At 57.0% G+C, this 243,793-nt stretch overlaps 5 protein-coding genes and 1 long non-coding RNA gene across 9 annotated transcripts; 3 read left to right on the top strand and 3 right to left on the bottom strand.

The window, feature by feature from the left end:
• The first annotated feature begins 22,072 nt into the window (after window positions 1–22,072).
• BIK (BCL2 interacting killer) lies at window positions 22,073–39,229 on the top strand. The gene is made up of 5 exons (XM_059187191.1): window positions 22,073–22,141; window positions 35,304–35,444; window positions 36,894–36,998; window positions 37,915–38,032; window positions 38,689–39,229. Exons 2-5 carry the CDS (start codon window positions 35,311–35,313, stop codon window positions 38,776–38,778), a joined length of 447 nt encoding a protein of 148 aa, XP_059043174.1. The 5' UTR covers window positions 22,073–22,141; window positions 35,304–35,310; the 3' UTR covers window positions 38,779–39,229.
• Window positions 39,230–43,530: 4,301 nt separating this feature from the next.
• Window positions 43,531–51,973, bottom strand: MCAT (malonyl-CoA-acyl carrier protein transacylase). The gene is made up of 4 exons (XM_059187192.1): window positions 51,523–51,973; window positions 49,660–49,747; window positions 46,748–46,965; window positions 43,531–44,152 (listed from the first exon to the last, which is right to left on the bottom strand). Exons 1-4 carry the CDS (start codon window positions 51,940–51,942, stop codon window positions 43,739–43,741), a joined length of 1,140 nt encoding a protein of 379 aa, XP_059043175.1. The 5' UTR covers window positions 51,943–51,973; the 3' UTR covers window positions 43,531–43,738.
• Window positions 51,974–57,774: 5,801 nt separating this feature from the next.
• Window positions 57,775–68,446, top strand: TSPO (translocator protein). Its single transcript, XM_059187194.1, has 4 exons — window positions 57,775–57,869; window positions 65,645–65,858; window positions 67,459–67,597; window positions 68,113–68,446. Exons 2-4 carry the CDS (start codon window positions 65,677–65,679, stop codon window positions 68,299–68,301), a joined length of 510 nt encoding a protein of 169 aa, XP_059043177.1. The 5' UTR covers window positions 57,775–57,869; window positions 65,645–65,676; the 3' UTR covers window positions 68,302–68,446.
• A 3,516-nt stretch (window positions 68,447–71,962) lies between these two features.
• Window positions 71,963–88,583, bottom strand: TTLL12 (tubulin tyrosine ligase like 12). Its single transcript, XM_059187193.1, has 14 exons — window positions 87,983–88,583; window positions 84,440–84,612; window positions 82,313–82,511; window positions 81,539–81,698; window positions 81,319–81,452; window positions 79,213–79,289; window positions 77,778–77,894; window positions 77,493–77,687; window positions 77,074–77,185; window positions 76,224–76,375; window positions 75,775–75,856; window positions 73,825–73,893; window positions 73,210–73,348; window positions 71,963–72,956 (listed from the first exon to the last, which is right to left on the bottom strand). Exons 1-14 carry the CDS (start codon window positions 88,160–88,162, stop codon window positions 72,805–72,807), a joined length of 1,941 nt encoding a protein of 646 aa, XP_059043176.1. The 5' UTR covers window positions 88,163–88,583; the 3' UTR covers window positions 71,963–72,804.
• A 17,455-nt stretch (window positions 88,584–106,038) lies between these two features.
• SCUBE1 (signal peptide, CUB domain and EGF like domain containing 1) lies at window positions 106,039–239,702 on the bottom strand. 3 transcript variants are annotated; one of them, XM_059187196.1, is made up of 23 exons: window positions 239,506–239,702; window positions 235,697–235,828; window positions 218,088–218,216; window positions 188,381–188,515; window positions 162,737–162,862; window positions 158,604–158,720; window positions 155,898–155,987; window positions 140,547–140,663; window positions 134,625–134,747; window positions 132,482–132,598; window positions 130,860–130,982; window positions 122,055–122,174; window positions 121,668–121,772; window positions 120,721–120,834; window positions 119,790–119,927; window positions 118,392–118,595; window positions 115,020–115,181; window positions 113,545–113,712; window positions 111,784–111,945; window positions 110,370–110,567; window positions 109,547–109,699; window positions 109,128–109,207; window positions 106,039–107,032 (listed from the first exon to the last, which is right to left on the bottom strand). In XM_059187196.1, the coding sequence occupies exons 1-23, from the start codon at window positions 239,591–239,593 to the stop codon at window positions 106,880–106,882; spliced, it is 3,054 nt and encodes a 1,017-aa protein (XP_059043179.1). In that variant the 5' UTR covers window positions 239,594–239,702; the 3' UTR covers window positions 106,039–106,879. The 3 variants fall into 3 exon arrangements, with proteins under 3 accessions (XP_059043179.1, XP_059043180.1, XP_059043181.1); XM_059187197.1 differs by lacking the exon at window positions 155,898–155,987; XM_059187198.1 differs by lacking the exons at window positions 235,697–235,828; window positions 239,506–239,702 and adding an exon at window positions 219,058–219,278.
• Window positions 201,984–217,284, top strand: LOC131839588 (uncharacterized). 2 transcript variants are annotated; one of them, XR_009357003.1, is made up of 3 exons: window positions 201,984–202,673; window positions 207,069–210,193; window positions 216,457–217,284. It is a non-coding gene; the product is annotated as an uncharacterized LOC131839588 (long non-coding RNA). The 2 variants fall into 2 exon arrangements; XR_009357004.1 differs by lacking the exon at window positions 216,457–217,284 and having other exon boundaries at window positions 201,999–202,673; window positions 207,069–208,292; window positions 209,020–211,133.
• Window positions 239,703–243,793: the final 4,091 nt, after the last annotated feature.

Consider the following 243,793-nt stretch of genomic DNA (forward strand, 5'->3'; position numbering starts at 1 on the left):
CAGATGCTTAACTGACTGAGGCTCCCAGGCGCCCATCAATGAGGTGGTTTTGCTGACTAAATTAGCAAGCATTTAAAATCTACTTACAACTAATATTAGAAAGGATATGGAGAAAAGGCACTTGCATCCACTATTGGTAGAAATACAGCTTTTGGGAGGCTGGCAATTTGTCAGTATTCATTAAAATTGTAACAAGTAATATATTTAATTATATACTCTTTGACCTAAAAATTCAAATTTTAGGTATTCATTCTATAGAAACTCACAAACAAAGATATATGTACAAGAGCATTTAATGCAATATTTTTCTTTTTTTTTTAAGATTTTATTTATTTAATTGAGAGAGAGAGACAGTGAGAGAGAGCATGAGCGAGGAGAAGGTCAGAGGGAGAAGCAGACTCCCCATGGAGCTGGGAGCCCGATGTGGGATTTGATCCTGCGATTCCGGGATCATGACCTGAGCCGAAGGCAGTCGTCCAACCAACTGAGCCACCCAGGCATCCCTAATGCAATATTTTTCTAATAAGAAAAAGTTGGAAAGAATATAAATGTTTAGGGACGCCTGGGTGGCTCAGTTGGTTAAGCAGCTGCCTTCGGCTCAGGTCATGATCCCAGCGTCCTGGGATCGAGTCCCACATCGGGCTCCTTGTTCAGCAGGGAGCCTGCTTCTCCCTCTGCCTCTGCCTGCCATTCTGTCTGCCTGTGCTCACTCTCTCCCCCTCTCTCTCTCTGATAAATAAAAAAAAAAAAAAAAAAAAAAAAAAAAAAAAAGAATATAAATGTTTAGTAGCTTAACTTTGGTTTGCTAATTTAGGTTCTTCAATTTAATGAGATAGTATTTTACATATCCAAAGGGATAAGGTGGATCTACATATGCTGACCTGGAAATATATGCATGATATATTACATAAAAAAGGCAAATTATGCAACTGTTCATATAGTATGGCTTTTAAGATTGCTATGTATAGGGTGCCTGGCTGGCTTGGTTGGTAGATCCTATGACTCTTGATCTCAGGGTTGTGAGTTTGAGCCCCACGTTGGGGGTAGAGATTTCTTTTAAAAAAAATTTTTTTTTGTTTAGGGGCACCTGGGTGGTTTAGTAATTAAGCATCTGCCTTCGGCTCAGGTCATGAGCCCAGGGTCCAGGTATGGAGCCCCGCATCGGGCTCCCTGCTTGGTGGGAAGCCTGCTTCTCCCTCTCCCACTCCCCCTGCTTGTGTTCCCTCTCTGGCTGTGTCTCTCTCTGTCAAATAAATCTTAAAAATAAATTTTAAAAATTTTAATTAAGGGGCGCCTGGGTGGCTCAGTGGGTTAAGCCGCTGCCTTCGGCTCGGGTCATGATCTCAGGGTCCTGGGATCGAGTCCCGCATCGGGCTCTCTGCTCAGCGGGGAGCCTGCTTCCTCCTCTCTCTGCCTGCCTCTCTGCCTACTTGTGATCTCTCTCTGTAAAATAAATAAATAAAAAATATTTTTAAAAATTTTTTTAATTAAAATTTGTATGTATAAGCATCACATATATAATTTAAGAAGCATAAAAATTAAAATTAAAAAATTAAAATTAAAAAGCATTAAAAATTCTGAAAAAATATGCACAATACTAAATCCTTTCTTTTTTTTTTTTTAAGATTTTATTTATTTATTTGACAGTCAGAGATCATAAGCAAGCAGAGAGGCAGGCAGAGAGACAAAGAGGAGGGAGCAGTCTCCCCGCCAAGCAGAGAGCCCAATTCAGGACTCGATCCCAGGACCCCGAGATCATGACCTGAGCTGAAGGCAAAGGCTCAATCCACTGAGCCACCCAGGCATCCCTATACTAAATCCTTTCTATTGGTTGTAACTATATTTTAAACGCTTGCTGATTTTAAAAAGTCCTTCTTTTTTGGAGCTGGGATAGAAGGTAGTTTCTCTTTTTACAGCTTATATTTTTTGTCTGAATTTTAGTAGTGCAAAAGTACTATTTTGTAATTTTTTAAAGTTTAAATAAAATAAAGAAACAAACTGTTTTCAATTTTGAAAGGGCAGTCTGAACATATGTACTTCTCTTCACACCCCGAAATCTCACTGAAATGACAGAAGAAATAGAAAAATACAGAAGATGAAATCATTCAGGAGTCTAAATAGCAAAGGCATCCAAATAGAGAAATTACCCTAAAAGGTTAACGTTTTTATCATAAGATCATCTGTGTCTTCGGGGCGCCCGGGTGGCTCGGTCTGTTGAGCATCTACCTTTGGCTCAGGTCATGATCTCAGGGTCCTGGAATCTGGCTCCATGTCAGATCTGGTCCTGGAATCTGGCCCCCTGTTCTGCCTTTCCCTCTACCCCCTGCTTGTTCTCTTCTCTCTCTCTCTCAAATAAAATCTCTTTTAAAAAATCATCTTTCGGGGCGCCTGGGTGGCTCAGTGGGTTAAGCCGCTGCCTTCGGCTCAGGTCATGATCTCAGGGTCCTGGGATCGAGTCCCACATCGGGCTCTCTGCTCAGCAGGGAGCCTGCTTCCTCCTCTCTCTCTGCCTGCCTCTCTGCCTACTTGTGTTCTGTCAAATAAATAAAAAAAAAAAAATCTTTAAAAAAAAAAAATCATCTTTCTATATCAGGCCATCTGTAGTTGCTAAGGACAGATTCGCTATATGGCGTTGTTCCTGGTGCTGGTGGGTCCGGCAGGCAGGGCAAGATTCATTGCCCACATCAGGGAGTCCCCGTGGGTAGAGCGACACGGGAGCTGTTACGTTGCGATGTCACAACACAGGTTACTGCAACTCCCAGTTTGTATGTTTTGAAGGGTAATAATTGCATAAACTACTAAGTTGAAATTGTGCCAATGTAAATATATTGGTTGTTAAGTTCTTTTCAAGGACATTATTCTCTTGAAGTGCTAAGATATTTAAATTACAGAAACAGTCTTTACCCAGAAAAGATCAGTTTCCAGACTGGGTTTCCGCATAAATGACCATCTGCTACAGATCTGTGACATCGCAGGGAAATTAGATACTCCCGACAGACAAAACAGTGAGGAATTCTTGCCAGAGGAGATGAGAACAGATGAATAGGGCAACCCCCCCGGAAAATGAGGACAAATATTCCCAAACAAGCAAAAGAGGACCGTTCCAAAAAAGGTGCATTTTCTGAACAAAACCCTGGAATGCTCTGGAGATAAGAAGCAAGAGGGAGTGTGAGGAAAATACACGCGCTGACAGTTGGCCAGAAAGTGTATTAATGGAATTAATGGGCGGTTGGTCTGCCTCCCCAGAGAGCAGTCTAGTCTCACGTTTTGGCTGAAGCCATGGCCTTCGAAGGCTCAGGCCACCATAACAAATCACCAGCAACTGGTTGCCTTCCGCACACCACAAACTGATTTCTCGAAGTTCTGCAGGCTGGGGAGTCCAAGATCAAGGCGCTAGCAGGTGTGGTGTCCGCTGAGAACCCCACTTCCTGGTTCATAGACAGTCTTCTTGCCGGTGCCCCCCTGTGGCAGGAGGGAGCTCTTCCAGGTCTCTTTTTTTGTAAGTGCACTAATCCCATTCATGAAGGCTCTACCCTGGGGACCTAATCACCTCCCAAAGGCCATGCCTTCCATCAGCATCACATTGGGGATTAGAATTGTCACTCATTAATTTGGGGGGGGGGGATGTAAGCATTCAGTCCACTGCCCCATGAGAATAGATAGTTCATAAAAGACAAAGTTCAGGGGTGCCTGGGTGGCTCAGTGGGTTAAGCCTTTGGTTCAGATCATGATTTCAGGGTCCTGGGATCAAGCCCCCCATCGCGCTCTCTGCTCAGCAGGGAGCCTGCTTCCCACCCCCCCACCTCTGCCTGCCTCTCTGCCTACTTGTGCTCTCTGTCAAAAAAATAAAATCTTTTTTTTTTTTTTTAAAGAGTTCAGACAAAAATATTAAAGAACAACAAAGGCACAAAACTCAGCAAAAGGAGATCTGCATACCAAGGAAATAGAGTTAACAGAGTTAGCTATTCTAGGTCAGGAGAGACAGCAAACCACCGCCAAGTCCTGCCTGCCACGTTTTCAACCATTCAAGAAAACTAAGACAGGTTCAATTGATTGGATGAGAGAACACACTAACTTTGAACCCCAATTAAGTGTAATCTACCTCCCTCCTACTCCCCCTCCCTCAAAATTCCATCCCTCTCATTAGTGGACCTGTATTTTCCAAGAAAAAAATTATATTCAATCGTGTTTTTAGTTTCATCAATTAAAAAGTGAAAATTGGGGGGCGCCTGGGTGGCTCCGTGGGTTAAAGCCTCTGGGTTCGGCTCAGGTCATGATCTCGGGGTCCTGGGATCAGATCGAGTCCCGTATCAGGCTCTCTGCTCAGCAGGGAGCCTGCTTCCTCCTGTCTCTCTGCCCGCCTCTCTGCCTACTTGTGATCTGTCTGTCAAATTAAAAAATAAGTGAAAATTTGAATAAGTTGTAAGTGGCACAGCCTGGATTTGAAGCCCAGAAACCCGACCGTTCACACTACTGCACGGAAAATAAGGGCCACCTCCTGGAGATACTGGGCATTTCCTAGCCTTGATGGGACCCTCCCGGACCCTCCCCACAAGCTCCTCCGAGGCCCGTCACCATTTCCGCTCAGCGCCATCTAGTGGAACCATCGCGAAGCGCAGACTCACGGGCTCTGAGTTCCCACCCACCAAGGTGCGGTCACTTAGGGGCCTGGTCTCTCCTGGGGCTCCAGGCCTCAGTGTTCTGTCACTGTATTTACAGCGGTGGAGGGAGAGCACAAGCAGGGGGAGCTGCAGAGGGAGAGGAAGAGAGGAGCCCGACACGAGGCTCGCTCCCAGGACTCTGAGATCATGAACTGAGCCGAAGGCAGAGGCTTCACCTACGGAGGCACCCAGGCGCCCCTGTATCCTCCCACTTTTTACAAAAAATTATGGCAAAATAAATATAACATAGGATTTACCATCTCAAGGTTACGGTTCAGGAGTGTTAAGTGTATTCAAACTGTCGTATAACTAATCCCCAGGACCTCAGCTAACCTTGCAAAACTGAAACTCTACCCATTGAACAACGACTCTCCCGGTCCTCTCCCCGCCCCACCCCTACCCCAGGCAACCACCGTGTACTTTCTGTCTCTTCGAATTTGACTACTCGAGCGACCTTATGTAAGTGAAATCAGACACTGTTTGTCTTTTTGTGACTGAACACGACGCCCTCAAAGTCCCATCTGTGTTGTGGCAGGTGTCCGGATCTGCTTCTTTTTTTAAAGGTGAATAATATTCCATTGTGTGTATAAACCACACTTTGCTTATCCATTCATCGGGCCATGGGCATTTTGGTTGTTTCCACCTTTTGATTACTGCAAATAACGCTGCCCTGAGCATGGGCGTGCAAATATCTGTTCAAGACCCTGCTTCCAGTCCTTTCGGATACCCTGGAGGGAGCTGCGGGCTCACGTGGTGAGTTAATTTTAATTCTTTGAGGAACCGCGGTACTGTTTCCCATCGCAGCTACCCCATTTTATATACTCACCAACAGGGCACAAGGATTTCAGGTTTTTTCCATATCCTTAGCAATACATATTTTCTGGGTTTCTTTTCCTCTTTGTTTTAAATAGCAGCCATCGGAATGGATAGGATAAAAAAGCAGAGTCAAGGACTTTAATGGAGCCCCAGCCCCTTGCTCTGAGGCATCGTGACCCCCCTCCCACCCAGCGCCACTGTAGGAGCCAGGCCCCCGCCCACCCCAGGCCCAGGATCCGCCCACCCACTAGCCCCCAGCACTGCCCCAGGGCCACCCCCAGGCTCTGGCTTATCTGTGTTTCTAACTCCCCCACCTCAGCACCTTGTGGAATGGAGGCCAGGAGGTGGGGCTTGGTGGCCAGACAAAGGGGTTCCAGACTGAGAATCTACCAAGGATGGGGAGGGGCTGTGCCCTGGGAGCCCAGCTCTGACTTTGTTATGACCATTTCTGGCAAGTGGGGTAGGGCAGGGTTGGGAGGGAGGGAGGGGTCTCCGGGCTCGGGGGTTGAAGTCCTGAGAGCAGGCTGCCTGGCCTGGGGCCAAAGGAATAGAGTCCCCAGAGGGTCAGAAACGGGGAGAACAGAGATGGGGAGGGCGTGGAAAGCGGGGTTCCCCCCCTGGAAAGGGCCGCCCCCCCCCGAATAGGCCCTTTCTAGGTGCTGGTCCAGGAGTGAGACACAACCCCCGGTGGGCTGTGAGCTCTGTTTAGTGGGTCGTGACCAACATTAAAAAACAAACATTAATTCATTCAACAAATAATTACTGAACGCCTATCCCAGGCTCGGCTCCGGTGAGAACAGCACACATTCCTGCGGGCAGAGCCAAGGATAAGCCAGTAGGTGAATAAAGGCCAATGAACCAGGTGGTGTATGAAGAGATGCACGCGGCTTGGCCGGGCCAGCGACTTCCGACCTGCCCACACCCACACTTGAGTCTGGGGCCTTCACCTGCCCCGTCGTCTGCAAGTTTCTCCTGCCCCGCCCCCTTTCCTTCCCCTCTTTCCTTCAGAATCAGTGGTGTGCCTTCTCTGACCCAAGTCCCTCGCACACCTGTCCTTTCCGGCCATCCCCTGCCATGCTGTCCCCCAGAGCGTCTCTACCTCCTTTTCCACACACCAAGGCCCCCTCGCCGTCCACATGGTTGAACAGGAAGGAGCACTGGATGGGGAGTCCCACCGGCTTCCCTTTGAATCTCAGTCTCGCCAGCTCTCTGGCTGTGGAACCCTGGGCAGAAAACGCAGCCCCTGAGCCCCTTGGTTTCCTGTCTCATGACCCTTGTCCCAGGCGTGGCACATGACAGGGAACCTGGCTTAGAAGTAGTCAGAAGGGCCTAGGATGCCACGCGGCCCCATCCAGGAGCCTGGGCTTGTGGGAGCTGGGCCCAGCTTTCCTCCTGTCCCCAGGTCAGGGCGGGCACAGGGTAGCTGAATGAGGAAAGGGTTTGGAGACCCCTGGATCACATGGCTTCTCCAGCCTCATCTAGCTAGGTGACCCGGACCACAGAGACAGCAGAAGGTGGAAATCATTCACCGGCGACGTGGGCCTGAGAGGACCTTATGGGGTCGAAAGCTGTCCAGCTTCTGTGCTACCCTCTGGAGAGCATCCTCAGTGCCCAGAGCTGGCGGGAGGCACGGGCCCTCCTCCTGCCGTGTCCCAGTGAACAGCCGGCTGGCCGGCCGTTTCTGTGGGGGCCCAGTTTCACTCCCGGCCCCCCTCCTGCCCTTCCCTCCCAGTCCCGAGCCTGCGGGGACCTCGCCCTGTTGCCCTCCTGTGGGCTCCCCCAACTGTCCCCTTGCCCTGGGGGGTCCCAAGTGTTCAGACCCTCCCGCAGGTGAGGCTGAGTAGGTGTTTAGTCGGTGGTGGAGGAAAAAACAATGACGAAAGAATCGATTTATATCCCTGAAAGCCGCCCACAAGCTCTGGTTTTGAATACTTCGCTTCCTCTTTAAAACAGAATCATGGGGTGGGGAGCAGGGAGGGGGAGCGGTTTGCAGGCCACGGGAACCCGGTCCTCCAGCAGCCAGGCACAGGGGGCGGCTTCTAGTAGCATTCATTCGTGTCACTGTTATTATTCATTATTGATGAAAGAGAAGCACTCAGATGAGGACCCCACGATGTGTGTGTGTGTGTGTGTGTGTGTGTTCCCCTCACGACAAGACCCAGGTTTGTTGGGCAGGGATGGGGGTTGAGGAGTCCGATGGAGTCCAAACCTCTCCAAACAAATCTCAGATTCGTGAGAGATCGCGTGCCCCACCCCACCCCCGGCACTGACCCAAAGCCAGTGAGAGAGATGGGGGGGGGGGCTGCTCCTCCCAAGAGCCGGGGTCCTGCCCAGTCCCTCACTCCCCGCACCCCCCGTCCAGTGACACGAGGCTCGGGAACGGAGCCCTGGTCCGCACCGGTATCCAGTCCGGTCCTCTGCGCAGTGCTGTGCGGGGAGCGCTGCGGGATGGAGGGAGGGGACGCCAGATCCGGAGGGGCTTTGAGCCCAAGTCCGGGGGACTCCGAGTCTGCCTCCCTTGCTCTCGTCGCTGGAGCTGACCAGGCTGTGCACGACCAGCAGGGAAGGCAGAGCGCCCGTGGACATGGAGGAGGCTGAGAAGTGGGGACGCAGCTCCGGGGACTCGGAGCCCAGGTTGGGGGCGGGGCAGTCACCCGTCTGCCTCGCCCCCTGCTCGGGGCTGCTCAGGCTGGGCCCCTCTTGACTAGGAAGGACAAAGAACAGCTCCCTGTGTGAGCCGCGAAAACACCCAGACTTGTCCCAGCCCCAGGGCTGCCCTCTCTCGGCGGGTACCCACCCTCTCTCCAGGGCCTAGCCTCCGCTCTGGGGGCTCCGAGGCCTCAGTTTCTCCAGCGAGAAAGATCTGCGCACTTCACCTGGCAGGACTTTTGACAAGATGGGGTCACGAGAGGATGGAGGCTGATGTCAGGAGCCTCGTTCCTCCCTCCAGCCCCCCACCCCCACCCCTCACCCCTGCAAACTGTACAGGAGGCAGTTGTGCCGGACACAGGAGTGAGGAGGCAGGCAGGGGCTGGGTGTTGGTAAGACCAGAGAAATTCCTGCCAATGAGTGAAGCTACCAGACTCAGGCAGGAAAATGTGAGGCCAGGTCCCCACCATGGGATCCGGGACGTCCAGCAGTGACCCTCTAATGCTGACACCTGTGCAGCACTGAAGGAAACTGAGGCTGGCAGAGGCGAGGAGGCAGGTGGAGACGAGGAGGCTGGCCGGGGCCCCACAGGGCGTCAGGGGCCTGCACGGACCTGGCGCAGGCGCCGGAGAATATTCTCCTGGGCAGACTCCCTGAAACAGGTGCACACTCCTGGACTGGTTGTGCTGGGTTTTATTTTTCTCCCGTGCCCCGAACTTCCAATTCCACCTCCAAAATGACCCACGTACCAGAGCAGGATTCAGGGCCCTATGCCATTTGCTGGATACTTTTTCCCAGTTTCATCCTCCCCTCTGGATGCTGAGTCCCCTGAGGCAGGGGTTGTCTACACCCTGTGTTGCTCCCGGAATCACGCTGCTCCGTGGAGATGCCACAGGGAGGTTCGGGAATGAATGAATGACCTTGAAATTGGGAACTGGACATACCTGAGTTCACAGTTTTTTTGTGGGGGGTGTTTTTTGTTTTGTTTTTGTTTTTGTTTTTGCAGTAAAACTTTGGGGCAGCTGCTGACCCTCTCTGAAGTCAGCTTCCTCATCTGTGAAATGGGTTCACAATGCACATTTCACCAGACTACACAAGAGAAATAGAATAGACCCTCCCAGACCCAATGCAGGCTGAGCAGTGAGCCTCCAGCCCCCAGTGGGCACCCAGCCCAGGCCTCCTTCATGCTCATTGGCTCCCAGAGTGCTCAGCCTGGTCCTTGATGGAGAGGATCCTTCCTGCCACCTGGCTTGGCTAGAAGCTCCCTCCTTTTTTTTTTTTTTTTAAAGATTTTATTTATTTATTTGACAGACAGAGATCACAAGCAGAGAGGCAGGCAGAGAGAGAGGAGGAAGCAGGCTTCCCGCTGAGCAGAGAGCCCGATGAGAGGCTCAATCCAGGACCCTGGGATCATGACCTGAGCCAAAGGCAGAGGCTTTAACCCACTGAGCCACCCAGGCACCCCTAGAAGCTCCCTTCTTCTGAGGCAAAGAGCCAGACTGGTTTGGATGGTCCAGCCCCCACACCTCTGCTCACACCATTCCTTCTACCCAGACTGTCCTGTAGCGGAGGATCTGGGTTCTAGGACATACGCATTTGGCACATTCTGAGATACTTACCAGGCTGCCCTCCAAGCCCTACATAATCTATATGTATTCCCAGCACGGGTGCCCAAGAAGAAGGGGCTCCCCCACCCCCATGCCTTTGCAACACTGCATGTCATCAAAAGCTTGATGACTGGGTCGTACCTCTGTCGCTTTTATTTTAGTGGGATGATCATAACACGTAGATTTCCTCAGAAGAAAGGACAAGCAAGATGACAGAACTTTGAGAAAAAGAAGATTCCAGAAACCTGTGGTTCCCCCACCCCCCTGCCCCGGGTTCCTTTGAATTTTTCTAGGCTGGAGCCGGGATGTTTGAGACAGCTGTGACCAGCAATCCCGAGACAGGGAACCCTGCAGGCCTGGAAGGAGACCCCCGAGGTCCCATCAGCAGCCCCCCGCATCACCTGTCCGCCTTTACTTTCCTCCTGTGTGAAATGGGAACAACTTGACTTGTCCCGTAGGTTGTGGTGTCCCACGGGTTGGGAAGGACTAGGGAAGGCGACAGTCGCTCATCTGTGAACCACACAGCTACAGGGCACAAGGGAGTGAAAGCGTCCCTGGGCCCCACCCTCTCGGGGTGTATGGACCACAGGAAGCCGGACTGCGAGAGGTCCTTCTCGGGGTGCCCCATCCCCCAGAGCAGAGATGTGGGCCCCGGCAGCCCGGATGGTGGGGCCCGCCCATCCTTGTGCGGCATGGGTGTGTGACCTGGTCGAATCTGCTGTTACTGTTTTGAAAAAATCTGCTATCACGCTGATAAACTCAGCTGTCAGAAGGGATGTTATTTCTGGGCAAAAGGAGATTCTGCAGGGCCAGGCCTCCTTCCTGCCCGCAGCCACGTGGGCCTGGGCCCTCCTGCCAGACCTGACTTGAGTGATAACCTGAGGCCTTGAACCTGCCCCTGGCAGGGAAGAGGGGTGGCCCCTGCTGCAGGTCGCCCACGACCCGCTGCCCGAGACCCCCACCATGCCTCTGCAGCGCAGATCACCCCCTCCCTGACCCCGGATTCCTGGAATTGTCTGATGGAGCGGAGGCCTGTTCTCCATCCCCCTGACAGGCTGCGTGAGATTAGGTTATTTTGGTCAGCCGAGCCTTTTGGTTTTTTGGCCCGAGCTCGCGTCTATTAAATTCTCATGGCCCTGAGTTGAGTGGCCTGGCTGGTTGAGCCTCCGTAATCTGCTTGAAGGCATGGGTCCTGTTTTCGGCTGTGATGCTATCCCTGTCCCCAGCGAAGCTGGCCCCTCCAGTTCCAGCACAGGCTCGCCCTGCCAAGTCCTCCTGGCAGCCCATAATCTGGGACTTAATTAGAATCCTCACGCTGGGCTATTTCAAGTCTGATGCAGTGAGCTTGGTTTTGTTTAATCCCATTTTGTAGGCTCAAGTTTTAATTTACAGACCAGAAAAATCTTACAAATTGCTTTCAGGTCGTAAGAATTCAGCAGGATGAGTGTTTTATATATATGAAACCCATGATCACCCTCCGTAGTACCCTAGAACATTCCCTCGTGCCCCTTCCCAGCCCATACCCGCCCCCACCTCCAGACCTCGCATAGTCTCCTTTCTATCACCATAGATTAGTTTCACCGTTTGTTGAACTTTGTATAAATGGAATTGCACAGTACGTTCTCTCTTATGTCTGGCTCCTTCCAGTCATCATAATGTCTATTAAAAAGTTATTGTTTTATGGCCAGAAACGTAATAGATGTTCATTGGAAAACTTGCAAATAATGTGCAAGGGTCGAAAAAAAACCTGCTTGATCATGTCCACGCCTATTAATCAGTCTTGACCTTCTGGTATGTTCCTTATAGATCTTTCAAGGAAAATGAAACATATTCTTCAACTTAAAGAAACTCATACGATGCATATGATTCTCTAACATTTTTTTCTCATTCAGCCCAGCAGAGGTACAGATGTCTGTCGGTATTAGCACGGGTCCGTCTACCTCAGACTTTCCTGGGCTGCGTAGAGACGACAAGGCTTATCCCCCGCTGATGGAGACTTAGGCTGGCCCCCGAACTTGATTTTCTCTCGTTTGCCTAACTCTCTCACTCCATGGACAGCACACTTCATAAGAACAGAAAACTCAGGACGCATGCGTGGCTCAGTGGGTTAAAGCTTTTGCCTTCAGCTCAGTTCATGATCTCAGGGCCTTGGGATCGAGCCCTGCATTGGGTTCCTTGCCCAGCGGGGAGTCTGCTCTCTCTCTCTCTCTCTCTCTCTCCCTCTTCCCCTTCCCTTGTTTGTGCACGCTCTCTCACTCATTCACTCTCTCAAATAAATAAATAAATTCTAAAAAGTACAAATAAATAAAATAAATAACAATAAATTGACGAATTACTGTCCAGAAAGGTCTGTTTAATCATGTGTTCATTCTACACACTTTTAGTGAACACCTACTCTGTGTCAGACACTGTCCCAGGTGCTGAGGGCACAACGGAGAGCCGTCTCTGGGGTCGCGGCACCCGTGTGCGCCCCACACGCCCTGGGGAGGCCTGAGGTCACTTTCCCACTGTCCACCCTCACTCAATTCCCACGTGCTTTTGAAATACATTCCCCTTTGGATGAGAAAGGGACATCTCATCAGTGGGGATTTGTTTGTTTTGAGAGAGAGAGTGCATGTGTTGGGGGAGGGGTAGGGCACAGGGAGAGGGATAAAGAGCATCTCAAGCAAGCTCCGCACCCAGTGCAGGGCCCGATGCGGGGCTCAATCTCAGGAGCCTCAGATCATGACCTGAGCCGAAACCAAAAGTCAGATGCTTAACCAACTGAGCCACCCAGGTGCCCTCTCATCAATGTTTTGTTTTGTTTTGTTTTGTTTTGTTTTCCATCAATGTTACATTACATCAATGTTAAATTACATTCTGTGATTTCCCTTAAAGGTGAAGATCATTTTATTCGTTTTCCAGCCATTTGTATTTTTTTAAAGATTTTATTTATTTATTTATTTGACACAGAGAGAGAGAGAGAGCACAAGCAGGGGGAGAGGGAGGGAGAGGGAGAAGCAGGCTCCCCACAAAGCAGGGGAAGCCCCATATGGGACTTGATCCCAGGACCCCGGGATCATGACCTGAGCCAAAGGCAGTGGCTTAACCCACTGAGCCACCCAGGCACCCCAAGCCACTTGTATTTTATTACTTTCTTCAACACATATTTTTTGAGTGCCTACTATCTGTTACGCCTTGTTCTAGGCTCTGAGGCCACAGCAGCGAAAAAAGGAAAAAGGTTAGACGAATTTCCCTGTCCTTGTGGAGCTTATAGGCCAGTTGGGGGAGAAACACAATAAACAAAACTAAGAACCACAGTGCCGGGTAAGAGGCAGTAAATGCAAGACAGGGAGTCCAGATCGCAGTGTTCAGTGGGAACAGGGGATGGATCCCCAACGAAGGCGACGTTTGAGCCAAGATGAGAGGAGAAGACGAACTTGGCCGATTTCTAAGAAGAGAGCCCTCCGGGCAGAGGAGACAGCCGGTGTGAAGTCACTGAGACAGCCATGGACCCCTGTTTGCGGAACAGCACAGAAGCCAGTGTGGCCGGAACAGAATGAGCAATGATATGAGCAGGTGAAAATGAGGCTGAAAAGGTAAAATTGGGTTGGGTTAGGTGGGGCCTTGAGGCCTTTGGCTTTTACTCTGTGTAAGAGGACACTGGGTGTATGTGAGCCACGGAGAAACGCAGTGCACCAGGAAGGACCCGCTTCCTATGGGGGTGTCGGACGGGGAGCTCATAGGGTGCCCGCCATTGTGATCCAAGAGAGCCAGAGCCAGGAGAGAGCTGTCCTGTAACATCTGGCTTTGGAAATCCCAGAGTGTCCCTTCTGTCACATTATATTCACTAGAACTGAGTCCCCGAAGAGGGGCGCCTGGCTGGGGTGCTCAGTCGGTAGAGCACGTGACTCTCAATCTTGGGATCGTGAGTTTGAGCCCCACGTTGGAGGTAGAGTTCACTTAAGAAAGAAAAAAAGGAAGGAAGGAGTCCCGGAACCTGGTCCGCATTCACGGAGGGAGGCGTGAGGGAAAGAACAGTGCAGGACAACTCGAGGGTCTGCAGCCTAAGGTTCTAGAAGGATGGGGCTGCCATCAGCCAGGACTGAGACGGGTGTGAGCGTGGGAGGGGGTGAGCCAGTTGGGCTCTGAAGGCCTGCGATGCCTCTCGCTGGGCGGGGAGATGAAGCAGCCTCCTCAACGTCTGTGGGTTGTCCAATTCCGTTCTTCCCCGGAGTTCGCTGGGGCCTCGGCCCTCTGTTTTTGGACAGCTCTGTCCCAGCTCTTGGGGGCACTACGGTTCTGCCTCGCACTGTGGCCTCCCTCCATGGCCCTGAGGCTCTGGGGTGGGCCCTGGATGCTCCCGCCAGCTCGTAGCTCTCAGGGGTCCTGGTTGAGCAGAATGGGTGTGAGGCTGCCAAGAGGCCTTGGGCCCTGCCCATTCCAGGGGTTAGCAACAGACAGAGGACCCTAGAAGGCTGGAGGGCAGGTAGCCTTCTGTGAATTCTCCGCTGTGTGGAGGCTCCCGCCAGAGTCTGGGGAGAGATCTGAGGGAAATGACAGCCAGGCTCAGTAAGCTCTCTGGATATCCAAGACATAACTCAAGCAGCTAAGAACCAGCCTTGTCTTTCAAAAATAACCCTACTTGGGCACCTGGGTGGCCCGGTCGGTTAAGCGTCTGCCTTCAGCTCAGGTCATAATGTCCAAGTCCTGGGTTCAGTCCCACGTTGGGGCTCCGTGCTCATGGGGAGTCGGCTTCTCCCTCTCCCTCTGCTGCTCCCTGCTTGTGCTCTCTCCCTCTCCCTCACGTAAAAGAAATAAAACCTTAAAAAAAATAATCTGGGGCACCGGGTGGCTCAGTCGTGGGTGTCTGCCTTTGGCTCAGGTCATGGTCCCAGAGTCCTGGGATCGAGCCCCATATCAGGCTCCCTTGCTTGGTGGGGAGGCTGCTTTTCCCTCTCCCACTGCTTCTCCATCTGCTTGTGCTCTCTGTCAAATAAATAAATAAAATATTTTTTAAAATATTACATAATAATAAATATGAATAATAATAAAATAATCTTACCACCATTGGCTCTTGCCCCCAGAGCCTACTTATGGCTGGGAGAAGGATCTACCCTGCTCCAGGCTCTGGGCACCCAGGGACCCTCCCCCACCTCCAACTTCCCCTCAATCTCCAGCACTGTCCCAGTTGAGGACACACAGATGCTTGATTCTGGCCATTGACCTTGATCTTAGTCATCCCTGAAGCTCTCTGGGAGTTCCCAGAGCAGCCAAGTGCCCTCCGCAGTCACACAGCCTGGACTCCAGGTTCCCGTGTCCCAGGGCTCTCTCGGCTGGCTGTGGGGTTACACGGCCCCGCCCTGATCTGTGTAGACTCCGCCTGACACCTGCCCAGCAGCAATTCCAGGCAGGGCTGGCCGTGTGTGTGGAAGGGGGGTGGGGGGGTAGCGGGGGTGGCTGTCTTTTAACCCAGGGCCCAGCGGAAACTCCCCGACCCCACCATGTCCCTGGACTCCCAGGGGTTTGCTTTACTTTCCTCCAGGGGAACCAAGCCCCTTCCGTTTCTTGAGAATGCCCCCACCTCCTCCCCTGAAAGCTCCGCGGGCACCAGCTCCGAGCTGTCACAGAAACTATTTTAAAATGTGGTTCGAGGGGGAGAGGTGACTCAAGGGCAGAGGGAGGAAGCAGACCTAAAACAGGGAAGCGCGAGGTGCTCGCAGAGTCCTGACGGAGCCCTTCCTCTCTGAGTCCAGAACACACCGTCTGGCTTAGTCTCAGTGGGGAGCGGGGTTCAGACAACAGACCCGTTTGTGAATCCCAAAGGTTCTGTGGAGGAAGGTAAAGCAAACCAGGTGACAAGTCGCCTGCCGGCTACGGAGTGACCTGGGGCAGTTCTGACAGTCTCTTCCCGCATCAACGCTGTGAGCTGAGTGTCCGTGCTACTGGGCAAGTGAGAGAAACTGAGGCTTCCAGGCCTTAGACTGTGTTCCTGCTCACAGAGGTGGGAGCGGAAGCCCCCGCCCCCAACCCCCGCGGCATACCGGTGCAACCGCACCTCTCTATCACCTCTCTATCCTACGGATCAGCGGGAGCGCTGAGCCTCAGTCTCCGGACTTGCAAAATGGGATCATAATGAGGTTTCCAGAGGCTTCCCAGCAGCTCCATCCATAGAGGCACTAGCTGTGGGGTACAGCACAGGAGGGCCAGATGTGCAGACAAAGTGGAGGGAATGCTGCGGGCCAGCTGCAGGGGTGGAGGCCAGGTGCAGGGGGCAGGCCAACTGCAAGGGGGAGGGGCAGCTGGGCCTTTCCACTAGTTGGGTGGAGGCGAGGCCCTCTCAGACTCAGGGCTTCATTTGCCCTCCAATACCAGTTCACATGGCTGGCAGGTCCAGTTCCTGAAGATCTAGTCCCTCTCCTGCTCAAAGTCCTTCCGTGGCTCCCCAGTACCCACAGGACAATAGGACAGAACCCATCTTACTCTTTTGGTCAAAATGCAGCCCCTTCTCCTAGCCTTCAAATCCAGCCCTTCAAAGACCTCCTCTTCCAGGAAGACTTTCCTGATATGTTTGAGTCCTCTCTAAGGAGCTGGACTCAGTTTTCCCTTCTTTTCTGTCTCCTGAGGTCTAGCACTTTCTGCCCGAGACCTGTTATGTACTGCTGTCCTGGTCTTATCTCACTTGGAGCTAGGGATTTGCCATTGTCTCTGGCCTAGCTCCATCCTGAGACAAAACCAGTCTTCAGGGCCATCTGAGTGGCTCAGTGGATTAAAGCCTCTGCCTTCAGCTCAGGTCATGATCCCAGGGTCCTGGGATCGAGCCCCATATCAGGCTCTCGGCTCAGTAGGCAGCTTGCTTCCCTTCCTCTCTCTCTGCCTGCCTCTCTGCCTACTTGTGAAAACAAAAACAAAAACAACAAACAAAAAACCAAAAAGAAAACAGTCTTCATCCTTGTCTTAAATTTTTTTTTTTTTTTTTTTTTGGATTACCAAGTTAATACACGTATCTGTAGAGAAAATCTGGAAAATACAGAAAACTACAGAAAAGCACAAGGCAAGAAATTATACCACTTATCCTTAGGCCTAGAGATGACCACTATTCCCATTCTGCAGTCCTATATTTCTTTCCAGACTTTTTTTTTTTTAAGATTTTATTTATTTATTTGACAGACAGAGATCACAAGTAGGCAGAGAGGCAGGCAGAGAGAGGAAGAAGCAGGCTCCCCACTGACCAGAGAGCCCGATGCAGGGCTCCATCCCAGGACCCTGGGATCATGACCTGAGCTGAAGGCAGAGGCTTTAACCCACTGAGCCACCCAGACGCCCCTCTTTCCAGACTTTTCTACATGAATTTTTTCAAAATGTGGGATTGTACTGGGCACATTGGTTTGTAAAAGTGTGTTATTTCATTTAATAGAACATGTACCTCCAAGATACTGCTCCTTTGCAAACATGTCAAGTGGACTCCTTGAGAAAAAGCCTCTGGGCTCCCTGACCACCTCCTGCGTGCCAGGCACCACCCTGAGAGCTTCCTGTCTTTTACTCCCTCAGCAGCCGGGGAGATAGAAAACTTCCAGAAGCCATCGTCTGTGGCCATACAAGGTATCAAGGGAGGATCCACATTCAGTGCCGAGGGATCCCACGGTCCCAGGTCTCACTCACTAGGCTGCAGGCTCCCTCTCCAGAAAAAGCTTATATTATACCCCACACGAAATTCTCCTCCATTTGAAGGGGTTCAGACTTCCTGAAGCCTATCTACAGACCTCACGTTAGACAGGATGGAGGGACCTGGATTCAAGCCCCAGCCCTCGAATCTCTCGGCTATGTGGCCTTGGACCCATTAGGACACCTGTCTGACCTCAGTTTCTTCATCTGTACCATGGGGACACCTACCCTGCAGGGGTGCAGGAAGGTTACAAGAAATGACCCCGGCAACACGCCCAGCCCAAACAATTCTTGACAGCCTCTCCTCTCACCCCACAAAGGTGCCCCCCCCCAAACATCCACTGGGCTGGCGCGGTTGATGGGCTGCTGGGAGGGGCCGGCTCCTGGAACTCCTCCTGGCAAGGACCTCAGGCGTAACCCAGGAGAGAACAGCAAAGCCCTTTAATGGGTCCCTCCTGATATTACAAAGCCTCTCAAAGCTGGAGAATTTTCCAGATAAGGTGTCCCAAGGCGAGGACAAGAGTCTGGGATGGTGAGTGGAATGATAGGACCATTGAAAAATCTCACCAGAGCCTGGTTCCCCAGCGGGGGCCCTGGCCATGGAGGCTGGCACTTTGCAGACATACTTTCTGGGCCAGCCCTCTGGGATGCTCCTAACTCTTCCTCCTCCCCTCTCCCGCCTTGGGCAGGGGACTGTTCTCTCCTGCGGAAGGCCCTGTCCTCAGTTCTTGGTCTTTGCAGAAAGTCTCCTGTGGCCATCCTGGCTAGAAGGCTCCACTGTCCCTCCTTGAGCACCTGTGTGTGCCAAGCTGCCCATTGCCCTGTCTTCCTGTTGATTGCTTTCTCTTCCACCAGCTCCAAGATTTGGGGGGTGCTCCCTGCTGGCCTGGGTCATCTCTAGACCTCCGTCAGCTACCACCCTGCCTGCCACAGGGTGTCAGTCAATATTTGTTAAATGAGTGATCCCCCCAAAAAGTCATATCAAGGACAAAACTCAACCCTAATTTGGTGCCAGAGGAACTACTGGATGGTGGATCCCTAAACCACTGAGAGAAGGGGTCACAGCCTCAGCAGGAGGGTTTCAGCTGGTGCTGGAGGATCCAAGACCCCTGGAAGCAGCTCCTTGGGATGGAGGACCCCTGGGAAAGAAGGGGCTGTCCCTCCGGGTCATGATGTTCTCTTACAGAGCAGGATCCACGGCCTGATGGCCCTGGACCAGGCCAGCAAATCCCTATGGAGAAAGGAAAATTGAGGTTCAGGAGGTTTGCACCCAGCTGTAAAGGGGCGAAAAGGGTAAGAGGGCACTGTAGGACGTGGCACCAGGACTCTCTCTGCTGCCCAAGGGCCGGCTGGGTGGTCTTCAGCAATTGGCATCCTCTTTTTTTCCTTCAAAGATTTTATTTATTCACTTGACAGAGAGAGACAGAGAGGATGCGGGGAGAGGCAGAGGGATGGGGGAGCAGATGCCCCGCTGAGCAGAGAGCCCGACACAGGGCTCCCTCCCAGGACCCCGAGATCATGGCCTGAGCCAGTCAGACACCTAACCCACTGAGTCACCCAGGTGACCCTATTTTTTAAAGCTTATTTATTTAAGTAAGTAAGACCCACACCTCATGTGGGTCTCCAGCCCAGGACCCAGAGATCAAGAGTCACACTCTCCTCTGATTGAACCAGCCAGGCCCTCCAGCTTCCTTTTCGAGAGCCTCAGCTTCTGGATCTGTAAAATGGGACCATAATTCTCTCTGGATTGTTCTGAGACGGTTGATGGGTGCTCTGGTGTCTGTGACACCAGGATGGCCATTTCTGTTGCAAGACGAGGTCATGAGAATTACAGGAGACAATGCAGAGTTCGGCCTGGGGGACCCGAAAAGGCAGTGGTGCCTGCCACCCTTCTCCTTAGTGGTGGTGGTGTTTACCTTAGACATCTCGCCTGGGGCTTTTTCCTGGCCTAATAGGAAGCCAAGGCCAGATAGAGGCCCCATTCTTTTTTTTTTTTTTTAAAGATTTTATTTATTTATTTGACAGACAGAAATCACAAGTAGACAGAGAGCCAGGCAGAGGGAGAGGGAGAATCAGGCTTCCTGCTGAGCAGAGCCCTATGTGGTGCTTGATCCCAGGACCCTGGGATGATGACCTGAGCTGAAAGCAGAGGCTTCACCAACTGAGCCACCCAGGCACCCTACAGGTCCCATTCTTATTCAAAAGTTTTTGCCTCCTCCTCAACTATTGGATCAGCCTATTATGTTAGGACCCTTGCAAAGCAAAATATTTTCACCCACCCCTCCCTTGCGGACTCCCGTCCCCCATCTGTCCCGGAACTGTCCTTCCTCATCTGTTCCACTAATGTTTGTTGAACACCTACTATGTGCGTGGATGCCTTCAGCCTCAAGACCCCTCGGGAAGCATTCTCCGCAGAGAGGTCACGCCTGTTTGGGCCCACGGGACCCAGTGTCGTTGTTTCCCTTCTTTGAGGCTCAGAGGACGCACTTAGAGAGGCGCCCCTCTTTTTTTTTTTTTTTTTTTTAATCTTATTTATTTATTTGACAGACAGAGATCACAAGTAGAGAGAGGCAGGCAGAGAGAGAGGGGGAAGCAGGCTCCCCGCTGAGCAGAGAGCCCGATGTGGGGCTCGATCCCAGGACCCTGGGATCATGACCCGAGCCGAAGGCAGAGGCTTTAACCCACTGAGCCACCCAGGGAGAGGCGCCCCCTCTTACAGCGCTCCCCACTCCTGCCTGTAAGGCAACCCACAGCTCGCGAGAGGGATGGGATGGTGCCGGCTTTCTGGAGCTTCAAGGAGAAGTGACGGGGGTCCTCAAGGGATCACAAAATCCGAAGGTGTCCGAAGAGCCTTTAGGGAGGGGCCTTGAAGTTTAAAAGTCTGCTGGTGTTTACTAAGGATTATCTGTGGGTGGTCACAGATCAGATCTCCTCTGATCCTCGCTACAGCCCTGTGGGGGGTGGGGTGGGTCAGCCCGCTGGAGGAAAACTGGGCATCACTGCCAGCCACTCCGGAAGTGGGAAGAAGGGATCAGGGGGCCCCAACAGGTAGCAAGCAAATGGCAGAACTAGGAGGAGGGGAACTCCCTTGGACCTGCTGTTCGTGCTCCCTCCCAGCCTGCAGGCCTTAAGGTAAACAAGCCTTGTTGTTGTGTTCTTGGGAGGGTGGTTACTTTGTAATCACAGCCTGGCCTCTGCCTTGCTCCGCCTCCACCAGGCTCCTGCCTCCACCTGCCGATTGGTCTCCCTTTCCCTAACCCGCCCCAGGCAGGGTCCCACCCTACCAGAACCTTTCTGATTCTCCTTACCCCCTAGGGGCTCTGCACACACCCCCCACCCCCCATTTCTCCAGGCCCAGGAGCTTCAAGGCAGCGCTGGCATGGAAGGCCAGGGAATGGGGGTGCGGTGGGCGGTACAGTTGGTAGGGTGGGGTGGGGAGGGTGTGGGATGCTGCTGATGCTGTTTCTACCAAAGCATCACCCAGTATTCACATCTGTGAAATAGGCTCAAAAATACCTGATTCCAGGGCCGCCCCGGAGGCTCTGTGGGTCAGCGTCTGCCTTCCGCTCAGGTCGTGATCCCAGCCAGGGTCCCGGGATCGAGCCCCACAAGAGTACCTCTGCTGAGCCGGGAGTCAGCTTCTCCCTCTGCCTCCGCAACCCCCCCTGACTGTGCTCTCTCTCCGTCAAATAAATAAAATCTTAAACAAACAAATCCTAATTCCAGGTGGGGGTCAGGGCCAGGGTGGGGGGCGGTGGGCTGAAGGAAATGGGGAGGTGTTTTGTTTTGTTTTGTTTAAATAACCTTTACTCCCAGAGTGGAACTCAGAACCGTGATGGGAGTTTTAGGAGTCACCCGCTTTGACGATGGAGCCAGCAGGGAGCCCCAGGAATGAGTTGTTGTTTTGTTTCTTGGATTTTTTTTTTTTTAAGATTTTATTTATGGATTTGACAGAGCAGAAGCAGGACAAGCAGCAGGCAGAGAGAGAGAGAGAGAGGGAGAAGCAGTCCCAGCTTCCCATTCAGCCGGGAGCCCAAAGTGGGGCTGGATCCCAGGACTCTGGAATGAGGACCCCTGCCGAAGGCAGACGCTTAACGAACTGAGCCACCCAGGTGCCCCAATGGAGAGTTTTTAATGGGTATAGAGTCTGTTTTACAAGATGGAATTGTGCGTGGTGGTGAGCACTGCACGCTGTGTATTCAATGCCACTGAACAGTACACTTTAAAACGCTTAATACGGTAAATTGTGTTGTGCGTATTTTACCACAATAAAGAAAATCGAGAGAAACAGAACAAAACCTAACTCCCCAAATGGCTGGCGCAGAAAAAGCATCACTCTTCGAGAGGGGGATTCCCGCTGCCGTTCGGTCTCTCCCACGCTCAGTTTTCTTATCGGTAAAAGGGGCTTGGAAAAAAGCACCGAGCTCTCAGAGCCCCTTGGAGGGCGCAGGGGACAATCCGTGTCAAGACCCTGGATCATACACCCGGATTCGGCCAGCGGGTGCGTCCACTAGGCGCGGGCCTTGTGCACCGCGGAGCGCAGACGGCTGGCACTGCACTTGCCACCGAAGAGCCGGGCCGGGATCCCGAGCCGCGGGGCGGGAGCGGGAACCGCAGTGGCTGCCCCGGGGGCGGGGCGGGCCGGGGGCGGGGCGGGCCCGGGGCCGGCGGTTTATAAGCTCGCGCGCCTGCTGCCGGCGCAGACAGTACGCCTCCCGGCCCGAGCCCTCCGGCCAACGCGCCCGCCGCCACCTCCAACGCGAGGTGAGTCCGAGCCCCTGCCGCGACCCTCACCCCGCTGCCCTGCGCCCCTGCACCCGGCCCGCTTCCGGCAGGTGGGCGCTCAGGGTGCTGCCCTGGGTGCCGAGCGGCTGGAAGCTTGGGGACCGGTGCCCAGGATTTTCCGCCCGGGGCACCTGTTGGGTGTGTCCCTTTCGGGCGACCTTTCGGGACCCCGGCTCCGAAACGCCCGTCTCCCCGGCGAGGTCTGCAGGCCCCCGCCGGGGATGGCAGCAGCCGCGGCCCCCGCGGGCCTCAGTCTCCGCGACCGCGCAATGGGGCGGCCCCCGGATGCCGCGTCGCTCCGCACGGCCCCTCGACGCGGCCTCCCGGGGTCCCACTCCCACGCCTTCGGGAGGGCTGCAGCGGGGAGGCCGTGCGGGCAGAGCCGGGGCAAGGGAGCGCCAGCCACGGGTCGCGGCCGCTCAGCCGGGTGTCCCCCGAGGCCGGGAAGATGGCGTCGGGCGCTGGTCCCCGCGGGGACCCTGGGGGCCCCGAGTCGCCGCGCACCTGCGGAGGGCCGGAGAGCGCCTTTGTCCGGAACAGGAACTGCGCGCGGAGCGGGGCGCGGCCGCCGCCCCGCACCTGCCCTCGCCCGGCACAGGTGCGCCCCGCGGGCACGTCCGGCCTCGCTTTGCAAACCGGAGCGGCCCGCGCGCGCTCGGCGCTGCGGTGGCCGCGGGCGTTCCGTGCCGTGACCGGGCGGGGTCCAGCCGCCAGCCCCGCGCGCGCCCGAAGCGACCCGGGGGAGCGCGGGGCTCCGCACGCTCTCGCTCCGAGGCCTGGGCGCGAAACCGCTTTGTAAACCGTTAATCGTTACTGTAATGTTCGCCGGCCTGAGCCGCTCCGGGGGGCGGGACGCTGTTGTTGCCGCTGCCGCTGCCACATTTTCCCCCGAGCACCCGCGCTGGCCCGGCCCTCGGCCGGCTGGTCTCCCTGAAGCTTCGCTCGGGCTCCCCGGGAAGGGCGCGTTATCGGCGTTGTCCTTCCCGCGGGAGGAGGAGGGCGGGCCGCCCGTTGAGCTCTGTGCTGCTCCGAAGCCGGAGGCCTCATTTCGCAGGTGGAGAAACTGAGACTTCGTTCCAGGCGGCAGCAAAGGCAGGCAGAGCCGTTTTTCTGGGAGCCCCAACAAAACCCTCCACGCAGCCACCTCCCAGCTGTGCTGTCTTCGACGGACTACTCCACCTCTGAGCCTCAGTTTGTCCCTTCTGCAGAATGGGTCCGTGCGGTTTCCCACCCAAGTGTTGGTGCCTGATCGTGTTTGAGAGCGAACACTTTAACCTTTAACCGTATTTCTGATTACCTTGGGCATGCCTTTGGGGTAAATAATCCGAGTGGCACATTTTAGGTGGTTATGGTTATGTATGGCTTTACACTTAGTTCCCTAAGCAGTCTGAGGCTGCAGCCGGCTGGGCCTTCACACCTGGCTCTTGGTGCTGCTCCTGTCCAGAGCTCCGGCTGTCCTCCACCCTTCCCTTCCCGCTCCAGGATTTGGGGATTTCCCACACTTCTAAACTCAAGGTCACGGGGCTGTCAATGATGGCTTTAGCTGTGGTTCCTTCAGCTTTACCAGTGTTAACGTTGTATATGTTTATTTGTGCTTGTTTTTGGTTTAAAGTGTCTAGAGCATCTGGTGAGACTGGCTTTCAGTCTGTGCCTCAGAGCCCTCCCGGGAGGTGGGGGGTACCTATTTACCTATTTAATCAACCTTCTAAGATGGCTGCCAGGGGATTTTTTTTTTTTTTTTTTTTTTTTTTTTTTGTGGGAACACTGTCAGCAAGGATATTTCCCCAAGCACCAGGGGTCCTGTGAGGCCCTTTGTGGGATGGAGTTATACACTTAGCAGCGTCCCCCTGGGTGTCCTTTTTCCCTGTCTCCATTTACGTGCTTGCCTCCTCTGAGAAGTCTTCCCTGACTACCTCATCTAAAGGTGCAGCCCTTCCTCTCTTCCTGCTGGTTCCTCTGTGCAAGGACCTTACTGGACCGTTTCCGGACGCTAGAGACAGATTGAAATTACCTACTTGTGCAAGTCCCTTAGCGTGACTCTAGCTTGCAGCTCCATGAGAACAGGAGGACCAAGTGTCCCACTCAGTGGAGTATCCCCACCATGGCACGGCCTGGGCACACTGATGCTGGACGGAGGGCCGTATGCAGGTTGTGTCTGAAGTTGTATTAGGGGGTTGGTAGGTATGAAAGCTGGAGTCTCTGAGCTGAAGAGAAACCAGAGAGCAACACGAGCCCATTTGTTCTGTTCTGCTGGGCTGACATGCAGAAGCGGGTGCTTGGGGCCCGGCTCCATCCGCTGGTTGAGTTTTGAAGCTGGCCTGGGAGGTTTTTCCCCTCTCCCTGGAAAGCATCCTGTTTTTAGTGAACCTATGAAGTTTGTAGACAATTAATGGCTTCTTGCTTCCCCTGCCTCGAACATAGTGGATCCCACGAGAGTCCGGCTGTTTTTTTCTCTCTGCTCAGAACAATTCCAAGAGGTTTCAAGGAAGTCCCAGGCCCGCTCGGGTTTTGTTGTCGGCAGCCACCGGGAAGCCTGCCGTGGGCCGGGAGTGGACACGTGGAGCCGCTCCCTAGTCTCTTTGTCCTGCCAGGGCCAGGCTCTGGGCGAAAGACAGAGCGTAAGCAAGCAAGGTCATGGCCTCCAGTTCCTCTTTGGCACCTCCCCACGGGGAGGCCAGGGCTGGTGGTCAACAGAGCAGGCTGAGGCGGGCCCAGGGAGGACAGCTGATTTCCCTAGTGTCAATATTAGGGTGTGACAATACGAAACACCCTCAGGGCCTTGGCGGGCCCTGCATGGTAAACCTGTTTTTCTGGAGGAGGGAGAAGATAGCCGATCACCCAGACTGAGAGGGAGTGCCCGGGAGCAGCCCCCGCCTGGGGGCTGGGGCTGGGGGAGCATCACTGGGATACAGACATTTAGAACTGAACACTCTTGCCCCTGCCCCCCCCACCCCCCCACCCCCACGTGTTGGCATTTGTGTGTCTGTGGCTTGGAGCTTAGAAGAAGCTAGATCAAGGTGAGGACAGAAGCTGCCCATTTTCCTGTGTGCAGACGATGACACAATAGGAAAATCCCGGCTCTCACTGAGGTGGTCAGCATAGTATGTGGGTCTCCTGAGCTCCCGGCTCATAGTCCTAGTGGTGCATTAGTGAGCGCCTGCTGTGTACCTAGTGAGCGCCTGCTGTGTACTGTATTCCCCCACCTCAGCCTCTGCCTCCTCCTCACAGCAACACTTCCTGCTGGCAGGTGCTCTGAGCCAGGACTTGACTGTCCCTGTAGCTCCCTTGTTCTGTTTTTCACTCTACTGTCTGCCCCTCCCGCCCCGGACTGTCCCATGCACTAGGTCTCTGCTCTGAGCTGGGGCAGACAGACAGGTAAACATTTAATGAGACTAGAATGGGCCAAGTGCCCAATCCAGGTTTGTTTACTGAAGGTGCTGGGACCATGCAGATGAGGAACAATGGATTCTGGGCGGGGAGGAGGTGGGTTTGGGGCCAGGCCTGTGCCAGCCCCCCTGTAGCAGCCTGGGGAAAGCAGAGGGGCGCCAGTAGAATCAAGTTGAGGGTTCAAAAGGGCCAGGACAAGTCCAGGGGGGGACTAAGGACTTTGTCCTAGGGAGGAAGTGGGAGCCCCCAGAGCTGCTGACTGGAGGGGGTGTCAGGATTCAGTGAGTCATTGAAGCTGCTCTGCACAGGGGTGCCTGGGGGGCTCAGTCGGTCAGGTGTCTGCCTTCAGCTCAGGTCGTGAGGCTGGGGTCATGGGATGGAGCCCTCGGTCAGGCTCCCTGTTCAGTGGGGAGTCTGCTTCTCCTCCTCCAGCACCCCTTGCTTGTGCTCACTCTGTGAAATAAAATCTTTAAGAAAGAGGCGGGGGGAGACTCAAAATTCTGGAATAAAGGACCCCGAGGGCTGCATCTGTCTCTCTTGGCTCCTCAGAGCTTGGGCCTAGCAGGGCACAAAATTTTATTTTAAATGCTTAAGAACTTTATTGTTTTATTTTATTTTATTTTTTAATGATTTTTTAAAAAGATTTTATTTATTTGACAGAGATCACAAGTAGGCAGAGAGAGAGAGAGGAGGAAGCTGGCTCCCTGCTGAGCAGAGAGCCGGAGGTGGGGCTCCATCCCAGAACCCTGGGATCATGACCTGCGTGGAAGGCAGAGGCTTAACCTACTAAGCCACCCAGGCGCCCCTAATGATCTTTTTTTTAAAGTAATCTTTGTGCCCAACTTGGGGCTCAAACTCACAACCCCAGGATCAGGAGTTAGGTGCTCTACCGACTGAGCCAGCCAGATGCCCGCAAAACTTCTTCTAAACACATGCTTCTCAAACTTACAAACTGCAGGCCCAAGTAGTATCTTGGCTGCTGTCCTCTCTGCTGGTGGTGGAAAAGCAGACGGGCCCACTTGGGTCCCCTTTCGGGTGTCAACTGGGAACCCCTGGGTTGTCGTCATGTTCCCTCCATCCCTGTTTTCGGTTGTTCATGTCGTTGGAGCTGTGCATTACACCACCACCGACTGGGAGGCTTGTAAACCACAAAGTCATGTCTCACAGTTCTGTATGCTGGAAATCCACGGTCAGGGTGCCGCCGACTTCTGGATCCTTGAGTGGGGGGGGACTGGGGACCTGAAGGGAGCTCTCCTGGGCCTCTCACTCAGAAGATCACTAATCCCATTAGGAGAGCCCTCAAAGTCTAATCCCTCTCAAAGTCCCCACCTCCTGATACCGTCATTCTGGGCTTTAAGAATTTGGGAGTGGACACAAACCTCCAGGCCATGGGAAACTGGTGTAAAGCCTCCTTCAGAATCCCCTGTCGCCGAGAATTCTTCCTCCGTTCTGCCTTCTCCGGTTGTGGGGATCTTTACAGATATGAGCAGGAAGGGACCGAAAAAATCTCCCTAATGTTTGTTTTGCAGACCAAGAATGAGGGGGTTTAGAGGGGCCAGGGAACTTGTCCAGAGCCGAATGGCCACGCTGGACTAGGACGCGGGGGTCCCCCTCTAAGTAACGATCAGAAGTGGTGAGCCCTGGACATTTGCAGAAGTGGCATCCCGGTGGCGGCTCCTCTCGCTCCTGTTGCTCAGCAGCCAACCAGGACTTCAGCCTGTTGCAGACCCCCTTGTGGCCAACCTGTCCCAAATGTGGATTCGGGGAGGACGAGAGGGTGCTGGTTTGCCTCATTTCCACTAAGGGGGACCTGAGTGCACTGAGCCAGGCCCGGCGTGGGGCCCTGGGGACCTGCTGCCGAATCCGGCCAGAGCATCTCCCACCAAACAGACCCAAACTGGGTGCACAACCCAGATCACGCCTCCCTGGAGCTGAAGGCCCGTTTCATGGGTGTGTGAAAAGGGGCTTCCCTTTTACCTCTGGGCCAGCCTCTCCGCTCCCGTGCCCAGAAGGCGGGATGCTGACGGGAAACGTGACAAACCATCTGGTCCTGGCCAAGCCCCATGTACAGGGCCGCAGTGTGTTCGGTCCTTCACTATCGGATTCAGTGGAAACTATTTGGCATTTCAGGCCTCAGAGCAAGACTTTTTTGGGGATTGTCAAGGCGGCCTCCCTACACCTTTTTTTTTTTTTTCCAATTTACTTTTTTTTTTTTTTTTTTTTTTTTTTTTTTTTAGAAAAAGGGTCCTTTTTTTTTTTTTTTAAAGATTTTATTTATTTATTTGACAGAGAGAAATCACAAGTAGATGGAGAGGCAGGCAGAGAGAGAGAGGGAGGGAAGCAGGCTCCCTGCCGAGCAGAGAGCCCGATGCGGGACTCGATCCCAGGACCCTGAGATCATGACCTGAGCCGAAGGCAGCGGCTTAACCCACTGAGCCACCCAGGCGCCCTCCAATTTACTTTTTAATTTTATTTGAGAGAGCACACACAGAGGGAGAGAGAGACGCAGTCTCCCTGCCAAGTGGGGAGCTCAACATCGGGGTTGATCCTAGGACTCCAGAACCCTGGGATCACAACCTGAGCCAAAGGCAGACGCTTAACCAACTGAGCCACCCAGGCGCCTCTTTTTTGCTGGGGGTGGGGGGGCTTCCTTTTCATTCTGCTGTCAGCCCACACTGCTGGGCGGGGTATTTTTGGAGCCCCGGGGTGGGGAGCGTGATTGCATGGTCAGGAGGCTCTGAATTTCCGTTCTCCCCCATCCTGGGTCCCCATCTGTGAAGTGGGACTACTTCTGGGGGAGGCTAGGCAGAGCGATGCAAATAAGGTCTTGGGGTGACCAGGAGCAGACCCCTGCAGCTGGGAGAGGACAGTCCTTGCCCAAGGCCATAGGGGCGGGCCTAGCCCACCCATCCTGTGGATGGCTCTGCCTGCAGCACCTGGGTTCCGAGTGACTCAGGTCAGCCCCTGCACTGGGGTACGGGGCGGGGGTGGGGTGGGCACAGTGCTGGTGAGGAGGCAGGATTGAGGGGCTGTGGCACTGTGGGCCCATTCCAAGATGACACTTCTGGAATCACTGAGCAGCCCCCACACCCCAGCACAGGTGAGTTTCCAACTTTTTACCTGAAACACCTTCTCTCTCCCTCCTTGTCACTCCCTGTCTGTCTTTTCCCCCAGTTGCTTCTCTATCACCAGGGCAGTCAGCCCTGCCTACCTGGGAGGAGCACTTTCAGGCCTCTGGGGTTCCTGATGGTGGAGGCGGAGGTGGGACTTCCCCACCAGGTGGGGACAGGCTGGGGGTGGGGTGGCTTGATTCCTGAAATAGACCTTTAAGACAGACCTTTTCCAGAGGTGCCTGAGTGGCTCAGTTGGTTAAGCATCTGCCTTATGGTTTCAGCTCAGATGATCTCAGGGTCCTGGGATTGAGCCCCCACCCTCGGACTCCCTGCACAGCCTGGAGTCAGCTTGATATTCTCTGCCTCTCCCTCTGTCCCTCCCCCTGGTCCCACATCTCTAAAGTAAATCTTTTTTTTTTTTTTTTAAAGAAACTTCTTTATTGCAACTTCAGCTAGCTTTAAGATGTATTTATTTATTTGACAGACACAGCAAGAGAGGGAACACAAGCAGGGAGAGTGGGAGAGAGAGAGCAGGTGTCCTGCCGAGTAGGGAGCCTGATGTGGGGCTCAATCTGAGGCCCCTGGGATCACGACCTGAACCGAAGGCAGACGCCCAACCAGCTGGGCCGCCCATGTGCCCCTTGCTGTATTTCTGGAATCCACGAACCAAGCACATGCGCGGTAGTAAAACTTCAAGAACCCAAGAGCACAGAATTTCAAATTCAGGCCCCTTCCCAAGTGTGTCCCAGAGAGACCCCTTCTCTCTTAACCTCCTGCCACTTCAGGAGATGACCTCTGCAGATGGAGGTGTGTGTCTGTTAGTCCTTTATATTCACACATGGCCGCACGATTGCAGACTGTTCCTTGCTGTGTGCACAGAGCCAAGTGACTTCCAGGTCCCCGCATGGGAATGCCTACAGACCCACTGCTCATGATTTCATGGCCACCGGGTACCTCCAGCGGGACATGCAGGATGCACCCTAGAAGTCACGGATAGGTGCACTTGGGACTTCAGGGGCTCCTGTCTCCCACCCTGCGCTTGTTGATGCCTTAGCCAGCCTTGGAGCCCCTGCTGGGTGGCAGGAAGTAGGCAGCATCCATTTCTCTTAATCCTCTTAGTTCTTGGGAGGCTGTGCTATTTTCAGGCTGGAGACCCCTCTCTGAGCTAGGCTCAGAATCTGTTGACTGGTCCAGGTGGCACCTCAGAGCTGGGAATGGAGCCTGGATCTGTCTTGCTGAGGTCTGGGCTTTGCTGCTCGAGTACACCCATGCTGCGACACCGGGTGCTCCCTAAACCAGTGCACCATCCCCGTCCCCCACAGCGGCAGGGCTGGTGGGGGGGCAGGTGTGGGTGGGAAGCTTCCGTGGAAACATCTGGTGGCTAGGTCTCAGCTGGGTCCACCCAGCAGCCGCTGGCCTGGCACCCAGGACTTTGGGGACCAGGTGCTATTGCTGGAGCCCCCCGGTGTCCCCAGCTGCTCCTGCTTGGCCGCCAGCATGCAGGGACACACAGGCTGGGCTGGGGGAGACAGAGCGTGCACCTGTCCCCACGCTGTTCTATGTGGGGGAGGTCATACGTCATGGGAAAGTGCACCCCGGAGGTTGGGAGCCTGCCCTCTCTCTCCACCTCCCAGCCCCACAGGTGTCCCTGTGGCTGTGCGGGCGACTTTCTTCTGCCCAGAGGTGGGGTGGGCATCCTGAGCTCTGTGGGTAAGAGCGTGGTCCTGATGGCTTTTTTTTTTTTTTAAGATTTTACTTATTTGAGAGTCCGGGAGCCTGACTGAGGCTTGATCCCAGGCCCTCGGCAGACACTTAACCACTGAGCCACCCAGGCGCCCCCGTGGGCTCTCTCCACAGTGTGTCAGCAGGTGCCCGCATGGGCTGCAGCCGGGGTGGGGACAGGTGGCTAGGTGCACCTTCTTTCACCCGAAATGGTCTGAAACTGCTTCTTTGCAAATCTGCTGGGGGGGAAAAAATGCTTAAAAGCAGTGCGGGCTCCCGGGCCAGCAGCTTTCTCGGTGCTGGGCGGTGTTGGGTCATTTGACAAACATGCTCTGTGGTGTGGGCTGGGGGCCGGAGCCGAGTAACAGTGGCAGCTCCTGTGGCAGCTCCTGGTTCGTTGCCTTCCGGGGTGTGGGGGCGCTGAGACAGGTTCCATCACGTCGTGCTCCCAGCTCCTGGGGACGTGCGTTCCTAGTGTCCTCACGTGGAAGGGAAGAAGCGGGGGGCACAGAGAGTGTCCGTGCTCTAAGCTACCACAGAGGGAGAAAGAGCGCCCCACGGTGGGGTTGGTTAGAGATGGGAGGGGGAGCCCCAGCCTGGCCCAGGTGAGCTAGGAAGGCAGGGCCAGGGCTGAGTTTCTTGGTAACCAATGAGAGGGCGTGGACTAAGGGGACAGGATGGCAGGCCTTGGGCGCCTGGGGTGCCTGGGGTGCGGTAGGAGCGGGGGAGAGGGCGGGTGGTTGGGGCTGGGGAAGTGGCCAGGGGAAAAGGGCCCTGATAGCAGCATGACACGACCCCCGAGTGGAGCAATGACCAGGTCAGATTGGAGAGGGTCCAGCGGGGACTGGAGACCGGAGACGGGGCAGCCGCAGTAGAGCTGGACAGGAAGAGACCGGGGCTGGCCTGCCCTGGCGTGGTGGGCCGGCTGCAGGGACCTTGCCGCCAGCTCTGTGGCCACACTCTGATTTCTCCCACTCAGACCTTGAGCCCCAAGGCCAGCCCAGGCCGGGCTGGTCAGACCTTTGTGAGAACCTTACTCAGGGCTTGGATTAGGACCCAATGAGGTGGGTGCAAAAACCTCAGCCAGGGTCAGAACAGGTGATTGATGCTGGTTCTTACCAGAAAAATGAACCCCATTAGTGTGGGATTATTTTTCCCATTTAACGGACGAAACTGGAGGCCTCGCCCAAGGTTCCCACTGCAGCTCAAGTGAGTGGTTGGGTTAGAAGGTCAACCCAGGCAGGACGCCCCCGGCTGTGGTTGGGGGAGGCACCACCCCACCGCTCACCCAGCCCCAGGGCTTGTCAGACACGGGTCTCGGGCCCCATTCCCACTTGGTGTCCAGGGATTCTGGGACTGTCTCTGCTGGAGGCGGAGGGATGTTTAGACCGTAGGTCAAGGGGAGGCGCAGAGGCCATGTCCAGGCCCAGAGCCTGGGGCTGGTGTGGAGGGTGGGGGCGGGGGGGCTCAGGGGGCGCATGCAGAGGAGGGCTGGGACTGCTTTTCCTGGGAAATTGCCATTTGCATAGTTATCAAGCCCCCTAGGGCCTGGGAGCAACAGAGGTGGGAGCTCTGTCCCCAATCCTTAAATGCTACCCTTGGAGCTCAAGGGCACCCAGACCCCCAGCGTGCACTCCCTGTGCAGTGTCAGTTTCTGTCTGGCTCCATTACACCCTTTAAATCCTTCAGTAGAGTTTTATGTTTTTCTCCGTAAGTTTTAAAGCATTTTTTTAAAAAGATTTTATTTGATAGAGATCACAAGTATGCAGAGAGGCAGGCAGAGAGAAAGGAAGGGAAGCAGGCTCCCTGCCAAGCAGAGAGCCCAATGGGGGGCCTGATCCCAGGACCCCGGGATCATGACCCGAGCCGAAGGCAGAGGCTTTAACCCACTGAGCCACCCAGGCACCCCAGAGCATTTTTTTTTTTTCAAAGATTTTATTTATTTATTTGACAGAGAGAGATCACAAGGAGGCAGAGAGGCAGGCAGGGAGAGAGGAGGAAGCAGGCTCCCTGCCGAGCAGAGAGCCCGATGCAGGACTCGATCCCAGGACCCTGAGATCATGACCTGAGCCGAAGGCAGTGGCTTAATCCACTGAGCCACCCAGGCGCCCTTTTTTTTTTTTTTTTTTTTTTTAAATCGCATTTCTTTCCTGACTAAGGGCCTCTGTACCTGCATAGTCTGTGTGCTACCGCATTTTCTGGTCGCCTTGTGGTTACTGATTTTTATATGTCCATCTGGTATCTGGTAACCTTGAATCTCCTGGTGGTTCCAAAAAGTGATTCTCAGGACTCCTGGGTGGCTTAGACTGTTAAGCGTCTGCTTTTGGCTCAGGTCCTGGGATCCAGTCCCACAGGGGCTCCCTGCTCAGCGGGGAGCCTGCTTCTCCCTCTTCCCCTCCCCCCGGCTAGTGCACATGCACCTGCTCTCTCTCTCAAATAAATAGATAAAATCTTACTAAGAAAGTACAAAAGGTGATTCTGTGTTTTCTACATAAAGGCTCATTGCAGGTCTGCTAGAAATCCCTCTTCTGCCTCATCAAACTGATCACATGTTCTCTGGCGGCTTGAATGTTCTCCGTCTTTTCTTCTTCGAGCGGCTTCCTCTAACTTGCTGAGACCTCATCTGACTGAAGTCCGCTTGTCGCCGTTTGTGCTGGTGCCGCTGCCCTGACCCCGGACTGTCCTGTGTGGAGGCTCCCTTTTCTATTTTTATTATTTTATTATTATTATTATTATTATTTTAATTTTTATTTTCTTATTTGACAGAGACAGCAAGAGAGGTAACAGGGGAGCAGCAGAGGGAGAGGGAGAAGCAGGCTTCCCGCTCAGCAGGGAGCCCGATGTGGGGCTGGATCCCAGAATTCTGGGATCATGACCCAAGCCTAAGGCAGATGCTTAACAACTGAGCCACCCAGACGCCCCTTATTATGTTTCAATATTTTATTTATTTGACAGTGAGAGACACAGCGAGAGAGGGAACAGAAGCAGGGGGAGTGGGAGAGGGAGAAGCAGGCTTCCCGTGGAGCAGGGACCCCGATGCGGGGCTTGATCCCAGGACCCTGAGATCATGACCTGAGCCGAAGGCAAACACTTAACGACTGAGCCACCCAGGTGCCCTCCTTTTCTGTTTTTAAACAAGCAAAACTGAAGTCTGACAGCTGGGTAGGGTGTCAGCGCCTAGGGGGTGGCTGGAGGTGGGTCCCTAGGGCTGGGGTCCTAGCTTTTAACTGCTGCCTAGCCATGTGGACCGGAGGTAGAAGGGTTACGCGCTCCCAGCAGTACCTGTGCTGCAGTCAAGTTGCTAGCGGCATCGAGGGTTTTTAGAAATGTCACCTGATCCTCCCCGTGGGGTTCTGGTTCATGCTGGTCTGTTGGTTTTGGAGGGGGCTTCGTTGCCGGGTCTCAGGCCTGCACGCTTTTCAACCCTGCCCGCAGGCGCCGCCCTCAGCAGGTGGTGAGACCCCCGCCACCACCAGGAGCCTGCAGGGGAAGGTGCTGTCCTCACAGGTGCGGGTGGCGTATGTCAGGCCTTTCGTGGCTGTCGTGGCTGTGTTTACATGTCTGATTTCTCTTGAGACAAATTCTGGGCACATACTCTCTCCGGAGCAGTGGTGTTCTTCTGTACCGTTTCTCAAAGAGCCCTCAGGTACCTGTCTGTGCCCTCGATGACATCGCCGCGTGTCCATCTCTCTTGATCACGTTTTGGATCCTCTGTTGACTCTCCTGTCTTGTTCCGAGATACCCGGAGGCTCCACACTGACCTCTGCGCCCCCGTGAGCTTGTGCCCTGGCTCTGTGTCTCCAGTCACCACCCTTGAATGGGGAAAGCACGTCGTGTGCACACTCTCGCCTACACCCCGCGTCCCCAGCGGGCACCTGTGCTTGTCCTGCCAAACGTGAACACTGTCCACCCTGGCCTGGGGAGCAGGGGGACTTGGCTCTGGCCCTTCTTGGCTTCATCGTGAACTTTTCCGGGTCTCATCTTAATGAATACCTATCTTGAAGGTTAGGGATCCAACAAGATAATGAGAGGGTCCTGTCCACTCAGGCTAATGTGAAGAATTACAAAATTTTTAAGACAGTGGGTTGATGTGCAGAGGTCCCTCAGCATCACACAGGTGCTAAGTAACAGCTGGGATTTGAGCTCAGGTCTGTGGGTTCCATATTCGCCATTATATTCTAGCTCTAAGTCTGTTTGGCATGGTGTGGGCTAAGTTGCGGTGGCCTCGGTCACAGACGCTCCTACCCTGCTATCTCAGGATGATGGGAACAATTCCTACGTGGGAATCCGTGGTTGTAATAGGAGAGCCTTTGGCTGCAAGGAACTGGAAACTCACTGAGTTGGGTGTTACTTTTCCTACACAGCGAGGGTGGCCGTGACTCGCAAAAATACAAGTGTTCCAGAAGGCCATCAGAGAGCCAGGCTCCGTCCCTCTCTCCTCTGCTTTCTTGGCGTCTTAGTTATTCTTAATGTTCAGCACCTTGGTGTCACAAAGTGGCTGCTGCAGCTCCAGCCTTCCCTCCTGTACTGAAGGCAGCAGGCAGGGAGAGGAGCTGCCCTGGCTAAAACGCCTACGTCGGGGACGCCTGAGTGGCTCAATTGGTTAAGCAGCGGCCTTCGGCTCAGGTCATGATCCCAGCGTCCTGGGATCGAGTCCCACATCGGGCTCCTTGCTCCACGGGGAGCCTGCTTCTCCCTCTGACTCAGCCTTCCACTCTGTCTGCCTGTGCTCGCTTTCGCTCGCGCTCTATCTCTGACAAATAAATAAATAAAATCTTTATAAAAAATAAAAAACAAAACCCCTACATCGGACTCTGAGACCCCATTGCCCAGAACACCGGTTGCATGCCCACCACCAGCTGCAAGGCATGCTAGGCAGGTGTTCAGTCTCTGTCTTTTCTGTCTTTCTTCTCCCCCAGAGAAGAAATGTCCCACACAGGACCCCTCTCCAGGAACCTCTTTCTGAGCACCTTTCTGCAGGAGCATGGCCCGGAAGTGCTGAACGTCCCCGGCATGACTAATCTCGTGGAGCACTATGGTCCAGGGCCCTCCCCTAACAGGTAGGTCCCATCAACACTCCGTGGGCCCCACCCACTCCCATTTCTGGCCAGTGACCTTGGGGGTACAGTTGGAAGAGCAGGGCCCCAGGGCAGAAATTCCCCAGGTGTGCTCATGGAGGTCTGTGCCCTGGGCGCGGCCCCTTGGCGCTGCTGTCAGCCCACAGAGGCCCTCAGGTTCCAGCATATTCCCAGGATGGACCTTGGGTACTGCCGCCAAAATGGCTTAAACCTCTGACTTTAGGACTGGGTATCATATCACCTGGCCCTCACTGACCATGATGTCTCATCAAGGCCTCTTGATAAGATGGTTCTAATTTTAGAAAATCAGAAGCAGCCTGAGGAAGCCCCTTCACACACACCGTCTGGGGCCCAGGCTGCCGGGACAGAGAAGAGAGGATCTTCCCAGGGCCGGCCCCAGGTTCCAGGTGCTTCCCTTCTGCTTTAGGTCTCAGGAGTCTCTTAGGCATTAGGGCCTGGACCTGGGGATTGGGGCTGGCTGGGATTTTAGAGCTGGAGGGACCTGAAAATCTGCCTCTTGCCCTGTCCTGCTCCACTTGGAGATGACAACAGGGGACGTTCAGCGTGGGGCAGTATCTTCCTGAGGTCCCACGGGGTATCGAGATAGAGGTGGGACCTCAGGCCCCCGCCGGGGATTGCCAGCCAGACCTCCCCAGCTTCGCATCCAACCTTCGGCACCTCTGGACTAGAGCGCACAGACCCCAGAGAGACCGGGCAGGTGGCTGGGGCTGAGCTGGGAGCCACTGGGACGCCTGTCCACTTGGAAGTTCCCAGATGAAATGTGGGCAAAGCCCTGAGAGCAGGACTGAAGCCAGCCTGGAGGCTGTGGGCTGTGGAGGTCAGGTGTGAGCGCGCAGACCTCCTTCCCCATCCAGGACTCGGTCAGGGAGAGCAGCAACTGGTGAGCCCCTCCCTTCCGAAAAGGCTGAGGACAACAGGTGGTTTCACGATTGGGGGCGCAGGGAACAAGTCCTAGAATCCCTCCCCACGAGGAGGAGGGAAAATCGAGACCCCGTGGGAAACCAGTCCCAGCTCCGGGGGGTTCAGGAGCCCCAGCACGCCCGGCCCCGCTGCCCACCTTTGCCATCTTTCCTGGCAAGCCTCCGGGTGGGTGGCCTCTCCCAGGGCTCCCCAACCCTCCGTGTTCCCTGGAGGGAGAGGAAGGCTGTGACAGGGAGGCGCATCTGCTGCTCACGGGCCCTGCATGTGTGTCTGCCCTCCCACAAGACAAGAGGAGTGGAGCCCGCCAGGGATGGGACCTCGCCGGTCTTTTCTGAAGCAAAGCAGGAGCCAGAGGAGGGGTGCATGAAGGTTCCCACTTCGCTCTGTGCCACCCCTGGCCTCCCAGAAGCCTGGGGCCCGATCTGCCAGGCGGGCCCAGGTGTGTGGGGCGTCCCTGCGTCACCCCTAATTGTCCATGCCCTCCCGCAGCAGCCCCAACTATGTGGCCATGCGGCTGGCCTTCATCGGGGACGAGATGGAAGTGAGATGGATGCTGCCCCGCGCTGGCGAGCTGCCCGGGATGGCCGTGCACAGGTGGGTGGCCCCCAGGCCCTGGGAGGAGACAGCTCCCCTTCCGGGCAGCCCCGCATCCCTCTGCCGGGAGTCCCCAGCCCCTGCACCGCGGCTGCACAGCAGAACCCAAGTGCCTTTCTCTGCTGTTTCATCAAGCCAAGACCGAACTTTTCCCAAAGGGTCTTGACCTCAAATGCTGACGGGAAGGTGGCGAGCTCAGTGGAGCTGTGTGTCCTGCTTGGTGGCCTCTGTCCCGAGCCCACTGTACTTTCATGGTTGACCAGCATCTCTGTGGGTTTCCAGAGGCTCACAGGACCACTCACGCTGCGGGTGTATGAGCCCATCTCAGGGCCGCAGCCGTGTGGTCTCTTGGTCCCCAGAGAGGCAGCCTTCTGCTGGGGTGCCCAGGCCTCCATCAGAGCAAGGTCCTCCAGGGGGAAGACCTGCCTTCTTTTTTTTTTTTTTTTTAAAGATTTATTTATTTATTTGACAGAGAGAGATTACAAGTAGGCAGAGAGGCAGGCAGAGAGAGAGAGGAGGAAGCAGGCTCCCTGCTGAGCAGAGAGCCCGATGCGGGACTCGATCCCAGGACCCTGAGATCATGACCTGAGCCGAAGGCAGCGGCTTAACCCACTGAGCCACCCAGGCGCCCGAAGACCTGCCTTCTTGGGCCTGTGAACAGTGGAGCCTTTTCCCCATGGCCGGCTTCAGAACCCCAGACCAAACCCCCGTGGACTGGTGGGCGGTGAAAGGAAACAGGAAATCAGATGGCCGTGGAGAGAGACGCTCGTTGGCGGAGCCACCAGAGCAAGGGGACAGAGTGGCAATGTGGGGGGGGGCAGCCCTCTTCTACCCACAGGGGTCCCCTAAAGGAAAGGCTGCAGCCCTGTCCCCGTTCCCGCAGTAATGGCGCTGCTCCCCCTCCCCTTTGTCACAGCTGGGCTTTTACCTACAACCAGATGCGCCTGAGAGGTGTTCTCCGAAGTTTCGTGGATGGTCTCACTAACCTCAGGGAGCACATACGGATCTGGAGCTTCCTGACCTTCAGGAACAGGGTAACTAAACCTTGAGATTGACTTACCTCCTGTACATGGTGCTGCGAAGCTCTGCAGTGGCGCGATGCCGCAGACCCTACCCCTCCCTGTCGCCCTGCCCGCTTCCCCCCTTCTGCTGGGCTCGGGCTTTGAGAGCCGTGCTTCACGGACTCGGTGCTGGGACTCTTCAATGTGTTTGGCTGCTTCCACGCCTGTTCCCTGCTGTTGCCTCCCCTGGGAAGGCCTTCTGCTGGCGCTGGCGAAGGGACCGGCTCCTCACCCGGCAGATGCGTCTCCTCCTGAGCCGCTTTCCTGACCACTCCTCCTCCCTCCCAGCAGCGCCGGGGACGGTCCCTCGGGCAGCTCGTGCTCCCACAGTCCCCAGCCCATGAGCAGCCTGGGTGGGCTGGCTTCTCTGCCCCCTGTCGCATCCTCGGCCATCTCCCCACCTGCCTGTGCTGCTCTTCCTGGGTTTTGTCCCCGACCGGTCTGCTTCGGAGATGCTCCTGCATCCCCCACCTTCCCTGACTAGTCCTTCCCCACCCCGGGCCCGGCCTCAGCCTCAGCCTCGCGGGCTCATCCCTGTGTCCACAGGGCGGGCACAGAAGGAGCTGCGGAAGGAGCCACCCCTGTTCCGGGCTGGAGGGCCTCACCTCTCCCCCACCTTCATCCCACAGGTGTCCCCCAACCCCGGGCGCGGGCTGGTGCTGTCCCTGCTGCTGCTGGTGGTGCTGCTGCTAGGCTGGGGGCTTCAGGTCCTCCAGTGATGCGAGCTGCTGCTCTGGGCGGGGGGCGGGGCTGGCCTCGCCCCCTCCCTGGCCGCCACCCTGGAGGTGGCCTTGTTGGGTTTGTTGTCTTTTTAACTGTTTTCTGATGATGCCTTTTTTATATTTAAAACAGAGTGCTGGGACACTACTGAGGTTTCATACTAGTTTTTTTCTTTTTCTTTTTGTAAGAGAAATGAATTCATTATACCTCTGGGGTCGTTGCTGGTTAACTGCCCGTGCCAAGGCCTGGCTGGGCCTGCTCTCCTGGCCCCAGCCCACGTGTGGTGGCCTGTCCCAGAAAGGAGCCTTCCTCTTGCTGGGGGGCCCTGTGGCGGGCCGTGGGGGGAGTGCTGGCCACACCCCCACGTCTGTGATGCCCCGGGGCAAAGGGAAAATCTGCTGGAATAGATTTCTGAGGGGTGAGGAGAGCTCAATAAAATGTTGGTTTCCAGCTGGTCTCTGGTCCTCTCTGGGGGTTTGTCGCATGGGTTGCCTCTTGCCCCTGGCTCGAGAATCAAAGGGGCGGGGAAAGAAGGGGCGGGGCGTGCGCCTAGCCACCTGTGCGTGATCACACACCTGCGGGCTCTTTCCTGCACCTGCTGTCATGAAGTTTGGCCCGACACAATCAGGTTTACGCCGCCTCTTGTCATGCCTCGTGCCTGAGATGTACCATTAGGGATTATTTCTTTTGGGCTGTCAGGCTCTTACAATTGGGCTGCCTCCCCTCCCCACATTTGCTCATCCAGCACTCCCTGCTGGAGCAGTGCAGCCTGGGGGGCCGCTCACGCAGGTGTGCTGCGGAGAAGGGGCTAGACCAGGGGCACCCACTGTGCGGGCTCAGCCCGCCCCAGACCTGGGCCTAGTGCTGTTCCTAGACCCCATCAGGCCCTCTCTCCAGAACTAGAGCTCTGACTCCTCAACCCCCCACCCCGTCCCAACAGTCCCCCTGTCTCAAAAGCCATCCCTGAGCTGGGGGGAGTCCCCACCTTCGGCAGCCTCCTCCCTGTCCCCTCCAGGTCCTCCACTCCGCCCCAGAGCTGATGCAACAGACAGTGACTCGCTACCCTCCAGCCCGGCCGGTCAGGTCCTGCCCGCTCCCAGCTGCCCCCTCTGACCCTCGTGACTGAAGGGACCCTCCCAGCCGCCACCGGGCTTTCCATGTCACAGCGCTCCAGAGTCTGGCCCTTCACAGCCTGACTTCACCTCCTTCCCGTATAAGTGGCCCCGTGGGGCTGTGTCAGGCCCTCCCATGCCTCCCAGGGCGAGCCCAGAGCCTGCCAGTTCCCAGGTCCTTGCTGGGAATGTTCCATCCTGACATCTTGCTCCACCCAAAGGACACTCCGCCCCTGGACAGATACCCACCAAGTTTATAGACCTGGAAGTGAACCAGGGCTTTCCTGTGTGACTGCACTGCCCCCAGGCCCTGGGGCTCCACTGGAGAATCCATAGCTGGGGATGTGGGGAGGCCAAACCCAGATGAACCTCTTCCAGGAAGTCCTCCCTAACCACCCGGGAGCAGCTCCCAAGCACTCGGGTCAAACTGCCCACCCCTCCCTTTCTCAGTGTGGCTGGGGCCGCCTCAGCTTCTCAAGGAGCTTGGGGCTCTTCAGAGCGGAGGGAATGGAGATGCTAAAGCCATGTCTTCTCTCGGCAGGAATCTGGGGACCCTCTTCCCAAGTGTCCTAGGGTTTGCAACATTCTTCCCACCCGTGGATGTCAGAGGAGCCCCTATTTTGCTAAGCTTGGCCACAGGTTCTGGGGTTGTGAAGATATGGTCCCTCAAATCTCACATTCTATTTAAAAAGCACCCAAAGAAGGCTAAGAACTGGGGGCTGTGTTCTGAGAGCAATAAAGGACTGAGAAAATGGGGGGGGGGTGAGACCGCAGGACCAGGCCTGTGGAGAGAATGAAGGATAGACAAGTGTCCTCCAGCTACGGGGGAGCAGCACATACAAAGGCCCTGGGGTGGGAGACCTGCCTGCGCATGAGGAAGGTGGATAAGCCAGCTTGGGCTGGAGCCTAATCGACTGTCTTGTCTGTTCATGCCCACCCTGGGGCCGTGAGGAGCTTGCCAGTTTCTGTGCCCCCACACGAGGGGCAGCCTCCTGACCTCCAAAGCCAACATGGAGCTGGCACTTGACTGATCTGCTCAAGAAGGCCCAGCCTGTAAGGGGGAAACTGAGGCCCAGAGAAGAAAAGGGTCAGACCAGAGTAGCACTGGGATCTTCTGCCCACCGATGCCTTCCAATCCAGCCTGTGGGGGTTGGTGAGATCAAGGCCCAGATGGGGAAAGGGTCATGGTCAGACCCAGTCTGGCGGATCTGCGTGGCAACTTCCACAAGCTGCAAACAAGTGTTCAGCAACAGTGATAGCAGAAATCAACCCCAAAAAGGAAAGGACTGGAGGCCCATCCCTCCTAGGAAGTGGGCAGGGGTGCCATGGTCACCCAGCAGCCTCATGATCCCTAGACCATCGGCTCAGGATGCTCCCATCTCCTGCGGCCCCTCTACAGCAGGGCCCAGGGACACTGCCACGGGGCGGGAGACACAGACCCCTACCCTCTGGGGGGGGCCTGGGGTGGAGGCCACTGGAAACAGTGAAGCCCCTTCCCCGAGGTGACAAGGCTGCAGGGGCACGAGGGGCCCATCATCTGCAAGGTTTTAGAGGCTTTTGATCACGGCCCTTGGTCCAGTCAAGATTTCTGGAGGCGAGAGCGGATTCTCAGAGAGCATGTGCCTAGGGAAACCCACTCCTTCCAGGCGCCCAGGTCTAGGCTGGCTGAGGGAGGCAGGCCGCTGGGAAGAGAAAGGCCCAGGGTCTCCACGGGCGTGGGACACAAACGTGGTAGCAGCTGTGATTCCTACCCCGGGGCGGGCCAGCACCATGGGAACAATGATGGCGCGGGGTGGTCTCCTCAAGGGGGCAGATGCTGGCCCAGATCCTGCCAAGGAACAGGATATAGGATCCACCACAGCCCCTCAGGCCCTCACCCCGGACCCCGAGCTCCCCCCAGAACTCCCCTCCCCACCCCGTGCTTCTGCCACTTACCCAGACTCAAAGTCTGCAGGGGTGGGGAGGGCGAGAGCCCATCTACCCCACCCAATCTACCCCACCCAGGGCTCCCACAGTGGAGGTGAGCACTGCCTGCCTACACCTTTGGGTTCCCCAGCTGGGCGGCCCCTGCAGTGCTGGCAGAGACGGTCGTCAGCTTTCTGGAACCAACCTTAAGGCAGCACCATATGCCCTTGGATTGCTGTTTCTTCTCCCTCCTCTGGCCTGGAGCCTGGCCGGACCCTGAGGAGAAAGGCCATGCCCAGAGAAGCAGCAAGGCCTGCCACACGGGAACACTCACCTTCCGCTGCTTCTCCAGGGCTCCCTTACATGGGACCACGATCTGCAGAGTGTGACTGTGATGCTGTCCTGCCCACAGCACAGCCAGAGCACCTGAGCCCAGCCTGCAGAGTCCCAGGGTCGCTGGCTAGCGCAGTGCTTGGAAGAGGGTTCCCACAGACTCCACACTCTTTAAAAATAATAGCAAGGTTCGGGCAACCCTCTGGGTCCCCTCCCTCTTGGGGAGCTCTGTACTACTCCCCAAACTTCACTTTGCTGCCCACCAATAATAATAATAATATAATAGCAAGTTTCTTTGCAAATGTTTGAAAATTTCTTAAAATGGAAGTTTTAAAAGATCGTTCACTGAACTCTCACTGTCTGAGAACACAGATTCAGGCCATGGGACAGATCAGTTTCCCTCGTCCTATGCAGGGCTCTCGGCCCGGGCTGTGGACACACGTGGGCATGTGGGGGGGTTATGACATCTGGAAGGGCTCGTGGCGCAGAGTGGCCAGGAGCCAGGACAGTGGCCCACGCTGTGCGTGACAGTCCCATGCAACGAAGGCCAGTTCTGCGCAGAGGTTGACAGCGCCCCTGCTGAGAAACCCTGCAGAACTGAAAATGCGAAACCTACCCCAGATTGGACAGGCATCTACACCACAGCCAACATTTATGGACAAACACAGAGATCTCACACCCGGACGAGTTTCCCACTATCGCTGTTGGGAAGGAAAAAAAGCCACCAAGACGTCCAGAACATGACTTCTGCTTGTTATCAGCGGAGCTGCCCAGGTCCAGAACCACCGTCTGCTCCTGGGGTGTGGCTGTGCCATGGGAGGTTCACAGGCACAGAGCAGACCCTTAGCGATCACCGTCTGCAGGGAAACAGGGCCCTCAGCCAGCCACCTTACACGCTTCCTGCCTGGCTAAGGACCTCTTCCCCCCAAGCGGGAAGGCCGCTCACTCACAGGTTGCCAGCAGGCGCTCAGTACTGGCTGTTGGGAAAATAAACCAGTGTGGGACAGAGTCTCCCAGCGACAGAGTGTGGGATGGACAGAATGGCTGCCAAGGCCAGCTACGTCTGGAAGCCCTTTGCTTTCAGTGACGAAAGGGCTCAGAAGCCGGCTGTGGGGACGCACGGGCTCATGGGGCAGTGGGGGCCCCTCTGGCACTGGCCTGCCTAGTGGCCACGCCAGTATGCTGATGGCCCCCTCGTGATGGGGTAGGGCGCGACAGGCCACAGGCTGAGCCTTCCCAGCCTCCTGAGCACACCTGCCGGCCAGGTGGTCTCAGCCTATTTTGCAAAGGAGCCCAGAGGTGTGAGATCTGCCTCCAGGGTCCCCGGGACACTTCTGGCCCTGCTGCAGCTTCCCCCCAGCCCTGAAACATATCTCAGGGGAAGAAGCGGACCACGGCAGGTCAAGAAATACTCGCTTTTGGGCTTTTATGTGGCCTTCAAAGCACTTTGCAAACAGTGCCTCCAAGTCACTTGGATGAGGAGGCCTAGGGACAGACGGGGCAGGTCCAGGCCCGCTGCAGCGCTGACTGGGTCCCCTTCTCCCTCCTAAGCTGCGCCCCTGCCACCCCAGGCACCAGGAGCTCCCACCGCGGGGCTAGGGGGCCCGGCCTAGGTCCCGTCATCCTCCAGCACCTCCACGTGCCGGTATGACTTCCAGGCCTGCAGGTTGCAGCTCTTCAGGATGGCTCCCAGCTGCTTCCCGGGCCCCACCTCGAAAGTCTGGGGGAACTCCGTGCCCCTCTTCCTCTCGTAAATGGCGTGCATCGTCTGCTCCCACTTCACCGGGGAGACCACCTGCCGCACCAGCAGCTTCTGGATGTGTCTGGGCTGCATGTATCTGTTCCCGTCGACATTTGAGTGGACGGACACCAGAGGCTTCCTGACACCGATCGACTTTAGAACTTGTTCGAGGGGCTCCAAGGCCGGCTCCATGAGGCGGGTATGGAAGCCCCCGCTAACGGGCAGCATCTTGGTGCGCCTGAAGTGATACTTGGAGGAATTCTCCCGCAGGAACTGCAGCGCCTAGAAGGAAAAGAAAGGGTTTCAGCCAAGGACATCTTAGGGGAGGAAACGCATGGCGAGGCGGCCTCCCCCGGCCCCGTTTCTGCGGACAGAAGATGCTATGGGCACCTCCGCATGCTTCACCCCGCAGACAGCTGCGAGGACGGCCTCCATTCCCTCTTTGTTCCAGTACAAACCAGTCATGTACACGGTGGCCCAGAAGTCCTCCTCTGGGGCCGTGACTGTTCACACAGCCCACCCGGGCAGGCGGCCCCGAGGGGACTGAAAGGCCGAGGCTGGGGAGCGTGTCCCCCCCAGCTCCCCACTCCCACTCAGCCTCTCGCCGTCTGTCATCCACAAAATGAGCACGATCTCAGCGGCTTCGCGCGGTTGCTGGGAAGCGACGGGACGGGAGGGGTGGAGTGTGACCACGTGAGGACACACTGTCTAGTGGGAGTTTTCCATTGTAAGCCCGCTACCCTTCACAGTTTCTAACAAGCCCGTTTTCTTACTACGCCGTAACCCTCGAGATGAAAATTCTGGAGACTCCAAGCCTCGTGTCTTTCGATCAGAAGCCCACCATCTGAGCTTACTCTAGAGAAGAAAGGAGCTCTGTCCCCTGGAAGCCAAAAGCCTTGCCTTGAAGGGTGTCTCAGCTCAGACGGGGCCTCCCAGGCTAAGAGGCCCAAACTTGGCCCTGTTTGCAAACAACATAATTCACAAATATTTTTAAAATATTAGAGATTCTTAAGAGACCCTAGGCCTCCAGGACACGGCGTGGGGCCTGCCACCCAGATGGCCCTTCCCGCCGAAGGGCATCCTGTGGCTGATCTGTCCGTCGCCGTCTCTCTGGCCCTGTCTCTGGCCTGTCACCATCCGCAGCGATGCTGGGGCTGGGCCCGCTGTTCCCGGGAAGACTGAAGGTGTCAAGGTCCCAGGAGCTGCCTGACCTTGGGTGATTGTGCCGCCTCTCCTTGCCTCAGTTCCCTCATCTAGAAAAAGGGGAGCACCCTAGTTATCTCACAGGTTATCAAGGTAAACTCTGGTGCCCAAGTGCTACGTGACGGTTAGCAATTGTCTTGTATGCTGAGCCCATCCAGATCCACTGGAAAAAACCACGTGATGGGATGGCTGCGTGTGCCCCCAGAGGGCAGGAAGGGCTCGGGCGTCCGGCTGGATGGCACTTGCTCACCCATCTCTGTGGGCCCTGCCCTGCAGGAGGCCAACGCATCATTTCAGCATCTCCAAGCGCCTTCCACATTTAAGGCCTCTGGACTCATCCAGCCCACATCCTAGGCGGGGCCCACAAGAGTCAAGGCCAAGGCCACAGCCTCAGGGCCCAGGAAGCAGAGGCCAAGGGTTTTTTGTCCCATCATCCGGGGTTGCAAAGGGAACTTCCTGCTCAGGGAAGCCCTGCCCTCACCTGAGCTCTTTGCTTTGGCACCGGGACCGAGGGGTCGTCCACCCGCGCACCCAGCTGTGCGGGGGCTGCACGAGATGCCAGCCCTGGTTTGGGGCCCCTCCCCACCCACTTCTGGGGTTTCCAAGGCCATTAATGGGAACGAGCAGTGAGCTCCACAAGCAGCGTGGGGCCATTGTCGCCCATCTTCCTCTCCTCTCGGGACTGTCACAAGAGAGACTCGCTGGTTAGAGGAGATTCACACAGACACTGGGCAGACGGGCAAGGCCTCATGGGATGGGAGACGGAGTGCAGTCGAATGGACAAGGAAGGTTCTAGAATGAGACTGACTGGAGCTCTGTTCTGCCGCCACCATCTCTAAGCACTAGCCTCTCGCTCTGCCTCAGCTTCCTCGTGTGTAACACATGCGTGGAACTCCCTCCTGGGGAGCACCAGGACGCCTACGGGACTCGAGTGGTGTAGACACGTGCCTTGCAGCTGTAGCTCCTTGTGCAGGATCCAGCATGGACTCACTCAGCATCCCGGGGCCAGGCCCCAGCTGCCCTTTGCCATCGGCCAGTCCTGGCCTCCCTGCTGGGGACACCCCCTTCCAGCAAACACACCGTCCACACACCATTCCCAGTGTCACCTCCTGAGGCCTCCTGGCAGCCAGCCCGACCCCCACTGTGCCCCAAACACACAAGTTCCTGGCTTCTCGGTCCATGTCCCCTCAATGCTTGTTACAGAGGAGCTGCTTGAGAAATGTCTAGGGAAGCGTGAATGGAAGGAAGGACAGAAGGAAAGAAAAAGAACTTGAACTTGGATAAATGCAGACCCCTAAGACAAGGCACAGTGGGGCGGAGTAACCTAGCAGGCATGGCTCCTCCTTTTGCTAAGGGAGCAACCAGAGGTTGTGAGAACCCCAGAATTTACCCCAGGAAGGCCCTGGGGATCATCTGGTCCAACCCCTTTACCTTCTAGGAGGCCTGGGTGACTTGCTCAAGGTCCTGGTCTACGCACGGTGCAGTGGGGATGGCAGCCCAGCCTCGACTCCCTCTGCAGGGCTCGCCCCCCCCCCCTTGCCCTCAAGTACTTCGCACAGACCACAGCTTGGCAGAGCACCCATCACACCACCACGGGCTTCCTGGTGTGGGTGGGACAGTTCCAACATTCTCTGTGGACTGGGGCCTAGGAAGGCTGTTCCCATCAGCACCAACCTCCAGATGTCCTGATATCACCCGGCAATCAGGAAAGAGGTAGTTGGCCACCTCGCACACGGGGCTCTCTATGCCCAATGTCTTGCAGTGCTCCCGGGCTTCCAAACACGCAACGTTGAACTTGGACTGAGGCTGGCCGAGGACAGACAACATCCCACTGGGGACAGCTTCTGAGGCTTCCTGCATGGCCTCAGCTCGGACTTTCACTGCATACAAACCTATGCAGAAAGAAGTGCATTTGGAAAAAATCAGGGCATGTGAGGAAGGTGGGGGAAAGCCCAGATCTGAGACAAGGCACGAGTTCACACAGCATGCTGGAGATGCGGACCCGGTAGTTACCAGCAGTTCCCAGGGCCATGGTTCTTCCTCTCTCTATCTACTTTGCCGAGACAGCACCACCATCCTGAGAGGCAGGTGCCGTCCTTTGGCACTATACACATGAAAACACGGAGTTCGCAGCCTTAAAGCTGGCTTGCTGTGGGATGGGGGTCCTTAGCCAGGTGTGATTTTGCCTCAAGGCAAGGTCTGGGGGCCCTTGTGATTGTCACAACAGCCGAGTGTGTGTGCGCATGGAGGGGGCAGGTACGTTTGCTACAGACATCTGGGGGAAGTCAGAGATGCTGCCCCACATCCTACAATGCAGGGCTCTACCACCAAGTTAGTATCTGGTCCAAAATGTCGACAGGCTGCTGGTGAGAAAGCCTGGTGCGGGGAGCGGGGTGCACAGGAGAAGACTCTGAGCCACATACAGTGTTTTGGACAAGTCATGACCTTTCCGGTCAAATTTTCAGTTAGCAGAATGAGGATGATACTATCTAATCTGCCTGGATTGTTGCAAAAACTGGGAATGAAAGTTTCAATACCACAGCAGTCCCATACATCAGGCTTTACTGCCCCCACTTGGAGCTGCAGAAGCTGCCACTGCCAAGGGCAACGGAAGAGCAATGCAGAGCCGCTGGTGCGTGCGGCTCAAGTGCAAGGTGAGAAGTCTGTGCCCGGGGCAGGCAGCTCCCACGATCATGATGTAAGAAGGCCTGTGACTACTGGACATCTGTCCTCCTGGTCCTGGGTCTGCTCCCTGGGGGGGGGGAGGGGGGGGGATGACGGGGCCAAGGAGAGGTTAAGGGACTAGTCCAGAGTTTCCTGGGACCACAGAGAGGCTCTGAGGGCACAGCCTGCTCCCCTCTTAACAAATCTGCCTTCCCTCAGCACCTACATACATTTGTACTGGACTCTTGGCCCCTTACACAGACAGGGAGCAAACTGCAGAGCAAATACAATGACAGCCTGAGGTAGGAAGTAGCCGAGAACCCACAGGAAAGTGGAGAGGGCACGCGGAAGTCCTCCCGTGCAGGCATTAACAACTGCAAAATGTCAAGTGAGAAAACACAGGACATACACAGGCTCTAGCTCTGCATTTATGTGCGCAGAAAACTATGTGTGTATAAAACAGTTTTATTCGGAGATGTGCATATGCAGCATTTTTTAGCATTTCCTTAACCGTGCTATAATGCTGTTATTTTAAAAACACGGAAGTAAAAAAAAAAATAAAACACTGAAGTAAAATAAATACATCAAATACAATGTTTCAAATGTGTAGTTCACTGGTAAACCACCAGCTGGCTCTAGTTTCAAAGCTTTCCATCCTTCCGTAAAACACCCCGATATCACTCCCCATCTCTCCTCTCCTCTGCCCTCCAGCCCTGGCACCTCTAGCTGCTGTCTCTGGATTTGCACATTCAGGACATTTCACACACAAGGGGCCGCCTCTCTCATCGAGCAGGCTTTGAAGGCTCATCTGGGTAGTGGTGCGCATCAGCCCTTTATCCCTGTTACGGCTGAAGGACACTCACTGCACGGACCGAGCACGATTTTTTCTGATGAGGGGCATCTGGGCTGTTTCCATCTTGGAGCTATTTCGAATACTGGTGGGAATGTTTGTGCACAGGTTTCTCTGTGAGGACGTACGTTTTTATTTCTTAGGCATATTCTGCAGAACCACTGGGCCGTTCGGTAGTTCTGTGTGCAACGGCTTGAACCGTCAAACTGGTTTCCACAGTGGCTGCACCATTTTACACTCTCTCTAGCCACGTCTGCGGGTCCTGCTTTCTTTCCTTTGTAAGATTTTTATTTATTTATTTGGGGTGGGGGAGAACACAAAGGGAGAGTGAAAGAGAGAAGCAGCCTCTCCGCTGAGGAAGGAGCCTGATGCGGGACTCGATCCCAGAACTCTGGGATCATGACCTGAGCTGAAGGCAGAGGCTTAACCGATGGAGCCACCCAGGTGTCCCTGAGGGTCCAATTTGTTCACATTCTTGCCAACACTTATTATTATTCTTATTATATATTTTTTAATCGAAGCCACCCTAGTGGGTATAAGGTGTGGTTTTGATCTGCACATCCCTAAGGGATTAGTGATGCTGAATATCTCTTCGCATGCCTGTTGGCCGTTTCTGTATATCTTCTTCGGAGAAAGGTCTGTTCACATCCTTTGCTCGCATTTAACTATAAGCAAAACAGTTTAACTGGTTCACTATGAGCAAAAATCTTAAGTGAAACTAGTATGCTCATGATCAAACATTCATTTACTTTTTCACTCCAGGACTATCTGCTGGCCATCTGTCAAGTGACAGGCACTGGTGCTGTGGGAGTGGACTGAGAGCACCCAGGACAGGGTGGGGGACAGTCAAGCAAGCAGAGTTCAGGAGACTACGAAAAGAAAATCCCTGGCGAACCCTTCAGGCTTAAAAGAGATTCAAAGGTGAAGTTTGGTCCTCCCAACGTCATTCTCGCCCATGTGTTCCCTTCTCCATCACCCGAGTGGCTCCAGAATTATTTTTGGCAGTGTCCTTGGTCCCCAGCGAACCCAGCAAGAAAACACCCCGGCACAAAACCAAACCATTCCTGTGTACCTTCAGAAAATTCCATGGCTCCAGCAAACACTAGGGCTGCAAATTCTCCCACACTGAATCCAGCAGCAGCAACACAGTTCTCAATCACCTGTAGTGACAGATGCAGGGCATGAGGCCAAGGTCTAGGGGTAGGGGCAAGGGGTTCAGTCCAGGGCTCTGCACTGCAAGCCGGCAGGCTGTTCAGAGGCTCAAGGAGGCAGGAGTGGGGAGCCACCAGCCTGGTGCTCTGGCTAGAAGAGGACACAAAAAGAAGAGGCCTTGATAAGCCCTGAACCAGCCCTTTTACTGACGAGGAACTTTGCTGGCAAGTTAAAGCCTGCTGCCTGATTCTGGTGGAGCCGTGTCTCCAACGCAGGGCTCTGGATCCGTCTCTGCCCTGGAGATGCCTCTCAGGTCCAGGGAGCCGGAGGGAACTACACAGAGGAGAGAGTGACCCAGTCTCTTGAATTTGATTCTTAGCTTGGGAGAGTTCCCTGACTTTGAGCCTCGGCTGTCCCATCTGCGGGATGGGGAAAGGGCAGGACCTACCTCACAGGGCTCCTGGTATGACACCAAAAGAAGGTCTCTCAAGCGCTTAAGCACAGACCGGGCGGAGGGTAAGGGCTCCATGAATGCCCACCACTTCACTAATTCCCTTACGTCTCCGAGTCTCCTTGCCTCACCCACAAAGTAACTGTTTCCCGACACGGTTGTTGTGAGAATGGAGTGCAGGGTTCACAGCAGAAGCTTCACGTTTACTGTTCTGCTATTATCAAATGATAACAGCCACCAATTCGCACCTTCAAGTGCAGTGACATACTCACACCATCCTCTTAATGGGCCCTCACTCAAGGTTGGAGTTCACCCGTCTAAAATCATTTAGTAACAAATGACTGAGGATCATTTTTTTTTTTTTTTAAAGATTTTATTTATTTATTTGACAGAGGGAGATCACAAGTAGGCAGAGAGGCAGGCAGAGAGAGAGAGGAGGAAGCAGGCTCCCCGCCGAGCAGAGAGCCGGATGCGGGACTCGATCCCAGGACCCTGAGATCATGACCTGAGCCGAAGGCAGCGGCTTAACCCACTGAGCCACCCAGGCGCCCCTAAGGATCATTTAAAATCGTTCAGGGGCGGGGCACCTGGGTGGCTCAGTGGGTTAAAGCCTCTGCTTTCCGCTCAGGTCATGATCTCAGTGTCCTGGGATGGAGCCCCGGCCGGCTCTCCGGGCAGCAGGGAGCCTGCTTCCCTCTCGCTCTGTCTGCCTCTCTGCCTACTTGTGAACTCTGTCAAATAAACAAATAAAATCTTAAAAAAAAATTTTTAAATACCGTTCAGGGGCATAAGGAGGGCACTGATGGAACGAGCAGGGGGTGTTATATGCACCTGCGGAATCACTGAACTCTACCTCGGAAACGGATAAAACATTACATATTAATTAACTGAATTCAAATTAAAAAAAAAATAAAAAGAAACACACACACAAAATAAATAAAAATTTTAAAATCGCAGCCGAGGCTCTGTAGGTGGGACATGCGACTCTTGATCTGGGGGTCGTGAGTTTGGGCCCCAGGGTGGATTTAGAGAATAGGAGTAATAATACTACTAATAATAGTAACTTTTAAAAAATACGTAGAATAAAATCGCAATCCAGCCCAGACTCCTCAGCCGCTTTCCCTGCTGTTTTCCGCCCTGCGACACCGCACTTAACACGCCCAGGGGTTCACAGCACGTTTTAGTCCCCAGCCCCCTCCCCTACGCGCCCCCCAGCGCCGCGCCCCCCGCTCCCTCCTCGCCGGGACCCGGACAAGCCCCCGCCCACTGCGTCCCACGCGGGAGCCGGGGCCCAGCGCGTCCTCCCCGGGGGCGGCGGGCGGCGGGCCTCACCGCGGGCTGCAGGTGATGCAGCTTCTCCACGGCGGCCAGCGAGGCCACGAAGACGGCGGGCTGGCAGTGCGCCGTGCGGTCCAGGGCCTCCTGCGGCCCGCGCAGGCTCAGCTCCAGCAGGTCGTAGCCCAGCACGCTGCGGGCGGCGGCGTAGAGCTCGCGGACGCGCGGGTAGCGGAGCAGCCCCCGGCCCATGCCCACCAGCTGGCTGCCCTGGCCCGGGAAGAGCAGCACCGAGCACTGGCCCGGCGGCCGCCGCGTCGCCGCCTCCCGCGGCTCTTCCTCCGCGGCCGTGGCGTCTCGCAGCAGCTCCGCCACGTCCACGGCGCGCGGCGGGGGCGGCGGGAAGGCCGCGGCGCCGCGGCGGCAGCCCGCGCCCCAGCCCCGGGCCCACGCGGCCCGCGCCACCCGCAGGCTCATGGCGAGGCCGGGGCCGCCGCGCGTTCCCGCGGCGACGGAGGCCGGCGGGGCGGCGGCGCGGCGCGGTCCCTGACGCATTTCCCGCCGGGCGGGCCGCGGCACCCGGGGGCGGGAAGAAAGGTTCCGCGCGGACGAGTTCCGGCCCCGGGCGCGCAGGGAAACCCGCGCAGGAGCCAGCCAAGCCCGCGCCGCCCCGCCGTCCTCCCGCCGGTCCTGAACGAGCAGCGAACGCGGTGTCTCGCTCTTTCCACCTCGCCTGTGCGCGGCTGTGAGACGCTCCCGCGGTGCTTCTCGTCTGGCTTCTCAGCGGCGCCGTGCCGTCCGCCGGCCGGCAGCTCTGCCCCGGTCTCCCCTGCCAGCCGCGCGGGCCCGCGGACGCCGCCGGTTCGAGTCCGCCCCCCGGACGTTTCTCAGACGGCAGCTGCTTTGATGCCTCCCCGCAGCGCGGTGGCGGGGGCCGCCCTCCTCCAGCCCTGCTCGAAGGCTCCGAGACGTGAGGCGCAGGTGGTTAGAGACGGAAGCGGGATCGGAGCCGGTTCGGGGCTTGGGTGCAGGGCGGGAGGCGGGTCCTGGGGGCGACTCCGACCTCACGCCTCACCCCTCCGACCCCCACCTGCCCTCTGCTCCTCTCTCGTTTCCTGCCAGCCCGCCTGCGGCCGGGGAGACCGACAGACACCCCCACGCCCCAGCACACACATAACGGATGAAGCTCTAGAACCTAGTGAGGTTCGGTGAGCTGAGGTCCGGAGCCGATGACCAAGAAAGAATTCTTGAGACATCTTTGGTGCAAAATGGTGGTTTATTAAAGCACGGGGACAGGACCCGTGGGCAAGAAGAGCTGCTGCCCCGGGTTGTGAGGGTCGGCAGGTTATATACCTCGCGGTTGGGGGGAGGCGGTGAAGGGATGGGAGATTTCAACAGAGTTTTCCCATGTTAAGGAGGGCCTACAAGGTGCCCGGGTGGGGGGGGGGGCAGTCCTTGCCCATCTGGCTTGATCAATGTCGTCTTTAGGTCAGGCATTAACATCAAGATAGTTGGGAGATCCTTGGTGCGGTGTTATGATCCTGCTGTCATTCACATTCCCTTCTACCTCAGTCTCCTCCAGTTAATGGTGGGGAGGGGGACATTAGGGCTTCAGGAACTGAGAGTTATTTGCCTCTGGAAATTTGTGCTATTGATCAGGTAACCTCCCTGTTTAGGTCTCTAGGACATCTGTAGGGCAAGGGAGATTCCTGTTCCGCAGGATTGCGATCCCTGCAAGTGAACTATTTATCGTTTTATATCAGTCAGGAGTGCCTGAGGAATGCTACACATATTACGGAGGGGAGAGGGGGTACAAGGTGCCAGCTTTTACTCTGTCCTACCTGCGGAAGCCCATAAATCCGCAGGAGGGGGACCTTCTAAAGACCTTAATCCACAAGGACGGGGAGAACAGGAAAGGAAAGAATCCTTTCGAGCTGAAAAGCCGGAAGACCAGTATTACCTGACTTAGCTGACTCCAGACTGCCAAATTATTATTATTTTTTAAAGATTTTATTTATTTATTTGACAGACAGAGATCACAAGTAGGCAGAGAGGCAGGCAGAGAGAGAGGAAGGGAAGCAGGCTCCCCGCTGAGCAGAGCGCCCAATGCGGGGCTTGATCCCAGGACTCTGGGATCTTGACCTGAGCTGAAGGCGAAAGTTTTAACCCACTGAGCCACCCAGGCGCCCCGGACAACCAAATTCTTCTGGACAGTGTGGAGAGCTGAGCCACCGTCCTCCATACAAGAGCCTTCTCAAAAGCTTGGGGACCGGCAGCTCTCGCCGCTTGTAGAGCTAAGGGTGAAAGAAGATTAAAATAAAGAGGACTGTTTGAAGGTATCTCTGAAGAGCAGATCTTTAGAACCCTGTCTCTAGCCACTAAGTGATGCCCCTCCTTCATTCTGGCAAACATCTGGGGTTTAGCTCTGGAAAGGGCTGGATGGGCCAGGGACAGAGCTGAATGTGGGTACTTTGCCAAAACAGGTGAATACTGAATGCGGGGTGTTCTCCCCCACTAAGCTCCCAGAAACCCAAAGCTAGAACCTTACCCTCCACACAAGTGACTGAGGCACCCTGGGGAATCTGACTAGTCCAAGAAGAAATCTGAAAGACATTGACAGTCCCGGAAGTACCCAGACAAATGGGCCCCCAGGTTCCAACTTACAGTGATGCTAAACCAACAAATGCCATGGATAGACTTATTTTCTTCCCGCCTGATCATGAGCAGCCAGCCAAGAATTCCCAAGCATCTGAGGAAAGCCTCTTACAAACAGAAAACAAGAATAAAAAACCCACAATGCATAGGATTTAGATACTGAGAAGAAAATAACTTTTTTAAAGAAAACTATCACAGATAGTTGAGAGGTAAGAGAACTGGCTGTATCCATGAAAAATGAACAGAAAGGTATATTTAAAAAGAACATTTAGAAAGCAAATAAGAATCTCTTGGAAATTAAACATACTAAAGCGGGGGGTGCCTGGGTGGCTCAGTCGGTTAAGGATCTGCCTTAGGCTTAGGTCATGTTCCCAGCATCTTGGGATTGAGCCTCACAGTGGGCTCCCTACTCAGCAGGAAGTCTGCTTCTTCCTCTCCCTTTGCCCCTCCCCCTGCTTGTGTGCACACACTCTCTCTCTCAAATAAATAAATGAAATCTCAAAAAAAAAAATTTCTAAAGGAAAGCAAAGCCATGTTTAACTCACAAGTTAAATGAGAGGTGACCTTGGGGTAAACGGAGGACTCAGAATACCAGGAAGCCCCTGGGCCATTGGCAATCACCTGTTCCTTAACCTGGGGGGTGGACACTCAAGTGTCTTTTAAGTATTATTTTAAAGCATACAGTGTTTTATATACATTTCTGTTTGTATGGGGCATTTCACAATTAAGAAAACCAAGGCAGCAAATGTTTGTTACTGTAGAAAGAGGCATCTGATTTATTGTAAGGGGAAGAAAAATTATAAAATCATTTGTAGCATGAAGGCATTCTTGTAAAGATAGGTATGATATGCTTAGAAAAATTCATGCAGGGGCACCTGGGTGGCTCAGTCCTTAAGTGTCTGCCTTCAGCTCAGGTCATGAACCCAGGGTCCTGGGATTGAGCCCCCGCCTTGGGCTCCTTGCTCAGCAGGGAGTCCACTTCTCCCACTCCTTCGGGCCCTCCCTCTCCCCAAGCTCACGGTTGCTCTCTCTCTGTCAAATAAATAAATACAATATTTTTTAAAAAAGAAAAAGTCATACAAACACTCACTGAAGTGTTGACAGTACTTTGCTCTAGGCGGTGGGAGAGGAAGTTGCTTTATTTTTTTTTCCCCCGTATTTTCCAATTCCTTTGCAATAAATTTGAGTCACTCATATAATTAATAAAATACATAAATGAAATACAAGGATATACTGTACTTGAATCACACTTGGAAACCGGAAGCTGAATGACCCACCGGTTAAGAGTGCAGATCCTGGGGGTACCTGAATGGGAATCCTGACTCCAAGGCTGACCAGCTGTGTGATCCTGGGATGTTCCCTATCCTCTCTGAGCCTGTGAAGTGGGGTTAATCCTCTGGGGCTTGGGAGGGTGTTGCCATGCCTTGTTCCTAGATCAATGGAGTCTACAGGTAGGTTTTTTGTTTGTTTGTTGTTGTTGTTTTTTTTTAATATTTTATTTATTTATTTGACAGGCAGAGATCACAAGTAGGCAGAGAGGCAGGCAGAGTGAGAGGAAGGGAAGCAGGCTCCCTGCTAAGCAGAGAGCCCGATTCGGGGTTCGGTCCCAGGACCCTGGGATCATGACCTGAGCAGAAGGCAGAGGCTTTAACCCACTGAGCCACCCAGGCGCCCCCAGAGGTAGGTTTTGCTTGTGTCAAATCCTCTAGGGTTTGGCCCAGACCTGGCCGCCCTGAGATGCTTAGGTATATATGCCAAATGCCCAAGAGAGGCTCTGTGTTTAGTGCTATGGAGTTCAGAAGTCATTGCCCACTTAGAATGGGGGTGGCCCAGACTTGGGGTTCTGGAAGAGCTTTCTGGCATGACACTGGAGAGCCATCCAACTCGGACATGTGGACTTGCCCAGGGTGGGGGTGGGGTCGGGGGTGACCTAGACAAGGGCATAAAGGTGGGAAAGGGTGGGGTGGTCAGCTTGACCCCAGGGCCAGGGAAAAGGATGGGACAGGACCCTAAGTAGTGGGAGCTTTGGAGGGTCCTTGCCAGAGGAGGGGAGTGGCAGGAACAAGAGGGGAGCTGGGGGCCAGCTGCGGCTGCTGCTCAGAGGAAGGACAGTGGCTGCTCCGCAGGCTCCGGAGGGTCCATGGAGTTGGACAGGAGGGAGAAAGCAGTAAGGGGAAGCTTCCAAGACCAGTGGGGGGAGCATCTGCATGCAGACCTCCAGTGTGAACCCCTCTGACCCGTAGGTTGTGCGAGCTTCAGGAGGGCAGGGAGCCTCGAGTGTTTGTTCTCGGCCCCTCCCTTTGGCCCTGGCATGCAGCAGACACTTGGGGGCAGAAATTTCCTTGAGCCCGATGTGTAGTAGGGGTGAGGCTGGAGGAAGCTGCCTTGTCTCCTCCCCCCGGGGTCTTCCAAGCCACAGGCACCTCCTTACAGGAAGAGGGTGAGGGCTGGCAGCTTGCTGGGAGGTGTGGCCAGACCGAGTTCATCCAGTAGGGCGGGTGCAGTGCCTAGGGCCACAATACTTTCAGGGACCCAGGGAAATGTTTTAACTTCTTTTAAAAATTAGGAGAAAGGGGCGCATGGGTGGCTCAGGGGGTTAAAGCCTCTGCTGTTGGCTCAGGTCATGATCTCAGGGTCCTGGGATTGAGCCCCCCCCCCCTCTGCTCAGCGGGGAGCCTGCTTCCCTTCCTCTCTCTGCCTGCCTCTCTGCCTACTTGTGATCTCTGTCTGTCAAATAAATAAGTAAAATCTTTTAAAAATAATAAAATCATAAGAAAAAGAAACAGTCCAGACTGGATTATGCTTGTCTTTATATCAAAGCAGTCGAAGCAGGAAGGGCTCACAATGGCCAACATGGCAGGGCTTAATTTTTCCGTCTGCCGTCCAGGAGGCTAGCCGCTATGGCTGGGGACAAGAGTTCACATGGTCCCCCAAGGAGCGGTTTGGGCCACTTTGGCTCCTGCAGGCTGCGGGGCCCTGCTTGACCAAGTTAGCCCAAGGTGGCCAGAACAGACCCTGGGCTGCAGTGATAAAGCAGCACCCACAGGCGAGCTGAGGGGTCCAAGGCCTGCTGCTGGAGGTGCCATGCCCATCAGGGTGTGTCCCGGCCAGCTGGAGGCCACCTCTGGACCGTGACGGTTGCAGTCTCCCCTCACTGAGTGCCCAGCGTCTGCAGGGCGGCCTGCTCCATTACCCTGTAGCATCCTCATTAGTCCCACGATGTTGTGCCCATTTTACAGATGAGCAGACGGAGGCGGAGAGAACCAGTCACAGAGTGTCTGAGCCGGGACTCAGAGCCCCGCCTGCCGCCGGCCCCGGGCCCCAGTTCAAGTGACTGGGATTTTCCTCTGGCGATGGGAGCCCAGGGCTACTGTGTGGGACGGCGTTCAGGGCTTTGCTTTCAAGCGCTGTAGTTCCCCTCTCTGAGGTCGGTCCCTGTTTTCCCATTTTACAAACGGGAAAGGTGAGTCTCAAGAAGAAGCGACCTGCCGGTGACACGGCCGGGACGGCGGCCACGGGAAGGACCAGGGCCACAGAGCCGCTCGGGGCCGGCCGGGGAGGTAGAGGCAGAGGGGAGCAGGCGCCGAGCGAGCTCTCCGGCCGCCGCGGCTTCCAGCCAGGCCGGGCGGGGCCGGCGCGGGGCGAGGCCGGCGCGGGGCGGGGCCTCGCGGCCCGGGCGGGGCAGGCCGGGGACCTGGGCCGCCACCTCGCGCCGCGCAGTGGCTTCCCGGAGCGCGTCCTCGTCGCTGGTGAGTGGGGACCCGACGCCGAGGGGGCGGCGGGCGGGGCGACCCCGCGCAGGTGCGACCCCCGACAGCGCCCGCACGCCGGCGCGGGGCCCCGGGGCAAACGGAGGCAGGAGGGGGCAGGCTGGAGCTGCGGGGCGGGGACCCTAGCGGGCCGCAGGGGAGCAGCACCAGGGGCCTCGGTGCCGGGGTGGCGGGCTGCCGGGACCCTCACCTCCGCGGTCAGGGCTCCTGTGCCGCGGGATTCCCGGGGCGAGCGGGAGTTCGGAGGAGGGGAACGGGCGCAATCCGCCCCGGCTCCGCCCCGCCCCTCCTCCGGCCCCCGCGCCCCGCCCCCGCGCCCCCGCGCCCCGCCCCTCCGCTCGGGTCTGGCGGGAAGCGGAGCCACCGGGAGGGACCCGACAGTCCCGATTCCCGCCCCTTCCGCCGTTGAGCAAGCCGGATGGCGGTGGACGGGGAGGGCGGAGGTGGCCGAACGGGGCACCGAGAAGGTCACGAAGTGCCCTGGCTCCGGGTCCGCTTGAGACTTTCCGTTTCTAGGCGGGGAAACCCAGAACACCTGGGCAGGCTATTTGCGCACAGCCAGTTAAGGCCCCCGAGTGTCCTCGAACCGGGTCCCGAGCTTCCCAGTTCAGTGCTCGGGTGCGCGGTCGCCTGGACAGGGGTCTGGTGTGGGCAGAAGGTGGCCTGGGACCTGCCTGCCCGTTGCCGTCCTGCAGCGGTAGGGCGCTGGGGCTTCCGGCCGTGAACACCTTGCAGAGTTCTGGGAACCCGCCTGCTGGCCCGGCCGGCCGGGGAGCCTGTCTGGCTGGCCTGCTGGTGCGTCGCGGGACCCGTACCAGCCATGTGCTCTACAGGCGGGGGCGGGGGCGGGGGGCGGTGCTGGGCTGGGGCCTCCCCTAGGGACCAGGCTGCAGTGTTCCGAAAGGGTACAGAAGGGTGCCAGGTGCCTGGCATGCAGCAGGCCGTGGACCAAAAGACTTGGCTGGCGGAGTGTGGGCCTCGATCCTCCGGTTCCTCCGTGGGGTGAAGTGGGGAGCCCTGCGGGGCATCGCACTGGACGTCTGCTTCATGGAGAAACGCTGTTTGTCCACTGCCTTGGAAGGACACCAGGAGCAAGGGGAAGGGGGGGCGGGGGGCTTGTTTACAGATGGCTGCGCAGCACACCCAGAGGGGGGCTCAGAGGGGACCCTTTGAGCTGAGGGAGACTGAGGCTCACCCAGGAGCCCCTGTCCACGGTGATATAGTGACAAGGCGGGGGCAGGGCTTGAACCACTAGGGTTCCAGCCTCCGCGGGCTGCGTGCTGCTGTGTCAGGGGCTGAATCAGCCAGAAACCCTTGACCGTGGGTTGCTCAGGGGTGGGGTGAGGGGCTGGGGCTCCAAGGGAGGGAGCCTCCCTTTCCCAATATACACTTGCATCTTCATTATTTTGTTTCGGAATCTGTTTCTTTTATTTGTACTTCCCTTTACTTATTTCTGATTGGGCAGCCATGCCTGAATATGCTCTTTGTATTTAGAAAAGGAGTCGGTCTCCGTGGAGCAAATTTCCCTTGTCCCTCCCAGCCCCACCCCGTCCCAGACCTCCTGGTTACCAGCTGGCAGTGGACCCTTCCCCACCTGCTGGCTGGTGTACTGGGTACTTGCATAATGAAAAAGATTCACAGAAGTTCTAACGCAGATGATTAGCAGTGAGTCATTTTAGAAAAGAAAGGAGCCTCGGGGCGCCTGGGCGGCTCAGTGGGTTAAAGCCTCTGCCTTCGGCTCACATCATGATCCCAGGGTCCTGGGATCGAGCCCCGAATCGGGCTCTCTGCTCAGCAGGGAGCCTGCTTCCTCCTCTCTGCCTGCCTCTCTGTCTACTTGTGATCTCCATCTGTCAAAAAAATAAATAAGTTTAACAACCAAAAAAAGGAGCCTTAACACCAGTCAGGGGACAGCTCGTGGCTTGAGTGAGAGATGAGGCCTAGGAGGGCCGGGTACAGTGCGGGAGGAGGAGAGAATCAGAGAAACAAACTCTTTGTTCTGTGTGTGTGTGTAGGGGGGGGCAGTTTCTGCCACCTTCTGCAGGGGAGGCCTTGGGGAACGGGGGGCCCCCAGGGACTCACTAGCCGAGCCCCCACTTTACAGATGGGGACAGAGAGGCCTGGGAGGTGGGACCATAGGGCCAGAAATGGGTCTGGAGTCTCTTGCCCGGATGCAGGAGTGCAACTGCTTGAGGACAGGAGATCCTGAGCGCCCCCACCTCCTTGGGAGGACGGAGAGGATTCAGTTCCTGTCACTGCTGCCCTTGGCTGAGAAGGGGTCTAATGCCCTATGGGGCCTGGGACACTGGTGCTGGAGGGAGTGAGCCTCTTGGCCCTGAGAATCTTGTGACACGGGGCAGAGGGCAGGACCGCGGAGGTAGGGTGGGAGGCCCCTCAGCCCTCTGGGCAGGCCGAGTGCCATGTTGCGATGAGAAGGAGGTGACACGGTCATCGGGTGAAGTGGCCTTGTGGCCCAGATCTGAGGCCAGCAGACTCCCTGCTCAGGGGTGGGAGCGCCCAGGGCCTGAGAGTCACACAGACCTGGAAAATTCTGGGACTCCGTGTGCCTCAGCGTCCTCATCTGGACAGTGGGACTAGTAGTGTCCCCTGTGGAGGCCAGGAGGGTGTGGCTCGGGGCCCCCAAGAGAGAAGCAGCTGGTGGCCACCCCTGCCGCTGCCGTGAGGAGTGAGTGAAGTCTGAGCATCAGGGTGAGCCAGCATGGTCACTGCTCTTTTCCCAGAGGCCTAGAACCTTCTCCTGATCCCAGGTCCTGAGCCCTCTGCTCTGGCTCTTCTCGGCCTCTGTTTTGGAAGCGCTCCTCGGTGAGTGGCCCCAGGCCCGGGGGTGGAGCCGTGTGTGAAGGCTTCTGCCCCGCTGACCGTCCAGCGCCCGCCTGGCTGATGTCTTCCAGCCTTGGGTCTGTGCCACGGGGCCGCTTCTTCCCCTGGAGGAAATGGGGCAAGTGACCCCAGAACGGACAGCCACAGCCACTCACTGTCTGTTCCTTGTTTGAGTCACCGATGACCCCACAAAGCAGGCAGGACAGGTTGTACCTGCCTGATGTGAGGGAAACTGAGGCCCAGAGGGGAGCTTTGGCCTGGGATTGCACAACAAATTGGAGGCAAGCCAACATTTGGGTTCATAGTCACTGCTGTTGTTGATGGAAGTCAAGGGTATGTGGGTGGCTTTGCCCTTCTACCGAGTCCTTTCCCAGTCACAGGTGCTCCCTACTTTCCCCAGCCCTCCCTGGGACCCCATCCCAGAGCAGATCTCTCTCGGGTCTGCCTGGGCTCGCCCAGCCCAGCCCAGTCCAGCTGAGCATGACTCAGCCTGGTGGGCCCCGCAGTGGGGTGATTCAGAAGCTGGGCAGTCCCCGAGAGGCCACAGGAAGCTCCCCATTTGGGCTTTCTCTGGGTGAGGCATCTGGCCTTTCTGTGTTTGACCTGTGAGCTGGGCAGACTCTCCGATCCCCGAGGCTCATGAAACGTGAAACACAGCCAGGGTCTAGAAAGCGCAGCGGAATGGGGGCAGGAACACGGGGCTCAGACCCTGCTCTGTCACCGAGGCCTTAGGAAAGACACCACCCTCTTGCGGGCTGTGGTTTGTTCTGTACAGCAGGGGGCTCAGTTGATGGGCTCTAGGGCCCACTTGGCGGGCACCGCGGGCAAGTTCTGTGTGGCACTTCCTGGGCACGGGCTGGGATAGGAGTGCTCCTGCCCACGGAACCTTGTGGAGAAATATGGGCCGGTGCTGCAGGGTGCAGAAGCTCAGAAACATGCTTGGTGGCAGAGGCCAGACCCCAAAGGCCACATACTGTTTGATTCCATTTACATGAAATGTCCAGAAAAGGTAAATCGGCAGAGACCAAGGGCAGATTGCTGGTAACCGGGGCTGGGGGAGGGAGGGCCACGGCGTGACTGCAGGGGGTGCGGGCGTTCATCTGGGTGATGGAAATGGTTTGGAGCGTGGCATGGACGGTGATGGCGAGACGTCGGAAGTGCGCCAAATGTCCCTGAACCGTGTGCTCTAAATGCTTAATTTCATGTTCTGCAGATTTTACCTTGATTAAAAAGAAGAAAGTCCCGGGACAGGAGCCACTGACAGTCTCAGAGCAGGCGTGATGTGTCGGGAGGAGTGGGAGGCTCGGAGGGCCCTGGGGGCAGGGGGAGCGGGGGCTGGGGCTGGGGTCCGGGCAGAGGTCAGAGACAGTGCAAACTGTCATCCAAACCAGGACACTTCTTTTTTTTTTTTTTTTTTTTTTTTTAAGATTTTATTTATTTATTTGACACAGATCACAAGCAGGCAGAGAGGCAGGCAGAGAGAGAGGAGGAAGCAGGCTCCCTGCCGAGCAGAGAGCCCGATGCGGGGCTCGATCCCAGGACCCTGGGATCACGACCCGAGCCGAAGGCAGCGGCTTAACCCACTGAGCCACCCAGGCGCCCCGGGACACTTCTTTTTTAATGTTTTACCTTGAACCAATTTTAGACTTACAGAGAAGGTTCCAAAGTAGTAGAGAGAGTCCTCCCCCCCCCCCGCTGGGAAGTCACCAGTGGTGTGGCTCTGACCGCCACAGCCCCCTGGAGCTCCGCCAGGTGGGGTTTTGCCTTTTCGGCGAGAATACCACAGCGCGTCTGTCCGCCTCTGCAGACCTTGTCAGGGGCTCGGGCTGCTCGTGTGTCTTGCCCTGGCGGCATTCACATTGAGCGCCTGTAGGAAGGACGCCTCAGAGCGTGAAGGGGACCCTCCGTTTGAAACAAAGTGGGTATAAAGTGGGACCGTCCCGTGCTGTGGGAGAAGGGACAAAGGGTGACACTGAGGAGACTCGAGGTCTGGCCCGCTTTGGTGCCTGACCCTCCAGCCCCTCCTCTCAGCTTGTGGGCCTCAGTTTCCCTGTCTGCATGTGAGGGTCAGGACGGCGTGAGGTGTCCCACCTGCCCAGCCTCGGCACGTTCCAGGGGAGGCCTCGGGCTTTGACCACAGCTCCAGTGGTGGCCCGAACGCTGTGGCTTCGCTGTGGACCTGACATTTGTTAGGCGGGCAGGGCAGGGCTGGGTCCCCGCGGCTGCTGAGGAGGCCTGAGCCCGCGCCACGTGACCCGGTGGTGAGCCCACCGGGGCGGCCGGGTCCCGGGATGTGTCTGGAGACCCACCCCCACCTGGCAGGGGCACAGAGCCAGCGTCGTCCGATGGTGGTGAAACAGACCCTCCCGCTCACCCAGGGACAGTCCTGTGCACCCCGGAAGCCGGCGGGCAGGGCAGGAGGGCAGGGGAGGGAGGAGCACAGAACATCGACCGCTGGGCGCCCGCATCACGTGCCCAGCCCTCAACAGTCACCTCACAGCGCACCTGGGTCTCGGCCTTGGGGGATGGAGGGACTGTCCCAATGCTACAGGTGAGAAGACCCAGGCCGGAGGAGGGAGGAGTCAGTCAGTCACTAGAGGGCAGAGCTGGAATCTGCATCTCCCATCGTCCTGTTTAAAATGATGCTCGTTGGGGCGCCTGCGCGGCTCAGTCAGAGAAGCGCTTGCCTCTGGCTCAGGTCATGATCCCGGGGTCCTGGGATCGAGCCCCACATCGGGCTCCCGGCTTAGTGGAGAGTCTGCTTCTCCCTCTGACCCTCCCCACCCCGCTGTGCTCTGTCACTCTCTATCTCAAATAAATAAAATCTTTAAAATAAAATGAAGCTCATTATAGACCTTTTGGAAAACGATAAACAGAATTTTACCTATTTATTCTATTTTTAGAAAACAGAAACAGAATTCCCACTGCCAAGGGCAGCCCTTAGAATCCCCAGCTGCCCGCTTGCCGAGGGGCCCTGGGCCGATGCCTCCCCCATTCCCTGCCTCGGGTCTGCGCTGGCCGGTGGGATAAGAGGGGGCAGTTCCTGGCAGGGCAAGCAGCGTTAGCTCTGTGATCATGAAGGCTGTGATTAGAACACCTTCGTGAATGTTAGTTTTTAAAATGCCTGTCTCTGTCATCTATTTTTTTTTTTAAATCGGGGTGATTCTGTAGTCCACTTTATATGCCTCTTTCTTTGCTTAACGTTATGTTGAGGACAATTTTTACATTATTAGAGTCTTCAAAAGCTGGATTTGGGGGCTTGAGCAGGCCTTCATGGTCCCTGCTTGTTGGGGATGAAGGTTGCTTCACATTTCATGGGGCTTTCCGGGGCCCCAGGCTGGCAGCTGCCCCCGTCCCCAGGGCAGCCGTCACCCTTTGCTCCGAAGGCCTGATGACTGCACAGCCTTTCCCCTGCATCTGCTCTCCCTTCCTGTGTCCCTGTGCGGGAGGTGCTCACGGTCCTGGCCGGGGCCATCTTTTCCTTGACCCCGCATCCGGGGGTGCCCTTTCTGAGCTCTGTGGTCCTGCAAGGAGTCTCCCGTCCCGTCTGCCCTGGGCCCCCTGCCCCCACCCTAGCTGGTTGAGCTGCGGGTTTGCTGAACTTGATCTGGATGGCTTCCTATCTCATGCAAACAAACACCTCCAGTTTCTCCAGGTAGGATCAGAGTGGCAGTGGGGGCCTAGCCTCCTCATTTTATGGTGGGGAACCCGAGTCCCAGTCGGGGTGCTCACAGACCGGGGATCCCACAGCAGGTCCAGTCAGAGCTGGCCTGAGATGCCCGGCCAGGGTCCCCCCGCCCGCCATCATTCTGGACTCTCAACCCCGATGAGCAGTTCAGCCTGCTGGGCCTCACCCTCTGCTGGGCGCCTAGTAGGTCCTCGAGCAGACCTCAGGGCCGCTGGGGAAGGGGACATAGCTGATGGGCGCGATGGACAGACCTGATGACTGGGTCCCCAGCCCTCAGGGTGGCAGCTCCCAGGCTGGACACAGGGCCCTTCCCTGCCTAACCCCTGGCGAGCCTCTCAGGGTGGCGAGGGGCCCTCGCTAGTTTGAACTCTCACAAACTCCTGTTCTTTCCCACCTGCCACCTCCGTGAGCCTGGGTTGCAGGGTGGGAGCAGCTTTTTGACTGGGCAAAGCCTGGCCCCAGAGTGCTGTGTGACTCCATGCAGGCTGCTTTCCCTCTCTGACACAGAGGGAAGGAAAGGTGATTTTAGGGTGGGCCTTTAGGGGGGTGGTAAAATACCTTTGCACCTGGGTAACCCCCTCCCCCCCACCGGGCGGGGCCCAGGGAGACGGTGTTGCTATCCCACTCTACAGAGGGGGAAACCGAGGCCCAGAGAGTCGAAGGTCACAGGGAGGTAGTGGGGAGTCAGGAGTTGAGCGAAGCTCTGTGATGCAAGTTATTGAATGAATGAATGATTGAATGAATGAATGAATGGTGAGAGAGGGAATGAGAGGTACTAGAAGGTAGCGCACGGGGTGTGGGCCGATGCGGGCTTCTCCGAGCGCTGGGCTGTCAGTTGGGCTGGGGAGGAAGGGCTGGGAGGCTCTCTGGGTGGAGGGGACATGAACTGGCCTTGAATCAGAGGAGGGGTCACTTGACAGGAGACCCAAGGTCAAGGGTGGGGGTGAGAGAGAGAGTACAGGATGCTGGCAGCAGGGAGAGGAGCCGAGGTGGGACAGGCTGTGGGGGCGGGGTCACCCAGAGGCTCCTGCCTCTCCGGGCAGCCTTTGGGTTTGGGGTGGGCGGGGCAGGAAATTTTGGGTGGAAATGTGCTCACTGGAGCCATTGCACGGGGCTGGCAGGATCTGCCCGGGTGTGCCCAGCCCCTCCCTGCCCAGGGCTGGGGGAAGCCTTGCCCCAGTTCTGGAGCACCTCCCCCTCACCCCACCTCTGTCTTCTCTTGCAGAACTTTCCAGAGCAGCAACCACCACAGCAGCAATGGCCCCGCCTTGGGTGCCCGCCATGGGCTTCACCCTGGTGCCCAGCCTGGGGGGCTTCCTGGTCTCGTACTACGTCCGCGGGGAGAGGCTTCGCTGGTATGCCAGCTTGCAGAAGCCCACGTGGCACCCGCCCCGCTGGGCGCTGGGCCCCATCTGGGGCACCCTCTACTCAGCCATGGGGTAGGTGGGCTGGGCCATCCTCTCCCTCTCGAGGCCTGGGGGCAGAGCTTCTCCTCCATGTGCTCCTGTGGCAGCAGGCGTTTTCCGGGGCAGGAACTTTCTCCTCCAGGGCGTCCAGGGAGGGGCGGGCCGGATGGCTGGCACCCTGGCTGTTTTCGCAACTCCAGGGGGAGGCGGGCTCAGTGTGTCAAGTTCAGACCTGGGCAGCTTCCAAGACCAATAGTGGTAGCAACAGTAACAATTCTCTTAGCTACCGCTGTTGAGCTCAGTGCCAGGGTCTGGGTTAATTTTCAAGACCACCCACTTGACAAGGGGCCTCCTGCAGGAAACCCTGTGACTACACCCCTGGAGAGGAAGAGTAGGATGGGGAGGGCACCCCCTGGTGGCTCTAGTGGGAACTGCACCCAGCCTGTGAGGCCAGCTCCCTGCCCTCCTTCTGGAATGTTCCCTGCATCTTGGGTCTAATGCCAGCCCAGTACAGGGTGGGGCTGCAGATGCCAGGCACCTGGGGAGCAAGTAGCAGAAACCCGGCTGGATGCCATGGGGTCCTGATGGGAATAGTCTGTACAACCTGGGGGTCATGTGGGCACCAGCCCCAGCCAGCCCTGGGCCCTGCCCAGCCAGGCTCCCAGCTCTTCCTGTGTCCTGCTTTCTCCTCCCTGATCCTGGCCCAGGCACCTCTGGTTCGGCCTCTCCTTGTTCAGCCTCCAGGCCTCCCCACTCCTTCTTGGCTTTCCTCCGCCGGTGAGATCCTGGTAAAGCCCAAATGTGACCCTCGTCTCTCCTTAGAGGGACGCTGCAGACACTTAGTGATACTGATAAGGTCAAATCTCTCATGGAGTATAGAGCTTGGACTCTGGCCCCGGCCACCTGGGTTCAAATCCTGCCTTCACCGGTTGCCTGCCAAGAGATCTTAGTCACTTTGCCGCTGCATGCCTCAGTTTCCCCACCTGTAACACAGGGGTGATAATACTGCCCATTTCACAGCATTATCATGAAAGTGAAATGAGTTAATACTTGGAAAGAGCCAGAGCAGTACCCACATGTGTACATGCTGGGGCCACTCGTTCTTATTAGCGGTGTAACTGCCTCCCCCTCGTGGTTCTAAGAACCCCCATGACCAGGTCCCCATCTGCCTCTTCAGCCTTGCCTCTCTGCTGCCTCCCAGACCTCAGCCTCCTGGCCCACAGGCCCCTAACCTGCCCCTAAGCGTTTGTAAACGCTTGTTTTCTCCCCCTAGCAGACTCCTACTTGCCCACTAAGGCCCAGTTGAAATGTCCTGTCCTCTGTGTGGGCGCCCCATCTAGGTTAGGAGCCTCTTTCTCACTCCAGATCGTGATGATAATAATGGTAGATATTTACTGAGTGTCCCACATGCCAGGCGCTGACCTAAGCCCCGCCAGGATGTTAACTCAAATCCTCACAGCAGTCCTGGGAGCAAGAAAGGCCCAGAGAAGTCAAGCAACTTCCCTGAGGGCACACAGTGGTCAGTGGGAGAGCATGGCCGAGCCACCACTGGGCTGTCCCTTAGGTGAGCATGGCTCAGGGAGGCTTTTGGTCTCTTTCCTGCTGGTGCCCTGACTGATGGCCTCTGTTTCAGGTACGGCTCCTACATGGTCTGGAAAGAGCTTGGAGGCTTCTCGGAAGAGGCTGTGGTTCCCCTGGGTCTCTATACCGGGCAGCTGGCCTTGAACTGGGCATGGCCTCCCATCTTCTTTGGCAGCCAACAAATGGGTTGGGTAAGTGTGTGGCCTTGGCCAGTCTCCTTGGTCCCTGGAGATGGCTTGCGGAGGAGTGACCCTTCCTTGGGGGACACAGGGCATCACATCCTAGATGGGGTGAGGGTCTGAAGATCCAGGGGAGGGGATGGCACAAAGCATCTCGCAGGAGCTTTTAGGGGACCAGCAGCCTCCTGTGGAGCCCCCAGCTGCTTTTCCTCCAGTGGAGGAGGCTTGCGGGGTTCTGACAGCACCAGACGTGCTCACTGGCTTGGTTGAGGGCCATCGTATGGGGAAACATGACGCCTGGTGCCCTGTGTCCCTAACATGGCATGGATCAGGCGGGGGTGATTGTCCTCATTTTACAGGTGGGAAACCGAGGCAGAGAACAAGGGAGGGACTTGGCAGGGTCACTCAGGGTGGGATGGAGTGCTCCCTGGGTGCACCCCACGAGAGGCCAGCTGGGACACGCACCCGGTGAGCACAAGGAACTTCAGGCCTCCCTGTCCCTGGCGCCCCCGTCCATGTCTCTGCAGGCACTGGTGGACCTCCTGCTGACGGGTGGGCTGGCAGGAGCCACGGCCGTGGCCTGGCACCGGGTGAGCCCGCCGGCCGCCCGCCTGCTCTACCCGTACCTGGCCTGGCTGGCCTTCGCAGCCGCCCTCAACTACTGCGTGTGGCGGGACAACCGAAGCTGGCGCGGGGGCCGGCGGCTCGGCGAATGAAAGTGCACCGTCCTCTGCAGACCCCAGCTGCTGCCGATCAGATGCTGCCCGGGGTGGCGGCCCATGTGCTTCTGTGGCCGCCCAGCCTGCGGGTCTGTCGGGTCTCGGCCCCAGGGGTCACCACCAGCTGCAGAGGTGCCCCAGGCCGAGCCTCTATGCCAGGAACGGCGTTCTGTGCTTCGTCCTGTGCTTCCTGCTCCGCTCCAAGTGCACTCTCAGAACACGGGAGGCTAGAAGCCAAATAAAGTTTGTAACCTCCTGGCCGTGGCTTTTTCACTTGGTGGGGGGACTCCTGGCTTTGGGGAGGGAGGGGTGCTTACCCCACTGCCAGATGTGGTCAGCGCTTCACCAGTGCTTCTCGGGTCCCTCCCAAGACCCTCTGAGAGGCGAGGTGGCCTTCCCGGAGCAGAGCAGCTCAGGTTCGGCCTGGAGCCCACACCCAGGCTCTGCTGTGTAGACTGGTGCACAGCAGGTCCGGGGTTTAGTCCTGTCCACTCCCTAAGCCCCCCAGCTTTGTCCACGTCCAGGTCCTCTGCAGGCAGCCGCTGGGGGCAGGGGAGGCTGGTGGAGGCCTGTCTCCCAGGCAGGCTCCCGCTGGGGCGACACCCCTACTCCAGCCAGAAGCCGTGGTCTGGCCCTCCACCGCATCGCCGCCGGGCACTGGGGCACCGGGGGGCCTGGGACCTGTGGGTCTTTGGCGGCTTGTTTTGTTTGGTTGTTGGTCACTCACACAGGCAAACGGGTTGTGTTTCACTGTCATTTGGGCAGGCCGGGTGCTCTGCTGCCGGCTCCCCGACCTTTGCCTTCTCACATTCAGACGGGATCCAGTTCCAACATCAGGAAAGCTCCGGGAGGGACAGCAGACCACACACTCGGCCAAGAGCAGGGATGGCTCTCTCCCAGGGCTTGTCACCTCCGCTGGGACTGGATGCTGGCAGATCGTGCCCGGCGGGGAGTGCCGGCAGCACCTCGGCCAGCTCCCAGGCTCTTTCTCCAATGCTCCCCAGAGGACAGGGCTCTGATGGGGGACTCTTGGATCATCCTTTCTATTATTTATAAAGTTCTCCAAGATGGTCTGGGTGGGAGGGCCCGAAGTGTCATCCCAGGCTCCCGTGGGCCCCTCAGATGTGCTGTACTTAGCACTTACGTGCCCCTGAGACTTCTTTAATCCTGTGATGCTCATGCAGGTTCTTTTTTTGTCTGTCCCACTCGCTGTGGCTTTGTTCCTCTCTAGCGGTATCCCACATGCCTCCTCCTGGCCACACGACACGCATAGCCACAGAAATGGCTAGGAAAATGGACGAGACAGATGTACTTAGCCATTGCGTCTGCCACTTTTTTGTGACGCTCTGTCCCCCGCCCCAGTTCTTCCTAAGTAGACCGCCTTCTCTCATTTTCTGAGCGTTGGCTTCTGCTAGCAACCCGAGGCTCCGGACATGTCCACGTTGGTTTGATAGGAAAGTCTATTATCTCACAGATGTCAAGTCCTTCTGGTCTGCACTCCTTCCTGGAGCTACTTCGAGCTGTTGAAGTCTTAAATCTGGGCATTTGCTTTCCTCTGTAGCCAGCTGGCCACAAAGGACACAAACAAGGTGATTCACACAGCTCAGGAGGGCTTGGCAAGCTGGCCATCGGCAGGGACACAGCAGTGACTGTCAGGCATGTGCCGAGTGCTTTAATGTTTCCATTGGCCCCTGTGGATCTCTGGTACCAAGAGGTTCTATGTTGGAAGGAGCTGCCACGTTTGGTGGTATTTATGTGGCCATGGATCATCACTGAGGACCTTTCTAGATTTTGCTGTCAGCTTCTCAAGCTTTACCTTTTGGATTTCTTTTGTGTGGTTCTATAGAACTTTGGTACAATGATTACTATGGCTGTGACTCCCTGGTCAACTCCAGATTTCCAGCTCTTACAGATTTTGCACTCTGATGAATTCTGAACACGGAGGCGCCCGGGGGGCTTGTTGGGCGTCTGCCTTTGGCTCAGGTTGTGCTCCCAGGGTCCTGGGACTGAGCTCTGCATCGGGCTCTCTGCTCAGCGGCGAGTCTGCTTCTCCCTCTGCTTCTGTCCTTCCTTCCTCTACCCCCGTGCACTCTCTCGCAGATCAAGTCTTTTTAAAAAAAATTCTCAACACAAAGTGACCCCAGTGAAGATACTAGCAGAAAGAAGCATTTCCAGAGCTAAGAACCATCTACACTGCAAGCGGTCTGGTCTTGAAGCACAGAGGGAGCCCTGCCTCAGGCGTCGTCTGATTTCCACTGATGAGAGGCGCAAGGACGTCTAGAATCGGGGAAAAGCCCGTTTATAAATTATAAAGAGCCTGGATCATGTGGTCCTCTGATCACTGTTATCCTGGGTAATCAGGTTTGAAGTGAACTGGCAATGAGCAGGCCCACCCTCCCCGTTGGGCATGCGGATGAGTGCCCTGTGTGAGTGCCCGTCCAGAGGGGCACAGGTGGTGCCCTGCAGGGCCTCTGCCCACCACGAGGGGGCGTCACTGGGCTGGCCTACAGTGCTCAGGCCCCTCCTGCATCCGCCCCCTGGACCCTCTGGCTGTCCAGAGCAGCTGGGGTCTCCCACTAACCCCAGCCCCAGGCTGAGGAAACAGGTAGGAAGAGAATCCCGTGTCCTGAGGCCCCAACAGCGTGCGCTGAGCTAGGATTCAGGGCTGGCACCAGGACAAGGCTCCTGGGCACTGCCCATGATGCGGAGGGGAGCCTCAGCTCCCCATCTGTCCCTGCTGTGTTCTGCTCTGAAATGGAACCAGTGCTGGGGAATCCAGCTTTGGGGGAGGAACCTGGTCGGAGTGTTCCCCCAAACCCCTATGTTGAATCTTACCCTCCGCTGCGTGTCACAGGAGGTGGGGACTTCGGGAGGGGATCAGGTCACAAGGGTGGCGCCCTCATGAATGGGGTCAGTGTCCTTACAAGAGACCCACAAAGTTCCCTTGCCCCTTCCAACATGAGGACACAGTGGCCATCCGTGAACCAGGAAGAGGGCCCTTATAGACACCAAGTCGGCCGCCCCGATCCCGGGACGCCCCCACTCTAGAACCGTGAAGAAGCAACTTCTGTCGGGCGAGGCCCGGGGTTGTGGTATTGTTACCGCAGCCCTAACGGACCCAGACGGGCACCTGGCAGCCCAAACGCCATCTTCTCTCGTTTCTCCACGGGGACGTCTGGACATTTTGGTTTTCTTCGACAACCGAACAGGAAGACGCTGACACACGGCGCCGGACCTGTGGTTCTGGGGCCTCCACACAGAGGGAGGCCGAGGTCAAGAAGGCCGAGTTTATTACGGTACAGGTCGCGTCAAGGAGAGGGCAGGACGCCAGCGGCTCTCCAGGGGAAAAACCAGAGACCGTGTGTCCTGCTCGCTACATCACGGCTTGGCTGGAGGGAAGGGGTGTCTCCCCAGCCGACAGCTGAGGTTCTGGGTGACAAAGAAGACGGACACACACAGCCAAGTGGACACACGGACAGGAAGCGCAGCCCAGCCCAGTTTTGTTTCTTGGCTTCACAGTGAATGAAGCTCCGTGCCCCACCCCCACCCCCCAAGGAGGGGGTCAAACTCTCCCCCCAACCCCACTGTCAGCCAGGCCTGGGGCCACTGGGGCTACACAAAACACACCAGCATCCGACTCCAAATTTCAGAAACAAAGTTACGGAAATAACAAGAATCTTTATATATTCCTCCCATAAATGAAAAACTAACAAAAATCCAACATTTTGACGCTAGACTCAGGTGAAAGGTAGCACCTGACGGTAACATCAACTTCTCCCTGGAATCCTCTTCCTTGGCCATCTGCTGCCAGGCTCCGCCACCCACACTTGTCCCTGAGGCCCCAGCCGACGGCAGGCGAGGGGGACAGCTCTGCCATGCCCGGCGGGCAGCCGGGTCTGCCGGGGTCCGAGGACAGCCTGCTCTTGCCACGGGGAAAGGGAAGAGCAGCCTAAGGCCATGGCCCTCCCGGCCGGGAACCTCATGGGAAGCTGCCTGGGAAAGGTTTGGTCGAGTGGGAACCAAGAAGGCGCAGTCCGGGAAGCAGGTGCCCAGCTGTTCTGGGGGGCAGGGGTGGGGACACCCCGCCCCAGCAGTCACGATACACGAGCAGGCCCCCTGGAGAAGCAGCCCACCCAGCTCCCCGTTCGTATGTGGGCTCTGCAGGTGTTGCTGGGGGAACCTCGTGCTCCCCAGAACCCGCAGCCGCCAATCCCCTGGGAAACGGCAGCCCAGGAACCAGACTCTCCAGAAAAAGCCCTCAGCGGAGCACGGATGGCGGTAAGGGAGCACAGACAGGGGCCTGGGACTCAGCGCTCGGCACACCCTGCCTGGCCCTGCTCCTGACCTCGGAGGGAGCAGGACACTGAGCCCCCCAAGGTGGCACCAGGATGACAGCTCCAAGACGAGGCTGTGCCCGAGGGAGGAGGGGAGGGGCTCGCGGAAGCAGCTCTGCCCGCTGAGGCCGGAAGGGGCTGGCAGGCAGTGCGGAGCCACGAGCACCTAGACCAGGCGGGTGACATGGCAGTGGCTGGGCTCGTCCAGGTACAGGGTGCTGAAGACGTCGTTGAAGAAGCCCGGGTGGTACCTGCAGGCCCGCTCACAGTCCGGGTTGAAGTTCACCTCCAGGATCTGCGGCTGCATCACTCGTGTCCCTGATGGCACAAGAGCACGGGGCACGAGCTCCCCCCTGGCTCTGCCGTGGCTCGCTGCCCTTCCCCCTCACGCTCTGTCCCGACCTGAAGGCCACCCCCTAACGGTGTGCCCCCGCCCCAGATCTCTGGTGGACCCGAGGCAGACACCATCTCAGATCTGTCTCTGTGCCCGGGCGGGGGAGGGCTGGATGATCGGCTTTGGGTGAAGCGGAGGGGGGGTGGTTTGGATTACGGGGCGGGGGCACCCCCTCACCATCTGGACGGTCGTCCCACTTGAGCATGAGGTCGATGGCATACACGGCCCGGGATGAGGGATAGTCGCAGAGGCCCAGGGGCGGCGGCTTGGCACACGCCACCTGGAACAGCTCCGTGAAGGCCTGGAAGATCTCAGCCTGGAGGACAGAGAGGCCGGGCTGGGGGCTACACAGGTCTGAGGCCGGGACCACCCCCACCACCCCGAGCAGCTCCTTGTACGCCTCCCTGCCTCTACCTGAGCTACGGCCCCAAAGCCCACGATGCTTCCTCCTCCAGCCTCATGTCTGCACCCCTGGCTGCCACCGCCGTGTCTGACGACTGCTAAGCTGCCTGGCTACTGCCCCCGAGTCCCCAGTCCCCTCTGCGCAGAGGTGCACGCCTGCGGGGACCAACCTGGATCTCCGGATGTGCCCGCCCCCTCAGGTCTGCCATTTCTGGGACCAGGTAGGGCCTACTGCCAGCGGGCGGTCCCAACCATGCTCCGAGTCCCTCCAGAACACCCCGCAAGGCCCGGTGTGGGAGGAGCAGGACCATCCCCAGGCCAAGACCCCCACCCAGCCCACGCCCGCCCGCAAGGGAAGGCCTGGCCTCTGCAGCTCTGCCCAGGACTCACCTGGACGCTCTTCCAGGGAAATTCCGGGTATTGCTTCTCAAACTCAGGGATGAACTCATCGTAGTGCACCTGCGACAGACACGCGGCCCATCACGCTCTGCCTGGGGCTACCTCGGGGCAGGGAGCAGGGAAGCCTGCCTTGCCTTCATATGTGGCTCTGGCACTCGCTGGGGCCACAAGTCAGTGCCAGCAGCCTATGAGCAGCCCCGCACCCGGGCACAGATGGGAGGCAGGAGCTGGAGTCTGAGCTCCGGATCTTACTCTGTGACTCAGGACAAGCAGATTTACTTGTCCGGCTCAGCGTCACCATCTGTGAAATGGGACAGTGCCCCTTGTCTGGCACGCTATCGGTGGGGCTACTGGGAGGCTGGACGGACACGGCACCATGTGGGTCTCAGAACAGTGCGCCAGAGGCAGAGGCTGGACCCAGGCCCGAGCTCGCTGCTCAGCACCGGCAACAAGCACGGCGCATAGCAAGGTTTCTCAAGCCAAGCCCTCATCCAAAACACACGGGCGCGAGCCTGCAGGGAGCTCGGGGGCCTTCCTCAAAGGATGAGCCAGGACAGGCTCCCTGCGGAAGCCTGATGCTCACATCCTGTTGGCGACACATCCCCCTACCCGGGGGCTTCCAGGAAAACACGACCCTTGGGGTGCTGGAGGGAGGCACTCCGTTCTCTCAGAGACAACTTCCAACCATGTCCCAGGGCCCTGCGGGTGGTGCAGTGTCCCAGGGACCTGCCTGCAACACAGCCCAGGATAGGCAGCAGCGGTGGGGCTGGGTGTGAGCAAGGGTACGGGCGCTCTGAGGCCGCCATCCACCCTCGAGGGCTGCTGAGACACGGGCACAGCGAGGTGTCCCCAGGAGTGTTCAGTGCAGCATATGTACTAATGGCGAAAACCCGAAATGACCTGAATGTCTACTAATAGGTGAATGACAAGAACATCCCAGGACAAGAACGCCCCCAGCCCCATTTAACAATAATGACAAATCTTGGGGCGCCTGGGGGACTCAGTCCTTAAGCCTCTGCCTTCAGCTCGGGTCATGATCCCAGGGTCCTGGGATCGAGCCCCACAGGCTCTCTGCTTGGCAAGGAGCCTGCTTCTCTCTCTCCCACTCCCTCTGCTTGTGTTCCCTCTCTCGCTGTGTCTCTAGCAAACTAAAAACAAAACAAAAAACAAAAAAAACAACTTTATAAAAAGAACAATGACGAATGTACACGTGATGCTCAGAGAAGAATAAAACCATAGAAAGGTTTGCTCAGCAGGACAGCATTCACGCAAAACCTTACATACATATGCAGAATCGTCATCTGAAGAGTATTAGGATATACTCATGCTGAAAAGAATCGGAACACGCCTGGAACAGGTAATTCTCACCTTCAGTGGCCGAGAGGGCCACCTACAGGCTTTGGGGTGAGCAGCGCGGGTGAGGGGGTGGGGAGGGTGAGCCCTACTTCCTGTTGACCTGAAACAACCACCAACCACTTCTGGGACGATGTGTGAGGCAGCCTTTCTCTCCTCCACCCAGAGCTGGCTCTGCCTCTGCCTGGGCTGAGCCCACCTAATCCAGGTGCACTGCTGGCCAGCCAGGGTCTGAGGCCCTCACCTCGGAAGGAGCTCTGCCCTGATGTCCCTTTGCCCAAAGTGCCCAGACAGCATGGGGGACAGCAGGGATCCAGGATCCAGGCAGGGTCACGGTCCAGCAGCAGCCTGCCCCGGGGGCCATGTGACTTGCACCCCTGTGCCGCCCACCCTCACTGGTCCCCGTGCTCGGGGGGGTGCCGGACGGAAGGCAGTCTGTGCCTCCAGCTGAGACCTGCCACAGGACGTGGGAGGCTCCTGCTTTGGGATTAACACGGGTACCAGAAGGCAGCTGGTCTGCACAGTCTGCCCAGAAAACAGGCTGAGGGGTGTGGGGTCTGGGTCTGGCCTGCATCCAAGTGAACCTACCTGCTTCAGCACCACTTCCGGGTCATAGTTCATAACAGTGAAATGCTTCTCGTAGTCGTCCAGGTCGTCGAGCGCGAAGGGCCTGCAGGAGGAGCACATGGACACAGTGCATGGGACAGTGCTCTGAGAGACCCCGCTGGACGCCTGCCCCCCCATCAGAGTGAGGGGTGCCCCGCAGCCCCTCAGAGCTTGTCTGTGAAGACACCCGGACGGCCCATGAATGTCCTCACGACCTGCTCCGCTTGGTGCTCATTTGACAGTGACAAGCGCTGTCCGGGTCCCCGCCCGTGGCTGATGCAGGCTGGGCGAGAACTCCCGCTGGAGGACAGAGCTGGGCTCAGCTGGGCCACCCGCCAGGTGTGTGGCGGAGAAGGAGCTCCAGGACCGGCTTCCCGACCCCGCGATAAAGGGGGCCCCGTCGCCCACCCCCCCACCAGCATCCCAGCTACCGGTTGGAGAAGCGCAGCCAGAACACGTCATAGACAAATAGCCTCAGGGGCTTCACCGAGCGCAGAAGCACGACGTAGCGGACATCGAACTTGACCCGCCCCACGTCTTCTCGAAGGAACAACACTGGGCTTTCGATGTACTTGGACACGACCTAGAAGACACACGCAGGGCTGCGGCAGCTCTCCCTTCGCCTGGGCCTGGCGATACCCCAACCTCGCCCCATCGGCATCTGTCCTCACTGGCGACGGGCTCACGCCTGTGGGACATCCGGACACGGTCCCCACATCCTGGAGAAACTGGCACACACTCCTGCTCTGGCCCCAGGAGCCTGTGCCCTGCACCTGGCTCCTTTCTCTCGGACTTTTCAAACCCTGTCTAGGCGGCGGCAAGTTCTGAATCTTCACCTTCACTTTAGCTGAAGTGAAGGAAAAGGTCCCGACAGTTTTCAGGTTTTGACAACCGCATGCGAGTTCTCCGCTGTAATCTCGACTCCTCGTCCGCTGCCTGGAATCCCGCTCAGCCGTCATCCCACTGGCACGCTTTCCTCGACCCATAACCGTTCCCCTATCCCCCCCCCCACCCCGATACTGTCCCTGCCGGGCTCCGTGTCACAAGAGCACCCTAGTCTCGGGGCTCCCTGGCTTGGCTGCCTCCCTCCTGCTGGGCGGTCTCGAGTGGGGCAGCGAGTGAGGACTCTGAGGTCAGACACGCCTGGGACAGCTCTGGACAAGGGCTTCTCCCTCCCCATCCCCGCTGGCCAGGGCACTGGAAGGAGCAGGGTCTGGGCTTCAGAGACACCAGGAGCCAAGCCCCGGCCCCGCCTGAGTCCCCGCCGCCGCATGGCCTCACCTTGGGGCTGCTCTCCCGGTGCCGGACGATACTGTGCAGGCTCCTGGTGACGTGGGTGTCCAGGCTGCGGGCCAGATTCCAGGGCTTGCAGATCCAGTGGTTGTCCTGGCCCCTGAGAGCACATGGGTTTGGCTAGGCTGTGCCCTGCACCCACCTTCTGGGGACCACGGTCGCCTTTGGAGAAGGACACCCAACCCCTCCCAGGGAGCAGTAGGAGCTGTCACAGCAGGGCCGTCAGGGGCTGACCTCACGGAGTTAGGAAGAACTTGCTCTAGCCAAGACATGGATATGTCCATGGCCATGGTCCCGGCCGTGCCCGGTGCCCACAGCCCTCAGTGCCGTGGCCAGCACGCAGCAGGGGCGAGCCGGGTGGGGGGAGGCTGGGGGGGTGGGGCTGCAGGAGTGACGGGGGCCCTCACCGCCTCTCCCGCTGCTGGAAGCAGCTCACAAACTGCGGCAGCTCGGTGCGCAGGTTGAAGGTGCGGGGCAGCCACGCCGGGCCCTTGGGGCCCCCAGCCCGGCGCGCGATGGAGGCCAAGCAGTCCTTCACCGTCAGCAGGTTCTCGCAGGGAAACTGGTTCAGCAGCACGTTGGGCCTCTCCTGGCTGAGCCTCCTGTGGGGCCGAGGCACACGCCCGTGGGTCAGGGGTGGCAGGGGCTCTGGGGGCATTCCCCAACCCCAGGCCTGGCAGGGGGGTGCTCACCTATAGTCCTTGAAGTGGGAGAAGTTGTAGAGGATGTCCGCGTCCGCCTCGCTCTGGGCGAAGGTGAAGCGCGGGTGTGTCAGGTGCCTGAGCACCTGCTGGATGTCTGTGTAGACCCTGCGGGCAGAGTTGGGCTGAGCCAGCCGTGCCCCCCCACCCCACCCCGCGCCCCGGGGACTCGGGCGCAGCCCAACCTGGGCTGGCGTGGAGGAGAAGGGGACAGACGGATGGGCTCGGGCCCTGAGGCCGGACAGGCAGTGCTGGCCCCACCCTCTCTGCTGGCCTGCAGGGTAGGGCGACGAGGATCCTTCTGACCCCAACGTCCCCGCCTCTAAAATGGGATCACAGCCCAACTCACTCTTGTCACTGGGGTGACACGGGATAACCCGAGTGTCTAACAGGTCCTGCCTCCCACATGGAACCAGGACGGACACAACCAGCCTCTCACTCACACACTGAGCATCGCTGGCCGAGAAGGCAGCTGGAGTCCAGGGGCCTGTGGGGGTGTGTGTAGCCAAGACGGGTGCCCCGGGCCAGGCCCTGTTCCACACCAGTCTTCACTGCTGCCAGCCCGGCCCGGCCCGGCCCCCACTGGCCCCGGGGAGAGGTGAGGACAGAGCCCAGGAGCTCAGGGGGCACGGCGCAGAGGCAGATGAAGGCAAGAGGGGGGCCCAGCCTGGAACAACAGTCCGGGGGAAGAGCTGAGGTGACTGCCAGGGGCAAGGCTGGCATGAAGCCCTCGGTCTGTGGCTGGAGCCTGGGGCAGGACTGGGAGCAGGAGGCCAAGACTAAGTTGGCCTCAGTGGGGCCTGTGACCCTGAGGGTGGATGGACACTGGGTAGTGGGCCTGGGCACCAGAAAGGACCCCTGGGCTGGCCTCAGGGAAGGGGCAGCGGGCTGGGCTGCCCATTTCTGGCTGGACCAGGCTTGGGTAGTAGCCAGAGGGAGGGACTCCCATGGAGGCAGAAGCCAGGCTGGGACCCGCCTCTGAGCCTGTGCCACATCCAGCGGCGAGCACGGCACACCCACCTCTCACCAGTACTACGGGGTGTCTGCTTCCACCTGGCGTCCAGCCTGCCTGGTGTCGCCTCACCTGCCAGCCCACACCTGCTGGCGCCTGCAAACCGCCCCTCGCGGCAGCCTGGCCGCCTCCGCTAGGCGCCCCACGCCTTCACGGTCGGCTCAGGCTCCCTGACTCCTGGGGCAGGCCTGGCTGTTTTCACCCCAGGACCAGAGGAACCCCAGCAGCCTGTCACCTTCACAGCATTCTCTCTGTGATCCTGGACTCTGCCCTGGGCTCCTGCCACTGCTGCCGTGCCACCGGGACATGGCAGGCTTTCGGAGCGCCTCCCTGTGCCAGGCGCGGCTCTCGGAGCCGGCGGGGGGCCTTGGGGGGTGCGGGGAGGCTCATCAGGAGCTGAGGGGGGCTACGCACTTGAAGACGTGGTCGCAGGGATAGGCCACCGGGCTGATGGCGAGCGGCAGCTTCTCCTTGTTCTCCTCCAAAATGGCCTAGAAAGAAAGCACTGAAAGTAGAAACAGACCTCCAAGACAGGAGTGCGGGAACACATGCCACCCCCCATCCTGGCATATCAGGGGGCACCCCAGACCACAGGTACAGCCTTCCGACAGGCCCAGCAGCAGCCAGAGCCCTCGGACCACCCTCGCCCCGGGACTCTGGGGCTCAAGGCCCCTCAAGTGCCAAGCGACCCATTTGTGTCAAAGAAAAACGGAAACACTGTTCAAAATCTTCAAAATCTCCGCGCTCCGCTAGCTCCAATGCGGGCAGCTGGGAAGGCATAAAGCCTGCCTGGCGGGGGGGCGGGGGGCGGGTGCCTGATGCTAGCGGAGTGCCAGAGTGCGGTTCCAACATACACCACGTGATGGTTTAAAACACACCCAGACTGCGACTCCGACTCCGGGAGGTGGGAGGAACTCATCTCCCGTGGGTGTGGGTGGGGCCGAAGGGGCTGCTCCCTCGGGCGCAGAGACGGGGAACAGAGACGCTATGCGGGGAAGGCCCCGCAGCCCTCTCTCAGCTCCTGGGCTCTATGACAAGCCCGGCACACTCAGAGAGGGGCTCCGAGGCCAAATCCCCCCCTCCTGTCCACAGAAAGCATGGGAGATGACAAACGCGTGCCGTGTACCCCACGATCCTAAACTCATACCAGCGGCCCCCAAGCCCAGAGCACAGGCCCAAGCTGGATGTCAGATGGGGACAAGCAACCAGGATGCTCGGGCAACTCGAGTTTGGCCTCCGGTGGGAGGCCCAGGGCTGGCCCCGCCCCACCCCGCCTGCTGGAGCCACCCAAGATCAGGAAGCCTCTGGCCCTAAGCCACTCTGAAGGCTTCCGCCTCAGCACGCACCCATTTACTAAGTACCTACAGGTACCACGACTCTACGGGGCTCTGAAACACGCCAGGGACTCAAGACAAGCGACCACACAGCTTCCTGCGCGGACAGTCCAACCACTACGGCTTACATGAATTCCCGGGAAAGGTGCCAGGAGGTCCCACCACGACGGCCCAGCCTCTCCCCAACCATAGTCCCCATAGACCGGCTGACACCCCGGTGCTTCCCATTCTCGCTCGAGCTAACCAGGCTGCTCCTCTGATCTAACACCCGCCGAGGCCCTCAGTGAATGTGTGATGTGCCCATGTGGGCAGGCAGATTTCACAGTGGGGCAAGGCTTGTAGCCTCTGCCCACGGGCCGTCACAGGCCCCCTGGGGTTGTACCCCAGCTCTCCTATGAGCTGTGTGACCTTTGGCAGGTTACTTAACCTTTCTATGCCTGTTTCCTCATCCTCAGTAAAGACTGACAAACAGGACCTCATGCCCTTACGCTGCAAGGACTAGAGTCACACACGCCCACGGGTGCCAACTGCAGGCTCACTCGTGGCTGGGTTCCAAACTGCAGGCAGCCAACGGGAGGCGGTGGCAGGAGACCAGAGGGCAGGGGAGGGTGTTCCCTGTCCAGCCCTGCCTGGTCTCTTAGTGGCCATGTTCCTAGAGGCTCCACTTCCTCCCTGGCCCGGGGCCTCCCGAACCCTGACGCCCTGATTTGCCCGAGAGGCTGCCACAGATGAAAAGTGCCGCTGGTGTGGGGAACCGCAGCACGGATGATGGTGGGACTCGCTGGGGGCCTACTGTGTGCCAGAGAAGTCGCCGTGTGATGCTCGAACAGAGTCTTCATATCCCCGGGGAGGAAGAAACAGTACGGAGTTGGGATTTGTAACCAAGCTTGCAGCCCACACCGTGCCCCCCCACCCCAGTCCTAGCAAGGAGTCCCCGAAAACGAAGAGAGCAGCACTGACTACCAGCACCCAGCTCCGACCCTCGGACAGCATGGTCCCTGGCCTCTGGGCTGGACAGCCGCAGGAGGCCCCGGCTCACTGCCTGAGCTCGGAGACCCTGGTCTCTCGAATGTTCACAAACGCTTCACTCCCTCACAGGGCAGCCAGCTGGCGCCCGGTAGCATTTGGTGGCCCAAGAACGTTCCAGAAGCCACCAGGCCCCGAGGTCAGGGGCAGACGGTCACACCTGGTAGTGTTCGGCAGGCGGCTCGGGTGTGGAGGAGCTCAAGTCCAGCAGGTCGGCGGGGACCCAGGGCAGCAGCATGCACTTCCGGATCAGAGGGTCGGTCTCCCCGTAGGCAAAGTCCCGGGTCACCTCCTCTGCATCGAGACACGTGGCCCATCAGGGGGCAGTGGGAAAGCAGGGCCTGGGCCCGTCCTTTGGGGTGGGCGGGTGTGGCACTTACCGCCCGTGTCCAAGTCCCGCAGGGGCCACAGCAGCGTGTACGCCACCTGCTGGGGCATGTAGAAGAAGGGCGCGGTGGCAAAGCTGGGCGTGTCGGAGTGCTGGATGCGCGAGCCGAACTCGTCCATGATGTACCACACCGGCACCTTCTCCTCGGCCGTCTGCAGGCAGAGCACACAGAAACCGGGTCCACTGGTCCGGCCGCTGCCCCTTCTCAGGCACCCTCCAACCAGCCCATGCCCCCAACTCCCGGATCCTGGAGCACCTACCAGGCACCCAAGCCCCTTCACTGGGCTGGATGTTACACAGTACAAGGGCCTGGACGAAGACACACAGCCTACCAGCTACACGGGTGTGTGTGGCAGGGAGAGGGCGAGGGGCACTTCCTGGAGGTGGTGACGTCTGAGACCATGAGAAACACTCAAAATGGTGAGGCTGGGTCTGGGGAGGCTGGCAGGAGAGGTGGTGATGGACACCGAGGACGTGTGCTTAAGGGACAGGACTCTTTGGATGTGAGCAAACCCTGACGGCTTTCAGGGGATGACAGAACCCGACGGCACTGGGCCACAGGAACCAAGTCATGAGGCCCACATCTAGAGGTCTGAGGTTGTGTCCTGTGAGCTCAAGGGCTCTGAGAACAGGGTGGCCCGAGGCTGAGTAACGGCCATGAGGGAGCCCTGGGGAAGAAGGGGGGCCCTGGAAGGAGAGTCTGCTCACTTCTGGGGCAGAGGCCCCTGGGGCTGGGTCCTGGCTCCCCCGGGCTGTCCCTGCTCACCCCGTGTGCCAGCTGGTAGGTCTGGTTGAACCGCCACATCTCCTCCAGCACCAGGTCCTCGGCCTCAGCGCTGGGCAGCTCGCCGTGGAACCCGATGCCCATCAGGTTGGCCATGCGGAGCAGCAGCCCGGGCACCTGCCGTAGCTGCTGGCGCGCGTGCTCCACGCGGCATGTCCAGGCGTGGTCGATGAGGAAGATGCTGTGGGCACAGCCGAGGGCAGGGGTGAGGGCCGGCGGGGGGGGCGGTCTGCCTGGGTGACGAGGGGGAGCAGAGGGGGAAGGCCTGCAGCTGTGGCCTGGCGAGCTTCCACGCCCTCTACCAGTTTCTGCAAAAACCAACGGGGTCCATACCTCCTGTCTGGGGGCCAGTGTGAGACTCAGAAGAGACAAAACACACAACCTGCTGCCTGGACCAAGTCCTTGCGTTCTCGCTGATTGTTACCATCGACTGCTGTCGCGGTGAGTGCCTCCAGCTGCACTTGCACCAGCCGGACCGGCCGCGCCCCCCACCCTGCCACCTCAGCTGTGGGCGCTCAGGACAAGCAAATGCCGCACACAACGGGAAGCCAGTGGCAGGGAGGCATGCAAAGGGGCTCTGGCTCCGGCAGGCACAGCAAGCCGCCACACATTTGGACCTCTGTGGCCCACATGCCCAGCCCCCCTGAAAGAGCCCAGGGGTGGGGCCACCGCAGAGGACCAGCCAGGCATTCCCACGGCAGGCCCAGGGCCACACCTGCCCTCCTACCCCTCAGGGTAGGGCTCCTGGACACCCTCCAGAGCCCTGCCGGAACGGGAAGCTCTGGCACCCAGGGGTGTGGTCTGCCTGCCGAGCAAAGCGACCCTCACCTCCCTTCCCTTGGGGGACAGCAAACATTCCAGCTCTTGGGCTGGGGGGCAGAATCAGCAGCACTTGTTCCACTGGGCTTCTAGGACTGTACGTCTGTCTGCACGCGCAAAGCAAGCGCTTGTGCTCAGTGGTTCTGACCACGGGAAGCTGCGCTTCAAGGTGGGACGATGCTCGGGAGGACCGTGCGGTGCTCGGGAGGACTGTGCGGTACACGGCAGGAGCGGGAGAGGATGAAGCTGGGGTGTGGCCCTCAGCGGAGACTCCGAGCTCTGCAGGCAGAAAGGCCCGGGAGCGGGGAGGGCTGTGGAGTGGGAGGAGCGGAGACCAAAGGCAGGACTCCGCTCGCGACCCCTCCGGTGCCCGCCTGGCAGAGGTATGCGCTCAAGGGTGTGGAGGGGCAGCAAGCTCCCGGAGGTGGCTGCGGGGCCCAGGCCCCAGAGCAGGTGCACTGAGCTGAATGTGACCGGTGAGCCTGCAAGTTTCTGAGTCAGACAGCCCGCTGGTGGAGGGGACCGGCTGCTGCTGTTCCCTGAGTGACCACTCCCACCCCTCACAGGCTGCTCTGCAGACGAGGAGGCCGGCCAGACTCTTCCCTGAAGAGCTATGGACACAGGGGCCTGGGGACCCTGAGAGGCCAGCAAGTGTCCTCTCCAAGGGTCCAACAGTCTGACAGACGAGCCTGCAGGCCTGCCGTGGCTGGAGGCAGGAATCCCAGGGTCCAGTCTTAGCTGTGCCCCATGTACACCGAGGCCCCGGGCCACGCCAGGCCTGCTCTGGGCCCTGGTGTCCTCCCGAGGAATCAAGGAGACCACATTGCTCACAGCCTGGACATAAAGCCCTGGGAGAGCCTGTTACAATCCCTGAGTAGCCCTGAGACTGGGATTCAGCAGGCCCGGGGGAAGGTCCTCCGAACAGTCCGGGCTCTGAGTCAGGCTGCCCGGCGTCCCACACGCCGGCTCTCGGCTGGCTGTGACTTTGGGCAGGTCCTTCCCGTCTCACTGGCACAATCGGCACACATCACCCCCCGACTGTGGGACCCTCCTGGTGGGGGGGGGGGGAGTGCCGGGGAGGCTGCGCTCGGGTCTGTCGGAAACATGACTCACACGGGAACGTCAGCAGCTGTCGGGGCCAACCCGACCACGGGGCCCGGCTGGAACCTCGGGTGGCCACGAGCACCCGGGACATGGCAAACATGAGGGCCGCCATGGCTGCTTCTCTCCAGAGGAGCCCGCACTGAGGACCACGGCACAGACCACAGACCACGGGCCTGCTGCTCCTACCTGTTGGGGTCGGCCGCCTGGAGCCCGTTCTCGCTGGTCACGATGACCTTGTAGCAGAGCTCGCCGCCAGGGTTGGACTGCTTCTTCCGTGCTTCCCGGGCCTCCTCGCCCTCACTCTCCTCCTCCACTTCCTGCACTTGCATTATCCCGAACATCTCCCCGGCATCGAAAACCTGTGGCCACGAGCAGGGGTGTTGGCGGGCTCCCCAGGCCAGAACCCCTGCCTTGCAGAGCGCCACACCCTGGCCTCAAGGACCAATCCAACTCCTCAGGGACGCAGGACCTGTTTATTAACCAACCACCCATCGTCTGGGTGGGGAAACTGAGGCTCCTGGAGATCAGCCAGAACTGCGACCTAACCAGGGTCACCAGCTCCTGTCCCGGGTGTGCTCAGAAGCGGGATGAAGGCACGCGTGGCCAGACCAGAGGTGAGTCTAAGAGCTGGGATCCTGGCAGGGCCGGGGATCTCACTCCAGTCCTCCAGCAGGACAGCAGAGGTGCCCCAGAAGGAAAACAGGTGGCTGAGAACCTCCCACAGCCAGGGCGCCGGCCCTGCCGAGAAGCGGCTCGGGCCTGTGCAGCGTGTGCTCTGGGCTGGTCTCCTGAGGTGCTGGGTCAGAAAGATAAGGACCCTGGTCCTTGAGTTTCCTTGCCAACCACACGCACATGAAGCCAGCCGGCCTGCCTCCCTCAGCCACACTCCCGCACTGTGTGTCTGCCACCACTTGGCAAGGGGCCTCAGGACAGATGCTGGAGCCAGGCCGTGGGGCCTTGAACAAGTCACTGAACCGCGCCGTGCCTCCGTCTCCCCATCCATACGACGGGAACAGCAGCACCGACTCCCCAGGGTTGTGGGAAGGATGAAATGATGAACAGACCTCCAAGGCTTGGAGGAAACTAAGCTCGGCCCCTGCCCTGTGAGCACGCCACCACCATTCTGCTGCTGAGAGCAGCCCCTCCTGGGGGAAGCAGCGTCCTCGGCCTTCCAGGAGAGCTGAGTGTTCCATCAACAAACAGTGCACGGACAGTCCCTGGCACAAGCAGGGACTCAGCAAGTGCCAGTTCCCCGAAACCCACTTCTCAGGACCCTGACGGAAACAAGCTTCACGCAGATGCAAACCAGCTCCCTACTCAGGCACACACCGCTTCTCTGTGCCGGGCTCCAGCCTGTGAGGCCGAACCACTCACCATCTTGCCCAGGGAGCTGACCGCCGGTGCGGAGCAAGGTGGGAGGCGCAGGTCCCTGGTGCTGGGGCCTGACGGGAGCTGAGTGGCACAGCAGGGCAAGATCTGAACACGTGGCTGGGGGCAGTGGCGCAAGGACCCGCAAGGACCCCTGGCCGGGGTACAGAGGCTGAGGGCAGGGAAGGCTGTGGAACCGGTGGAGCACGCCTGGGCCCTCCGAAGACAAGGGGAGCTACCTCAAGCCAGGATCCCTGAGCAGTCAGAAGTGGGGGTGGGGGGCTGGGGTGCAACCTTCCCTCCAGGACAGAGCTTCTGAGAGGCCCGGAATTCACTCTGGGTTTCAATCTAGAACCCAAATGCCCAGTCCTCTTTCCCAAATCATATGGGAGGGAGGGGCACACAGTGAGGTAGCCTAAGGCCCTGGGGACAGAGGGCCTGCCTCCTCCCTACCCGCGCTGTGAAATGACAGGTACCACGATCCCTCCATGGAGGAAAAGCCCCCAAGAGGTATCGAAGGGGAATGGCTTTAGCTGGGAAGTTCCTGCTGGGAGAGTTGGAATCGATCTTAAAACACTCCCCATCCTTTCCAACTGATTTGAGGCAAGGTACCAGGGTCACTGGCCTTGCGGGGAGGTGGAGGTACCCCATTCCTGTTGGCAGGTGCCCTCCCCCACACCTGGGCCCAGAGGAGAGTGGCAGGTTTCACCGAGAACAATGGATGCAGGTTTTGGGTCTAGTAAAGTGATGACTCACAGCTCTGCCCATAACCCCTCACGGCAAGGGAGGGTCATGGAAAAATACTGGCTGCCCCCTCGGTAGTGCTACAGCAGCCAAGCCAGAGGGGACGCTGCCCTCTGGTGACTGCCCTCCATGTGCTGGTGCCGGCTGATGCTCGTCTCAGGCCTCCCCAACCGGTCCCCTCTAAAACTATGAGAACTGGGGCCCTATTCCACCATTGGGCTTTCCAGAAGGAGACTCTAGCTCAGATGGACTAGTGTTGCCTAATGAGGTTTTACTGCCCAGAGGCTGGCTAGGCCCGGGGTGGGGGGGCTCCCATATCGTGTACCTTTCACCCAGAATGAGGACCTTCTTCTCATCCTAACAAACTGGAGGAGGTTCCCAGCATATGCCTGGGACCAGAGCCAAGGGCTCAGGAAACACTGGTGGAGTGGAGGGCGAGCCATACAGGAAGGAGATTCACAAGAGGCAGGGACCTACTGTGTGTCACTGACACTGTCTTTTTTTATTACCTCTTCCTGGCTCTGGGGCTCCGCTTCATCACCTGTCCCAGTCTGTCTAGGTCCCCAAGGCAGCCCCCCACCCGAGAAGAGCCTTGTAGCCTTGTTCCAGCTAAGAAGGCCTCCCTAACGGTCCTGTGTAGCGCTCTGACTTCAGCAGCTGCGCAAATGACCCCAAACCAGGGCCTGCTCACTGGCCAGTACCCATGGGGCGCCCCCCGGAGGCCCAGCTAGAGAAGGCAGGTGGGCAGAAGGGAGCCAGTCCCCACAAAAGGGCAGAGAATCTAGAAACATGGGAACCTTTTTCTTTAGATTTCCGTCTCCCACAATCTGTTTTCTTCATCTGCAAAAATGAGGGTGACCGGGGAATCCAATCAAATGATGAGACAAGAAATAATTCTGTGACCCGAACAGTTAAAGCCACACAGACTCTCGGGGCATCTACTCTCCCTGGAGGTGGCAGTGGCTGAAGGCGCGGGACAGGTTCCCAGCTCAGACAGGCTTTGGGAAACTCACTTCCTCTTCCTGTGACTCCGTTTTTTCAACCGCATAATGGGGATGACAAAGCTGCGGGACGCAGGCGTGCGGAGAACTCAGGGTAGGTCCCGACGCACCAGGGGAGTCGCGCACACAGCCCGGCCAGCCCCAGACACTGGCAGAACCGGGGCCACAGGTGCTGGGCCCTTGCTGCCACTCTTAGGCCCCAAAGTCTAGAGGCTCCTAAACCGCCGAGGAGGCGACGTCTAAGTCGGTCACCAGGGCACTGGCGCTCTTCACGGCCACCCCCCGCGTTTCTCCCGCCGCGTCCCAACACGGACACGCCCCCAGCGCGTCGCACCCCGGCCGAGGCTTCTGCAGCCCCGCAAGGCGCGCGCTCCCCTCCCGCCCCGGACACCCTCCCAGCCCCGTGCGCACCAGTCGTCCCGGGGGCCGCCGGCCGCCCCGCAGCGCCCCTGGCCCGGCCTCCCCGCGCCGCGCCCCCGCGGCTCTCGGCCAGCGGCCCGCTCGCAGCCACGCCCTTCTCGGGAGAAGGGTCCAGCGCCGCCCGCGCCCCGGCTCCCCCGGCCCCGCTCGGCGCCCCGGTCCTCCCGGCCGGCGCCTCGCCCGCCCGCGCCCGCACCTCGTGCTCCAGCTTGTGCAGGAGGCGGCCCCAGTACCGCTCGGGGACCCCGGACGCGCGCAGCGCCGGGCCGTGCAGCGCCGCGAACTCGGCCCGGGCCCGCGCGTCCTCCTCCGCAGTCCGGTCCGGGTCGCGGCGCTCCCCGTTCTCTGGGTTCTGCGACCCCGCGTCGGCGTCCATGGCGGCAGCGCCCGCGCCGAGTCCCACTCCGCCGCGGACCGCGGGCCCGGCCCTCCGACTCGGCCCGCCCGCGCGCGCCCCGCCCTCTTCCCGAGCTCTCCGCGGCCCCCGCCCACCGCCCGCCCGGCGCCGGCTCGCGCGGGCCGCCGGGAGCCAAGCTCCGGGACCCGAGCCCGGAGCCCGGAGGCCCGGCCGGCCGAGGGGCGCGTGCGCGATGCGTGAACGCGCGGGCCTGCGCGGGGGGTGCGCGGGCGTGCGGCGCGTGGGGAGCTTGGCGCTGCTGGCCTGTGCGCACGCGCGCCGGCTGGGGGCGGTGTTTCCTCCCTCGCGCCCCGCGGCTGTCCCGGGGGATGCCGGGAGCCAGGTTGTGCGGCGTCCACGCGGTCGGAAGCGGAATTGTCCACGCACAGTCCGGAAAAGGGACCGGAGTCCGGCCTGGAAGCTGGGCTGTTCCGGGCGTGGACTCGCCTTTGACGCGTCGCAGACCCCGGGGGTGGGAGGGGGTCCCGGATGCTTCCGAAGGAGCCGCCAGGTTGAGGCTGCAGAGTCGCGGCCCTCCGTACTCTCCGTGCGTTCGGATCCAGCGCGTGCTTGTTCAGTGAAGCCCGCGCCGGTGCCTGGCCGGGGACGCGTCGCGGAGGCATTGCGCAGTGCGGGGGGCGGAATTGCAAGACCAGGCTTCGGACGTTCTGTGTTTCCTGGTGTCCCGCGTTTTCACTGTTGTGTTTGCAACTTTGCAATCGTTGCTAAAAAGCGCGAAGGCTGATTTTATTTATTTATTTTTCTTTGTGCTTTCGTTTCTGAATACTTTGATTAAAAGTTTTAAGTTGTGTTTGGATTAAATGCAGTGGTTCCGGGGACTTGTTCAATCCTGCCGGGACACGTCACGTTGGTGTGCAAAGGTTCACACTTCCAAAGCACACTTGGTGAGGGCACAGGGAAAACGTTCCTCCGGCGCTCAAGGACTTTTATGTATCTGCCACCAGCTTCGTCACGGACATTTTGTACTTCAGTTACTCTAATTATGAAAAAATGTGAATTTTGACAACAACGATTTCTAATTCAACTGCTGTAATTTACAGCTTGTTTGGATGAAATTATTAACCACATCCAGTTCCAAGTACACTTCTGGTCTGTGGGGTTTTAAAAAATGCCTTTGGTGACACCTTGGTGTCACCAAAGTAAACACCTTGGTGCCTTTGGGCTGTGCCCATTGAACTTTTTTTTTTTTTTTTTGGTCTTATTTATTTATTTATTTGACAGACAGAGATCACAAGTAGGCAGAGGCAGGCAGAGAGAGAGAGAGAGAGGGGGAAGCAGGCTCCCCACTGAGCAGAGAGCCCTATGCGGCTCAATCCTGAGACCCTGGGATCATGACCTGAGTTGAAAGCAGAGGCTTTAATCCACTGAGCCACACAGGCAACGCCTCCCCCCTCCACCATTGAACTTTATATGAACGTTATCGTTGCAAAAAACAAAACAAAACATGGCTTTGGTGTTCAGCTTTTTAACAATTTAGCTGAATAGCATTTTTAATTTTTTTATTTTTAATTTTTTAAAAAAGATTTTTATTTATTTCACAGACAGAGATCCCAAGTAGGCAGAGAGGCAGACAGACAGAGAGGGGAGGAAGCAGGCTCCCCACCGATCGGAAAGCCTGATGCCCGGCTCGATCCCAGGACCCTGGGATCATGACCTGAGCAGAAGGGAGAGGCTTTTAAACCCATTGAGCCACCCAGGTGCCCCTGAGTAGCATTTTTTAAAAATGATTTTATTTATTTGACAGAGAGGCAGAGATAGAGCACAAGCAGGTGGTGGGGCAGAGGCAGAGCCGCCTCCATGCTGAGCAGGGAGCCCAATGTGGGGTTCGATCCCAGTGATGAAGTCCCAGAACCTAAGTCAGGTTCAGTGGGGTGAGGAGGTTCGGAGCCGACGACTAAAGAAAGAATTCTTAAGACATCTTTGGTGCAAAATGGTGGTTTATTAAAGCACGGGGACAGGGCCCGTGGGCAGGAAGAGCTGCTGCTGCCCCGGGTTGTGAGGAGTGGTTGGTTATATACACAGGAGTTGGGTAGGTGAGGACAAAGGGGTGTTCAGAAGGGCTATTAGGGCAAAGAATACTATCAGGATATTGAAGGCTTAGTTGCTATCAAGTAAAGACAATTTGGAAGTCTGGTGGAATGTTACATTCCTGCTATCAAGCATCCTTGTTAATGAGATTTAGGTTTAGAAGAAATTTAACTTTATTTACTTTTCCTTCTACTTCCACCTCCTTCGGTTTTTTATGGAGGGGAGGGTGACATTAGGGCTATTGATAAGGTAACTTCTTTGTTGTAAATCTCAAGGATATTTGCAAACCAGGGGAGACTCCTACCTTGCAGGACTGATCTCAGCAAGTTAACTATTTATCATTTTATGGCAGTCAGGGGTGCCTGAGCAATGCTACACATATGGAGGGGAGCGGATGAAGGGGGGGGGGTGCAAGGCGCCAGCTCTTGCTTTGTCCTCAGCCAGCCTCCTGCTCCCTCATCACCAGGACTCCAGGACCATGACCTGAGCGGAAGGCAGACACAACCAACTGGGCCACCCAGGCACCCCTAGCTGCTTAGCATTCACAAAAAGGTTGTGTGATGTGATGTGGGCCAGGAGGGAATGGTCAAGAATTCTTCAGATGTTTTCAGGGCAAGAGGGTGTTTTCATTAAAGCACAGGGCAGGACCCGTGGGCAGGAGGAGCTGTACTGGGGTCCTGAGGAGCGATGAATTATATACTTTTAAGTTGGGAAGGGAGTAGAGGTAAAGGAATTTCCAAATGGGTATTCATGTATTTCTAAGACTTAAAGGATTGTGAAGATCTGGCGGTTGTCCAGCTAAACTTGCTTTTTGCCTCTAGCAAAACATTAAGATGGTAGCGAACTCCTTGAGAATGTCAAACTCTGCTGTCTCAGGTATTTATCAGGGGCTGCAAATTATTAGGAAGTTGGGGCGCCTGGGTGGTTCAGTGGGTTAAGCCTCTGCCTTCGGCTCAGGTCATGATCTCAGGGTCGTGGGATCGAACCCTGCTAACGGCTCTCTGCTCAGCGGGGAGCCTGCTTCTCCCTTTCCCTCTGCTCCTCCCCTTGATCATGCTCTGTCTCTCAAATAAATAAAATCTTTAAAATACTTTAGAAAAACGAGTGAAATGAGTGTAGAACAAGTCATATGCTGTAAATGAAGTCATGACTTCAGGAGTGGCAGGTCAGCCCACTTCTGGACACTCTTTGAAAATAATCACTGACTTGTGAAAATAGATGGGATGCTTCGGAGTCAGAATTGCGTCGTCTGGTGAGGCTTGTGGCTAGTGACGTCTCTTCGGCCCCCACAGTGGAAGCTAAAAGCCAACAAATATCCTGTGGAGGTCTCGGTTTCATAATTGGCTTTGAGAAATGGAGATTCAGAACCGATTTTTAAATGAAACATGGTTGCCATTTCTGTAAGTGAACTGCTCCTGAAAAGATGTACTGCCCAATCGGAACAAAATACAAATAAAAAACTTCTACCATACACGGGCCAATCTGCTGCCACAAAATGTTCAGACTCTTCTGCACACCCTGGGGCAGGACCACTCAGCCTCTGCTTCCCCCGGCCGTCTCATGCGCGCACAACTACCCTGTAATTTCCCCCGAAGCCGCCTGCGCCTTGCTGCCTACAGGATGGCGCACAAATGAGAAGGCAGATGGACGGTGGGGACAGCTCCCAGTGAAGACTGAGTACAGTACAGAACGGTATTTTAACTCTAAGAACGATCCATTTCGCTGACCTGATCATCATGAGTAACCACTGTATGGTATTATTTATCATGCATTGCAGTCGGGTGCCTATGTAGATAGCGTGTGTCATACATTATTATATTATGAGCAGCTACACGTTGTACCGGCTGAAAACCCACTTGTTCTCTTTGATACCTCCACCTCCGCCCCCTCCCCCTCCCCCTCCGCCCCTCCCCCTCCCCTAGGCTGCTGTTTATCTACTCCAAGGACAGTTAACTCCAACTGGGACTGGCTTAAGGATAAAGGGTATTTATGGACTCACACCGTATTATGCACTGAATGTTTGTATCTCTATAGATTCATATGTTAAAGTCGTAACACCCCCCCCCCCCGCCCTGCATGACGGTATTTGGAGAAAGGGCCTGCGAGGAGGTGATAAATGTTAAATGAGGTCAAACGGGTGGGGTCCTTATCTGACAGGGCTGAGGTCCTTACAAGAAAGGGAAACTATCTGCCAAGTGAGGACACAGTGAGAAGCCAGGAAGCCAAACAGGCTGGCCCCTTGATATTGGACTTCCTAGCCTCCAGAAAACGAATTTCTATAGTTTACGCTACATGGTGTCATTTTGTCATGGCAGCCAGAACCATGGAACACATAGGCGTTCGTGTGGGCTTCAGGTCCGGCTTGATCGAGGGGCACACAGGCATCACAAGGATCCAGTTTTTCTGTCTACTCTCTCAGCTCTGCTCTTCTGTGCACAGCCTTTCCTCTCTGATAGGCTGCCCCCTTGGAGCCATAAAGCAGCTGCATCAGCCCTGGCCTGTCTCCTGCCAGAGGTCACTCCTGCTGGGAAGGGGAGCTTGAGGGTCTGTATTTCTTTTGCATGATTGTTGAGTCCTATGAATATCGCTGACCCATCCCCCCGACAGGGCAGGCCTGTTTTACATTCTCTTCATCAAATGCAAACCCAGCAGTATCAGGTCCCTACTTGAAATCGTGTGTTTCCCCAGTGCCTGGAAGTAAAAGCCCAGCCCTTCGTGGGGCCTCAAAGGCCCTGCTGACCTCTCCAGCCTCCTCTTAGCACGTCTTCCCTGTGTTTGACTCCTGCCGCTCTGGCCATCTCCAGCACTTGCAGGGGGACACACAGCCTCCGTCTCAGGGGTTGTGCTTCTCCTGCCTGGTGGCCCTTGCCCTCCAACTCCTTTCTGGGGTCTCAGCTGAAGGGGTGTCCCCTTAAAGAGCCATTAACTGTGCATTCTGGTTGACATTAATTTCTGTCTCTGCTTCCCTCACCCCCAGGGGGAAAAAAAGGACAGATAAATAGGAAAAAAGGAACTTCTATCTGGAAAATCACAAGCCTAGGGTGAACTTTGGCCCCTGAAAGCTTCTCCTGGGGAGGGCTGTGCTGGGAGCACACCCAGGAGCGTAAGCGCCCCTTTACCTGCTGCTCAACTGAAGAGGCAGCGGTCATCTTCTGTCATGGCCAGCACGACAAATTGACCAGGAAACGTGAGGGTAAGAGGATGGTGAGAAGAAATTAAGAGACAAGGAGATGGGAACAGGAGAAGCACTGGGGATGATGTCCAACAGTACCGATTTTATTCCACATCTTACAAGCATTTATAAGGCAGACCACAACAGAAGGAGTAATACATCAGTCCCTAGTCGGGTGACTGCAAGTTTCTGTAACAAGTTTACATGAACTACAAGCAAACCTCCTGATGCCAGGTAGTCTCGGCTAATGCCATTAGCAAGACAGTCAACCAGGGAGTGGGGTATGGAGGTACAGGACCAACAAGGACCAACTAAGAATTCATGACCCTGACCTCATTGTTCCCTTCTGGAGGGAGAGGGTGTGGGAAGTCACGCAGGTGAGCGCACGACACAGAGCACAGACCCTTTCTCGGAGCTACTCGACTTTCCTGGCCTTGACTCCTTATCAAGGTGTCCGGACTTTGAAGGAGGCACAAGTCAGGGCCTGGTTTGATCCAGGACTCCCACCATGCCGTAGCCTCCAGCAATCTTCCAAGCGGAGGAGAGGCACGGGCAGGCGGCAAGCTGGGCTCCAGGCTGGTCTCCAGGCCGGCAGCTTCGTAAGGAAATGTGTTGAAACCCACGCTTTGGCTCCGCTGTCCTGTAAAAGACTGAATGCATCTAACACCAGAGCGTGTCGCATGGTCAGGCAACAGCGGCGCTGCCCATTCCCGCATCACAGTCCCTTCCACCTCCGGGAAGGACGTCCTGCTGTGGGAGGGGACGTTGCTTACTTCCAGGCTTCAGAAAATTCCTTCCTCACATGTGTCTGCTCGTACGTACACAGTAGATTGTTTAGTTCAAGGATATGATGTGATGTTCTCAGGAAGCTTTCATTTCGCGCCACGTGGTGATGTTTTCTCTTGTTTAGATCGGAACCGGTTTTGCTCCCATCTTCGACACCAAGGGGCTCTGCACCTCTCTGAGTGTTTGATTCTGACAGTGTCTACCGGGAGTCAGCACAGGACCCACAGGTTAAGGGCTCAGTCCCCAAGACGGCACGCCCTGGGGACCCCGGGCATGTCCCAGATTGTCAGCCGCGCTCCTCACCAACCTGATATCAATTCAGGAGGTGCCCATGACCTTCTCCTTGGGTCTGATGATTTGCCAGAACGGCTCACTGAATCAGGAAAGTGCTTTATGGACTATTCCCGGCTTATCATAAAGGGTACAATTCAGGAACAGCCAGATGCAAGAGACACATAAGGCAGAGGCTGGGGCGATTGGGTCGGTGAAGCGTCTGCCTTCGGCTCAGGTGCTTATCCCAGGGTCCTGGGATCGAGCCCCGCATCGGGCTCTCTGCTCAGCGGGGAGCCTGCTTCTCCCTCTGCCTCTGCCCCTCCCCCTGCTCCTGCTCTCTCGCTCTCTCAAACAAAATCTTAAAAAAAGGCAGAGTCTACCTTGGGAAAGGGCTGTATGCCACAGTCACAGAACCTCCACACATTCACCAACCAATGCTCCCTGAACATTGTTATTTGGGAGTTTTATAGCAATTCCATTATGTAACGAGTTTTGATTAAATCATTGGCCATAGGTCGCAGGTGGAACGGGAAGCTCCGATCCTCTGGTGACCAGCCCCACCCGGGAGCTCTCTGGGGCCCAGCGCCCCGTCCTTCATTAGTACCCAAAAGACATCCTTCTGGAGACTTCCATGGGTTTTAGGAGCTGTATGCCATGAGCTGGAATAAAGACCAAGTAACTGTTGCTTATTGTATCAGAGAACAAATTCACACCCCATGACGTTCGCCCCTTTAAGGTGTACAATGCTGCGAGTTTGAGTGTGTTCATTTTGGGAGGTGGGGTCGTGTGCAAACATCGCCAGGGTCTAGCTCCAGAAGACGTCCATCCCATGAAAACTCTCCACTCTTGGCAGCCACGTACCCACTTTCTGTCTCCAGGGATTTGCCCGTTCTGGACGCTCATGAAATGGAACCACACAGAATCTGGCTTTTGTGACTGGGCTTCCTTCACGGAGGATTGGATTTGCAAAGTTCATTCATTCATAACTTAGCACGGATGGGTGTGTCATTTCCTTACACGGCTGAGTACTCCCATCTCGCTGTGTGGGTCTCCCACATTGTGTTTGTCTGTAGGGAAGGTCATGGGCATTTGGGCTGTTTCTACTCCTTGGCTGTTTTCCTTTTTTTGAATTTAATTCAATTTATTTATTTATTTGTTTGTTTTACTTTTGGGGTGTTAACGAGTCACTCTGCGGTGAACATTCACGTACACATTTTCATGCCAACATTTCAGTTTTCTTGGATGTACACAACCAGGTGTGGAATTGTTGGGTCACAGACCGAGTTTACTAACTGAGGACCTGCCAAACTGTTTTTGCACATCGTTGTGAAATCTATTCCTAAATATTTTATCCTTTTTGATGCTATTGTAAATGGATTTCTTTTAAAACTAGGCGCCATGGGCACCTGGGTGGCTCAGTGGGTTAAAGCCTCTGCCTTTGGTTCAGGTCATGATCTCAGGGTCCTGGGATCGAGCCCCGCATCGGGCTCCCTGCTCAGTGGGGAGCCTGCTTCCTCCTCTCTCTCTGCCTGCCTCTCTGCCTACTTGTGACCTCTGTCAAATACATAAATAAAATCTTTTTTTTTTTTTTTAAAGATTTTATTTATTTATTTGACAGAGAGAGATCACAAGTAGGCAGAGAGGCAGACAGAGAGAGGAGGAAGCAGGCTCCCCACTGAGCAGAGAGCCCGATGCGGGACTCGATCCCAGGACCCTGAGATCATGACCTGAGCCGAAGGCAGCGGCTTAATCCACTGAGCCACCCAGGCGCCCCCATAAATAAAATCTTTAAAAAAAAAAACCCAAAAAACAAACTAGGTGCCATGCCCGGTGGAGCTCAGGGTGGGGCTTGAACTCCCAACCCTGAGATCAAGATCTGAGCTGAGATGGAGAGTCGGACACTTAACTGACTGAACCTCCCAGGCACCCCTGAATGGATTTTTTTCTTAATTTCATTTTCAGATTATTCGTTGTTGATAGATATGCTATAGTTTTTTGAATCTTGGTGTGTTGGTAACCAATGGTCAAGAAAGAATTCTTGCAATATCTTTGGTGCAAATGGGGGTTTTTATTAAAGCATGGGAACAGGATCCATGGGCAGAAAGAGCTGCTGCCCCCCAACGCCCCAACCCCCCCCCCCCCATTAGTGAGAAGCAACTGATGATAGACTTTGGGGTTGGGGGAAGTAAAGAGAAGGGAACTTTCAAAAGGATTTTCATACGCTGTAGAAGACATAAGGGGGACCAGAGGCCTCGCTTATTGTCAAACCAAGGTTGCTTTTCGCTCTAGCAAGGTGCTGAGCATCAAGGCAGTAGGGAGTTTCTGGGAGGAAGGTCAGTTGCTCTGTCTCCGCAAGCACTTGTCAGTGGCCGCAGGTTAATAAGAACAATTTTCTCTACCTTCCTTCTACCTCGGTTTCCCACATCATAGGAAAATGTAATTGTTTTTTAAAGATTCTATTTATTTGAGAGAGAGAGAGAGAGAGAACACGTTCACAAGCAGGGGAGGGGCAGAGGCAGACGTCCCACTGAGCAGGGAGCCCGAAGCAGGGCTCGATCCCAGGACCCTGAGATCATGACCTGAACTGAAGGCGGAGGCTTAACCCGCTGAGCCAACCAGGAGCTCCAAAATCCAAAATGATTTTTGCAGGTTGATCTTATCCCCGGTAAGCTTGCTGACCTCATTTATTAGCTCCAGTGGCCTTTCTGTGGATTCCTTAGGGTTTTCTGTGCACAGGGCAGGCTGTCTGTGAACGGAGACAGCTTGCTTCCTTCCTTGTCTCATCATCCTGGTGAGAGCCTCTCCTACTGTGACTGAACGGACACCCTGGTCTTGTTTTTGTATATCACATTAAAAAAAAATTAATTTAATGTAAATCCCAGTGGAACTAAGCTAGCAGTTACAAGAGTTTCAGGTGTAGGACGTGGTGATGCCACGCCTCCCCACAGCGCCGGCCGCTCACCAGGACCCGCTGCCTGTGCCCTGGCTGGGTGGCGCTCACGGCCATCGGACAATCGCGTGTCCCTGCTGCCATCGCCCACGGACAGACGTTTCACTTCTGTAAATGCAAGGCTGGGGGGTAAGAGCCTCTCCGTTTCCATCGCAGAATTCACCCGCACCCCCTCCGACTCTGAGTCAGGCTTTATTTTTGCCAGCCTAGCGCCACAGTGGGGTCCGTATGTTGGCTTCCTTCATATTTCTGTTTCCATTAACGGGGCTGCCCATCTTTTCTAATGTGAATCGGCCGTCCCGCTCCGGGGCCGCCACAGCCCACGGAGCAGGCCAGAAGGAGCGGGAACAGGGGGCCTTCCGCTCTCTGAGGAACCTGCAATCCCTCTTGGGCTTGGCGGGCTGGGGAGTAAGTCCACTCACCCCACGTCCTCTCCCCTGCGTGAGCGGGGCTGCGCGTCCTCCGGCTCATCTTCCAGCCTGAAAGAAGCCTGTTTTTTTTTTTTTTTTTTCTTTTTTTAAAGATTTAATTTATTTGTCAGAGAGAGCTCGAGAAGCAGGGGGATCAGCAGGCAGAGGGAGAAGCAGGCTCCCCGCTGTGCAAGGAGCCTGATGTGGGACCCGATCCTGGAAACTTAAGATCATGACCTGAGCCGAAGGCAGACGCTTCGCCGCCTGAGCCTCCCGGGGAGCCGCTGAGCCTGTGCTCCTGGGAGCTTTGCGGCGGGGCGGGGGGATATAGTTGAATTGTCTGCTGTGTTGTATGTTAAGCAGATGTTATTATTTGCTTCTTAGACTTTTTAAACATTGTGGCAAAATACACAGAAGACAACATTTATTATTTTAATCGTTAAAAAACCATGCATTCTGATGGCATCAAATGCATTCATGTTGTTTACAACCATCACCACCCTCTGTCCACCTCCAGAACTTCTCCATCTTTCCTAGACTGGAACTGTCCCCACTGAACTTCCCCTTTTGCCTCCTCCCCAGCCTCTGACGCCCACCACTCTGCCTTCTGTCTCCTCTAGGAGACACGGGAAACAGAGGCAGAAGGAAATGGAGATAAAGTTAAATGTCTTTATAATCTGTAGCTCGCTGACAAATACTTCAGGAGACAGATTATAACCTTGCTCCAGGAAACTCCCTGCTGTCTTAATGCTAATGCCTTGCTAGAGGGAAAAACAAATGTGGTTTGACAATGAGCAAGGCTCTGGTATCTTGTGTCTTCTTTTTTATTTAAAAAAAATTTTTTTTTAAAGATTTTATTTATTTGTTTGACAGACAGAGATCACAAGTAGGCAGAGAGGCAGGCAGAGAGAGAGAGGGAAGCAGGCTCCCCGCTGAGCAGAGAGCCCGATGCGGGGCTCGATCCCAGGACCCTGAGATCATGACCCGAACCGAAAGCAGAGGCTTAACCCACTGAGCCACCCAGGCGCCCCCTTCTTTTTTATTTTTTTAATTTTTTAAAAATATTTTATTTATTTATTTGACAGAGAGAGAGAGAGAGAGCGCGCGCGCGCGAGAGAGTGAGAAAGGGAACCCAAGCAGGGGGGGTTAGAAAGGGAGAAGCAGGCCTCCCGCTGAGCAGGGAGCCTAATGGGGGCCAATCCCAGGACCCCGGGATCCTGACCTGAGTGGAACTAGAGAGCGACCCGGTGCCCCCTCTTGTGTCTTCTTTAGCATATGAAAATCCTTCTGATATTTCTCCTTAGTTCCCCCAACCCTGAAGTGTCTCATCTGTTGCTCCTCTCTAATCCCTGCTGTGCTGGGGGTCAGCAGCTCTTCCTGCTGAATCCCGAGGCTTTAATAAGACCACTAGTCTGATGGAGGCATCACACTCCATTGTACATACGACCACATCTTCTTTATCCATTCGTCTGTTGAAGGGCGTCTTGGCTCTTTCCACAGTTTGGGGACTGTGGTCATTGCTGCTATGAACATTGGGGTACAGATGGCCCTTTTTTTTGTTACATCTGTATCTTGTATCAACATGGACGGGACGGGAGGAGATGATGCTGAGTGAAATAAGTCAAGCAGAGAGAGTCCATTATCATACGGTTTCACTTACTCGCGGAGCACAAGGAATAACACGGAGGACGTTGGGAGATGGAGAGGAGAAGGGAGTGGGGAAATCGGAGGGGAGAGGAACCGTGAGAGACTGCGGACTCTGAGAAACAAGCTGAGGGTTTTGGAGGGGTGGGGGTGGGGGTTTGGGTGAGTCTGGTGGTGGGTATTAAGGAGGGCACGACCGCATGGTGCACAAAAAATGAATCTCGGAACACTGAAAAAATAAAATCAAGTTTAAATAAAAACCAAACCAAACCAAACCAAACCACTACTTTGCACCAAGGGCCTCTCAAGAATTCTTTCCTTGGGGCGCCTGGGTGGCTCAGTGGGTTAAGCCTCTGCCTTCTGCCTTCGGCTTGGGTCATGATCTCCAGGTCCTGGGACCGAGCCCCCCCACCGCCCCCATCGGGCTCTCTGCTCAGCGGGGAGCCTGCTTCTGCTTTCCTCTCTGCTTATTTGTGATCTCTCTCTCCATGTCAAATAAATAAATAAAATCTTAAAAAAAAATTAATTCTTTGGACACATGGGTGGCTCAGTTGGCTAAGTGTCTGCCTTTCGGTTCAGGTCATGATCCTGGACTCGAGCCCTAAATTGGGCTTCTTGTCAGCAGGGAGTCGGCTTCTCCCTCTGACCCTCCACCTGCTCCTTCTCCACTCTTTTTCTCTCTCTCTTCTTCTCAAATAAATAGAAACTTAAAAAAAAAAAAATTTAGGATGCCTGGGTGGCTCAGTCGTTAAGCATCTGCCTTGGGCTCAGGTCATGATCCCGGTCCTGGGACTGAGCCCTGCATCGGGCTGCCTGCTCCATGGGAAGCCTGCTTCTCCCTCTCTCATTCCCCCTGCTGTGCTCCCTCTCTCGCTGTGTCTCTGTCAAATAAATAAAATAAAATAAAAAGACTAAAAAAATATTCTTGGCTCTTGCCACCAGACCCCACGGAACCTCACCTACGTGCGAAAACGACACCCTAGGGACCTCGGGTAAGTGGAATCACACAGTATTTCCCACGGGAAGTGGAATCTGCTGCTTGCGACTGGCTTCTCGCGCTCAGCACCAGGTCCTCCAGACTTATCCTGCTTGTAGCTGGTGGTCGAGCCTGGTTCATGCCGTGGAGGGACCGTGCGATTATCGGCTCATCCGCTGACGGACGCTTGGGTTGCTTCCAACTGTTGACTATTGCAAGTCACGCTGCTATGAACACAGGTGTACAAATATATTTTCGAGACCTAGCTGTGTATATTCTAGAAATTTCCTTAGACTTTTAAATCATTGCGTTAAACCAAAAACCAAACAAAATGAGCCAGAGTAACATTTGCCATTTCCTGTCACTTATCTGGAATATTAGTATCACTTATGAAATTGCTTTTTTCTCCTGTCGAGGGCCTGATGCTGGAGGCTTCTCCACATTTCTGAGGAGAGGAATGATTACCAGCCTTTTTGGTGATGGTCTAGGTTTCTTTGAGAATCTGATGAAAGCCAGGGGTCGTGTTCCCAGATAAACACCTTCGCGTGTGCGAGCATACACGGCACTGACTGTGCGTCCAGCTTCGAGGGGTCCTAGATCTCCCAAGGCTCAAGGTGACCGTGACTCCGAGATCAAAGCCACGGCGGAGAGGAGCAGCTCTCACTCACGCCGTCAGGCATGAGAAACAGTGGACCTGGAGCTCTGGCGGTCCACCTCCCTGCGGCTCATCTAGGAACAACTCTGTCCCCGAACTTCGGGTGCCCTTCACGTGCGGATCTCAAACCTACTGCTTTGCCTTCCAGAAGCTTCCGGAAGCTCCTTTACTTGCAGCCCTTAATGATAGCCCAGGAATGTCTGAAAAGTTTTTTTTTTTTGATTCTAGTTGACTTTCTGTCCCGGATCATGACCTCCAATGAATGAGAGAAAGGAGCAACATTTAGGTTCGTTTCCTGTTTATTATTAAAGTGATTTCCACAAATGTTTAATTACATGCATATGTATGAACACGATGGAGAAGACAAAACCTTGAATATTCAAGGCAACTAAAAGAAAAACATGATTGTGCCGGTATAGGTCACTCTTGTAGACAGAGGGGCTGCCAAAGCGCCTGGACAGTACGGCACCTGCGCGGATCCCGATGGGGGCTGGGGGACGAGGGCCCAGCTCTCTGCTCCTCTTCCCCCTCCCTGGCCCCCTGCCCCTCCCCCAAGCCCCCCAGTGGTGTTCAGATACCCCATTTCAAGAGCGGGATGGGCTGGGTCTGCCCAGGCTGTTCAAGGTTCTAATCTCAGCGGGCTAGACCTTTCCTGGGGATCTCCGTGGCCTCTGAACAGGGAAACAAAGTCCTGGGCATCAGCGAGTTTTCTTTTTGCCCCTACTTTTCAGTCCATGGTCTGCTGAGGGACACCCACATTGTCGCACATTTGTGTGCTCGAGTTGGGAAGAGGGGCCGATGGCGGGCAGCCAGCATCTGTCCGGGGGTGCGCAGGGGGGTAGTGCCGGGCTGCGGCTTACCTTGCTCTGTGGGCCAGAGTCTCCAAGGACACGTCCACCCTGTCCACGCAGCAGAGAAGGCAGAAGCCAGGCTTCCTCTGGGTTTCTAGTGCTTGTCCCACAGGGAGGGGAGGTCACGATGTCCACACCTCCTCTGCCTCCCTCCTCTCTACCTGCCACATCCCTGCTCCGGAACTCCCCAGCGCGTTTCCTAATCCATACAATTCAGTCGTCGGTATCTCACAGACAGACAGACAGACATCTCCTACCTTGGGTTTCGATGGGCTTGGGTTTGAGTCTCAGTTCCGCCAACTACTAGCTCTTCCTCGCCTGAGGCATGTCACTGGGCCTCCTAGAGTCTCCCCGTCCACATCCGAGGAGTGTCCGGCCCCACGCGCCCCGCAGGGCCCTGAGGATGGCCCCCCGCAGCCTGGCGACTGGGGGACTCAGGCTTTCACTGCTTCCTGCTGAGACTCGAGGGGCCCAGTTTCAGAGGGTCCATCCGGGGGCTGGGGGGCCTCAGAGAAACAGAGGGTCCTGCTTTTGGGGGCCGCCTGTGCAGGGTGCTGGGAGGGAAGGCGCGGCCATGCCTGCGGCCTCTGGGCCTGGGGCTGGCCTTCCCCCTCCCACCGCCCTCGTCAAGCCGCCAGGCAGCCTGGACGCTGCGCACTGCAGCTGCTCCTTGCCGCACCTGCGTCCGGCTTACAGCAGGTGCTCAGAACCGCGCCTCCAGGGGCAGCCATCTGGGAGAATACGAGCTCTCTGCTCGGACGTGTGGACTGGGAATGTCTCTCAAACGTCGGTCCTTCTGCCTTTGGCCAGAACGAAGTGGGCTTGGTGCTGTCACCCGGGTCAGAAGGGCTGAGCGGCCCCCATGCGGATCCGTGGGGAAGAGAGGGGCCTGTTGTGTGTGTGTGTTGCGGGGTGGAGGCCGCTGTCCTGGGCAAGCAGGCTGAGCTCTTCTCCGCCTCTGTCTCTGCTGGTGGAGGACGGCGGCCACATCCTGAGGCTGGGCAGGCGGCAGCTCCTCCCTTGGGAGACGGACCTCGGGACTCCTTTGGTGAGCCCTGCTCCGTCTGCCCTCCGTCTGCGCTCGCCGTCCCGACCCAGGGTACTGGGACCGGAGCCCTGGGCTCTGTCCGGGGCCAGCCTCCATCATCTTTATCTCGGGGACCAAGAGGAACTTTCCAGAGGATTCTGCCTGCCCCATGGCTGTGGCCTGGCACACGGTAAGCACTTAGTGACCTAACTTAGCTCAGTATTTTATTTTCCTCCTGAGTGTGGCGGATGGAGGTGTTCAACTAATTACCCCATCCTCCAAATGTCACTTAGGTGCCCACTTTAGGTCCAGCAGGCGGGGGCCTCCTGTCGTGGAAAATGGTTGATCTTGGCCGTGTCCCCAGGGGAACGGGGGTTCAGGTAGGAAACACGGGTTTTAAGAGATTGAAGGAAAGAAGATCTGTCTTTGGGCTCTCAGAAGCGGCTTCTTGGGGCCACTGCTCTCTGGTGACTTTTTGGCCCGGGTTACAGTTCTCTTTTATCTGCGTGTCCCAAACCAACGGATGGCAGGAGGGAAAGCTGTCTGAGGCTGCCACCTTGGGCCCCATGGCCTCCTCGAGTCTGTCACCATTCTGCCTGCCAGGACGGGCTGGCAAGGACTGCCCCTGGGGAGCCAGAGCTGGGCAGGGCAAGGTCGCCACCACTGGCCAAGGCCTCCTGTCGGGGCGAGGAGCACAGAGTCCGAGACTGAGTGGAGAGCCCGGGGTGGGAGAGAGGCCAGCATGCCGCCGCAGCGGCAAGGCCCTGGCTCAGACAAGAGCAGAGCTGGGGGAAAGCAGGCTCATTCGGAGAGGCAGATGAGGCGACCCCAATGTTCCCTTGCTGAGGACCCAGCTGGCCACTGGACCTTAAGGCCGGTTCTCTTCTTTTCCTCGGCACGTGTCCATGGAAGCAGAGAGCCAGGAGATGCCAGGGGTGCGGGGCTGAAGGGCTTCTTCTGGGTCCACCACTCCTGGGTCCCGCCGCCACGCGGCACGCGGTGCAGGGGCAGCTCGGTCTTCCACTGCCACCCTTGGAGAGCCTCCTAGGCTGCCCCATGAGGCGCAGAGCCAAGCTCCTCAGGACTTCCAGGCTTGGCAGCTTTCAGTCCTGGCCAGCTGGGCAAGATTTTGCTTCCAGAAGCTTGATCCTTGGCTCTTTGCCTTGGAGTGATCGACTGGCCCGCTGAGGAGGGTCCGTGCCACTCAAGGGGTGGTGGTGGCGGGGCTGGGCCTGCGGCTGCTTGAGGTCAACGTCCCATCCAGGAGTAGGCCGTACTCCTTCTGGTCAGCCCCTCCCTCGGGCAGCATGGGCCTCCCGCACCCTTGTTCTGTGCTGTTCTTCCCTGGGACTCACTGCCGGGACCTATCCTCTCTGGGGCCCGTCCTTTCTACCTCCACCTGCTCCACCGACGCCAACCTGTCACCAGCTTCTGCAACACGGGAACATGGACAAACGTGCTTTGTTGCCCAGGGAGCTCTCCCCCCGAGCCACCAGGCTCCGATGACCGGGGACAGATCTTGTTTAACAGGTGTGACCCTCAGGTTCCCCAGGGTGGGGCTGAGGTCTGACATCAAGATTAAGGACAGACCCCACTCCTGGCCTTTGAGTGCCCCTGATGGGAATGTGCTGGCAGCTGGCAAGCTGGGGTTGCTGGCTCCCTGGTACTTGAGAGGGCAAAGGGTCCCACATCTGTTCTGCTCTGCTGGGGGAACATCGGGCAGGTCTGACCACAGTGGCGGGGAGAGCCATGCAACATGGCGAGGCTCCCACTGGAAGGGCCGGTGGGTTTAGTGGGGTTTGTGGGTAGCGACTGTCCGAAACCACCCAGAGGGGTGGCACGAAGTGTTCAAGAAAGGTTAGAGCTCTTCTGGTCCTCTATGTCTTGAGAACACTATAAAAAACCCCTCTCCTGGGTGGTTGGTATTGGAAGCCTGTTCTGGAGGACACTCATGTAATTCCTGGGGATAGGCAAGGACTCGGAGGGAAGACAGGGGTCTTTCTGGAGACCGAGGCTGGCCTTCAAGGCCTGTGACCAGGGGAGGGTGGTGTGGGCCGGGACAGAGCTCAGGGCTCACACTGACCTGCCCACCAGGCCCCTTCCAGACCTGAGTTGGATTTTGGCAGAGAAAGCGCTGGTGGCCGCATTCATTAAACTGGGGACTCGCTGTTGCTGACGTGGGTGGCAGCAAGGAACGATTTGAGCCCCCAGCCCTGTTTTGTATTGTGACATCGCCGCGGCCTGTCTTGTCATCGACCCCCAGACCCTGGTCGCCTGGCCTCAGGCTTCACCATCGGCGTCGTGCCATGGATGGGTCTCAGACCGAGCCCATTGCTCAGCGCGGGTGTGGGGGCAGGAGGAGGAGACAGCCTAGAGGCACCTGGGACAGATGACTGGGGTTCATTTTAAGATTGTCCCATGTGTTTTGCAACTGTGATCATTTGTTACCCTAAAGATACAGACTGCTTCCCACGCAAGGCTCATAGGCGGCAGCCAGCAGTCGGTCAGCAGGCGAGGACTCAGAGTGTCAGGGACGTTTCTGGCTGTGTCCCGGTGCTGGATTCCTGACCGAGGGGGACACCATGCGACGGGGTCAGCCTCTGGCCTTCTCTTCTTTAAAGACAGACTCTCAGAGGAACCCCAGCGTGGCACAGCAGAAAGTAGACAGCGCTCCGGGGGCCAGGCCTCCGACACTGGCTGCCTGCCTGCCCTCTGTCGCACGTTCTCCTCACTGGTAAGATAAAGGGGTGGGCTGCTGCCCTCTGAGGTCTCTTGTGGTGGCACAGCCTGTGCTCACGTGGGGACAGCCTTGTTTCCCTGTGGCACGAGGCCATGGCACAGACCCCAAGGTCATGGCCTCAGGGCCAGCACAGGTCCCTTTCGAGATTTCCTGCTGGGCCTTGGTACCCATAGGAAAGGGCCCAAGGGGAAATGGCCTTCTACAACATTCCATCAGAGGGCAACACTCCAGCAAAGCATCGGGGCCCAGTTCTCAAAGAATGTGCGTTCCAGAGCGTGTCCAGAACCAGCTCGCGCTACTCCCCCCGCCCCCCCCGCCCCCCGCCCTCACAGAACCAGGCGGTGAGCGCCTGGAGGGGCTTCATCCCTCAGGGAGGCTGGGGCCAGCTCGGGAGGGAAGGTGTGGGGCCGCAGTTTGTATTTACAGTTACTGAAGAGGATTTTCCTAAAATACCCACAGATAGAAGTATATTATATTTATATTTATATTTATATATATATAGTACTTAATTAGATGCTCTATCAAGGAAAAGCACAAATCTACAGTTTCCTCCGCTAGCAGCTCTTCTCTGTCCCATCACAGAATCCTTAGAGCTCTGCCACGTGGCGCCCGCGTCCCGGACCCACGGCTGGAGGACAGGGGCGGGTGCAGACACTGGCTTATCCACGCTCCCCAGACGCCCTCCCACAGCCTGGCTTCCTGTCGCAGATGATGCCTCCCAGAGCCTGCCTGCAGACAGAGGCAGTCGCGTCCCCCTCTCTCCTGAGGCGTCAGGCAAGGCCACATGTGACCCCCAAACGTGCTGGCTGCGCGGCGGCACAGTGTCCTGGCCCAGGTGGGTCCTAGTGTCGCGCGGGGAGGGTGCCCTCCCGGGACAGGCCAAGGGAGAGAGGGAAGGAGCAGAGCCGCCCCCCAAAAGCAGTGTTTTCCCAGCCGGGCGACCTGAGGAGTGCAGCGGCCCAGGGTCTCCGCCTGGATGTGGTCTCACCCCCACAGGCTGGTCCACAGGCTGGTCCAGGTTTCCGAAGGGCAGACGCTGTGGTGACTTCCCAGGGCAGCGTGGAGGCCCGCAGAGCCGCCTTCTAGCCTCTCCCGTGGAGGGAAGGCGCGCTCCCCTCCCCATGGGAATACCCGGCCATCCCCGAGCAGGGCAGCTGCCGGCATTATTTGTAGGGCCGCAGGAACCGGGAAACTTTGGAGCGCAGCAGCTTGATGAAGGACCGCGGGAACATCTCCTTGGACTCCTGGGCTGTGTACTTGAAGTAGTTCTGGGGGTGCGCCAACACATCGAAGAGGGCCTTGATGAGTTTCTTGTCCTGCAAGACACAGTGAGGCGGGTGGTGAGGCCGATCGGGGGCCGGGGTGCAGGCCTCGTTGATGTCTGGGGCCCTGGCGGGGCCTCGGGGGTGTCTGCTAGGATGAGGGAGGAGGAGACTGCGCTGCCGGGCGGGCTTCGGACCCGGGACTCTCTTCACCACGCACTGTTTTTCGATTTTCTTTTTTTAATATTTTATTTATTTATTTATTTGACAGGCAGAGATCACAAGCAGGCAGAGAGGCAGGCGGAGAGAGAGGAGGAAACAGACTCCCTGTGGAGCAGAGAGCCCGATGCGGGGCTCGATGCGGGGCTCGATCCCAGGACCCTGGGATCATGACCCGAGCAGAAGGCAGAGGCTTTAACCCACTGAGCCACCCAGGCGCCCCTGTTTTTTGATTTTTTAAAAAAGATCCATTTATTTTACAGACAGCCCACACGATGGGGGAGGGGCAGAGGGAGAGGAAGAGCAGAGACTCCCCGCTGAGCACAGAGCCCAGCGGCACTGTGGCTTGATCTCATGACCCTGAGATCATGACCTGAGCTGAAACCAAGAGTCGGACCCTTCACCGACGGGGTCATCCAGGTGCCCCATTTTTTGATTTAGAAAAAAAAATAGTTTATTGGTTTTAACTCTTGGTTAAAGAGTTACTATTAGTTACTACTCTAATAGTATTTTATTTAAAAAGAGTTCTGCAAAATAAAAAAAACCAAACCATCACATTGAAACCAGAGGACACGGAGCGGGGCAGAGGGTTTCGAGGCGGACAGATGGAGGTCGGAAAGCTGGGCCCCTTGTAGAGACGAGCACAAGCTGCGTCCTGAGAGCTGGGAGGGAGCCCGGCCCGCAGCGGAGCTCAGGGCTGGGTGCTGGGAGGGCGCAGCTTTGGGCACCGGCCAGAGGCTGTCTGCATCATGTCCCAGTGTCAGGCGAGACCTCGGGCACATTTGCTGCCCAGCGTCGCTCTGTCCTGGCGCACACTCGCGCTCTCTCACGGGCATGCGCGCCGGCTCGCACCCTCGCCCTTGAGAAACAGCCCCCCCCACCCCCGCCCCGTGAGTTGGGCGCGGGGGCCCATGCTGGGGATGGCAGGTCAGGCAGGAGCTCCAGCGCCTCCTCTGCCTCCAGGGAGGCCGGGGCCCAAATGATCCTAGACCACAGCTGACGGCAGGACCAACAGGTGCCAAGAGCCAGAGCCACGTGGGACTCTAAGAGCCTGTAATCCGCCCAGAGGAGGGATGCCTATGCTGAGAGTGGGACAGGCGGATGTTCATGGAGGTGAGAGGCCTCAGCCGGGGAGCGGAGGGAGTGTGGAGGTCGGAGAATGGCTTCAGAGGCAGGTGGGGGCCATGCCTAGCCGGGCCTCGCGGGTCAAGGATTTTGTCCTGAGTGACGGAAACACTTCCAGTTCTGCAAAGATGCCCCTGGTGGCGGGGTGGACCCGTGGGCAGAGGGCCAGGGTGGCAGGGGAGGGGCCAGGAGGAGAGCCGGCATCGCCTGCTGGATGGATCGATGGAGGGGCCAGCACGAGCCTCCGGCTCCCCCTGCACAGATGGGCTCCAGCTTTGCTCCTGGGGGCAGCAGCATCGGGGCGAACCTCTCTGCTTACAAAGTGCCTACTGCGTGCAGGACCGTGAAGCCCACACTCTGTGAGCCGCCTCTGTTTCTCAGAGGGCTTGCCCAGGGCCACCCAGCTGGGGCGGGACAGCCAGGGAACCCAACCCCGCTTCAGCCCCGCCACCTCAGCTCCCAGGCTGGGAGTGTCAGCTCCCCAGAGCCTGCCGTATGACAGACATAGAGCCCCTCGATGACAAGGAGGCTCTGCTTCTTAAGGTCACTAGCAAGATGAGGGGACAGGCAGTCCCAAAGGTGGGGGCGGATTCTACCGATTTTAAGCTCCCACCACATCTCACAGATGAGGGAAGTGAGGCTGGCAGCTGGCAAGGAGCCTAAAGGCCAGTCAGAAGGCCCTGGGCTGGACGCCACCAGGGAGCTTGTCTCAGGCCTCCTGGTCTGCAAGGACAGAGGCCCGGAATCATCACAGGCCACCATCCCGGGATCATACGGACCCTTTCCCATAAAGAAGCTCACTCACTTTTAAAATTTCTTGGTGATTCTCTGAGGCGTAGAGCCGTCCATCGCGAACGATATCTTCTATCAGTTGCTGGTAGTCCTCTGTGAAACCCACCGGCGAGGAAGAAAGGAAGGTGAAGACACCAGACGCCCCCTGCTTCCCCCTCACCTTCTGCCTCCGCCTCCCCCTGCTCCACTTGGCCACAGGCACTTCTGCCTCTGAACCTCTGTACCCTCCACCCGAATTGTTTTCCTTGAGGCTTGGCTAGCTAGAAACTTCTATTCAACCCTCAAAACCCTGCTTGGGCAGTACAGCACGCCGAAGGCCACAGACACCATTCATGGCTCCTTCGCCTGCACCACCCCCCACCCCGTATGTGTCTGTTGCCCCCGTGTCCGCAGCGCCAGCGTGGGCCGGGCACACAGCGCAGCCACACTGACCGTCGTAGGTGACATAGGGCACTTGGAATCCTTTGCCACTGTTGCCTTCATTGGATTTGAACTGGATCCAGAGCTTCCGGGAGCGGGAGGTGAAGGCGATGGGCCTCTCATAGGTCTGGCAGGTCTCATAGGTGGTGATAGACGCGGGTGATGCTGGGGACAGAGTAGGGGGCCTGAGTGGTTGGCTGATCCACAACCCTGCAGGCCTCCTTCTGCAGGCCACGTGCTTCCCCCACTAGGTCAGCCACCCAGTTCCCACGCCCAGTCCCCCAAACAGTCCAACTCTAGGCTCCACCCATGTTACCTCTGCCTCAAAGGCCAGTCCCCACCCTCAACCCCAGTTCCTTCTCATCCTACAGAGCAGGTTTCTGTGCCTCCTCTTCCAGGAAGCCTCCCTGACTGCTCCATCCTCACACTACCATGTTCCTGCTCTGCCCTGGTGAACCCCTGGTCACTGCCCCTCTCTGTCGGGTTGTCACTGTCTTTCTCCGGCCGGCTGCTCCCCCAAACAGGGCTCACGCCCACGCCCAGCACAAGCCAGGGCTGGGGCAGAGGGTCCCAGCTGGGACGTCCCCTCTCCCTGTGAGCAGATGAATAAGGGTGAGCCTGCTGACCCTGGGTGTGTGGGCCTGGCCAAAGGGTGCCCCACCTCCTCACTGCTCCCCGGCAGCCTTCCTGAGGTGTCCTGAAGGCGGGAGAAGCTGACCTCCTAGAGCTCAGCCCTGTGAGCAGACGGTGGGTCAGAGGTGGCTGTGAACCACCCCACCCCCGCAACGGGTGACCCTGGGGGGCCCCTCCGCTGCTCCCCTTCCCCCGTGCGTACCGCTCTTCCTCATGACCAGGACGTCGCCACACTCATCCTCCACAGGCAGGAAGATCTCAGGGACCACGATGAGGATCCTGCGCTTGGGGGGCGGCGAGATGTGCCACACGCACTCGGCGTTGGCCGGGTAGTCGCCGGGGTAGTTGGGGGACTCGATGTAGCCTGTGTAGTCGCCGAGCTCGCCGCCACAGTGCTGGTCTGTGGGCACCGGGGCCACACGGGCCTGCTCAGGCCTGCTGCACGGGGGACGGGGAGGGCGGGCCCTCGACAGCCCCGTGGCCGCCTCCACTGGCCTCCCCACCAGCTAGCCTGGCCCTGGGCCACTCATCCCACGGGGTCGTCTTCCCGGGGGGCACCCTGGGACAGGCCCGCCCGGTGTCGGCTCCCCTGCCAGCCCTGCTCCTGCAGGTGGTGGTGTGAAAGCTCGGTGAATCCCCCGACTCGCGAACCCCCACCTCCTCTCTCCCTCCCTGCCCTCCATGCTTCCTGAGGGCCTGCCAGGGGCCCAGGGTGGTCACCCTCCCCTCTGAGAGGGAAGGCTCGGGGACAAGCAGGCAGCACAGTCAGGACAAAGAGACATGCTTCCCTTTGGAGCTAAGCTTTGGAACCCTCAAGAAGCCAAACGCGGCATCTCTGTGAGCTAAAGGTTCCCAGCCTCAACCTTACAAAAGAAGTCACCTTAGGTCTGCAAAGAGAACTGAACCGAACACTAAATATACACAATTTTCTCATGCCTTTTCGTTTATGAAAACCCTCACATCAAAATTCCTGGGAAACTTTTCATGTTTACCTCACCTTCCAGAAGCTTCCCTACTTGCTTTCTCTACTTTTATTCAGGAGGACGTTTCAACCCTGCCTCTGTGGAGCCCCACACTGTGCCTGCTCTTCTGTCCCCAGAGGCCATGAGCCTGCGGGACCCCCTGGGGAACTGGGGCAGCTTCCCGTCTAGGGTTCAGTCCTCGTCATGGGCCTTTGGCCTGTCGCAGACACGACCGGCAGCACAGGGAAAGGGGTAACTGGCTAGAAATTGATTGGGGGAGGGCACAACACTAGAAAATCTGTCCCAGAGGACTCCAAAAAATGAATTAAAAATATCTAAAGTCAAGTCTGTTATGCCCCGATGACCTGCCGGGGTAGCTACTTCCCTGGTCCTCAGCCCCTGAAACGCAGCCCCCCCGCCACGGGCCCGGCTTTCCCCGCCACGGACCCGGAGCCCTGGGCAGACCCGCCGAGCACAGAGGCGCCGGGGCGGGGGGTGTCACCTTGAGTGGACGTGCGGGTGTGCTGGAGCCGGGCGGGGTCCCTGGGGTCCTGTGGGCACTGTGTGGGGTGAGGGCTTGCCCCGGCCCCAACAGCCCGCCCTCCTGCGTCCCGCCCCTTTCCCCCTTCCGGCCGCACGGAGAGCTGTACTTACTTTTGCAGTGTGTGACGTTGGTGGAGCCATCGAAGTCCGTGCTGGTGTTGCCCGGGCAGGTGATGCAGTGGTTCTGGCCAAACTCGGGCTGGTAGGTGCCCACGGGGCAGCGGATGCACCGGTGGGTGGTGGTGTTGTAGTGGTGGCCCGGGGAGCAGTGCACTGTGGGCGGGCGGAGGGTGCCGTGGGAAAGGGCAGGGGACATTCTCCCCAGCGCCTTCCTGCCCTTGAGGTCTGTCTTGGTGCGAGTTCAAAGCCTTTCTTTACCACCCAGTGGCCGCCCACCACGCACGCCCGGTCCTGTCCACGGCTGTGCGGAGCTTGGGGGCCGCCCGGAGCTGGGCAGTGAGCTCCGTGACAGAGGTCCGCCCGCGAGGGGCATGTGTTCCGGGGCGAGAAATAGGACATGAGCTGTTGTAAGGCCGGGTGTGTGCCGCTCAAGGGGTGGGGGACCTTGCGTGGAGGCTTGAGCCGTGTGGAGCCAGCTGGGAGGCGATCTGGGGAGGGAGCGGGGGGCGGGGGCAGAGCGGAGGTCACAGGCCATGGCCGTGAGCTCCTGGGTCCCGGGGTCCTGCTAGGCTTCGCTCTGAGGGAGAAGGGGACCTAGAGCCCCCACATGGTCCAGGCTGCTGCTCTGGGAGTGAGCTTGGGGGTGAGGGGTGGGGGGGCCGGGCAGCAGTAGCCTGGCTGAGGGGGCAACAGTGGGGTGCCGAGAGGCCATCATTCAGAGCTGCTGGCCGGGGCCGCGGACAGACTGGAGGCGAGGTCAGAGGGAGGGCACTCTGGGGGGTTCCGAGGTCTCCCTGGGCCCCTGGTAGGACAGAGCTGGTGTGAGCTGGGTTGGGGGGCACTGTGTGGCCAAGATGAGGGGCTCTGGCCATGTGGGATGTGACCGGGGCTATCTCCCAGCAGGAGGGTGTAGTACTGAGTTCAGGACAGACGCGGGGCTGGGGTCACTGGATGCTCTTCCTACCCAGACTCTAGAGTCCGTGCCAGGCTGGGGACCCCAGCACTACCAGCCAAGGGGTGGCTGGGTGAGGCTGAGCGGAGCCTGAGGCCGCGGGGCTGCGGGAGATGCCGGCTGGGAAAAGACGTGGCTCCAGCCTCGATGGGAGCAATGACTGGGGGGCGGTGGGGTGAGAGTCTGACTAGGGGAGAGAGGAGGTGTAGTCCACGCGCTCCTTCTACAAGTTTCACAGCAAGGAGCAGAAATCCTGGCAGGAACTGGAGGAGAGGTGGAGTTTTCTCTTCTAGAAGGGAGGGTTCTGTCTGTCTGTTCCCAAGAATATCAGGGTCAGCGGTGGGAAGCATTGTCCCAAAGGCCCTTGGCAGGGCGGGAGCGTGTGGAAGGGGAGGCAGTGCCATCAGGGGGATTTGGTGACCGTGGAGGGGAACGTGTGGCTGGACAGCAGGGCCCCCACGGGCCTAAAGGGAGGGTGTCCAGGTAAGGTGAGATGGTCCGGCCTTGTCCCACGGCCCCTGCATTTCTTCATCCCCCAAACTGCCCCCCCGCACCAAGAGCCTTTCCTGTGAGTCAGGTTCAAAGTTCTCATGTGCAATCACTGTGTCTGCCTGGCTCCCCCATCTGAGACCCTCGGTGGGCTTGTGTGGTCCCCGCTGTCCCTGTCCCAGGTGTGGCATGGTGCTGGTCCCATGTCTACTGCCGGCAGCTCCGGGCCACCCCTCAGCCCTTGGACATCGGCCACGTGGGAGGTGAGCGGTGCTGAGGGAAAACGTCCCTGCACAGCTCCGGCAACTCACCTTTGGCCTCGCAGTCTTGGAAGGAGACCGTGCCCTCGTGCTTGGTGAGCAGCCCCCCTCCGCAGGGGAAGCAGCCCGTGCGCCCAGGCTCAGGCTGGTACGTGCCCACCGGGCAGGGCTGGCAGGGTCGGAAGCCATCCGGGGAGAAGAAGCCTGGGGAGCACTGGCCTGGAAGTCAGGGGTCATGGCTCAGGCTGGCGGGAGGTCTGGGCGCCTCAGTCCAGACCCTGCTCTCAACCCTCACCTGCCCTGGGGAAGGGGACCATGGCTAGGGGTGGTGCTGGGGGCGGGGTGACTTGGGGGAAAGAGCTGGGCTGTTCCCCGCCCAGTCCGGATGCTGCCCGTGTTTCAGGCACTGTGCAGCCTCGGCCAGGCCTGGCTTCACCTCTCCCACTAGCAAGAACAGGTGGCTTTGTGGCTTAGCTGGGACGTGTGGACCCCACATGTACAGGGGAGAGATCAGAGGAGCTGCTCTCCGGGGGGCAGGCCACACTGTACCCTCCACGTGAGGAACCGCGCTCCAGTCTACAGGGCTGGGCCAGGCAAGGAAGTGTAGGGGGGGTCTGGGAGGTCCCTGATGGCATGGCTGGGACAGAGAGGGGACAACACACCCAGCATTAAGTTGGGATGCAGAGGGTGCTTTGGCATTGAGTAAGGGGTGGGCTGGAGACCCTCTTGACCCAGACCCTGAATTCTCTGCTCCTACCAGTGGCCGCTCTCTGCTCTCAGTCACTGGCCCTGCTAAGGGCATAGACCACAGTCTCGGAGGGCACAGCCAGCTAGCCTGTAGGGACTCGGGGCTGGACTCTAATCCTTTCTGTACCCCAGAGAAAGCTGGCTGGTGGTCCCCACTGTCCCACCCACCCACCCTCACAGGCACACTTTTCCCCGTTCATTGTCTTGGGTGGTCCCCATGACGGCCGGGGAAGGGCGGCTGTTGGGTGGGGGTGTGAGCCCATACCGCAGATGTGGGTAAGTGAGGCTGTAAATGGAAAAGCTCTTTGCAAACCAAGCTGTGCTGGGTAAACGGCCAAAGGGCTTCCCAAACCATCTACAGGGCGAACCGTAAAGTTCTTCAGGTGGAGAACACCGAGGATGATGCGGGCTCCACACCACGTAACACGTCTGGTCAACCGCATCGCACCACGTGCCTCGTGACAGACGATATGCGGGCCCATAAATGACCAGGAGTTTATTAACCGTAACGTCCTTTCCAAACTACGTGCTGCTGTTCTCCAGTGCACTAGGCCCAGCCTGGGGCCTGCTGGCGCACAGATGCTTCGCGGCCCCAGTGGCCACTGTGAGTGTGGCAGCCTGGAAGTTACGCCAGGCTCTGCACATGGCCGAGAGCTTTATGGAATATCACTAGGGGTTGGGCTTTGGCTTTGAGGAGCTCAGTAGAGACAGAAGTTGTCGCCGGATCCCCCTACCGCAACCCCCAGCCCCTCTTCCCTCCAGGGGGGACCCGCACTCGCCTCCACACTCGGATACGTTGCGGGCACCAGCCAGGCCGAGCCCATCGCTGCTGGGGCATGGCGTGCAGCTGAGTTGGCCGTCCCCATCCTGGTAGGACCCCGGTGCACATGGCACACACTGGCTGGGCTCTCCGCTGAAGTAGGTGCCAGGTGCGCAGGCCACTGCGGAGGCAAAGTGGAGAGATTGCCGGGGGGCAGAGGCGGGGAGCAGTGGCCGGGCGCTTTGTCTCCTGGTACCTCAAACCCAGGCTTTGTCCTCCCGGATAGGGCACATCCCTCGTCCCTTTGGCTCAGGGATCCCAGAGGGGCCCAGGGCCGTCTCAGAAGAGCTAAGAGTAGGAGCAAGGCAGCAGCCGTCTGTGAAGAGCCCCGAGGCCTGACCCTGGTCTCTGGCCCCATCCTTGCTGCTCCTGCTGAGCCCTGAGGTCTCTCTCTGCTCTGTGTGCTGCCCTCCAGCCCTGACCCCTCAGCCTGTGTCCCAACAGTTTCCTGGCCGTCCCATGCGCGTTTTGTCCAAACCGAGACCTTCTCCCCTCCCCCTTCCTTCCCCATGGGGAGGAGTGGCCATGTGGGGACAGTGTGCAGAGGGCATGGGGAGTGACAGAGGCAGGGGCGGGGAGGCCTGGTGGTGGAGAGTCGTCCAGAGGCCGTGTGGTCAGCTGCATATGGCAAACCGACGCGAAGAAGAATGACCGAGAAAATAGGGAGGAAGTAAGGAGGGAGGGAGCCGGAGGTTTCCTGGAGAAGAGATTTAGAAATGCGGAAAGAGGGGAGGTTAGAAAGAAGCCTGAGCTATTGGACTGGAGGCACTGGAGTGAATGCATGGTTTTATAAAACACACACACGCACACCCATGTACCCGTAACACCTGTGCAAGTCCATTTACACGCCCATGTTTAATATACACCCGTACTTGCTAGTTCTGTCCAGTGCGAGCCGGAAGGACGGACGCCGTGTTAGCAGTGAGGACCCCAGCGCTGGCTCCCGCATGTTTTCCTCCTCTAGGGGTCCCGGAGTCCCTGACGGACTGCGAAGGCTGGGGCAGGGGAAGTAGGGGTTTGGTGCCCTAGAACCCTCAGCAAGTGACGGAGGCGGGGAACCGGCCTGACTGGCTACACGGGGAATGATCTGAGCCCTGAACTAAGTAACGCTAGGCTTGGATTACAGCCCCGTAAAGAACAGAGGAGTCGCGGAGCCCACACTGATACACACACACTGACATGTAGGTGCTCAGACACATCCGTGGGTGAGGAGGAGGGGAAGCTCTTCCTTACAGAACGCTAATGCACCCGGACAAGGGCCAGCCGGAATAGAGGACGCCGTCAGGCAACCACTGGAGACGTGGCTGCTTTGGCGGGAGCGCTCACTGACTGCGATGGCTGCGGCTGGGCCGAGGATGTCTGACGCGGAGCAGTGTTTTGCATAGACTCAGAATTCCAGCCCCAGCAAATCGGCCTCAATGGCAAAAGGAAAAGGGAGGGGGAAGGACCTGTGGGGGCCTGGGTCAGTACCCCGCGCCTCCTGACGGGGGCGCTGAAGAGCAGGCATCGAGTGGGGTTTCCCTCCCAGCGGGTCATGGAAATGGGGGACGCAGCCTCATGAGGGTCATCCTAGGGCGGGAGGACAGGAGAGGCAGGAAAGAGCCAAGGGCTGGTCCTCACTGAAGGAATCTGGAGAGACACGACACTGAACGTGTGGGACAGGGATGCTGGAATGGGCTGTGGGCTGGACGCGCTTGGGGCAGCACACAGGGGAACCCGGACGAAGAAACCATGGACGTTTCTTGTTCTGCCTGGCAGTATTTCCGAATGTTTGAAATGATTTAAAAATAAAAAAAAAACGAAGAAGGGGGCGCCTGGGTGCCTCAGCCATTGGGCATCTGCCTTCAGCTCGGGTCATGATCCTGGGGTCCTGGGATCGAGGACTCATCAGGACGCATCAGGCTCCCTGCTTGGTGGGAAGCCTGCTTCTCCCGCTCCCACTCTGTCACTCTGTCAAATAAATAAATAAAAATAGCAGAACAGAGCGCCTGGGTGGCTCAGTTGGTTGCACATCCGCCTTTGGCTCTGGTCTGATCTCTCCTGGGATGGAGCTCCACTTGGGGCTCCCTGCTCAGCAGGGAGTCTGCTGCTCCCTCTCCCTCTGCCCCTTTCCCTGGTGTGCATTCTCTCTCGCAAATAAATAAAAAGATAAAATCTTTAAAAAAAAATGACATCACAAAGGCCCTGCCCTCCTGCCACGCTCTCTCCACTGCTTCAGCCGGAGCCCCTCCTTCCCCCCACACGCCTAAATCCCACCTCTTCTCCAGCAGCTCCCCAATTAATCTCCTGGCCCAGCCTATGCTTTGTGCCCCAGGTTTGTGGCTCCAGCCATCCTAACCATTCAACGTCTTCACAGGGATGACTCACGGGCGTGAGCTAGTGAGCACAGACTCTCTGTCTCCTCCAGCCGCGCCTTCCCCAGGTTCCCCAGATCAGAGCATGATGTTGCTTCTGCCCCGTGGCCCTTGGGGGCTGCCCTCGAAGCCTCCTTCCTCCCAGCCACCCCTCCAAAGTGCTCTCTCTGTCTTGTTCCTTCTTGTCCTGCTGCCAGCCCCCACTCCCCGTTCAAGGCTCTACCAACTCCCTTCCCTGGTCCTTGCTCGTGGAAGCTTCCCCTGATGAGAGAGCGATAATGTTCCTCTGCTTGGAAGCTTCCCGTGGCTCCGCCGCACCAGAGAAGCACCGTGGCCCTGCGGTAAGGCCCTGAGGTGGCTGTGCGTGTGGGTGTGGGTATGCCTGCCTGCTGGCTGCCTTCCTTCCCTGGTACACGTGAACTCCAGCAGAGCAAGGGCTCCGTCCATTCTCCTGTAGGCAGCCACCGCGGCTATCTCTCGACCCATCTGCTCAACAGTCCCCGGCCTCCCGGGCCTGGACACAGGCTGGGTGCCCCGCCTGAGCTCTTGCCGTGGGCCCGGCCTCATCTGCTTCCTGGCAGCCTGTGCTTACCCCGGGGGCCCTCAGCCTCTGCCCTCAGCTTGCACGCTGCCTCTGCTGGGAAGCCCTCTCTAGCCACAGAGACTGGTCCCCGCGCCCCTTCTGCTCCCCTGCTGCTGCGGAGCTGGCCCACGCTCTCCGTGTCCTGCCCGGCCTCAGCACCGTGGTGAGGATTTTGCGTGCCAGCGTTAGCCCAGCAAGAGCCTTGCCCAGGCACGGCACCGGGCGAGCGCTCTTCCAAGGACAGCGTCATGATGAGCATGGGACTGCTTCTGTCTGGCAAGCTTTTGTCTCGCTGTCCCCTCCCAGTGTGTCTGTTGCCCCGGGCCCCCCGTGGGAGGAAGGGCAGAGAAGGCTTGCCGAGTGGGCATCCCAGTGGCCACGGGCAGGGACGCACCGCATTTCCCGTCCTGTAACACCTGGCCTGTGCCGCACGCCCCCTGGCCCTCCAGGGCCTTGGCCGGCCACTGGGCCATCGCGTACTCTGTGCCTGCGACCTGGACGGAGAAGTGCTGCCGGCCGATGGACTTGCGCAGAGTCTTGATGGCGGCCTGCAGGCTCTGCTCGGCTCGCTTCCGCATGCAGTCCGCCTCGCAGGTGTCTGCAGGGGCAGGAGGGACAGTGACTCGCAACCGCGGAGCCGCCTCTTCCCTGACCTTCCCCCGCCCTGCCGCCAGGCCTCTGCTCCCAGCACGGTTCACGCAGCAGCTGGGGGCCGAGGCACCACTGTGGCATCCATCCGACAGAGGCGGAGACTGAGGGCCCGGGAGGGGCGACCTGCTCAAGGGGACACCGCAGATCAGAGGAGTAACTGGGGCTCTGCCATGGCAATACGTCACCTCCCCCGGACATAGCTCATGGGACATAGCTCCTCCATGCCCCCCCAACACCCTCGAGGCTTTCACCGCTCCCAGGATAATGCCCAGCTTTCTGGCCTTGACTCCAAGGCCCCTGGTAGTGGAGCCCTTGCCCGCCTTGCTAGGCCTCACCCCCAGCACTGACACCCACTGCGAACTCCACTTTCTAGCCGCTCTGTCTGGCTCACCGCCTCCTGGGCACATCTCATTCCCTCTGACCTCCATGCCTTTCCCTATTCCATTCCCTCTGTCTGAATGCCATTCCCTGCCACCTCCTCCACTTGGTGAACTTTAAGTCCTGATTCAAACGGTGCCTCTTCTGGGAAGACTTCCTGGGCCCCTCTCTTGGGGAGACCGCTCAGTTGCATGTCCTGTTTGCTCTCATGCCCCCAGGGTGTCCCTTAGCACTGGGTAGTTTGTGGGTCGGTCTGCCTCCCTGTGGCTGGGAGTGCTGCCAGCACGAGGAACCTTGTCTGGTTCCCTCTTTCTGCAGTGCCCAGGGCTCAGCACACACAGCACGGGTCCGTGTACAGATCTCAATTCCTCTGTCACAACTCAACTCTCATTTACAGCCAAGAGGAATGCACCGATATGAAACACAAGCCAGCATTACAAGCCCCCTTCTGGAGCCTGGGAAAGACAGGCCCTTGTCTCAGTTGTTCCAGAAACTCTATAGGCATGAACCTTTCCAGGCCCCAGTGAGGGTGTGACGGGGTGGAGAGAGGACTTGTGGCTGTCACCATGGGCCCCTGAGCCCTGTCCCTCTCGTTGCCCTGGGATTCCTATTCCATCCTGGGTGACCCGGCGCCTCCCTCCCCTGCCTCCTGGCCTCTGCCTCCAGTGGCCGCAGCTCAGGTGGTCACCAGCTTCACACCGGGCAGACCCTGCTGGCCCTCCCGGCCCCTGCCCTCCCCGAGGCTGTCGAGCGCCTCACGCACCTGACGCCTCTTCCATCTTCATCTCCACCTCGAACTCCGCTGTGATGTGGGTCACCTCCTTGGATGGGGACTTTTTGCCACGGCGCCTCTTCTTAGAGGAGTCACATTTGAGGGTCACAAAGGTCAGGTGGCAGTTTTCTGGACAAAGAAGGGACCACTATGGCAAAGGTGGCACAGGGCAGGAAGCAGGGTCCTCTGGAGCCCTGTGCACAGATCACCAGCAGCGAGGCTTCTGCGTTGTCTAACAGTCTGCGGTGCAGAGGGGAAACCAAGGCCAGAGGCCAGGCTGGCTCAAGGTCTCGCGAGGGGCTGGTGGCTGAGCCAGGCCTTGCACCAGCCATCTGAGCCCCTCACACTGCTGCCCACGGAGGCACTTGTGCATACTTGCTCAGTGACGCTGTGCAGCTCGGCTCCATGGGGCTGGGCCCAGGTTGGGTGTGCCTGAGGGCTGCACTCTGTTAGCTTTGGGGAGGAATCAATCCTAAGGTGTTCAGGAATCTGCATGGAAGCAGCTGGGACGCTCTTCTCCTGGGCTTTTCTCACCAAGCTTTCCCCTGGAAAGCCTGGAACGCCCTTCCTGGCCTCCCTCGTTCAAGAATGTGCTACCACGTGAGGCCTGGGAGGCCTTCTGGACAGTTGGGCTGCACACCAACACTGCCCTGGGGAGCTCAACTAACCCCGGCTGAGATAGGGACCGTGGGCCCCAGGAATGCTGCGGGACCCAGATTTTCCACTCAAACGCGGCCCTGGGACACCACCACTGTCTACAGTGCTCCAGGCCTGGCTCCTGGGGCTTAGGGACCATGACTGTGGGGACGAAGCGAGGTCCCCATCCTTGGAACCCAGCCCCGCTGGACCCTGGGCTCCCAGCTCTCAGGCGCGGGGACCCCTCCGCCCTTGGTGCGGCCTGGTGCCGAGGCAGCCCACTCACCCGGCAGCAACTGCCTCCGGGCCTCCTTTGCCGGCTCCCTGCTGTGGGGTCGGAGGTGGCACTTGGCGTCTCGGATCTTGAAGCGGGCCTTCTGCCTGATGGCGGCAGGTGCACCTGGGGAAAGCCCAAATCCCCCCAGGTGTCCGGTGGGCAGGGAGGGGGTAGGGCCGGGGGCGACGTTGGAAGTGCCTGAGCAGGAGGGGGCGGCTAGTGGGACCAAGTCACTGGGGGCTGGAGGAAACCCGCTGCCTCTTTACTCTCCCTGCCAGGCCTGAAAAAGGTGCGAGCAGGGATGCTGAAGCCACGCTCAAGCGGGGGCCGGCCGGCCGGCGGTCTTCTGAGGAGGAGGAAAGGCAGGCCTCCCAACACCTCCCCCACTGCCCTGGACAGTTCCTGTGGCTCCTGCTGTTAGGAAAGGGGCAGAACAGAAGAGAGGGGAAGCAAGGAAGGGAAGGGGCTTTGCAATAGGACAGACGCCCCGAACTGCTGATTCTTTCCACGAGCAAATCCCAGCTGCCTAGATAAAGAACTCGACGATGGCAGATTTCAGCATCACGTCCCATTACACGCCCACAGATGCCCCCGTGACATCGAATTCAACTTCCGGAATAGGCAAAGCTGCCAAAGACACGCCCGCAGGCAGGGGAGCTGGCGCTGTGTGGACCAGGACCCGGCTGCTGGGGCCTGAAGGGCACAGGTCTTCTGGGCCCTCAGGGTCACAGTGGAGGCGACTCGCTTCACTGGAACGGAGCCGGAGACCCGAGGAGTCCTAGCATGTCAGAGTCACCAAAGACCGGGAGTGTGGCCCTGGGGTCCCGGGCCTGCTCTCAGCTCACCAGCACCCCGGACGCTTCCCTAGGCAGTGTCCCTCCCCATCATCCCGCTCGGGGGTGGGCTGCAAGGTCCGGGGTGCAGTGGGCGCCGGCGGCGCAGACAAGCGGAGCTACCTGAGCAGCTGCGCCCCACGCCGGAACCGGTGTCGTTGCGCTTTGGCGGCGTCTTGCCCTGGAGACCCGGGATGCCGCAGCTCAGGCTGTAGCTGTTCTCCGAGTCTGCAGAGAGGCCGGGGGAGAGATGGAGGCCTCAGATCCTGGAAGCCTCAGAGGGGTCACTGTGGGAGGGAACGAGGCCCCCGCACTGTGGAGAGGACCGCTGGGGTCCACAGGGAACCGGACAGTGGGCCAGGGTCTCTCAGTGATCAGGGCCGGGGGGCCTCGTTCCTAGGTTGGGCTCCTTCCTGGAGAATGGCAGGGAGCAGGGGGTGGACCCCAGGGAAGGAAGGCCCCCCCCGCACCCCACTCCCTCATCCCTTCCCGGGGTCGGCCTCAGGTTACCTGGCACGAAGAGTGAGTGGGCTGGGCAGGAAAGGGAGCAGCTCTCCACACCGCCCACCTTGCTGCAGGACAGCTGGGGCCAGGGGGAGGCTTTGGCACGAGAAAGGCATTTGCCTGTGTCTGAGGAGGGGAAAGACATGAGAGGGCTGGAGGGGACCAGGGTGGAAGCTTCTAGAAGCCCTGCCCCTGAGTGTGGACCATGGGGGACTCCTGCCACATCCCCACTTTGTGACCAGATCCTGGGGGGGGAAGGGGCTAGGAGATGGAGGGGTCCACATGTACTTGGATGTGTGGGGATGCTGGGCCCAGAAAGCTGGCTTGTTCCCTCCTCCCTCTGACCAGCCCAGGCTGTCTGTGAGCAAGCTCGTGCCACAGGCCCAGACCAGAGGGCAGGGCTGGATTCTCCAGAGCAGGGCCATGCCCCTCTGGGTAAGGGAGCAGGTGGAAATGACATGGGGTTCTTGGCAGTGACCAAGCTCTGAGTATGTGAGGGTCACTGGGAGCCCCTCCTTGGGGCAGTCACTGACACCCATTAGGTGTCCGGAGAGATCCCAAACTAAGCTCTTCAGAGTTTCATAGGTGTTTTTTATTTATTTACTTACTTATAAAAATATTTTATTATTTGGCAGGCAGAGGGAGATGCAGACTCCCCGCTGAGCCCGACTCGGGGCTCGATCCCAGGACCCTAGGATCATGACCTGAGCCGAAGGCAGACGCTTAACCGAATGAGCCACCCAGGCGCCCTTCTCTGGTGTTTTTGACTCTTTTGAGGACTGACAGGTCTATAGCCCCGGTGAACTCAGAACTGATTTCACTCCCGTCTGGCTGGTCAGGGACAACTGACTGCAAAGGGCATGCCGCCGGAAGCATCCCCCGGAGGCTGTCGTCAATGGTCACGTTGCTTTTGGGAGCAGGCTGAAGCAGGGGACTCAGCCAGAAAAACAATTGTCAGTGTGGGTGATTTTCAACATGTGGCTTGACATCTTCAAGGAATCTTAGAAAGTTAACAATCTAGAAACGAAAACAAATTCGCAGCCCTCCAGATAAAACAGCTGGCCTCCAAGTAGATATAAGGCCGAGAGTCCTCTGTTCCCAAAGAATCAGGAAATTTCAAGTAAAACCACCTGCAGATAATGCAAGACACAAGGGCCATGGGAAGAACCAATGTTCCCGCTGGTTGAGAAGCAGGAGAAACATCTCTAAGCTTCCAAGGGAGACCTAAGCCCCCAGGACCTTCCCTGAACTTTCTCCAGATTCCTAAAGGGAATTGGCAGTGAGAGCTGGCAGCTCTGCTTTCCGGCACCAGTGGGGGCCACTCATGGGGGAGCCAAACCAGCCCAACCCTGAGCATCCTGGGGGCTCTTGCTGGGGGCTCTCACTGGGACCCCCCAAGGACACAAAGCACTGATAGCTCTGGCCCCAGTCCATTTCTCAGAGTTGGGTTTGCCTTGAAAAGCTTCAAGGGATGAGGAACATCTCCTCCTAGAGAAAGAGCCCACTGGCTGTGTTCACTATAGAAGTGGTGAGTTTCCCAGGCTGGGTGGCCCTCAGCTGTGATGTAATTTCTCTGCTTGCATGGCATCGAGGGGACACAGGGGACTCGGGGGTAGGGCAGGGGGACCCACACAAATGTGCTCTCTACCCTGATCGCTGTGCTGAGTACTGATGTCCTTTGTCTCTGGCCCTGGGGTTCCGGGATGTCCTGAGCATCTGGGAAACAGCAGCAGGCCAGCTGACGAGCTGCATGTAGGCGACATTTCTGACCCCACCGTATGTACGCACTGATCTCATCACCGCCCAAAACCAAAGTCCAGAGAAAAGTTTAAAGTCACCTAACAAGCAAGAGGGAAGGCAAACTGACAGACAATAAGAAAAAAAAAATCATTTGCCTTAAAGTAAAAATGCCTGGTTGTGGGAGAACATGAATGGAGATAGAAGAAGCAGCTCTGAACGCAGACAGGGAGTGGCAGAAGGCTGGGGACCATGACCTTGATTGGCTCTGGTTTACTAAAACAACTGAGGCAGGGGACACTCTGGACAAGCCTTGGTTCTTCCCCAAGTTCCAACATGTAACTGCTCCTTGGGAGCTGTTATGGGAAGACAGCCCTCCCTTCCGTGGATCAAAGCCCCTACCCATGTCGTGTGGCAGGGTTTCCTCTGCAAATGGACCCACCAGCTAAAATACGACTCCAAATAAATACATCTGAAATAGACCTGTGAGGTTATTTCTAGAAGTCCCAGAAAATTCTCCTACACATGATTCAATTTCTAGTGGGTAGGAGTCTTCATATGCATATCACATATGATTCAAAACAGGATCCCTGGGGCAAAGTTTCCACAGCATCGGCAGAACAAATGGAACAGGGCTCCAGAAGAGTCCAGACTGTCATAACTTTTTTTTTTTTTTTTTTTTTTTTTTGGTATGAATACGCCACAGTTAGGTCATGCTCTCAGGATACAAGCTCAACAACATGGCGAACATCCATGATCAAGGCTCGTCCCCCCTTGCCTCAGGGCAAGGCCTTGGCTAGGGTAGTTGGAGCATCTTCAGATCTTGTCCTAGAATCACCTTTAATCCGAGGGTACCATGTGCAGAATGATCCCCACTGTGAACTGAGAGCACCCAGCATTTCTTCTGCTTGTCATTGAACTAATTATGGTATCTGGTTCCTTTATCCTTCTCATATTACCGCCGGGCAACTCCTACCCTTCCTGATGGAGAAACTCATCTCTCTGTGTCTGTACTTCAGACGTGCTCGTATCCAAAACAGATCTTTTGGACATTCCACACCAAGCCCTGACTCAATTGTCGATTGATGGCACATATCTTAAAAATGAAGAGACTTATAAATTCACGTGGAAACTCAAGATAAGTCCAAAAATAGCCAGATCAATCCTGAGCACAAAAAACTACGCTGGAAGGCTCTTGCTTTGTGACTTAAATACTCACTGTAAAGCTACGTTAATCAAGACAGCGGGATATGGGCATCAGGACAAGTGGATCAAAGGAAAAGAGAGCCCAGAAATAAACTCACATATTTATGGCCGATGGATTTCAAGAGGATGGCAGGATAATTCAACAGGGAAAAAGAATGGTGTTTTCAACAAATGGCACGGGCAAAACAATGAAGGTGGACCCCTGTCTCACACCATATAGAAATTAATTTGCAACGGATCAAAAGTATAAGAGCTAAAGTTTAAGTCTCCCTAAGTATCAGACCTAAAACTCTTATAAAGTTCTCAGAAGAAAACAGCTGTAAATCTTTGCGACCCTGGATTAGGCAGTGGTTTCTTTCTTTCTTTTTTCTTTTTTAAAGAATTTATTTATTTATTTGACAGAGAGAGATCACAAGTAGGCAGAGAGGCAGGCAGAGAGAGAGGAAGGGAAGCAGGCTCCCTGCTGAGCAGAGAGCCCGATGTGGGGCTCGATCCCAGGACCCTGAGACCATGACCTGAGCTGAAGGCAGAGGCTTAACCCACTGAGCAATTCAGGTGCCCCTAGGCAGTTGTTTCTTAAAAATGACACCCAAACCACAAGCAGCCAAACAAAAAAAATTGGTAAATTGGACTTTATGAGGATTAAAAACCTTTAGGCTTCAAAAGACACCATCAAGAAAATGAAAAGGACAGCTCATAGAATGGGGAAAATCCCCTGCAAATTATATATCCAGTAAAAAACCTGTGTCTAGAGTATATGAAGAACTTTAAGAACTTTTATAACTAAATAATAAAAACAGGTAACACAATTAAAAAAATAGGCAAAAGATCTGAATAGATATTTCCTGAAAGAAGATCTACAAATACTCAACAGGCACAGGGGAAGGTACTCAACACCATTGGCCGTCAGGGAAATACAAACCCAAACCACCGTGAGAACCCATTTCATATCCCCCATGATGGCCGTAATCCGAAAGTCAGAAAACAGCAAGGGTGGGCTTGGACGTGGAGAAATCCCACATGGCTGGCGGGACATCAAAGGGCACAGGCTCTTTGGAAAAGCGCACGGTTCCTCAAAAGTGAAACCCAGCATAAGTGCACGACCCAGCAACTGCACCTGGCGCACACCCGAGCAAATGGCACCTAATGGGACCGTTCACAGCATCATTCTTCATGAGTGCCTCAAGCTGGAAACCCACGTGTCCATCAACCGATGAACAGACAACCAAGATGTGGTGTAAGCAGACAGCGGGCTATCATTTGGCTGTCAAGAGGAATGAAGCAGTGACATGCACTCTGACATGGGGGACCCTTGAAAATACAACACTAAATGGAATAATAAGGCCCCATGTTGTATGAGTCCACTTACGCCAAGTGTCCAGAACAGGGAAATCTACGGAGACGAGGTAGATGACGGTTGCCTAAGGCTGGGGGTAGAGGGAGAATGAGGAGTGACTGCTATGGGCTTAGGGTTTCTTCCTGGAGTAACGAAAATGCTCTAAAATTCATTGTGGTCGCACAGTTCTGGGGTTATATGAAACACCACCGAACTGCACATGAGGGGGTAGGTGTAGGGCATGTGAATTACAGCTCAGTGAAGCCACTACTAAAAACAAAAACACAAAAGGAGGCAAGACAACACTCGGTTGGATTTACAAGAGCTGTCCAGGCTGGAATCAAGCCACCCTGACTGGCTGAACCTCTGACCATCTCTAGGGCACGCTCCATTGCTCAAGATCAAGGGTAGCTCTGTGTACCGACCACTGTAGCGTTCAACTTAGTGGTGGTCTGGAAATGGGAGGTTTACTGCCCATAACGGCGGCTCAGAGGCCACAGCACGAGGGACGGAAGTCAGAGGCCCTGTTTCCTGGATCATCACGCTGTGTGGGCTGCTCTGGCCGTGATCCCTAGGCAAGGACTTCCGACAGCATAGAGAGGCGTGAGGATTCCGCCGAAGACACACTGCATTTGCCTTCCTACTCTGAGGAGGAGCCAAGGGGAGCAGTCGTGGTACAAGCCCCCTGAGGATGGTATCCCAGTGAAGCCAGGACGGGCCCCCTGGACCCACCAGACCACCTCACGTGGGCGTGCGCGAATGTTTCCTTTAGACAACTCATCCCGGGGGTGGGAGACAAGCCGTCTGGTGTCAGACGATGGGGTGAGATTCTCCCAGGCCAGCAGAGGAGATGAGCGGTTCAAGGCTCGCTTGTAGTCAGCAGAACCCTGGGTACCGTGTAAAGACCAGAACAAACCCTAAGGGACCCTTTGGGTATCTCCAGATGGATTTTTTTTTTTTTTAAAGATTTTATTTATTTATTTGACAGGCAGAGATCACAAATAGACAGAGAGGCAGGCAGAGAGAGAGAGAGGGAAGCAGATTTCCCGCTGAGCAGAGAGCCCGATGCAGGCTCGATCCCAGGATCCTGAGATCATGACCTGAGCTGAAGGCAGAGGCTTCACCCACTGAACCACCTAGGTGTCCCTCCAGATGGATTTTATGGGTGATAAATTGTGCACTCATAATAGCACATTTACTTTCTGGGTGAATCGAAGCAGTCACTTGGAAAAAATGCTGCGCGTAGAGGAGCTAAACTACTACGAGGTCTTGTATCCCTTATCTGGGATGGCTCAACTTACTTAGTCACATGCAGCACCTTTTACTGGGAAGGCTACCCATAGATCACTCAGAGTTCCACTGTCTTTCTACCCATATCCCTTGGGAACACAGAAGTGGATTTTTCAGAACTTACTAGGAAGTCACGACTTATAGACCGTTGACTGCTGTCCTCGACATAACCCTGGAAGAGGACCGTGCACCCAACCAACCATTTCCCAAGATTCTCAGGACGGACAGAAGATGATACACTGGGACGGCTCTCAGCCAAGGCCACGGAATAATTCTCCCTGACGTCTGCGACTACTGACGCCCACGCGCTCCCTGGCAGACCCCTGTTCTTGGTTCTTGGGCTCACGCTCTCCCACCTCACGTGTTTAAGGTCACGCACTGCTGATCAGCTCCATTATGCTTCCCTCGCCAATAACTGGCCTGGATCTGGGCCTTGCTAGTGAGAATCACCATCTGAATTCTTTAAATCCGTCCTCCCATGCACTGCTAGGGAAACGGATATTGAACAGCGGTATAAAGTACGTCACACACAGCTTATTAACGACGACATCGGCTGTGGACAAACACAGGAGAAGGACAATGCCCACGGGCTGGGGGAGGCACATTCGGCTATCTTGCAGCGTGGCGGGCTGGTTCTCACAACGACACCACAGACAAAATCCCTACAGCTCCACTGGGGTAGATCCCATGTGTTATATGGGATCTGGCTCGTCAAAGTCGCCTGGGACCACAGCTGACAGTTCTGGGGGGCTACTAGTCTGTTCTAGGTGCATGGCTTCCCCAATCCCTCAGTGAACGAGGCCTTCTTGCAAACGATCTGAGGACAGAATTCCCTTCCAAGGGACGTGTATGAGCAGATTGTGGAGGCTGTTGGTCCCACCCCCAGGAACGGGGTAGCTCCAGCGATCATCAGGAAGGTGCCCCTTGCTGTGGGTGCTATGAGACAGCCGATGGTGTGGGATGAGGGATATCCCGGACCAGGAGGACTTCCTAGGGCAAGCGCTCAGGGGAACAGTGAGACCTTGGATTTTCTTCTGACCAATCAGCCCTTCCCTTTGGACCTGGATTCACGGTAGAGATGAGGGGAGACAATCCACATCGAGGTTACAAGGGAAAGCAACCTACACGCTGATGGCAGACTCGGGGAGTTGGTGGAACCAGTTTTCTTGGTCAGCCCTGGGAACTCTTGGGTCCTGGGTCTGGAGGGCCTTCCAGAACCTTCTAAGAATGCTATAAGTCATGACTGTCTGTCTCAGTCTTCCCACATCTAGTACCCAGAATGTTAACTGCTCTATGTAGTCACCAAGGTCCTAGCAGATGACTTGGAAGAAACGGGATAAAATCACACTGACTGACAGTGACCAACAATCAGACTCTTGGTGCAGGGTCGGTGGCCGTGTGAGGACCCAGACAAGACCCAGTGGCCGCTCCTGAAGCTCTGACCGTGGGAGGGATGACCGATAAGGTGCTGAGGATGAAAGGGCCCCTTCCCCATATGCCCAGAGAAATCCTGCCGATCCGACAGCTTTGGTAACAAGTCTACACGAGACCCAGCACAACCTCATTGATTAGCAGACACGCCTCTGAAAGCCAATCCATCCATGAATTTCCAGGCTCGGAAAGTCAGCTAATAGATGGCAGATTCACTCCGTGCAGGCTCCTAAGGCGGGTCAACCCATTCAGCCCTAGTACCCAGCATGAGCCATGCTCCTGGGACGGACCCCACAAGGACAGGCTCCTTCCTGCAACTCAGGACGAGACCAGCGGTGGGCTTTGCTGACCAGGGCTGCCTGAGCAGCCCAGCAGTCCTTATTGAAGTAAGCAATACTTTCAGCATAAATTTTATATCAGATGCTAAGTGATGGGATCCATTCCTCGATACTTCCACTCATTCATTCGACAAGTATTTACTGGGGGCCTACACTTGCCAGGCTCTGTCCTAGGTGCTGGGGATACAGCAGTGAACGAGACTGCCGAAGTCTCTGCTCCACGTAGAGAGCAGGCATAGGCTGTGTCTAGCGGCGGGAAGTACAGTGGGAGAAAAGAATATGAGGAGGCAGGGCGTGGTGGGCGGGGTGCAGGGAAGGCCTCCCAGAGCAGACAGCGACAGGGGTGAGGAGCCCTCCAGGCCAAGAGGGGAGCACTGGCGTGGTCATGTTCGTTGGGGGTGGGCAGCAGCCTCAAGGTCCCCGAGGCGGGCGGAGGAGGCAGGTGAGGGAGAGAGAGAAGGCCATCAGGCCAGGGTCCAGCAGCCGTTGGGCCATTCTAAGAACTCTGGCATTGCTTCCACATGAAGAGGAGTCACGGAAGGCTCTGAGCAGAGAGAGACACATTCTGAGTCAGATTCAGCTCTTGGGGGTACCTGGGTGGCTCAGTCGGTTAAATGTCTGACTCCTGACCTCAGCTCAGGTCTGGATCTCAGGGCCGTGAGTTCGAGCCCTGTGTTGGGCTCCATGCTGGGCATGGAGAAAAAAAAGTTTAAAAAATAAAATCGAAGGCTGCTCCGGCTGCCCCGGGGATGTTAGGGCCTGGCGGGGCAAGGATCTAAGAGCCATTTCAGGGCCGTGGTCCCAGCATCCACAGCAGCCCGGCACGCAGTGGGTGACCATGTGTTCGTAGAACCAGGGAATGTGGGGGCTGTCCGGAACTTAGCCTGGAGCTGCCCCAAGTTCTCCGGAGCCCACAGCAGAGGACGCAGGAACCCTGGGCTCACTGGGATTTCCCCTCCTCTTCCCCTTCTGGATCTTGTGGGGCCGGTGGCCTGGGCAGGTGGTGGGGCTGTGGAGACCCAGGGGCTCTGCTCTAGACCTTGATGCCACAGCAGTCCGAGCAGCCACCGCCTTTCCTCCCCCAGGTTCCAGGGCAGGACCAGGGGCAGATGGGGGAGCCGAGGCCTCTGTGCCCTCTGAGCTTCCAGCTCCTCCTAAGCCCACAGCTCCGAGGACCCTCAGATCCTCAGCTCTGTGTCCCCCTCCCCCTGCAGGTCCATTTCTGGGTCTCTGGAGGACACCCAGAGTGCTCTCCCACCGATGTCCCCTCTTCTTCCGCAAGCCCTTCCCGTTAGCCCCTCTCAGCAGCAGAGATTCCCTGCCAAGATCGCCTCTCCCTGCGAGGCCCACCCCACGCTCACCCCTCCCTGAGAGGTCACTGCCCTTCCCATCCGGGCACCTGGCGGGAGCGGGGAGGCCAGCACCCAGCCCGTCTTAAGGGGTCCCGGCGACGGCCCACCCCACGGCACTCACCCACACAGTCCTTCCGGTTCCAGTGCAGCCGCCTCCCCGGGGGGCAGACGCACTCGTAGCTGCCCTTGGTGTTGACACAGCCCTGGTCGCAGCTCCCGTTGTTCATGCTGCACTCGTCCACGTCTGGAAGCACAGGCGGGAGGAAGGGCATCAGGGCGGGAGGCTGGCTGGCAGGGCAGGGCCACCCAGGACAAGAGGGCCGAGACTCCCCTGACCCTGCGGGCAGCCGGCCACGCGTGAGATGCAGACAGGCGGCCGCACGCATCACACGCAGGAGCGCGCACCCCCGAGGCTGATGGACACAGACAGCAGCCCCTCCCCATGCCCCAGCGGTTTGCAGAACTCCTGCAGCTGCACCCGAACTGGGAGGAGGGCAAAAAGCAGCACAGAATTCAAGTGGCAAGAAGGTCTCACGAGGCAGGAGTCTCGAGTTTTCTCTTGCTGGGGCTTTGGACAGGCCGTTGCCCTCTGTGCAAAGCGCCCGGGGGGTGAGAGAAGCCACCTCCAACCCTCCAACCGGGAGACAGACTGGCCCAGGCTCATGCTGGGATGCTGGGCTCTCAGCGTCTGCGCGGCCTGCAGTGGGAGCGGCAGGCCCAGCGGAGCCAGTGCCCAGGTTTTGGGGTCCTTCCAGAAGAATCTGGAACCCACCCCAGGAGCCCCTTCCCCCGAACACCAGCTGTGCTCGATCACTTCACTTCTCACCCTATCTGACCTCCACGGCTGCCCAGCAGAGGGAGTGTGGTCACAGGAAATGACACCCTAGGACCTTGGGGCCATTCTTGGCTCCCCCACTTTTCACCTGCCAGGCCCACACACCTCCAAGTCCCATCATCTGTAGCTAAATACTTCTAGAAACTTCCCCTTCTCTGCACATTTCCCACCCTGCCCGAGCTCAGGGGCTCTGATTCCCATGCCTGAGTGGTCTCTCTGCTGGTGCTCTGGGTTCCACTCTCCTGAACATGTGGCAGTTAAAGTGATCTCATGACCTGAACATGCCCACGTCACACCTCTACTTAAGCCCTCCTTTGCATTAGGAAGAAAACCCAGGTCACCTGCAGGCCTCACACAGCCCTGCTTCCTCTGTCTGCACTGCGCACCACATTCTCCTTCCCTCCCGGGGCTCTCCCTGCTGCTTCTGGATCCCTCTGTGCTACCTCAGTGCCTTTGCATATGCTGATCTTTCTGGCATCCTCTCCCTCATCTCGATCCAGAAGATCCTCCTTTAGGAACTCCAGCCCCCTCACTGCCCCCGTCTCCGTTTGCAGCCTTTCTCTTTCGTCAGCTTCTCCCACTGGGACGAATCTTCTGTGGGACTCTGTGTAGTGGCCATTCCCCGTTCTGGACTGAGGTTCCCTTGCAGCTGCCGTTTCCGGGGGTCTATGCCCACAGCCTGGCCTGACGCCTGCCACCTAGCAGGTATTTGCTCCTCGCCAGCCCCATCTTCCCACCTTTGCTCTCAGCTGAGCCCTTCTGCCCACCAGAACCTGGCCTTGCTTTAAAGTCCCTTCCAGGCCCTCTGGAGTCAAAGTCGGGGTCAGGGTGTGGGGTGCAGCAGAGGTGGCCATGCGGCCAGGCGCGTGCCTCAGGGGGGAGGTGGCCCTGGCGGGCGGGCTGCAGACCTCCGCAGTGGGTCGTCCCATAGAGCGTGTAGCCGCGGTGACACAGGCACTGGAAGCTGCCCGGGGAGTTGATGCAGATGTGGTCGCAGGTCCGCTCGAAGGAGCACTCGTCGATGTCTGCGTGGCCACAAGGAGACAAAGTGCAGGGAGGAGCGTCAGGGTGCGGGGGTGTGGGCATGGCCTGTCACTCACGCAGTCTCTCAACACACAGCTGCACACAGACAGTCCCTGAGCCCTGCGGCTTGGGGCACAAGCCAAGTGAATGTTGGCCTTCCGGTCAGGGCCTGATTTTCCAGTCTGTCTCCAAGAACCTTACATTTCTGGGTTAGAAGCCATTTCCCATCTCTTCAAGAGGAGGGCAGGCTGGAAATACTCTGGATACAAGGTCTGATGAATTTTTGTCATTTTAATATCTCCCATTCTATTGTGATCAGGATGAGTATTTAATCTACATCTGCAGAAAATAGAGAGGGGCTTGCTTGAGGAGACCAGTGAACTGGGACACGAAACCAGGCCTTTGCGAGCCTGACCCCAGTGTGTTTTCTGGCCACTCCAAGAGGTCTCTTGAGAAAACAAGGAAAACAGCTCAAAGAGAAAAGGTATGGGGGGGGGGGATATGCTGCCCATAAGGGATAACAAAAAAGCCTTGATGGTATATGAAATTTGATTCTGAGCTTCCTGGCAGCTAGGGTATAAAAGGAAAAAGGGTCACAGAGTGCTGTTACTGGAAAGGAGGAAATGGACAGCATGCTCATAGAAGACAAGTCTGTCCTGGCCATAAATTCTGAGGAAAATGGCTCTCATGGGACAGCTGATAGGGGCTCCTAAGGGCAAAACAGCCACTGACCCACCTTACCATGGGCACCGTTGTTGGAGGTCATTCTTTGAATATACTACCTCATGGGACTATCCATGTTGCTGATCTACGTGTGTTGGTAATAATTCTAGCACAAGGAAGGAATCACACTGGGGTGCTCAAAGGAGGGTGTGACCCCTCCCAGCAGGAGAATCTGGGAGGATCTCCTGGTACTGGTGGCACTGGACTAGACCTTGGCGGAGAAGACTAGCTTGGAAGTAAGGAATGGAAGTAGAGGAAGGGCACTCTGAGCACAGGCCGGCAGAGGGCAGCACGGGGCCTCCAGGGAGTGGAGAAGACCGGCTGGAGCCCAGAAGCAAAACCGTCATGGCCCCCTCCTCAGCGGTGGCCCTCCGGTCCCACGGGCCAGCTGGGGGTATAAAGTCAAGGGCCCTCCCTTAGCCCTCCACAGAACTTAGCAAGGCAGATGGAGAAACTAAGTCAACGTGCAGAGGAGTCTGGAGACGTGACGTGCTCCCAACGGCCCCATGTGCTAAGGGGAGGACAGAGCCAGGAGACCCACTAGGGAGGAAGAGGCGAAGTCAGGGAGGAGGCTTGGGTCACAGGAAGAGTCCAGGACAGGCTGGCCCCAGAACCCCCTCACCGGTCTTCTGCTCTTGCCTTCCTCGGTGTCCTTGGGAGAGCACATCCCCTGTCCCTGAGGGCCAGTCCTGAGCGGCACAGATATGCCGACTCAGCCACGTGCGGTCTGCCAACCTTCTGGGAAAATGCTTATTCACCAGTGTCCCCTCCCCCAGGAAGCCTTCCCTGACTTCCCACTGCCCATCCTCTGGGCTCACACGGCATCCTGGATGACTCCTGGCTTCTGCCCAGACCTCACACCATGCCGCTAAGGTGCCCAGGAACCCTAAGGACTGCAGGAGAGCGCCTGCAGTGTGCCACACTGTCCACCAGGTGGCGGCAGCCCACCTCCGGAGCCTCTGGGGGTGGGGGTGGGGGTGGGGGTGCGCCACCAGGAAGGACAGGGTGCTGGAGCTGACGAGCTCTGCCACCGGCTCACCGTGGCACGGCTCACCGTGGCACTGCCCCCTGCCGCCCTCCCTGCACATGAGCGCGCGCGCGCGAGCGCACATACACGCTGATGCGCCTCCGGGCCTTAGTTTCGCATCCATAAAAGGGGCGGGTTGGACCGGGTGACTTGAGGAGAAAGTGGAAAGGCCAGTGGGGGCTGGCACACCCCGGCCCTTGCCCCCCACCCCCACAGGTGCCCGCGCAGGCCCGGGAAGGGCGGGCAAGGCCGCCGGAGGCACACGGGGTGGGGCTCACCTTGGCACGTCCGCTCGTCGGTCAGCAGCTTGTAGCCCTTCCGGCAGCCGCACTCGAAGCTGCCCACGGTGTTGCGGCAGAAGTGGTCGCAGCCCCCGTTGTTGGCCAGGCACTCGTTGATGTCTGCGGGGCGCCCAGCGGGCAGGGCGAGGCGAGTGGGCTGGGCTGCCAGGTGGCGGGGCCCCTGCCTCTGGGACTCCCTGCGCCCGCTGGTGCCCCGGCCTCGTCCGGTCCCCGCATCCCCATCCGAGTGGCCCAGGGGCCTGACTCCCAGCAGCGGGGGGCAGGGCGGGAGGCTGAGTTACGATGGTCTGCTGCGGGTGCATCACACATGTCCCCCCGACTCACTCGTGAGTTCCTTCCCGCCCCCGCCTCGGCCTGCTTCTCCGGGTGTTGCTCTCTGGGCTCCAGGCCAGCCTTGCAGACTGTGTCTTCAGAGACCTGTCCCTGAGGTGCTTCTTCTGACTCCACCGTTCCTCCTGGGCCCCGACCCCCAGGCTTGCCATGCCGGCACGACCCAGCACGTAGTAGCAGAGCTTTAGGAACGGGGTTCTCACCCTGATTTGGAGGCGCGGGAAAGAAGCAAGGAAACCAGAAACGACTCCTCCGAGGTGGTCACTGGCCGTGTCTCAGCGGAGCTGCTGACTTGGACCCCTACCCCCTGTGCCTGTCCTGAGTGTGAGGACCTGGGCGCTCTGTCCTGTGCAACTGGCACTGCCGTACGAGCGAGGCCCACCTGCCCCCTTTGTGCGGAGCCCCACGGAGGGGACTCTGTCCCACCCCGGCGACTCCAGATCGCGGATGGCGCCTCACTTCTTTTTCCGCAAACCAAACAAGCTAGACCCGACACCTGCAGGACGGTCCTAAAGTGGGGTTCCCATAGAATGCTCCCGAAACAAACCCCAGCTGTGTGGTCCTGAGCAAGGCTGAGGCGCCCCGTGGGCAGTCCGCAGAGCCTCTGGGAGGGGGTGTGGCCTAGCCCAGGACCACAGCAACCAGGGTGGCTTTGCCGGGGAGCCCCTGCGGGACCTGGCGCTGCGGCGCGCCGGGCACCCAGCGCACCCAGCGGGCATGCTGCCGCACCTCCTTGCCCTTGGCTGTCCTTCTCCCCACCCCAGGCACTTCTGCCCCAGAGACCCACTCTGTTTGCATGTTCTGGTGACTCTGGCACCAGGAAGGTGGCAAAGGAAGGGAACCCCAGATAGTCCCCAATAAGGGAGGCCTGGGGGTTATCAGATCTGCCCCTGAATCCTGGCTATGCTGCTGCCTGGCTGACTTCAGCCCACTGAATACAGTAGGTGCTCTATATGTGCTCACCAAGGTGATCACGAAAAACAATAATTTCTCAAGTCCGGGAATTCTGCACACATGTATGTTCCAGGAACAAAAATGCCTAAGGATGAGCCCAGACCCCGCAGCAGGCAGTCAGACCTTGTGGTGCTCACCGTACGTACTGGGCATTCGCTCATGCCGGTGCCCAGGCCGAGCACTTTCTGTCGAAGTCTTGTATGATCTTCAAAACACCTGGGGGACCAGATCCCCCATTCTAGAGGGGATCACAGCTACACGTAGCAACCAAATTGGGGCCCGGCTCCAGCTGTCTACAAAGACAGGCTCTCTCCAGAGCACCATGCCAGCCCCACAGCCTCCAGAGAGTGGACATTAAGTTCAGCTGAGGATCTGTCCTGGGTGGAGGCCTGGGCATCTCTGTCATCCTCTCTCCTTGGGAATTATAGGAAGACGGGGAAATTTCTAGCTAAAAGCCTCTGGCAGGAGAACGGAGACCTGTCTCAGCCCTGTCCCAGCCAGCTGTGTGATCCTGGGCAGGGAAAGGCGTCTCTCTGAGCCTCACGTTCCCCATCTGTGAACGGGGTTGGGAACAGGCGCCTCTCACAGACGAGATGTGCAGAGGCGGTCTGCCTCCTCAGGAATGCCTCAGACCTTCTGGAACCCCCAGCCTGTTCTTATCCCCATCTGCGCCCGTCAGCCGAGGGGCTGTCACGACAGCCAGACAGGCCAGGGGAAGCATGTTTGCTTGAGGCCAGGCTGGTGTGGCGGCAGCCTGGGGGTAGGAGTGGGAGAAGCACCCCGCAGCTCTAGCCAGGGTACAGTCACACAGCCCCTGGACCTTCATTCTGAGGGGAGCCTGGGGTGTGGCTTCTGCCCCTCTCTCCCCTTCCTGCCCTTCTAAGGCTCCTCTCTTTCCTCACTGTGCTCACACTGGTCCTGATCCCATAAGGCAGCCAGCAGACCCCTACCTGTTTACAAGTCTCCCGTGGCCCCCGGGCATCCCAGGATGAAGGGCCAGCCCCTTTCTGTAGGCCCTTCCCTGGGCATCCGGGCCTGGGTGTCCTGCCTTCCCCTTTCTGTGCGCTTGGCTTCTGCCTCCGCAGCCCAGACTCCGGCGGCCTTACCCAGTGGGGCCCCCACATGGCCTGTCCCTGCAAACAGCTGCCTCCCTGGGAAGCCTTCCCTGACATCCCCTCCAGAGTTGGCTGTCCCCTTGACATGGACACAGATGGGGGAGCTGGCTCCTGTCTGGGGGCCCCGGACCCAGGATGCAGCCTGCACCGTGTGACTGCCCGCAGCGTTCACTGAGGGGATAAAGAATGAAGGAGTCAGAGTGGCTGAAAGTAGGGTCAGGGGAGGGAAGGCGGGGTGGGAGCTATAGGAACACACAGAACACACAGAAGGACAACGGTTCCTGCTCCTTCTGCCCATCCCGCTGTGGGGGCACAGCACGGCACCCCAGGGGCCATGTGGAGCGCTTCCGGGCGGGCATGGGCTGGCGTTGCCCTAGAGCAGCCTTGTGGGGAGGGCGTGCTCCTGGGCAGAGGGCAGGTGAGGGAGAAACAGATGGTGGGTGGGAGTTCTCCCAACTCTTCTGGAAGGTGTTGGGAGGAGGGGCCAGTGTCTCTGAAGAAATCCAGGTTCCAGCTCTGGGAGTCAAGGCCCCAGACCTCCCCGCTCTCAGAAGGGCCGATCAGCGAGGTGCCCCCTTCCCAATGTCAAGCAGGTGCAGCAACTAACAGGGAGCCTTGAGGCTGGAGCCCTGCACTGTCCACACTCTTGATCACATCCTCCTGATCACACCATGGCTCCTGTGTCTCCGGCAGAACTACCCCCACTTTCCCATGTGTGTCGCCAACTGCCGCGTGACCCCTGTGGCCCGGGCTTCAACTCCGGATTTTCCAGGGCCTTTGTTACCTTCACCCTCCAGCCATTGGTCTTGCTTCACAGTGGCTTGTGGCTTCCAGAATACGCTGAACCTTTGAAATCACTCCTTTGATGTCCCTTCTGGGCCCTTGCCAGGACCAGGGCTGTACGCCCACTGCGGAGCCAAAGCCTCGGGGCCGGGAATTCCCAGCTGGGCTGGTCCCCGCCAAGTGCCCGCGCTCTGACCTGCGTCTCTCCGGTTGGCCCCAGGGAGCTCGGCTGTGTGCTCGAGGCTCTGAGACGCCAAGCCCGGAGGTCAGCCTTCATTTTCCAGTGTTCTTTGATTTGAGGATATGATGCAGTTTTTGACTAGTCCCCTAATCCTTAAATTCTACCTCCAAGGACAGTATCCAGATACCCGGTATCAAGGACAGCATCTCATCTCTACTACTGTGGCCAGCACCTGGGTCAAGCCAGGTCATCTCCAGCCTGGGTGGAGACAGCGGCCGCCTCCCTGCTCTTCCAGACCCTGCTTAGAGAACCCCGTCCAAGCTGTGGTCAGGGACTGGCTCAAAATGGAAACCGAGCCAGTGCTTTCCCTGCCCGGGAGTGTCTGGGGGGCGTGCCAAGGTTTGGAGGAATGAAGGGCCCAGCCCCCCAGCACACCAGCCCCCCAGCACACAGCCCCTGCACCATCTGGCCTGGCCTTCCCCACGTCTCACATCCCTGGGCACCCTGGACCCCTTCGGGTCCTTGCACCCTGGGCCACGGTGCCTCTGGAAAGGCCGCCAGGATGAATGCCGCTCCCCACGGCCTCCCAGCCCCGGAGCAGGGCGGGCTCTGGTCCTTGCCTGCTGCCAGGCTCTACGTCTCCATCCGGCACCAAGCAGTCAGTGACACATGTATAGCTCGTGATTTAAAAAACTGAGAAACTGTCTTCTGCATCCGATAGAGGATCTCCAGGGACAGGGAAGCTCTGGTTCATGGACCTGTCTCCCCAGCCCCTGAACACGGCGGGGGGAGCCCAGAAATCCCATCTGGTGGGGCAGTGAATGAGATCTGCCTGCAGGGCAGAGGGGGGAGGGGGTCCAGCTGAGGGCAAAGGGCTGAGCAGGGGCAGCCCTCGTTAAAGAGCTGGAGTGGTTCAGGAGAAGCTGCGGGAAGCAGCGTGGGGGGCTCATCAGGGTCGGCCTCCGGCTGTGGGCAGCTCCCCTCGGCACCACCCGTCCCCCAGACATGAGGTGGAGGTGGGGCGGGGACAGGTGCCCCCCCAGCCTCTCAAAACCCGGGCGGGGGCAGCACAGCCCCCCACAGGTGCTCTGCTGGGGCATGGCTGTGGCACGGACAGCTGGGCTTCTGGTGCCAGCTCCTGGCCTCAGGTCAGGGACTAGCTGTGCCGCCCCTGTAGTTCCGTGCCCGAGAGGGAGGCAGCGTGGGCCGACTTTACCCTCTTCTGCCCCAGCGCTGAGGGCACAGGGCCAGGCCTACTATGTCATTGCCGGCTGTGGGGACGGCTGGGCCCGCGGGGAGCCCTGGCCCGTCCCCCTGGCACCGAGTCCACGTGTTGCGGCTCGGCTCCAAGTGGGCCGGGCAGGGGCCACAGAAGGGCTTTATTTTCAAATAAACAGGTGCGAGGGCTGTTATTTCTGTCAATAACCCCTAATTTCTTCCCAGCAGAGCAGCTAGGAAGGGGAAGTCACATGCTATCTATTTTTATAGGCTTGAAAATAGCCCCCCTCGGACTATTTAAAACCTACAGAAGCCTCCACTGTCCGAATCTTCAGCCACTGGACTCAGGGAGTTCAAGCCCCTTTGCCCTTCCGCTCGCGTACCTCCAGCCTGGCCGGATCCCTGGCAAGGTGGAGGCAGGGGCCCACGGCTGCGGGGGGGAGGGGTGGGGCTCGCAGGTCCAGCCTGGCGAAGGGGCTGCCCCTCCCTCCCTTGCAGGGGCGCTGGCGGTCCCCTCTACTCCCTGCCCAATGGCTGTGGCTGCTCGGGCTTCTCTGCTGGGGCTGGGGGGTGGCCCTTCAGTCTCCAGAGTCCTGACAGCTCTCGCTTCTCTGCTCCCCTTGCTTCTTGTTTCCTGAAGGAGCCCTAGCACCCGAAGTGCCCTCGGAGGCACTCAGGAACTCTGTGGGGCTGAGCCAGCGAACCCGCAGGAACAGGAAGGTCTACCTGCTCTCTTCCAGAGGCTGGGAGACTGGCCCGTTCGCACAGGCGTCCCCTCATCCTCCGAGAGCCTCATTTCTAACTCCAAGTGGAGTCCTTCTGCCTCCCCAGTTCCCAGTTGACAGCCCCCACCGTGTCACTCCTCCAGCGACACGGACATACAGCGTCCGCATTTTTCTATGGGTGGCGAGAAGACAATCCCATCCCTGTACAAGGAGACTGGTCCTTCCCAAACTTCCCCGGGTCATGCTGTTGCCCCAGCTCTGCCAGATGCTACCACGAGGTTGAGGGTGAAGAGATGGCCGGCGCCCACCTCTGCCCCACGCCCCACCCAGGGCCTCAATGAATCACTGTGGGCCCAGGAGTTCCTGCAGTGAAGACACCGCTAGCCTAGCACGGCGGGCAGCCCTTTCCTTGGACAGCAGGACCCTAACTTGAAACCTGCGTAGTGCCCTGGCGTGGACCCTCCCTCTCGTCGGCCTCTCCAGCAGAAGTACGGCTGACCCCGGACTCCCCCCTGCCATCACAGGCAGCCATGGTCACACGTGCAGCGCGAGCATGCAGCCCCCACCCCTGCCTGAGTGGCTCTGAGCTGACCTTTGCACGTCTTCCCGTCGGGCTGCAGCGTGAATCCCACGGGGCAGCTGCACCGCACGCCAGTGGCCGTGTCCCTGCAGGTCCGGTCACAGCCTCCATTGTTTACCGCACACGTCTCTGGGGGGAGGGGGAGAGACAGAGATGCTCAGTCTCCTCCGACAGCAGCCACCTCCTTTCTCCATCTCTGCGGGGACCAACTGAGACAGGAGACCCGAATTGGAGTTCTGGCTGATCCCCTCTAGCTGTGGGCTTCCCCAAGCCCCAGGCTCCTCATGTGTGAAATGGGAGAATGGCACCACTCCTGTGGGGCTGCCGGTGAAGACCCACTGTGATGATGATGGTGGGTAAAGGTCTGCACGCTCCGGAGGGCTCTGCTGGAGTAAACGTCACTGCCAACAGGTCCGCCCTCCTGAGATCAGCGTGGCTGGTATCTAACTGCCTAGGGCCAGCTTCTTAAACCCTTGTCCTGCCCGGACTTGGATTCCAAACCTAGACTCGCAGTCCCTGGGGCTCCCAAAATGGTCTCAGCATGGACTGGCTGGTGGTCCTGGCTGTGGAGTTTCCGGGGCGGGGTTCCCCAAGCCCGCACACCATCCATCACCTTGATGAGACACTCAGCTCAACATCTGTTCTCACTGAGCCGTAAGCTAAAGGCGTCTGGTTTTTGTCCACTTGAAGCTTGTCTAGTGTTTTTTTTCCCTTTGCAAATTCAAAGGGCCTGGAATGGCTGGGGCAGAGCCTAGGTCACCGAACCCGTCGTGTGGTGAGAATGATCCTCCCCAGGCCTGGAGAAGGGGCTGGCAGAGCTGGGTCACCAGGGCGCAGGTGGCCCGCACACGGAGGACCGCATTTCTGGGCATTTCAACCTGGGTTTCTTCCTGAGCAGCTGTGTGCTTTGATCTTGTGGAAACCGTGCCTGAATGGGCTTCTCTCTTCTCTTCGTTGTTGGGAGCTGAGGAGTCAAAGGCCCCATTTTTTAAAATCCAAAACTCTTCGCCTGCCTACCTTGGCTTCCTCTGGGCACCTGGCCCCGTGGACCTTTTCCCTGAAGGTTCCCCCTAATTGGTTTATTGTCTGTCCTTCTTCGCTGTCTGTATTCCCAGAGGCGTGATCACTGAATAAATATGCCAGTAGCCAGGAGTCCCTGCTGCTCATTTTACCAAATTCCTGATACCTTTCCTTTGAACTTCAATTTGTGTGCGTGTGTGTGTGGGGGCTTGGGTGGCAGGGCAGGGACGGGGGGACATCTGGCTTTCCCTTCTGTGTCTACATCTGCATCTCTGTGATCCTGCCGGGTGGAGGTGGGGCATAGCAGGTGTCATCCTGAGTGTTCTGGACACAGGGGCTAGGGGTGGCAGAGGGCCCCCGACCCTTCTTCCCAAGGCTGAAGTCTTCACCATGATAGGATGAGTTGTAACTACTTGTGAAAGGCGAGTCCCCCTGCCTCTGACTCCTCCTGGCCTGTCTCTCTGTGTGTCTCCACAAATCTTAGACCCCAGCTGGGTGTGCGCAGTTCTGTGGGTTTTCCTGTCCATGTATGTGCTGGCCCAGCAGCGTGGAGGCCTCACACGAGCTGGTGTTCCCAGGCCCAGCTCAAAGGCCACCTCTGCAAGGAGCTTCCCAGGCCCCAGGCGCAGAAAGAAGGCCACCGCCCTTCCCTGTACTAGGGTGGCCTTTGTTAGCGGAAGCCGGGCTCTGCCTGGAGTCTGGCCTGCTCAGGCCCTCTCGTCTCCCCACCGGCCTATTTACTGGGACAGCGCAGGTGGGCAGGGCAGAGTGTGAGCTTTGCCCTGTCCTCCCGGACTGACCCAGGTAGGCTACCCCCCGGGCTGGACCGCGACACCCGCACCTGGCAGGTGAGGACAGCACGCGTTCCCTCCAGGGCCGGAGGTGAGATCAAACGGGTTCCTGCTCGAAGCGCTTGGTCTGGGTCCTGGCATGTAGTAGCTGCTCCACAAACGGCAGCTGCCCCTCCTGGGCTTCTAACCAGAGAGGAAATCCCGCCTCCCAGCCCCACATCAAAGGGCCAATGCAGGCTCCAGGTGCCTTTTCAGCCTTTCATGTGGGAGAGCCCCACTGAGGGCCTGCCTGCTCTCCAGGGGCAGGGAAGTAAGGCTCAGGCCCTGGAGAACTGGGACTGGAATATAGCTATGACCTTACTCGGGGACAGTGACAGCGACTGGGCCTCTCTGTGGGGAGGTGGGCTGCGGCTGTGTCTCTGAGATATGGACCTGGTCAAATGGGCTCCTGTTGGGCCTTCATATCTCTGGGGTCCTGGGGGGACTCAGAACTTGGCCTTCCAGAACTGATGGGACTCCGCACACACAGGGCAGGCGGAGGCCAGGAGGGGGCTGGGGTCTGCGTGAAGACTCAACCACTCTCTAGCTTCTCCCCTGCACGGTCCACATGTTTAATCTCCTGTGTTGCCCTAGACAACGTCTGGGGTCTAAACTTCACGTTCTGAGTGAGGGGCTCGGGGGCCCCGGGGAAGGCCCTGCGGGCTGTTCTGGGCGCTGACACCATCACTCCACAGCACTTGGTTATGGCAGGTCCCCTGCTCCAGTCCCAGCGCAGCCCTCCAAGCCTGAAGTCCCCCAGACTCTCAGCAGCTCTGAGAGGCAGTTCCCGCCCCTTCCACCTCCCAGGCAAGTAATCAGCCCAGGGTTGTGCGTTAAGTGGCAGAGCTGGTGGGACCTGCTGGGTCCGACTCCAACCCGCGTGACAGCCTGAAATCTCCAGTCCCAGCTCCAGGGCCCTACAGCGCCAGCAGGTGCCACTCTCTCCACATTCCACCCTGACGGCTCCTGTTCCAGTGCTCCCGGCCTCCGAGCATACCGCTCCCTGGGGCCCCCAGGCCTGGTCTTGTATTTCTTTAGCATCTGATGCCAGTCCCTGCCCTTAACAGCTGCCGTTCTGGGCCTGGCGACCAGAGTCTGCCTTTGTGACATTCATAGCCTTGCCAACGGTCCCTGTCTTCCTGGCCACTGCCTCACTCTGGGTAGCCGATGCCTCCAGGCTCGTGCAGTAACGCTAAGAGCCAATACTTACTGAGGCCAGGGCCTGGCTGGGTGGGGGAGGGGGCAGTGCACCGAGCAACCAGCCTCCAGCCTGTTCTCTATGCTGCCCACGCCACTGTTCCTGCCAGGCCCCTAGCATCCCCTCAACAGCACAGGGTTGGTGGCTGTGTCCTTCTGAGGACAGCAGATGTCCACGGCACGATGTGAGATGCACAGAAAGGAGGACAAAGTCTACTCAGTCCTTTGGGCTCAAGTCAGGTTCGGGGATTAAAGTCTACAGTTACAGGATGGGCCGGCCTGGGTGGCACTGGGAGCTTTGTGCCTGGGAGTTTCCAAGCGTAGGCTGCTGGGAGCTGCTGAGGGAGCTCCTCGCCTTGGGTGGCCGTCAGCCTGGGACCATCCCCCTGGACCACTTTCTCTGCTTGCCTCAAAAAGCAGCCTCACCTCCCTGCTTCCCAAGACTAGAGGCACCCAGGCCTGGCACTGGGTCATCACTGTCTCAGATGCAGAAACCAGGCAGCCTGTCCTCTCCTCTGACTGCAGGATCCCCCACGTGCAAACAGCAAACACGGGCTGGGGACTGCAGTGGTGCTGTCTCTGGCACCTCAGGGAGGGGCTGCAGATGGGGTGCCGCTGCTGCCCTGCGAGGCCACACCCCATCTAGGAGCATATGCTGCCAAGGTAGGCTGGAATCCAGGCGCCAGACCTCCGGGGGTGCGAGGGGGAAGAGGGCAGAGCCATACCCTTAGGGTGTGTCCCAGGGAACTGAAGACATTCTTTCTGGACTCTGAGAGCCCTCTAGTCTCTCCAAAAGAGCTACTGGGTCTTTCCAAAGTCTCTCCTCTCCCCCTGGGGGCGACAAGAGGAACAGCCCCCCCAGAACACAGTCCTCTACAGCCGACAAAGGACCCTCTCATCTACTGGCCTCGCATCAGCCCCAGAAGTTGGCTTCTTCTGCAGGCAGAGAAACAGAGGCTCAGGGAAGTTCAAGGACTTGTCCAGGCAGGACCGACTACCCATTGTGACATCCCACGCGAAGAAAAAATGAAGGGCCCTCGCTCAAATATTGGAAATTTCAAGACAGAGGCGACCAAACACTCAACCAGTTGGGGGCCCTTCTGAGGGTAGGGCCTGGGGCAAGTGTATGGGTCACACACCCGTGAAGCCAGGCCCGTGTCTCAAGTCTCTCCATTACTTAGAGAAGCCAATATTTGGACCCAAGGTTGGGGGACTCCCGACGGATGAGTGAGCCAGACCAGGTCAGAGAGCCAGGTGTGGTCGGGGGCCACGCAGCTGGCAGTGGGGCAGTGGAGATGGGCATTCATGGTGCCTGGTCTCCTTCCCAGCAAGGTGGGCCAACTCTTACCCTGCGTGGCCGGGCTGGAGGCAGGGGAAGCTGGGCATGGGGTGGGGGTTAAAGCGGGAAGGAGCCTGGGAGTAAACCCCTTTTCAGCAGGTAGAAAAACCCTAGATGTGTCACCAGGCCAGTCTTTGGTCTTTTCCCTACAGAGGCAGAGCAGATGTGAAGACAGGAGGCCAGCCCTGGGCTGGAACGGCGGGCGGCTCTTTGAGTTGGAGCTGTCTGCCTGCTCTGCCCTAGGTCTGGGCCAAGGTCTGGGAAGGCCTGTGGACAGTCTCGGTGATTGCACAGGGGCTGACACAGGAGCTGCACACCTGGCCCTGGGGCCTTAGGCAAGCGCTTGTCCTCCTGGAGTCTGGGCTTCCTGACATGTGACATGGAAGTGATGGCATTTACCGCGGAGCTTGTGCAAGGCCCGGACAAGCGTGGACATCATGGTGCTTTGTAAATTGTCCCAACAGTGACCACAGGCTTGGTCCCGGACCTCCACGTGCAGAGTCTTAGCACTGAGTCTGTCGAGGCTTCATCTGAGCTCCTGCTCTGGCAGCACAGATATGCCTCAGAAAGTCCCTGGGTGTCTGGAGACCTCAGCTTGGTGGAGCAGCAGATGGGTTCCCTGCTCTGTCTCAACAACAGTTTGGGAAAGACTCCTTGGTGCTGGGAGGCTGAGAGAGAGGAGCAGAGCTAGAGATGCGTCTGACACTGACCCAGGCCTCAGGGCAGACAGAATGGGGCGTGGACTCTACCTACTGGCCCAGGAGTCCGGACCCCCCTCCCCCTGGCTCACCCCATCACATCCAAGCATGGGCTCCAGGCCCGTGCACCCCTCAAGACTCAGAAGGCCCCTCCGAGTTCTCCTGAGCCCTGCTGGCTCTCCCAGGCCTCAGGCTTCCATTCGTGTGGTTGTCTCCCCCAGAGACCACTCACTCCCCAGGAAGAGCTGTGTTAGGGGTACCCCATGCCCAGCACAGGACCGATTTCTGCTGAAAGAACAAGCCCCTGGAGGAAGGAGGCGGGGCGAGGTGACCAAGCCCCGGCCCTATGCTGGGCCTGGCAGGGGGAGGCAGCCCGACGAGCCTGCCAGCACAGAGGACCTGCGAGTGTAGCCCCCTGCGAGTGTGGCCGCGCTAGCCAGGGGCACAGGCACGGGGCGAGGAGGACGCTCACACGGGCTGACGGCAGGCCGAGCAGCGTCCCCTGCTGAGAGTGCCCCGAGGAGAACTGGAGGCCCGAATGCCACCCTTAGTTCCCAATGTACTGGGGGACTTTAGGCAAAGGATCCTCCGGTCCCTAGGCTGTGGCTCTCCCCCTGGTGTGACTGGGAATCCCAGGAATCCCAGGCTTGTCTCCAGGGGACGGGTCAGGCCCCGCTCCGGAGGCTCTGATCGGTGGCGGAGCTGTGAGCCCCAGGACCCAGAGAGACCCCGCTGGCCCAGACATCTGCCCTGTCCCCTGCAGGCCCCACCCTGGTGGCTGGAGGAGCCCAACGCTCTTGCTGCCACCTGTCCAGGCCTCAGTCAGGGCTGGCCCACCTGCCCTTCTGCCGCTAAGACCAAGGGAAGCCCGCTGGGAAGAGGGGTTAGGCCCTGGCTCTCCCTGCCCAGCCTCGGAATCTCTGCCTTTGCGCTCTACTCTCTCAGCTGATTCCTGAGCCGTCCGTGGCTCCTGTCACTTTGGGGTACAAGCCATGCTCCCTGGCAGAGGTCTGCACACTGGCTGGCCTCTCCTTCACAGCCCACCTCTTTGTGCCGGCACCACTGACCTGTGGGTGGCCCTGTGGCCTGTCGTGGGCCTTGCCAGCAACAGATGACCATCTGGCACAGTGAGCCTGCTGGTTTTCTCGAAGTCCCCTGGGCAGGTGACAGGGGTCGGGCCCCCAGCCCCTCTGCAGGGAGGGGGAGCAGGGCTCATCCCTGTCTGCGGCCTGCCACCCCTGCTCCTGCCTCCCTCCTCTGCCCAGTGACCCTGCTCTGCCTCGGCTGGCGGATGCCCACTCCTGAGAGCCGTCTGCAGAGAGCGGCTCTTGCCTGTGCGGGGAGAGGCGCCATGAGGGCTGGGCGCTGGGTGACTCTGCCCTGGGGGCACCTGGGGCTCTGAGGGAAGCTGGGCCCTGGGGGACACCCTGGGGAAGGCGGTGCGGGGAGCCAGGGCGACTGTGGAGGCCAGGACAGCAGCCTCAACGGGAAGGGGCCCAGGCCGGGTCCCAGGGAAAGGGGGCCCTGGGAGCCCCGCTTGCCACCCAGCACTGTTCTCCGTCACATCTGAGGCCAGAGGACCCCTTGGCCCGTGGTTTTCACGGGCTGACCTTGAAGCAACCTGGTGGGTTCTGGGTTCTGGATGCTGCCTCTATAGCCCATAGTGGGTGACCATGAGACCCAACCTGGGCCCTGTGCTGACTCTGGTCCAGCTGCGTGGAGGGAACAGGCCCTCAGGCCCGCAGCACCCCACCAGCGCCATCTACCTGGGACCTGGCCCTGCTGAGGGCAGTTTGCTGTCAGCGTCAGTGGAACTGTCTTCTGGAGGCACGGGGCAGGCCTGTGATCTCAGGGGTGACACCTCTCACGGGCCTGCCTGCTGGGTGGGATTTCCACACTGGTGCTCAGAGAGCGGGACCCTTCTGGATCTGAGGGACAGTGCTTGGCAGTCTGTGGCAACAGGCGTGGGGGCTGCGGGCAGAGAAGAGGCTGACCAGGAGTGAGACGAGCAGACCTTGGGGAAGTTTCTTCAATCAGAGCCATGCCAGCAAGCCTTCTCCTGGCCTCTGGCTCCTGCCTTCAGTCTGGCTACTAAGGGGAGGGGCGCTGCGAGCAGACAAAGTGGGGCTCACGTGCACCCTCTTGTCGGAGGCCATCCCAGGAAGGAGAGCGAGAGATCGTGACGCCCATTCTACAGCAGCCTCATGAAGGCCCAGTTGGTGACCCTTCCTCGGCACTGCCTTGCCCCTCCCAGATGTGGGACCTTCTCAGAACACCCACCACCAGCAGCAAATGCCCGCTGAGCCCTCACATGCCACGCGCAAGGCCCCTGCCCACTGTTCCCTGGAGGGAGCGTGGGGTGGCATCATGCGCAGAGCAGGCCTGTGTGACACATCCCTGAGCCTCAGTCTCCTCATCTGTGGCCTGAAGGGCACCCCTGCAAGTTGCTGGCAACTTTTCCATGTCCAGGGAGCCAAAGACTCAGCCCAGACGCTGCTCAACAGAGGGGAACTTGTTCCGCATCCCCGATGGCTGCCGGGACTCAGGGAAAGTTAGGGCAGCGGACAGCCTGGGGCCCAGGGAGACAACGCCCGGCATCCACGCGGCCCTCTTCCCCCCCGACCCTGGGACTTCCGGGGGCCAGTGAAGCTGACACATGGATTCTGCCTTCCCTCTCCGAGTCCTGGCCTGTGAGCCGGGCAGACCTCACGGAAGGGTCCAGACTGCAGGTGCCCAGCTGGCCGCCAAAAGGCCCTCGTTCACGTCGCTGGTTCTTTCGGCCCGCTTCCCTATGGCACCACCACCTCCGACCTGATCGAGGTCAGGCGGGCCCCAGGCTTCTCATCTCATGGCCTGGGCCCAGCATTCCAAGGCCCCTAGGAAAGCACCAACGGCCTGGGCAGGAGAAGGCGGGAAGAAAGAATAGAATGTGACGGGGCAGTGCCTTGTGCCACACGTAGGCCAGGCGTTCCTCACTGAACATTTCATCCGAGCTGCTTCAGAGTACAGACTACGGCCCCCCTTCTAGCAAAAGAGAAAACCAAAGCTCAGAGACGTGAAGTGCCCCCGGCCTGGAGACGATGCTGATCCCCGGGGAAGTCAGGACAGAGCCCAGTCTGGCCGCAGAGCCTGGGCCTGGACAACAAACTGGAAACAATCACTGTCAGCAAAACTCCAATCCCGTACCTCTGAGAACAAACGCACAGTTCTTCAAACAAAGGTACCGCCCGCGGAGCCACCCGGACCCACCCCGGCTTCCTTGGGACAGACCCGGGAGTCTCGCTGCGGGAAGCCCTGAGCTCTGGTTACTCCTTGGTCGAGAGGCAGCTGCCGACGCCTGGTCTGCGGCCAGCACCGGGCCTGCCCTTGGCGGAGCCAGCCAGCCACCCTGGAGGCGAGGGGAGCCAGCAGGAGGGATCAGCAGCCAGGAAGGCTGGACGGTCGCCTGCCCAGGTGGCTGGGGCGCGAGGGGAGCCGTGGGTGGCTGACTGGCGCTCCCAGTCACTTCCGCTGTCTCTGCCCTCAGGGGCTCCTCGGAAGAGCGCGGACGAACCAAAGACTGTATTGGTAAATAAAGGTGCCCTGGACTCTGTGGCTTGGAGTTCAAGTTCCAGGACCCTCTGGAGTGTGGCAGGACAAGGAGCCTTGTCAACCAGTTCACGCATCAGGAAGTGGGCCATCAGGTGGCAGAGGGCACGGGGTCACATCCTGCTGGGCTGTGGGGCCCATTTGGACCAAATCCTGAGGGGCCAAAACACCTAGGGAAGGGTGAAGGCAGGACAGGGAGGGGCTGGGGACAGGGTGTGCAGGCCCAGAAGGAGCACGTGGGGGTCAAGTGTACCTAACTGCCTGTAGGATGGGGCGGCATGAGGAGCCGTTGGGAGCAGGCAGCCACCTACCCGAGGGGCTCCCCTCAGACAGGCTATGTCGGTGGGGAGCTCTGGTGGCGGTTCAGGGCGGGGGCTGGCTGTGGGGGCACGCAGGCTTCAGGGCTAAGTCAGAGGGAGGTTTGGGGGGCTGCTGCCACAAACCAGGAGGCATTTTGCACAAAGCCTGGGAGCTGGGCCAACCACTGAGAGTCACTCTGACTGGGGAAGCACTTGCCCAGGCACTACTGTCCCAGCTGACCCTTGTCACAGCCCCAGAGGCTGGGGAAACACGAGGTGCTTTTAAGTTCTGACAGGGGAAGGGACTTACCAAGGCCATCCAGGGGAGGGAGCAGCACGGCAGGCCAGGTGTCCCCATGCCCAGTTCTCTGGTTCATGCATGGTCTCCCCCAGGGAAGCCATGAACACGTGCCTCCAAAGAGCCACGTGACCCTGGCTCACCCCTCAGCCCCCCTGAGCTGGGCCAGCTCTGTCAGGAGACGAGGACGGCATTATCTCCCTCAGTTCTCGGGGTCACCCCAGCTGCCCGCCTGAGCACATCCCTCTCTCTGTAACACCGTTCTGTGCTCCTTGCCCTCTGTCTCCAGCCGCACGAGCACCCCGAGCCCAGGCCCCAGCCGTGCCACCATGCACTGGCTTCAAACCGTAGGATTCTCTACTAGCTGCTATGCCTCCAACACCCCTGCCTGCTGCGAGTTCTGAACCCCAACCACTGGGCCTGAGCGCACGCTTCCTGCTCTGTTCGCTCTGACCCCACCACTCAGGGACAGCAGCAGGGACCCCCCCGCAAGCTGCAGGAACTGGGGGGGGGGCTTGCCAGCACTCACCTGTCTGCAGAGGGGCAGGGCGCACACGACCTGTAACTGTCCCCCTAGCCTCATTCTGGGGGCTGAGAGAAGGGTGTTCAGAGTACGCCTTGTGTTAGCTGTGCCCCCCGAGGGGACAGCTCCCCTGGTTTTTACACTTCATGAGATGAGCACACAGCCTCACTAGAAGCAGATTCAAACTTCATCGGGGGCCCAGAGAGAGGAGAAAGCACTAAGGCCTCAGGCTCCAAAAGAAGCCGAGGGGCTTACAGGTGAGTGCTCTGGGCCTCTCCAGGACAGGAGTAGGACCGGTCCCTCCAGCCAGGCTTGGGCTTTGGCACTGGGAACCCTGGGTCTGGTCAGACACACTTTGAGTCTGGGGTGAGTTATGTCCCTCTAAGCCGCAGCTTCCATCTGGGCCAGCCGATGCCCTGCCCGTTCTTGTCTGCCAAGCCCTGCCAGTGCCCTGCCTCCACCCTCCCCTGGACTACTCAGCCAGTCACCAGGACCCGCCTCCTCCTTCTACCAGCCCTTAGGGCATATGTGTGTGTGTGGGGGGAGGTTGGGGTGTGTGTGTGTGTGTGTGTGTGTGTGTGTGTGGCGCTAAACAGAGGGCAGGACGACAGCCAGAGTCTCCAGCTGACTAGAGAGCAGTCACGCTTGGCAGCAGTTCATGGAGAGGGACGAAGTCTAACTGCGCTGGCTCTTCCTGCGCAAGAGCCCAGTGCCTGGAGCTTGGCCCAAGGTCTGCCTAGCCTTCTCCTCCGGCCGGCCTCCGGCTAAGCGCCTGGCTGGGAAACTGCCCTGTCTCATCACCTCCCTCGTCTCAGATCCCCACTGCCAGGCTTGCCCAGCCTTCCAGATCCGCGTCTGCCCCCTTTCTCTCCCAGCTGGACACCTGCCTGTAGCAGCGGTGAGCCGCGAGGCCCCACTCAGCTCCAGGTGTGTCCTCCAGGAAGCCTTTGTTCATGCTCTGGGCCGACCGGCCTTCCCTGTGTTCCTGCTCTGGGCCATGCCCTGTGCTGTGCTCCCGGGGGCTGTGAGAGCTGGCAGACTTGACCTCTGTCCCAAGTTGGGGAGCCCCAGGCTTGGGATAAAAGAGGGTGTTGGTGGAGGAGGGGTAAGAAGCGGGGATCGGGGTGGCAACAAAAGTCCGGTTACGTGTGGACAAGCCTTTGCCAGGTAGAACCGGGTCAGATGGCACCTGGTGAAAAGTGGTGGGTGGCGTGGCCCAGATGGGAAGCTGCACGTGCAGGGGTTCTAGGAGGGGACTTCCAGGAGGTGACTGATGGGTGGGTCTGGAACCAGCGTGGGGGGCATGTGGTTGCCTGGGAGAGGAAATCAGGAGAGGCCCAGGGATCCTGGAGATGATGGCGGTAGAGAAGAGGTGGCAGGTTGGGGGACAGAGGAGCGGGGAGCCGGGCAGGAGTGTGAATGTGTGCGACATCAGCTGGACCTCTCAGGGGCTTGTATGGTTAAGAGATGGGGCTGGGGAAAGCACAGGGCTCAGTCTGCAACCCCCAAGTGTCAGCCTTGAGCACAACTGCCCTGCTTTGCCTGGTCCTCCCTGGCCTTCCAGGGCTCCATTCCCTGGGCCCCCCTCCCAGAGCTCTCTCAGCAGCTCCCCTGTCTGCCAGGCCCCTCCGCTTGCTCACGCCACTCCCTGGGAGCCCCGCTAGGTGAGAGGGTTATGGGACCATGCCGACGCAGGAAGGGAAGCCTGGCTCAACGGAGGGACGATGGAGACGGGCCGCTGTGGGAATGGAGGGAGCCAGCTCCTGATACTTTTTTGGGCCTCTGTGTCCTCAACTGTAAAATGGGAACTGCTTTAGCGCTAAGCCTCAGGGTGGTTGGGAGATGAGTGAAGGCCGGGACAGAGCAAGGACAGAAAGGCTGGGGTTCTCGGCTAACTATTGCTGTACGCACCGGACCTGGAGCACCTGGCTCCCCTGGGCTCAGAGGGACCCCTAGGTGCCTATGAGGACACATTCTAGTCGGGAGGGCTGATGCTACTCAGCTCCTGACTTAGGGTCCTGGGCTTGAGAGTCCACAGACCTCAGACCCTGGCACAGATCACAATGAGGAGGAAGAGTCCTCCAGAATGAGCGGGCTGATGTGCACGGAGGCTGCCGAGGAAGGGGTGGGTGCCTGCTCTGGGGGCCCCTGCCGAGGCTGTAAGTCCGGGGCGGGGGGGCGGTTTCCTGTGTGGACCTGCACATCCCATGCTGCCAGCTGTCACTGTGCCACCCCTGTGCCCCGAGATCAGTGCACCAGTCGGTGGAAGTGAAGAGGGCGGACGGGGGCTCTGCCTCTGGAGCTCACAGCAGCCAGTCTGGGAGTTTCCTCCCAGACTAAGTCTGAACCATTTGTGGTCAAGAGAGTAACAGTCCCCTGAAATGTCCTTTTCTTAATCCTCCATGATATAATGTGGCAAAATGGACTCAGCAGATATGACTAAATTAAGACCCTTGAGATGGGTGCTTGTCCCGGATGATCTGAGTGGGCCCACGTAGTACAAGATTCCTTAAAGGTGGAGAAGGAAGGTCAGAGAAAGCGAGCCTGATGGAAACAGGGTCAGGCAGATGCAATGCCGTCGGCTCTGAAGACAGGAAGAGGCCTAAAACCAAGGAATATGGGTAGTTCTAGAAGCTTCTAGAGCTTCCAGAAAAAATGCAGCCCTTGCTGACACATTGACTTTAGCCCAGTGAGTCCCAGGTCCATCTTCTGACCTATGGAAGCGGAGGTGCTGCTGCTGCTGTAAGGCACTGAGACTGCAGAACCCTGTGAGCAGCAACAGAAGGCTAGCAGGGCGTCCATTCCATGCACACTGCAGGACTGACTGAATACCTGGGTTGGCAAGAATGCCCCAGAGTGTCTCATCAGTCTTGCTAGGACTGGGGTCCCAGGAGCCCATGGTAAACTTAGCTGGGTACTCAGGTACCTGTAGTCAGGTCTGCACAAGTCAGCCAGATACTTGAAATTTATCACTCCAACCCTCATACCCAAATATTTTAACTGATTTTAATGTAAATCAAACGTCTGTCACATATTTTGAGCCTCTTTAAAGAAAACATAACTGCCCCCGTTCTTAGCCTGTGCTCCATGACTGGGGTTAATTATAGATGGCACTTGCTGGGTATAGCTGAGACCCCACGGCTGGCTGAGGCAGGGCCACTTAGCCCTGAATGGCCCCCGGCTGCTCTGCTACAGGCCACCACCCGCTCTGTGATGTGGGACGGGGGTGTCACCCTGGGCCTGCAGAAGCAGTCTGTTGCTGATGTGGTCACCAGAGGAGGGAGGTTTTTTCCTGCCTGTGGGGCCGAATGGGTTCTAAAGGGATGTGTGAGGGGATTTCTATCACGAGAGGTGCGAATTCAGGGCAGGCCGACGATCATCCTTTTCCCTAGCTCCTTCCGAGCCCCCCAGTCGGCTCCCCTAACACTGCCTCCCAAACCTGGAGCGAGGGTACCTGTGTTCTCAGCTCATTCCTTCTCATCTCCCTGACCGCGCTCCAGGCTAGCACTCGCCGACTGTAATTCGAAAAAACAAGTCCACAGCTCCTCTCTGCACCTTGCCATCACCTGCTTGACGCGAGTTCAGCTCAGCCCTCTTCTGCCATCACTCTCCTGCTCGGAGGTGTACAGGGCCTCTGGGGACCCAGTACATGGCCCTGCCCTGCTCTGGAGCTCTGGTCTTGGGCAGCAGTACCCACCTCTCCCAGTAAGTGAGGCTGGGGCCTCAGTGTGCCCTCAGAGCACCAACAGCTCTTAGGTTCCCACCACCCACCTCCAGCCACCTTTCTGACTCACACCTTCCGGGATGGTAGTAAGCAAACCTGTCTGCTGGGGCCTTCAAGCCCATTCCTAGGCCATATCCAGCCCTTCCCAGGCCAACCCAGACAGCACAAGTCAACATGACAGGCCTGTCCCGAGAACTTATAGAGAGGGAGCTTCCAGACAAACCGTGTCCCATCTGCCTGTTACCAGAGGTGAATCTTCCAGACTCTTTGAACCTTAGTGTTCTTGTTTGAGCAACATGGTTATGGCCTGTCCTGCCCAGCATGGACCACAGGCCGCACAGGGCACCAGCAGCCCGTCCAGATCTCCTGGCCTGTCCTGCCCGGCACGGACCACAGGCCGCACAGGGCACCAGCAGCCCGTCCGGATCTCCTTTGCTCCTCCAAGCCCCACTGGGGGAGATGGGCTTCAAGCTTAGTCCCCAACGTGGAAGGTCATATTCCTTCCATGGCCCCACTTACATCTCCCTTTGCCCTGGGTGCCTGGAGGTTCTTATGAGGACCATAAAAGCAGGCGACCTCTCCAGGGCTCTGTGGCTCTGAATTCCATGGTCCTGTGACCCTAACACAGCCATGAACTTAGGGCTTAGCTAGGCTGTGCAGGATAGTATGTGACTGTGGGCAACCCAGGGTACCCCAAAGACCCTGTTTCCTCCTCCAGGACAGAGGAAATGTACCAGCTGGCCCCACAGCTCCCAAGGCTGCTATGGCCTATCAGACTGCCACAAAGAAGGTTGTGAGGATCCTAAACCACCCTACAGCTGTGCTCCAGAGGCCTGGGAAGCTGGTACCATCCAGGGACCAGCAAGTGCAGAACCACGGAACTAAGGGGCAGACTTGCTCTGTGAGCGAACAGCCATCTCCCACTCCTTCTCTTTCCTCACCCTGCCGAGGGTCAGCCACACCCGCAGGCCTCCCTGAGGAGGCCTCCCTGAGCCACCCTGAGCAGTACCAGCGGTTTTTGGGCAAGACTCCCTAGAATCTAGATCCAGCCCAGGGTCAGTGTCCGGAGTGTAGCCCACATCACACCTGCCTCTGCTCCTTGCGCAGAGGCAAGCGGGTGCCTAAAGTTCAGGGGAAAGTGGGCCAAGGCTGCCCACTTGCACCCACCTCAGGCTGGGTCATTCACCGAGTCAGGAGCCTGGGGACCAGAAGGGGTTGAATGAACCTTGTTTTACCCAGGGCCTGCCAGATGGCCCGAACAGGCCAGTCCTCTCTGGGTAGCAGATTTCCCAACTACAAAGCCAGTGCCCACCCGAGCTGTCTTTCTCGCCCTGGATGTGGCTTCTCTCCGGAAGGAGATGGAGAGGCGCCCTGCCGCGTGAATGCCTGCTCTACGCTGGCGGCCCCCGTCGCTTCTGGGTGTCCCTGTTGCCTTGCTGATCCTGCTTATGTACTGGAAGAGGAGGAACGCAGAGCAACCGTGTCCCCCGCAGAGGCCACTGTGCACCGGCTCTGGGCCCCTCACCACACACACGCGCACGCACACGTGCTTGATGAAGGGCGTAAACGTTAACAGAGAAAACGTCAGCTCCCACCGGGACTGGAGCCCCCACTCACACGTGGCCCGTGCGACCACACGCACGTGGACACTCCGCAGACAGCCCCCCCCACGCACACCCCGTGCGCCGGCACGCACACACGCACGCACCTCCTGCGCGCCAGCACGCACGCACGCACGCACACCCGCGCGCCGGCACGCACGCACAGCCCGACACAGCAGCACGCGCACGCGCACACACGCGGACAAAGGCGCGAGCACAACAAAGGAAGTGGAAGAAAAGTGTTACCCATGAGGAGCCGCCGTTTCACCCGCTTGTCCACATCAGCTACTGACGTGGCATTGAACTGAGAGCGCTCAATTGCAGCCTCATCCTTCTCTAAAACACAAGTAAGGGACAAACACGGAGCCGGTGGTTAATGACAGCCCACTTCCCGCGGCCCAAGACAGTCAGCCTCTCGGCGTGGCGCACACACAGCCAACGCAGCATGCCGGGCCGGGCGTCAGCGCCGAGGGGCGAATCCCGGCAGCCTCCAAGGTGGCGTGTTCGGGGCAGGAGGCGGCAGGGGTGGGGGGTGCAGAGCGGGGGACGACCACACAAGGGCACAGGTGGGACCCAGGGCCCCGCCGCGAACACACAGAGGCAGCGGCTGAGGTCAGAGCGGACAGACCCAGCTGCGGGCGTGGGGGTGGGGCACAAAAGCACACACACCCCTTCAAGCCGCACATGGAGGCAGAAGTGATCGCAGATGCCCCCTGCTCAGGCGGGGGAGGCAGGCACAGGACAAGGCACATGACAAAGGGACAGGGCCATGAGGTCCGGTGATGGCTGTGCCTGGACAGCAGACGCCCTGTGTCAAGGCAGGAAAGTGTGTCAAACACTCATGCAAAGTTAAGAACAAAACATAACAGAGGAATGAACAAAGACACCACAATGGATCCAGTCAAACAGACAGAAAGAACAGGGGCTCGATTTGGGCAGCGCTGGTTGCCTGCTTGTCTATAGAGGACTAGAGCGAGACATTCAAGTGCTTGACGAGGGGCTGCACAGATGGGTCAGTCATTTTAGGAGCGTGCGGAGAGGCAGGTGGGCAGCCGGGGAGCATTCTGGCCGCTGGGCAAAATGCTTGGCCAAGATGCTGCCCGTGGAGGAGCACGTGAGGTTAGCTGTTTGGCGGCCCTCTGCTCAGTGGGACACACGTGGAGCGCTCCGGAGAGGGGAACCTAAGCAGCAGTGAGCAGAGACAGAAGGAAGGTTCTCCTGGCCAGCAGAGGGCAATGGCCCAGGCGCTGGGTCTGGAAGAGGGTTTCTAGGGGTAGGGGAGGGGAGGAGGGGTGAGGGAGGTTACATTAGAAAGGAGATCCAAGCAGGGACCTTCACATGCAGCAGACACTAAAAGATTAAAAAAAAAAAAAAAAAAAAAAGGAGAAAGGATGAATCAGGTGGACAAAGACAAGATGTGTTAGACGAGGCTGGGTGTGTCTGGCCGGCAGCTGTTTGCACTGGTCCCGTGGCCGGCAGAGCCAGCTGCGCTGCAGACACAAACAGTGAGGGAGACCCAGCAGACAAGACAGGCAGGGGCCGCTGGGCCTCAGAGGCCCCGGGCAGGACAGAGGAGACAGGGAGAGAGGTGGGAGAGGGGGTTCTAGATGGGATCAGGCTGCAATAGAGACACTGGTCTGACACCAGGTTTTGCTTTGAAAAAAAAAATATATATTTTTTTGGTTGTTTGGTTTGGTTTGGCTTTTGGCTCTGAAAATAATTAATGAACGTCAGTTATCAGACAAGACAGGCAATCAGGGACCATCACCAGAAAAGCAGGAGGAATGAGATAAAATGAAACCAAAACGGCCATCTGAGAGGAGACCACACAGAGGAAGGGGAGAACCGAGCAGCAGTTCCCAGGACGATAGCCGGGACTAGGGTGAGACGCTGGTGGCCTGCCGCACCCTGGCACCCCCACCCGGCTCTGAAGTACCAGGGAGTAGTCACAGGGACAGAATGCGACAGCAAACTCTGGCTTCACGGCTTTGCTTGCTTGCCACCCCTTTTTTGTTACTTCAAAGTCCCTCCAGAAAAATCTTCAGAGTCAGTAATGAGAGATGGGGTTCCCCATTAAAAAGAATGCATATGGTCACTGCCTGTGGGCTTCAAATGTTGCCCGACACTGAAGAGAAAGAAAGCAAGAGGATGAACAAAGTTGGATGGGTACCAACTTTGAAATTCTTCTTTTTCTCAGTTGAAAGATAAGCAGGGAAAGACGCTACTACTGATTATGGCATGAGGAAACCATGGAAATTCTAGCTTCCTCCTGCAAATATGGACCAGGAGGAAGGAGGTGACCAAACTCAAATTGAGACTCCATGAGACAGAAGGTGACAGAAGGGGCATCGCTGAGAAGAGACTCCAGCTGGGAGAAGAAGTCTGGCAAGAACCCCATTAGCTCAGGAGCGGAAAGCAGTTAAGAACACCCAGAACCCCTTGGGATTCTTCCATCCAGTCTCCCCTGGTGAAGACAGCGAAGACTTAAAGCTGCTTTCTCAGAAAACCTCCTGGTTTTCCAGGCTGGCGGTCAGCTCATGTTGCTAATGGGGCTGATATGCAGGTTAAATGAATGTGCCACGTGTTCCCAAATCAGGGAAAGAAACCCGTATGCTTTAAAACAGAAGCTGCCCTCCTGAGGCACCCCCCCCCCCCACAGACCACCCCCACGTTGAGGATGAGGACCCACAGAAAACCCACAGTGACACAAAGCAGAGGTGCTTGGTCCCGGGTGACTGGGTGGCCCTTGATAAGTTTCTCCAGAAGGCTTCCCCTGGGGACATCTGCCAGCCCCATCAGTACTGTGGGGTGCCTCCTGTTCTTGTTCCCTTAAGCTTCCTTCTTGGAAACTGGGACATGGTGGGGTGATGCTGGGGTGCCGGCCAATGTCAGGGCCACAGGGTACACCCTGGCGTGGGGGCAGAGTGGCACGAGGTAGAGGGGTGTACTTACCAATGCACGTCCGCCCGTCTGAGTGGAGGGCGTACTTCTGGTGGCAGCCGCACATGGGGCCCGTGTCCGTGTCCTCGCAGCTGTGCTGGCAGCCTCCGTTCCCGTAGTTACACGTTACTAGTTAGGCCCAAAGTGTACGTACGTGTGTATAAAAGGAATGACAACAAAGACGGTTAGTTCATCGGTGTTGGTTGGTTCTCTCAAGGGATGGGGAGCAAAGTGATGGCTTAAGGCAATCCGTGAATACAGGCGCATATTTCCCCAGAATGCAGCCCCCACAGGGCCTCGAACGGCATGGCTCGCTCTCCTGATGGGACCTATGACACGGGGACAGACCTGGGTCATGTGGGCTTCCAACAGGGCTGGCACCAGCTGACAGACTCAGATGGTGTCAGGTGAGGAAAGGGACAGGAGAGACCATTTTCTCCTTCCTCAGTCCCAGAGACACTTAGAAACTGTCTCAATGGGACAGACGTCTGTTAATGGCAGGCATCCTCCACAAGGTGGGGGAGGGCAGTGGCAGGCCCTTGCTGACGAGGACACTCATTCAGTTCTTGCCCAGCTTGCTCTCCTCTGCCCGGGACTTGGGCCTGTGGAAAGATGTCTCCGCAGAAGTCTAGTCGGTCCTAGTCCCAGCAGCCATCTCAACCCCTGTCCCCTCACAGGCTGGGTCCTCCCAAGGCAATGTCCGAACAGACGGAATCTGGGCAAATTAATGTCAGCTCACGTGCACTTTGGAAAATGACCTTTTATTTAAACGTGTTACATAGTTTGTTTGCAGGGTCTGTGGCCTGGAGGAGCTGGATGGAGCCCTGCAGCCCAGAACCCTGACATGTTCTACAGCATCAGCAACCTGGGGAGGCTGGAAGGGAGCTGAACAGAAAGGAGCCAGTCTGAAGTAGGAAAAATGATAAATGCAAGTTACTTTAAAACAAAACTGCTTGTTACCATATTTTAAGACAAGCAGTATTGTCGAAGGGGATCCCAGATCTCTGTAAAGCAGCCCTGCTTTATTCTGCTCACAAGACAACCCTAAAGGTGCTCGAAGATGCAAAAATCAATCTCAGACCAACCAAGCCAAAAGTTCCAATTTGGCAGTTGGGGTTAATGTTGTTCCATCAGGTTGATGCATGGCAGGGCTGGTGCCAGAGGGAAGCCATGGGTGGCAGCTCCTGGAGATGGATCACAAGCATTCCAGAACTGTGTCCCGCAGCTGCCTCTCCCAGGCAGTGCTCTCCCCAGGGGCACAGCACACAGCCTCTGGGGCGTCCATCCCTGAGTGATGGTGGCGGCCCTGTCAGCCTGGACACGTGCCGTCTCCCTGCCAGCTAAGGAGGACTTGAAGAGAGTGGTTTTGCTCAGTGTCCCAGCTGTCCTCACGACCAGAGAGAGGCTCTAGTGGGCTGCCTCTTCCAAGGGGAACTAATGTCCCGTTAGCAGGAGGGGCCCGACTTCCGGGATGACGTTTCAAGGACCCGCAGAACTGCTCCAGCTCCCTCTGGCCCTTTCTCCAGAGGAGCATCTCTTCTCTCAGTTTTCCCGGGAGCCCAGAGACCTGCAGTCACATTCTCTCATCTCTGAAACAGCTTGTCTCTCTGCCTGGGAAGAGCCCCAGGGAAGCCACTGGTATAGACCGGCGGGGATCTCATGTGAGGGCAGAGCCCCGCAATAGCCCTGCCTTGGCCCGGACCTCACAAGCCCTTCCAGACCGAGGAGAGCCCCGTTTCAGACCAGGCAGGAGTGGAACACCACAGCCAGTTCTTTCCGAGCTATGAGCTCCCGGCCATGGGCCGTGCCCTGCAGGTGACTCTAAGGAGGATGGAGAGCTGTCTGAGGCAACCGGAGGGAGGGCCATGCTTAGGGTCCAAACCCCTCACTGGGGTTTGTGCATCTCATGGACCCCAAGGGCCGAGCTTGTGAGCACCTAGGGCCTACAGCTTGTACATGGTAACAGTACGGGTGCTGTGGGCTCTTGGATGACCAAGAAAGGAAGGAGAGAGCCCCCTCCAGCCCTGGAGTGGGTCCTGGACTCTGGAGAGATGGAGTTTGGTGCAGGGGCCCTGTGTTCCCGCTGGTCCACAGAGGCTGGCTAGGCCAGGCCCTGGCCCCCACCCCAAATCCAAATCTAGAATTTCCTAGACTCAAACTGGCTTCCAGGGCTAGAGAGAAAGCTTCAGAGGTAACATCACATGAACTCAGCATGCAGACCGCACAGCAGGGGCCAAAGCTGACCGGATTGCCAGCCTTTCCCAGGAGGGCTGCAGGGTGCTCGCCCGCTCCTTGGCCCCAAGGCTGGTATCTGATTCTCCACACAGCTGGACGACACCCAGCACCCGAGCCGAGAGGCTGGGGCTGCTGTTTCTTTCACCAGCAAACATTCAGGGCAAGGGCTTAGCTCTTCTCTGTTAGGGGTGGTGGGGGCTTTGCCACTCACAGCACTGCCTTATCCCTGACCTCTCGGATCAGGTTGGTCCCTTGGGGGATGTTCTCTGAGCAAAGCGTCCCCTTGCCATGCTCATCCCAAACGGACCGGTCAGTTCCAGCCACTGCCTGTGGCCTATGGCTCTCTCCCCAGCACCCAGTGCAGGGCCTGGCCAGTCTTGCCGAGTGAAGGAATGCTCTTTACTTGTGGCTGAGCCTTTTAACAAGCCTTGGCCATTGTCCAGAGGACTAGGAAAGCTGGAGCTCTTTGCTTTCTGTTCTGCTGAGGGGCAGCAGGTTTCTCTGTAGCAATAGGAACCGTCTGATGTAGAGGACGGGAGGGCCTGGCTGGAGTCCTGGGGCTGGAGCTGGGCGCCTGCCCGTGGTGACCTTGTATATGTTAATCTGTGTGATCCCACTGGAAAGCTCAGGAACAAAGAGGAAGGCTGCCCACATCTCAGAATATACCTGGCCAGAAGGGAGCATGTTCACATGGGGAGTGGACAGATCGTGAGTGGGCCTGGAGCATGGTCTCCGTGGAGACAGGGGTAGTGTCTAGTGCATGTGGATCCCCAAGACCTTACTGACTGAGGAGGACATGGGTTGGGAAAGGTGTAGCTTGTGCCAGAGGAAGCTGATGACAACCAAGACAGTCAGACTAAGAATGACAAGCCAGTGAGGGTCAGTTGTTTCTTGTCCACAGAACGAAGGCTGGAAAGCAAAGCCCTTTTCTTCGTGAGAGCTGGGCAGCTCAGTCTCCCATTTCCGGGGCAAGTTTGGGTATGCTTCTCTACTGGGAGCTGGGTTTCCATTTCTCTGTATCAGAAAGTGGGCCTGGAATGAAGTCCTTGTCTCTGGCCAGATGCGGGCCGGGCTCACACCGGTCTCTCTCAGCTCTTGGTACACACAAGCCAACCCGGTGCCAGCACAGGCTGCCCAGCTGCCCAGTGAGTACAGGCTGCCCCACCCCTCCCCACAGAGCTGCTGGGAGCTGGGTCTGAAGCTCTCGAGGACTATGAGTGTGTTCAGCCCCGGTCCTACTTCATTTGCCGTCTCCCACTGTTCCTGGGGAGCTGGGGGACCACATTAAGAGGCTGCCTAACACCTGAGCCGGACCTCCAGCCTGATCTTGGACGGCACCTTTGGCCAGAGGCCTCATTCAACCCAGATCTCACAGGGCATCACCATTTACAGCGGGCCCTGCAGGGGTGGACTGCAGAGTTGATCTTTGATCCTGGAATTAAGGTCAACACAGGCTAGGCTGGGACCCCCCGGGTCCCCCAATCTAGCTCCTCTCCTCCTTCCCCACCCTGTTCCACCAAGGGCTGCCCTGGTCCACCAAGAAGCCCGGGCTTGTAGGCCTCTGTGCACAGCCCGCCATACCCGCTGGAGAGCTCAGGCTCAGGGCCTGTGGGGCTCTGGGGCTGGGGTTACAGCAAGCACCGTGGGGCTCTTGAGCAGGGTTCTGTGCTGGGGCCGTTGGTGGTGGTATGCCGGGGGGCACAACACCGTGTCTGGAGTCCACAGCCCCTGTCCCTCATGCCTCCCCTCGCTTCTTTGGAGACCCTGCCCTTCTTTCCACCCCGAGGTGCCGAGAGCCCTCCCTGGGCAACGTCCAGCCGACTGGACCGACCCCCCCACCCCCCATCCCTCATAAAGCAATGGCAGGAGACGCGTGGGGATGTCTGACCCATTTGCCTCCATCTACCTACGTGTGCAGTCCTTCTGGTTTTGGGCAAGGTCAAAGCCGGGCCTGCAGTCACAGGCCACCCCACCTTTGGGCGTCTCCCGGCAGATGTGGGCACAGCCGTGGTCTTTGTTCATGCAGTTCATACCCTCTGGGAAGAGACAGACGGGGGAGGAGCAGGGGCCGGGGGGAGGGAAGAGAGAAAACATTTTAGGCTGAAGAGAGGCGGCCTATGAAATGTCGCCGTCAGATGCGGCACTCCACGGCTGCTTCTCGCTAGTCCCCCCACCCCCCAGCGCGTGCCAGGGTGAACGCCTAGCCGTCCACGAGGGGAAGCAGGGAGAAACCACCGACACCGGGCCCAGGTCTCGAACCAGGGCTCACTCTGAGAACAGCACTGTGAAGGCCTCCAGGGAGCCCACGAAGACGCGTCCCTGCCTGGGTCAGGTCACAGAACCTGGTCCGGCTCAGGGGTTTAGACCGTTTCTTCATTAGGGCGGGCGCGTGTCGGGGAAACGTGGCACCTTTCCATCTGCCCAGGGACGGCACATGCCCCACACGGGCAGGCGGAGACTTTGGTTTCAGACTGGGCCCAGGGCGGGCGCTGACGGGTCAGGGGACTGGGTGGGTGGGCAGCAGCCCTAAGCTAATGGGCCCTGGCGGGCTGGATCTTGTTCCCTGGGAGGCCTGTCCATCCTGCACGGCCACCTCTCACTGTGTCCCTGCACAAGTTGGAGGCTGCCAGCCTGGTCTGCTGGACCTCCGGGCTCGTCCCTCAGCAGCCCCGTAGCCGTGCCCTGAACTACTTGCCACTCATCTCCCCTCAGCTGCCCAAGGGGATCTCTCTTTGTCCCTGGTCACTGCAGGGCTCCCAGGACCCATGGAACCCTCACTCCCAAATGCAGAGCCCTGCACGACCTGCTGCTGGCCTCCAGCTTCACGGCACATCCCATGCCCCACGGAGCCTGTTCCTGGTCCAGAAGCACACGTGTCCCTATTTCCAAAATCTCAGCCCAGGGTTCCTGCTGTTTGGCAGGTTTCTTTTTAAAGGAAAATGTCTTCCAGCCTCAGATACCTTGTTCTGTGAAGCCTCACTTGAAAGGGCAGCCGGCAGCAGGCCTCCTTGCTGGCTGGGAGGCCTCAGAAGGGGGAGAAGGCCCCAGGGTGCCAGGGCTGGGCCCCCCACTGCCTGCTAGTGTCTAGCCCTCTGGCTGCAGCGGCGGAGTCACCTGGGGCCCCGTTTCTCTGGCCCTTGCTTCGGCCCTTCCAGCTTGTTCTCTGGGCTGGCTCGGAAGCCGCGTCCCTCACAAGGCCGGCTTTTTCCTGTCTCGTCTCCTCCCAGGCTCCCCGAAACTCTACTGTGGTGCCAAACCCTAGGCAGCGGCAAAGTTCTGGGCACGTTCTGGGCCCCTCACCCCTATAAAGGCAAGCACGCCCTTCAGAGGTGGGAACACAGGGTTAAGACACCTGTCCAAAGGCCGATGGGGCACTGAGAGGCACCACCAGGACTTGGACCAGCACCTCAGGCTATAAACCTCTGTTTCGCTCCTGCCCCAGAGGCCTTGTGCAGTGCAGGGCTGGGCTGCCCTGGATTTCCAGGGCAGGCACTGGGCCCATGAACATGGAGTCTCCAGAGGCCTGGCCTCCACTCAGTGCATGCTGAGGATTCTACTGAACTGTGCTCTGAGGGCTCTGGGATGACAGGGACAATGAGGCTCCCCGGGTGGGACCCAGTCACCCCTAGTTCCTGGGACGCCCACCCTCCCATGCCCCATCCCAGGAGACTTGATCTGCCTGGAGTGGCTCAGACCCCTTTCAGATGACCCCAGTTGATGTTTATCTTCCTAGTGATTTGTGAGGAGTTTCCAGAGTTTATGAGGTCATCAGGGGTCAAGTGAGAGGTGGTAGGTCACAAGTCCATCAAGAGGCTAAAGGCAGATGAAAGGAAGAGCGGCTGTCTGCCCACGCGGCGCCCTGAGACCTTACTTCCATGTCCGGTCCGAGAGGAGGCGGCCCCGGACAGAGGGGAGGAAGCCACAGACGGGGACACGCAGCAGCCTCCTTTCCCCAGCGTGGCTGCCCCGTGGGCCAGGACCAGCTCCATCTTGACCCTGTCCGCTGTAAGCACGGGTGTGGGACAACAGAGATCTGACATACACTTAAGAACACATACACCCCAGCAGCTACCACGAAGATTTTTTTAAAAAGTCTGAATTTAAGTGGAACAAAGAAATGGTCCTGAGGGAAACCTGCCCTGTGCTGGGCGCGCTGACCTCTGCGCTCACCTGGATTTCCGCCTTCCCCAGATCACACCGCTGGACCAACGCAGAGTGGGACCAACTACCCAACGGCTGAGTGAACGAGCGCTCCGGTGCCAGGGCTCCTCGCTGGAAGCTTCTGGTGCATGTGGAGGGACGCCCCCTCCTCTCCCGGAATCCACAGCAGCACGTGCCCACCTTGCAGGGCAGCGTGGGAGACACAGCGGGCAGTGGAATGATGGGTGGGGTGGGGACGGTCTGGGGCTGGTGTGGCATTTCTGGCTGCTCCACCGCGACCAACGCCAAGCTCCGGGGAGAGGTCTCTGAAGGTGCAGTGGGGGAGGGGGCACCAGGGGCCCTTGTGGGCCGGCAAGAGCCAACCTCACACGGAAAGTATGGCTCTCTGAGGTCACAGGCTTAAGTCAGGCAGCTTGGGGTAGGAGTCTGGTCTTCTTACTAGTTGTGTGTCTCAGAGAAAATCGCTTCTTTAATAAAGTGGCCATGATCATCTCTGCCTCATAGACAAGGCAGGGTGGGTATTCTGACACCAGATCTTTCCATGGGGGCGCTGACTGCAGAAGGCTGGTGCCTTTTCCTGCGGAGCCAGAGAAAGCACAGCTCCTCGTGGGGACCTTGGCTAGGCCGGGCAGCCCCTCCTCAGGTAAACTGTCAGTGGAGGGGCTCTCCTGGGCCACGGAGACATATGCAGCCTCTCACCAGGTCTCCGGAGAGAGGCTCGCTCAGAGACTCGCTGACCTGAGGTGCCGGCCGGCAGATGGTGGCCACCAAGTGGCCTCCCGGGCCATCATCATGGCTGTGTTAACAGTGGGCTAAGTCCGGCGTCACCCTTCACTCCCCGCTTAAGTGGCCCTTCTGGCTCCCCAGTGCCCACAAATGTACAAGGACTTGTTGTTCCTGCCTCTTGGCAGCCTTGTCTCCCGCCACGCACGACTCGAGCTCCACCACCCACAATTCCGCACTGCCCACTGAACGCCCCCGGGAGTGCCCCATCCACGCCCCTGCCTCTCTGGTCTTCCACAGACAAGATCCTAGGCCTCTTCAAACCCCACCAGTTCCACGGGGCTTCCTGACTGCTCCCCTGTCGCCCCCACGGGGCTTCCTGACTGCCCCCCCCCCCCCCCCCGTCGCCCCCATGCCGCCGCCCCGCCTTGATCTCCCAGGGCCGCCCTGTGGCTGGCCCAGGCGATCGATGCCACTCACACAGATCTGTGCTTTCCTCCTAAGCTGGGAAGGGCCCAAGGGGCCCTGTTCAAGCTCAGGCTTATATGTGATGAGGAAAGGGAGATTGAATTTCCATTCCCAGCCAAAGAAACACAACTTACGAGAAGCGCTGCTAATCATCACTAACCATAAATTTGTCACTGGGGAGCTGATGTGGCCTTGAACGTTGGATGCTAAACAGAGCCTAAGGCTTTAGAAGTCACTCAGCTTTCTCCCACACCATGGACTTGTCATGAGGCAGTCTTTCTTCCTGAGAATCTAGACTTTTAATAATGAGCCAAGATGTTGATGTTTTGCTGACAAAGGATAATTTGGGGTGGGGGTAACCCAGTGTCCCAGTCCAAGTCGATCTAGAAGCAAGCAGTGGAAACCCGGAGCAGGGAGGGTAGGCCTCGGGCCTTGATTGTGTCCACGTCAGTGGGAGAGGCAGGCAAGGCCCCCCATCTTCTACGGAAAGAACGGAGTGAGGTCACCTGACTCACTGAGGGTCTCCCCGCCCGCCACCCCCAGGCTCTGGAGCACAGGGCCCTCCTTCTAAAGCCGAGGGCAGGGCCAGCGCTAGGTCCCCCGTGAAGAGGGCTATGGGACCCCTTTACATTTCTGACAATTACAGAGGAGCCTGAAGAGTTTCTGTTCAGGTGTTGACAGGCTATAGCTACTCATGTTTACTACAGCAGAAATTCAATGGGGGAAGCTTACATTTAATAATTTATAACAATAGAAATTAAAAAATGTATTACATGTTAACATTAATTTTTTAAAATTAGAAACTGCATTTTCCAAATCAAGGGCAGAGCTAGCCGGGAGGAGAGTCCTGGCAGAGGAGAAGGGAGTTGGGTGGGCGCTGACTCCTGACCCTGCTGTGTGAATCCTGGGCGTGAGGCTGGGCCTCAAGCCACGTGCCCCCTCCCCTCATTCTCCAGGCTCTTGTCACTTCTTGTCTCCACTGGGTTAAGGGGGTGTCTCAGTTGGCTGCACCTGCCGCAGCCTGGACGCTACAGGAAGTGGTCAACCCGTGGTGGCACTCCAGAAGGCGCAGGCTCTGTAGGGCCAAATGCCACCGTGTCCCTCCTCCAGGAAGCCTTCCTCGGTCCCCCAGCCCAGTCAACGGCCTTCTGGACGCCTGTGCTCCCCTCGCTCACAGCACTGACATGGTGGCCATGTTTCTCCTCCCTGGTCTTCCTGTGACTCTCCGACCAGCCCCTGAGGACAGGCTGAGCTCTGAGCCTGTTGGTCCTCACTGTCCAGATAGGTCCTGCCCGGGACGGGCTCCTCCGTGTCCTCACCGTGAAGGGAGGGAAGTGGAATAAGCTTTCCCCTCCTCCACAGGGGGCTGGGACACAGGTCTGGCCCTCACACGCCGGCAGCCACCACGCTGGGAGACAGGCTGACAAGGAGCAGGCCGCCCCCAGCTGCCGGCCTCACAGAGCCTGGAGCCCTCTCAGCCTCACAGCTTCTGGAGGAAGCTCCTCCGAGCTGGTGGCCATCAGGGTGTCACCCTCACGTCGGCAACCATCGCAGAGAAGGTCGCAGCTGCCCAGCCTGGGGCCGAGGACTAGGGTTTGCTCTGCGCTGGTAATTCAGCTCCTCAGCGGCTGGAGACACAGAAGCCACATTACCTTCCCCTGGGCGCTGGGGCCCACGGGCTGCTGCGGGCCGCGGGAAGATGAGTGTCACGGCGGGGCAGAGCCACAGGCTGTCAGGGCTGGGTGGAGCCTTGCAGTCCTGTCCATCCATCTTGCAGATGGGAAGAGGAGGTCCCGAGATGGGACGTGTCTGTCTCAGGCCAGACGGCAGGACTCCAGCCCAGGCTGCTGGGCTCGCAGCCATCTTGTCCCGTCCTGGGGTCCTGCACTACGCGTGTGGGACCCAGTAGGCTGACTGGCCGCAAGCTCTTCCTGGGGTGAACAGAACGGGGAGCCTGGCGCAGAGGGTGGTAAGTGGCAGCTGCCACTACTAACTGTCTTCAGAATTACGAACCTATTAACGTTCAAGGCCAGCGCAGATGCTTCTTCCTCCATGAAGCTCTCTGGGCAGCCCCTCAACAAAGCACATAACCCCTAGCTCCTATGACCTTGTAGCAGCTGCCCCTGAGCACAAGGGGGGAGCCTCAGCTCACCAAAGAGCCATCAGGTGACTCTGCCTGTGTCACCCCACTAGCCTTTGGGAACAGCGCGAGGGTCCCTCCAGAAGCCTGGCCCGCCCACCCTTCACCTGCTTGTCCTCTGCACCCCGCTCTCCCTTGGCACCCTCGCCGGCCCCCCCACCTGCTGCAGGCACCACAGCGGCCTCTGGCAGGCCTGGCCCCCACACACAACCGGCTCTCAGCAGAGCAAGGGGATGGTCCATGGGCCAGCCTATGACAGCCATGCCACTGGCCAGCACTGAGAGGCGTCTCTGCCACAAACGTGCTTTCTCTGGACTCCCCTCGCCGGCTGCCTGATGCCCCCGTTCTTCTAGTGTAGCTCAAGACCGGACCCTGCAGACCAAGTCTCCTGGCTCTCTGTCTCTCCCTTTCAAATGGCAAAGTGCAGATGGGGTGGGAGGCAGTGGTCCACTCTGTTTGTCCCCCTGTGCTCGTCTACCTGCCGTCACCTCTCCCACCAGCCAGAAAGCTCCTGCGGGCAGGGAAGGTGTCCTGTTGGTGCTACGTCCTGCTGCAGGGCCTCCACAGGGCAAGGCTAGCTGCCGAGCCTGGAAGGTGGCCAGTCCCAGTGCTCACCACCATCAAGGAACCCTGAGGAAGGGTGTGCCAATCCCAAGAGGGGTAGGGGCTGGAACCCACCTGTGTTGTACCTGACTGAGCCTCTGGTCAGACCTTCTTCTCTTCTCTTTTTCTTTCTTTCTTTAAAAGATTTTATTTATTTATTTGACAGACAGAGGTCACAAGTAGGCAGAGAGGCAGGCAGAATGAGGATGAAGCAGGCTCCTCGCTAAGCAGAGAGCCCGAAGCAGGGCTCGATCCCAGGACCCTGAGATCATGACCTGAGCCGAAGGCAGAGGCTTTACCTCACTGATCCACCCAGGCGCCCCGGGTCTCTGTTTTCTTAGCTGCGAGATGGGCTGTCATATCCTTTACCTCCAGGGGTTGCCGTGAAACTCAAACGAGAGAACTATGTAATGGTGTGGCACAGTCCGGGTTCCTGACTCAGCCTACCTGGTGCTACAGGCAAATCCTTGCTAAGCCACCTCTCCCACCCCCGTGGGGGAACTTCAAGGGACCTCTTTATCCTTGCCTGGGTCCTTAGTGCCCAGCACAGGGCCTGAAAGCACTAGGAGAGCAAAGGTAGGAGAGAAGGAGGGAGGAAGAGGAGGAGAGAGACAAAGGTTGCCCAGCCTCCGCGTGCCTCAGAGAACTGTGAGAGCATTCTGCGGCAGTCGCAGCTGGGTGTTCTATGAAACAGCCCCTCAGGGACCCCACGGCATACATTAAAGACTCTGAGAAGTCCTGTAGTCACTGGTGGGACAGGGCCCTGCCTCTCCTCTAACACAGCCCGCTCTAGGATGACCATGTCAGTTCCTCATCACCTGGCAGATGAGCTTGTGGTGGCCCAGGGACCGAGGCAGTGCAGGCCTGGGCAGGGGATGGGGCCCTGGAGCCTGCTGTGGCTCCCTCTGTCTCAATCCCAGGGGCGGAGAAGGTGGCACTCCCTCTGCCCTCTTCTGGGAGGGCTGTCCTGCAGACAGTGAGCGAACAGGCAGCACGGCCAGCACGGCTCCTGCCAAGGGTCCGTGAGTTTGGGGAGCACCGAGGCACATGAGGCGCTGGACACCAAGCACTTCTGCTCCAGGGGATGGCCCCTGAAGGGTCTTCAGGGTCCTTGGCTCTACCCGCTCTGCTTCCACCCCACCCCAGCTCCTCTGAGGGGGCCAGACCCCTCTGGCCAGCTCTGGCTGGCCCATGGTCTCCATGATGCCAGTCCTCAGGCTCCTTCAGAGCAGGGGCCAAGCCCAGGCCTGGGCACAGATTGGGTTTCTGTGAGCCTGCAGAACCCAAGGGCCCCGGCCCAAACTCTGCCCGCCCACGGCTCCTGCTTTGTACCACATCTGCTCTTGGGGGTCGAACAACAAGATGGCTGTCCTGGGGCCACGTGCGGCCTCCCCTGGCCTAGCTCCCTGTCCTGATATGGGGAGTGACACAGAGCCAAGTTTAGCAGAAAGCCTTGTTTACCTCCGTGCCTACAGGGGAAATAAGATTGAATTTCAGAGTCGTTTCCAGAAATCCTGGTCCTCAGGGGCTTGGTGCCAGGCAGGCCAGGCTGCTCGCCAGGTCGAATCTAATTCGATCTAACCCATCCAAATCCAATTATGTTCTGCAAACTCGGACCGAGTGTCTCCTTGTGCCCAGGACCGGGCAGGGGGCAATGAGGAGGCAGATGCTCCACTGCCAGGACACTGGGCGCAATTTCAGATTCTGCCACTTGCCGCGTGACCTTGGGCAATCACTTCCCACTGAGCCTGAGTTTCCCCGCCGTGTAACAGTGGCTCGTCGAGGCCCTGCCTCCCAGGTGTTCACTCAAGCCGCCTTCCCCTTCTTGGGCCAGTGAGGCTACGGACACAGGTGAGAGCTCCAGGGACGGCAGCCGTGGCCAGGGGAGCCACGGAAAGGTTGTAAATAGGGCGGGGGTGCGCTTATGTGGCAGGAAGATCTGTGGATGCGGCAGGCCAGGGCAGCCGCCCTGACAAGGCTGCAGGCCAGCAGCACGTGGGAGGCTACTGCCATCACGCTGAAAGGGACAAAAGAGCCTGGAGGGAGGGCAGTGGCTCTGGGGAAGGGAGGAAGGCTGGGTTTGGGATGCAATTAGGAGCCCCTTTCTCTGGCTTTTCCAGAACACATGGTGTAGGGAACTTGGACTCTAACAACCCTTTCATCTAACTTAACCCTCATCACAGAAGCGAGTATCACCATGTCCATTTCACAGACAAGCAAACGGAGGCGGGATCCGGCGGGGAAAGAGCGGCCAGGGCCACACCATGCCTGAGAAGCAGGGCCAGGTTCCCAGCCTAGCCTTTTGCTCCCCAGAGCCCAGGACTTGCTCGCCATGTCCCCCTACCCCCATTCCTGCCTACTCTGGGCCCTGGGACAGGCTCTGGCCGTTATTTTCCCCAAAGGCTTCCTATCATTTTTGGAGACTCCATGAGGGTATGCACAGAGGTAATCGATGGCAGAATCTGCCTGCCCCAAACTGTGTGCACCTTGCGTCTTTGGCAAAGCAAAGTTCACGGGTGCATCTAAAGCAGGGCAGGGGGAGGCGGGCCCAATCTGTTTGTACTTCAGAGCTGGCCCTTTTTCCTAGTCCTGGCCCAGGATAACAAAGCCGGAATGTGTGCCTCCCAAGGGTCGTCGCTATGGCGACTTCAGCAATACCATCACTTTCCGCATCCATGTCCCTTGACCACAGGGAAAGGAAGGCGAGCTGGGAAGGCAGAGCAGGGAGAAAAGAACACTTAGCCTGCTCCACCCTTCCCCCCACCTCAGCAGGAAGGGATTTTCCTCCCCTGCAACCTCATCAATAGAAAATTACGGAGCCCAGAAAGAGGCTGGAGCCTTGGGGGTGGCAGGGAGAGGCTGCTGCCTTCTGCAGCCCAGACTTGGCAAGCCGGCCGAGCGAGGCAGGCAGAAACAAGCATGGGCTCCCACATGCTCTGAAGGGGAATGAGGCAAAGAGGGAAAGGTCCTGCCATGGGGCAGAGGCACGGGAGCGGGGGCAGGGACAGGCCTGCTGGAGGGGTCTCGGGGACAGCCACGGCCCAGGTGCAGAGCTGTCTCACGCCCTGTGGGATTCTCCCCACTTACCAGAGGAGGGTACTGAGGCACAGAGAGCTTACAGCTGATGTGAGGCCACGGGGGCCTGCATGTAGGGGGTCCAGCCAGAAACTCGCTGTGGGCTGATGTCAACCACAGCTACTGTTAGCGAGCACTTACTGTATTTTTTTTTTTTTTAAAGAACTTTTAATTTATTTATTTGACAGAGAGAGAAACCACAAGTAGGCAGAGAGGCATGTGGGGGGTGGGGGAGCAGACTCCCTGCTGTGCAGAGAGCCCGATGTGGGGCTCGATCCCAGGACCCTGGGATCATGACCTGAGCTGAAGGCAGAGGCTTAACCCACTGAGCCACCCAGGCGCCCTTGAGCACTTGAGTATACTAAGCCCTTCACGAGAATCATGGCCTGTAAGCCTCACGGGCACTTCTCAGAGTAGACACGGTTATCCCCACTTCACAAGTGAGGAGAATAGGGTGAAAGAAGGCTTGGTGACTTGCTCAAGGGACACAGGGTGGACAGGCGAACATGGGTTTCATGGAACCTGCTCTCCCAGGGCACTTCCAGGAAGTGACAGACTGTCAGGTTGAGGGGAGGGCCAGGGAAGCCCGGGTTCGTCCCCTTCGGTTCCTTAACTTTCCCCTCGGCGACATGGCGCACCGGAACGACAGCTCCTGTCCCCACTGCCTGTGTCCACATGTCCACATCCTGTCTCTCCAAGGCAGCTCAAATGCCAGCTGCTCCAAGCGGCTGAGCTCTCACCCTGACCCTGCCTCCAACCTCCGCGTTCCTCAGACCCTTTGCCTGAGGCTCGCCGAGGCTCCCGACTGCCCAGGGCCTAGCCCCAAGCCTGGCACAGAGACAAACGACTAGACTGCAGATCTTTGTAATGGCACCCTGCACGGCAAGTAGCTTTCTCCTCGTTTTCAGAATTCACAGAGGTTAAGCAATTTACCCATGGCCATTTAGGTAGGACGTGACACAGAGGAGACTTGAACCTGTTCCCTGTGACTCAAAGACCTGCCCTTCACAAGCTGCAAAGGGAACTTTCTAGAGCATAAATCTGACTGTGTCTTCCCACTGCTAAAAACACATCGATGTCCTCTTAGTGCCCCAAACGCAGTACCCAGAGGATTAGGCTGAGTTCTCAGTATGGTACTTCAGGTCCTCCTGACCCCACATGGCCCGCGGTGGCCCTAGGTAACAGGGACACCGTCAGCCTGCACGTCCTGCCCTCCCGTCTCACCTTGGGGCCTTTAGGGATGTGGTTCCTGGGACACACTCCCTCCTCCTGTGAATGGCAGCTCCGACTATAGTTTCTTGAGATTGTGACTGAGTGTCACCTCTTCTAGGAAGCCTTCCTTGTCTCCATCCTCCTTCAAGGTCCCTGGGCTGCATTTGGGGATTGGCCGGGGCCTCTGAAGCCCTCGCACTTCCCTCTCTCAGAGCACCTATCGTGCTAACTCTAACTGCTGGGCCTGCCAGGCTTCCCCCTGCCTGCCCCAGACTAGGGGCTCCTGGAGGAGGCAGGGCCCAAGCCCAAGTCACCTCTTTACCCCGATGCTCTGCGCGGGGCCTAGCCCAGACTGAAGGCCCGAGAAATGTTCTGTGCTGGTGAGGGGCCTGGGCTTGGCCACTCTGGGCTTTTGACTCTTCATCAGAACAGGGGCCAATGCTCAGGCAGGAGTACATCTGTCTGCAGGCCCAGACCCGGCAGCGGCCTACGGTTATGGTGCTGGCTGGGACCTTGCACATCTCCCCGCCTGGTTCTCCCTGGAACCCTAATCACACTCCGACAGTATCTGCGCTTGGCTGGTGCTCTGGGAGCCTCTCGTGACGAGGCCTGGGCTTGAGTGAGGACACAGGGCTCTCCCTCCTGCCTTCTGTCCCTGGAATTACATCATCCTGGGCAATGCCCGGCCTGGCCAAGGCCCCAGACCAGACCCCCGGGGGGACTCGGCGCCTAGCCCGCTGCAGGCTGTATCTCTGGGGGCAGCCCCGCCCGGGCAGTGGGAGTAATGAGGACCGAGGGCTTCCACTTACCCCGAGCTCCTCAGGGCCAGGCCCCATGCTAGGCCCCTTACACGTGTCCCTGACCGTCTCTCGCGACTCTGAGCACCAGGTCCCGTCAGCAGTCTCACCTGACAAGGGACGATGCTGGGGCTCAGAGACAGATCGCCCGACCTGAGTCGTGGAGCAGGGACAGGAGCCCCTTTGGCCAGCAGGCTGAAGGCGGTTCCAGCCCCTCACCTCACAGCCTACCTACTGCCCCCTGGGATCCCCTGGACTGCCTTAGGGGCCCTCAGGGGACCCAGCTCCTTTCCTCCACCTTGCCCGCATCTCACTGCCTTTGCCTGACCTTCCTCACTGCTCCCCCAACCCCACACTTCCGGGCGGGACCCCTCTGCCCTCTCATGGCCACCCCTCCTTCAGGCGCAGTAGCCCCCGTCAGGGCCCCAACAGGACTAGCCCTTCCGAGCTGGCCTCCTCCTCTGGTGCAGCCATGAAAGTCCAACCCTTCTGTGACTGGACGTCCAGCACCTTCCATGTTCATCTGCTCACTTGCCTACTTGCTGTCTCTTTCTACAGATACTGAGGTGGGGTCTCCTTTATACCTCGCCTCTCCACAGGGCCGGCCTGCTTCTCGTCTGTGCCTTTCACCAGCGCTGCGCTCCCAGGGGCCGACCACCGGTGAGCCCCTCGTGGGCATTCAGCGTGCACCTCAGGGCGGCGGGTTCGAAGTGCGCTGCTGACAGGCAAGGGGCATGGCTCCACAGTGAAGCTGTTCTGCTCTGAACGACACGCGTGCGAACAGCCAGAGCGGACCGGGTTTCTGCAGAGCTAACACTGGAAGGGGCCTTGGAGACCATCTAGACGAAGACTCGCCTTTTCCTTGAGGAGGTTGAAGCTGCTGGGACAGTGACCTGCCCTGGCTCATGCAGCTGTCAGCGTGGGAGTCACACAGAACCTTTCGACGCTCAATCCCCTGGGGTTCCCAACGCCCCAGCTCTCAAGTTCAGCATTCTCGTTGCCACATCAGATGGTGGCTCACGAGGCACGGCTGGCTTAGGGCTGTCCACCAGCCTATAAGGTGCGTACGCATTCTGTAAGCCTTTGCAAAGTGCCACCTGTGTGAGGCTCTATGTGCAAGCCAAGAGCAAGGCTGGCGGACTGCCGACCCGCAGAGCTGACACTAAGTCCCTTGTCACAGCTGCTCCCTAGGTGGCAGGCCCTGTGTACACGGACATATGGACAGACGGATGAACGGACTGCTGAGACCGTGGCTGGCTCCTGGCATCCCAGGTGATGCCGGCCTTCCTTTGGCCCCCACCCCGGGGCCAGATCAGTCCTGACACTGGGATCCTGGGAAAGCTGTGTCTGTGAGACAGGTGGCAGAGCCAAAGAGCCAAAGAGCCGCAAGGACCACACTCTGTGCCGGCATGTGTGCGCAAACAGGGGCGGAGCTGCAGAGTCCCACGGGAAGGCGGCACCACTGTTGGGCGGGCCTGGCTCCCTGGCTCGGCCTCACACCTCCCATTCTGGCCCATTCTAAGGCGTGTGGCCCTGGGAGTTGTGCTGCTTCCTGCTCTGCGAAGTGCCTCATGACTCAGGTGTTCAGCAAAGGCGGCCGGTCTCCCCGCCCCCTCCCCAGGCTGGCTCTGCAGCACCTGTCCCCTCTTCACTCTGGCCCCTGGGTCACCTCCCAGCACCCCCACCCACCCCGTCCGGCCCCCTGAAGTTCCCCTGATGACCACTAGGTGTCACCATGAGCACAGCCAAGCCTTTCAGGCCTGGAGTTCGGGGACCCAGAGGATATCTCACTCCATTGAGGCTGGGGAGGCTGGAGGCGCTTTCCCCTCTGGGGGCTGCCAGACTTCCACACGTGCCACATAAGCACATCAGATGGCTGGTTAAATCTGGATTTCAGATAAGCAACAAATACTTGCAAGTATTAAGTATGTCCCTAATGTCGCATGGGTCATACTTCCACTAAAACAGTATTTAGTTTATCTGAAACCCAAACATAAACGGTGTCCGCTATGTTCTCCAGCAACCGTATCCCTCCCTCCACGGGGACCCACCCAGGAAGCCGTGGGGGTTCAGTCAGCTCATGCAGCCCCCAGACCATGGCCTGGCCCAGACCAGGAACAAATCGCTTTTCTCTCCTGAGAGGTGACTAGATGGAGGGAGCCAAGCTGCCGGCGGGGCCAGCATCCCAGCCTTGAGAGAGTTCCCGCAGCAGCCCTTGGGCACCTGGGAGGAGCAGCCAGTACAAATACGAATGCAGGGGACATGCTAGCAGGAGATCCTCTAAGGACATGAACCGCTCCTAGCATGTCAGGCCGTGCCTCTCCTCCGCTGCCTATCACAGAATGGTGCCCGCCATGATGCCCACCATGGGATGGTGCCCGCCATGGTGGCGGCCACGGTGCAGTGGAGCAGAGCAGGGGCTCGAGAGCTGTGGCCGCTCGGGCTCTGTCTGGCTCCATCCCAAATCAGCGGTGCCACTGCCTCCCCGCATCTCTGTTCCCTCCCGTGTGCACTGTGGCGGCAGGTGTCACTGCCAGGTGTCCTTGAAAAGGAAAGGGTATAAAGCGCTCGGTACACAGCAGGGCCCCAGCAAAGGCTGAGTTTTCTTCCTTCCCCATGAGCTCACAGCAAGGGCAGGTACACGGCCTGTGGGGGCTTGGGCACTCCCACTCTTCACTCTGACTCGAGCACACGGCCAAGCTGTGGCTCTGCTGGGTAAACAAACATGCGGGTGCGTGCCGGCTCCGCTGCTGTGTTGGGGGCCCTGGGAAGAGGAGGACAGCGCTGGGGCAGCGGGGATGACAGGTGTCCCAAAGAGGAAGCAGCTGCTGCAGAGAGACAGTAGTGGCAGGGGGAGTCCCCTTAGCTGCGGGCAAGCTCGGGCTACCCTGCCGCAGGGCCGTGGCGGAGGGTGAGCTGAACGCAGCTGCGGAGCCAGCTCGACCACAGCCAAGCCCCACGCCCTGGGCAAGTCCTCGCAGGGGGCTGTGCTCGCTGCTCACAAGAGGGGCCCGATGCCGCCCACAGGGCAGATCCAGATCTCCCTCACGACGTGAATCCCATCTGGTCCCACCACCACTCAGCATGTCTCCTCTGCCTCCTGCCCGGCTTAACACGTAAGAACCACAGCTGTGTCCTCCTGAGGAGCCCGCACACCAGCACTGCCAAAGAGAGGGCCGAGGAGCCCCTCGTATCTTGTGGTGCACACCGAGAGGAAAACATGCAAGCCAAGAGTCAGAGATGGCTTCCTAGAGGAGGTGAAAGCAGGCTGGGTTTTGAAGGATGACGATGAGTTCTCTGAAAGTGAGGGGACGGGGAAGGGCACTCGAGGTGGAAGAAATAGCACAGACCAAGGCCCACACTGGGCAAAGGGCATATGCAAAAGGGCTCCTTGGTTCCGGGGAGAACAGAAGGCTGGTGGGCGGGGGGATTGGGGAGGAGGGGCAAGGCTTGGAAGGCAGTGCAGGCGGATGTCTGGGGCAGAAGAGATGGGCTCGTGGTGGCTGCTTCACAACATACACAACAAGGAAAGGATCATGCGCAGGTCCTGAGTGGGGAATGACATGGCTGGGGGAGCTGACCGAACCGCGGTTCCGGCGGCCATCAGTAGGTCAAGTGGGGCAGGAGGCTCAGGAGCCAGCCGCTGCACCAGCTCAGCACTGGGGTGAAGCCTGACCCGGAGTTGGGGCCCCTGTGCCATAAGGAGCTTCAGGCTGTGGGCCACCCCTGCCCCCACCCTCCACCTGTTTGTTCTCAGCAGTACCTTTGGTCTTAGGAGTTGGACCTGGGTTTAAATCTTCACCGTGCCCCTTACTCACTATGCACAGATGTCTCTGCTGCTCACGGTCCATTTCTCCCCCGCCAAATGAGGACAGTAAGAGCTGTGTGGCACAGGATCGCTCTCAGGATCCCACTGCCCGCAGCAAAGTACGGGCTCAGTGCCTGGCTCACAGTGATGCCTGGTGACAGCTGATGGTGTTGCTGTGCTCAGGTCGGCCCATGCCATCAGGGCACTCAGGGTGTCCCCAGCTGTCCTCATAAACAATTCTTTAAAGAATACTCATGTTTGCCCCACTTTACAGACTAAGAAACTGAGGCCGGAGGGCTTGTGGTCGAGAAGGGAGCCAGGGCCAGAGCAGCTCCCTCTCTGCTTGGTGCTCACCATCTGCCCGGCGCTGTCCCCTCTGGGAGGCCTGAGGGGCTGCAGCAGGGCAGATGCCCCTGCCAACATGGTGCCGTCGGTGCTGGGGTCCCGGTGCCTGGCCAGGGCTGGCTGGAGGCCAGGCCAGGAGAAGGGCGTGAAGCCGGACTCACCAGCCAAAGGAGTTGTTTATGGGGTGGGAGGCTCGTAAAAAATAATGGGCTGGATTTATTGTCCCCGCCTCAAGGGCCGTTCCGGACTGCACAGGGCCAGGCCAGGCCTTCTCCGGCAGCACCATAAATCTTCCCGCTAAATGCGAGAGCTGTTCGTTCTCCCGCCCACCTGGTCTGCAGCAGGCAAGGGGAGCGAGGAGAACCTGTGTACCCCCTGCCCTGGTCCCTCCTCTAGCCTGGCTGGTCCACCCCAAGGAGCAGCCGGAAAGGGTTGCCCTGAGGCAAGAGTTGGATTCTCCGGTGTGGCCATGCTATTTCCCCTCATTGAAAACAGAACATTCCCACCACCTGCACTCACAGGGTCCTCAGCACCTAAAGCTGACGACAGAAAGCCCTGGCACTGGGCTGGGGATGCTTCTGGGCCTGCGGGAGCCATGCTGCAGCCCCCTGGGTCACGGCCTGGCCCGGATCCCGCGATGCGGGAATCCATCTCTGGAGGCCACAGGAGCCCGGCAGCCCAGCGCACAGGCAGGAGGCTCAGCCGCGGCATGTGGCTGGGGTGATGAGAAGGGACCGTGGGTCTGCCCGTAGGCTTGCTCACTGGAGTCTGGAGGTGCATGGAGCAGCAGAAGAGAAACTGGCTTTGGCATTAGAAATGTGTCCGTCCGCCACTCCCCTGCCCTGTCCTGAGTATTGTCTCACAGGGTGGCCCAGCTCAGCATTCCATCTAGCGGTGGGGATGACAGCGCTCACCCAAAGCGCTTCCCAGGGGGTTACAAGCGTGGGAGCGACTGGGAGTGTAAGCTGAGCGGCAGAGGGCTGGGGGTGAGCCTAGCAAGGGAGGGCACCTGCTGGCTGAGAAAGGGGTTGGGGGAATAGAGTCCAATCTGCCTGCAGGCCAAGGCCAAGGGCAAGTGAGAGTAGGAGGGCAGGGTGGAAGACAAAGTCCAGAGGATGGTCAAGGACCCGCCCTGGGGGAGCATGGAAGGAGGGTCCAGGACAAATGCCGCTGGGCCAGGCAGGAGGTGGGTGCCGCCAGAGGCTGCTCCTGGGGCTCTGGGGCTCCTCGGGCTTGGTGGCCTTCTGCTCTGGCCCACCCCCAGGGGTCTGCCCAAACTCCCCAGCAACCCTTGCCAGGGAGCTCCCCAGCCAGTTCTTCGGCAGTACGGGCTTGGAGCAGTGGACGCAGGGCCTGACAGCGAGGCGCACTCAGCCTCCTTGGAGTCGTCTCGCTGTGGCCCACTGGAGGGCCCCCGTCCCGCAGGGCCTCTACTGCGCCCTCCCAGGAGTCTGGCTGGAAGGACTGAACCTGAAGGGCAGCACCAGCAAGCAGACGGTCTCCTCTGCCGCCGGAGTGAGCCCAGCAGCCCTCCCCGCCGCCCCGGGCCCCTGTGCCAGGGCCCTCCACACACGGACGCTCAGGCCCACAGCGCACGCCGTCGCGTCTGCCTCCCCAGGTCTGTGTGCTCCGGGAGGACGGGCCCTGGCTCAGAGGTGGGGCTTCTGAGCACTGCGGGGTTGGGGGAGCCCAGCCCCTTTCCATGCCTGGCCACAGGTCACCGAGTGAAGTAAGGACGGCAGAGTGCTGTCCCCAAGCCCTCAGGACACCTACAGGGGAATCAGAAACGCCAGTTAATTATCCCAAGCCCCTAAACCCTGATGGAGCCCCAGATTTCCGAGTTCTCCTCATACCAGTCAACTCCCAGCGACCTACTCGGGCCCCAGGCTGGGGCCAGGCCTGCGTTCGCTGACCGCGACAGGGGGCCGGCGCCTGCCCTTTGCACGAGCCTCTCCTGGACATCTGTGAATCAGGACCCCGACTGAGAGGGCTGGGATGACCTGCATTTTCAGCGTCCTGGGAAGGGCGGCTGCTTCTGAGCCTCCAGGCTCCCCTCCAGGGCTCCATCGGTTAAAGAGGACACGGCCCCACCTTGTCCAGAATCAGCTGCCACTGAACTAGTCCGCGCCTGCGCACAGCACGCCTCTGCAGAACTCCCGGCCTACCCTGCCTCTCACCTTTGCCTGGCCACCTCCTCTCCCCCTCCTGTCACCCTCCCCTCCCCCTCCTGTCACCTTTCCCTCACCTTTGTGTCACCTTCCCCTCACCTTCCTGTCACCTTCCCTCCATCCTCCTGTCACCTTCCCCTCGTCCACCTTTCTGTCTTCTTCTCCTCAGCCACCTTCCTCTCTACCCACACTGCCCCGGTGGAAGTTTCAGACCCTGATGGCCGCCAGTGCCACTTGCCAGAAAACTGCTTTATCTCTCTGTCCACCCCAAGGTGTTCAGGGACAGTCTCAAATGGTGGGCCATGCCCCGACCCCCAGGACTGACAGGTGGCCCATAACACTCACAGCAAGTCCAAACACCCACTGAGCACCGAATCCCGACCCTCCGATTTGCACCCACTTCAGGTCTGGTTTCAGGGTCCGGGACTCACTGTCCAACAGGCGAGAATGACTGCAGGGACACGGCCTCCCCTGGCCAATGAGAACAGAGCTGAAATCTTGGCTATCAGAGGACCCCCGGCCAGAGGGGAGGCCAGGCCACCCGGATGGCCCGTGGGGAAGAGCACAAGAGTGCTGGGGGCGGGAGCGGCTGGAGACCCAGAGTCCAGGTGAGGCTGGAAGCAAAATCCAGAGCAACCACATCAGAGGAGCATCAGGCACGCAGAGGAGCCTGGTGGGAGCCGCCTCCCCGCCCGGCACAAAGCTGGCGCCCAGCCCGTCAGGCTCCATCAGGTGGCCCCACAGGGGGTGGTGCTGAGGGCCCTTCCTGCTCCAGGTGATCCCAGAACTCAGGCCCAGGACGGGAGGAGGCGGGCTCTATGTCTGTGACCCTGCGGTGGTGGCCTGCACCTGAGTCTCGGGCTTCTGCCTGTCACCATGGCCTACTTTGAGTGGCTTTTCAAGATCAGCTGCATCTGATCCGTTACTTTCAACCAAGGCCTGGACCCCGATGGTCCCAGCAGCCTCTCACCCTTTCCTTCCCTCCACAAGCGCCACGGCCCATCTCCCTCCCCAGTCCTCCAAGAGACCCAGGCCCACTGCCCGCCCACTCACTCTGCCAGTTGGCTACCTCGGGGGCCACCTGCTCTCGGGGGCTTCTTCCACACGCTCCACCTCTCCGAGGCTCCGGGCCCCAGACGGCGCTCCCTCTGAGCCGAACAGGCCACTGGCCGAGCCCCTTGGTGCTGCTGCCCAGGGCCCACGCTGACCACCCAGCACACCAGGCCACACCACGTCATGCCCAGGGTGCACGCTTGGGCATCACCACCTCAGTCGGGGTGCTGAGCACCGGTGGGTGAGGAAGTCCCTCCTCTCTTTCGAAGCCTATTTCACGGCTGACTGAGGAAGGTGAACTGTGGGATGGCTGTGGTTGCTTTAAGTGGCGGCAGGCAGCCCCAGGAGGTGGTCAGGATCTGAAGCCAGACTGCCCGGGTCGGGGGTGGGAGCCCTGGGCACCCCGTGACTCTGGGCACAGCTGCACAGGGGAGCAGCCAGCATCTCCCTTCAAAGGTTCAAGGTGTTAAATGAGGTAATATTAGGGTGACCTGAGGCCTCGGATTGCCCAGGACAGTCCCAGGCTATCCCTGCTGCCCTGTCACCATGAATCACACCTCCTCTCACTCTCGAGGCATGTGGTTTAGACGGGGCCTCGTACAGCCCCCAGTGCAGAGAGGGCGAGAGCTGGCGGTGTGCCCAGCGGCGTATTCAGCTAGGCGGTCGCTGTGACGGTGGGAATGCTTTTCAAAAACGATTCTGTATTTATTGATGCAATCTCTCCACCCAGCGTGGGGCATAAACTCGCGACCCCGAGATTAAGAGTCACGAGCTCCATATGTGACTGAGCCAGCAGGCGCCCCTCTGATGTGCACTGCGGAAAGCAGGGGGGCTCCGCGGGTCTGCACCCAGGAAGAGGCACAGAACGGCGTGTGCACACAGTACAGACACCAGCTCCCCGGGCCGGTGCTGCTCTGCAGAGACGGAAGATGCTCTCTAGTGGGGAGACGGGGCTATGCGTTCATGGGACCTCTCTCTACTATTCTTGCATTTTCTTATGAATCTGTGACTCTTTCACAATAAAAAGTTTAAAAAAAAAAACCTGTTGTTTTGGGGAGCCTGGGTGGCTCAGTGGGTTAAAGCCTCTGCTTTCGGCTCAGGTCATGATCCCAGGGTGCTGGGATCGAGTCCCACATCGGGCTCTCTGCTCAGCAGGGAGCCTGCTTCCTCCTCTCTCTCTGCCTGCCTCTCTGCCTGCTTATGATCTCTGTCAAAGAAATAAATAAAATCTTAAAAAAAAAAACCCACAAAAAACCTGTTGTTTTGTCTTCAGCTGCCCTGGGGTATTTACCCTCACAGACTTGGAGATGAAACGAACAGACTCCAACACTATTTCTTTTTTTTTTTTTTTTTTTAAAGATTTTATTTATTTATTTGACAGAGAGAAATCACAAGTAGATGGAGAGGCAGGCAGAGAGAGAGAGGGAAGCAGGCTCTCCGCTGAGCAGAGAGCCCGATGCGGGACTCGATCCCAGGACCCTGAGATCATGACCTGAGCTGAAGGCAGCGGCTCAACCCACTGAGCCATCCAGGCGCCCTCCAACACTATTTCATGTCGAGCTCTAAGAGACTGATTTAACAGAGGCCATCCTGGCACAAGGCAACCATTCGTAGCTATAAGCTCTGAAACAAGTGATAAGGTTCCCACGAGGCAGACAGCTGGTGCGAAGCCCAAGCATGTCCCCGGCGAGCCTGGAGCCCCGTCTCCGACCATGTGGGCGCGTGGAACACCCCCCACCCCCGGCCCCGTGGTCTTCTCAGTGAGACCCACTGCGCAGCAGCAGGACGGAACGGCTGACACCTGCCATGGCAGCCCAGGTGTCTGCGGACTCCGCACCGGGACAGACACTGACGAGCTTTCTCCCTCGCCCGGAGGGGAGTGGCTGTCTTGGTAACCCCAGTTCATAAAGGTTTTGCGAACTACACAGAAAAGAGGTAAAGGCTGACTGGGGCTGCTTCCCCAGTGGGTGAGCCGCTTCAGGAAATTTCCATTCCCTCCATGCTTCGCGAAGCACCTGTGCCATAGGGAATGCTCTCTTGTGGGGACCTGCGGGTGGTGCCAACTGAGGAGGTGTCTCTGCTGTCCCTCAGGGCCTCCCCTGGGTCTCATGTAGCCTGTGCCAGCTGAGCCTTGTCAGAACCCTCTGCATAGTCCGCCTGGGCTTTAGGGCCAGACTGCCAGAGCGACGGCTAGGCAACCTTGGGCAAGTTCCCCAACCTCTCTGTGCCTCAGTTTCTTATTCCGGAAAATGGGCTCACTTAGAGCTCGTGCATGACAAGTGCTCAGTGCCGATGTCTGGCAGGCAGTGACCGCGCGGTAAATGCAAGCTCGCGCTATCAGCATCGTCATTTAACATAAAGCAAGCTGCACTTTCCTATTCCACGCTGCACCTCCGATTTTTGCTGGAGTCAGGGTCACTTTGATGCCAACTCTTGAATTCTGTGAGACATTGCATGAGGAATGCAAGAGGTTTCCTAGCTGTACTGAAACAGGCTCGGAGGTGTATTAACCGGAATGTTGGAGGCACTCAGGTAAACCCGTGATGCCCCTGTGGGGAGAGTGCCAGGCTGGCATTGGCTCGGCGGGGGCCTCGGGCTCTGAGGGGGCACAGAAGCTCAGCTGCCCTGAGGCCCGTTCCCGTGCATCAAACATGGGGAAGGAGGCACTCAGGGACCCGCCAGACACCTGGTATGAGGATGAATGAAACGCAGCCTGCAGACTCCCTGCTGATCAGACCCGTGCCTTTCTGAGCACCTTCTCCTCTTAAGCCAATGCTACTTAGACCGAAAGAAAGAATTCTTTATTGGGAGGAAAGAGACAATTTCATCCAGGAGGCAATACCTTCTTGGAGCACAGACGTGACATAAATTTAAGAATAAAGAACAGGCACGGGACAGAGAGAGCTAGAAGGTTCTGGCTCCTCGGTGGCCCATCCACTCTGGGACTGGAGAGGCTCCCAGAGCACACGACCACCAAGGTGGCAAGGCAGGCTGGGACTGGCCAGGACTGGCCAGGACTGGCGGCCAAGGCTGAGTGGGAGCAAACTCAGGCTACAGTGGTGCCAGAAGCAGCACCCATGTCCCCTCCTGCCCAGTGCTGGCACACAGGGACAGCTGTCTCCCCAAACTGAGCCTGAGTTCTAAAGATCGGAGGAAGCTGCCTGGGAGCGGCCACCCCAGGGAAGGGATTGCATTTGCCTGCTTCAGAGCATCTCCCTAGTGGCTCCCTCACTTGCCTGCGGGGGCTCACTGGTCCCGATTTACAGAGGAGGAGACCAGAGAGGCAGGAGTGGCTGCGCCGAGGTCCCATGGCCGGTGCAGACAGAGCACAGCTGAAACCCTAGAACTCCCAGCCTCAGCCTGGCCAGATCCACGTGCCTCAGGCCAGGGCTTGCACTGGTGCCTAGGAAGTGGGGGCGCTCAGGAGGGCCGAGTCCCACGCCCTTGTTTCTCGGCCAGGAGCCTAGACTGACCCCGGCTGACCTTGCTCATGCATCCAGGCCCCTCTAATCAGAACCAGCCCTCGTGCATTTCTCTCTGCTCTGGGGAGGCTCCGAGAAGCTGACGGGCATTAGGAAGAGTCAGGTGACACGAGAAGTCTGATTTGCCAGATGGCTCTGGACTCACAGGCTGTCCCAGCAGCAACAGGGATCAGAGGACACTTAGGTGCAGAAAAAGCTGGGTCCCCGCACCCCGGACACTCTGATTTCGAGCTCTGTAACAGTCGTTTCTCTGGTTGACACACAGTTGTGGTGGGCAATTGTCACAGCCAGTGGAGGCTCAGGAGGGAGGCAGCGGGCCGAGCACTTAGCATCTTCTTCGGACCTTCCACACAGCCTTTGGGGACCCTGGAAAAGCTGCCACTTGTCCCTCAGGAGGGATCCAAGATGGTGTCTGCTGCTTTTTAGACTGACTCATTGCCCAGATTTAAGAACTGAGAGATTCGTAGACCACGTGGGTGGCTCAGTGGGTTAAGCTTTTGCCTTCATTTGGCTCAGGTCATGATCCTCGGGTCCTGGGATCGAGCCCCACGTCAGGCTCCCAGTCTCCCTCTGCCTTTGCCATGCCCCTGCTTGAACACACACACACACACACACACACACACACACACACTCTCTCTCTCTCTCTCTCTCTTTCTCTCTCAAACAAATAAATAAAATCTTTAGAAAAAAATTCAAAAAATAATAAAATTTGGGAGAGTCACACAAAAATCCTCATAAGAAAAGGGACTTCTTTTACCAGTATGCTGGTGGGTGCTGGTTAACAAAGATTAGGGTTGAGGCCTCCACATCTGTGTTCCAGCTAAATCTTAATTTCTGGCTCCCCAGCGCCTTTGGGAAGGGTGAGGCATGTGGCCTCAAGGCTCCCTGTATAAGTAATTTGAGGTCCAGTATCTGAGATGCTCTGAAGGCCTCCACTCTCCCCACCAGCACATTTCCTAGGGCTGCCCTCTGCATGTGATCCAAACTCCTACCCACACTCTACCAGCCTCATGGGGTCTGGGCCCTGCCAGACTCCCTTCATCCTGGGCTCCCCTCCCCTTGGCTCGCGGTGCTCCACCACCCTACCCCTCATTCTGGTCCATTCCTACCCCAGGGCCTTTGCACACACACTGTCTGGCATGCTACCCCCCCCCCCCCAACTCCTCCCATGGCTGGTCTTGCCGGTCATCTGGTTCCAGCTCACATGTGGCATCTGCCTACTCCTGTCTATTCCTCCGGCTTCCTTCCTTCCTCCTCACCAGCCCTATCATCACAGCTGAACACCTGCACCGGAGTCCTGACTCTGCCACTTCCCTATGGTGTGACCTTGGGCGAGGCTCCTAACTTGACTGCTTTGTCTTCCCCACCTGTCCCAGGGTTATAACATCCCTGCCTCACCAGGTCGCTGCGAGGGCCTGGCCCGGTGTGAGCACAGGACCCAACAGCAGCCTGTGTCGCTGCCCCCACACTGTCACGTGCCCCCCACCCTACTCTTCTGGCTGATGCTGAGGTTTGTCTGGTGGCATCTGTAGCCTCCAGGCCAGACCAGGCCCCGGTCACAAACAGGACACAGCTGTGGGTTCTCATCTTACATCGCACTGGCTCCCCTTTCCGCGCGCCCCCCTTTCCTGCAGGGGCCTGGCGACCTCACCTGGAGCCCTGTTCGTGGGAAAGCCGTTCTTCAAAGAAACAGAGCACGGACAACCTGGCTGGAAAGGAAGCTCAGGCCAACCTGGCCTCAGGGACTTGCTCAGAGCAGCCCCCTATAAAACCCCCTCCTTGATGAAAGCGGGACCCCCCCCCCCTCCCACCACCACCACCACCACCACTCACTCACTTCCCCATAAATCTGCTTCTTATAAAACTTGACTTGGGCGCCGGGTCCTCCTCTTGGGCAGCTCGACCCCACAGCCCCACAGCCCCACAGGGTGGCCTCACGGGCACGGGCTGCCAGGAGGTCCACGCAAGGCAGCTGCGGCAAGTGGCCAGGGGCCACAGTGCTCAGTCTTCGTGTCCTTCTGGGGACACTGGGGACCACCAGGCCGGTCTTGTCTCTGAGGAAACTGCCTAAACAAGCACCAAGTACCGAAAGGCAGCCAGGAAAGTAAGTTTGCTTCTTTGCCTTGGGCTTTTGTACTTTTAAGAGTTTCCCTCTTTTCTTTCTCAGGAATTGCTCTCTGGTAACAAGCACACCCGCCAAGCCCCGCCTTGCAGCCTCTGTAGCTCTAGTGCGCGGCACCCCTCACTCCCGAGCTCCAGCCCCACCGTCCAAAGACCCCTGTGGGTCAGCGCCGCATGTCCACTTTGTGGGTGAGGAAGCTCGGGGTTCAGGGCGGTAGGGGCTTCCCCGGCCGGGAGCAGCAGAACTGGGTCACATGTATCAGGCTGCCCCGGAGCCCAGGATTTGTCCCCTCTCATTGTGAGCCCCTCCCTGGTCTCCTGCCGGTGCCACAGATCGCAGGCCAGGCCCCTCGAGCACCTCCTCCTTGGGGACGGGGCTCAGGCTGGGGCCATGTGGCCGTCCTGGCCTCTGTCCCCATCTACTCTTTTTTTTTTTTTTTTTCCTTACTAAACTTCCATTTTAATGGGTCTTAAAATTCGATGACAAATTTCTGGCCAACTTGTTTTCATTAAAAAGTACTGACTAAAAAAACGGGTAACTTAAAACCATCACTCTCTTGACCACACATAAAGGCCAGGCCCCAGGAGCGCGGGCTCTTGCCCTCGCCCACAGCCTGCTCTGCTATGGCGCACAGCCCGCCTCAGGATTCCAGACCTTGCCTTTATGTTCAGAGGGATAGGCCTCCAAGCCTCCGCAGATGCTGTTCCCTCCACCTAGAAGCCCCTCTCCTCTAGGCACGTGGGTCCTGCCTTCTGGCCCGCTGTCTCACCTCACGGTCTTGCTGCCCTGGGCCCAAACTCTCAGCAGCCTCCCCCGAAACCAAGGCCTTCACCTGCTGGCCTTGGCTGGAGGCCAGGCTCCGTCCCAGCCTGGGGCTGTGCCCAGGCTCCTCTGGCACTCTGGCCAGCCCGCCACCTCCCCCACTCCGGCATCCAGACGGCAGCAGGCTCCCGGCCACAAGGACTCTCTGCTGGCCGGTGACCCGGTGAACATGCAGGGACCGAGAAATTGGCACTCGGCCTGGTCAGGCCTCCAGCTCACCCTGGGGAAGGGGACTATGGGGGATGGGGCCCCACTCCTCCTGGCCACAGCCGGCCTTCAGCCCAGAAAGGAAAACAGCTTCTCTGGTCACATCTGCCCATTCGTGGCCCCGCCTCGCCTCCACAGAAAAACACCGAGAACACCGACAGCCCCGGCGCGGCGGGCGGCGGGTGGCGCTGGGAGGAGCTCCGGGCAGAACCAACACCAGAAGCACAAAACGGCCATTCAGGCCGCCACCAAAATTCCCTGCCCGGACCCTGAGGCCCCCGGAATCAAGACGCAGGGAAGGGAGTTTCCAGGGCCCGCCTGTTTCTGGGGGGCGGCGGGGGTGCCTGGTCAGCACGGGCAGTACTCACCGTTGGAGCGGTGGATGCAGGTATGCTGGTTGTCGCTGAGGAAAAAGCCACTGTGGCACTGACACTCGTAGCTGCCCATGGCGTTGACACAGATCTGCTGGCAGCCGCCGTTGTTGTCCTGACACTCGTCCACATCTGCAAGGACACAGAGAGGGACACGGATGTGATCAGTTTCCCCAGGCTGCTCAGCAGGCACTGCCCGGAGCGACACTACAGTGACCCTCCACAGAGGTACTCTATGTGGTACTCCTCGGCGGTACTGCACAGAGCGATGCTATAGCAACACTCAGAGGTACTCCATGGCAACGCTGCACATAGAGAACTAGGGATACTCCATGCGATACTCCATGGAGCTGTATCCTCAGTGGTACTCCACAGAGGGACCCTCTGTGGTACTCCACAGCACTACACTACACTACACAGTGATACTCCACAGTGGTACTCCACAGAGCTGCATCCTCAGTGATACTCCACAGAGGTACACCATGTGGTACTCCACAGCACTATACTATGGTGATACTCCACAGAGGTACCCAGTGTGGTACTGCACAGAGCTATCCTACAGTGATATTCCACAGAGGTGCTCCACGGTGATCTGGCACAGAGCCATAGTATGCTGATACTCCCTGGATGTACTGAATGTGTTACTTCATTCAGAGTGCATACTACAGTGATACTCCACAGCGACACCACACAGAGCTATACTGCGGTGACCCTCTCTAGCAGTATTCCACAGCAGTACTCTATGGTAGTACCCCATGGACATACTCTACATGGTACTCCATAACAGTACTCCACGGAGTTACTCCATAGAGGTAAAGAGTTACAATGGTTGTTAATGCTAACTGACCCTCAGCATCCTGTGTGACCCCTGCCATTCTAAGTATCTGACCTGTCCTAACTCCTTTAACCCTCACGGCAACCCCGTACATCAGATTCCGGTAGTAGCTCATTTTATAGATGAGGAAATTCAGGTCCAGAGGGGCCAAGTCACCTGTCTGGAGGTCCCACCTGGGAGCCTGGCTCCTAGACTGTGATCTTACTGACACTGCTGGCCTGTCCCTCTCTAGGAAGACTGTGCAACTGGCGCTGCCTGCCCCCAACACACGGAGCCTCTCTAACCCAACTCTAATGCCCCCTCTTTCTTCAATCGCACCTCAGATTCGCGACCAGTAACACAAGATCTGGCTGCCAGGGAGAGGCAAGAGGACAGGTCAGCCTGCCTGCCTCACAAATTGATTTCAAAAGTCTAGAGAACGGGGAAGTCTTCCAAAGGCCCTAAGCTCTGGCTGCCAAGACAGCCACGGAAGGTCGCCGACTAGTCTTTCCTATTCTCCGGGAGAGACACAGCTCAGGGCCGACACTCAGTTTGACCAGAGGCCGCTGGCACAAAGGCTGCTCTTGGCTGAAAAGAGTCTTTATGGAGTCCTGGTCTTGAAGAGAACAGCATGTTTCAATTACCAGAGTCCTAACCCCCTACACTGTCAGTTTGTTTAATGAAAGAAGGGCTTCCTGAACCTTAATGTGCCATGTCTGTATTGTCATTTTAATAGGCAAAAACATGAAACCACAAAGCCAAGGTGAGCTACTGGCTGCTTCTAGCCAATCCCCTGCCCCCCCAGCACGCACATACACAGACGCGCACACACACACACTTTGACAATAAGCTTTTCATATGGTTCTTTTAAACACAGCTATCATTTAGTGCTGGCACGAAAAGAATGTGGATATTCTTCACATCTGCCCAGGTCAGAAGAACCAGGCAGACTGACCTGCACTGAACCAGAAGAGGACTCAGCTCTGGAACGGTGTCAGCTGGGTCCCACTGAGGCTTAGGGATGACAGCCCGCTTCACCACCCGAGAGACCACACGGCTGCCTCTGAGGTCAGGGCTGAGGCAGGCTGTTGTTCTCCGGCAAGCTCAAATGTCGGCTGTGTGGCAGCCTGGAGGGAGGCAGAGCTCTGAACTCTAAAAGCCACCAACCGTTACAGCTAAAATGGGGAAGGTGGCTCTTGCTGAGAAGAGACCGCGTGCGTGTGTGTGTGCGCTCCCAGGGGAGCTGGGAAGTCCAGAGAAGGATTATTCTGAAAACTTCACAGTCTCTGACTTAGTGAGGGCTTCCTCAAGGTCCAGTGCCAGTGTCACCCTTGGGGGGCACCTCCCCTCCCCCTCAGTAGTGTCTGCCTCCGGGGATCTGTCCCCTGCCTGCACTAGACCATGAATGGCTCTAATCCGGGCACCAAGTTCTGCTCATCCTACCAATAACGCAAAGCGAACATCCCTTAAGCACTCATTATGTGCCCGCATGGGCCTCACAGATACCAGCTCACTCCATCCTTGCTGCCACCCCGACGGGGATGCCCTGAGGTTGTCGGATGCCTCCGTTGTACAGATGAGGGCACCAAGACACAGACGGCCAGAGTCACTTGAGCAAAGTCGCACAGCTGCTCGGAGCAAAGGCAGGACTTGAACCTGCTGTCCCCTTCTGAGCACGAGCCTTTGCCCCATTCCGAAGCCAGCTGTGCCAGCAAGCACATTCAGACTACGCCTGTGAAGAACCAGCTCTTCTGAATGTGGGCTGGAGCTGGGTCACCTTGAACGTGTCTGCGAACCCCTGATGCACATGCCCAGCCAGAGCCAGCCTGCCAGAGCATGCCTGGGGTTCCGTCCCATCTCTGCCCCAGGGACGCCCCACAAAGGCACGTGTGGTGGCACACGTGTAAAGGTGAGATCTGCTCGTGGGACTCAGCCCAGTCCTCTTCGAACCACGTTCTTTGTTCTTCTTCCTGTGGTTCTCACATTCCTTGCTCTGTGCCTCAGCCTCCCCAGCTCTAGCAAAGGTTCAGTCGGAAACCAAACTAAACAGAGGCCCTGAGTGCCAAATGCATGGTGTGAAAACACTACTTGGACCCCACCGTGAATGAGCTCCCCAGTGCCACCCCTTTGGCCTGGCCCCTCTCCCCACTTCCCTGGAAGCCGGGAGCCAGAGAGCTGTTGACGCTGCACATCGACAACTTCAATGAGCGGGCGGAGCGCTGGGCCTTGGGACGGTGCTGTTTACACTAGCCGGGAACAATGACTCTCCAGCACTGGTGAATAATTTGAAACAAATGCAAGGCCGTGTAAACATTTCTTTTCCCCACTCCTAAATGACAAAGCCCCAAGATTAAGCAGGAGGGAAGAGGGGGCTGCCCCCTCTGCACCCTTTTCCACAGTGGACCAAACACACGCCTCCCTCAAGCTGGGCAGGAAACCACGGTCTCAGAATCCCTCTGGGTAGCCCGTGGTCATGACCAACTTCTCTAGGGGCTGGATGAAGGGCCTGATGCCCTCTTCACACCCCTCATGCCCCAGGGCTCAGCCCCCCGACGGCACTCACAGTGAAGTCTGGAGAGTGGCCAGCAGGAAGGGCTGGGTCCATGAGACGGCTACCCATGGGCCTGGGGGAGGCTCGGTTGACCTGGGGCAGAGCACTATGGGAAATACATAACCCCCAGCCCTCCTGAGGGGGCAGCCGGGCACACATTGTTCCTTGGCCCCTGTAGGACTCAGAAAACTCTGGGATGAGAGATCCCCCATGGCCAAGAGGGAGCCTACATCTGGGAGTCAGACAACCTGAGTTCTGGCTCTGGCTCGTGGCCTGTGGCAGGTGCTCAGGCCCCATCTGCGGAGGAAATGCAGACTGCTCCCCCCAGGAAAGCCCTCCTAGATTGCAGGAGGTACACAGCCGTCGTCCCGTGGAACTGTTCTGTGCAAGGATGGGCCCTGGTGGGGGAGTCCCCTCCCACCACGCCCCTACCAGGGAGCACCGGGGTCGCCTGCACAGGGCCGGCAGCCTGGACAGAGAGGTTAGGACTCGTCAGTGGGGCACATAGGGTCTGTCTTCACAGATCTGCACCAGAGCTCCATACCGGGGGCATGCTTCTTACCAGACAGATTCCCAGATGAGAAAATGGAGACTCCGGGACGGGAAGAGATATGCCTAATGCTATAAAACAGGAAGAAGAGGGAATTGAAGCCAGATGAGTGCGGGTCCACAGCCTTTCCCTGCTCTTCTGTGATCTGGCTTCTCTCAGTGAGGACACTTAAGTCCAATCATGGCAACCAGAGTTGGTTTCCTGGGTGTTTCTGCTTAATACACCAGCCCTGATCTTATGTGCTCATGTCTTCCAAACTCCTAGTCTCTGAAGTCTCCCTGGTGCCCAGCAGAAATTGCTCACCTCCTATGCCTGGACTGCCCTGCCCTGGACCTTGGGCTTGGTCATCCTGTATCTGCTCTGGGCTGAGGAGAGACGTTAGTCTCCCCTATATGCCCGACCCCAGTGGCTGGTCAGACTGAGTAGGCACTAAGGATTAGCAGGATAAACTGAATGGCACCTGTGTGCTTGTACATACCAGCGATGGGGAGCTCACTAGCTACAAGGCCAGTCCCCTGGTGCAGACAGCCATCCTGGTTCCTTCTGGGCACACAGAGGGGTGCATTCAAGGCTCTCCACAGCGTGCCATCTCTCCTGTAGCGGCACCCACTTCTGCTGTTCTCTGAACATACCCTCTGTTCACACTCGCCTTCGTATGCATGCACGTACCTCCTCCTGGGGTACCCTCTCCCACCTCCTCCAGACTGAAGTCCTTACCTTCAAAATTCACCTGAAATGATTTTGTTCATTCATTCCCTCTACAGACCCTGAGCACCTGCTATGTGCCACCCTCCCCAGGAGCTGCCGGACGTCAGTGAATATCTCCGTTAAGTCCCTGTTCACCAAGCTGCTGCGGGACCGCCCTGAGCACAGAGAACAATGGCGAGCTGGGCCCAGGAGGGCAGGGAGATTCGTGCCATAAGGCTGGAGGACCGAGAGGTATTGTGGAAGCAAAGCCTTGTGGGCATGATAGAGCACAGGTGGGGAAGAGCCAGTGACCCCCTGGGCAGAAGAGGAGCTCTGAAAGCTTCGTGGCCTGCACACCCCCAGTTGAGGAGACCCCAAAGGCTTTCACAAACCCTGGCTCTGTCTGGACCCCACTGACCCCCATTCCCATCAGTGCTGCTTGGGGAAGAAGCCCGAGCACCATCAGCCAGTGCGGCCTCGGGCAGAGGCTGAGCCCGTGTGCAGGGAAGGTGTTCCTTCTCTGCACCCTGCTTGAAGCTCATGGTCCTCCCTCTTTCTTTATGGCCACAGCAGAATGAATATTCCCAGAAGTCAGGGAGCTCCTGGGCACAGGGACTTAGCTGCAGAGCAGAGAGGAGGCCCTGTGGGTTTGGGGGCAGGCTCTGGGCTCACAGTGGGAAACTCTCTTCACTGGCAACGAAGGAACGGGGGGATGTATTGTGGCAGCCAGACTGCAAAGCCCCTGCTCTGTGAGGGTCCTGTGTGGCCTTCCATCACGGGCGCCTGGACCAGCCAGATCATTCTCTGCAAGGCCCTGGCCTGCAGCTGCCTCCCTGCCCGCCCCTGGGGACCGTGCTCCCCTCTTGGACACACACACCTTTGCGCCATGATGACTGGCAGAGCCCCTCTTTTGGGCTGGGGCGGGGCCAGAGGGCAAGGGTGCAGGCAGGGGAGGGGAGGGGCAGCTGAACTGTGGCTGGTCACGGCCTCAGGGAGCTGTTTGCTGGTGGGGCTGCGGGGACACCCTCAGAAACAGATCATCCCGAGGTATTCTGGGATAGAAGACACATGGCCTCTGCTCTGGGCAGGCTGCTCTCTAGCCCGAGGCCCAGCATCTCATTCATTCAGCCAACAGCTGAAGGCGGATAGAAGGTTCGAGGGAGGGAAGGAGACTAGGGTGTCAAAGAGGGCCTCACTCCAGACCTGCTCCCTATCCCAGCCACTCTGGCCTGAGAAGCCCCCACCCCACCCCCGACCTGGGCAGTCACCAAGGCTGCCGACTTCCTTACGGCCTTGCCCGTCTGTTTGCCTCCGTGACCACGGCACCGTCCTGGCTTGCGCCGCAGCTCCCACCCAGAGGCATAGTCCACATGCCCCTCCTTGACCTCCAGGCCTCCGGCCACCCCTCCCAATCACGGTGGCCAAGGTGACCATGCTGGCACCACAGACCAAGTCCAAACAGAGTCCCTGGGGTCAGGTGAGCCCCCCCTGACGCTGTAGGCCTGACAGGAGGTGTGGGTGCCGGGTCGGGGAGAGAGCTGCCAGCTGTGACTATTGCCTAGCTCTGCTGGGGGTGCCCATCGCTCACGGGCACAGGCCAGCCAGAGGGCCGTGTCTGGGATGGGCCCATGCGCTGGGATGGCCGCACTCGCTTCCCAGCGAGGTTTCCAGAGCTGACACCAACACGCTGCAGCTCGATCCGGTTCCGGAAGGCCTCTGCAGGCAGGACTGTGGTTTGCCCTGAGGTTTGCTTTTTGGCCCAAGGTGCTAGTGTTTATTTTTATTAATAGCTGGCTGTTTGTCCTACTTTGGGCCAAGAATCCAGGTTTTCAGCTATTTATAATAACTAAAAATTACTTCTGGATCCAGCTTTGGTTGCTTTGTGTTTCCCACGAACGTTTCACGATTTGAAACAGAGACTCTGTGTTCTGCGTGGGCCCCACCCATGTTTTCCTGGCTGCCAAGAGCCTACTATGTGTCAGACCCTGCGCCCGGCTCCGGCATCACAGACCCCACTGAGGGTCCAAGAACAGAGGTAGAGGCCCCGGTCCATCACAAGAACCAAACTTGACCTCCGACCCTGACAGCTCCCTGCTGGTCCCTGAGGGCTGAGTACGCAGCCCTTCCCTGGCCCCTTTCAGAAGGGAGTCTTAGGCAGAAAAGCCTCTTGGCTATCGAGCGGCTCTTGCAAAATTGCATTTGATGAGTTAAGTGTAAATAAATGCGAACCAGATGGATGAGATTTCGGGTAAAATACACATGGGTCTTAGAGCTTTGGGGCCTGGGTTCTGCCAGATCCAGGACACTCCCTGAGCTGTCAGAGGTACTGGCAAAGGCAGGGGGGAGGTACGACTGGGATCCCCTGGGACCTGTCCGCTTCCTGGTCTGGGCATCAGCTGGGGCCTTCTCTGGGGCGCCTGCCTCTCCAGCAGGTCAGCCAGATGTGGGAGACACGGGGTCTCCCACTGTGGTCCTGCTCTGACACCAAGCCCCTCGGGTTGGGCCTGTGACCAGCTTAGGAACCAGAGGTCAGGCACATGACAGGTAAGGTCACCTTTCCAGACCTTCAAGCTCACTGTTCATGTCCAGACCGGAGGAGCCAGCCCACAACAGGACATAGCTCTGCGGAAGATGTTGGCCTTGACGCTCTGGTTGCCTCATCCCTCATCTGGGCCCCAGCTTCAATCCTAGCAGCTGCCTCGTGGTCCTCCGGAGATGAGGGAGCAGCCCTGACTGCCCCTAAGGACTGGAGATGCCGCTGGCCACTCCCCCTGACGAGAGTCTCCATGGGGTCTCCGTGTGACCGCTACCGTCAGGTGCTCATCCTTGCCTTACCAGCTGGGGTACGAGATTCAGTGAGTAACCTGCTGTGTGACCTTGGGCAGGTCGCTTAACCTTTTGGGACCTTGGTCTCCTTCTTTACAGAAAAGGGATAATAGGTGCCCTAACTTGTACCGGGAATTAAAGAAAAGAACACGGTAAAGCACTGAGCACGGTGCCTGGCACACAAAGAGCACCAACAAATGTCCCCAACCGGTGAGCGCGGCCACTGTGAGTGCTTCAGAGAATCGCAGGTGTGAACTTGCCCTGGGGGATGGTAAGGTCCCTTCCAGAGTGTAAAAGTGACAACGAGCGGCATCCTAAGGGAGCCCTCAGCCTGTGGTCTCCAAGCAGGGCAGCTTCAGCTTCTGGAACCGCTCCCTCCTGACACAGGTGTGGGCTAGCGAGCCACCCTGTCACCCTTCCCTGGGGACCCCAGCCTATCCTCAGAACTGGACACAGAGCCTTGTATGTGGCCTCCTTGGGGTGTGGGACAAACCCCACTCCCTGTACATGCTACCTATTTTATTTGTCCACATAGTCTTAAAGACTTTTTTTTAAAAAAATATTTATTTATTTATTTTACAGAAAGAGAGAGACTGAGTGGGGAGGGGCAGAGGGAGAGTGAACCTCGAGCAGATTCCTGGCTGAGCGCAGAGCCTGACGTGGGGCTTGATCTCACGACCCTGAGATCACGACCTGAGCCAAAACGGAGTCAGATGCTGAACCGACTATGCCACCCAGGCGCCTCTCCACTTAACTGAGATATGATTCACAGTATGTAAGATTCACCATCTTAAAGCATACATGTCAGTGGTTTTTAGTGCATTCGCAAGGTGGTGCGAACATCACCGTGATCCAATTCCAGAACATTTCCATCACCCCAAAATGAAACCCTGTGCCTATGATCAGGCAACCCCAATTCTCCCCTCTCTGCTGCTTCTGGCAACTGCTTGTCTACTTTCTTTCTCTATGGATGGGCCTATTCTGCACATTTCCTGTCAGTGCAACCAAACAGCATGTGTTCCTTGTTGTCTGGTTTCTCTCACATACCATGACGTTTTCAAGGCCTATCCATGGTGAAGCACGGGTCATTCATTTTTACGCCTGAATAGTATTCTACTGTTGGGAGCGACCCATTCCCCAGCTGATGGACCTGCGGCTCGTTCCACGCTTCAGCGGTTGTGATGAGTGCTGCCGTGAACATCGTAATCAGGTTTTTGTGCGAACATGTTTAAATCCTCTTGGGTGTAGACGCAGGGGCAGCACATCGGGTCACATGGTGGTTTCATGGGTAACCGCTGGAGGAACTGTCAAAACCGCTTTCCACGTGGCTGCACCATTTCCCGTTCCCATCAGCAAACCAGGATGGCTCCGGAGTTTCCACGCCCTTGCCAACGCTTGTTGTTGTCCCATTTTCAAAAATTAGAGCCATCCTGGGGGTGCAAGGTGGTGCTGATGATGGTTTTGATTTGCAGTTCCCTGACTGACGGTGTGGAGCGTCTCTCCACGTGCTTGCTGTCCATCATGCGTCCTTCTCAGGGCAGTGTCTATCCAGTCCCTGGCCCACTTTGACACAGGATTGTCCCTCTCTCTGCTGTTGAGTTCTGAGAGTCCTTTAAACATGCACGTACCAGCCCCTTGCTGGATGGCGGCAAAGATACTTTTGCATTCTATGGGCACGACCTCCTTAAGGCCGCCTCGGGAAGCACTATGCCCTGGGAGCTGCACGCTGGCGGGCTCTGCTCCGGGAGAGGCCACCCTGTCCTGTGGCTTTTCTTGCCGCCTAGTTGCCAGCACTGCACACAGCTCTGGGCTCGCCTGCTCCGCCAGCCTCAGGTGTCGGCATCAACGGCTGACCCCCGGCCTCCACTCAGACTGCCAAAGGCATGACCAACCTAATGCAGCCCTTGTTGAACTGCTAATTCGACCTCCCCTGGGAACAGAACAGAACCAAGCAAGGCCTGGCTCCGCCCTTAGCCTTCCCATCTGGCCAATGGCAGCACAGCTCACCGACACTCCAGCTGCGACACCTGGTAGTCAGCCAGGGTCCCTGCCTTGCCCATTCCCCGAGGGGAATCCCGAATCCCGTTAGCAGGTGCAGTCCTGTCAGCTCAGCCCACAAACACATCTCCTCGCCCCCACCCCTCAGGCCCAGCTCCACGCTCCTCTCTGGTCTGGGTTATGGCGGTGGTGTCCCCACGGGCCTCCCTCCTGCCACCCTGGTCCCGCCACCGCACACAACCTCCTCTGAGAGCGTCAGCCAGCTGTGTCATGCCCTGTTCCTTGCTGGCTTCGGATAAAACACAAACGGCCTTCCCTGGCCGACCAGGCCCAAGGGAATGGTCCCCACCTCGTACTGGCCGCCTCCCTGCTCGCCCGACTGTCGCGTATGACAGAAAACTACAGAAAACTTGTGAAGGAAGTTGAGAAAGGCACAAAGAAATTGAAAAACATTCCATGCTCATGGACTGGAAGAACAAATATTGTGAAAATGTCTATACTACCTAGAGCAATCTACACATTTAATGCAATCCCTATCAAAATCCCATCAACTTTTTTCAAAAAAATAACATATAATCCTAAAATTTATATGGAACCAGAAAAGACCCTGAATAGCCAATTACCGTGCGTGGCCTCCCCGACGTCCCCTGACCCCAGTGGTCTTGTTCCCATCTGGAGGCCTTGGCACTTGCTGCTACTCCGCCCAGAATGTTCTTGCTTGACCTTGGCAGGGCTGGCTCCTCCTTACTCAGACCTCAGCCGCCCCCCCCCCCCCCAAGCAGAGCCGCGGAGCTGCTCCATCCCATTGTCCCTGCCATCTCCCTGCTGTCTTCCCTGGTCCCCAGGGAGCCCAGAGTCCTTGACAAGAAGGGGGACCTGGCTGTCTTAAGTGTTGCCGTATCTCACGGTTTGAAATAGTGCACGAGGCACATAAGTCACGTTTGTGGGCCAAGTGACTGACTGACAACTACAAAATGTGGCCAGGGTGGCAGCTCTGGCCTGGAGGCTCCGGTGCTAGGCCTGGCCCATGAAGGATGCCCTGTGTGGCCCTGAAGGGGCTGCCTGGGGAGGCCGAGCTCCAGGATCCAGTCAAGGAGGGCAGCTCCAGGGGAACAGGGAGAGTGAGTGCCAGTCTTCGGGACGGTAGGGTGGAGGCCATGGGCCCGTCAGGAAAGCGAGGGGGGGCTGGTCAGAGAGATGCTGTGTTCACTCATTCGCCTACTTCAGCCCTGCCCGGTGGGGGTGAGATCAGCATGGAGGGGGCGCGGGTGTTCCTCGAATCCTAGCAGCCTGTGAGCTTTGCTCCTCCACGGATGCGTGAAGCCAGGCAGGACTCCCGGCAAGCCGGCCCAGCTGTGTCAGTGCCTTCATGGGTATGAGGACAAAGTCCTCAGCTGAAGAAACTGGTTCTAAGCGGGAAGCAGGTAGAGAGGATACTGGCTGGGAGACAGCGGGACGCCCTGAAAGATTTTTTGTTGACCCCCGTCTCTGTCCCTTCTGGCAAGACCAGCTTTTCCTTTTATCTCAAGCACATGGCCAGGAGAGGAGGCTGCCGGGGACAGAAGGGGAGCCACGTCCCCTTGGGCTCCTGCTCGGCGCCGGGCACGCTCGTTTCAGTGTCACTGAGCCACAGCCCGAGGCAGTGGCCGTGTGTAGCCGGGAGCTCCGAGGGGCGCGCGGCCTGCCCGCAGTCGTGGCGCGTCAGGGACAGAGCCAGGCTGGGAACCGGACACTTCCGTCCCTCCAGCCTTGGGCCTCTGACAGCACAGCTGTGGGCATGATCCTGGTTGGACATCTGTGGGAGGCACTGGAACTTTAAAAAATTTCTTTTGATGGGGATAAGAACAGAGGACTGGAAAGAGAGAAGGGGAGGAAAACCAAACAAACAAATCCTGGGACCAAAGAGAGACGCTCTGAGAAAAGACAGGGGAAATGCTCTGACAGGATTCCGCACGAGCATCCTCAGAGATAAAACAGGCCCCGCCGGCTGCGGCTGCGGCTGCCTCCGCAGGCCCATGCATGGGGTGGCCAGAGGGAACGCGCCGCCCTGGGAGACACTCCAGCGAACCAAGGAGGGCCTCGAAGTTCCCCACGCCACCCGGCCGGCATAGCCCTTCCTGCCGCGCTCCGGCCAGGTCAGATGATGGACTCCCAGCATGCGCCTCCCGGTCTCGGCTCTGCCTGGAATTCTGGACTGATTCTTCCCAGTTAGACTCTACATTTTCTTCCACCTTCCAAACTGTCGGCCTCTTCCTTCTTCCCACCTGTGTCCTCCACACATCCGTCAGCGCCATCGGGAGTTCTCCGTGAACGTGGGGCCCCCAGCATGTCCCGGTCCCGTGGCCTCCTGCCCACCCTGCCCTGGCTCCTTAACCGGGCTTGCCGGGAGCTGGCTCGTTCCTTCCCGCACTAAGTGGGTCCTCGCTAACAGGCTCTGGCTGGGCTGTGCAGCCACAACAGGATGAGAAACAGTTTTGTGCCAACAAAGTCAACACACTTCAGAAAGCTGTAGAGAGGCTGGAAGAGGGCAGACGTGGAGGGGTGAGGGTGGGCACCAGGGAGCTTCATGGGAAAGGGGGGCACTGAAGGTGGCTAGAGTACTGGAAAGATCGCCAGGCCAACCCCTGGCCAACCCCATGTTTTCTAGCCTACTTGTGGCCACTTCCTTTCCATGGCATTTGTCCCTTCAAGGACCTAGCATGGCTCCCTATCACTTGCCCAATAAAACTGCTTTATTTGAAATTCTGTATTCAGGGCACCTGGGGGACTCAGTTACTGGGCGTCTGCCTTTGGCTCAGGTCATGGTCCCAGGGTCCTGGGATCTAACCCCACATTGTGCTCCCTGCTCGGCAGGAAGCCTGCTTCTCCCTCCCACTCCCCCTGCTTGTGCTCCTTCTCTCACTATCTCTCTCTCTGCGTCAAATCAATAAAATCTTTAAAAAAGATAAAAAGAAAAAACCAAAATAAAATTCTGAATTCACAAAGAATTCTGAAAAACAGAGACAACAATGGATCAGTAGCCCTACATTCTAGCTACGACACCTATTTTGTTCATCTTTTTCATGCACCGGTTTTCTCCTGGCGCAGGCAGGTCACGCCGTAGGGGACCTTTGCACCCTTCACTGAGAGCCGAGTTAGGGTGTTTAGCAGGACTCGGTCCCGGTGCCCTTCTCACCTACTGCTGGTCCAGGGGAAAGGGGACCCCCTGCCCCGGCCCTCGGGGCACTCGTCTCTATTCCGCTCTGTTAATTAAAGTCCCCATGAGGGACACAGGGCAGCCGCAGCCCCTTCCGTAGGAGGATTCTCTTCTTCGGATGGGTTCCCCGAGGGAGGGTCCCAGGCCAAAGACTGACAGCTTTTCCCCTCTCACCACTCCTAGCTGGACCGCCTTCATCTGCGAGGTCTGCCCCCGCGCAGTGTGCCTGTGCTGGCCGCTGCCTTTGCTGAAATCACTTTCTCGCGCCCTTGCTGCCCGCAGAGGCCCGCGGGTGCGCAGCCACACCAGTCTGTCCGTGTGCGCGCTCTCTCTCAATAAGGACACGGCGAACATGTGGTCAAGGCCTGCCCGCAGGGAGCGGTCCGGCCAGTGGGGCAGAGAGGAGGGGAGATCGGTGCAGGTGAACCACTGACTGGGGTCTCTGAGGGCTGTGTGTGAGAAGGCTCGTGAGGCCACACTGAGGTGTAGGGGAGCCCCTCCCTCAGCCACATGAGGACCAGGGCGGGGAAAGGTGGGTTCGGGGGTGGACGCAGGCGTGTGCAAGCGTGCGTGTGCATATGTGTGTGCGCAGCGAGGCTGGAGCAGCAGGCGGGGCCCTGGCGGCTGTGGAAGGGGGCTGGGGGCCAGGCTTGAGTTGACGCTGTACCCACCACGTGGCCAACCATCACCCCCGACACGCGTGCATCTGCAGGGACACAGCTCCACGCCTCAGGCCCGGAGGGCATCTAGCCGGCAGAAACCCCTGTGGATCCATCTCCCTCTTCTCCTGAGTCCCCTCTCCTACCTGGCTGAGCTTCTCTAGGCTTTGCACAAGCTGTTCCTTCCTCCCTTTTCCCCATCTCCACCCCCGCCTGGTGACCTCTCAGCCATTCCTGGTAGACGAGCTGTCCCCTGTGCTGGGTGTGGTATTAATTACATCGGGGACAGCACTCTGGAAACATTCCTGCACACAGCCTAGAGCTCCTTGAGGCCAGACATCCCATGGAAATCATCTCCGGACCCCTTGACCTGGCAGATAAGGGCACTTGAGGGGCATCAGCTGTTCCAGTGGTCACGCAACATCCCTCCCGGCGTTTCTAAACCAGCCCACCCGCCCAGCAGCAGCAGCGCTCACTCGCAGGCTGCCGGCTCTCCTGTCCTGGGCTCTGATTCTAGTCCCACGTCTTGGCCAGATGATTACGGGTCAGCAGAACCCCGGGAAAGCAGCGTGCAAACCTGAGTGCGTGCCCGTGAGCACACCGCGTCAGAGTGGTGTGCGGACGGTACTGGGCAAGAGCGCTGGGACAGGAAAACTGCAGAGCTGGGCAGCTACCTTCTGTTTGGCCTAGAGAGTTCGCTGAGCATATCTGTATAATCGTCACACATGTGGAAGATGGACACGTAAACAGAACTTTCGACTCTGCGTGGTAAGGACTACGACTGCCGTCAATCTGAAAGGAGGCGGGGAGGCAAGAGCCCTGGACGGGCGGGGAAGATGTGCAGAAGGACGACCTGGAAGGCTCAGGACAGGCAAGAGAGACAGCCAGCTCTCCAGGCAGAGGGGAGCACAGGGCTGCGAGGTGCCCCAGCTGAGCCTTAATACACACGTGAACCAAGACCAGGCTGGCAGAGCCCAGACCAGGAGGGGCCGGCTGCCAGGCTTGGGAGGTGAGCTCCAATGGCAAGAGGGGCCCCCAGAAAATCCCACTCAGGGGGACCACCACGAAAGCTTGTCCCAAATGATTGCACTGGCGTCTGACCTCTTGGTGGCCAGTGGCTGAGCCAGGGGAGGGCAAGTTGGCCTGTGGGATCCTCTCCCCCATGAAGGCAGCCTGTGAGGTGACTAAAGCCCCCGACCAAGCTGCTGGGCGGCTGCCATGGCTACCCTCTGCCCACAGACCGGTGTGCCAGCTGGGCACTAGGCGTCTCCGCCAGCCTGTCTATTTCTAGCCACATGCGGTGGGTACGAGGTAGGTGACAGGGCGGGTTGGTGCAGCAGGTCATACATGGGGCTGGCTGATGGCCACCACAAACAGCCAGGGGCTGGTGCTGGGGGAGACGGGTCATTGCAACATCTGTCCAGAGGCAGCCAAGGCCCAACAAACGTCCAGGTAACCCCAAGCCCCGTTGAGGGCCCAGGCTGCTCCAAAATAAGTGAGCTGGCGGGCAGAGGAGGTGCCGGACTAGAGGTTCTGGGTCGCTCACACTTGTTGATCTACGCCCCCTTTTAGGCACGCGGCTCATCTCTGGTTTGGGACGCATAATTTGGTGGTAGGGTGTTTTTAAAGAGTCTTCACCAGACACTTATTTTTTATTTCTTTCTCCGCGTTCTCACCAAGCCCCTGGCACACAGACTGCAAACGAGATGGAGAGCGTCTGCCTGCCTGTCCTGTCCTCTGAGACCCGGTGTTTTTCTCTGCTGTTCAAGCACTTGGCATGCTCTGCCCGGGGACAGGGTGGGACTTCTTCCTCAAGCCACCGAATCAAGATTTAGTCAATGGTGGGGCTGGCACAGGAGGAGGGACGAGAGATTTCGGCCCAGTCATACCCACAGGAAGGGCAACCATGCAGTCCCTGCCCAAAACAACCAGTCAGAGGGAGTGCGGGAAGGAGGTGGGCAGCACCGCTCTGGATGCCGACCAGGCCCCCCTGTGCTTTCACAAAGACCACCTCGCAGTATTTCTATAGCCCTATCCCTGGGGAGAGAGCAGACAGCTAGCCCCAAAACACTGCTAGGAAGAGAGCCAGGAGCCAAGTCCCCATCACCCCTGGTCTGGAACGGAGACTAGCAGGAGTCGGGCATGAGGCTATGAGGCTGGGGACACGGGGCGCTGTCGTCACACAGGCTGCTAGTCCTCCCCAGTGGGGCTCTGCAGCTCTGAGGGCGCTGATGCTCTCTGTCCCCTGTGGCAGTTTGCACGCCCACCGCTATCAGATGCTGCTCCTCCGGGAGGTCGGCATCAGGCACTCTGTCCCATGCCCCAGCCACCTGCCATCCCTCCATCACACAAATGAGCTTGTGCTGGGCCAGGCGAAAGGAGCAAAGTCATGTCAGAGCCTGACCCCACTGGAGCTCCTGAGGCCATAAGGGAGACCTCAGATGTCCAGTGACAAGCGTGGGGGCTGTGGGCACCCAGCGGAAGAGTGTGCCACTTAAAGAAGGCCCTTGGAAGGGGCTGATGCCTGAACCGAGTCCTGAGGGACGAGGGGCAGTCAACCAAAACAGCATGGGGAGGGGTTTGGGGCAGAAGGAAGAGCCGGGGCAAGGGCGCCGCCGAGCAGGACAGGGCGGTGTGTTTAGGGGGATGAAAGCTGTTTGGTCTGCTGGAGATGCCAGTTCTGAGAAATAAGACAGAGGCAGACAGGGACCGCGTCTGGCAGAGGCGAGGACACAGCATAGGGCTTGGCCCCTGTCCTCAAGAACATGCCATGCCACCAACTCATCAAGTCACAAGATACCGAAGAGAGAGGAGCTCTGGCACCACAGTCCACTAGGGGTTCCAAACAGCGCTGCAGGACCCGAGGGGTCTTCCAGCAGTGGGCAGGGGTGGCGGAGGGAGGGTACTTGCCGGAGAGCAGGACTCTCACTTCCTTCCAGCCCTGCCTCCCATTTCAGCCTGAGCAGCAGCACCACTGCAGGATTCTGCTTGAAACTACGGGTACTGCTCCTAGAAATCTGAAAACCACGGTCACATCCCATCCTTCCATTTCACACCCGATGGGGAAACTGAGGCACAGAGAGGCAGGGAGTTTTCTAAAGCCCCCAGACAAGTCCGTGGTCCAAAAGGGCCAGACTTGGTATACTGCCTTTCCGCCCAGCACCACCTGCCCCTTCTGCTCTCCCGCACCCCTCCCTGTCCCCATCCTGTGCTGGCTGTAGGCGTGAGGCCACTGAAGGTCACTCTACCCCTGAAAACGCCCCAGGTCTCCATCAAGCCCCTCCCCACCCCCACTCCATGATCTCCCTGGTCTGGTGGTGGTTTGGGGAAAGCAAGAAGCCCATTTATAAAGACGCACAAGTGCCCAGTGGTTTCCTTTTCCTCAGGCCAAAGAATTTCCATCAGAGGAACAGTGGTAAAAACCTGGGCAGGATGGGAAAGCGGGCCTGACCCGGCTCGTGCCTCCACGGCAAATCCCTCCAGCCGCGGGTGTGCACATGGCCTGAAGGGGGGCCGAGAGTGGGCGTGGGGGCAGAGGTAAAGACAGCAGGAAGAAAACCTCTGGAGTTTACCTGAGAAAACACTGGTGTTTATGGAGTGAGTATATGACTGTCCGATGTGGTTTAGTTTTACATTAAAATGGTTGGCATTTTTTTCCCAGCAAGAAACGCATTTGAGCTGTTGGAAGTATAAAGACAAATAAACAGAGGCAACTAGAGCCTTCATTAGGGGTTTGAAGGAGCAACACATTGTCTCCAGCTGTCCTCTGGCATGAGAAGGGGTGCCTTCAAAAGGGCCCAGGCAGCACGACCCTTTCATCCTGCCAGGGACGGTCCGGCTGCCAGAGCCCGCCGGGACTTCCCCCGACGTGTGCAGCTGGGCTCCTGGGCCCCCTCAGCGTGTCCCGAGAGCCTCTCCCTCTCCTCTTAACCCTCTGCGTGGCGGCCTGCACTGTCACCTGCACGTCCATGTCCTCATCTGACCTGCACGGACCAGGATGGTGCTACTTGGTAGAGGAATAGGTGACATGTATCCAAGCTCACAAAATGGGTATGGGGCAGAGCTGGGATGAGAAGCTCTGGGGCCACAGGACCCGTGTCAACAGCAGGGGCCCGAATCCACATGAGACAAGGGGGAGAGCTTTCTGACCCCAGGAGGGTGGGGAGGAGAGGTGGGCAGGAGCACCGTGTGGAACGGGGGGGGGGGGTGGTCCCCAAGGGGCTTCATGCACAGCCCGGCATCTTTGCCTGCTCAGAAAGCACATCTATTGTCTTCGCAAAGTACTCTGACTTTACACACTAGGAATGAGTGAAATTAGGTAATGGGCCGTGCACTGGGTGTGTGCTTCACGTAGCTGATCTCACTCAGTGTCTGCCTCACCCGTCAGATAAGCTCTGCGGGTAGCTCCCCACGCTAGAGGAGGACTCGGAGGCCCAGGGAAGTGAAGTTACTTGCTCAAGGTCACCCAGCAAGTGAGTAAGCGATGGAAACAGGATTCAAAGCTGGGCAGGCTGGTTCCCCGTCCTCCTTGAGGGCTGGGCCTGTGTCATCTAACTCCTAGTTGTGAGCTCAGGGCAGGTGCTTGTGAAATCTTCAAGAAAGGAACGGATGTTAAGGAATTCCAGCTTTCACCGCCATCTAGAAGCTCCAGACTCTCACATCCCCCTGCCTCAGACCTGACGACTCCACTAACTTCTGAACAGGCACCCCATTTCCATTGGGATGGCTGTCGGTCACCCCAAATGAAACATGGCCAGACTGGCTCTCGAGTCTGCCCCTTCCCACTCCAGCCTGTCCTGCTCCTAGGTTCCCCACCCAAGCCACAGCACTGAGCCACCCACGCACTCCAGGCAATAACCTAGCAGTTGGTGTTGGTTTCTTTTTCTCTTACCTTTTCCACTGAACCCATCAGCAATTCCTGTGGGCTCTCCTTTCAGATATATTCTGAATTCAACCATCTGTATTCACCTCTATCACTGGCACTCCGGACTGAGCCACCACCATCTCTGACCCTGACCGTGACCACCACAGGGGTCTCTGCCTCTTCCTCCCTGGAATATATCCCCAATTTGGGGCCAGAAAGCAAATCCCTTTAGGTTAAAATGTCAATCAGATTAGGTCAATTCCTAGTTAAAATCTCCCATGGCTCCCAGCTAATTTAGAATTAAATCCCAACCCCGTTCTAGAACCGGGAAGGCCCTGCCTACATCCTGACTTCATCTCTGGTCCCTTTCCCTCACTCTCGGCCTCCAGGCACACTGACCTGCTCTCAGACTCCCCGAGTGTGTCGCCACCTCACTGGTCCTCTCCCTTCTGCCTGGAGGGAAGGTCCTCCCTATTATTTTCTAGAGGTATCTTCCTCCTCCTCACTGAGGCCCTGTCTTCTTGTCCCCTCTGCTCAAAGGTGGGAGAAGCTTTGTAACGGCTTGAGGCTGGACCGTAAAACTTCGTGGATGCAGTGGCCACGCCATGAGGAAGCCCACACCGACCCGTGTGGAAAGACCACATGGAGAAGTTGCCCCGAACGTTCTGGCCAACAGCCAGCATCAACCACCTGACATCAGCAAAGATGCTTCCAGATGATTCCAGCCTGCTGTCAAGTCCTCCCCAGCCTGGGCGTCTTCCCAGCGGAGGCCCCGACCCCGTGCAGCAGATGAGCCGTCCCTGCTGCGCCCCGTCTGAACTCCTGCCCCGTGGAGGCCAAAAGCTGACTTCAATGGCAGTTCGTGCCGCAGAGGGCGGGGTGGTTTCTGGAGCACTAGCGACCGCAGCGCTGCTCCGTCCGGCACCCCAGCCTTCTCCCCGTCATCTTTCATCGCGTCGTGTCAGTATTTTCCACTGGAGCTTCCCTGACTGCACTGCCCTTCCTGAGCTACGTGTCGGCGTGTTCACGGTCCCCCCGCCCTCCGGCTGCTGGAGTTCACATGTGTGTGCCTGTTGATGGCTTTGCTTACACTCCCTGGTCTCTTTCCCACCTGAAACCGCGTCTGGCCCACGGCAGGCGCCCTGCAGAATTGTTTGGAATAAACAGGTAAACCCGAGGTGGAAGGCTTTGGCGTCACTGCTATCACAGCCCTTCTACCTGTCCTCGCAGTCGTGAACACCTCTGCCTCTCTGATGCTCCCGGGAGTCCTGACAGAGATGCCCCTGATCTTCACCCTGAGCCCAGTGCGCCGTCTGCTGAGTGACAGTGCCCAGATGATGAGACACCTTGACAGATTTGCTTATTTTCTTTCTTTCCTTTTTTTTTTTTTTTTAAGATTTTAATCTATTTATTTAACACACAGAGAGCGATCACAAATAGGCAGAGAGATAGGCAGAGAGAGAGGGGAAGCAGGCTCCCCGCCGAGCAGAATGCCAATGAGGGACTCGATCCCAGGACCCCGAGGTCATGACCTGAGTCGAAGGCAGAGGCTCAACCCACTGAGCCACCCAGGCACCCCACAGACTTGCTTATTTTCTCATTCTCCAAATATTTATCATATGCCTAGGATATGCCAGACATTGCACCAGGCTCTCAGGAGGAAGACAGGGGATGAAGAAGACAATTTCTGCCATCAGGGGAAAGTAGAGAGCCACAGCAGTGGTGCATACAATATGGTCATGGAAGACTCCAGTGCAAAGGCAGGTGAGTGACAAGAAGGACCTCACTGGGTCCTTGCTGGGAGCAGCTGTGAACAGCAGGGATGTGCAGAAGGACTCCATGGGTTTAAGGAAGGCTGGGCCAGAGGGCAGAAAATAAGCAAATCTGTGGGGCGCCTGGGTGGCTCAGTGGGTTGGCCCAGGAGAGAGCAAGGGGGAAAGGCTGACAGGGCCCTGGTGAGGGGCCTCATGAGCCAGTGGGCAGACGCACTAGGAGGCCATGAGAGAGTGAGTTCTGGAAGAACAGGGCTCTGCAGTCACACGGGGTAAGGCCAAAGCCTGAAAGAAGTTCCAGGGTGACACAAAGCTCCTACACAGGTGGCAGGCTCTTGCCTTGGCCAGGGGAGGCAGTACTGGCTTTGGGGAGGAGGTGCCCTTGGGAGGAACTCTCTGGAGCCAGGGGCTCCCTCTTGGCCCCTGGTACACCACCCACCTGCCTGGCTTGGCAGATGCTGGGATTTCTGGATGTCCTCCATGACTCCCCAGCTCATATGGGGTACGTCCCTAACACCCAGGGAGGGAAGCCAACCCTTCCCTGAACCTGGCCAGCCTTCCCGAGCTGGTGCTAGTTTGGGCACTGTGGAGCAGGGGTTTGGTCAGAGACTCACAGGCTTGGGCTGGCAAATGGTCCCAGCACTGTCACTTACTGGCTGGGTGGTCTCGTGCAGGCCACCCTCCCTCTCTGAGCCTTGGTTTCCTCATTCATAAAAAAGGGTCATGAATGGCTTCTGCCTGTGGACACCGTGAGGACTGACTGAGGGAACGTGAACACAGCGTCTTGTACAACTCTGGGCGTGTGGCACAAACTCCAGCCTGGCTCCCTCATCTCACCCAAGTAGAACTGCCCACCTAGCACAAGGGTGGGCACACAGTAGGTGCTCAATGAGCATTAACAGGAAAGTAGCCATCTTGTTAATAAAACAACTTCTCTGTGGGACCTGGCTACAGATGACTTCTCTTCATGGGGGGAAAAAGTGCTGAGAAGCAAGTTCAAAATTCAAACCGTGAGCAACTTGAGAAACATATTTTTCAGTAAGTCAAGGTAAAGACTGGGGTCGAAGAAAACATCTGGCTAAGTGAACTAATGGCTTTAGAGAAAAAGGACCCTTGCTTTGTGGAGACGGGAAAAAATTATCCACTGCTGGTTTTAATTTAAGATGAAAAAAAATCTTATTCTATTAGCCTAAATATTGCTCTTATGTCCAATTGCATGGAGTTTGGAATAATATTTTTCAAACAGAACTACTGCTATTTCAAGTAATTACAATGCTAAAAGCAGTCATTTGGGGTTGAGCAAGGATCTCATCATGGTTTCAATTCCCTCTGGTGTCATTTTCTGTTATATTTGAGAAATTCCTCAATAAAGATGTCAAATAGAGAGAGGGTTTTGCTCCCCAGAGGACAGATTTGGCCACCCTCCCAGGCAAGCCATCTCTATAAGAAAATAACCTCTTTTGCTCAAAAGAAAAGGTCCAACTGTGAAAACTCAGGCAAGAAACTAACCCCGAAGCCATCAGCCTCATTTCTCCTAATTAACTCAGAATGCTCTTCGTACTCTGCTGATCAGGATTTAGTCCAGCCATCATCCCCGAGGAATTCAGTAGTGGTTGAGAGAGGAATGTTACAGCTGGACAAGACTCCTGACCCAGACTCCTGGAGACCAAAAAACAAGAGATGTGAACAGCCTTCACTGTCCCCGATGGGTGATGGGCTGTGAGTGGGCTCCTGGTGATGGACCAGAGATGGTCAGGACTGCACAAGGCAGCAAGAACAGAAAATCTTCCAACAACTCCATTAGCCCCCAAGGCCACTGAGCACAGGGGGGCAGGCCCTGTGCTGGAAACTTCACCAGGAAGCATGAACATGATCCCTACTGAGACCAAGCAGGTAATTAAATGCCTAAAGCTACTGATGGTGAGCAATAGGGCGTGGTGAGGATTATAGCCAGCAGGAAGCATACCTCCTCCAAAGTAGGTGGCTGTGGCCCAGCTCCTGTCAGTTGCCCTAGTCCTACACTGAGATGTGGGCAAGAGGTACCCCTGCCCTGGGCCCTACACTTTGGGGGTCCCTGCTCTATCTCCGGTCTACAGCCCTCCCTGTGGAGTAAGGAGCCCGCAGAGGATCATGGGCATCTGGAACACAGACCTACCCTTCTAGACCACATTCGAGGTATTTCAGACCCTACAATTCCCTGTCCAAATGGCCCCAAGTCTGTTTTCAGAGTGACAGATAACCCTTAGGACTAAGCAGTGGAGAAAGGAAAAGTGGTTTGGGAGCAAATGGCCAGAGCTTGAACATTCAGGTGAGGGTCTTCAGGCTCCTGTGGTATAGGATGGAGTCAGCCATGAGAAGGACTGGGAGGGGGCACTGCCTACACAACCACTTTCTGACACAAAACTCCAAGGAATCTCAGATTTGAAATTCCAGTGTAGCCTTCTGGGTCATTTGTCAAGGCAGAAAAGACAGAATATATTCTGGTTTTGAACTTTCTCACTCTACCATATTTACCTATAAGTATGTGCCATGAAGGCCTCCATTTGCACTCCTGCCCAAGGTCCACAATTTCAGGGGTCAGATGACTGTGGCCGAGCGGGAACAATGCTGGAAATACTGATTTTTATGTGACATCCCTTGCTTTTTTCCAAGTTATTTTTATTAGTTACTTTTATTTACTTGTTTATTTTTAAGTTTTTATTTTAATCGCCTGGTGCTCATCACAACAGATGCACTCTTTAATCCCTGTCATCTGTTTCTCCCACCACCCCACCCACCTGCCCTCTGGTAACCATCAGTTTGTTCTCTATAATTCAGAGTCTGTTTCTTGGTTTGTCTCTCTCCCTCTTTTTTCCCTTTGTTTGTTTTGTTTCTTAAGTTCCACATGTAAGTGGAATTATATGGTATTTGTCCATCTCTGACTGGCTTATTGCACTCAGCATGATACTCTGGCTCCATTTATGTTATTGCAAACGGCAAGACTTCATTCTTATTAATGGCTTCTTTATCCGTTCATCAGTTGATGTACACTTGGGTTGCTTCCATCTCTGGTCTATTGCAAACAATGCGGCTATAAACATGGAGGTGCCATAAACATTAGTGCCTTCATATTCTTTGGCTAAATACCCAGTAGTCTGATTGTTGGACCAGAGTGTAGTTCTATTTTTAACTCTCTGAGTACCCTCCATAGTGTTTTCCACGGTGGCTGCACCAGTCTGCCTTCCCACCTACAGTGCACGAGGGTTCTCCTTTCTCCACAGCCTCGCCAACAACTGTTGTTTCTCATGTTGTTGATTTTAGCCATTGTGAGAGGTGTGAGGTGATGCCTAATTGTGATTTTGGTTTGCATTTCCCTGATGATGAGTGATGATGTGGGGCATCTTTTCATGTGTCTGTTGACCATCTGTATGTCTTCTTTGGAAAAATGTCTATCCATATCTTCTGCCCATTATTAAACTGGATTATTTGGGGTTTGGGTGTTGAATTGTATCAGCTCTTTATATATTTTGGACACTAACCCTTTATCAGATATGCCATTTGCAAAGAACTCCTCTCATTCCGTAGGAAGCCTTTTAGTCTTGTTGATTGTTATCTTCATCATGCAGAAGCTTTTTATTTTGATGTAGTCCCAACAGTTTATTTTTGCTTTTGTTTCCCTTGCCTGAGGGGACCTACCCATCAGATTTCTCTGATGCCAGAGAAATCATTACATGTGCTTTTCTAGGAGTTTTATAATTTCAGTTCTCACATTTAGGTCTTTAATGCATTTTGTATTTATTTTTGTGTATAATGTAAGAAAGTGCTCTGGTTCCATTTTTTTTTTTTTTTTTTACATGTAGCTGTCCAGTTTTCCCAGCACCATTTTCCCCCCATTGGATATTCTTTCCTGCTTTGTCACAGATTAATTGACCAGATAACTATGGATTTGTTTCTGGTTTTCTTATTCTGTTCCATCGATCGATGTGTCTATTTTTGTGCTGGTACCATTCTGTTTTGATTACCACAGCTTTGTAATAGAACTTGAAGTCTGGAATTGTGATGCCTCCAGCTTTGCTTCTCTTGTTCAAGATTGCTTTGGCTATTAGGGGTCTTTTGTGATTCCATACAAATTTTAGGATTGTCTGTTCTAATTCTGTGAAAAATGCTGTTGGTATTCCAACAGGGACTGCATTAAATCTGTAGATTGCTTTAGGTAGTATAGACATTTTGACAATGTTTGTTCTTCCAACTCACGAGCATGGGATGTCTTTCCATCTCTTTGTGTTGGCTTCATTTTCTTTCATCAGTGTTTTATGGTTTTCAGAGTACAGGTTTTTCACCTCTTTGGTTAGGTTTATTCCTAGATATCTTATTATTTTTGGAGAAATTGTAAATGGGATTGCTTCTTTAATTTCTCTTTTTGCTGCTTCATTGTTGGTGTATAGAAGTGCAACAGATTTCTGTAGATTGATTCTGTATCCTGTGGCTTGACGGAGTTCATTTATCAGTTTCTAACAGTTTTTTGGTAGTTTTCTACATAGAGAATCATGTCATCTGCAAATATTTAGAGTTTTACCTCTTCTTTACCAGTTTGGATTCCTTTTATTTCTTTTTGTTGTCTGATTGCTGTGGCTAGGATTTCCAGTACTATGTGGAATAAAAGTGGTGAGAGTGGACATCCTTGTTTTATTCCTGATCTCAGGGGAAAGGCTCCCTCTTCTTCCCACTGAGAATGATGTTAGCTGTGGGTTTTTCATACATGGCCTTTATGATGTTGAAATATGTTCCCTCTAAAACTTTGTGGAGGGATTTTATCACGAATGGATGTTATACTTTGTCGAATGTTTTTTTGTGTCTATTGAAATGATCATAAGATTCTTATACTTTCTCTTATTGATGTGATGCATCAGGTTGGTTGATTTGTGAATAGTAAACCACCCTTGCATCTTGCGAATAAATCCCACTGGATCACGGTGATTGATGTATTTTTTAATGTACTGTTGGATTTGGTTTGCTAGTAGTTTGATGAGGATTTTTGCATTTATATGCTTCAGAGATACTGGCCTACAGGTCTCCTTTTTTGTGGTGCATTTATCTGATTCTGGTTTCAGTGTAATGCTGGCCTCACAGCATTCTCTTCTACTTTTTGGGACAGTTTGAGAAGAACAGGTATTCTTTATCTTCTTTACAAGTTTGGTAGAATTCGCCTGTGAAGCCACCTCATCCTGGACTTTTGTCTGTTGGTGGTTTTTTGATTACTGATTCAATTTCATTGCTGGTAGTGGGTCTGTTCACATTTTCTATTTCTTCTTGTTTCAGTTTTGGTACTTTATAGGTTTCTGGGAATTTGTCCATTTCTTCCAGGTTATCCATTTGTTGACATGTAAGTTTTCATACTATTCTCTTATAATTGTTTGTATTCTGTGGTATGTGTTATTGTTTCTCTTCTCTCATTTATGATTTCATTTATTTGAGTCCTTTCTCCTTTTTTTGCTAAGTCTGGCTATAGGTTTATCAACTTTATTATGTTTTCAAAGAACTAGCTCCTGCTTTCATTGATCCATTCTATAGGTTTTGCTTGTTTATTTTATTTATTTTTGCTTTGGTCTTTATTATTTCCTTCCTTCTGCTAGTTTTGGGTTTTGTTTGCTGTCCTTTCCCTAGCTCTTTTAATTATAAGGTTAGGTTATTTATTTGAGATTTTTCTTGCTTCTTGAGGGAGACGGGTAGTGCTATAAACTTCCCTCTTAGAACTGCTTTGGTTGTATCCCAGAGACTTTGAACCATTGAGTTTTCATTCACATGATTCCATGTACTTTTTTATTTCTCTGTTTATTTTCTGGGTGACCCATTCATTGTATAGTAGCATTTTACTTAATCTCCATGTATTTGTGGTCTTTTGGGGTTGACTTCTAGTTTCATAGCATTGTGGTCAGAAAAGATGTGTGTATGTCTTTGATCTTTATTAGAATTTGTTGAGACTGCTTTTGTGGCCTAGAATGTGATCTGTTCTGTGACATCCCTTGATTTTTAAATGTTGACAAATCATTTAATGAGATGACAGTGACAGTGATGATTACAAAAACACCGGAGGACAAATGTGTCTGCAGGCTGCAGGAGGATGGCAGGCTGCCTGCTTGAAACCTCCATGACAACATGATGACAGTACCCAGCACCTGTGCAAAATGTGACATCTGTACATGCAGCTCTCCAGACCTGCTTTTTAATTTAACTGTCACGGCACCCCTCTGAGACCAGGATTACAGTTAGGGGAACCTGCTTGGAGGGTTTGAGTAAGTGGTCCCAACCCACTGACTCATGCGTGGTTGTGCCAGAACTTGAGCCTAAATCTTCAAACCCCAAGCCTGGCTTCCTCTTCCATCATTCTATGTTTCTGCCAACACTTATCCTGATGCCATATCAGGCACTGTATCTCTCACCACCTGTTATGGAGGAGGGATGTGAGGCTCTGGGAGGTCACGTGGTCAGCGTGGGATGGAGATGGTTGGAACCAAGGTCTGACTTCTCTAGAGCTAGTTTTGTCTTGAGAAGGAAAAAGCCCAAACAAAAACACGTCTGTCGGGAAGGTTCTGCCCTCAGCTAAAAGCAGAGGAGCAACAGAGAAAGCCTTTTCTTGGCTGCCGTATGTGTGAGTGAGAGCCGTGTGAAGTTGCAATCTGTGCTCGGAGGTGGGGGTCGGGGAAGTCTTATCCAGTTCTTTAAGTTAATCAGTGTAAAAGAATCTGTTCTAAAAATAAAAATAAACCCACCCAGACTCTGCCGTTAGTCGGGAGGCACTGGATATACCTGCCATCGTCCAGAACAAGAGTATTTAGGAACGGGTGGTCCTCCACAGATAAGAGTGTTAGGACGAGAAAGGGAGTCCCATGGGTCAGAGGCAGTGCAGGGAGTGCAAATGGCTGGCTCTGGCCTTCACAGGCCTAGCCCAATGCATTTCTTACTGAAAGCTGGTGAGCAGGCTCAATGCCCATGACACTGTGAGTGCTCGATGCCAGGCCTTCTCTAGATGTTCTAGAGCCAGGATCTCATTCAATCCTCATGAGATAGGGACTATGAATTCCATCTTACAGGTGAGGAAACTGAGGCACAGAGGTGAAGTGACTGGCCAAACGACACACAGCTGGTAGCTGGCAGAGCCAGGACCTGAGCCCAGAACGGGCAGTTCCCAAGGCCTGTCATCTGGACCACTGAGTGCTACTACCTGTTATCTCACGGGGATATCAGCTCTGCCTTCCCAGACTAATCAGTTACTGAAGTGAACTCCTGCTGTCATCTGAAACAGTGGCAAAATTGGTAAAACTCAGGGCTCATGCTTTGGGAGGATTAAACAAGATAACGTCCTACGGCACAGCCCCAATCTTTACAATCTAACCAAATGCCCAGCCCACTGCTGTAGCCTCCTGGCACTCCAGCCTCCCGCCCTGAGCCCAGCCCCCAGGAGCCCCCTGTGGCTCTCTGCACAGGCATGCCCTCGTCCCAGCCAGCTGCTCCCTGACCTTCGCAGAATCTGTTCCGTGCCACCTCCTCTTTGAAGCCCCCTGGGGAGCCACTCCATTTCCAGCCTAACCTCACCCAGTGCAGGGGCGTCTCTTCACAGAACCCTCAGGGATCCCACAGCCTGCTGTCCAGACCTCATTTCAGCCCTTATTTTGGGTATAATTACATGTTCACAGATCTGTTTCCCATAACAAGTCTGTCTGAGAGCCAACATCCACTAAACAAAAGCAGCAGGGAAACCTACAGCTAATGCGCCACTGGGAGGACGGGTTCCAGAGGACTCGGGACGCCGCACTTGCCCTGCCAGGCACCCACAGGCCAGCTGGCACAGGCGAGGTCAGCCGAGCCCTTGCACAAAGTACTGCCCCGAAAGCCATAAAAACATCCCAATGACCCTCTGACCTAGTCATTCCATTTCTGGGAAGAAAGGGTAGAGGAAACAATTAATAAATTAAGAAAAAATAATTTTCTGCCAAGAATCACACCTTGGGATTCTGAGGGTAGGAATAAAACAAAAACATAAACAAACAATTTAAATGTCCAACCACAAAAGGGAAGCTGAGTCACTCAGAGTAATAGTAATGCCTGTTTGTTGATGATTTGTGCCCGGTAAATGCCAGTCACTTCACCTCGCCGTGTCATTTTGTCCTTGCGCACAGCCTGGTGAAGTAGGCAGCATCGTCATCCCCCTTTCCAGCAGGGAAGCAGGCTCAGAGGTTGTGGCCAGAGTGACGGCTACTAGCAGGGGAATGCCGGGCCAGGCACGCCTCTCGGCAGCAGGACACTGTCTCAGTCACTGCTCACAAGAGCCCAGGACGAAGCAGCTCTTCATCCTCTCCCTTTACCAACAAGGGACTGAGACTCTGAGACAAGAATAAAGTATCCACAGCCACGCTCCTGCCCAGTTCACAGTCTTACCTCCTTGGCTCTAGCTGTTGGGGCCTGTGTCACTCAGCAGCCAGCAGCAGAGGAGGGCCTAGGGGACAGGCACAGCTGCTTTGAGACCCCATGCTCTCTGCCATGAGATGGTTCTCCGGCTGCAGATGGCAAACCACCTCTGTTACGAATTATGCCCCCCTAAGATGCTGAAGTCCTAAGAACCAGTCCCTGTGAACCTGTAACCTCTGTTGGAGATAGGGTCTTTGCAGAGGGGTCACAAGCCTAGGACTGTGTCCTTCTAGAAGAGGGGAATTGGGACACAGAGACAGATGTGCACGGAGCAAAGGCCACGTAAAAGCACGGGGAGACAATGATCTACAAGCAGAGAATGCCGGAACTTAGCAGAAGCCAGGCGAGAGGCCCGGAGCAGATCCTCCCTGGAAGCCCTCTGAAGGAACCAACCCTGCCGACGGCCTGACTACAGACATCTTGCCTCCAGCCTGGGAGAGAATAAATGTCCATTGTTTGGGCCACTGAGTTTGTCACATCGTTACAGCAGCTCGCAGGAGTCACTTCTCACACCATGAGACAACTGGCAAAATGGTGATAACGGGGGCCAGGGTGGGGCTGGGGTGGAGGATATCTGGGGGGCGTGTGATGGGGGCCACCGATTGCCCCCACAGGAAACCACATCTGGGGGCAGGGAGGGCTGCGAGGAGACACACCAGCACAACAACGCTGCTTTCTAATCTCTCCTTCTTCTCCTACACGTTCCCAATTCAGTCCAGCAAAGCTTACATTACTCTTCTAAATTCCATACAGCTGGCTTAAATCTATGTACTTGAGCCATGAGAATCTAGAGGTAGATGAGAATCCTTGTGATGGGTCATTGTGTTCCCCAAATCCAGATGTTGAAGCCCTGACCCCAGGACCTCAGAATGTGTTTTACCTGGACACAGGGCCTTTCAAGTGGTAACTGGGTTAAAAACGGGTTCTTAGGAGGGGCCCCATTTCAATAAGACAGGTGTCCTTATAAGAAAAGGAGCCGAGGACACACACAGAGAGGCAGAAAGAAAGAGAGCGCACGATAAACCAGCTCTAGGTACACCCAGATTGGAGTACAACATGAACACATAGCAAGAGGGTGGCCATCTGTGAGCCAAGGAGAGAGGCCTCAGAAAAACCACACCTGCCAACATCTGGCCCTCGGCCTTCTAGCCTCCAGAACTGAAAGAAAATAAATTCCTGTTGTGGAAGCCGACCAATCTGTGCCGCTGTGTGCCGGAGGCCCCAGCAAAGTAACACAAGGAACCAGAGGAGGGCGAGGCTTCCCACCGCCCCCGCACTGTAGGCTGGAGCTGAGGGACAGGCAGGGCGTGCTCAGCGAGCCGGGCACGGCTGTGTCACTCACCCAGGCAGTTGTGTCCATCATGGGCCAGCATGAAGCCGTCAAAGCAGGTGCACCTGTAGTTTCCTGGGATGTTGATGCACTCGTGCACGCAGCCCCCGTTGTAGTAGTCATTCTCACACTCGTCGATGTCTGCAAAACGAGGGCCGGGAGAGCATTCAGAGAAAGGGCCGGGGGGTCCCCTCTCCCCGCTATCACTGAAGCCACCAGGGTGTGAACAGTTCGGGGAGGACTCAGTAGGTCTCTGCTGAAGTCCTTGCTGGGTGCTGGGGCCCCAAAGATGGCAAAGAGGAAGAGCCCGGCTTTGGACTAAGGCCGGCCCCCTCCTCAGGGGGCAGCACGGGACGCCCTCACCACAGAGAATTCGGCAAGAATTCACCCCCAGCTCTGCCTCCCTCAAGAGCCTCTAGACAACAGCATGCGGGGACCCTGGAACCGGCTCTCTTCAGCTCATGTGAAAGCCTCCCAGAGATGGAGAGCTCAGGACTGCCCAGTGCGGAGTACTGAGTCAAATCAACCTTGCACGCCACCGAGAAATGTAACCTCTGGAACGAGAGAGAAACGCACAGACTCCGCCCAGTTTCCTTCCACAGCCGCGCCTAAAGCCCGAACTTCTAGGGCTCCAGAATCCTTGTTATAACAAAGGCTTCTGTCTCTCAACAATGGCCAGTAGCCTTTGTAAAGGTCACTCTTTTTGCTGTTTTAAGCCTTTTTTCCACATTTCCCATCAGGGGTTAAAGGGCTATCCGTTCTGGAGCTCCAGAGAATTGGAGACCTCGGAGAGTAATAGGAACGCACGACACCCAACGAGCGGCTTCTGTGCCCAAGTCCCGGGCAATCCCGTCTGTCATTCTCTCCTCACAGCCCGCAGGAGCTCAGGGAGGTGGGCACCGTCACCCTCCCTCCAGCTTCACACGGGCACTGAAGAAAGCCGGGCCCAGGGAGGCCAGACCCCCGCCCAACGGTCACACACCTGGGAAGTGGTACGAGTGGGATTCGAGCAAGACAGTCTGGCTTGGGAGCTCCTGGGGACCCAAGCCGCCGCATCTCTGACGGCAGCGAGCCAGGGACGCCGGAGGCCCAAGGGGAACCACCAGCTTGGCCTGTGGACCTCGGTAACCCCGGCCCAACCGCTCCCGGGGCGCGCTGTCTCAGCACACACCGGCCCTGACCTCCACAGAAAACCCGTGGAGGCAGCGAAGAGGAAGCGGAAGTGCCCACCTGGGGGAACCGGAAGTATCGTGGTTGGCGGAACCGGAAGTGTCGAACTGAGCACAACCGGAAGTGCCTCACAGGAACAACTTGTCCCTCCCCTCCAGGGTCAAAGAGGGAGGTTTGAAGCCCTGTTGCAGCTACGAGTGCTGGCCGGAAGAAGAGAGGGCACCGAAGGCAAGCCTGGCTGCTCCCTTAAAGGCCCTAGGAGCTGGCCCTGGACCAGTGAATAATAGGTGATTTGGTAAATGGAAGGATAGTCAGCTGCAAGCTGCAAGACACCCAGCTGCAAGCTCCCTCCATGCTGGTCCTGAGCCAGAGCTACACGCAGTGGAGGAAAGCCATGGGGGGCCAATTAGAGTCGCAGGTAGGAATGTCCATTGGAAAACTGCTCACTCAGGAGGTGGTGAGCTCCCTAACTCCAGAGGTGACCAAGCACTGTTCAGCTATCTGCCTGCCAGTAGAGGGGATAACTTCAGTGAAAAGGGCAGCACGAAAATGCCAGAAAACAGAGCCTGGGCTGTGCAGTCCGCTTCTTGTGCCCACCCTTCCAGCCATGACGAGGGGAAAACAAAGTAGCCCGAACCTCCGAAGGAAAGAGACAGAAGCTTCGGCCCAGCCCAACTGCAGCGGTCATCAGCATCAGCTGGGAAGCTGGCTCAGCTCTGCAAGTCCTTTGAATGGTTTTTAATCAGATTTAATATTGAGACATTTTATTTTTTATTATTTTATCATTTTTTAAAGATTTTGTTTATTTGACAAAGGGAGACTGCGGGAGAGGGAACACAAGCAGGTGGAGTCAGAGAGGGAGAAGCAGGCTTCCCGTGGAGCAGGGAGCCCGAGGCTGAGCCCGAGGTCGGCTGGATCCCAGGATGCTGGGATCATGATCTGAGCCAAAGGCAGACACTTAACGACTGAGCCACCCAGGAGCCCCAGACATTTTAAATAACATCGAAGGGGGATATAAGATTTTATGTTTGAAAGGGCACACAGGCGTAAGAAGACTGAGCTATTGATTACTTCTCATTCTCTGCAGCCCTGACCTTTTTGCCACAGCCCCAGATAAACCAATCTGACTGCTTCCTGCTTCCCACCCCCGAATCTCCCAGACACTCCAAAGGAAACATGGCCCGACTTTAATTCATCAGCCTTGGCTTGACTTGGGTTCCTTGTCCCTGTGAATATTGTTATCCTTCCACCCCTCCACAGAAATGGAGTCAGCTACCAAAGCATGGTTTTTCTACAGCGTTACCATGGGTTCAGTCTGTCCACTGGGCACCCATTCCACCACCTGCTCATCACGGCCATCATCTCTCATCCAATCTCAACCGGCAGCCCCAGACCATTCCCTCCCTCATTTCTTCATGTAAACAAGTGGCTCGGGAGAAAATGGCCTGGTCCCGACTCTGGGGTTGCAGCCTGGTTGTTTAACACAAACAGTATATGTAGCAGCAACTCTTCGTCCCAGGGTGGGCACATGACTTAGGTTGGATCAGTGAGACTAAGGGGAAGCACTTTTACTCCATGCTTGGGTAAAAGAATTCTCTCTTGCTCTCAAGTTGTAGCTGTGAGGAAATTATGCAGATATTTACTGAAAACACACACCAGGTCACTTAATTTTCATAGCAACCCTCTGGAGTGGGTATCTTCACTTCATTTTATGAGTGAGCAAACTAAAGTGCAGAGAGGAGAGGTAATTGCTCAAGGTCATATAGTAAATGGTAAGGCAAGGGTCAGAACAGAGGCCTTTCAGTCTCAAAAACCTGTGTCCTTTCTAATAAGTTAGAACACCCATGACATGCCAGTCATTGGCAAATTACTATATACACATTATTACATTATATATGTACATTGGTACATCTATACTGTGTGTTGAGGAAGTATTATCTAAGGCTCCAAGCACCCATTTATCCATTCATCCTTCCCTTTGTTCATGCTAAAATCTATTCATCTAAATATCCAATCAGCTGACTATCCTTCCATTTACCAAATCACCCATTATTCACTGGTCCATTTATCCAGCCAGATATCTACCCATGTATCAAATATGCATCCACCCATCTACATATATGGCCAGACACACTCATTTTTCATTCATCTAAACATCTAAACATCCACCCATTCACTCATCCATCCATCCAAACATCTAAACACCCATCTATCTATTCATTGATCCAAATGTCCACCCATCTACACACACACACACACACACACACACACACACACACCACCCACTCGCCATCTGTCTATCCATCCACTCACGAATCCATCCATTTACATATGGACTCATCCACCCATCGACTCCTTCAAGCATGATCCATCTAAACATCCTACAAAATACACACAATTAGATTTAAAAATAAAGATGGTGGGAAGAAGAAAAAGAAATGAGGGTTTAAGAATAAGAGAAAACTGGTGAAAGTATACAAATACACTTAGTAATTTCAAAAAGTTGGCCACAAATATGGCTCTAAGCTGCCCGGAAACCAAAGCAAAGAGGAAATGCAGAGTGGCCACATCCATAAAATGCAATTAAACTGGTTTGAATGGTGGTGAGGTCTAAGAAAAATGTCTCTTCCCCTGGTTAGGATAATCATATGCCCCGATCTGTGTGGCACATTTCCACTTTATGCTGTTGTCCGGGTGTCATTATTGACAGCACACTTTTCACTCTCAAAATAACAACCTATTTGGTCACCATACCCAAAAGGCATTATAAAGATATTGCTGAATAATCAATAAAACAACTCTAGCCTTTTCCTTCCCGTGATACCCTATAGTATGGGCCACAATAGATGCCAGTAGGCAGTAGAGTGAAGAAATGTTCACTGCTCAGACCTCTTCCCTTAACATCTCCAAAGGATTTCCCCCAGATCCAAGCATCTCTTAGAACCATCAGTTCCTCTCCAACCCCCAGACCTGCTGTGCTACCACAGGCTTCCTAGACCAGCCTGCAGCATCTGCTCACAACTAACGCCCCTCCCCTGATTTCTGTGCGGGTGTGTTGAATTTTTTTTTAATCATGTGAGCCTCCTCCTTTAAATAAGAAATAAACACACAAATAAATCAACCCAAAAAAGTCTCTGCCAAAGCGAGTGGATTTATTCTGTTAAAAAACATGTTCATGAGCCACCAGGCTTGGGGGAGGGCCCACAGGCCCCCAAGATGCCCAGCAGGCTCGGACCACGTTTTAAGGACTGTTAAAGCCAGAGAATGAGGAACAGGCAAATGGGGTAGGGAGAGGGTGAAGGAATGGAGGGGGACAGAGCCAAGCTCTCTGGATGTTTATTCTTGAAGGACTATTGTGGGCTGAATTGTGTCATTCCCAGAGATGTACTAACCCCCAGTATTGTGAACGTGACCTGATTTGGAAATGGGATCTTCGCAGTTATGGTGAGGTTATGCAGTAGGGTGGGCCTAATCTAATGCTTGGTGTCCTTATAAGAAGAGGGAAATTTGGATACACACAGAGAGGATGTCGGAACAGAGAGGAGAACACCATGGTGAAAGGCGCAGAAGGAAGACGGCCACGTGATGACCACGGCAGAGATCAGAGGGAGGGAGCTGTGTAAGAGCCTGGTGTTAGTTAGTCCCATTTTGCTGATACAAAGCCTGAGGCACGCATGGCTGAGCACCTAGTCTCCCGGCCCCGAACCAGTGGTGGTGTTCGAAGGCAGATTCTATACCTGTTGGAGTCATATTCTCAGCATGCATGAGATGAACACTTTCTAAAAGGGCATCAGGTCCAGAAGTTATTAAGGAGGAAAGTGGGAAGGAGACATCATGTGTCTCATTGTTTTTTATTCCCAAGGTGTATACCTGCCCTGAGGTTGAGGGACAGTGACAGGGACCTGAGTGCTGGGGATGACAAGTCCAGCAGCTCACCCTAGCCATCCGGGCTCCTTCTCAAGCTTGGATTTTTTTTTTTTTTTTGGTTATGTTTTCAACTGTTTTTTTTTGTTATGTTTTCAACTCAACAGAAAACAGCTTCCAACATCTCACAGAGCAGAGAAAAGCAGCACAGGAGTGGCTCATTATGGGATTTTTAAAAGCACACAGTGTCATTTTTCCTGTGTTAAGGGCAGCATGCACACGCGATCGCACAGCTGTGGTTGTGTGCCAACAGTAGCGGTTTGGAACGCGAATGGAATGAGTTTAGCCCTTTTTTTCATTTAATTCAAAATTGATTCTCGTTGCGCCATAAAATGTATATTTACTCTGTGGTGCCTGGGTTCTAGAAGATCGCATCGCAATGTGTCACAGCTCCTTCTTGTTTCATCTTCATACTATTTCAGAGCCTTTTCCTAAAAATCAGGACCGACTGCAAAAGTTCTCAAAATGAGGATTTTTTTTTAAAGCTGCCTGCTCTCAGCTTTCAGAGATCATTACTGAAAAACCTCTTCCTATGTCCCCTTGAAACTGGCATTTTTCTTGACATTCCTTGAAGACAGTGGAGACCAAGTGCTCTCGCAAAGGCCCCTTCCCTGGCTGGGCGCTAGCCTCTCTTCTTTGTCTGGGGGCTTTAGGAAAAACCGTGCACTCCTCAGATCAGGCAACCATTCTGGGAGAGATGTATGGCTTAGGAAGTTGAGTCCTTATTGGTGAATAAATCTTAATCCGGTTTGTTGGCTAATTACGCTCGGGGGAAGGTAGTTTCTCGGGCCGCCTAGCAGGAAGGATTAAGCCTCCTGTCTCCGGTGGCACAGGGTTAAGCTCTGGGTTTGTAATGATTGAGTAATGAGACGCGGCTCTCTGTGGACCCCTGGCAGGTTTCCCTTCTGCGGAGACAATGCCAGAAGTGGGCCCAGCAGTTAATTATGGGAAAGGTCAAAGGTCATGCAAAACCAACACACATCTATATACTTTTTCATTCCTCACTGCGCACAATGACCATGGCTCAGCCAGAGGGTGGGAAGGCCCTCCCCACTGCCTACCTCGTGATCCCCAACGACCATGGGGTCCGAGCGGCTTGCCAACCTCCCCCAGGGGCCACCACACTTCTTCTCACACCGTGCCCTCGCCTAGGGCTCCTTCCTCTTCACAGACACCTCTGACCATCTGCAGGCTGAGCCCCAGCATCGTCTCCTACCTGCTACCTGTGCCGATTCCCCGGCAGATGTGACTCCTCCTCGTCCTCCGGACCCCAGAGCCCCATAAATGGACCCCACCATTACTCTTGCTTGCCGTGTACCTGTCTTTTGGGGCTGTGAGTTCCACGGGGGCAAGAACTGTGTTCTGTTCAGTGTGAGCTTTAGAAGGACAGAATGTGTTCAACGAGAGTGTACACCGCACTGGACAAATGAATGAGCCTCCGTCGACCGGCACCCCTCTCCCCGCATGTAGACGGTATGCTGGCCCCTCGCCCATGACCACCCTGAGAAGTGCATACCAGCATCTTTATTTCATGGCAGGCGAGACCAAGACCCAGACAGGTTACCTCCCCTGCCCGAGATCACACAGCTAAGACAGGTGGAACCAGAAAGGGGGTCAGGACACCCGACTTCCAAGTTAATGCTGTCTTAGTCACAAAGGACCACATATTGTAAGATTCCATTTATACGAAGTCTCCAGAAAAAGCAAATCTGTCGAGACAGAAAATAGATGAGTGGTTTTCTTGGGCTGGGGAGCTGCGGAGCAATGGTGAAGGGGTGCAGGTTTCTTTTTGGGATAATAAAAAGTTTCTAAAATTGACTGTGGTGATGGGGACACAGCTCTGTAAATGTACTAGAAGTCACTGAACTGTACACTTTCAATGAGTGAATTGCATGGTATGTGAATTATATCTCAATAAGGTTGTTACTATATATGTCCATATATGTCCATATATATATATTTAGAGAAAAAGAGAGAGCGTGAGTGTGCACAAGCAGGGGGTGGGAGAGGGAGAGAGAAAGAATCTTAGGCTCCACACCCAGCGCGGAGCCTGACATGGGGCTCAATCTCATGACCCCGAGATCATGAACTGAGCCAAAAGTCAAGAGTTGGCTGCTTCACTGACAGAGCTACCCAGGCACCCCAGATGTTTACAGTTTTAAAAACTTAATGTCATCAATGCTATCTGTTGCACTGGCTGGGTCCCTGGCACTGTGCCTGGCTGCAGGGACAACACAGGATGCTTATTCTGAATTGACCTCAAACGCACCTGCCTGGTGTGGTCTCATGGCGGGTGCACAGCTCTCAAGCCTCAGGTGGAATTTTCCCACGAAACCAACCAGTTGATTATTCCCTTTCTCCCTCAAAAAGGCCCGGAACCTTTCACTGGGGGGGCTGTTCCCAGACTCTGACATCAAGCCTCAAGGACCTCAAAGCAATCTGGTCAAAGGAAAGCTGATCTGTCAGAATGTTCTAGATGGAAGTGAGAAGTTGTCCCAGGCTGCCGACTCAGAGTTGAGGCCCCACTCCTCCCCTCTGCAAATTATAGGTATGGCCATTCTCCTGTCTCCTTAGCAAAAGGCAGGGGAGAAGCCCAAACCACGAAGCCCCCTGAGCCCCCCAAACTGCAAACTCCAAGGGGCTGCTGCCCAGGCCCAATCACCTGTGAACACAACAGGAAGACACTCAGACAAACGTAGCTGCTGGAAAGCCTGAGCTGCCACTCAGAATGGGTAAGCAGGTACCCCCCAAGAGCTTCTCCGATGCCCCCACCAGATTTTATTTTATTTTATTTTATTTTTTAAAAAGATTTATTTAATTGACAGATCACAAGTAGGCAGGGAGGCAGGCAGAGAGAGAGGAAGAAGCAGGCTCCCCACCAGGCAGAGAGCCTGACGTGGGGCTCGATCCCAGGACCCTGGGATCGTGACCTGAGCCGAAGGACAGGCTTTAACTCACTGAGCCACCCAGGCGCCCCCCCCCCCCCATCAGATTTTATAAGGGGAAACCGAGCCCAGAGAGGGGCACTGAGGCTCTAAGCTTATCAGCAAGTCAGGGGCAGACAGCAACTTGAACCCAAGGCTCGACTCTCCGGGGCCGCCCTGTGGGCTCAGGCCTCAGGCCAACCTGAGCTGGCCCGGCGCAGTCATCTTTCCTTCTTTCTCTCTCCAAATGCCCCGTGCAGTTTCTCTCCAACACACAGCAAAGCAGTGGCAACTCCCCGCCAGACACCAACTCCGTTGCAAGTGCCTTACCCCTCACCATAGCCCAAGCAAGAAGGCTGAAGTTCCCTTATCACAGAAAAAGAAACTGACCCTCAGAGAGCTCAGTGATCACCCAGCTCGTAAGAGGCGAAGCCAATACGGGAGCTCAGGCAGGCTGGTTCCAGACTCTGCCCTCCTAGCCTTGACACAGTCCTCTGGAGAATTTCCCTGTCTCCACAACCCAGGAAGTCAGGGCTCTTAGTCCTTGCTGAGGATCAAGCCGCCTCCCTGCCTTCTTCCCTCCTGTACCAACACCTTCTCCAGGCTGGCCCCCCAACCCCAGGTCAGACCCTGGCCCCAAGGATCTACCAGCCTATTGGGGGACCATGACCCGTATGCAGACAAGTTCATCTGAGGAGAGCTTCCTCTGCCAACACACCAGCCAGGCCCAGGGCCTGTCTATGGGGCTGCCAGTGGGCAGGGACTGGAGACTAACAGTCCAGCCTGAGTCCATCTGCCACCCCCAGAGACTGAGCCAGCATTAAGCACCATCAGGGCAAGGAGGATGCTTAAGACCCACCAGGGGGTGGGGTTGTTGGGGGCTAAAGGGACCTGAGATCTAGCTCTGGCCCTGAACTCTGCAGTCAGACTGCTAGAGCCCAAGAGGCCCACAGACACCCCACACCCCCGCCAGGTCACACCAAGCTTGCACCCAATTCTCCATATACCTACACCTAGCTCTACTCCCCCTGGCACAAGGGGCAGGAGGTCCAGACAGGAGGAGGGTGGTTCCCGGAGAAAGGAGTACATCCCGGAGTGCTGGAAGGGAGTGGGGAGTGATCGATACCAGAGCTGTTATTAGCCAGGCCAGAGTCCAAGCTGGCTGGCTGGCTGCGCTCTTAAACTCTCTCCTCCCAGGACTGCAGCCCTGGCCCATCTGGAGGACCCCCTCGGAGCCCCTCCGAGGCCCCGTGACCTTGCCCGCACACACAAGCCCTCTGGCCCTCTTTGTCTCAAGGCCTTGGGGGAAGGCTGCCATCCCTTTCAGTAGCATCCCAAAGGCCGACAGGCCCGTAGTTTATTTTCTTAGAAATAATGGTTTTTTCTGGTTAGCATTCCTCAGATGGAAAAACAAATACAGCCACTGTAATAAGAAGCAGCCAAGAGGAGGAGAGAGAGCCCAGAGGAAGGGGCAGAGAGGGGCCTGCCGCCCGGGGCAGAGGCTGGGCCTGCAGGGGTGGGGGCAGGGGAGAGACCCTCTAACCCTATGAGAAATGGGGATTTAGAGGAAAAGGAAAACATCACGCGCAGGCCCTCCTCTGCCTTCCACACACGCTCCCTCCTCCCATCCCTGCTCAAACAGACCCTACCAGGCAGGTGCCATTGTTCTGACCAGCTGGATCAGGAACCAGGCCTCTGGAAGGTTCAGTCACTTACTGGACTTACTGAGTCAGGGGAGCCCAAAAAAGCCCTCTGCATTCATCTGCAGATGGCTTCCCGGACCATCAGAGCTGGAAGGAACGTCTGCTTTCCTGACCAACACCTCTCCGGGGAGCCTCTCCAGTTTCTTCCCTTCCAAGGCAGAGATCTGTGCTCTCTCTTCTTTGCCCCCGGGTCTGGTCTACGTTCTCATGGCTGCGCTTCCCACACTGGCTTATGTTCCCGTCTTTCCTAGTCCCAACTCTCCCACGGACCAGTGAGGTCACGAAAACACATCTTGGCCTCGGCGCCGAGTCTGGCACAGAGTAGGTGCTCAGCGAACATTCTCAATGCTAAGCTGAATCTAGCCCAGCGGATGCATTTTACAGATGGGCACACTGAGGCTCGGGAGGTGAACCTGCCTCCACTGCTTAAACACCAGTGGCATGACATTTTCATTTTTCCTTCTGAAAAGGAAAATTCCAAGCCCAATCTCTGCAGCAGAACTGGGCCCCCTTGGAAGCAACGCCATCTAATTGCTAGCTGACAGCAACTTGGAATTTTAAGTCACATTTGACTTCTTCCTGCCTGCTGGTCTGCTGGACTAGAGGGCTTTCATCTTCAGTGGGGCTCACACGTTAGCATGTATAATTGCACGTTTTAAGACTTGAAGAAGAATTTCCCCTCCACTCCCCCACCCCTGCAGCCCACCTCCTACTGCCTTTCCTGGCCTCCCAAAAAGCAGATTTTTATCTGGAGTTTCAATAAAGTGTGCAATAATAATGAGGAAAGTGACTTAATAAGGTCGTAGAGGTTATTCCCTAAAAAGGCCAATTGGTTTCAAGTTTTCTGTGGGTTTTTTTTTTTTAAGTTTCTGATCTTAAACTAAACAGATCACCGGGTTTGTTATTAGGAGTTTTGTTAAAATGCCTAATACCATGCCCTGTAATCTACCTGACTTCAGTGACTGACAGGGAGGCGGTGGGGATATAAAATTCAGGAAGTGGCTATTTACTTTCATTACATACACGCTAATTTGTGATCTCTGATGCCCACAGGTTGTCATTTTTTCCACTTTGCATAAAAAAAGGGGAAAATAATATATTTGATATTCTGTGGCCAAAACAAAAGGTTATTTCCCCCAAGAGTTTTAATTATAGCATTCTGGAAAAGGCCCGAGTTGGAACTTGCAAGTGGAATAAACGACTTGAATAAATAAGTCTAAAAAATTAAGTACACATAGAAGGGGTGATGTACACTGCTGGTTCAGACTAAACAGTGATTATCAAGAGGGTCTTAGTTATTTAAACAAACCATTTGAGGGTGGTTTGCTCCTCGTTTGGGGCCTGGTTCTGATTATAAACGAGAGCTTTTAATTAAGATTAGTAAGACCCAATTCAAGCTATAATTTGGTCCTTTTCCTTAGCAAATGTCTATGAAAACAAAGCAATTAAGGTTAAATGAGTTGAAGCATTTAAAAGGGATGAAATGCCCCCTCCTCGTCCCTGGCTTGCCCCCTTAGCCAAAGGAGCAAAAACAGGCCTGACTAATTCAGACCAGGAGGCCAGCATAAGGGTATGGAGAGCTGGGGGAAGCATAGGCGTGGCTTATTGAAAAGAGGCAGGGAAATAGAATGTGCAAAGGTCCTGTGGTAGGAAGGAGCTGGCAAGTTTGAGGAATCAAAAAATGAGTGATGCTATGGTATGGTCAGGGAGGGAAAGGCTGAGAATGACAGCAGCTCAAAGGCATTAGCTGAGTGCCGGGCTCAGCCTGAGGGATGTCCTCTCTCAGCTACATGGATGGGCGGTGTGCTTCCTGCAACTCGCATTCATAGAGCCTGCCTCAGATGAGCTGGTGGCAGCAAGGGGCGATATGAATAAAGGAAATGGTCTCTGCAGTCTCTTCTGACTCCAGAGCTAAGGAACTCTTCCCACTTTGTTCAGACAGGCTGCTGGGGGCCTGTGCCATGGCCAGGACCCCATGGGTGCCTAGGGTTGGGTCTTGGCCCTGCAGCTTCTCAGCGGGGTGACCTGGCCAGAGATTGACCTCCCTCAGTCCAAGTACCCCAACCTCACTCTGCCACTGGCCTACACCAGATGTTCTCACACTAACCCCTTCTCTTGTCAGGCCTCAGCTTCCTTACCTATAACCCCCCCCAGAAGCTGGAGGCTCTGCGAGACTTTTCCTGGTGTCCCTGGGATTTAAAATGATCACTCACTACCCACTGACGCTTGCTCTGGACCCAGCCCTAAATGAAGTCATGTGGGTCATTGCAACCCAGTGTCACAGGCGCTCTGAAGGAGGGATGCTCACAGCTAACATGGGCAGCATGGAAGGCTTCCTTTAAGAAGTAACTGCTGAAACTCACCCTCCACCCTTTCACTCAACAGATGCTTTCCAAATTCTGGGCCAGCCCAGCATTGGCTTCCAGGGGATGGAGCAGAACATGTCACAAACACTGTCCTTGAAGAGCCCACATTGCGGGAGGAGACACAGGGAAACATAAATGCAGAGACGCATGGACACAAGCTAGGGGTGTGTGGGAGGGGAGGGTGACAGAGAGTGCTGGTCATCTGTAGAGCGTGGGGGCTCCCCTGGACGCCCCTTCCAGTTCCTTCTAACTACGCACGTCCATGAGCATACCTGGAGTCACTTCAGGATCTTTCAAGACACATATCATCAAGAAAACACAGATTTTTCCCAAGCCTTGCCTGGAGCCTTTTGGAACCCTCTGAGGCACCTCAGCCTGGTGACGGCAAGCCCCCTGTGTGGAAGCCTGCTCATCGTCACACGCGCACTGGCCACGTGGCAAGATGGCCTTGAAACAGTGATGAGAAACTGTCCTTGGACAGTTTCCTTGGAGGGGGACAGGCTGCCTAAGCTGCTGGCTTTGCTAAAGGGGTTTCATAACTAGCAGCAGCTTCGGGGTGAAGCAGTTAAGGGTATGAGAGGCTCAGTTGGCCCCTCACAGGGGTTCCCATAACCTGGGTCCATTTGCTGTGAAGAACTAGTGAGCTTGTGGAAGCCATGTTCTCTGGGCACACTTTGTGGAGAATCTGTCCTCTGTGCTTATCACAGTGAGTGGCAAAGTCTATCAGATTTGCAGAATGGGATGCTCACTCCCCCAAGACTCCAACCCCAGCCTCCGCACAGCCCCACACCGGCTCAGCACCTGGGATGAAAGGGCCTGGGGAAGGAAATGGGTTTCCTCTAAGGTGGAAATTGCTGCCTGGAGGGGGCTGTGATCGATTACTGGTGTCTGCTCTGGCAGAATGGGGCAGGCTGTTTGCCAGCCAACAGTAGGTTTCATGGAGCAAAGGAAGGCCTTCTGTCCCTTGGAATTTTTATCATGCCTTTTTTGTGAATGGTCATTTGTGAATGGCCAACGTGTCTGTACATCTCTATGGGGATATGGACATATGCATATGGCTTATCTGAATAGTCCATGAGCCAGAACACCCCATTCCCATTTCCTAGCCATTTTAGATCCCAGCAACTGTTGGAAAAAGAAAAAGTTTTACCCCTTTTCATATATTGAACAACATTATGACCAACATTATCATGAGGCATCAACATCAACATGATGACAACGATCAATATCACCATCATTGCCATCATCACCACCATCACCATCATCACCGCCACCATCACCACCATTATCGCCACCATCACCGTCAACATCATCACCACCACCATCATCATCATCAACACCATCATCACCATCATCACCATCACCACTATCACCATCATCATCACCATCACATCATCACCACCAACATCACCATCACCACCATCATCACATCATCCCACCATCACCATCAACATCATCACTATCATCACAACCAACACCATCATCACCACCATCATCACCACCACCATCACCATCATCACCATCACCACTGTCACCACCACCATGACCACCATCATCACAGGAACAGCAGGTAAAGCTCACACAATGTGTCCTAAGTACCAGGCTATGTTCAAATGCTTTATGCAAGTTACCCCACCTAATTCTCACACTATCTCTGTGAAGTAGATATTTTTGTTACCTCTATTATATAGACAAATGGAGTCGAGTAACCTGTACGGTCTACATGGGCAGGATGTGAACCCAAGACATCTGGGTCCAGAGTCCATGCTTTGATCACTGTGCCCAATGGCCTCCTGACCATCTATCCCACTTCCCAGAGCAGAGAGCCACAGACAGCAGTATGAGAACTGGGCCTACCAGACCTGGGCTTTGGTCCCAACCCCAACAAGATCCCTGCCTCCTCAGGCCTCCATTTCCCCATCTGTAAACCAAGGAGGTGAATGAACATCTGGATGACCTCCAAGCTCCTTCAGGCTACCACTGCACGTGATCTGCCAGCCCCTCCAGACTTCAAAGCCTCCAGAAATCTCTGTGTGGTCCTCCTGGGGGAGTTGGTAGGGGATATTATGGCCCATGAGGGAACACTCCAGTGGGCTCCATTAATTCTGACTGATGCCTGTCCTTATGGGTGAGAAAAACCTCAGTGCCAGTGGAACAGTGTCCACTCAGGTCCCCAGAAACCCTTACAGAAGGTATAGGGAGTGAGTGGCCAAATGGTGTCCTCTTAGTTCTTGACCACTAGTCTCCATACTTTTCTTTTTTAAAAGATTTTATTTTATACTTTATTTCAGAGAGAGAGAGAAAAGAGAAAGAACACGAGTAGTGAGTGGGGCAGAGGGAGAAGCAGGCTCTCTGCTGAGCAGGGAGCCCAATGTGGGGCTCGATCCCAGGACCCTGGGGTCATGACCTGACCTGTAGGCAGATGCTTAACGACTGAGGCACCCCCCCCACCCCTGGGCACCCCAGTCTCCATACTGTTAACAGGGCAACTCCACAGGTAATGACTTAACCACCCATAGGACCCTGTTGATTAAGAATTTCTATGGATGTGTAATTTCAGCTCATGCAGCCTGACCCAGATCCAGAGCTCCTCAAGGAGAAGGGCTGGGTTGCACTGTCATTATCGCCCGAGGTGGGCTGCACGGAACCATTTTCAAAGGTCTTCACCATTGAAGTCATCATTAAATGAGTCTATTCACACCACCTCTGCCAGCCAGCAGCTACAGTGAGAGGTGGTGAGAACATAAGACAGAGAGGGTGACAGTGACAACAATGCCACTGTCAACTGTGTACTGAGCTCATACTCTACCCTGAGTGCCTATCACGAGCCGGGCACCATGACGGGCAGCCTTGGGGTTCACCACTTGGCATTTCATTCCATCTTCAGGAAGGCTTACGGTGAGGGGTATTTGGGGCCATACAACCAAAGGAGAAACCGAGGCTTGGGAGGGCAAACGATCACCTAGACTTTCACGTTGAAGGTGGGCTGCAACCCAGATTCCCGCCCAGAGGCTGGGCCCGTTCTTGCTTTCCTCTGCCATTAGACAGGGTGGAGAGGACATTGTGACCAGAGCAGGTCCTCCCACGGCCCCAGCACACCCCCTTCCCTGCTGCCCGCACAGCCCCTCTGTGGGCAGTTTCTATCTATGTGGCTCCTCACCTCCAGGGAACTCCAGTCTGGGCAAAAGAGAGCCAACTCAGACTAAACATTTTCTGCACACCCATGCTACGCCAGGCTCTGCCCCCCAGAGCGGGGAAGATGGGGACAAGCCTGAAAGGCAGTTTGGGCGCTCACTGTGAACCCAAGTTGGACAGCTGCTGTGTGGTGGGCCTCAATGCTGAGCCCATCGCCAGCCCTCAAGTGGGCTCACTGTTCAGCGGGAGAACAAGACACATAATTATATCCAAAGGTGGAAGTGCTCTGAGTGGGGGAACAGGGTGGTGCAGTCAGTTAAGGGTCTGACTCTTGTTTTCAAAGCTCAGGTCATAATCTCGGGGTCATGAGATCACTTCCCCCCTCACCCCCATCTGGCTCTGTGCTCAGGATGGAGTCTGCTTGACATTTTCACTTCCTCTACTTCCCCCCAAAAGAAATAAATCTTTAAAAAAAAAAAAAAAAGAAGAAGTGCTATGATGGAGAAAAGCACTCAATGTGGCTGTGTGTGTGTGTGTGTGTGTGTGTGTGTGTGTGTGTGTGTAACTGTGTAGAAGCAGAGGTATCAAGGAAGGCTTCCCAGAAGAGGCAAATCTAAAGCCTGATTAGGAATTGGCCAGGACACAAAAGGTAGAAAAGGAGCTCCTGGTAAGGGGAAGACCTGTGCTGAGGCTCAGAAACATGGAGCGGCCTGGTGTGTAGGTGTGTGGCCAGGACATGAGGGCCATTTGGGGTTTCAGGAAGTGAGGGGCAGAAGCCAGAGCCAGACTAGCGAGACATGGAGGCCCCTGGCATTTCCAGAGGCACATTCACAAGCCTCCGCCTTTCTCATTCTTACCCTGAGCCAGCGAGTCTAACCCCCAGCCTGGGCTCAGGCAGAGTGGAGAGCTAAAGCTGGACTCTGGAGGACGTCAGGGAAACAGGCAGAAGAAAAAGTGTGGGCCTCCAGGCCTGGGGACAGCAGAAGGGACCCTAAGGAGCTGGGCTGGAGTAGGAACAGGCTGGGTCAGTGGCTTAAACAAGCAGAGATAGAGGGCTGCCCTTGGCCCTCCCTTGTCAGAGCACTGGGCCTGGAGCAGGGAGCAGAGAGTCAGAAAACGGCCATGTTAGAGCCTCACATGTGCCACTTGGAACCTCCAGGCCCTGCCAGCAGGGGGGCCAGCCCGTGCCACCAGGCTCTTTGCTCATGACCTGGTCTACCTGACTCCAGCCAGGCCTTCTTCCAGAGGTCTGTGGGTATGCGCCAGCTCCCCACTCAGGCTTCTGGGCCCCAATCAAGGCCAGAGATGTGGCCAAACCAGGCACGATCCAGACCACTGCCAACTGCCCAGCACTCAGCCCTAAGAGACACCAGCAAGTGAGATGGATGAATCATGTCAGCATTCCAAGAAGGCATATCTGCATCTCCCACAAGCTCCAGCGCCTGCAAAGCTTTAAAGAGAAGGAACGGGCCCCCATCACACTCTCATGGGTCGTTTACTTAATAGAATTTCGTGCTTTGCGAAAGTAAGCTGGCAGGGCATGGGGAGAAGCAAATAAGAAGCTAGGGAGCCATGGAGGGGGAGTCCAGGGTCCTGGGGTTCAGTACTCGCCATGCCCTGTGGGACCTGGGGGCTTGTTTCTCTTGGGGCCTCAGCTTTCCTCATCTGCAAAGTGGAGACAGACAGGGAAGATTCGGAGCAATGATTCTCAGCCAGGTATGCATGTGGGACACAGAGAGAGCGGCTTCCAGCTCCCTGATGATGGGGTTCTCCAGAGCAACACAGAATGGCCACACAGTCCCTCCCTGACACATGCTCCCATGAGTTCCATCCCGCCTGGGGAGTCCTGCTTTCAAGGACAGCCAAGGCTGCTCCTCTCTCTCTGACTTTCAGCTTGCCAGGGAGGGAGTTTCCAGCACCAGATAGTCAAACCCAAATCCCAGGTGCAGGGAAGAAAGGCTGGCAGACAGACAGACAGACAGACATGGCACAGATGTATGTCTTCGCCCAAGCTCTCGTACCTGAGCCAGCCCACGAAAGCTGTGGCTGGCTACTAAGCAGGTCCTTTGGGGAAGCTACAGCCACATGGGGTGGGGTGGGTGGTTTCGAAGTTAGGGACCTGGGGAGGGTTACCCCAGGCCTTTACCCCACATGTAGCCAGAGACAAGAAGGATGAACGTGCCAGTCAACACTTCATCTCATTTAAAATAAAACAAAAGTTTCAATTCCCAGGTGAGTCAAGTACCCTGTGACTCCAGATTCCTCCCTCCAGGGAAGCAGCTTAGCTTCCCAAGAAGCCCCCGGCTCCCTCCCACGGCCGAGGGAGGCCTGTGCTGCTGGCACACCATGGGGTGGGCATCGGCCCCGGGGTCTGGCCAGGAGGGCCAGGCTGGGCTCACCTTCACACTGCCTGCCTTCCCCTTTGTAGCCCGGCTTGCAGAGACATTTGTAGGACTTGGGTGTGTTCTGGCAGATGGCATCGATGTGGCAGTCATCTGTGCCCTCCGAGCACTCGTCCACGTCGGCTGGCCCTGGGGTGGGTGGGGGAAACAACTGGTGAGATGTGGTCCGGTCAGAGGGGGTCGGAGGGGGTTGGAGGGGCAGACCGCGGTGGCTGGGGGGCAGGGAGCTCCTTCTGCCCTCTACCTTCCATTGATCGCTGGGGTAATTAACAGTAATAGCCATCACACGACAACCCGGCGTGACGAGTGGTGACTGGTAGCATTTTGGGGGCAGCTAGTCTGTGGCAGACCCAATGCCCCCTGAACGTGGCCTCCCATTTAATTTTCACGACGGTCCTATCAAGTTGATCCATTACTCCCACGGAAGAGATGACAAAACCGAGGCTTAGGAGCACCGCCAGGAAAGCCTCTCTGTGTGTCTCGCTCTCCCGACAAGCACCATCCCTCCTCCACTCTCCTTATTCTAGAATTCAGAGCCAGAAGGGCCTTGGAGGAATTTAAATCTATCCCCTTTGGGTTACAGTGGGGGCGGGCGGGGGTGGGAAACCAAGGCTCGAATGGAGCCCAGAGCAGCGGCCAAGCCAGGAGGCCCAGGGTGGGTGATCTCACCCCGCTCAGCCCCAAGGCTGTGGAAATTGAGGATTCTTCACCCAGTTTCCAGGCCTCAGACTGCAGCGGCCAACCACAGAGCCACACCCTCAGCAGGGCTGACCCAGCTCACCCGGGGTCCTGACCTCCCCATCCTCTCTCCTCTCCACATTAGACACCTACGACCTGGCTCTCAGATCCCAAATTCCAAACTCAAGTTCAGTCTAGGTTTTGAGGGCTCCTGGCACTCCCCACCTCCCATCCTAACTCGCACACTCACACCTTCGGTCTGGAATAGCTGTTGGCCGAAGTAGAGCAAGATAGATCTTGAGTTTCTGTCTCTCTCTCTCACTCTCTTCCACATACACACACATAGCACGGAGCTCAAACAGGGAAAAGGACCCTCGGGACACGGGATAGCACAGCCAGAAGAACTTTAGTTATAATCTGGGTTACAGATGAGAAAACTGAGGCCCAGAGAGGTCTGGTGTAGGTCAGTAGCTCATGAGGGGCAGAGACTAGAGCTCAGATCCAGAGCTTTCTATGGGCCGTGTTACTTCCAGCTAGCCACGAATAAAATACAGAGGGATGACAGAGAGAAGGCCCAGACGGGCAGCACAGGCAATCCTCAGCAGCTACTCCAAAGGCAGTCACCCAAGGGCAAGGCTGGGGAAGTGCTGGAGAGACCTCCTCTCTTCCTGACCCCAGCCTTCCCCTAAACTGTCTGGTTCTCAAGACTGTCCGATCTGAATTACTCCCCTGGCTGGCATCAGGGTTCTAAATCTGTGTGTGTGGGGGGGTCTCTCTAAAAGAACAAAGCTCCTCTCTAAGTGTCTAAGGGCCGCAGCCTCCCGCAAAGGAAGAGAGGCATCAACAAGGAGCCTAAGAGCAAAAGTTCCCGCCACAGGCACGCACACGCACGCACACACACGCACATACACATGCATGCACACACACAAACACACGCACACACGCACACACAGCAGGTGGTGCCACTTTTCAGGGTGGTCGTATCTGATCAGGTCAGCAGCCCGTCCTCTACAGCTGCCCCAAGGAAGGTGGAACAGGAGCCAGGAACGGGCCAGAGCCAGCCACCAAATGGTCAGGGACCAGTGGGAATGTCAGACCAGCAGAGCATCCCCTTCTGGGGAAGTGCCAACACAGGCCACCCCCACGCAGGCTGATCCCGGCCTCCAGAGCAGGAAGCCAAAGGCCAGGGAGGGCCAGTCTGCATCCTTCCACTGGGGAGGCCTAGGGCCACTTCTAAGATAGGACCAGCAGGGAAAACGGGCCACAGATGCACATCCCAAGGGTCAGTGCACAGAAATGAGGGAAGGGAAACTGCCTGGAGTTCTGGAGCCCCTTTTCCCCCGTATCCCTAATCTTTGACCCAGGCAGGTAACCTCGTGGGAAGGGAAAGGGATGAACCTTAGCCATGGGACTGGTGCGGGGTGGGGGGGCGGAGAACACTTCCCCACACATCTTCTAAACATGTCTTTAGGTAGGGGCTGGGGAGAGGGAGAGGAGCCAAGGCCATTTGTTCCCCTGGTCTGACCTTGCTCCCTGCCCAGGGCTGGGGACTCCCTCCAGAGGGCAGCCCAGCCCTTCCTTGGCCTCCTGATGCTTGCTTTGACTGGTTTGTGTCACAGCACAAGGCTTTCAGGGAGTGGGACACACACTGAGGAGGGACAGAGAGGTAGAGAGAGGCACACGTTCAAATAGCCAAACAAGGGCAAAGGATCCTAAAGTCTGAGAGAGACACCCACAGCCACGATGGGGGCTGAGGGCCGCAGGGCCCAGCCTCCAAGGGCTCCAGCTGCGGGAAGAGTTTAAATGCCTGGCATCCTCAGGGAGCAACTCCCAGGAATAGATTTCTATGCCACCAAACACAGACTTTGGGGAGCCCAGCATGGTAGCTGGGGGGAGGGGTGTCCAGAGAAAGCCAAGGACAGCAGAAGCAGGCAGGATACCCCCCCCCCCACCCCTCCAGGAGAGAGGGAGGAAACTCCTCCGGAGCAAGCTGTGGGAGGAGACACTGCTTCCCGCTTTGTGGGAGCACCCCTGCCAGACAACCAGGAGAGTGGGAGGGTGGGGGGAGAGGGTGCTGGGGAGCTCCTGTGAAATCCTGCCCCTTTCCCCTGCGCTGCTAGCCTCTTCTGCCCTGCCCAAACCATGCCCCAAATGCTTGGGATCCGGGATGATCCCTTTCTTCCTTCAGTGCCTCTTGCCTCCCTCTCCTGGGCCTCCTCCCCTCCGTCCCAAGCTTCGGCTCCCCTCCCTCTGGTTCCCACCCATCTCCTTTGCTCTGTGTCAGTCCCTCTGCCCCTCCAGTCCTGTCTGACTGTCTGTCTGCCCGTCCCTCTCCAGCCACGTCCCCTTCTGTCTTTCCCATGCGTCTGTCTTGCTCCCTCCCTATCCCCCACCCCCAGTCTTCTCGTCTCTTTCTCTGCTCATCTCTCTCTCTCCCCATCCCTTAGTCCGTGCCTCACATCTCCCTTTATCTGTGTTTTTCCTTCCAGCTGCCCGTTTGCCTCCTTCTCTCTCCCTTGGGTTTCCTCCTTCCCCTCCGGTCTTCTGTTCTCCCTACTCTCCGTGTCGGTCTTTCTCTGGGATTCTTTCTGCGTCCTTTTGTGTGTTCCCTCCGTGCCTCTTTTTCCGTTCGTCGGTCCCTCGATCCACCGCCTCCCCCCATCCCCTTTCTCTCTAGGTCAGTCCTTTCCCCCGGCTCCCCTCCTCTCCGTCTCCCCTCTGGGCCTCCTTCCGCCCGCACGCCCCTCTTCCCTGGGGGAGCGCCCGTCGGGCTCCGGGGTCCCCACTCCCTCTCGCCTGCGCTCCGAGCGCCGGGGCTCCCGTCCGCCGGTCGTCGCGCTTTCTTTCTTCCTCCCGCCCTCGCACTCCCTCTCCCGGGGGCCCCAGCCCGTCCCGCCCCTGCTGCGGCCCCGCCGGGTTCCCGGAGCCCCCCACCCCCCACCCCCGGGCCGCCGGGCTTCGGGGAGGGGGCGCCCGGCGTCGGCCCCAGAAGTTACTTTGCGAAGAGGCGGGGCGGGGCGCGGGGCCGCGCGGGCTGCAGCCCCCTCGACGGCACGGGGCGGGGGCCCACCCGGGACCCCGCCGCCGCCCCGCGCCCGCCGCCCGCCGCCCGGCCGCTCGGGGCTTACCTGGGAGCCCGCTGCCCCCCGCCAGCCGCCCGCGCGCGCCCAGGGCGAGCAGCACGCACAAGTGCCAGCGCACGGCCGCGGCGCCCATGCTCGCTGCGAGCCTGGCCGTGCCGGCCGGGCGTGCGGGCGTGCGGGGCGCGGGGACCCCTGCGACCGGCCGCTCGGCGAGCGCTCCTGGCTGCTGGCTCCTCCGCCACCGCTCGGGCTCCCAGCCACCGAGCCGGCGCGGCTGACGAGCTGACAGCCGTGCGCTCATTGGCCCGCGGCTGCCGGGGGCGGGGCTCTGCGCGCGGCCGGCCAATGGGCGCCGGCCGCCGGGCCGCGGGGGGTGGGGCGGGCGCGGGCGTCGGGGGCGCCCCCTCCCCTCGGAGCTGGCGGCAGGTTGTGGGGTGGGGGCCGGGACCCGCTCCCGTGGCCGCGGGGTGCACAGTCTCCGCCGGGCTCGGGCTCGCTCGGAGGCTGCTCCCTTCCCCGGCCCCTACCCCCAGCCCGCCGTGTCGAAGTCGTCGAGGGTGACCAACCCCTCCGGGGGCAGCACTCCCATCTCTCCAGCAAGCACACTCTAGGGAGGGGAGGGGGCCTGCCCAGCGGCCCTCAGAGGTCGAGAAAGGCCCGGAGACATCCATTTGTAGTGGAAGAAATAGGAATGCTGAAAGCAGAATTGTGCGCTTACCCAGCGGGGTGGTGTTTACTGAGAGTCTACTGTGTGCGCAGCGGGGGCCCTGCAGCCAGAATGAGCCAGAAGGGAAAGAAGGGAAAGAAATCCTGAGGTTCGATTAAAAATCGACTTTCAAAACAAACTTTTTACCACTCCCCATAGGACAATGGCTCGTAAGTGTGCTTGTCATAGAACAGCCGCAGAATCCGCATCCAGAAAGTTCCCTGACGGCGGACAATGTCACTTTGCAGGCAGTCCCGGCCCACGGTGCACCCCATCTGCGGGCTGACCCCCTAGCCCGCCAAGTTGGATGCTCTGAGTATTCAGGGCGGGGGGGCCTCTGCAATGACAGCCCTGGGCAGGCAGGTGATGGGCTGGGGGCTGGAGGAACATCACGGTCCTTCCACCCAAACACTGCTTCGGCCTGCTCTGGGATCTACACCTGACACTTGCCGGCCTTTGGGCCTGAACCCAGACCCCCCGCCCAGGAGGCACAGCTGGAAATAAATGGCCCCTCTCAGCCCCAGGCAGGACGCTTTAAGGGAAGAAAGTTCAGCAAACCCCAAGGCCCATCTCCTTGACAACCACCAATAAGAGCTTCTTTTTTCTTCTCCTGCTCTCCAGGCCCAGCTCAAAGACAAGACTTTCCTCTTTTTGTCCACTCTGCCCGGCTGGGTCTGCGCCTGCCTTTCCTTTCCGTACTGGCTCCCTTCCCTGCCCCCAACACACACACACCCCTCCCAACACACATCTTCAGGCATACAGACACATGTTCTCTCTCTCTCTCTATCTCACACACACACACACACACACACATGCATGAACACACTCTCACAAGGCCTTCTGTAGACAATCACTGCTGTTCTGGAAAGTTAAATCTGCATCCAGACACCCATACTCCCAACCTGACGTCCTATCACAAATAGCTCATGGCACTGGCCTGGTGGCTGAGGCAAAGGGTCCCCAAGATGGGGGGACAGGAAAGGGCCAGGTATGGCTGTCCCGGATGGGAGGGAGGTGCTTCTCTCTGCCTCCTCTAAGACTTTCCCTCTGCATGGTCAGTCCTAACTGGTGGTTTAATTTGGGAAGACCCCCTTATCTTTATAGGCTTTATTTTGTCCGCCTCCCAATTGTGTGGTTTTGGGTTTTGAGGGGGAGAAAGTGCCCTTAGAAACACACAGTATCTTGTGCATCAGTGACAAGGGCAAGCAATGTGAGTTTGATGACGAGGTAGGTCCTTTTTGGGAGCTTTAACTGACCATAAACAATGCCTTTTGAATGCCTGTTCCTTGGCCAGGTGTCTTCCAAGCTTGACAGCAGCAGGCTCTGTCCCCCTAGATCAAGGAGGGAATGGATGCACAATCTTTTCAGATTGTGACCCCCACAATCTGAGGGCAGCTCTCACCCATCCCAAGTTCTTGTCTCCAGCCTGCCTCCTGCAAGGTGAGAAGATGGACAAAGGTGGTACCTTCCAGGAGACTGTGGTCTGTGCAGAGGAGCCCGGGAGTGGAGACGGGGATGGAGAAGGTACTCATGTGTAAGTCCCCACAAACCCGCTAAAGACAGCGATAGAGAGACAGGTGCTTACTTCTACTCCTGGGGTGGTTTGGGAAGCATCCTAGACCCCAGAGTTGGCTACAAAGTATGAGAAGATTTTCCTGGTGGTCAAGAGAAGGGCCAAGGTCCACTGAAGAAGGTGGAGACTGAGAAGTGAGTGTTCTCGAAGTACCTTGCCAACTGTAAAGCCCTGCGCCTGAGTGGTAGTGACATGGGGGAAAGCTGCCCACAGAGATGGCAGCATCTGTGAGGTGCACCTGGCTGGTGGGCTGAGAACACGTATGCCTGGTCTCCGGCTAGGGGCATCTCAGAGCCTCTGGAAACTGAACTAGGAGAAGAGAGACCCAGGGATGAACCTGACAGTCACTTTGGGAGGGAACACTCCATAGCTCCCTATCACCTTCCAAGCAAACCCTCAATGCTCCGAGCAGCTAACAAGGCGCTGGCAGCTGTCCCAGCCTCATGCAAACACCCTGCTCTCGCGCCCCTGAACCTTTGCCTCTGCCGGGAGCCCTTCGTGTTCTTCTCCACAAAGCTCGCTCCTTCTCTGCACACGCCCTCATCCTGTCCCCTCGCCAGGTGTAGGGGCTCCCCTGGGCTCCCACACACCTGGGGGCTGCCCTCTCAGAGTCAGACTCACCTTGGGTTTCCCGTCTGCCTCTTCCCAAACTGTGGGTTTCTGAAAACAGGGCTCACACCCCATCTGCATCTGGGGCCATAGCGCCACCCCCCCATCCCCACCCCCGGGGCCTAAGAAATGATTGTTGAACGAATGAACAAAGAAACAAGACGGACATCACTTAACCAAGAATTTGCATCGCTCCAGGGAGGGGTTAAAGATTCTTTGGCTATGTGATGGGGTTTGGGGGAGTGAATCCAGCTGCCCACGACCTCCCCGCCTTCCCCATCCTCTCCGCCCTGTGGGGAAGCTGGGCAGCCTGGCACGACCGCCGTCCTCTGGGGCCTTTGGCTCCCCCTGGTGACACCTCGTAGAAGTCCCAGGAAGAAAGAAGGCAGAGGAGGCTTCCTTCCAGCACGCACACAGCCTCTGCCCCCTGGGGTGTTCCCGCTGACCCCAGTCCTCACAGAAGGAATACCTTACTTTAAAAAGAAAATTTACTCAAGAACAAGTCTCTTGATTAATAACAGTTGTGAAAGCTCTTTAAGAAAATAATGTTCTCTGCAAGCATAAAATGTCATTCCGAGATGTTAGAGGCTTTGTTGCCTTTTCTTATTAAAAATGGGGTTTTGTGGGGCGCCTGGGTGGCTCAGTGGGTTAAGCCTCTGCCTTTGGCTCAGGTCATGATCTCAGGGTCCTGGGATGGAGCCCCACATCGGGCTCTCTGCTCAGCGGGGAGCCTGCTTCCCTCTCCCTCTCTCTCTCTACCGGCTTCTCTGCCTACTTGTGATCTCTGTCTGTCAAATAAATAAATAAAATCTTTTTTAAAAAATGGGGTTGCATAATAATCCTTCTTCATATTGGACACTTTTTTTTTTTTTTTTTTAAATAAAGGGAAAGGGGGGAGGGACAGCAGGAGAGGGAGAGAGAGAATCTTAAGCAGGCTCCATGCCCAGCACGGAGCCTGATGCAGGGCTCCATCTTACCACTCTGAGATCATGAGCTGAAATCAAGAGTCGAAAGCTTCACCGACTGAACCAGCCAGGTGCTCCCATGTTGCACACTTCTTTAGCGCTTTGAGGGGAATCTCCTTTGCATTGCTCCCATGACCGTGGGACCCACAGTTGGGTTTCTTGTAACAGCCCCAAATTCATGGGGCCGATTTTAAGTACCACCCAATTTTAAGCTCTCTCATCTTTCTAACAGGAGCAAAAGAATTTTGCTGTAGGAGAGCAGGACCTCACTTTTGGGAAGGGCTTGAGTAGAAGTGGAAAGCGAGGGGTCATGGGACTCACCTGCACACCCACATCCCATGTCAATGAATCCTAGAGGTGGCCCAGGCCACCCTCCTCGTTTTACAGATGGGGAAACTGAGGCCCAGCCTCACAGATCTGCCACTCCCTCAAGCACCTCTGCCTGGGTCACGTCCCAGGTCACGTCCCCTCAGGTCCCGC

The sequence above is a fragment of the Mustela lutreola genome, chromosome 8 (assembly GCF_030435805.1).
Source record: "Mustela lutreola isolate mMusLut2 chromosome 8, mMusLut2.pri, whole genome shotgun sequence".
Taxonomy (NCBI): Eukaryota; Metazoa; Chordata; class Mammalia; order Carnivora; family Mustelidae; genus Mustela; species Mustela lutreola.

What these genes read in the sequence shown, in the direction of transcription:
- TTLL12 (XM_059187193.1), bottom strand. Translation starts at nt 88,162, where the DNA reads ATGGACGCCGACGCGGGGTCGCAGAACCCAGAGAACGGGGAGCGCCGC. An exon ending in CCCTGCGACCACGTCTTCAA is followed by an intron (nt 77,895 to 79,212) that starts GTGCGTAGCCCC and finishes CTCTGCCCGCAG; the next exon opens with GGTCTACACAGACATCCAGC. An exon ending in TTCCCTGGAAGAGCGTCCAG is followed by an intron (nt 73,349 to 73,824) that starts GTGAGTCCTGGG and finishes TCTGTCCTCCAG; the next exon opens with GCTGAGATCTTCCAGGCCTT.
- TSPO (XM_059187194.1), top strand. Translation starts at nt 65,677, where the DNA reads ATGGCCCCGCCTTGGGTGCCCGCCATGGGCTTCACCCTGGTGCCCAGC. An exon ending in ACCCTCTACTCAGCCATGGG is followed by an intron (nt 65,859 to 67,458) that starts GTAGGTGGGCTG and finishes CCTCTGTTTCAG; the next exon opens with GTACGGCTCCTACATGGTCT. An exon ending in GCAGCCAACAAATGGGTTGG is followed by an intron (nt 67,598 to 68,112) that starts GTAAGTGTGTGG and finishes ATGTCTCTGCAG; the next exon opens with GCACTGGTGGACCTCCTGCT.
- BIK (XM_059187191.1), top strand. Translation starts at nt 35,311, where the DNA reads ATGTCCCACACAGGACCCCTCTCCAGGAACCTCTTTCTGAGCACCTTT. An exon ending in CCCGGGATGGCCGTGCACAG is followed by an intron (nt 36,999 to 37,914) that starts GTGGGTGGCCCC and finishes CCTTTGTCACAG; the next exon opens with CTGGGCTTTTACCTACAACC. An exon ending in TCCTGACCTTCAGGAACAGG is followed by an intron (nt 38,033 to 38,688) that starts GTAACTAAACCT and finishes TTCATCCCACAG; the next exon opens with GTGTCCCCCAACCCCGGGCG.
- SCUBE1 (XM_059187196.1), bottom strand. Translation starts at nt 239,593, where the DNA reads ATGGGCGCCGCGGCCGTGCGCTGGCACTTGTGCGTGCTGCTCGCCCTG. An exon ending in CTGCATCCACCGCTCCAACG is followed by an intron (nt 162,863 to 188,380) that starts GTGAGTACTGCC and finishes GTCTCTTCCCAG; the next exon opens with AGGGTATGAACTGCATGAAC. An exon ending in CCGGAGGCAGTTGCTGCCGG is followed by an intron (nt 119,928 to 120,720) that starts GTGAGTGGGCTG and finishes TTCTTTGTCCAG; the next exon opens with AAAACTGCCACCTGACCTTT.
- MCAT (XM_059187192.1), bottom strand. Translation starts at nt 51,942, where the DNA reads ATGAGCCTGCGGGTGGCGCGGGCCGCGTGGGCCCGGGGCTGGGGCGCG. An exon ending in TGCATCACCTGCAGCCCGCG is followed by an intron (nt 49,748 to 51,522) that starts GTGAGGCCCGCC and finishes CTGTCACTACAG; the next exon opens with GTGATTGAGAACTGTGTTGC. An exon ending in AGCCATGGAATTTTCTGAAG is followed by an intron (nt 46,966 to 49,659) that starts GTACACAGGAAT and finishes CTTTCTGCATAG; the next exon opens with GTTTGTATGCAGTGAAAGTC.